The sequence below is a fragment of the Sycon ciliatum genome, chromosome 1 (assembly GCF_964019385.1).
Source record: "Sycon ciliatum chromosome 1, ocSycCili1.1, whole genome shotgun sequence".
NCBI classification, from domain to species: Eukaryota; Metazoa; Porifera; class Calcarea; order Leucosolenida; family Sycettidae; genus Sycon; species Sycon ciliatum.
The window spans coordinates 89657807-89941058 of NC_088643.1; the positions used below are offsets into that span (position 1 = coordinate 89657807).

The following is a 283252-nucleotide window of genomic DNA, read 5'->3' on the forward strand; positions in this document are numbered from 1 at the left end:
ACTTCCTGTCCGCCAAGGCATCATCCAGGAAGCAGCAGACCAGAATTGACGAGTTGTGGCGGCACAAGAAAAACACTTGTATGGCTCCAACTTGACACATCAATGTCTCTCACTCGTGTGTTGCCATCATTATAGCCGATTTATCGCTATATCCGATATATTAGTTACAATGATAATTTGATAAGATGATAATTTGACTGGCTTTTTCTGGTTTTGCTTTTGATATTGTCATGTTGTATCAATATAACCGGTGTATCACAGTTTTCCCCCTTGTAACTGGCTTATCACTATATCCGATGACTTTACTAAGTATAACCGATATCCACTGTACTGCAATAGAGCATCAAAAATACCATGTACAGTACTGCTCAATGGTATCTGATCGAGTCACTCTGCGGACACGCAATTTTCCCCGGCATTGGCTTTCATCCGTGTTGTCGAGATATTTTGAGTAAAATCCGTGTTTTCCATGGGAATGTACAAGAAAATAGTACTAGTACATGATGGTGCAAATGTACTACAACGCCGTACCCGCGTACCCGCCCATCAGTTTGTACGACAAAGTTGCATATCTGCATGAAACTGTACGCTAAAGTTGTAAAATAGGGAGGTTTCGCTCTACGGAATTACGTATGAAAATAACGTCGGAACTGCACGGAATTTTCATACGTAAAAAACAGAGCTGCTGGGTTTCGCTCTACGTGATTTATCCACGACTGCTAAACATGCTTTGCTGCTTTGGAGACGCGTTGGCTGCATGCGCCCACCGCATGCACCATGAACCGAAACCGCGTTTTCCATCTTATTTTGCACGTGGTGTACGGTGTGTGTACCTTGTGTTTCGCGCGGCTTGAACGTTGCCATGGATAAATGCGGAAAATGCGAAAAAATATTTCAAAAAGTCCTACGGAGGACCCAACGTAGGAAAGAGCTTTCCTACGGAATTCCGTAGAGAGATTAACGTATGAAACCTGCCCTCGCTCCCCGGCGCGTACGACATACGGATTTTCATACGTAATTACGTAGAGCGAAACCTCCCTAATGACAGATAGAGTCAGACCTCGTTTAACCGCACACATCCGTTTTCCACAAAAATATCCGGATAGGCGAGGGAACCGGATAATCGAACACACATACTGCATGTATGCACTACATATGCTGTAAATCGGTAACCAACGATTTTCTTCCGGATGGCGAGGGATCCGGTTAAAAGAGGACCGGATAAGCGAGGTCTGACTGTAACTTGTACACTGCTGCATATTAGAGGTTCCGCACTACGTAAAGTTGAGCAACTTTACGTTAGTGGGTGTGAAAAACCCGTGAATTCGCGAGTTTGCGCTCCACTTATGGAACGCTGTCTACGGAGAGTACGTAGATAGGGCTCTGATAACGTAGGTGCTCCGTAAGTGGATTAGGGTACAAAGTTATGACTCTCTCCCCAGGTCGATCCGGTCGTACACAGCCGCGTTCGGAGTTGCCAAGGGCAGCTACGTGATTTGAAAACTCCGTATGGCAGAACACAGATCGGCATGCAGTTTACGTAAGACTTTCCGTAGATCGACTACGTTTTTTACTAACGTAATAACGTTATGCGGAACCTCTCTGTTTAATACGCGCATAATTTTAGGATTTCGTCCACGTTATTCTGTGGGGACAACATAGCGCAGCCGGCTAGCTAGCCCTAGACCTGAGAAAAATGGGATGTGAAGTGGTGCAGGGCGCAAACTTGACTCACGCGATCGGATTTCATTGAGCATCACTGTCCATGTAAAATCATGCTCTACAATGTAGTCCGTTTGATGTGTGAAAGATGGCTATGTAGCTTCAGTTCTCCAGAATATCCATTTATTCCAACAGCGTCCAGTCTCGAGGGTGACTGCCGGATAACTGACACGCAACTGCACTGTGCATGGCGCTCAAGCCTATCCAATTCTTGTGGCTAGAGAAAGCAGTATCTTTTGGAAATTTATCACATCGTATTCGTTCACAATTTTCTAGACTTTCTCTTCACTGTTGATACAGAAATCAGAAATGATACATAAAAACTAGAGCACCGAAACCAAGGATTCTGAGCAAATACATGCAATCTCCAAACTTACCTAGGGACATGACCACAGTTTGGGTTTTTGAACCAAATCTCGCTGTCGAAGATCCATCACTTCCTTGATATGTCTCAGCCATCTTGGCGCTATCGTTTGTTCTAACACCCTCCGCCATTGGTAAAATATGATAAAGCCTTACGCTAAACTAGAAGTAGAACACAAGAGCTTGCAACGTTATCTGCTTCCGATAGAGCGATGTCTTTCGTTTTTATCCCCTCACAAAGTTAGTTCGTGATCGAAGTGACAACGATTGTAATGTAGGACCAGAGATACACAGGCTACAGTCCACACATACTCCCTGTACTGCACTGTGTAGGACCGTATTTTTCAAAACTCAGTGTGTTGTAATGGGATCTTGCGCAATGAAAATGACGTAGTTGTTGAGCCCACCTTTTGACTTCATTCATTCATGAATCATGACATGATGCTGTTTTGCAATAATAATAATTTTAAAGGGGAAGTATACCCTAAAATCAAATTTTCACCAGTTGTAGTCTTCTGGGTGCTGAGTCGAATGGTCTTGGTCCGAGGAAGCTGCGACGCTCCCTTCCTGCTTGAATCCCAATCGAACTCGCGCACTTCCACCGAAACTGGGTGACTGCGCCCTACTAGATGGGGATTTGTATGCAAAATGTCACTAAAAGCGCCATTTCGTTCTTATAAAAGCACGGATGACCGCGATTGGCCCATATGTTGTAGTCTTTTGGACGCTGAGTCGACTGGTTTTGGTCCGAAAAGGCTGCGATGCAGCGTTCCTCCTTTATTCCCAATCGAACATGGTTGAACAAGCGGTCACGTGCTCCTGCGTACACCAGTCACCTGGTCACCGTGCCTGCAGGGTACAACTAACTTACTAGCCTGTTTGACCTTTTTTGGGTGCAGTCCTGTGTGATCACTCGAGTTGAACTCGAGTTGAACCTTGGTGTGAAAGTTGTCGCCTGCTGGCGCGGTGACCAGGTGATTTGGGCACCCAGGAGCACGTGCATCCGTGCTTTTATAAGAACGAAATGGCGCTTTTAGTGACATTTTGCATACAAATCCCCATCTAGTAGGGCGCAGTCACCCAGTTTCGGTGGAAGTGCGCGAGTTCGATTGGGATTCAAGCAGGAAGGGAGCGTCTCAGCTTCCTCGGACCAAGACCATTAAACTCAGCACCCAGAAGACTACAACTGGTGAAAATTTGATTTTAGGGTATACTTCCCCTTTAATAATTGCTTGACATGCTTGAATGCTGAGTCATCACCACTTGCATTATTCTACATTCTGATCTGAGCTGGTGACGGTGGTGTTCTTATCACTGTATCCGCCAGTCCGCCTCCTCTTTCAAGTCTTTGGCTTTGGCTTTGGTCCCGGCTTGCCCATACTACAAGTACGGCCCTAGCCTAGGCCCTGATATAATAGTGATAGCCACACCACGCATAATCATTACCAGAACAAAGCCTCAAAGGCTGAAACGACCTCTCCAGTCAAGGCCAAAAAACTGATAGAAGATGACATTGAGCTGAGTTTTACCAAGACTGGCAAGAGTAAAAAAGCTCCTGGGATCTTCTAATACTCTAGGTTTTACTTGTACAAGTATGATTGGCATTGTGCACATGTGGATTCTAAAAACGAATACAGTGTACACAGTACAGAGCTCTGACATCAGCAGCATATGTCTGCACAATCATGTTTGGACCAGGGAGTAGTACAATAATATTATGTATTGTACTACTCCCTGGTTTGGACAGATACTGAGATAGGGAAAGTATCCGCATACAGCATCCTTGCAATGGTATAAAAAAAATATGAGTACCGGTAATGGGCGGTGTGTTTGATGTTGCCGGTAGTTTCTCCTTTTAAGTACAGTGTACTCGATGGCTCGCTCTGTATCTCCAGTAGACCTACTAAGTGTCTCCGCATAGAAACGAATATTGGTGCATGACGAAATGTTGGATGATCTTATGCTCATTTACCAGAGTCAGTTGAGCATACTGTAAGCCTACAAATATTCGGCATAATATTATTTAGGGGTGAAACGGTTACCCTTTAAGGTAACAAACGGGTATCTGGCTTAACGGGTGGGTTATCGGGTACCCTTTATCCGCCATACTTTTTCCAAAAACATTGCATTTGCCTGTGATCGTAAGCGCAACGTGTCTTTTACAGGCATTCTGAAAGGAGAGAGATTTTCGGGCAAAAGTTAATACAATAGCCTTCCGGATTTCGCGCCAGGAGGATATGCGAAGTCATGCAATTACACTACCGTGACCCGGACAAGCACAGTGTGCACAATCACTGTGCTACATGCAAATAGTCAAAATTGTCGTAGCTACAATGGATACCGTGATATGATGTAGCAGGATTGAACAAGCAAAAACACACTCAAAACTGTGCACCGAACTGTACGACTATACAAACAAGCTGCACCCTACCATCCTACACGACTATCGGGTACTCGTTTGCTAACGGATCAGCAGCTAAACAGACGGGTACCCGGGTAACCCGGATCACCCCTTTCACCCCTAATATTATTATTTATTTTCGACTATCTTCGGCTTGGGCATTTTTGGCCTGATATTTGTTGCGGCCAAAATTGGTTTTTCAAGGCTCAATATGACAGTATAGTTATAGAGGCAGCATGCTAGCAGCAGTACAGGCTGAACCGAAATGTGTGTTTAGCCCTGGGAGGCCGAGTTTACAGACGTCGAAAATGTGTTGACTTACAGTGGGGCTATTGTAGTCTAGTTGCCTTGACAACCAGAACAACGTTAGAGAGAAAACGTACACATTCGACAGGTTGCAGACACTGCGAACTGAGGTGACCCTCCCTCCGCACACACACACACACACACACACGAACACACGAACACACGAACACACGAACACACGAACACACACACACACACACACACACACACACACACACACACACACACAGAGGATTGAGCAAGACAAACTTGGAGCTGGGACAATGATTCTCAGTGAAAGGTATCTACAATGTAGTACTGTATACGCACACGGAATATTTATATACAACCATAAAATTAATACGACATAATGACAATGATACTGTACAGGCGTAGCGCAGTGACTTGTACAGCTATCATGTAATCACATTCAAGATGATTGTGCACACAGTCACTGCACAACCAAACTACATTATATAGAATTACAAGGGCAAAATGACAATTACAGTCAACAGAATGGCTAGTCAGGCCAATGCAGCTAGAACCCATGTTGTGGCTACTATCTCAATAGTCAAGTGCTAGACATAGGGAGAAATTTCGCATTTGGGATAAAAGCCGGGTCTAGCGCAGCACACTGCGGATGCAAATGAATTAGTTACACAACACAATGCATGCCATGTCATGGCACAGCAACGACGAAGAGTGACTGTAGAAATGGAGAACTGGTATCGGCGATAAAAATCAAGCTGACGATAACTACATTCTATGTACAAGGTAGGGGTATATAAAAACGGGCAGTGGCAGAAAGTCTGATCACCACGCTCATCATATCCAATGCACTGAAACTCACACATGATCCTCATCCACGAGTCATCAGTTGCAACTACTCCACACAATGCCTGCTAGGAACCATCTGTTGTTGAACAAATACAAGTTCACACAGAAAGAAATGAACATGAGGTAAAAAGCGAGAGGCAGCGCATCTATGAAGAAGCACCAACCACACCAGCAGCATGAGCAAGACAAAGCAATCAAATGAGCAAAACAGAGGGCGCTCAAAACAGAGATGGTCTCAACTGTTTGACATTTGCACTGTACTTTATCCATGGCAGAAGTTGCTTCGGCATGCTGTACGCTTTGCCAAGCTCGCAAAGTAACAGTGGTGTCACAATGGCCAAGCAATTTCCCTGTCTTCACAGAGCCAAGAGAATCCGTCTGCTAACGGTCACACGGAGACGGGATTTAGCATATGAGCACAGGTACAATCGTCCATTTGAAAGCAATACGTTGCCACCAAGCAGTAATACTTACTTGATGAAGCACCATTTGCTGGTGTGGTCACAGACGGTAAGCCATTAGTGATCACAGAGGCAGACTGCTGCTGAGGTTGTAGTGGCTGCATTGGCTCTCCTTCTGCAGTGATAGCTGCAGCCTGGCCAGCTACGGCACCAGGAGGCACAGGTCCAGCCATTTGGCGCCGGAAGGCATAGTACTGCCAGTGAAGCAAGAGCTGCTCCTCAACAAACTTGGCACACAGAGGACTTATAAGTTCCTTGCGGAAAGTTTCTTCTTGCAGCAGCTCCAGAATGTGAAGACAGGCTGGATACCTACATAACATGGCACAGCGTTACATACATGACGTACATTGTAATCCGTCACATCACAACAATGCAGCTGCGGCCAAGGGAAATCCAATGTCACTAAGGTAAGGACTAAGGAACATGGCGCTACCTGGTCATGAGGTCAGATATCATTTTCTGCAATTACATGTACATGTACAAGCGGCTTGTTGGCCAGATATCCCTTGTACGTACTTCCCTGATCTTCATGCATTGTGGCGGTTAGCCCAAACACATTGTGGTTCCGAACGGACTGTGGACTACATGGGAAGACCAGCGCAGACAATAACTTACTTGATGAATATTGCATACTCGGGCTGCTTCCAGTACAGTAAATACTTCAAGTAGTTGACAAACTCTTTCTTGTCCATGTATCCATGTTGTGCCAAGTCTGAGAAGAATAGCGGCAGCACAGCATCAATAAAGCGGTCAGGTTCTGTTACTTTGCACTAACTACAGCAATGCAGTACTATGGGGAGTCCTCCGGCTGAGAGAGAGAGAGAGAGAAAGAGAGAGAGAGAGAGAGAGAGAGAGAGAGAGAGAGAGCGAGGGAGAGCTCCATGCTCATAAGAGCAAAGAACGCCATAGATACACACGCAAAATCAGTTGCCGGATGATGAAATAGCCCAAGGGAATGAGACCGGTGCTTACAACAAATCAGAAGCTCGATGCTCTGTAACTCGTGCGTGCTGCAGTACATGAGGCATAGTCTTTCGTACATGTTCAAAGTCCTCAAGTCTTCCGATGATGGATAACAGAGGCTTGCTGGTATCTGCTAACCCACCTGGCTACGTGTACATGTTTGGTGATTAAAAATCAGTTTTGCTTGTACAATGATGGATGCCTACTAATGATAAAAGATGTAACGGACCACTATTTCTACGCACGGTTACTCGCTTGATTATCAATTCAACGAAGGAATGAATACCGTATTTCTGGAGTATAAGATGCACGGGAGTAAGCCGCATCCAGATTTTTGTCACGAAATACAGACATCAACCCACCATGCAGTATAAATACAGACATCAACCCACCATGCAGTATAAGCTGCATTGACGCCGCATTGACTTGTTTAGGGTGAATTACGAGTGCTTAAAGTACGGCTTTATATATCGTAAAGTCGCGGATAAAAGCCGGGCTTATAAGCATATAAGCCGCTTTCTGCATCAGGCTTTAATGCAAACCATGCTTATATGCACCACTGATATTTTTGCCAGGCTTGTATGCACATTGGCCGGGCTTCTACGCGCAGCACGCGTAGATCTACCACTAACTACCGGTATGGCGGCAGTTTTACTATGCACCGTACATAGCGCATGCACTCTTGACCTACCCGATCCGCGCTTGCATAGAAGCCAGGCTTCTACGCGCGACAGGCTTTTTTGCATTTGACCCGTTTGATTTTCAGGCTTCTATCCGCGATGTGCTTGTATGCAAACCCGACTTTTATCCGCGACTTTACGGTACTCCGAAAAATACAGCACACGCATTCTGCTATTCTCACTGTATAGGCCACTGTTGTGTGCATGAAACCAATGACATCATGTTTCAGGGCTATTGCTGGAGAACAGTGTCATGCTAATGCATGCAGACTGCGTATGCACATTGCATTGTGAGAGTTCTTTTGTTTGCATTGGAAGTCCGGAAGAGTGTATGCATCCAAATTTCAGAGCTAGAACTACAGTAGTAGAAGGAAGGATTTTATTGCACTAGAATGTCTACCGGTACAATGTTATTATGTGTTGGGCCAATGATACAAGGAAATGCGACCCCTGGATTTTTACGTACGAATGCTACGGAGCTGAAACGAAACAGAGCGAGTAGTGTGCATGCCTCATGCCATGCCGCTGGAATGCCAGCAAAGCGTAAAGATCACTTTCATGTCTTTCACTTTCTACGATATGTACTTGGAAGTTTCTAGTCTAGCGTACGACAGTGTACTGCGTACATGTGTCCCGTTTTATTGTAAACCTCTCCATTGTGAACGGTTTGACTACAAGATAGGGTATTCGAACAGTAAAAAAGAAGAAGAAGAAGAAGAAGAAGAAGAAGAAGAAGAAGAAAGATACGCATGCACGCACTGTCCATGCTTTGAGGCCGGTGTGGTTGCGTGCCGCGTTTGTATAGTACAAGCGCACCGCTCCTGGGGTCGGATTTCAATGCCGCCAGTGCCCGCCAGTGCCCGCCACTGTACATTATAGTGCAGGTATACACTGTAGTGTACATGTAGTCTGCAGCAATGGAAATGATATGGACTAAAACTACCGCTGGGATACAACTGCATTTCAATTGCAAAAAGATGCACCCAGTGTGAAAGCACTCAAATGCCACGGGGCCAATGTCTGATGATCGTGAGCATGACACTCCAAGGCTGTGATGGTTCACGTTTTTCGTATATATTGTGTATGTATTTCAACTGCTAAAAGGCTTACGGTTGAGATAGAATGGATTAGCGAGACACTGGAGAAATTCCAGCTCCACTTGAAATCGTCTTAATTCCTCATCATTCTGACCAACCACATTGCCAGCTAGTGTGCAAAACACAAAATAGTCAACGACGGGACTTGCTGAACACGACGTTTCACTCAAAAGAGAGAACGAAATGAACCATTTCCAATCGTACCATCTCCGCGAGATGTTGAAGCATCTGCAGATAGGTTCACTCCTTCCATGCAGCACTTTCACTTGACCACCTGGGCTACTCATTCATTACAGCAAGCTGTGAGGTAGATGGCATGCATGAATTGAACCCAACTGACTACGTCTTAGCACCATGCATGTACCAGCACAACGATACGAAACTACCAAGTCCAAAAGCAGGAAGAAAGAGAAAACCCAAACAACTAATAATTATTATTACTTCGTATTTTTTTGTTTTGACTTCAAAGATTTCAAAGATTCACGACGTAGATATGATGTCAATATGTAACGCACATGTAAATCATGATGTAATCAAAGCACTACACGTAAAAATTAATTCTTTGAAAATCGATTCCACCAAACACCATGGCCACAAGTCTGCACAAGTCAAGGGAGAAGGCAGAAGACGAGTCGTCGAAGTCGATTTTGCTTGGGAATAAGGCTAGTGTAGTAGTGATTGCCGTAGAGCCTATTATTTAGTTCCATGTAACTAACTACTTGTACACGTAGTATTTTGCTGATAAAAATTAATAATTCATGATGGCTGTACTGAGCTGAGCATTATCGTATCAACATAAACAGGCTCCAGCTTTGCAACACTGGTACTTAGTAAATGCTGTGGGAATGTGATGAGTGGAAAACGAAGATCTGATTGCGGCCAGGACCCCGACTTCGTCCCTCCTTCCAGGAAGAAATTCAATCGGTCTCGTAGTCGATCTGCTCCCGCCTCTCGATCAGCAAGGCCAAGTACATGCTCACCTGTAGCTGCTGTGTTGTTGCAGTCTGCATCTGTAAGTGACTGGTCTAGTAGCACCACGTCCAGGAGTATATGCACCAGTAGTACTGCTACTTCTAAAGTCAATATGCTAGCTGCCGCTGGGTCCGCCCATTCAGACACAGTCGCCCAGCAGTGCAAAGCATACACGCATTGTCCCGGATGTCAAATGCCGTTGGCAGAGCGCATGGATTCCTGGTGTGATCGTCACGTGAGGGACTGTTTGGATTTTCCTAGCCGTCCATCTCAAGGTTAGTCTTGTTCTGTTTGTTGCCTGCTAGTAGCAAAGTAATAAGGCCAGGTGTGGCAGACAGTAGTTGAGATGGGATGGCCTGGGGTCCGGGGTGTTCCCCTGGTGGGGTGTGAACGACCGGGTGAGACCCGGTTGCCAAGGGAGAATTTCGGAAATTTAATATTCCTACGTCAAAACCTGACTAAAACCGTGTAACCTATGAAATAGGATTCTGACCCCAGCTGCCATGTTTATATTGTAGTAGAGTATTTTCTTTTCTTGTACACTGTTGTCGTGTAGAATGCCCCGATGGTACGAACTGTTCCCATTGCCTGCCAGGTCACTTTCGTAACTACAGTCACAAGATCCTTGCTAGCCTGCGCAGTGGTGCAGCTGTACCTAAGCCTGCTCCTTCAACAATATTGGCAACATCCGTTCCCAGCTCTGTGCAGACCATGTGTTCAGTGCTGCCATCTACCGGTATGTCATCCTCATTAGCAACATCAGTAGTACACATTCCACCACGCTCTGCACCAGCAGTGACATCACTGTCTTTACCCATGCCTGCTGTATCACAAGATTCAGCTACAAGATCAAGTGCCAGCGTTGTGGACGTCATTGGCCCTTTGCCTGCGTCCCAGCCAAACAAATCAAAGAAATCTGGTCAACAGCGGCTTTCACATGGATCACAGCCATCTGTTCCATTGGTCCAGTCTAAACTGGTGAATTTTGAGTTCAAACTCCCACCGCCGCCGCCAGCAACTAGTGCATCTGTAGCGCCCCAGAGCAAGTTGAAATCACCCGTGTATGGCGGTCTGGGCACCACTGTACGTCGGCCCACTCCTAGCGCTGCTGGATCCTCTACTGGGGCAACCTCCACTGTATCATCCTCCACTACTTTTAATGCACGGCAGCAACCATCTTCAGGCAGGGCAATGGCAGCTACTGCTGCTGGTTCTAGCGGTGCAAGCAATGTGACTGGGCATGAAACTGATGGCGCTGTCATGTCTGCTGCTGGTGGAAAACGGAGGCGGAAGCAATGCCCATTTTACAAGTGGATTCCTGGTATGTGATCATTGTGTGTGTTTGTGTGTGTGTGTGTGTGTGTGTGTGTGTGTGTGTGTGTGTGTGTGTGTGTGTGTGTGCGCGCGTGCACGTGCGTGCGTGTGTGTGTGTGGTGTGTGTGTGCATGTGTGTGTGTGTGCGTGCATGCGTGTGTGTGTGCACGCATGTGTTTGTGTGTGTGTGCATGTGCATAGATGAGGTGCTGTACCTATGTCCTGCTGTATGTTAGCATTCTCTTCTGAATTAGGCTTACAGTTGGTGTAGTATATTTATGTGAGGCACATTTTGCATTGTACAATTGTGGCAAGTAAAATCCAGACCGATGTACACTTGTAGCGCCTAAGACCATGTAACTTTGCACCCATAGACAAGGTCAGAAAATCAGTTTGCGATGCTATAAGTGACATCGGTCTGGATTTCACTTGGCGCAACTACAGCTAGTAGTGACCGGGGAGTACTGAACGCTTTTACTTTTAGAGCATAGTATTCCCTGGAAGTCATTAGATGTATGTCCTTGACCAGTCCTTCTTCTCTGACAAACTAGTTAAGGTGGCTGGGGCGGTACCACTTTTTAGGGGTAATCTTGACTGCATTTTGACTGCATTTTTGAGTTTTACGAACTGTGCTTTTGTTGGACTTATGCCTCAGATACGTGCTTCACCGTTGATGCATTTTGCTATGGTAGTGTGGAGGGCTGCAAGGCGTATTTTCTCAGCCACTTCCATTCCGACCACTACCAAGGACTGAACAAAAGCTTCTCTCATCCGATCTACTGTTCGAAGGTACGCTAGAGCACATTTTGGTAATCTGACAGTTCATGTGCCAGCACTAGCGTATTTATACTATTGTCTGCAATTTGTGCCTTGTTTATCTGAACACTGGCAAGAGTCTGTAGCGATCAGGAGGTGCACATTCTGGGAAGGGGTCACGGACTCTTGGCACTAGTAGATAGTCAATTCAAAAGGTCACTGTTACACCTATGGCATTTCCCCCATTGCCTCGTTGTTGTCGACACTCGCTTACTTGCGCATGTTTCTAGGCTGACTCTTGATTCATTGTCGCTTGACTTCTGCACATGGTACAAAGGAGTCACAGTGAGTGCAAAACGTTGATCATGGCACATGCAGTACAGTGCTCCTGTACGAGTGCACAATCAGCAGCAACGAAAGATTCTCAGAAAATACGAACTTTAATATGACATTGTATAGGATATTGACCGAGATGAGGTCTATATGGGAAGTATATGCCGAGTAAAACGAGGCCTATATTTCCCATGTAGACCGAAGCCAAGGTCAATATCGGCTTTACTCACGAACATCAAGGATGCAGATCCGCAACGCTGGACGACGGTACGTTCCAATCGCCGTGCAAAATGGCAATGGCCCGGATCTTGCCCTCCTCACCATGATGCACAGCTTCAATGTTGCCTTACTGCCAGCAGCTATGAGCTAGGTAGCCGTGGGTCAGCAATAACGATGATGTCGTTGACCTTAATTAGCTCCGCTGCCTTGAATCACTTCATCTGGTGCGTCAGCGTGGGGAGATATTCTTGAACCCAGCGCTTCCAGAATAGACCTGCCATAGGTCAAGAACATAGATGTGTGTCTGTGTATATGTGTATGTGTCTGTCTGTCTGCCTGTTTGTGCCCGTGTGCAAGCTGTTGAATGGTGCAATCCCGGCACAAGTTGCTATGGCTTCTGCTGTAGCATCACTATCATCGCCTTCGGCGATGGGCGTCAAAAGGTCAAAGGTGTACCCGTGTGCACCTGCAAAAGTAACCATGTGGTGTGTTTTCTTTCCTTCTTTTCAGTCAACTGGTAACTTGTGCATAAGTCAACTGCGCGTGTCACCAAATCTCATCCAGCCGCTGGCAATGAATGAGACCAGGAACATTCATGGTGTTCTTGTCACTCCTGTTGATGCTAATCAGTAAGTTTCTGCTCAGCTAATTAGGACATTCAGCAACGCAAAAGTTTGCAAGTAAAGTTGAGTCTGGGAACGCCAACATTCGCATCGCTTAACATTCCTATTGTTTGTATCATTCTGCATAAATTGTAAGGCGAGCACAAGCTTGCTGAAGGGCTCTACTATAGAGCCTCGGTCTCCAAACGCCTCACTTTAAGTTTAACAGGATTTGGAACTGAGACCGTTTTTACCGGTTTCGCGTAGCCTCTTCCATATGCGCATAGCCGTATCATAATTATATACAAAATAAAATACTGATCAGACCACCTGACCTGGGATATGGAAACGCTTAGCTCGGCTCTGAAGGTGTTGAATTTCTGGGGCTCTGCTGTATGTCGGTATGCGCTTATCTGCATTGTCAGCTTCTTTGTTGGTGTACACTACTGTCCATTCTACAGCTGTCTCCTCCGCTTCTGCTAGAGATGATGGAGTCCTACAAATTAATGCTTCTATGAAAGAGCTTTGCGAATTTTCTTTCATACTGTATTATAAAAACGACTATGAATGCGGAGAAGGGCAAAACATGTTACGAGTTATGACTAACTGTCCACCAACATAGCCGTATCATAATTATACAGTCAGCGGGTGCGGCAAAATGGCAAAATGTCAGTTTTGTCCTATTTTGTGGCACTTGCTGACTGTATAGTTATAAGGTCTGGTTACGTTGGTGGACAGTTAGTCATAACGTTGGTGGACAGTTAGTCATAACTCCTAACATGTTTTGCCCTTCTCCTTTCTCCATAATTATATTGGCTTACCATCCAAGTTCGACTATGAATGCAATCACTCTTGTCATGTTTGGTCTTTTGGGGCCCTAATTATATTGTTTGCAACTCCCAGCTCCAATGTGTTGTCGCCAATGATTGCTGTGCTTGTGCTGCAGCTGTCCGGGATCAGTCATATTTATTTTCCAGCTACCCAATGGGAAGACTATGCTCCACACTGGTATGGATATGTGTGCCTGGTGTGTTCACTGCTTACAAGTAATGTAGCACAATAATATTGTAAAGCACTGCTAAAGCGTCCCTACACCCATTCTTTATCATGTTTTGGAGTTGGGGCAAATGAACGTGTCCTGTCTCTAGGGCTTGAGGGGCATACATTCTACCCACATTTTGCATTGTTCTAACCCCCCCCCCCCCCCCCCCCGATTGGCAAGGAGGTGCACACAAACAGTGAACTAGTGCAGGGCCATGTGTAACCCTAGTACAGTACATTCAGCTTTTTATATCGTATGACCTTAGTTGCCCTCAGTCCTTACAATGCTCCTAGTCCTGGTTGTAACTTGTGGATATTGGTGCTATGCTCTCACCAGACAGAGCACTCTCACAGTACTGTACGGGATGTGTACCCGGTAGTAGTATGGCCTACACTACAGCAATCAAGTGTTAGTCCTACTCTGTGCTTCTTACCCCGGTGTTATCCCACCAAGTTACCTGGTTACGTGGTTGCCTGGTGCTCAGCATGTCGTGATGTGCAGTATGCATGGTCCCTGGGTTTCTAGCTTTCAAGACAGAAAAAAATAGACCGTTTGTCTAAGAAGTGCACTACGTTCTGTTGCACTGGCACTCGCAGAACCATGTGCACTATACACTGGACAATTTGCATGTTTTACTCAATGATGTGGTTGACTATCACTTACACACCTGAGTGGGCATTGCCTAGAATCACGAGTACTGTTGATATCGTGCACCGGGAGTCTTTTATTTTATACGAAAGTCCACTATATTCCCGGATGGGCACAAGAAGTGGCTCACGGGAGTCTTACGGGTTTGCCTGCATCAACCCACAGTCTACCCAGTTCTTCCCCCCCCCCCCCCCCCCCCCCCATACGTGTACACTGTCTGCTTGTAGTACTGCTTGTCTCATGGACTGTATCTTCATATCTGTGTGCATGCATGCATGCGTGTTGACTTTCTCCAGGTGATTTCCGGTCATCCGACTCCGTTATTCACAATCCACATCTGCGTGGACTGAGATACGACACTATCTATCTTGATACAACGTAAGCCCTATTCTAACGTTAAACCGCTGTTGTAGTGCCGGTTGTGCTTGCATGCAGAGGCGTGCCGTTACTTCAGATGTGCATGTGAAGAAATGCGTTTGCCCTCTTCCCAACTGCAATATATGTCTGGGCACAATCGGTATGTCTTTATCCACTGTGAAGGCGAGGCTTACAGTCCAGTTACATGCGTTACTGAATGAGGGTACGGTAATGTGGTGTGCTGTCATTGCTGTCATTGCTGTCATTGCTGTCATTGCTGTCATTGCTGTCATTGCTGTCATCGGTATCAGTGTGAGTTGAATGTGCCTGCTGCTGGGAGCACTGTTTATTGTATGATTACTGAAACCTGTTCTGTCTGTGCAGTGGAACCCACATAGTACTAGTATGAGCTGCACCAAATTAGCACGGTCCTTTTCGTGCCACGAATGTTTGCCGTGGTGTTCGCCTATCACCATCAGCCCTCAGTGTCCCGATGTCATAGGCTTCAAAATATGCCAGAACATCTTCCCAGGCTTCTGGATCATGGAGGGGTTCCGAATTGTACTTCACATGACATGCCGTGCGTTATTATTGGACAACGGCATGAAAGACCCTGCTTTTGCTTGTGTTTTTCGTTGCTGTTGCTGCTGCATGTGTAGATACCTTGATCCCAAGTATGACTTCCCACCTCAGGATGCCTGTGTGGAATTTGCTGTGCGCAAAGCGAAGGAAGCGCTTGCGAACAACCCGAAAACACTCATTGTCAGTGGCACATACTCAATCGGCAAGGAGAGGGTGTTCCTCGGTATGGGCTGTGCTGAGCTATCCTCTTTGATCTGCTGTATTTCTAGCAAGTTGCAGAACTCTTTTTGTTGTGCAGCAAAAGCTGAATAACCCCGGTGTCTGTAACATGTTAACAGCATGCATGTTAGATGTAAATGTCTATTTGCACGCTGCTTTGGGTCATGTGCTCTACTGTACTGGTGTCCATGTACTGTACTGGTGTACATGTACTGTACTGGTGTACATGGATGATAGTATCTACTGTACTGGTGTACATGTACGATCATATTAGCTGTACTTTGTGATGGTGTATAGGGCTTGAAAGTGCTACGTCACAGCATAGCAACAATTTCAAAAATTCAAAAACTGGATCCACTTGGATCCAGTTTTTGTATGGATCCAAGCACATTTCAAGCGGTCTTACCCACAGCATGGTGATGTAGCCAGTGAAACTGACTGATTTGGCTACTGGGGGCGGGGTTACAACTGGTGGCGAAATAAAAGTCACACCTGCATGCGACATGATTGGGTTGCTATGCACCCACATACTTAGGCAATAGCAAAGTCACACCTTAGTGGATCCAAAAATAGAAATCTGATGTCAACTTACTACTCCCTGGCCGTTTTGACGTCATCACTTTCAAGCCCTATTGGACGTATGGTCTGTGTGTATGGTTAGTCCCTGGCATGTATGTTTGCTGCACACTACATGTTAGCAAGTTCAGTGTACGAGTTGGCATGATGGACATGAACAACTAAGAAAGAATATGGTACATTGGTAACCCTATCTTTTGTTACAAGGACAGCAAAACAGATGCTTTTCAAGGTATTTAGAACGATATCAATCCCGTTGCCTAGGAGCTGACCAATCAGCGACTCTTCCGCCGAAGACCTTATCAGGGCATGCCACTGGCTTCCCTACTCTGTGGGCGTAGGAACATGCAGTGAATTGTTCTTTTGGGATAGTGTCTTCCAAGCCATTATGCTGTGATGTGATGTGTGCATTTGCTCTATGTTATTTGTCACCGGTGTGAAGCTGTTGCAGAGGCTCTGCAAAGCAAGGTTGCCGTGTCAGCCAAGAAGAAAGCTATTCTAGATCAACTGGAGTGGCCAGAGCTCACCAGTCGTTTGACAACGAATTGGTCAGAGGCAAAGGTCCACGTTCTGCCCATGATGCAGATATCATTCAAGGTACAATCCACCGAAACTGTTATAGCTGTACTGTAAACCGCCCAATATTCACGTCACTAATAAATTGTCGCAGTTTCTAATCACCAGCAAGCTTATGGCAGCAAATGTTCGCAGAGCAATGTGGCCACACACATAAATCGACTGTTGAACTTTGATTTCACTCTGGTTAATATGCATGTTACGCTCTTCTCATGATGCTTCTATACTAGCTAGCATCATTGCTATTTCCCCCACAGTTGAACCTTGATATGAACTCCGCTGGTGCATAAAATCTGTACTGGACCGCATGCAGACAGGTGGGGAAAATCCGAATAGTGAGGCGGACATCGTACAGTTCTCATTGCCTTAACCTTCGGCCGACTGTCTTGCTTGTTTGTGACTTTCTGTTGCTACTGACATGGTTCTTGTTGTTCTTGTTGTGTTGTCATGTGGTGTATCCACAGGGTATGGCAGCACACTTAGAACAACACCGCGCCCAGTACAACTGCATCGTTGGCTTCCGACCCACTGGCTGGACACAGAGCAACAAGACATCAGTTCATGCCAGCGGCTCAGCAATGCCTGAAATCCTGCCTAGCTTTCGTGATGGGATGATTTTGTACGGTATGTCTCGAATATGCTGTATGTATGTACCATATTTTTTAGTGATTGTGCCATAATGACTTGACAATGCTTTGTCACACACTGGTGTGTATGCTGTTGTGTTTCTGGTAAATGCTCAAAGGGCCTTTCTTCACTTCACTGTTCTCATTCTACATGCTTTTTTGATCCATTGCTCTCATGTTCCATGGTTGCTTTATGCTTTCCTGTATAGGTATCCCGTACAGTGAACACAGTAGCTTCTCGGAGTTAAAGCGATTCATTCAGCATTTTCACCCGCGCAGCGTTCAACCGACTGTCAACGTGGGCTCGGCTGAATCACGCGATACCATGCAGCGGTTTTTCAATCAGTGGCTTGCTGCATAGCTTCTTTTTTCCTCTACTTTTGCGTTGATTTTCCCTTGTGCTATGTCTCCCCTCTTACAAGTATTTTTTGTTTTGTTTTAGTTCTGTGTTGCTGGTCAACTGTGTCCTGCTGTAGACTATTTTCTTTTTCTTACTCTAAATCAATTAGGCGTCCTGCACGTGTACGAATACTTCAAAGTACATACAGTACTGGATTAGGTTAGAGTGTTGTTCATAGGTTGACTAGTGCAGGGTTTACTATTTTTATATGTTCTAACAGTTTGATTTCTTTGCTAATTCTACTGTTCTAGTCGGCTAGTCCCGTGTACGTTGTAGATGTTCTGAGATTTCTGGATATTCTCAGCACATAATCATAATTATCACTCTGAAGTATTCGGTGAAGATTCCAACATTTTACTAACCAAGCAAGCCCCATTTGTTGTACACTCGGATTTCTGGGCGAAAATGGGCATTTTCGCCAGTCACTCTGAGCTCAAGCGACTGACAAGGCCTAGCAATAGATATTACGTCGAAACAGCTAGCGGTCCGGAGATCGAGTAACCTGCGTTTATACAAATATTTAATTTGGACAACCCGTCACACTGCACATCAGTATACCGTATCACAAGTGAAGGATGATGAGAAGTTTGTAACTTTGTGTGTGTGTGATGGTGTGTGTGTGTGTGTTTGTGTGTGTGCGCGCGCATATGTGCTCTTCATTGCTGTCGATTCTTCTGGCGCACAGGAAACATGAATATCGAATAATGACCAGTATTCTGCAGTTTGCAAAGTGGTTCGGATGCATCAAGTGCCCAGAGCTAACTGCTACTGCATTGCATGTACACACCCGTGCACAGGTCTGACACAATGTTACCACATTATAAAGCAGGGTGGATTCTTAGATACACCAACGTCTAAAGAAAAAAAACCTGCTGAACCGGCTATCAAGCGAGCAACAAAATAGAAAATAAATTAAAAAAGATGGTGGTATGCACGCACTAGTACATGATACGAGTACAGGGTGTAACACTTCCCAGGCCCTGGATACGTCTAGTTAGATCTCTGCCTTCCCTACACACTAAAGTCTACATGAGATTAGATGCATACCTGTACACTGCTATGGAGAAAAGTAAACTACATGTACAGTGATGAAATGCTCGGCACTGACACACTGGTTGTTGCAGTGCAGATTAAAGTGCCCGTGACTACCGCTTCAAGTCATTAGTTGTCGTGCAATCCTCGTAAGTAATCCACACTGCCACACAATCACCACAGCCGCAGGAAAGAGCCGAATGGAAAACGTTTTGACAGATCTACGGGAAAACCAGTCATTGCTGCCTGTTACTGCTGGCTGGCGGGCTCGATCCTGGATGTGAAAAGGGAAGACAGGAAATATGTTATGATGTGTATGTGCTGTAAGCAGGAGCTACTTCGAAGTAGCACTTCTGAACTCCTATCATTAGGGAGGTTTAGTACCACGTAACGGATACGGGAACGTGGGTGATACACGTAAAGTTCATGCAATGGACCCACGTTCACAATGTTGTGTTTAGTCACACGGAACAAACAAACGCATGAAGCGAAAGGTCCAAACCTGGTCAAAGACGAAGCTTAGAAGTTCGTCGAATATTTTGATTTCGTGCTTCAGAAACTTCTTCAGCTGAGCACCCTCACAGCTCGCACAATGCGCTCCATTCTGATTTTCACCCACGTTCTGGCGAAACGTGGGTGAGCCTCCATACACGGTACGTCGTGAATCACAAAACGTCTGTACGTGGGTCACTGAGTATCACGTGGTACACACACACATAAAGTACACACAGATTACGTGGGACTAAACCTCCATAATGTCTGCATACATATAGGTGAACTGAACACAACCACAACCCTTTCCCATCCCAAGCTCAATACACCAGTCAATATTTACATCATTCACTTTCCATCCAGATCTGTCATATAGTTGAGCATGTTGAAGCATGTTTTTTTTGTGTTGAGAAGTAACAACAAAGATCCACAGCATAGTAGGACGTTACCCACTCACATTCTAGCGTGTGGATGTACTTGGGAGACGTAGAGACTTTGACTGCGCGGCGAGTGCCCAGAATGCCGGCCAGACGTAGCTTGTCAGTGTCACAGTATAGTGAACGTACAGGCCTCTCCTCCATGGGGTCAGCATCCAGCGAGAGCATGTCGGTTAGTTGTGAGTAGAACGAGGCATAGCGCGGCAGTTGATAGAAGACGAGCTGATGGATGCCACGTAGAGTATGCCTGTATGCACAGACACACACACATACACACCATTCAGCAACACTATCATCCAGAGCCAGGCAACAAGGCCTTCTTGCCAATCACCCCTTGTCCAGACTGTCAGTAGTTAGTCAGGTGCATGTATCACACTTGCTAAGTCTGTCATCATACTGCGGTACAAAGTGCTGTGTTTACGTCCATGTTCGGAGTTTTTGGTCGGTTGTCATGATGATCCATGTACGAAGTGAAGCCGGGAGCACAGGAAACGGGAAACGGGGGTCGTACACAACTTTTTTGGATGAACGTGCGTATCTCCCACATTCTTTTTCCAAGTGCGTATCTCCCACAGTCTTTTTCCAAGTGCGTATCTCCCACAGTCTTTTTCCAAGTGCGTATCTCCCACAGTCTTTTTCCAAGTGCGTATCTCCCACAGTCTTTTTCCAAGTGCGTATCTCCCACAGTCTTTTTCCAAGTGCGTATCTCCCACAGTCTTTTTCCAAGTGCGTATCTCCCACAGTCTTTTTCCAAGTGCGTATCTCCCACAGTCTTTTTCCAAGCGACCTTGTAACAGCTACATGCGTTGGAATCTTCAAATTTCTCCAAAAATGTGACCGCGTGTACGGGTCAAGTACATCGACTGTGCCTGTTTGATGACACGACCACCCGTTTTGGATTTTCACCGTTGACGTAGATGTAAACGGGAGTCAGAGAACGTAATGTGATGATGGCCTAAGTGATCAAAGAAGGCTGACATATATCGTAATACATGTACACAAAATGTAGCGACAACAGTGCAGCAGGAACAGTAGCACACATTGGCTGCTTACCTCTTGTAGAAAAAGTAACGCTCTGTGATGAGTGCGATGGGAGCATTGCCATGGAAAAAGTAGCTACGGTTCCGGGATATGTCCGCATTGGTCGTGTACCTTGATGAGCAAACACACAGAACGAGAGAAGGGTAAACAATGAAGAGAAACCACACCGTAGTGGAAGGCAAAACACAGCAAGTGCCCTTCTAAAAGGGCCTACACCATAATTATGAGTAATGGGACTTAGGGCAGCACAACATAGAGAATACTAGTAGACTCCAGCACCTCAGTATGACAACTACATGAATACACCAGAGCAGTGGAAATTGTTGAAGGAAACTAGGCTACAGGAGTGATTGTCATGATGAGTATACATTGCTGAGCGGGTCACAACACAGGTACATGTACATATGTCAGCACTTACTCGCATAGGGGAATGTAGTCAATGTTCTCTCTCTTGAAGTGCTCACGCAGCCGCACAAAGTCAAAGTAAGAAGAGATGAAGATGGCAATATGACCCTTGGTATTCTTCACCAACGATGGAAGGATCTATGTGATGTAATTCATCAGTTACGCAGATACAGAGCACAGAAGAATACAACCGGTTGTGAAGTACAAATCAACAATTCATATATTTACTATTCAAATAATCTTGGAGCACTGTTAGATTGAATAACTTATTCCCAATTGCAATACAGAACAGTGCAGTCAGACCTCGCTTATCCGGTCCTCTTTTATCCGGATCCCTCGCCATCCGGAAGAAAATAGCTGGTTACAGATTTACAGCATACGTGATGCACCAGCATAACCGGTGTTCGGTTATCCGGTTCCCTCGCCTATTCGGATATTTTTGTTGAAAATGGATGTGTGCGGTTAAGCGAGGTCTGACTGTACTTTCCTACCGGCAAACAGAATTGTGCATCAGCAATAGCACACTCTCCACTGAAGCAATAGCATTCATAAAGTCAACAACCATGCCTAGTCTAAACCCAAGAGTACATAAGCCCAAGAGTGTGCAACTGCCGCATATGTACAGTGCTGTCCCGACAGAATTTCAAGTCGAGGTCATTTTTAGGATGCATGCTCCTGGCATGAGTGATTCACGACAGTTGTACCGGGCCTCAACGCAATCACACATGCTTCCTTACTATAGGTTGTACAGGATCAAACGGGGATTGAACACCACATGTCTAGGAAACATCTAATAATAATTATGTGCACATCATGCTACATGGCATCACTAAAAGTGACGTCAACTTGAAACTCTGTCGGGAGAGCGCTGGTAGTGGAGTTGCACACTCTGGGGGTTATGTACTCTTGGTAAAACAGATAACAAACTGTGTTACATGATGACATCACTAGTTACATCCTTACCATATCCACAAAGTATTTGAAACGATCGTCGGGTTCAGAACTGATTGATTCAGCTTTTACCCGCTCAAATTTCTACACAAATAGGAGAAGAAGAGGACAAGAGCAAGCACAGTGTCATGGAGAGCACACATCATGGTGGCCAAGGCATTGGGTAGGAAATCAAAACAAAACAAAATGCACATTTTTTGAATTTGAGCTCATCCACCCTACTGTCCATTTTAGTTTGTAGTGGACTCATTTGTCTCCAGGCTAAAGTGGTTTATACATATGCCACATCCCAAGTAGCAGGGTGACCATGATCCTTTGACAACGGCAACAACGTAGGCATGCCGAGTGAACGTGTTCAGACACCCGGCAAGCTGTACCAGCAAGCGCATTGTCATCAGCGTAAGCTATTCTCGTACACAGTTTTTATACATGTGTCCGCATCCTCCACTGCCTCCATGGACTTGGTGAGTCCTGTGATGGCATCCAATTCACCTACCAAGCATGAAGAACCCGCAAACAAATCATCGGTGCCTGTGCCAAGCACGGCTATACTGAATCGAACAGCAGTACTGTCTGAGCATCTGAAGACCCGGGAAGACTCACAGAAAGCTCGCCTCACGAAGGTCAAAGCCGGTAACACTTTCCGCTCCCTCTAGTCCAACAAACTGGCTGACAGATCCAGTCGCATCACTCAAGCTTGCGCCTTGCATCATTCCCAAGCCCAGTATTCGTAGGTCCATGGCTGCGCAAAGCCCGACGCGTACTTAAGTGACGCGACTGGATTTCAGTGATCAGTACTGTACATGTGCTCTGAGTGTGCACGTTCGCGTGTTTGGGTGTCCTTCTGCAGCCCATACAGACTTGACAGGTGTTCAGTTCACCTGGGACAGTGCTCAGTGACAGTTACACGTGGGAGAGTTCGACTTAGTAGACCGAACAAGCCAGATGATTTGACACTGAATGAATGCAACAGCGGAGACTTCAGCAAGGACTACAGCAGGACTACAAACACATTGTACTTCATTAGTAGAACAATACCTGTATGACATTAGCGGTGATTGACAGGTGTGAACCCTCTGCTATAGCCTTGGAGTACTTCAGTCTGCCAGCATAGTCTGTACTGAGAGTTAAGGATTAAATGATTTTGTTTCTTTGTTTCTGTAATAGAGTTTAGTCTGCAATATGAGCTCAATGCAATGTTATCTAACAAACTACTTGTAGTATGATGGCGATGCTAGACCACCGGAATGCTGAACAAGTGAGACAAGTTAGGAGCTATAAGACTCAGTGGGTGTGTACACCCACACCCGCACACCCACTATACTACTTCCAAACACACACACATAAGAGGAGGATACTGCGGCAGTGCATGCGAATCAGGCAATTCAACTCCGGAAAGAGGCTGTCGCCGAAAAAGAGGTTCTGACGATAGAGAGACGACCTTTGCACGCCAAAAAGCAACAACAAAATAGCGCGCGCGTACACACAGTCACACAGACATACACACAGACATACACACATACATACACACACACACACACATACACACATACACATACACACACACATACACACACACAAGTTACAGAACTTCACCCATCTGCCAAACAGAACAAAGCAAAGCAGTACTAGTAGCAAGCACTAAAAGTCAGGATGCTCTGGCTAGATGCAGTTGTATTCAACAAAAATATCAAACAAGTTGTCCTAATAACAAGAGCAAATAAAATCCCAAGAATGTGAAACTTTGCATACGGGGACTCCCGACTGTGAAAAATTACAGCACGTATTTCAAGTAGTACATTTGTGCTCGTACAACGTAGGCCAGCGTGCGCGCAGTCCGGATATCTGCCATGATCATGCTGATGACCCACATAAGCTCAGTGGCTTCTGTCAGGGAGTGCTATAATTTACTTTTCCGCTGCTTGCTAAAAACAGGCTGGGAGCGTAAAACGTGAGCACCACAACATGGTGGCAAAACTCACACACATTATGTCATGATTTGTGTGAGTTTTGCCGTCGATGGACCCCATAGTAAACCCACGCAGAGTTGCACAGCCTTGAGGGCTCATTTACTCTTGCAAACGCCATGCACACATTCATATCCTTACCAGTCATTTATCGCCCAGAATCGCCATCGATTCAAGTCAGTTGACTGATGTTTCTTAGGCATCAGGTTCAAGTGTTCAAACAGATGCTGCAATCAATACACAGAGGAGTGCAAACAGATGATGTGAAAAACTTACGAGTACAAAGCAAATCGACATGCAATCGCACTCGCATGGAGACAAAAAGGATCAGGCTCAAGAGATTGTCAGTGGCAACGGTATTCCTTCATCGTAGGCTTCAAGATGTAACATATACGGCATGGCTGTATACATGCTAGGCTGCAGATGATATTCGTTACATGAACATGCACACATTCAGTCCACTATCAACAGACACACAGGCATGGCTGCATTCAGAATGCTACTCTACAGCAATGATAGATAGTGGAGCAAGTATCTAGAGCGAACTATGTCCAAGAACTCCGTCCAGACAACATACAGAATACATTGTACCAACACACAATGCGACAGACTCCTATGGATACTCACACAGACATGTGCCCAGTTCTGCATGAGGAAGACATCAGCTTGGTCAACGATTACAACTTCAATTGAGGACAAGAAGTCATAGTCTCGTTTCCTATCACTGTAGGAGGGCAGGGCAGGAGAGAGAGAGAGCACATTGACAACATGACAAGAACACACATCATACTTCTGGTGGCAAGCACGAACAAATCCCATTGCGGCAGCCAAGAGCGAGAGAAATAAAGAGAGACATCCTGAACTTACCCTTGAGCACCGATGATGGGTCTAAGACCCAATGGAGACGCAATGATGATGTCCGAAGAGTAGAAGTCGGTGTACAAGCGGACAATTTTGCGCTGCACTGAAAGACCGATCTTGAAATTGTCATCAATGTTACCAGCAAACATCTCCTTGAATTCCTCTGTGAGCAAAAGGAAGAAGAACAGAATCAGCCCAGCGAGCACATGTGGTTGGGAGACAGTATGAAAAGGGTCAAGATCCATTCATTGTAATTTGTAAAAAAAAAAGAAGCCATGTCTACAGCCATCAGCTGGATAAAATACGAGCACTGACACATATTCTGACACACACTCTGACACACACTCTGACACACTCACACATGCATACATGCACACAATGTGCTGGGAAAGGTTGATCTATGGCCAAGACGGTGATGCACGTCTGAGTGCACACATACCTGATTTCTTGACAGGCCCGGTGTTTTCTTCCTCTTCCTCCGCGTCGTGACCAAACTCACTGTAGAACCGCTTTCGGTGACCCACTGCAACCTGTTCAATAGAGCAGTGAGAATACAGAACAATGAAGTTGAACCAGCCATGCATTGACTAGGAGCCAGGCGCAAACTCTTAATGGTGGTGGTGAGAAGGAGAGCTCTGTGCCAGAATAACTTTGCAGCCTAGAGAGCGTGTGTGGGCAGGCGCGTGTTTACCGCCATATTGCCAGGTGTGTGTTTACCACCATACTTATCAACCATAAGAATACAGAACATTTGGGCAAATTCGAAATCAGTACTTATAATACAAGTACTCTGGTACCGTATTTTCCCCGACTATAAGTCGCAGCCCATTCTCACGTCCGAACCAAATCGTCTCAATGCATTCACACAAATAAGAAGTCACTTTTGATTGTAAGTCGCACCCCCTTCTTTGCCCTTGAAGTTTAGTGTAAAAAGATGCGACTTACAATCGGGGAAATACGGTATCCCGCTGATGAATAACATCCATGTAATGGGCCATTCACACTACGCCCAAAACGTGGCGTTTTCGTCCGGATAGCCATGACAACATGGAACGTGGCGGGAAAATCGTACCCCTGATACGAAAACGTAGACGACGTATCCAGACCCCTGTACCGACGTTCGTTCTGTCGTTCCCAGCTGTTTGTGTCCAAAAGAAGCTGTGCGCACAGCTGTACGAAAAGAGTATACCTGCCTGTGTGAATGCATCTGCATGAAAACGACCGCCAGTACGTCGTATTCCAAAACGTGACGCGCATTGTAACGTACTATGAATAGCCTATTACACCACCAGAAAAGCTACAATCGTATGATGTTATTGGTAGACCACACACCTAAGCAGTGGCTTCTTCGCTATGCACACGCATACGCTTTCTTCCAACCGATTTGTTGAAGACTAATTCGAGTACAAAATGGTACTAATAATATACTTGGTCCGCCCAGTTAAAATTGGCGCTTATCTTCACACTTGTCTCAGGAAAGAAATACGAATATTTGAAGCAAGCCACGATCACAAAGCACTATATACATGATTATTTACATGTCAGTAAGCAACTCAGTCGAAAATTCAAGCAAGTTACACATCCTCCTCGCCACTATCGTCGCTGGAGGAAGAGCTCAAAACGTACGATCCGGACAGCTGCTGCACGGGTCGTTTCATAGCTTATTCCACTTCTCGTCTCGAATCACGCTCAAAGGCAGTGCGTGCCTGTCACCTTCCCATCAGAAGCTGAGTGAGACTGCCCGCATGTTGACTGTAAGTGTTATCCCCGTTCGTCGCAATAATGCGACTTTGTTTGAGACAAAAAGGCAACGCCATATCAGTGTCCTTTTTTTCAAATCGCCTCTTGCGCTTGTCGTACTTGCTGATCAGCACCCCTACCCACGCGAGCCGCTGGTGCTTGTACATGCAGCGCAGTGATAGCTTCCGCTTGATGTAGCACCTGTGCGTACTGCACCTACAACGCCGTGCACCAGGCTTTTCGGCTAGTTTCCTGAAAGTCCTTTGCACGAGTGTTTCTCTCAGGACTTGGTGTTTCCTTTGATTAGCTACTTTGCCCTGTCCTCTGTGAGCTGCAAAGTGTGTCCGCCGGATTGGTCTCACTTACTGGAGACATCGACATGAGCTGCAGTTCCTTCCTCAACGATTTGCTGGTGATAGCCCTTCACCAGGCGCTGTACTGTGCAAGCACTGAAATTCAAGCTCGCGAAGCGCTTTTTCAGCTTTTCTATACCTCCCCGGGGTAAACAATCCTTGCCATCAGACAGCTGGAAGTAGACAGAAACTGTATTCTCCATCGCTCTGAAATGCGAACATCCTGACCTATTTTACGGACTCGAGCGGAGGTTGCAGTGTTTTCTTGTGCTGACGGAAGTGTTCGTCGGCGGCAGCTCCGTCAAAAAGACTCAAACGAACCGATCGCAACTTCTGTGATGGTTTGTGCTGCCATGTCGTCGGATGCAATGGTCAATGGTCATGTTCGGATGGTGAATCGGTGGTTCCATGCCGTGTGGCACAGGCAGAACACCAAAAAACCAAGTGAGAAGATAAGCGCCAATTTTAACTGGGCGGACCAAGTACTATGTTGATGGGCAATAGTGGATTAGAAGGCCTCCGGACATTGATAGTGCAACCTGGCTGTGATCACGGACACAGGGGCATAGCTCACGGTGCATTTCCAAGGGGTTTCCGGCCAGCCAAGTCTACACATCGACGTCAGCACATAGCAGTAAACGCCACCTTGTCACAACAAATTAGCCAGATTAGCCGGCTGACAGGTATGTGGTGAAGCGGTGGGGGGATACACCCCTGGCAGATGGCCTGTTATCCGACTCAACTTTGTACACACAGCAGTAGTAAGGCGGAATTCAAGCTCCAGCACTAGTAGTGTAGGTGCACTAGCATCACTCACCTTCTCGGCTGGATCACGCAACAACTTCAGCATGGCATCAATGATCAGCATAGCTGAGTTGCGGAATGGGGTCAGTATGAGAACCTTGGGCCTTGTCAAGCCCTGGTCACGCATATTGTCCGGTACTTCATCAGGTTGTGTGGCCCTTAGCTTGGCGTTGTGCTTCATGATGCAATGGCGCGTTTTCAGGACGTGATTCAGAGCATGAAGAGTGTATAGATGGCGGACATCTTCCGCATTGGAAGACTGCCTGAGCCCGACAGCAACATCCTGAAGACAAAAATGCACACACACACACACACACACACACACACACACACACACACACACACACACACACACACACACACACGAACACATACACATGAACACATACACACGAACACATACAAGCAATAATATAAATTTATGCTTGTGCTTCGCTCGAATTCTGCAGATTGCCTTGAGATTGACCTCTGGTATACCCGCCAAGAGTTCAAACAACACATGAGAAGACATCACAAGAGAAAAAGGCTCCAAAACCTTGCAAGCCAACAAACAGGGAGCCCAGGGAGGAAAAGGGAAGCAGGGAACAGAAGGCCTGGGATCAGTGCAGACACATTGGCTATTCAACAGCGGGTGGCGCTGTGGAATGACAACCAATAAGCCAGGCTCAGATGAAGATCAAAGCAAGAAAACCGTTCTGCAAAACAGTAGATTTTCTGGAAAGAGAGACCTGCCAGCCCAGGGCCCTCGCTATACTTGCCCTTCACTGGGTAATCATATGAGTCACTCAAACTGATTGAAACATCTGTGCATTACATATCTAGAGCAAAATTCCCCACTTTCCAGTATGCTCTGCTCACCCGTACATAGTACTGCATACGTTATCAATTCCTCACCTGACATGCGAACAAACAACACTCGAGACAAGCATTTACAGATACGAAATGAAGAGTTGTGGAGCCTGACTACGCCAGACCCACTACACAACTTTGGCATAGCTTCGGGAATTGAACAAATCACTAATTTGACATTCCCATGCAAAACATGAAGTCTTACCCGGTAGGAGTTCATCTGACTGAACAATTGCCGCCACTCACTACCCAAATCTTCGCAGTTATCACCATAGATCTGGCACAGGCCACCGCGCAGTTCTTTTGAAATCTGCCACGCACACAGAGAACAAGGAGAGAACAGAGACAGTTGGAAAGGGGGGGGGGGGGGGGGGGGCAGATCACAACCAATGGAAAGTGTGCAACAAGTACAAAGTATGTCGCGTCAATCAGTTCGCTACAGAATGAATTCAAGGTCAAAGATCAACCAGCAGCTGATACGTACCTCATCGCCAGAGAAAGACACTTCAGCCACTGATTTGGAATCCTTTGTGTGTGCCAAGAACTCTTCAGAGCAGCCTGAGACACAATCGAAAGTTGCTTCCTCCATTTTCCCCAGTCCACACGACTACAGATGAGCAACAGCACAGGGCAGAAAGAGGTGGACGGCATAGGAACACGTTTGTACAGCTTTCTGTCGAGTTCTTGACTTAGAAAAGGTATTCATGTACATGCGTAATGAGCCTTCTTGGGCCGTGCAGATCACTCAAACACTAGTACTAACACAATAGAATCATAAGTAGAAACTGAAGAAAGCAAGATGAAAAATACTTTAAACTAGAAGACAAGCATGCACAAAAATTGGTCAGAGCGAACTAAGAAGCACAATCATGGATTCATACGTGCAAAAAATCAGCCGGGTCAGGGATGACAAAGAGTGGGGGCCAAGTTAAAGTACACTACCAACATACTGTAAAATCGGGAATTTTCGGCGGCGTAATATTTTCGGTATTTCCCAAAATCAACGGTTCGGTAGCGCGAAAATTTCAGTAAACCAGTTTTCCGGATCCAACAATGCATTTTGCACAATGTGTGGCATGGAATGGTTGTTTTAGGTTGCGTTTTATTTTAGTTAAAAATTACCTGCACCGAAGTTACCGAAAATAAATCTCCACCGAAAGTTTCCAGTTTTAGAGTACTAGTACCTTTCACAACAAAACACATTATACATAGCTATAGCCACAACATCAGCTCCACCCAACCTCTTGTGAGGAATGCAGCTACGCGATGGTTCACTCCCAAATGATCAATGTACTAAAGATGTATAATACTGCACGCGTACTAAACTCGCAGCGGACTTCACTGAGAAGCAAGAGAAGAATAGGACACTGTGCCGCTACAGCTGGCTAAGAAGCATGTCTCTCACCGTGTATCCTTTGCTTGATGGCTCTCTCTTTGACAACAGAGCTTGAGCAGCAGATTCTGGGAGAACATTGCTGAAGTGGAGCTTGAAGTAATTACGACATTCGCCTGAAAGAAAAGGTAACAAAAAAACCGTCTTCATTTGCATTTCCTGGTGAAGAATGACGGAATCCAAATCCAAAGGGACCAGCACTAACAAAACAAAGTGAGGCAACCATTCCACACCACAAAAAATGAACAGATCACGAGCACACCAAAGTACATTGTCATGAGAAAAAGCCATACAATCAACATACCAGCACACTTGTACAGACTACAGACAGTCTCACACCTCACCTGCATGTTGTGACTTCTTGCTGCCCTCGGTCTCATCGTCAGAACTGTCAGTAACAGCCTCTTCGTCATCGTCATCTTCACTTGGAATATTCTCATCATCATGTTCTTCAGTCTCGCTCTGCTCCCTATCCTCTTCTTCTGCTGCTTTTGGCGGCTCTTGCTTTTCACCAGACTTGCTCCTACCCAGACTAATCTTTTGGAGAGCATTGGCACGTTCACGCTTCCCGCCCAGCTCAACCTTGGTGCTGGGTGAGGCAAGAACACTGCATGCCACAGGCAAACTACTGGACAACGACCTTGATATTAGCAGGGAGCTCTTCTCAGCTGCGGCTGCGCTAACCTTCGTCTTCTTCATTGCACTGCCAAGATCACAGAGATTGGGGCCTTTTCGCTTGCGACTCAGCACCTGCATCATCTTGTCAAAGTAGGAGGGCTTCTCATCATCTGACGAAGCGTATCCATCCTAAAAAAAGACAAAGCAAAAATGAACAGATTCAGGCAGTGCAATCTTCCTCTCCTAACGCAGCACACATCAACACAAAAAGTCCCCACATCAATGAGCTGTACTTCTCTTCAAAAGTTGAAGCTGTACACAGACGTTTGTTCCTCGTACAAATGAAGGATGGAAATGGTTGCTAGAGAACTCCTCGTGGCCCAAGCTTTCCAAAAAAGCCCAATATTACCAATTTCACTCAAAGGTAACCAAATTATCATCAAAATGGTCGCTGGGACTGAGAATGTGTCCACTCGGTCGGACGGATACAGGCTAATACTTCCTGGGGCAGGTTCTGGCCAGGTTCGTTTGAAAGAAAATCAAATTCAGACCTTCGTGTAAGAAAAATCCAGGAGAGTGAACAATCACTCTCGCTATCCTCTCAAGGAGAGTGGTGGGAGAGCAGTCCCCACAACCCTCCCCCTCCTCCCCAAAAAAGTCGCTCGCCTTATCTATCCAAGGCGAGCACAACACGGTTTTTTCAGCATCTTGCCATAACCCAATCGGATTCAATACCCAATACATGTACAATGTAGCTCGAAAATCGCCGTACGCACTACAAATGAAAGCTGTTCGGACCACAACTTTAGTTTCCCTTCATCAGGGACAATGACACACGCAATGGGAAATTGAGACAATTCGCTAAGATCCGATCTTAGCATGGCATGGTATTTTTTGTCGTATTCATCGATGAATACGACAAAAAATACCATGCCATGCTAAGATCGGATCTTAGCGAATTGTCTCAATTTCCCATTGCGTGTGTCATTGTCCCTGATGAAGGGAAACTAGCGCTCCTTTCTTCTGTAGCTGACCGCTAAAGACCTGTGCCTGGCGTCACACAGGTCTATGCATGCCCGGACTGTCACGCAACAGAGGGAAACCCTTTGTCAAGATACTATGATTGCCACCCAATTGCGGAAGTGAACGTAAAATACCTTGCGAGTGCCGTAACTTCACTATTGGACCTCGGATCGACTTCCGATTCGTTGGAGCCGACAGCTGAGAACTTTCTAATGCGAATAGACCTTTCGATTACTCGATTCCGTTCAGGGAAAGCCGGGTTACGAAATATTTGAGTGTTTTCAGAACTTCATAGTGATGCGGATGCGCTCGACATTCTCAAGGCGCGCGACGAAAAGTGCGCCCTAAAAGAAAATAAGGAGAGCGAAGGCGCGCGAGAGCGATCGCTCTCCACTCCTTTTACCAGATGGTCTGAAATTTCAACGCACTTGTAATTGTAGGCTTCTACCATACCCTTATTCCCATAGCTATGCAAAAGACGTTACTTCAGTAACGTCAAGCGCTAGCCAGGGTCCACATAGCTTTAATTTAATAATAAGTTTTGTTCCAGAATTGGATCACAACGAAACATTTCGTTCCAGGAAAAATATCGAAAATTCCGGGCATCTTAGATTATTACACCAAAACAAACCATCATAGGTGGAGTGTCAGCTATTACAGCCACATACCTTCTCACTTTTTCGCTGCACCACTTTGACGTGCTGCAGATAACACAATACATACAGAATTATATGAGCTGCACATGCACACAAGCATGCACACGACTCCCAAGCAGATTACAGAGCACGGACCACTATCATGATGGTACAATGTCAATATCATGATGGTACATGACTGTATTACCAAAATACCAATGCATTAGGAACTCAGATGGTGAGCCGAGGAAAAACTTGTAACATTGTAATTGTAATCGTGCCCACATGTTTCCATGTTACAACCAATGCATTACCCTGACTTTGATACATACTTTCTTCCGTTTCTCTGCCTTCTTCGCCTTTGGTACAGCAGGAGTTTCATCGATAAAGCTAAATCAAATAACACAACACAACAGAAAACTTGTAAAGACTAAAAATTCATGGACTGCAAAAGACATTATAAAGCCAATCGCAGTACAACAATGACAGCATAACACAACGTGGAGGATACACTGTAATGTAACTGTTATACAACAGACAGTGCTCCTGATGGGTCCACAGAACAAGCTCTTTAGTCGCTGACTGGTGAGCAACTAGCACTCCGTCTGCCGTAAAGGAAGACGGAGCTCGACTTGACATAGCGGCCAGCCGGGTTTGGGGAGGGCGAGTTGAGCGTGCATTTTTCGATGTTCAGGTTTTCAACACTATTGCCGTCTCAAATGGTTCCCAATCCATCGCCGCTACCTATGCCAAGCACAAGACAGATGTGAAGAACGTGTTTGAGAGATAGAACACTCGTCATTTGTTCCGCTTGTCTACTCCATCACTGGTTGCCAGGGCAAAGCTGCGGGTTCTTTCTTCAAAAGGCTTGGCTGCATGTTGGCAGAGAAGAAGAAGGAAGCCTCCTGTGTCACCATGGCTTGGCTTCGATGCAGGCTTATCGTTCGTGCTTATTCGCTCAGTCTTTATTATCCTCTGTGGGGTCCGTGGCAAATCAACCACCTTCAGTGACTAAACACCGAGCTTAGTTGTTGCAGAAGGCCGGCTGTAACTGTCCTGTTGTGAATTCCGTGTCAGTTTTTTCTTAAGCACAGTTTAGCGCGAGCACCTCTTCCCCCCCCCCCCCCCTCCTTCCCTTTTTCTTCCTTTTGCCCTTTGTTGGTGTAAACTGTATAAGCGCATACCGGTTTTTCTGTTCCTTTTTTCTTATTTTCGCGCTGTCATATGTCTTGGTTTTCAGCGTGTTCTCTTATCAAGAGTACATCACCTTGAGTGTGCAGCTCAGGAAAATCGTCCCACAGCAAAGGTTTTCATTCAAGTCATAGTGACACACCTTTGATGCAGCTCGCACTGGTTCACATGGCCATTTTACCGTATCACCAAGGTAAGTTCTGTTGCGCATTGCTACTTGTCATACAAAAGGTGAAAATGCACGCGAATTTCCTGTTACAGGTCGTCCCCCGTTAATACGAGTCCGGTTAGTACATAAACCCCGTTAGTACATAAGAAATCTCAAGTCCCGGACGAAACGTGGTCACTTCCATACAAATTTTGTCGGTTAGTACATAATTCGTTAGTACATAAACCCCGTTAGTACATAACATTTCTCCGTACCCGCATGCCACCTACCTCAATAGTACATAATTAAATTTTGTTGGTCTTTTGGCCTTCCAGTGGAGGCACGTCGTGTTCTAGTTTCTACTTGTGGACACAATTAGCTCAGAAATCAGAGCGCCTATCACCAACCGACAAAGCTCTGTTTTTTTCCGAGTGACTGTACAGGCGCCGCTGGGCATGTAATGTATCATGTAAACTGTAGAATCGTCGCTGACTGTGACCGTTATAACATATTTTTTATGTTATATCGAGGGAATCAAGAATATCTCGCTCCCTAGTCATGGCAGCAAGAAACACTCCGAAAAGTTGAAAAAAGTGAAAAATTCTGGTACACAAGCAAGTTCTGTACACTTTCGTTTAGTACATAAACCCCGTTAATACATAACATTTGTCAAGTCCCAGAGATTATGTATTAACGAGGGACGACCTGTATCACCTTAGTTATATGGTGATTTAGCACAAAACCCACGAAATGATGGATTTTCAATGATTCATTATGACCTAAACAAAAAACTTCGACGTGGGATCAGTTTTGTGCAGCATCAATGCGGGGCTGCACACTCTGGTTTACGTACTCTTGCTCTTCCTATCTTGTTTCAAAAATCCTTGCTTTCACGTCCTGACTACTATAGACCTTATTCGATAAACGTCACAATCACGTGAACCGGGGTCCCGGGAACCAGGGAGTGGCAAGAGATCTGCGCTCAGTGCACAGTGGACTCTGTGTGCGAACATAGGAGTAGATAAATACCGGTATTTTACTACTCTTTTGTACAAACTGGGCCTTTCTTGCCACTCGTTTCTCGTACGCGTGCCCTAGCTTATGACAAATCCCTGGAGGCGAGTCCAAAAGTCACGTTATCGAATAAGGTCTATACAGCCAGAGATTAGAGACATACTGGTTTGCAGCAACAGGCCGGTACGAGCAGAAATCCAGAGTAAAAAAAAAGCCAACTCGACGAAGATGGGATTCGAACCCACGCGGGCAGAGCCCAATGGATTAGCAGTCCATCGCCTTAACCACTCGGCCACCTCGTCTGGACAATTGCCAGCTGTTCAACTACCATACTTCTTCACTGAACACGGCGCACGTACCGGGAAGAATATACACAGCCATACGTACCATGAAGCCAGAAAGGCACGTGCGCAAGGAGTTGATGCTGGTGAGCTTGGTGTTGATCATGCAGTGTATGTTGCTTCCCATAAGCCTGCAATTCACAAGAATTTCTTGTCCAGCCCCTCGTGTTTGCAAGTATATGGATTGTCGCTTTAGGGTATTGTACCATGGCAGTAATTTAGGCTACTTCCTGTATTAGAAGCCATGCCATCCGCATCCTCAATCCAGACATATGCAAGCAGAAAGAATTTGTAAAATCACTCACACTCTTCTCCTGACTCCATAACACCACCACCACCACCACCACCACACACGTGCACACTCACATTAGTCACACACACACACGCGCGCACACACACACACACACACACACACACACACACACACACACACACATGTTCCAGTCATGGCATACACCGCTCGTACGTGGCTGTATGCAAACATTGAAAGTACGTTTACCCAAGTCCATCGCAACGGTGCTATTGTATGTGCTTTTCTGGAGGAAAATCAGTGCCACAAGATGTGTACCGTATTCTCCGGAGTACAAGCCGCATCTGGATTTTTTCATGAAATACAGACATGTCCCATGTGTATCACAGTTAATTATTATTTGACCATCGTAGCATAAGACGAGCCGACTTTCGGGGGGGGGGGGGGGGGGGGTGAATTACTGGTACATGGTGTTTAGAAGCATGGTATGAATAGAAGCCGCTCCCAGCAAAGTACATGTGCGCGTACATGCGTGGCACTATGCACTGCACAGTGCAGACTGATGATGTTCACGTAGAAGCATGTTTTGAATAGAAGCGTAACTTGAATAGAAGCATGGCTCAAACCCCGGCTTATACGGCCGTAAGCGCCTGCTTTTATACGCGACATTACGGTACTCCAGAAAACTAGGTGCATACTTTTTTAACCCTTTACCTCCTGTGTGTACATCAGGGAGTCGTACTCAAACTAGGGAGGTGACACGGCACAGAAATCCATGTCACAGGGGTTGACTCGCACCCGTAACCCCTCGTTGTTATTTTTGGAATAGTTCAGTCCAGTCCAGTCCGAAAGGTCATACTCGGATCGACTCGCCTTCTGTACTTCACCCCCAAGCGTGCAACGCAAGACCCGCAAAGTATGATTTTCTGTGGGGAACGATTTTGCCATTGATCTGTCCCTCCAGAAACTTGCGGAGACATTTCGGAAATATCGCGGAAAAAGTTGCGAGGTAAAATGCCACAAATTGCGGGGAATATTGCGGATTTTGTCAAATATTGCGGGATTATTGTGGTAAAATTGCGGAAATTGCGGCCGATTTTGGTACTTGTACTGTAGTGGTGTACGATGTACGAGTTGTACAGCATAAATCATGCATGACAAAACAGAACGTGTGCTGTGCTGACTGTGTTCAACTGCCTGACAGGAGCTTGCAAGACAGCTTTCCTCCATCCTCGGACAACACTCGACGCGAGCCTTATTTTGTGACTTGTCAGCCGCTGATTTGCCCAGAAATTTCTCCATTCTGGTGTCGATCTCACAAGTAAACTATTGACGAGCTTGAAGAACTAAACAACATCGAAGAAAGACCCGAATATCGCGGTTGCTTTTCGAAATATCGCGGTGCTTTTCAAGTATCAAGGACAGTTTTCTACAATAACGCGGATGATTTTTCAAATATCGCGGATATCACGGACTTTTGTTCAAATCGCGGAAAACAACGCGGCCGCGGAATCGCAAGTTCCTGGAGGGACAGATTGATCAAGTTTTTATTGGAGTGCTCAGGTATACTATGATTGCTGAGACGTCCCGAGCACGCTTGTTCAGGTTCTCTATTTTTGACGAGCCGGTCCTACAGCCCCCTACATTGTATCTAACGACGTAGGAGCTGACAATGTAAGAGGATTTCCCTGGAAATAATGATGATGGTGGTGTGACTGCTGCAGGAAAAATGCTGGCTGTTTATGACAGTATGACTAGATGTACAATGTAGCTCTCTTGTATGGTACTTAACCCCTGCTATAAATGTGTTGTTTAGGGAGACGGGTGTATTGTGCAAGTCATAAAGAAGAAATGGGGCAGATACACGACTTACAATTTTCAAAAACCAGCTTGGTGTTATGTGTAATTTGTGTCAAAATTGTAGTATATAGACGTGACAATATCATTGGCTGTACTTCTCTAATATGGTACATAACCCCTGCTATAAATGTGATATTTTGGCAGACTGGACCATTGTGCAAGTCATAAAGAAGAAATGGAGCAGATACACGACTTACATTTTTCAAAACCTGGCTTCGTGTCATGTGTAATTTGTGTCAAAATTGTAGTATTTCAACATGACAATATCACTGGCTGTACTTCTCTTATATGGTACTTAACCCCTGCTATAAATGTGTTGTTTAGGAAGACTGGTGTATTGTGCAAGTCATAAAGAAGAAATGGGGCAGATACACGACTTACAATTTTCAAAAACCAGCTTCGTGTTATGTGCAATTTGGGTCAATTTTTAGTATTCGGATTAACCTAGGATACGACTCTGAACAGTTCCGAACAGTTACCGCAACACTACACGCCGTCTCATAACTGCTGCTGTTGCCATCACTGCTATCAAGTAGTTCGGACATGGCAGGAGCTAAAAAATTGCTGGTAGTCTTTCAAAGAATACAGGCGAGTGATGGGCTGTAAACGAAATGTGCTGCCTCAAAAATTTCAAAAACTAGACACCCATGCGGCATGCTTGGAGATGAAGTACAGAAGGCGAGCCGATCCGAGTATGACCTTTCGGACTGGACTGGACTGAACTATTCCAAAAATAACAACGAGCAAGATATCGCGCTCGACATTTCAGCCACAGCAAAAGTAGAATTTTTTCTGACTGACTGGCCTTGAGCTGGGGATTTCCCCTCTCCTGACATCACCTTGGCATGCTTTGAGCGCGTGGGCAGCATAAAAAGAAACTCAAGCAAACACATTTGAAATGTTTACGATGAAAGAGCAAGAAATGGCTAACGAGGAGAGAATTTTCTCGGATACCCAGCGATGGGGGGTATTGAAGCACCCTGGTGTTGGATATGTGATCTCAGTAGTGTCTAGTTTGAGCTCAATGTGCGCAGCTCGTGGAGAGCTTTCCAGAATGCCCAAGATTGTGAAAATTGGTTGATTAGAACCAAAGATATTCTCAGAATGAGGTGAGAAATATCGCATTTGGAACTGCCTGGGAATTTTGGTCATGTTAAAGGGTTAAATATAACTCAGCCTGCACTACAGCAGAAAGGTTTTGCAAGGTTTTTTCCTCCCACAGCAGTGTTCACTGCAGCAGCTGGTGTGTGCACATTGACTGCACTGTCTGTAGCAGCAGCTGGAACACAACTTTGAGCCATCTCAGGTGGTGCAAGTTGGCCCCCTCGCAGTCACGGTCTTCGGCAATTGTAACTTGTAAGTGAGGTGGCATGACACATGTTCGTGCAGCCATTTAGTATTCATCCAGTTCTGGGTTTTTTTTCTTGCACTTTGTTTTATCCCCCCCCCCCCCCCCCCCCTCATTCATTTTTATTGTCATTGATATTCCATAATAGCAAGAGTACTTTTGATAATAGCCAACTGGCATTTCCCTATCTGAAATCTGGCTCATTTTATGCTATGGAAGTCAGGATACAAGCCATCGTTCTCAATTCATTCAGCATTTCCTCACCTATCATTCACAGGGTGAACTTCTCCAAACTCATGGAGATGCTTCTTCTCATAGCCAGATAGTCGCGCTCCAAGCCTCTCTGCCTTCCGCTTGCCCATTTTCGTAAGCCAATGCGTATCTACTCACTGATATCACCAAATGTGACAGCTAGCCATGGGGCTCGAGACAACACGAAACACACACAAACTGTGACAAAGAGAGCACCATCGAGTAGACCCTACTTCAAAAATATGGCTCAGCATTGTGAGTGCACGTCAACAAAAAAAAACAAGAGCAAAACATGCTAACAGTCAATGAACGCATTTTTTATTTTCCTCCGTTTCAAAAAATTCTGTGCAGTTTTCGTCGCCATTTCGGTAGCGATGGTAACACGTGGGGCAAAGCTCGCGAGCGCGTGGCCGGCCCGTACCGTACCGCGTACCGTACGGCCAGGCCGTGGCATGCATCATTTTTTTTATATAAAAAAATTAAAAAAAGTGCATGCATGCAGTGATTATGTCAATTATTTATGATCTGCGCTGCAGTGCATGCAGCCTGACACACAGTACTCCCTGGTGTGAAGCAGCGTTACACTGCATGCAAGGACAATACGTCTACGAAGTCAAGTGACCTGGTGACTACTTCACTTGACTTGTTCAGTTGTTGTTGTTGGTTTGACATACAGTACTCAGTAGTGCCTACCAGCCTAGTGGTGTGGAAAATACGCAGAACGAGTACCGGTACAGCTACAATCAGTGTACAGTCATGTACCTGTAGCTCTTGCTGAGTCTTGCTCTTGGTGAAACTACAACTCCCTGAACTACAACTTGTACAAGACATGAAGAGAATAATCATAGCAACATTCAAGAGTAAACTAAGCTGGGAGCTTACCGGTATAACAGTTACATGCTGTCGAAATTGACAACATATTCCTTACTTGTAGTGTTCTTGTGTTTGGCAACAATTCAACCGGTTACTGTGGCGGTACATCGCCGACGGTGTTTGCACGTAACGACTTCAAGATTTGACTTTTGATATCGTGAGAATGCACATTTAAAAAAAATGTTCGTTAAAATACCCGGGCAATACTGGTGTTTCAGCTGTAGTTGAACATATTGAAAATGTCAAAATAGGAAGAAAAAAGGCTGGGGGCTAGACTTTTGCACTGAAAATGATGCAGATCGGGAGGAATGCAAAACGGCATTGCACAGCAGTAGCGTAGCAGTGAGTGATTGCGTACATGTAACTAACTTGCCACAATGCGGAGTAGTGAGATGTTACGCCGGAAATACTTCGGGTGGATTGTGATGGACTCAGCTTGATGGCACTGCCACGGTTAGGTCGTGGGCTACAAAACACTGAGCACCCGGGGGACTACATGATGTAATTTAAACACAAACATCTCTGACAAGAGTGGAGAGGGACAGGAAGAGGGGGGGGGGGGGAGGAGGAGCTCAGCACTTTGCAGGCACACTCCTCGCCTTTTCCTTTTCTACAAGATTGGTAACGATGCTTAGCTGCTCTTCTCGTACGAATCTACCTTCTGACTGGAAGAAGACTTTGACGACTTTCAAACCGACACGTGTAGCTGAAAGAGCAGAAAACACAGAGAGAATAGGGCAAACAGCGCAATTCAACTTTAGGCCAATTTAACAACAGCTCCCCGCAAGACTACTTCAACCATTTTTTTAAGGGTTCTGCTGCAACAGCTCAAAAAGTTTCAAGTTTCAACATGATCACACTAGTCACTCTCTTCTTTCTCTCACCAAGCTATGGCAATTCACCACTTCCTGTCTCAGCACAAGCATCAAGAATTTGAAGTTTTCCCAATCCTTTGTAAATAATACTAAATATTAACCTGATGTACAGTTGTGGCAAGTGAAATCCGACACTTGCCATCGGGGACAGCGCCACAAATGGACATCAATGATGTAATGCACTGCACCTAATTTGTACTATAGAGCCGTATGCATCCCAAACAGATCGAAAGGTCACAGCGTAGATACACACAGTTCACAAATATGGCACACAGAAGGGGTATGTAAACACAGCCCCATCCAATCCCCATTCATTTTTGCCAGCACCTTTTGAACCTTGACTGTGATGAGTACGAGTTTTGTCATCAGACAGATAAGTAAAGAATATCTCATGAGTACGAGGGTGATACCGGCGAATATCAATCCTGACTGCGAAGCAGAAGGGATTGATATGAGGGTACGGTATCACCCGAGCTACGAGGGTGATATTCTACTTATCACATATGACCCTACACCATGTACACACCATGTGTCTTCTTATCACATATGACCCTACACACCATGTGTCTTATCCCATATGACCCTACACACCATGTGCACCGTACTTAATGCTCTTCCTGCTACACAACTACATTGCCACAGTAGAGTTTAGTTTGAACTTAGCAAAGGGTAGGAAGGAAAAGTATAGAGGAGTGGAAATAGAAGAGTTGATTGAAATGGAGTATTGTAAATTGTAAATGGAACACTGCATTGCAGAAACGAGCCAACTTCAGCGCAGTTCCTTCACATCGTTCACATGTATGTGAACGGCACCACTGAAGTTGCCAGAGAATATGAATTTTGCGCTATTCTCCGACGTCACCGTGGATGAACTGGTAGTGACAGAAGCTGACGGGGGAGGTGCCTGAGGCTCTTCCAAGGCCTGCAGTTCCTCCGGAGTCGCACACTGCAGTGCTTCATCAATGGCGTCTACGTCCAACAGGTGAGCAGTTTTCATCTTGTCATGCTCGCTTGGCTGCAAGTACGAGTCTAGGCTTTGGGCATTCCGATGGCCGGAAGTACGCATGATTGTAGTGGCACTCACATTTTGCTTAGCCAAGGTCGTAATGGCGGTGGCGCGCACACTGTGGTTGGTGTAGATCTGGCTTAGTCGCGCTGTTTCGCTCATCTTCTTCATCATGCCATCGATTTTGTTTTTACCAAACACTTGGCCTGTGTACCATTCTGCATCCTCTGGCTGGTATTGTTTGCGTGGTATCTGAAAGAGTCGCTTGGACTTCACAGACAACTTTGAAGTGAGGAGTAGGACGGCTTCCACCTGCCAGTCGGACACTATCATCCCATCAGACACCGTGTCCTTTCCTTTAATGCCGCCTTGCTGGTTCTTCTGGGCGAATGCTGTGGCTAATGTGATGTATCTTTTGCCTTTGTCGTTGGTCTTCACATCCAGGTCGTCGGATGTTAGATACGCCTGAATCTCCGAACCACGCAGACAGAAGTGGTAAGTGATGACGAACCAGACAAGGTAGGTGAGGTGATCCGCATTTGTCTTCCAGTCACCGAGGTGCTTGTAGATCTTTTCTTTGTCGCTATCGGAGATGGGAGGCTTGTGCTGCGTTGGTGCTACCAGGCCGTCTTTCTTTAACTGCTTTAGGTAGCCATCAAGTACTTGGTTAGCCTCGATAAACTCACTATCAGTATAGAGATTGATGGTGCGCTTCAGCTCTTGCAGTTCACGGTGAATGGCACTCCGAAACTGCAGTAAGCTGTTCTTAGAATACGGCTGTTTGTTGACTTGACGGATTTCAACATAGGCATGCTTCAGGATAGATGCTAGATCAGTCGCTTGTATTGTTTTCAAGTCGCACGTTTTCTTGTTCTCCACACACCAAGTGTCAAAAACACGCATCCAGTTCTTAGTAGCTCGTTTGGTGTTTGCGGGAACACGACTTTCACGTATCCTATCCAGATCTGACTCAGACACTTGCACAAATCGCTTAACTCTTTCTTCACTGCTGTGCTGTTCTGACGAAACGCGCTTTTCAGTAGTGGTCTTTTCCACCACCTCACCAGTTGCTAACGTCGCAGTTGCTGTAGATGATAAAGAGAATCCTGACATGTTGGCTATTTCATCTGTAGATAAAAAGTTGAAGTAGTTGGAAGCGGCATCCAAAACTTCTGCATCTTCCAAGTCAATATCACTTGCACCCAAGTCAAAGCTAGCCATCTTACTGGTAAGAATACCGAAAGTGACCAGACCCAGAAGTATTGTCAAGTATTTGTGCTTTCTGTGTACGTGTGCACAAACCATGAGGGTCCTTGGCTCATTGTTCTAGGAACGGAATCAATGACTCCATTCTTGGTAAGTGTTTTCCTTGGTCATGTTGTATTTCCTGCAACTTAGGCGTACTATTCTCGGAATTCTTGTTTACTAACTTTTAGTATAAATTCCAATTCCTCTAAAGTGTACTATATTGCATTCCATATTTAGCATTTTGATTGCTCCTTCTAGCCCTATGTTTCAGGCTCTACTGAGCCTACCTGGTAGACCCCCCCCCCCCCCCCCCACCGCTTTCGCCAGCAAGGCCAAAGGGGCGGGGGGTAGGCGCGGCAGTAGGGCCTGTAGCGTAGGGCCTAGCAGGAACAATCAAGTGCTAAATATGGAGTGCATTTATAGTACGCTTTCGAGTATATGCGTACGGTGTACGCAGCAGGGGTGATATAGAGCAGCAGGGGTGATATGGGCTAGGCGGGGTGATATCGGCCTATATCACCCGCCTACGAAGGCCTCTGATTGGTTCAATCCATGGAAACCATCACCTGATATGTGATAAAGGTGTATGTAACACATGTACTGTACGTATGCAGGGCTGCAGGGGCTGCAGACTGCATGGTGCAGTCCCTTATGCCAAGTGTCGGATTTCACTTGCCACAACTGTAGTTCGATGTAGCTCGCACACCGTTGCTGTCCGCCGTTTCCGGATGTTGGGTCATGTTCTGAGGATGCCCTCAGATGCCCCACCACAGCAGGCAATGGACAACTACTTCCGTCGAGATGTCACCGGTGTGCGTGGACGCCCGAAATCGAACCTGGCCACGGCAGTCAAGGCAAGCACAGCTGCCAGAGACATGCCACTGAAGACCTTGACTGATCTGAGTGGGCTCAGAATACGCGCTTTGGACAAGCAATCATGGAGGGAACTCTCAGCCTGAGCTGATTTTGCTCGCGGCTGCAACGCACGGGGTAGTGAACCCAGGACAGAAGCGGACCAGGCATCATGACTTTGCACATCTATCGTTATGCTGCTTCATTACGCGACCTGTTTTATTATTAAGTTGGTTGCTCCAACGAGGAGCACACGCTTCGTTTTATTATTATTTATTATTAGTTCGAAGTACAACCTATCACTGTCAGCATGCACGAATGAATCATTCCCTGTAGAAGGTCCGCCACTATCCATGCATACATGTATACAATACACAAAAATCCGGTGGAACAAAAAGGTGTAATATTTCAAAGGATCAGTCGGGGAAGTGAACTGCCTGAAAAGAAGAAACAAATGCCAACCCCACCAGGACTCGAACCCAGGACCTTGCTTGTCACGAGCAATACTCTAACCATTTGTATTATATAGATTCTTCTGACCCCTTACCACTGGTTTGTTGTTTCGTGTAGTCATCCAGCAAAAGTGTCGTCAGATGCTTTGCAAACATTTTAAAGAGATCCTGCAGGAAGCAGCATAGCACACGAGTCACTAGTAAAGAGGTGTGGAAAGGGGAAATCTGAGAACTCTCACTTTTTACACCATACTGAGTCTGACTGTCTGCTACCGTATACTAGCAGTCTATAATACCAAGAGTACATAACCAAGAGTGTGCAACTTGACGATCCCTCAGCCCACGGCGGAATGGTTTTATGACATCAGTCTTTGGCGGCGGTTTGGCTCACTGATGCCATCACGCGTAGCCAGAGATCAAAGTACAAATAATTTGTACATTACAGCTACGATAGTCGAAGCAGAACAACGGACGATAGATCAATGTGTCTTGAACCTGACGAACTCTCACCGTATCTACAAAGCAAGCGCGGGAAAGCATACCCACTTCATCATACTTCTTCCAAAGAATGGCGCAATAAAAAAATTCCGCCGTGGGTGAACCCATCGCAGCTCAAGATAGGAGTTGTACACTCTTGGTTATGTACTCTTGATAATACCCTACAAAAGTGTTATTGCAATAAATAAAATGATACCTGCACTCATGTCACTAACAAAGTAGCAATGGCTTGGTTCCAGAACGTTCTCTTGTCACCGTTATGTTTTATCAATGGAATCTCGTAACTGAAAGAAAATGGATCACCAACAGTTTGCAGGATATATGCACTTGAGTTGAAGGTTACAATGTGCAAAACTAGCAATTACAAATACATGACAAATATTCACAAGCGTTTGTCAGGGAAGTGCGAAAAATGTTACTTACCAGTGCATTAAGATAATGATGTGTACCATCACGTATGGGGAAATGCAGTGGTAAGATGGATGAGTGTGAATTGCAGAAAAAAAGTGTGAGTGCAGTTACATTTTCTTTTTGTTTACATAGATCGGGGCTACGGAGACAAATGTACACGAGGATGGTACTCTACAGTCTAAGCCCTGCCCTGTGCTTACCTTGGATTCAAAGCAATTGTCTTTGAAGTACGGATTGAGCAGCTTCACCAGTTTACCGACGAGTTCACTCTTACGCTTTTCAGCTGCCGCTGCCGCAGCTATTGATTCAGAACTGGGTTTCACCTTCTTGGCCAGGCCGGCTGTCCGACTTTGACTGTGCCCAGCTGTGCGTTTAGTTGGTTTACCGGAACTAGAGGAAGGCTTGCTAGATGTGTTGCTAACAATGTCATCTTCAACCCGATCTTCGCACGATGGACGTTTCACTGGCTTGGCAAGCGGCGGTGGCGACGACGACACTTGATAAGAGTGGTTTACATAATCAACTGGTGTAGATACCGCGTACGGAGCATCGCTCTCCTCGACCGGTTCAACAAGATGGTCATTGTGAACGGACAGCGTTGGGGAAGGTGATCGAAATCCATTGCTCTTCGAATGGTTGCTTGGAGCGCATTCATTCCTCCTTAAACAACATGCACACAGCACAGCACAGGAGAAGAAAAGTCTGGCACAGTCCGGCAAAGGGAATGTCCAGTACTACAGAAGAGACCGACACACCATCAAATTCCAGTCAGAACAATTCCAGAATATTCGGAAAAAGAAGCCAATATGAAGGTAAGAGATGGGTATTAAAAAGAATGCCATTGACAAGTTCTACACCAGCAGGCTTTGCAGATTGGACGTACAAAAGCACACAATCTCTATTCCCAGGCTGAAGTGACACTCTGACACATTGAAAACTAGCACATGCACAAGGCATCACTTACTTCTCAAAGAAACATGTGAACGCTGGAGGCTCCGCAATATCAGCTGTTGATGTACAAGTGGCCACAGGAGAGAATGCTTGGTGTAGCGGGCTTGACACTGGACTGCTTGATAAGACCTGGCACACAACAGGAATGCTTCCAAGTTTGCCACCCAGAACAAACTTAGAGGAGTCGTCCCTGGAATGTTGTACTTTGAAGAAGTTGTTGTTTGGTTCAGTATCAGAGGCAACTTACTATTAGTGCTCTGAAGTGATAATATCACTTCAGAGCACAAACTGTACTTGAATAATAATATCAGTACTACTGTTCAAAGTTTCAAGTCTGTGAGACAGTCAAGTGCACACCGTACTAACTACTAACTCGAGAAGCCCTTTTGCGAAGACCGATCGAAAAGACCCGTCATGGGCGAAATCTCTACATACACAACAAACTTGAAAAGTGATCGGAATACTTGGATCTTGAAATAATAAAAGCCCTCATACATAGAAGCCTGTGTCAGCCCCCCCCCCCCCCCCCCCCCCCCCCGTCCCTACACACACACACACACACACACACACACACACACACACACACACACACACACACACACACACACACACACTCAATGTGGACATTAACAAATTAACATACCGGGCTTCTTATCAAGTGAGTACAGCAAGTGAAGTACAACACATGCCTTACCACTGTTGTTGGTGTTCCGGACTGTTCTTGCTGCGCTCCTCCACCAATTTGACCAATTCGTATAGAGTCTGGCAACATAGACGCTATCGGTGAACGTGCTAGGACATCAGTAACATCCTCTAGCTGCGTCTTTGCTCCAATACATGCAGCAGATGACAACTCATTGTCATCGAAGTTGTTTGTTCCGGTTGTTGACCATGGTAACGTTTGCTGTTGCAGTTTTGATTTGCGACTGCTGGCTTGAATGACATTATCTGCAACAAGATGCCGCGCTGGGACAAAGCCGCCAGTCATACCGGCAGATTTAGAGGAGGGTTGGGCACGCGTTTGACTGGCCCTATGGCCCACGGAGTGCTGCACCCGACTCGAGTTAGTAAGTGAGTCGCGCGACTTGGATAGTTGCAATGCAGTCTGGAAGCAGGGCTGGTGTCGAACTTCATCGTCGCTGGGTGGTTCACCACTGTATGTGTCCGCAGGAAAGGCAGCGCATTCTGAGTCGGTTAACTGGAATGCATGCAGCACAAAAGAAATGAGTGGCACAGAGGCGTACACATTAAAATTAGGGAAAATGTGTAATGTGATTTCTCATTCCACTCAGACATCTGACGGGACACCCTGATAGGCATCAGCTTGCCACAGGAGAATTCGATCTGCGCAAAAGCTCACAAAAAGCTGCAAAGGTGTATCTGAGTTGAACGGATTGTTTTCTGCATCTAGCAGAAAGGAAACAACACTCACCACGTCATCCTGAACATTGTCCTTGAGTAATCCCTCGTACAGTTCATCCCGGCTAGTAAGATCATTGATCGTCGACGCCTGAAGCATGAATACATACAATGAAAGCAAGACACATTGATTCTGACAACCTAGTTTCAGTGAATCCAAACTGCTATTATTCGGCATGCACCCTCACTTCGCAAAGCACAATGGCGCGCTACCTTCTGCTGGTTCTTCTCCGTGATGTGCACAGGTGCACCTTCTCTCTCCCCCCCCCCCCCTTGCATAGAGGTGACAGAACTCGCATCTTTTTGGTGCTACACTCTGCGTACATATACTGCTCCTGTGTGGCTTCCACTGTATTCATTGTTCCTATTACCTGATGATGACCAAGTGCTGAAAGCCTGAAACGTTGTGAAATAACAGAACTGGTTCAGATGTGTCCACCCGGATTCCTTATTCCAAACTGCTTGTTGGGGATAGAAGATCTACAGCATGGTCGTGTCTCCGTGTACTTGAGTACGAGTCTCGTGCATTTTCTTTGCTATGTAAAATCAGTAATCTAGCAGTTTACCTTTTTCACTGCTTTCTGACGATAAACTGAGGCGATGCGGCTGTCCATGAAGACAGAGTATTCCTCTGAAACAGCCACGTTGAAGATAGCCTCCTCAGTCAATCTATCATTCACACATCCACACACAGCACATGTACAAACACACGCACGCACACACGCACACATGCATGAATTAATTCGTGAATGCAGGAGATCATTCACACACTATACATACAAACAGTCAAACACTCACCCCACCTACGCATCACCCAAGCATGCAGGAATGCGCACACACACACACACGGAACAAATTCAAACCTTTGTGTTTCCGCATCCCCGGAAATGTAGTGGCAATGATTCCGCTATACAGTGTATTCCAGTTTCACCATGTAATCGTGGATATCACATCTTTCAAAGTTCTAAGAGAATGATTAACGTACCCCGATGGATGACCAACTGTTGCAGCATTTGTCACCAGAGCTGTCTCAATACGATTCAAGCAATGCTCCCGGACCTGATGTAGAAAAACAAGGAAATCGGGGGGGGGGGGGGGGGGGGAGGGAGAGATAAAGAGAGAGAGAGAGAGAGAGAGAGAGAGAGAGAGAGAGAGAGAGAGAGAGAGAGAGAGAGAGAGAGAGAGAGAGAGAGAGAGAGAGAGAGAGAGAGAGAGAGAAAGAGAAAGAGAGAGGAGAGAGAGAGAGGGAGAGAAGCAAGCAATGTCAGTCAACAACTGCATGCCAGCTTTAAAGCAAGTAAACCAGTACAGTGGATATCGGTTATAAAGTCATCGGACATAGTGATAAACCGGCTATATTGATACAAATTGAAAATATCAAAAGCAAAACCAGAAAAAGCCAGTCAAATTATCATTATAACCAATATATCGTATATAGCGATAAATCGGCTATAAGGATACAGAATGACCATTCAAAACACCTCTTTGCGCAGAAAAATTATCGTCTATAGTGATAGCAACACACAAGTGTGAGGCATTGATGTCTCGACTTGGAGCCACATGTGTGTTGTCATAGGGTATTCTGGTCTGGTGCTTCCTGGATGATGCCTTTGGGCCAAGAAGTTCTTCACTCTATACTGGAGAAGGTGCAGTAGCATCCATCACGTATCAGTACACTACATTAGCACGATCGAGTACCCACACGTGTATAATGTGTATGTGTGACGCGCGCAGTTGAAAATCGCCTGTAGTGATATACCGGATATAGTGATAAAATGTGAAAAATCAGAAGGGCACGTTATAACCAATATCTACTGTACACTGAATAGAATTACCCAGAACAGTCTCTTAGAGTTTTCAGACATGTAAAGAAGACAAACTGTTACGCATTGATTCCCTTACTTTTGATCAGATACACAGCTCTCAACTACTAGTATGCCCACCGTATTTTTCCGGTTAAATATCAACCTTTTGTGACAAAAAAACGAATAAAAGGGGTAGTCAACTTACTGTAAATATACAAAATTTCGGCACTTCACGATTTTTGACATTTCGGCGGCGATTTATTTTTTCGTGGGGTAGAGGACATGGTATAGTGCGACAGATGCTGTGAAAAACTTCATCGGCGTTTTAATTTAGGCGTTTGGGGTCGGTGCCGAATATAGCCGAAATTAAATAGCTGCCGAAAATTTGTATATTTACAGTAACCCGCTATAGATCACAATGGTATTGAGCCGGTAAGTCCAGGCCCCAGCACAGTACATTAGTTTTCAAAACTACTCAAGTCTTTTTCATTAACATGATGCATGCATGTCAAAGCACATTCGCCTATGCCGATATGTCACACCAAATTTCTTGCACAAGCAATCAGCAGGCAACAGTGATTTTGTGATACGTAGAATAACCAAAGAATTCATGGGAGAGTGAAGATGGAAATGGTGACAAGGGACAGTGCAATAGTATTGCCTGCCATCTCTGCTAAGGTCTTCACCTAGTGATCATGGTCCTATCATTGGCGGCTTCTGAAGTCGATGTCTGGACTGCTGAAAATCGATCGCGATCCGCGGATAAGGAATGATTTGCTCTACAATTACTTCAGCTACGGTCTGGGAGTTTTCAACGCGAAAGTCCCTACCGACGGCAGAAGGTTTTGTCCCATCCAACACAGAGGCACATACCGCTGGCATTGTTAGAACATATTATATTTCGTCCATGGCTGCTCTGAACGATGCTCTGCGGAAGCGAAATTGAGATATGAGAATGTTTGAAGCCTACGCCTGACATCCTTTGGGAAGCATTCCTTGCTCCTCGCTGATTTCGTGCGCAGGGTTATTAAGATGATAAGCCATGATTATGATTGTGTGTGTGTGTGTGTGTGTGTGTGTGTGTGTGTGTGTGTGTGTGTGTGTGTGTGTGTGTGTGTGTGTGTGTGTGTGTGTGTGTGTGTGTGTGTACACATACACAGTCATGTATGCAATAGTACATGTACATGAACACTAAAAACAAAAACAAAAATGCGGCCGGGTGGAAAATGATGGTCGGTCGGGTGACCCGAAACAACTGGGTGGCCTTACAAGGTTCGCTTATGGTCTCATTAAAGTTTTCACGATACATCTTTCAACTCGGATAATGAGCCAGTAATAAAATGTGAAATGGAAGAAGAAAAGTTACAACACAAGGAAATGAGATATGAAGCAACTATCCACGACTGTAACAAGACAAAAAGCAAGTTGGAAGGCTGTTGGTGTGCGCACTGGAGATGTGTTAGAGCTAGGTCTCAGGTCGTTGAATGTCTCAGAAGCCTGTCAGTTTTGTGCCCTGTTATCACACTTTCTGACTGCTTATTATCTTGTTACAGTCGTGGATAGTTGCTTCATAACTCGTTTCCTTGTGTTTTCTTCTATTCTATTTTACACAAATCTTTCATTACCATTAAGACAAACAATGCAAAACAATGTGCAACGGTTTGCTCAGCTGGAGGTTTCCCCACGATTCGCCACAACGAGGTGAGGGATATAGTGGCGGACCTCCGGATAGAGGTGTGCTCAGATGTGGTGGTTGAGCCTGTGCTTGCTCCCATCACAGGCAAAGTACATTTATCTCTAGCGGCCACAATAAACACAGCAAACAATGCCCTTGCTGATGTCCGCGTACGCGGATTCTGGACCAGGGCTCAGAATGCGTTCTTTGACGTCCGGGTCTTCCACCCGGATGCAGCTTCGTACAAGAACAAGCCCATAAATGATCTTCTCCAGCAACATGAACAGCGCAAGAAGAGCGAATACGCCGAGTGCATACACAACGTCGACCGTGGTACATTTACCCCTTTAGTCTTCGCCACGGCGGGTTGTTGTGCCCCGGAGTGTTCCTGACTCAGTTCAGTGCTAGCAGCCTCTCAGAGAAACCGCAAACATCCTCTTGCTACATCCTGCCAAGCAAGCCCATTAGCATGCAGGCGCCTGATGTCACAGGGCTAACTTGTGGCCGGCTGAGTGGCAAGGATGTTCTGTTCCTAACATAAACGGCAAGGCCATGGAGATCACCAGCAGCACAGCAGCTAGGGAGAACTTCTGGACGTCTCCACACGCACCGTTCTGCCTTATCTTCCACAACGCAAAGGCGCTGGATAGTAGGACATTGGCTGTGGAGGCCGGCGGCCAACCTGACAAGCTACAGAAGCACTGTCTAGGCGTTGTGGACAGTCTCCCATTGCTGAAACAGCATGTACCAGACCTGCCCAGCTACGCTGTATCTGCACTCTTCCAGCATTTCGTGAAGGAAGACTTCAATGCCCAGGATGCTGCGGCCGACGTGGATGCTTTACGCAGAGTCATGCTAGCTGCGGATGCTACTTCAGCCTGCACCATTCGGCGTCACCCCATGTCACCCTCCTCCGCTCTTGAGCGCTGTAATTACTTGTGTGATCGCATCGATCACCTTGGTAACTGCCACCAAGATTGCCAGCAGTGGGCTTGGGTATGACCACCTGATGCCTGCGCTGAGAGAGTTAGCTACTGCAGAAAGCCACTTCTAAGCATGAGTAGCAACAAGCACGACTACTTCAGTGGCTGTCTGCGCATGTCGATCTGCTAGCAAAGTTCTTACATTCATTGTGAATAGGTTGGGTAAATATTACCGTGCTCGGCATGGAATTCTTTGCATAAAATTCCTTTTTCATAAAAGAGCCTCTCGAAACAATGCAAACATTCACAACACAATATCAACAATCTCCTGTTACCTTGAAATGAAGACTAGGAATGCGTTTGGACGTGGGATTCACTAGTCTGCATTGCAGTCCTATTGCACAAAGTAACACCAAGAACAAGGTAAGGTTAAAACGACGCCCTGCATCAAATTCCTTCTGAATCATCCTTCCTGACCATAAGACAATGTGTGTGCATGTGTGTGTGTGTGTGTGTTTGTGTATCGTTAGGTCCGACCCAGTCGGCCGATTTTGTCGGAGTCGGCATCGGCCGAAGAAATCGGTCTAGTGTGGACCAGGCATAAGTAGCCTAGTGTTGGCAGTAAACATTCCATGAGTACATGCAGCAGCACATGACGAAGCATAGTCACACAGTCACATAGTCTACCTGGATTGTTGGTACCCAGAGATGCCGGTGCTATGTCTCCTACCTGCCAGCAAAGAAGCAGAAACACAAATTAACACAATGTCAAACGACATGCAATACCATTGCACGGAAATGAGCACTGAAATATACCATCATTAGTAGGGGTGAAACGGTTCGGGTAAGGAACCGGTTTTGGAACCGCCAGCTGAAAATAATCGGGTACCCGTTCCGTCAAATTTCGAACCGAAACTCAAAAAATCCCGTTCTCCTACAAATACATGTACACGTCAAGTCTACTCAAGATTTAAATCTCTTTACCTAACGATCACCGTCCTTCCAAAGGGTTCTCCTGGTTATCATCTTCTTCACACATGGACTCTCCGATGTCTAGTTCGTGCTCGTAAAAATGTTTTCTAAAAAATAATTTTCACGAACGCATTTAGTCGGTCTGGAGAAAAGAGTGCATGGAACTGATACCCGAACCGTAGGAAACTATGCTGGCATTAGGGTACCCGAACATGAAAAACATGGAACACCCCTAATCATTAGACAGAGATAGTCAAAGAAATGGTTGAACTTCAACTAGAATGTAGACTGAAGTGGGGGCACATGGACACAGGTTATGTGCAACTGTACACCGCTGTAACTAGATATTATACCGTCAGAAAAGTTCGGCAACTGGGCACCAAACTGACAGAGAATAAAAACATTCAACAACCTGACACCTAACTCAAACACCCGTATCCATGTGTCCCCTCTTCATACTAAACTTAATATTGGCTCAGTATCTGAGTTTGACTTCCCCTCTCTCTCTCTCTCTCTCTCTCTCTCTCTCTCTCTCTCTCTCTCTCTCTCTCTCTCTCTCTCTCTCTCTCTCTCTCTCTCTCTCTCTCTCTCTCTCTCTCTCTCTCTCTCTCTCTCTCTCTCTCTCCCATGTTAGTATTCCTTTATCTTTTACTTCCTTGCAGAGACGCTAGTTACCTGACAGGCATACATTTGCAAGTGAGAATCTAACATCGTCGCATGTACATGTACGTGGCAGTATTCATGCGCAGACGGACTTAATTCAGTTGAAAGCAACATGTCAAAGCAATGCCCATATCACTGTGTACTAACTACTAACTTCACTTACATGTCTTCTTTTCCGTAGCTCATCAGCCAACCCCTCAGTTAGAGATTTTCCATACGCTCTTTCACCATCACCGTCATAGCTTCCACCTTCGTCGTCCGAGCCAGACTCCCCTAATGCATCCGCACCATTGGCTCTGTGAGGAAGAAAAAGAAAACATCTGCTGATGAAGCAACCAAGAAAGGTTTTTCAGGACTGCAACTGCGATCTGACTTTCTATATGAAACTACTACATAGTTGGGTGCAGCAAATGGTTGCATCGCAAACCTACCTGAGCTACCTAGTCCAAGACTGTTACACATACACCCACCCCAATTGCTAGCATCTTCTTGAGACTACGCTGGGTAAGATGACCACGTAATGGAACAATGAACATTTACCCATACAGTACTTAGCACTGTGAAATGAACACACAGAGCATCCACAGCAAGCAGGTATCTTCTACACACCCAGTACATGTACAATGGTACAGAGATGGCCAGTGAAATTCACTCCTTGACTCGGGCCTAGTGTCGTGGGGTATTTTCAACTACATCAACCCGGGAAAAGCATACAAGGTCAACCCATCTGGAGTTTTGCCACTCGGTGCGTAGAATTTTAGTCTGGGGCAAATTTCAACAGCCAGCACGGTAAACTCTCTCTCCTTTTCAGGGCACATGACCACCAAGCTACCATGGAAGACAAGCTCTATTTACTGACAATTGGAGTGAATCTGCGGCATGCTTACTTGCGATGTCCCCATCTGCCACCGCCATACATCTCCGAGTCAGGAGCATGTCTTTCCACACCACCAGCCACAGTACTGTAGCGACTGTTCGCACTCTTGGACAGGTGTCCGGTTGACAGCATCTTACGCACTGCATTCGGCTCACGGCAACAGTCACACAGGTCCTTGCACTACAGGCGAAAAAGACAGCATGCAACACAAACTTGATCATGGCCCAGCTCCTACACCTCCATACACAATCAAGTACATGCTCAGAAAGTGCAGAATCTCAGTGATATTGCATAATTACAAGCACACTAGCACAGTAAAAATCATTTATAGGGTATTTTAATTGTAAACCATGGAGCACATGCAGTTATCAACTATATGTACCTACTAGTACATGATAGACAGGGGCTGACATTGAGATCTCTCTAACTTGCACTGCAGATGCTGGTAAAGTCGAGTACAAAGAAAAACAGATACCACAAATCCCAATTCCCACCGGAGCATACCTGAGGCAAAGGATCTCCAAAATGCTTGGCTATACTTTCATGACGGCAGCTACACAGAGCACAAGCACATTATCATGCAATGGTTGGCAAGACAGCAGCAGCAAATATAGGGTTCGAGTGTTTAGCATTATTCAATGTTGTGATGGCTGCAGATGGTTATGTAATTGACAGTGGAAGAAGTATTTAGAGGTGCAGTATACCGAAGAAGTACAAGGAGACCATGAACAGATGTCTGTGACTGAAAAGGAGTGTCGTGACAGGTTAGCACATCCAGTGCTTTTTAAAATTAAACAGTGCCACGAGGGAAGTTACCCCCCAGAAAATTGGCTGACCTGCTCGAAATTCCTACAGGACTGTATGGAAAACTCCACACGAAACTCATTTCGCCAATTTGTATTGGTTGTGCATTAAAATAGTGTAGCCAGAAACAAAATCCTATATAATAGGATTAGCTGGTGAGAGTTTAAGAGATAGATGCATGGTGCAGTCACAGGTTATACTCTAAACAGTTACACATTGCTCATGTGCATGTACCCACCCACTGACGCAGATAACACACACACATACACACACGCACACAGGGAAATACACATGTCCACGATCCACCAACCTTGTTCCAAGGCAGTATTTGACAAGCTCTTCAAAACTGGACTGCTGAGCTCTGACATGAGGACGTGCTGCTTCTTTCTAAACAGTGTAAAACATGTAAATATCACACACAAGAAGAGTACTACTACTGCACAATCAAATGTGACTCATCAAACCGCTTCGGAAATGGGGCCATGCTAAACAAGAGAATATGTAGGATAACTACCGGTAATACCGTTTCATGCATTTTTATTATTGCACTGACTGGAGTACACAGAGATTACAAAAATTATATACCAGTGTTCCTATTCAGCTGATTGCTTGTTGTCATATGCCTACTACAGATTTAAAGTTTCTGGTCAATGTTTAGTATAACCTCTGTATCCTTTGCGATGGCTTTGGCGCTGTCATACTGTCAGATTCAATAGTGGATCACCCCTCTTGTTCGTTGGAAATCCAAAGTGCTCAAATAGTTGGTGACCAGGTAAGTGCCATTTTCCTGTATGCCAGGTTAACCCACTGAGAACTAGGTCCACTGTACAACACATGTGTGCGTGAATGCCCATTACCCCACAGTGACATTGGTTACTGCTACAAATGGAACGTCCTCAGTGAGTCAGATTCAGACGTGCTGGTCATACACACAGTGAATTAATTTTCCACTTGTCAGTCAGCTCAGTTGGCATAGTCAGGGCTTTCTACCTACCGGTACATCCAGAAAGTCAGTACCAACAGCAAACTCACATGCCTACCTTTGCCTTTGGCCTTGATGCCTCCTTTTGCAAGAAGAATGCAACAGTCTCCTTGTCAGCCCTACAGTTCAACACATGCACACACACACACATACACACACACACACAAACTCCTCGATATCCAGCAAGACTTCCCAAGAAATGGATAATATGATAGCATTCATTGCCAGTGATATTAACCACATTTTAATCCAGCATTTGCAATCTGACCCTAGCAGAAAATTTCCAAAATAAACTGTCAAAAAGTGTGCACACTGAGCTCATGTATCCGTCATCCATGCATGCGTAATGTATACATGTACAGTACGGACTACAGTGCACGCGAGTCAACTGCAAGCTGCGTAGTCACACAGGCACTGTAGACTTGGCAGAAGATCAATGGTTCGCATGCTGCCAAGAAGCAAGTAGAGCTGTATTGTACGAGACTACAGCATTCAATCCCCTCTACGCAATGTGCCGTTACTAGTACAGTCAGACCTCGCTTATCCGGTCCTCTTTTATCCAGAAGAAAATCGTTGGTTACCGATTTACAGCATACGTCATGTATACATACAAGATGTGTGTTCGATTATCCGGTTCCCTCGCCTATCCGGATATTTTTGTGGAAAACGGATGTGTGCGGTTAAGCGAGGTCTGACTGTATTCATGTGTGGAACTTTCATTTGTCCAGCACCCTCTGCTGAATGAATGGCGCCAGATTAAAGGGGTCTGCCGGTATGTCCACAGGGATACAGATGACATAGAGTGGAGTAAAACAATCCAGCGCTATAACATCGTCAAACAAAGCTGCTATAATGTGTACATCCTGATGCCACAGCTATCTTATCAGCAACATACACATTTAAAGGTGATAACTTTCAGTACATACTTCAGTAAGAAACAATATGAGGAGAGAACGAAAAGGCCACATACTTGCTGTAGTAAAGACGACATTTGGCAGGCAGACCGTCGCGACCAGCACGACCCAACTCCTGGTAGTATGCCTCCATTGACTTGGGAATAGTCCAGTGTACAACAAATCTGAAGTTGTGCAAAGCAAGGCAAAGTGACAAACAAACACTGTCTCCCTACTGCCTTCTAATAGTCCTTATGCACATTGTACAGATGTACGAAGTTCTGTACTAGGGCCGTAGGTGTGTACCAGTGATCTAGCCAAAGTTGGCTCAGCTGGCAGAATGCCGGCTGGGAGGGCAACCTGGCTGAGACAGCTCCAAGGGTAATTTTGGCCGGCTGCAGTCACCCCCATGTAGACTGTAGTGCACTGCACTAGCACTTGAGTCGAGATGGTACAACCCATATCCGTAGGCATAGGTATGTACAGTACAGTACATAGCACTGGCTACTCAGGCTCAGTGCTAGCTCTTCACTCAAGCTCAAATGCACTTGAGTATGCACTTGAGTACGTCAGTAAATCAATGTAACAGGTTGGGTCATGGTTCGCTGCTTCTGGTGGTGTACACGGCTGTGGCTAGGCTGGGTCTTGTCAGATGACCAATGTACACTGCATGCAGACATGACCTTGGCAAACACATGATCCAATGCTCATGTAGCTGCTTGCTTCCTTTTTCATATTTTGTTAATTTACCTATAATCACATTGTCACAACTGCCTGATGAATGCCCATAATTGGACGAAGCGAAAGGAGATGCAAGCTGCAATGAAAGATTTGTAGTGGTGTGTGTGTGTGTGTCTGTGTGGATACGTGACTGATGGCGGGGGTCTGGGGGCGCAGCCCCCAGAACGATGCATTTTAACTAGAACGTTGGCCGGCTGGCATAAAATCCTGGCTAGACCTCAATACCCGGTTGGGTGTTCATTGTGTGCTAGCTATACATGCGTGTTTGACCCATTTAGCCTCATAATTCGCGACGAACAATCACTTTTCCAGCTTCTTCACTTTGGGATTGAACTAACGACTCGCTAGATCACTGTCGAAAAAGTGTTCTTATGAAATGCCTTCAGGGCCCATTTCGCTGTGGAAATAGCAATAAACACAATAGGGTCCTGCACATTCAACACCCAACCGGGTCTACGGGATTCTACGGGATTTCGTGCATCTGTACAACGTGCATAAGGCCTATACAGCAAGACAACACGGTTGACTATAGCGCTAAATGATGTGGTGTTCGCCTCGGGCTGCCTGTTACAGTCACCTGTCTGGGCCGTGCTTGGGGTGATCAGGTCAAGGCCGCAATCGAGAGTTGCATGGACCACGGATCACGTAGAACTTCCAAATCCGGGGTTGAAAATTGAAACGGACACCGTTTCGGGTACAAAGATCTTGTGTTGTCTCCCTACAAGTATATGCTACGACCCCCCCCGGCATCCACACATGTCAGAAGCCTAGTTTCCCTGCACTTACCTGACATTGGACTTGTCGATACCCATTCCAAAACTGATCGTTGCCACAATGACACGAGTCTTTCCATTCATCCAGTCCTCTTGTGTACTGGCGCGCAATGTATCCTTCAGACCTGAAATGATGCCAATTGGGAGATCACAATGCAGCTTTGAATACACGCAATATCAACGAATCTACAATTTTTGCTGAAGCATAGCAAATGAAATTTAGTACATCCCCCCAGTATAAAGTCATGCTCAACGGGCTGTTTCCCAGCGCACACCTGTTTATAACTGGTCAACAAGGCATGTATCCAAGAGGAATGCGGGGATAATTGTCTGCATCCTGAGCAAATAACACAGCGGTCTAAAGTGGAGGCATCACGCACAGAAACCGGTCACACTGAATCAAACACACACTTTACTATAGTAGCAGTAAGGCTTTCTACATGGGGCATATTTAGAACAGACCTGTTTCTTCTCAATACCCAGCCATAATCAAAACCCCAGTTCCATTCAAGTACACATTGCAATACAGAGAACACAGGCCAGCATTTCAATGTGGACCAACATACCAGCATGGTATGGCTTGGCTGAGATCTCCTTGGACGACAGGCGAGCTGCTACCTCTTGACAAGCATCTCGGGTACGACAATACACAATGCCAGAACCCTGTAAACATGCACAACACATACCCGACGCACTCCAAAGCTCAGTATTTTACACATACCTGGAGACTCAATAAGTCATAATCCATGTACACCGATTCTTTATGAACTAGTGGTGGCGACTTTTGGAGGTAATAATCAGAAAGTTGGTTGCTTTCAACATTGGAATATGGGTTAATCATAAATGGGAGTCTCATGGATAACAGTCACGTGACAGGAAAAGCGAGAGCTCAGCGGTTGGGAGCAATCAACGGTATTAATTACACCCTGCTGAATGCAATATTTGCAGATTACTTTCAAGATTGTAGCAACTAGAATGCTGGCACAAACCTTATCGTCCAGTGCAGAATTGACAAAGGTACACAACGAAGTATACGGATCGCCAAGAGCATCCTTATACCTGGATCCGTAAGAACGCAGAAGAGAGGAGGCAAGACCCCTTGAGACAATCCAAGAGCAAACAAAGGGTAGTATCCAAGAATGGTGCTGCGACTCAATATCAGTCACATAACTGCACAAGTACATGAGAGCATGCTTGCACATACAAGTACAGTACACTGTAGCTACCCAATGCTGTAGGCAGCTAGCTGTTGTGTCAGGACTCAGTCCTATAACTACACGTATGAATGAAAAATGGACAATGTTCACGTGCGTGCATGACAGGTGGCATGGTACATGTGACGACACACAAGATTACATCATGCCAGGCTTACTTCACATCCAGATAGAGATTTGATCGGAAGCACGGTGCTTTGAAGATGGCAACAGGCTGCCGCAGGCTAAGCTGCTTGAGGATGTCTTCCTGGACTGCAACTGTTGCTGTGGCAGTCAACGCTACCCAGGGAATGCCCGGGAAACGTTGCCGCAGCTTACCAAGCTTGACATAGTCTGGGCGGAAATCATGACCCCATTGGGAGACACAGTGAGCTTCATCCACAACAAAGTACGCTAGCAAGCTGCAGTGGGCAGACAGAGCGGATAGTAAATCAAGCCACAGGTCAATGACCCTGTGTGAGGACGGAGACGTACTCCATGCACTTTTCAAAGATGTCCGACGTAGGTGAGACAAGTACAATTACTTTCAAGTAGTCAACTACAAGTACAAGTATATGTATCAATCCATATTATCTATCTCAAGGACAGAACAGAGCCTCACATCTATTATGTACTTTGAAGTAAATCAATATACAAGAAACAATGCTGTTGCCTTGGTCACAACTGTTATCAGCAGACAACTATAGAGCCATTCTTCATGCATCATTGGTAACAACTGTTACTTGGACAAACTGTTTTTAAAGGGCTTACCGTTGGTCATAGATATCCTTGAGCACAGACTGAAAAGAATCAGTGGCAAGCAGTTCCGGTGTCACGTACAATAGCCGCGTCTTAGGCAGCTTCTCGCCAGTACTCTTAGCAAACCCTCTGGCAAGGTCTCCAAGTGTCTGCTCTTGGCCCTTCATCACTTTCTTCGAACCACAAAGGTCGCGCAAGACACGCTGCCTCTCATCATTGCTCTGCTTGGAGTTGAGAAGCTCAGCAGCAACGTTGCAGTCTTTCAAGTGTTGCACCTGACCGATATACACCAGATCAGAATGAGAGTCATGACATGTACATGCACCGCATTAGAAACAGATACCGTGTATGGTAGCTGTACATGTGTAGCAGTTACAAAAAGAGTCGCTTTGCTAGTAGTCGCACACTGCTACATGAAAGGCAATAGTTTCGCAACAGGAAATCATGTATGAGATCATGTATGAGATCAGCTGCTTCACAAGAGAGCACTTACATGTATATTTGAGCACAGCATACAAGGACATTATACTTGCTAGAAAGATACCAAACAAATTGAAGAATTCGGTATCTTTCTAGCAGTATGATGTCCATGTGAGTATGTCGAACATAGACACTACATGTACTATTGTAGGTATAAGTGATGGTCTTCAGGCACAATCTTCTTCAGCCTATTCAAGCTCAACTGATGATGGGCGATATGATTCCCACATGCACTGGTGCATTTACTAATGCTATCACCAGATCACGGTAGCACATGGGCAAACTCACCTGATCCTGCATCAATGCGATAAGCGGGGAGATCACCAGAGTTACACAGCCACCACCCTGTGTCAGACCACCGCGCCGAGCCGTGCCCAATCGCATACCGGCGTACACAGCTGGCAGCTGATAGCACAGACTTTTTCCAGCGCCGGTCGGCATGGAAACGAATACATCTCGGTCGCCTGAAGTGGAAGATATAACAGCACCCTTGCATAATGTCACAGCAGTCTACCTTGGCAATAAGAAACCCGACATTCATTGGATAACCCCAATTCCATGTGTTACCTACATGTACATGCATCCTGTAAGTGCATCCTGAATGTGAAGCTCGCTTTATTTACCACAGAAAGCATCCATTCTCAATCATGTTCTCAGCACAACTGTATTCCAGTCCAATGCAGAGACTGAGTAGAGGACATCATCTTGTTACTATCCAGCCTCAACTTCTAGGCTGCCGAAAGTTTCCTTCTCTTTTTTACTCTCGAGAAATTCACTTCAGGGTGGCCATCAGGGAGTAGAAAAATATTTACTACTCCCTGACCAAAGGCTGATGGCCATCACTTGGATACGTGACCAGCAAACACACAAACCAGTTACAATTGTGCTTTGTAGCACGGTGGTGGCAACTAAAATCCAATCCCTGGATTTTATGTACGAGTGCTGTGGAGCTACAACTATAGCTAGTAGCGAGTAGACTGTAGCGTACATGCGCTTGGAATGACAGCAAAGCGCGAAGATCCCTTTTTGCCTTTTTGGCATTCATTTTCTGGTTTTGTGCATAGCTGTATACCACTGCGTACATGTGTACCGTTGTACTGTGAACCTCCCCATTGTTTCTAGTGTAACCAGGTAACCGCAACGTGCGGTATGAGTACATAACAGTACAGAAGTTCAGATTTGGATGCGTGCATTGCCCATGCTTTGAGGCTGGTGGGGCGCGTGCTGCGCTGGTGCAGTCCGAGCGCACCGCTCCTGGGGTCGGGTTTTAGTTGCCGTCGCTGTACTATTCTATAGTCCAGCTCCTACGAGCATATGCATCCAACATGCCAAATGGTCCAGAGCCACCCCTTGATTTAGGTACCATTGCCTATTATGACGGATGACCCAAAGGTCATCCGTCATAATAAACAATAAAAATAAAAATGGCACATACCCATTTGTGAATATATACATAGTCAGTGGCACACACCATGTGGCCCGCACGGTATGGCGGCAACGCTGTCACGTTTAACCCGAGTTCATTGGAATAGTACGCTATTGTATGCGTTGCTACGGATGAGAAATCAGTGCCACGGAAACTTCAGGCACTGGGTAGATAGACATTTCATCCAACTAACTTTGTAAAAAAAAAAAAAAAGTATCCGTTCCCGAAGGGAACTCACGACGGCCGCTAACACCCGATAAACCCTAGCGGCACTACTACTACTAACTTTTTGATTTTGACAGCATGTTACAAGGCGAGGACGCATAGTGCTCCTGACTGCAACCCGGGACTCTGCCAACCGGGTTGTGGTTGTAGTCAGGAGCACTATGCGTCCTTGCCTTGTAACATGCTGTCAAAATCGAACATGTTAAACTACCAAGCAAGGCTTCTGTATATACTACTAACTTTGTACTACAGTAAAATGCCGATTATCCGAACGTCAACTATCCGAACAATCAATTGCCCGAAATGCCTGTTTGCATTGAATAGAAGGGATGAAAAGGAGTTTTTGCTATTTTTCCCCACCCAAAGCACCAAGAGGTGCAAACGATGTATTGAAACAGGTTGGAGTCAAAATGTATCAACACAGTGTTATGTTGAGGATCTGGAGTTTGTCTAGTTCTTGCGACACTTCGGAAGAGAATGAGAAATGATGGAAACACGAGGGAATTCGCATGTCTTGGGTGGATGTGTCACTGCTCCCGTATCCGAACATTCTCCTCATCTGAACCTCCTGGAGACAGCCTGTGCCCCGAGGGGTGCAGACAATCAGCACTTCATTGTAACTGATTTTCACCGCACTCAGTTATTACGTGGTTGTCTTCGCAGAATATCCACAAATGAGTGTGCTGTTCGTGGTAAGTGGGTTGGTCTATACAATGATTGTGAGATTTTAGAAGCACCACAGAGTCACATTCAAAGCCGAGAGAATTTTCGTGGCAGCCGACGAGAGGTCTAGGCTTTTCAAATCAGGCTTGTAGTGAAGCCAGGCTGGTGCATGACCCTCATTTGAGTTTTCATATGAGCATTATGCGTGCTATACGTACAGTGTTTTTCTCGCGCGACCAAACCAAAAGTAAAAATCAATAAATCAATCAAATTCAAAGCTGAATTAGGCCAGAACAGCTCCGGCATTCCAGCAATAACTCCAATCATTTCCCAATGAGCTCCTACACTCCACGCGCACTTCGATCATGAAGAAAATGCCCTTCGTCCAACATAAATGATGGAGTCACCCAGGTAAAGTTTAGGCTTAGTAAGGCTAGTAGGCTTAGTAAATGTGGTATGGAGACTAAAGCACAACAATTAATAACGTTCACCTCCAATAATTGCTTCCGTCGCTCTTTGTTGTAATGTGGACTTGAACGATGCATGGCCAAATACATCTTTGAGCACGTGAAAAACGTCAGCCATCAGTAGACTAAGTCAAAGAAGTCAGTTGCAGGACGAAGAAGCAAAACCACGATCCAACACCAATGGACGTGACATCAAGTAGATCCAAGATATGGCAGTACAGATCGTGTGGTACAGAACAATTTTTGAATCAATGAAAAGACGTGTCCAAGTGGATGATTGTACTTTGTAGCTCTCAACATGATGTATTGACAAGTCACGTGGATCGGCTGTCACGAGAGGTTGTCAACGCAACAAGTCAGAGCGCCTCCGTTGTCACCATGGCACCAAGAGTTCATAACTCCAAGAGTACATGAAAAACTCTTGATAACTCTTGATGACACTACTGTACTTGATGCACGCGATAAATCACGCGTCTACGTCTTGGGTGTCTTTCAAAAAAACAGATCAGGCATGCTAGACTGTGAGCCAGGCACCAAAAATCCTGTTAGAATTTTTTTTCGTTCCGACCTTGAGCGTACCGCAATTTTTTTCCCCAGTTCGTTTCATCTACTCGACTAGATACGAATTCAGCTTGTTGTCACTTCCAAATCAGGCACGAACATGCCCAAATAGAAGGGAGAAACTACTTTGGCCAAATCAATAGCCGCCATCGACAAGAACCAAGGTCACAAGAGCTGGAGCGGACTTCTGTTGCACCACTGACCTCGCAAAAATGTACGGTGGTGCAAACCCAGCCGCATCATGACGATGTTTTTTCGTGGTTTCTATAGTATTGTGTGCAGTGCTAGTGCAGCGCAGTGGCAGTACGAACATCATCATGTCAATCATATCAGTGTGCTAGCATGCTTGCTGCTGATCAGTCAAGCTAAACTAAAGGTTTTTGTAATCTGTTGGAGCAGAAATACATGTAGAACGTACAATGTACCTTATCTCCGGAGAGCTAATAACTGTTTCGATCTTTTATACTGAAGTGCTTCAGACTATGATTAATTGTATCTTTCCGCTTGTGTTCTGTACATACAATGGGTAATGGAACTAATGCTTCAAAATAATTATTATTATTATAGTTCAAATAAACTACAGATCTGTATCTACCGGTATACCCCTGCGGTCCTCTAACGTTACTGGTTACGGTCATTGCTCTACCCTTTGCACTTATAAGTTAGGAAGCAATACAGCAGTACTTACGAAGTAACGTTACATTGATCAGTTATATGAGTGCAAATATACAAATCCTGTATCCAGCAACTTCTTTAACATTATTCTGCCATACTGTACATGTATATATTATAGAGATGTAGAGGGTGAAATGAGCATTGCACCGGATTAAACCAGATTCTCCTGGCTGTTGTTGATGGTCTTTTCCAACCGTTGTCTGGAGAATTCGCTGCTGCTGGGCTTTGTATATTGAATGCCACCTGTTTGTTCTGTACATTATCATTCCTGAAATGCATTTCGTGGTTGTCGGCACCATTTCATGTGCACTTACCTACCAGTGCATCGTCACTTCGAGTAATATTTAAAATGTGCACGTACTTTATACAATGCACTTATGCGTAATTCTATAATTTTTGGCCACGTATAGTTATTTTAACCCAGCTGCAATGACGCTTGATATACATTTCTTCGTCCAGTGCCGTTGCCTGCTGAAAAAAGTAAGAAACACCTTCAAAATAGCATGTTGCTATGTCAGTTGCTATGTAGTTGCTATGGAAACGGGGTATGTTAAGATAATTGCTTATTTTGACTTCCCTGCAAGCTTCCCAAACTGACAACAATCAAAAATGATCTTCTATTAGGTCTCTCCACATGCTAAAAGAACAAAATCGCGGTACACCCAAAGTGGGAACGAAAATCATATCATGAATTCATGCACTTGGCTCACAGTCTATGCATGCAGCGCAGGGAAGGACGTCAAGTCGGTATGTCATGTTGATGTGGGATTGTGGGTGTAGTGTGTGGAATGTGGTGTAGTATGTATGCCCAAGCAGCAAGCTGCAAACTCAGCCTCAGGGCAGGCCAGCAAACCTGCCAAGCAAATAAAGCTCTCAACAACTCAAACCAAGCAAAGTGGAGTTTCATTTTGCAGAATCAAAGAGCCGCTGTGATCTGACTGACGAGCGCTGCAAGAAACGCTGTGGACAAGGAGTGACATTTCAAATGAAAAGAGATAGCACAAGTAGCTTTTGACCTATCAAGAGCCATGGCTGTGTAGCACTGTGTACGTTGGTGGCTGCGAGATGTCGGTGTATTTTAATTACTCATTGGCCACAGGAGTTGCTCATCCAGCTCACGTTGATTTGGCAGGCCATCCGCAGTATTCCATTCTAGCTGTCGCCTGTGAAGGAACATCTCACGCTGGCCAGCCTCTTGGAGTAGTCAATGTTTTCAAGGAGGATGTAAGTGCTTGTTACCGGTATACCTCCCATGGAGAACGTTCATTAATTTTGGCAAATATTATTCTTTTCTTTTCAATGGAATGTTGCTTTCAGCTCTACTTCCTTTTTTTAAAAAGTATGTAATACTCTGTAAAACCGGAAAGTAAAGATGCGCATACAGACGGGTGGCCAGGTACTAGGTAGCCATCGTTAAACTTTCTGCACGTTAAAATGCCAAAGTTACAAAAACGTTACACTTTTTGGTCGTTAAACTTTCCGGTTTTACAGTAACTTTAAAATAGGTTTGGATGTTTACACGTGGCCAACACATGTTTGGCCAGTGCTATTATGTACAGTGAAACTTCAGTACCATCAAGTACCCTCGATATAACATACTGTGGGTATAAATAATTGAAAAGGGTTAGGAGAACTTCAAATGCAAAGTGAACTGCCTGAAAAGCAACAAAAAGAAGAAGAAAAAAGGACGCTGTACTGCAGTTCTACGCACTGTGCATTACACAACGTACAGTTTGTATTGCATTCCGTATTCCTACGTTTCATTCAACTACTGTTAATCTCCTTCCGAATGTGAATGGTGTTAGTAGAATTGGGTGGATCTTTTGGACGGTAAATAAACCGATAAAATCTACTCAGTCTGCGGACAGAACTGTTTCGTCCTTTGTGGACTCATCAGCGCAGCACAGAGAAAATGAGGCCGAACCTGATAGCAATGAAAAATAAATTTTCCAAAGCCAGATTTAAACAAGGCCCAAACGTACCTTGCCAGAGTGCTCAAACTGACAAGTCAGTAAGCTCTGCATAGATCTATAAATAATCGGCGAGGAGACCAGCAACTGTAGTATTATGGAAATGGAAAGTCGGAACGCACTCATCGGCAGTTACAGGATAACAGTTTAGATGCGGTTCAAGCCCGTCTTGTGGTACTTGTCAGGAATTAATCATCATGGTGTGACGGGAACACTTGGAATTACGAGCATACAATCCTGAATGCATGGTGTAGTGTTGTTGAACAGTATCTACTATTTGTATACACATTTCTAATGTCCGGTATGTTTCTGCCTGCAGGGCAATGCAATTGAAGGTGCCAGCGTTCACCGCTCCTGTCCCCCGGTCTTGCTGGAATGGCATCCAGTGCAGCGCTTGCTGGCCGTGGCATGGAAGAGTGGTGAAATCACAGTCTACAACGATGAGATAGGAGATGTGATTGAGACATCGCTAGCCCACAAGTCCGGTGTTGTTGTGTTTATGCTGTGGAATGCGGCTGGCACTCGGCTCGTGTCTGGAGACGAGGTGAGCTGCCAAGGAAAGGCACATGGCTTGTGTGTGCGTGTGTGCGTGCGCGCGCGCGTGTGTGTGTGTGTGTGCGTGTGCGTGCATGCGTGTGTGACTGCAATACGTGCGTGTACACCGTGAGATATATTAGTTTTCCTGGCAGAGGTTGTAGGCATGTTTACTGGATCTGGGCACCAAGTACTCAGTTGCTGGGGCAGGTTGATGAAGCTTTGTGGGGTGTAGACCAGGAGTGTGCACAGGAATCGATTTGTCTTGCTCCATAAGTTATGTAGATGGGGCAGTTACCTGGTGCGATTCTTGATCTGTATCATTCCAATCCCCCCACACACACGCTTTTTCTCTGTGCTGTACTGACGGGTGGACGAAGAAACAGTTCTGTCTGTAGATTGAGCACCCTTATTTGTAATGATAATACTTGCCTGTCCACATTGGCATCGGGTTTACCAAACCCTAGCCTTCACTCTGGCTGCACTGTGACCACCTTCGACTATATTCTAGCAGCAGATGCAATGCCTAACGCTGGGGCGAGGGATAAGTCTCACAACCACTGGAGCAAGTGCTGAATCCCATTTGTTGAATCCATGTTACCTCATGCCAAATCCAGAGTTCGTACTTGACTGTGAGTCGCAGCACAGTTGGAAAATCCTTCCCCTACCGAGCAGGACTTTGAACCTGGTACGCTTCGGCCTTATAATTGTAGACCATCCCAATATGTCTGACTTTACCTGCGATCCCTTCCTTGATCGTGGTGTGTGTATGCGTGTGTATGTGTGTGTGTGTGTATGTGTGTGTGTGTGTGTGTGTGCCTGTGTGTGCCTGTGTGTGCCTGTGTGTGTGTGTGTGCCTGTGTGCATACATGTGCATGCATGTGCATGTGTTCCTTCTGATGCATGTGTCCTTGCAAAGAGCGGTGAATTGGCAGTATGGCACTTCCACTCGCGGTCCAAACATGCTGCAGCAAAGGTGCATAGTACTGCGCCGAAGATGCCCAATCATACCCAATCATTTGATGGTCTGGCAGCAGGTGTCATGTGTAATGTTGCAGAGACCTCGCAGTGAGTATGCTCTCCTGAGCACTTTTTATCAAGGCTCTCTGTTAACACCCTTACCAGCTGATGAAGCACCAAGGGCGAACATTTGGAGATTACTCTATTGCAATTCCAGTGAAAGACTGTGTTGGTGAAAGTGTTAAAGAAATGATTAATTGGCTGCAGTGCAGCATCCTAGTATTGAGGAAACTCTCCATTTCATTGGGACTTTGCCGAAAAGTTAAAATGCATTCCCAAGGAAAGACCGCTTGCAAGTATGGAAGAAAATCAGACAATGAACTGGCTGCTGATTTTCAGCTACACCCAAAGTATCGTTATACCTCGCTCCCCTCTCGCAGTCTATATATATAGGGTGGCATATGCAAGCCTTGCTTGATACTAAGTTGATAGTATAGTTTAACATAGGTTTTTTTTACGATGGCAGCATGTTACAAGGCGGAGGACGTACTGTGTTGAGAGAAGTGCTCCTGACTGCTCCCGTAAACCGGTTGGCAGAGTTCCGGTCTTGTGGCCATCTGAACCACGTGGGGTCAAGTTGCTTTGTCTGATAAACTTGCATCTCCTTCAAATCTACTTGCTTTCATCGGAATGGTTCGTTTTGCCCCCCCCCCCCCCCCCCCCCCCCTCTCTCTCAAACATGTGTTACTCTCTCATATTCTTGTTGATACAGAGTTGTTTTCTTTTCTTTTGTGCATGGCAGCGGTCTAGCATGTATCTGATGCATGCAGAGCAATCACTGGGCCTGATTTAAGTGTCACGCATTTGCATGATGCAGAATTTTCGGGAAATTCACCGGTGCCGATCTCAAAACCTATCTTCAATGTTGGGCCTGTACTCGGCGAAAGCCTAACCGAATAACTTGTATACATGTGTGTATGGTGGGAGAGCCGGCTCATACTGAAATGACCTACTAATGGCATAATACAATATGTACTACTAAAGTGCAAACACTGTGGTATTGGCTATGCTATGCTGTGAGAATACAGACAAGGTGAGTCTTACATACATGTAGGTTGTAATGTTGTATTATCTACCCAGCTGTTCTACAATGTGCAATGGGAAATGGCCACTTTTGTCTACCTCTTGATTAGTCTGCTCCTCATCACCAGCTGTGCTTTGCTGTCCACGTGTGTGTGTGTGTGTGTGTGTGTGTGTGTGTGTGTGTGTGTGTGTGTGTGTGTGTGTGTGTGTGTGTGTGTGTGTGTGTGTGTGTGTGTGTGTGTGTGCACACATGTTCAGGACCAAGCATGTACCTTTGTCCCTCAATCCAGACAAGAAGACATTGGCTCTGGAGCAGTTCCTGGGCCGGTCTCGGCACGCAACGTCACAAGCTCGAAGTGCACCTCTCTTCAATGAGATGCTGCTGAATCACCCTACTCCCCCACGCACACCATTGTCGTTCTATGTTGGAACTCCTACAGGTTCGTCAGGGTTGTTCATCTGCATGCATATCCAACATTCATTTCAGGTTTTGCAAGGAATGTGTTCAAGGCACGTTTTAACGTTTTGGCTCAAACCGCTGCATCCTAAATTCAACCCTGCTCAGGTAGGCGTGCACTTGAACTCGCCTTATCCGGATACCACCCATCGACCAGCATAAGTGCCATGTGCTGTAGATCGTGACTACACAAATGCATGTGTTCTGTGCTCCCAGAATCATCAAATGCCTGCACATATGCATGCACGTAATGTATATACAAATAATCTGCGAGGAGATAATAATTTTAATAGAGCTATGAATAAAATGAAGGCCGCAGACACCACACCACACAACTAAGTTACTTGTTCGACAGGTATGTGTATTTTATAACGATAATATTGAAATCCAGAATCGATTTGTATTTTCCCCACTGATGATTGGAACGAGAAAATCGATTCTGGATTTCAATACTGTATATCATGTAATTTTAGGTGTATTTAAATTTCGGTACCAGGGACCTGCCAGGTTTCAGGTGTAATGTAGAATTAGGTGACCAGCCTACCCTTCACATACAGTGCATACCCTTGTCCCTTTTAGGTGTAATCTAAATTTAGGTGCCTGAATTCTCTAATAATAATAATAATAATACCACAGCACGCGTACAAAGGCCAAAGAACAATGCATGAGAATACACTGAAATTAAGCCAAGTCCGCTTCTGTCTCCAGTCAACAAAAAACTCATCCATAAACAATGTCTGATCTCCATTTCGACTTGTCTGCAGCAAATGCTCGTGCTCCTTCTAGGTCGCTGGCATTCTTCAAATGAATTCTCTACCGAAATTAAAATTACACCGAAAATAACGTGTTATACAGTATTGTTATAAAATACACATACAAAGCTGAGTCCGCTAAATACACATACATTATACATGTACTTGAAAACACCGCCATATACATATACATATACATGTCGAACAAGTAACTTAGTTGCGTGATGTATGCGGCCTTCATTTTATTCATAGCTCATGTAATATATCAGTGTCTTTATACAAATTATTCTGGGTTTTATAGGGACAGTTGAAAACAACAGATGGGGTCTAGTCGGTGGGGGTATGGTGGAAGGTTTGCCGGATAAGGGCAATTTTGAGTTAACAAGTAGCTTCCAGTGAACCGTCTCCTCAATGGGGGCAAACATGAGTGTAGATGTGCGTTGTACAAGTTTATACCCACCGGTACAGGGCACTATGACATGACTGTCAGGCTGTTAACAAGCACGCATAGCAGGAGTTGATCACACGTAACGGGACAGGCACACATGGTGGGAATTGGTCACACAGTTGATCCCCTAAACCTGTCAACGTACAGTGGATCTGGTTCAGGCTGGCACTTGGTGTGCTGTTCTTCTTTCAGCCATCATCGTGTAAACATCACCACTGACCGGTAGCCAATGTGCATCTTGTTTGTTTATTTGTCTTGTGACTGCAGGTGGTGTTTTCTACCTGAACGCATCCAATGATGTTGTACGTGTAACTGAGCTGGACAGTGGTGTGCATGTGCTGAAAATGTGCCAGGGCCAGGGTCAATCCACCCTGGTTGTTTTGACTGAACGGCAAGAGCTTGTCTCGTTCCCGATAAAGCCTGATGGATCTGTTGGTGACCCAGCCTCGGTATGTGCCTGCTATTTCTTACCTACTGGTTTTGTAACAGTCAACTTTTGTTGGGGCTTCATTGACAAGCCCCGAGCTTTGTGCTGATTATACCTAGGCTGTGAAGGTATACTTGAAGCGGCACTCACAGTCACAGTTAGGCTGTTTCTTTAAAACTCTCCTAGCCCTTCTCTGCAGATGAGTGATGGGAACATGGCTGTGTATCACTTTTGTGTCGGTATCAGAGTCAGAATCAGGGTCCTGAACACAAGTGAAACAGTCATTTGTAGAGTACTAGTACACGCCTGTTGTGGTATGGCAAGGGGGTGGGTGAGTTTAGCCTTCTTTTCCAACTTGGATGTGCCTGTATGTTGGTAATTGCAGCATTGTGTTAACTTAACAGGCTTTGTTTGTGGTGCGTGTACTAGCTTGATGTGACTGCTGCGGGGTTTTTTGTTTTTATTTGTTTTTGTTTTGGTTCCTTGCCTGCAGGTTCGCTTGTCTTCTGTCAATTTCCCCAGAGATATTATCTGGACTGTCCCAGGGTTGCTTGCATACACTGTTTGGGAGAGATCCGTCAACATGTGGAACTTTAACACGCAGGAGACTGTTATGATCGTGCCGCAGAACGACTCTAGTTACATCAAATGCATTGCCTTCAACGGCCTACATGGTAGGATGCGATGCATTTCACTATATATGATACATGCTACTGTCCTGGCAGTTGGCATTTTGCACTCACAACAAGCACAGCACAATCCACAATAGGGCTTGAAAGTGCTACGTCACAGCATAGCAACAATTTCAAAAATTCAAAAACTGGATCCACTTGGATCCAGTTTTTATATGGATCCAAGCACATTTCAAGCCGACTTACCCACAGCATGGTGATGTAGCCAGTGAAACTGACTGATTTGGCTACTGGGGCGGGGTTACAACTGGTGGCGAAATAAAAGTCACACCTGCATGCGACATGAGTGGGTTGCTATGCACCCACATACTTAGGCAATAGCAAAGTCACACCTTGGTGGATCCAAAAATAGAAATCTGATGTCAACTTACTACTCCCTGGCCGTTTTGACGTCATCACTTTCAAGCCCTATAGAGATCTAACCGTGCACATGTACTTACAGACTTCCCATGGCTCTTTCTAGACCCATAGTCATAGTCCACACGGTGCATGACAGGTCCACACTAGTGCTGTTCACAACCCTGTAAACACATGCAATATGTGGTTGGGCGACGCGAGGATAAATAAGAACAACCCCAAGCTGGCATGGTGTACCTCTGTTACTCACCACCATGCGATACGATGGAGAACTACCTGAAAATACCACTTGATATATTGATTTTAGTTCGGCTCAATTGCTGGGTGGTTTGTAAACGGAGTCATGACAGTAGGCATGTGTACACCACGTACGTAGCATTTTGACTGTACACTGTATTATCGTGTTCTGTGTGTGTGCGGGTGTGTGTGGGTGTGTATATATGTGTGTGTGTGTGTGTGTGTGTGTGTATGTGTGTGTGTGTGTGTGTGTGTATGTGTATGTGTGTGTGTACATGCGTATGTTTGTGTATATTTGACATGACTACTCGGTTGACTAGCCAACACTCCCGGTGTCCTGGTGGCTGGAACTGACAATGGCTTTGCCTTGCAGTGGTGGTACACTGAAGCAAAGCGAAAAAGTGGCAAGGCAACGGTGGCGGATGACGAGGAGGAAGTGGATCCAGCTACACAATGGGAAGCGCTTGATCCAATTTCTATTGAAGGCAACCCTACTCAGATTCAGGTATTATCAGGGCACACGATTGAAATCAGGTTTTGCTGTCCTTGCTTGCTGTGCGCTGGTCTTCTCTCCTTGTAACGAAAATAAACCTTGTTAGCAAATGGAAATCTGTAACGAAATGTGGCCTATACAATTGTTCACAGGTCTGGTTACAACATGATTCATTAGCACATAAAAACCAAGAGTACATAAACCTTTTTTTTGGTCAGCAGAAGCTTTGATCAGGTGCTGGTCGGATTCACTAGGCTGCCTGCCTAATGCATGGCCACGGGTGCCAATCATGGACTTGAGCATAGAGAGAGTTGTAGCAGCTCCATCGCATACCAAATCACTGTACTCAAAGCTGTGCATGTGCAGTAGACGAATGGAATCGTGGAGGCAAACCACGATGACCCGCCTTGCTGTCCAGCGTCTTCCTTGCAGTATAATACGGCCCCAGAACATCAAAAGAACTGGACAAATCCCGCCACAGAAATAATTGCAAAACATAGCTTCATCTGAGAGAAGAGAGTTTCAGCCGCACTGCCCGACACTCTCATTGGGACAATGTAGTACCCCTCATGACGTTGGAGGAAGTCTTCACACAGGGCCGTGCCGAATCTTACCAACTGGAGCAAGTCCCAATTCTGCCAGGAGAGGAATTTCTTCTGGTTGGGACTGGTGGGAACGAATTCAGGGTCAGCGGCAATCAGCGCATTCAACCAATTCTCGAAGAACATGTACCTAGACTTTAAAGCGACCATTGGCGCGGAATCTGGTGTCGATATATTGAGATGGCCGAGCGAGCCGCATTCAAACAGCTGGTTACAAGCCTTCAAGAAATTGATGGTTGCTCGCACAGTTCGACCATCAGGAGGATTGATGAGGCAGTACGCTTCGAGCTCTGTGATGACCTTCTCCTGCTGCATAATCTTGGCTGGTAGAACATTGAGCTTTGTCCAAGAATCTCGTGACACAAAGTTCTTGCGAAGACCTGGCACATCATGGGGAACTCTGTTCCATCGGCGCTCGCACTCACGACCATACAAATCAACGATTGTACTCCATCCAAATGGGACACCAGTCTCAGAAATGAAGGCCTTTCCTCCTCCTGGAAACGATGCGAACAGTGCATTATTAAACATACGCAAAGTGACTCTAAAGACATGTACAAACAAACCTTCTTCGACAGTGATGAAGACAGTTGTGGATATTGGCCGAGAAGCATTACCACATCTTTCGGTCACACTCTGAGGACGCGGAGGGATTGACTCTGTTGCACTGCAGTCGCAATTTTCCGTGCACCCTGTCATACAGGTTACATTGAAGGACACCGGTGATGTATCTATGTAATTCAGTTCGTTCAAAATTGTTTGATCATTTAGCTGCTTGATGCACTCACTGAAAGTGCAAGGCAAGGAGAAACAGAATAGAACGTACCACTGGTATCATGACTTGTAGGAGAGACTTTTTCAATAGAACACAGCAAAATACACGGACACAGATACCAGCAATTTTAGGGTAACAAAAGGACATAAACGAAAACGAGGAATTCAGTACCAGAAGTCAAGCAGCAACTAATTACTTCTGACATGCTTGTTGGTGTGGCAACGTATGGTAAGAGGGGTATCACGGGAAAGTAGGCTTTGATCAGGTGCTGGTTGGGTTCACTTGGCTGCCTGCCAAATGCGCCGCAGGTTCCAATCATGGACTTGAGCATAGAGAGATTTGTAGCAGCTTCATCGCATATCAAGCCACTGGACTCCAAGCCGTGCATGTGCAGTAGACGGATGGCATCGTGGAGGCAAACCATGATGACCTTGCTGTCCAATGTCTTCGCTGCAATATAATACGGCCCCAGAACATCAAAAGAACTGGACCAATCCCGCCACAGAATGGCAAGACAGAGGTTGTGCGAGCCGTGTTACTGGAATCGTTTCTTCGTTGGACCGGCCTGCCACTCTAGTCTGCAGGGTTGTTAGGTTACGGTCTAGTTGACTGCATTCCTTCATAATTGAGGGTTCCAGGGCAAAACTTCATTTGTGAAGAATGAGAGAGTGACTCCAGTATTGGGAGTAGATCTTTTGGGTCTCCAGTGTGAACTTCTTTGGCTACTTGCTTATACAGGCATTCCACTACATAGGTGTTGCTGCCATCAAGGGCGATACGCAGTCTTACGACTGGTATCGGGATGCCAGCTGCTGAAGTACAGAAACAGCGCTCGGAGAACACCAGTGCCGATGGTATCCCCTCACAGGTGAACCTCACACAAGAGAGCTGCCAGGATGGAAACCTCGCAACTAGTTTCTCGACTGAAATATACGATAGGGTGACAAGAGAAGTCTTGGGATCTTTGCAGGGCACTCTTCGAATGGAGCACCATGTCCAGCAGCTTTCGTCCCACAAAATAGGTTCCGCCTGGACACTTCACATGGCGTTGTCGACGGCATTGATGGCTGCATTGCTCCGGCGCCACTTCAATTCTTCGACATCGTTGAAGAGGAAACTATTTACTACTGTAAACCCGGAAGCCTTTGCGATTCGGAATCCTTCGCGCTTTTCGCGATAGTGTGAAGTCGCAAAAGTCCATGTAAGCCGGCGCGAAACGTAGAACTGTCGTAAAGAAACTGAGGAAACTGATTCCAATCGCAAATATCTCCAGGTGCAAATCTGTATGTGCTTGCAAATCGCGAACTAAAACCGACGCAAAACAGTTCAGGATTTGCAGTATTGACTAAGGGGCTATCCGGCATTATCGATAATTTTCACGAAACGAAAAAGTTTAGTTAGGACCCTCCCCCACCCACCCACCCCCCTGAACGAAATATAGATTGACTTGATAGCAAGAATGCGGGGATGTCTCTCATATCAATATTTTTCAAAACGAAACTCCCCTTGACCCACCCACCCATATACGAAACTTTTTCTCTTCGTGTAAAAGATCGATAATTATGGACGGCCGCTAAGTCATTTACTAACGATTAACGAAGAGTGCAACTGAACCTCAGCAGAGGAAAAGGGAAGAAAGAGATACTGTGGATACTGTAATTTTAGGTGTATTTAAATTTCGGTACCAGGGACCTGCCAGGTTTCAGGTGTTATGTTGAATTAGGTGACCAGCATTCCCTTCACATACTGTGCATACTCTAGTGTCGCTTAGGTGTACAGTCAACTTTGCGTATAACGACACTCGGTGGGGCATCAGAAAAGTGTCCTTATTCGCGAAGTGTCCTTATACCCGAAGTCTCATTATATGTATTACAGTTAGATGGGACTTTGCTCTGGGCATGGAAATTCTGTCGTTATTCGCGAATTGTCGTTATATCCGCAGTCGTTATTAGCGAAGTTGACTGTAATCTAAATTTAGGTGACTGGTTTCTGTACCGAAATTGCCGAAATTGCCGAAAGTTACACCGAAAATACCATGTTATACAGTAACAGAGCTTCCCAGTCAGAGGCGTTAAACGATCCAAAATGAAGAAGAAGAAGAAGAAGAAGAGCGCTTTTGCACACTAAAACTAAACTAAAACTCGTTAGGATGACCTTCGGGTCAAGTCCCTGGTGACCCACGCCTTCATTTTGAAGTGCCATTGTCCATACAGGAACACAAGATCAAACCCCAGGCTATCAAGCAGAAAGAGACACAACATTTTACATGTATATTGTGTTTGTAGAAATATTATGATCTTTTGCATCCAAGGAACAGCCATGTTGGAGATTTCCAATTACCAGTATCTAATAACGAATTGAAGTGTCGGCAATTTATATTATAGTGAGGGTACTCCGAAGCAGTGCGGATCAGTGCTTCTTGAATCTTTAGTTGCAAGTTCTGTACAAGATAAGTCTCGCTATAAGATAACAGATCTAATGGCCCGGAGATTATCTACTAACGATGGGGGACCTATCCTAACGTATCTTATGTACATGATGATGTTATGGTGGAGGGTAGGCAGCTGTTGTTTACACAACATGTGTACCAGTCTTGATACTGGGGCCAACTACTGTAAATATACAAAATGTGGGCGCTGCAAAATTTCGGCACTTCACGATTTTTGACATTTCGGCGGCGATTTATTTTCGGCGTGGGGTAGAGGGCATGGTATAGTGCGACAGATGCTGTGAAAAATTTCATCGGCGTTTTAATTTAGGCGTTTTGGGTCGGTGCCGAATATAGCCGAAATTAAATAGCTGCCGAAAAATTGTATATTTACGGTAGTCTCTGGTGCTAATGACAGTAATAGCTACTGCCATGGCACAGACTCGTGGTGTTCTTTGCAAGCAAGTCTTTTCTTAACGCACTCAAGTATATGAACAGGCGGCGAGGTGACAACAGTTTTAAGATGGCAATAAACAGAATCAGCTGAAGCGACATGTTACGAAGGTTTTATTGAGATGTAAAGTGGTGATGGACAAAGAAGTAACTGTGATGGAAATGTAATGTGCACATTACATTTCCATCACAGTTACTTCTTTGTCCAACACCACTTTACATCTCAATAAAACCTCCGTAACATGTCGCTTCAGCTGATTCTGTTTACTGCCACTCAAGTATACTTCAGAATTTAACCACTGAGCCTTGCCAAGAGAGTTGTGTCGGATGTAATTTGAGGCAAAGTGGATGGTGTGACCCAACAGATGTATGCGCCCGCACAAAGACCTATACAAGAATGACATGCATGTTTGTGTATGTGTGTATGGTATGTGCTGTGTGTATGGTATGTGCTAGTGTGTTGGTCCTAGTGGTGTGTTGGCCTACGTATACGACACCAGGGTGGTTCTACTGCGGCCAGGCGTCATGAGTGCTTGTTTCAACAATCGGGTAAGCACTACTGAAGTATAATTATACAGTTGCTTTCTCTTGCTGTATTGATAGGGCTGGGGTATTGCATGCGACAACATGATTGCGTTCGACTTGGCAGTGTAATACAGTATGGACGTAGTTGTCCCTGTCCTCTGCCAGGGATCAAGTCTAAAATACATGACTGTACTATTCCTATTCTCCAGGCAGCGGGTACGTTAAATCAATGTTATACTGTGCTGCTAGTAAGTACTCAGATGATGAGCTTAAATCAATGTTAAACTGTGCTGCTAGTAAGTACTCAGATGATGAGCCAAGTCTGACTGTTCAAAACCTGGTGTAGTTGGTGGACTCTAACGCACAACTTGTGCCCCACCGTTTTCCTTGTTTCAATTAGTTAATGTGCTGCTAGTGTTAGCTATTCCATGCTAAGTGTGCAAGGCAGAATGGAGGGTTTGCTTGCGGCATAGGCCTGGCCATGCAGAAGAGAGTTTCTTGCCTTGTCTTTGATAGTGTATGGCTCTTGTTTGTGCGTCCATCAACGTGTTGGTTTGTGAATGTGGGAATGTGGGTGGGTGTGCGTGTGTGCGTGTGTGTGTGTGTGTGTGTGTGTGTGTGTGCGTGCGTGCGCGTATGTGTCTGCATATTACCGGGTGCTAGGTGTGTGCAGTTCAAGTTGGCCCAAGCCGTGTAATCGTCGAGAATGTGCAGGCAAAGGAAGTCCGTGAGCTTCGCACCGACTTGCATGTGAATGGCCTACATGCTTCGGATGTAAGTCTGAACTGTTGTCATGGAGCAGAGAAACCGTGCTGTATATGTAAATTTGTCTGGACGACAACTCTACTGTACTTCCATTTTTGTCAATTACAGAGGTGACTGCTGTTGCATGGGTTTTGTTAAGAACTGCCACTCTGGGATATATGATTATATCGTGTCTATCAGCTGTTCATTTGCCGTGTCTAATTTACAGCCTATCGCCAAATGATCTTCCCTGTCCGATGCAGCTCAACATCTCATTGTTCCTGTTGCACCAGAGACCTTGTTTGGGTTGTAGCCTGGCGCCTGTGTGTTCTCTGATCTTGCATATTTGTTTTCTGTTTTCAGGAGAATGTTCTCATCTGGAACTACGGTGAAGTTGCTGTGTATGGTGCCACTTTGGATGGATCGTACCGAGTAGCTGGTAGGTCTCCGAACTATTATTTTCATGCTCACAAACTCTGTGAAATCAAGTACGGACTATGCGAAGTGACGCACATTTACCGAGACGGGCCAAGAAAGCACATGGGCATGCCACGAGTGGTTCCTGTGAACATGATATACCGACAAGCCTTTTCCTTGCCACAAAGATGTAGTGTGACCTAAGAAACACTTGTATGTGGAATTAGGGATGAAAATTGCAACACCCCACCCCCAGGAATCTGCTTGGTGAGAATGGGAGCTTTTTTTTGCCCGGTGTGAATGGATTGTCCCGAGTAGAAGTAGTGGCTGATGAGCACCTGAATGAATGAAGTGTACTGGCTGTGTGTGTGCGTGTGTGTGTGTGTGTGTGTGTGTGTTTGTGTGTGTGTAGGCTCTTTCCAAAGTCAGGGAACCATGTTTGCGCTCTTCAAGCAAAGCGTCATTATTGCCCGACGCCAAGACATCCTCATCACCTCCTTCACAGTAAGTTATTCTGGACAGGCAGAAAATGTCGTCGGTCAATAATTTCGTCCAACTCCAAAGAAAGGGAGTTCGTCCGGTTGTAAATTTCGTCCATGGATCACAAGTCATTAAGAGTGTATTGAATAGCTGGACAAATTGACATTAGCCTGGCATTTGATTTAGTCCAAAAGCTCAATGGACGAAAAAGATGAAATTAAATTCCAGACGAATATTTCTGCTTATACAGTACTCTTTACTAGCAGAATAATTATACTGATCTTGTCGTAGGCATTTTCCCGACGCCCTGACTGATCTTGTCGTAGGCACTTTCCCGACGCCCTGACTGATCTTGTCGTAGGCACTTTCCCGACGCCCTGACTGATCTTGTCGTAGGCACTTTCCCGACGCCCTGACTGATCTTGTCGTAGGCACTTTCCCGACGCCCTGACTGATCTTGTCGTAGGCACTTTCCCGACGCCCTGACTGATCTTGTCGTAGGCACTTTCCCGACGCCCTGACTGATCTTGTCGTAGGCACTTTCCCGACGCCCTGACTGATCTTGTCGTAGGCACTTTCCCGACGCCCTGACTGATCTTGTCGTAGGCACTTTCCTGACGCCCTGACTGATCTTGTCGTAGGCACTTTCCCGACGCCCTGACTGATCTTGTCGTAGGCACTTTCCCGACGCCCTGACTGATCTTGTCGTAGGCACTTTCCCGACGCCCTGACTGATCTTGTCGTAGGCACTTTCCCGACGCCCTGACTGATCTTGTCGTAGGCACTTTCCCGACGCCCTGACTGATCTTGTCGTAGGCACTTTCCCGACGCCCTGACTGATCTTGTCGTAGGCACTTGCCCGACGCCCTGACTAGGCACTCACTTCGTAGAATGTACAGTTGGGCCAGGGCCCACAGAGACCCTGATCCCTTCATAGCGAGCTGTGCTCAGTATCAGCATCAGTCTGCGCACATTCCCTGTACACGTCAAGTGCACTCACTGGTGCATTGTACATGGGACCCGCATGGCAGGATGTCCGATTTCCTCGACCGCAGCTGGCTAGCTCACAGTGTATACTGTAATCACTGATGCATACAGTGCAGACGACTTTCTAGAACTGCACACAATTGAATCTTTGCTTAATGACCACCCGAGTGTGCATAGAAAGTTTTAAAACCCCAGCTTTTATACACCACAACTTACGGGTCTGTTCACTGTAAGAAAAACATTTATGTCAACTTTCCAAACCAGGGTGCAACGCAGACACTTGAGATCACTCGTCACTCAGCTATTGCACCGACCGTGTACTTGATTATGCTCAGGGTACGGAGAAGCAGAGCTTGCGCTTGCAGGAAAGCGATGGAGATTGTGAGTTGATGTCCATCAACGAACCGTATCTTGTTGTGGGAACGGGAAACGCTATGATCCGAGTGTACGACTTGTCACGAAGGTAGGGACATGGATGCAAGCTATGCAATGGATTGCAGATTCTGTGTTTTATGTGGATGAGATTTCTTTCGTGTACGAGTTTACCTATTGTACGTATATACCTTTACTGCATGTCACGTGAGGGTTGTCTGTACTACAGCCAATCAGCGTTCTCCATGAGCGTGCAGGTATTTTCGTGTATTGCCCGCTTAGGTGGGCAATAATCCAGGCAATAACTTTCAGTGTATTGCCCGCTGAATCCGATCACACTGCGCATGCCCATTTGCCAGTTGAGTCCTTCACTTCTCCAGAGCAGGTTCTCCTCTTGGTGTGATCGATGGTAGATGGACAAAATCGCCAATAAGACATCGATCGCCAAAAAAGCAACAGGCTCGAAAAAATGGAGGACTTCTTGAGCGGGCTGTCTGCATCCAGGCAGAATAGCTTATACAAGTACGTGAGTGAAGCCACTGTCCGCCGCAGAGATAGACTGGGGAGCCAGGAGCCCAATCCGATGATGTGGATGGCTCGTCTCTGGATCTGGTCTAGCTTGGCCAAGTGTGAGGGTGGCGCACCAAGCCAGACCAGGGGACAGTACTGCAGCATAGGGCAGATAAACCCATTGTAGGCTCGGAGCCGGCCAGGGGACTCTAGGATAGCAGAGGCCTTCCGCAGGAAGCCTAGGCGTTGCTGTGCTCTGGAGCGGATCGTACGGATACATACTTGCCAACCCTACCGGAATTTCTGGGAAAATCCAGGAAAACTCGCTTTCGTTCCGGTACACCGGAAAAGTTATAACATCTACCGGATTTTCGAAAATGTCAGTCAACACCTTGTTTTGTTGATTTTCAGTGTTTTGGACGCTCGCTCGCAGTGCTGTGCCCAAAACGAAGGTCAAGCGAGCGAGAATTTTTGAGTTAGCGCATGAAAAAGTACTTTTTTGTCGTACATGCTGTGCTATTTGCGAATGTTTTTGTGGTCGTGGTGACGTCACTATGATGTCATAATTATACAATATTTTGCACAACTATGATGTAAAAATTGCAGATCAAGGAAAAATGGGCAAAATCAAGGAAAAACGTCATCAGTGTCAAGGAAACTGTTTGCCAGGGGTTGGCAAGTATGCGGATATGCTGCGCATATGTCAGCTGGGAATCAAAGGTGACACCCAGGAGCTTCAGGTGGCCTGCTTCACTGACTGGCGTAGCGTCGAAAGTGGTTCCCGGGAGTTACCAAGGCTGGCGATGATGCGTGATTGTCATGGCTTGGGTCTTGGAGGGCTCAAACTTTCCACTCCGCACCCCAGTGAGACTGTGCATCCACACCCTGTTGCATGATTGCTGAGCTGTCAGGTATGGGCACTCTTGACGTGATGTAGTTGAACACCGTAGTGTCGTCGGCATATGCTGCGAGGTCCATTCCAGAAGGGAGATGGTCCTCGGTGTCATTTGTGTACAATATGAACAGCGTTGGCCCCAGGATGCTGCCCTGGGGGACGCCAGCTCTCACCGAGTAGGGTTGAGATAGCTCCCCACCAACAGCTGCTGTGATTTTCCGGTTGATCAGGTAGTCGCGGAGCCAGCCAAGCAGGTGACCAGTTATGCCATAGAACTCTGCCTTGTGGAGCACTCCGGTGTGCGAGACACGGTCAAACGCACCAGCCACATCTAGTCTACTGCGATCACCCTTACTGCACCACCGCTTGCGGCCACCCTGCCCCACTGCGAATTCAATAGGGTGAGGATATCCCGGGTGTCAAGTCTGCTGTGGAACCGATTGGCTCTGGGAGAGGAATTTCCTGAGGGCACGATTGACGATAGCCTCCATCACTTTGTACAAGATGGGGAGGAGTGAGATGGGTCTGTAGTTGCTCGAATCAGATTTCGATTTCTTCTTGTGGACGTGTGCAACCATGGCAGTCTTCCATAGGGTAGGCTGGCGTCCTGCCCGAAAGGACTTGGAGAACAGTTTCGACACAGGGACTGAAAGTTCCTTGCTGCACTCCTGCAAGGCTTGGCCAGGCAGGCCGTCTGGTCCTGTGGCTTTTGCAGGGGAGACCTTCCTGAGCTCGCACTCGACCACACAAGGTCGGAAGTGCCTGGCCTGCGCGGGTACGGGTACGGTTTCTAGACGATTTCATGCACGTACGCTGGCTCTGCTTTGCAGCTCGGGGGAACACTTGCCTTGGCAATGGCGGCTTCGTTGAGGGAGACAATTTCCTCAGTCGGGCCTGACACCTGTGGGACAGCTCATCAATTCTGTTGTTGAGGCGAGCCTCGCAATCGGCCGACTCGGATGCTAGGTTTGCCAGGGTCTTGATAACTTCAAGCACCGACGATTCAATGCCCAGAAGCGAGCCCAAAAGTTTCGTCTCTGCCTCTGAGTGCCCCTTGAGGGCGGCCAGTTGTGGGTCAGCCCTGCTACTCGATACTTACTACTAGTCCTCTTGGCCACGCCGAAGGGCTGCCAGAAAACCTTGGAAACTAAAAACTGCGGAGCTCAAAAATGTGCTTCCACTTCTTAGGCTGCGTTTTCGTGTGTGTGTGTGTGCGTGCGTGTGCGTGCGTGCGCATGCATGTGTCACTGTATTTGTATGTCTGTATCATTCAGATTGTACTTTGACTTAATTGTCCATGTGTCTTCCTATTTTGTCAATCTGTTATGCTGACATAGAGAGGCGAGATGTATTCGCAGCGCTAATGTTGGCCGTCAGATCTCTCACACTACAACTAATTTCTACAGCCTGCAGTGTAATTCTGACTGCACTTTTGTCAGTTTCCAGTTTAAACGACCGGTAAGCTTTCACTTCTCTATGCATTATTCTTTTTTTAGACATTGAATTGTGTTTCCATGAGGAAACATACTGTACCTTATTGTGTATTGAAAAATGTTTTTTGCGTTCTTATTGCTTTGAGGGGGTTGTTGGATTATTGAATATTTATTGCTTGTGTGTGGTGACTGCACATGTATACTCGTATAGCGCCTACAGTGCAGTGTGTACTGTGCATCTGCTGCGTAGGAATCCGATGTGCCTGATCCGCGACTCTTTATCTGGGATTTTGAGACCGACGACATCCACGTGATGGACTTTGAGTCGATGGCAACTGGACTGCATGACTGCCCCGAGCTTAGTCCACCTCTCACCACTGCCAGCGATGAGATCCAGCAGCTGGCCAAGGATCGCTGTCCAATTTCTCATTTCTGGGATAAGAAAGATACCAGACTGTTAGTGTGTGAGTGTGCGCGTGTTTGCGGTACGCCTTCCTTGACCGCCGCCGGTGAACTTAGCCCACGACGTGCTAGTGCGCCCGAGAGCAAGGTGAGCTAGTGAAGTATCAGTCTCATGTTTATCAGAATCTGCTTGTCAGGGAAGCACTCGTATTGTGCAAATGTGCCAAGGGAGACAGATGGACATAGAAATGATACCTGTACATTACCAAGCTCTATTGCTGTACTTCATCCACAGCCAGAAGTCTCGAATGATCTGTTTGTATACCTCTTTACTGCCTTTCTCTTCCGTCTCCTGTCTCTGCATGCTCTCTTTCTCTCTCTATCTATCTATCTATCTATCTATTATGCGCATCTAAAACTTGTGGAGGTCACGGCCCTCATTTCCTGGATTTGATAGTCTGTAACTCTCTGTGTGTATCTGTAACTGACTCTTTTGTTTCTGGTACTTACCTGTGTGCAGGTGGATGTGGCAGCTATCAGCTTGTTCTTTACCAGCGAGCATGGTGTACTCTTCCAAGATTGCTTCCAAATTGACAAGAACTGCACAGGTATTGCACTCTGAATTTCTTCTTTACAGTATGCTTGACTGCTTCTTGTCGGGGTGCTGGACTGCTGGTGGAGGACTGTGTTAGGACTGTCTTGGAGTCTTCCCTATAAAGGGGTCGTCACTGAAACAAACATCTTTTATTTTCGTACTCCCCCCGGCCACTCCGAGAAGAAAGCAGCTTGCTATGCTGGACGACGCAGAATGCATGCATGTTTATATACAGTGTCGGTCGAGTTGCGATTTTGGCTCAACCCCCCCCCCCCCTCTCTTTAATGAATGATGTTCGTTTCAGGGATGACAAAAAAACTTTGCGGCAACCCCGATCTTCTTGTATGCGTGCGGGCGCGTGTGCGTGTGTGTGTGTGTGTGTAACACCAGGCGAGTGTAACCTACATGTGTGCTTGCGTGCGCATGTATGTGTATGGGTGGGCGTGCACAACTCAATGTGTCTACTGTAAACCGTGAAATTATTGCCATGGTCTAATTTCTGCGAAATTCGCGACCGCGTAGAAATCGCGAAATTTAGACAGCGCGAAAAGGAGATCCATGGAAGGTGTAGCATGAATGCCACAGTAGCAAATTCTGCAATCGCAAAATTAAAACCTCGCAAACCTATCCGGATTCTGAAAACGCGAACTAAAAACGCCGCGAAGATTTCACGCTTTACAGTATGTGATCTTTCTTTCATGCTCAGGTCTCCTTGGTGTCTCAGCGCCATTCATCTATTTCTCTAAAAAGGTGGGTACAGACTGTGGGATCGATGTCTGTGCATTGAGTTCTTCCTGCTGTTAGTCACCTGTTCCTGTAGTGTAGTGCGTAGTGTAGTACATGTACCTGGTTGACACGGGGACGTTAGTCGATTTGTGTTGAACACCAAGACAAGTTGTGATGGTAAACTGTCCTCTGAAGTTCCTGTGCAGATTTCCAGCCGTCTGACTTCGATGTATCATGACCCGAGGCAGGTGACACTCAGTAGATTGCAGTTGGTTTGCGTGTCTTCCTCGTTATTGCTCTTCGAACGTATAGTAGAGGGCAAGTGGCATGCATAAACATCTGAGGATACAAATTTGCCCCTTATAACGGATTTCAGCAATCTAATGGCTTCATGAGATTGTAAGTGCCGGCAAGTGTCACTGTGCACCTAGCTGATTGCTGATCTCTCTCTCTTGTTATACTTGACGTTCTGTTTCCCCGGTACGTGCAGTATTCAGACCCTGCTGGACTCGATGTTCGCCAGGGCGTGGAGTCCGCAGTGGCCACGATTCCAATGCGTGACTTTAGTGACGTGGACAAGGCAGTTCTGGGCGATGCAAGCACATGCTCTGCTCTCCTGGACTTCAGCTTTCACTTGACGCTGGGCAACTTGGACGAGGCGTTCAGTAGGATCAGCAAGATCAAAAGGTTTGTTTTCGTCTGGGAGTGGAGCCATATAAATATGTGATGATGTCTTGTGTTGCAACGTTGCAGTTTGAGTGGAAGAATTGCAATTAACTTGCTCAGTCCCTTTCCATGAGTTGGTTCAGCCTGTTCCTCTCTTGACTGTGCGGGTGGTACAGTGCACACTTGATACGCGGGGAGAAAATGAAAAATAATACAGTAGAATTCCTCTAATCCGGACTCCCCAGATCCGAGCACTCCCGTCTAGTTACGGGCAATTCCTAATTACTGCCAGTATAAGTGTGGGTGTTTTGAAAGTCCACTCTATAATGGTGAGGGCCTGTAAAGAGTCCCAGTCTTCTCCGAGTTTCCTGTGTTTTGAAATTTGCCGTTCAAACTGATGACAGTGGCATATTCGTTATCCTGAAGTAAAATACAATATCAGCAACAACAACAATATCAAGTTAAATGTGTATACATTTTCTTGTGTCACTGCTTCTACAGCAATAGCATTTGGCAGAACCTGGCCAAGATGTGTGTGAAAGCACAGCGACTGGATGTAGCCTCCGCTTGCATCAGTAACATGGGAGATGTGACTGCGCTGCGTGCCATGAGAGATGCTAAGACAGGCGGCGATGAATCAGAGGCTCAGCTGGCAGTTATAGCTATCCACTTGGGAATGCTAGTAAGTTATTGTCTCTTCCCGATCCTTCGTATCATCGCACCAGTTCTTCTTTGCTACTGTCTCTCCTACAAGTATCTGCACAACATACTTTAAGTGCTGGTGTTTCATAATAGTTATTGTCGCAAAGGCATGTAGCCCATATAACATATGTTGCTATTGTTGACAATTTGTTGCTGCTGCCGCTGCCGCCCCTGCTGCTCTTGTTTGTTGTTGCTGCTGCTGCTGCTGCTGCTGCTGCTGCTGCTGTTGTTGTTGTTGTTGTTGTTGTAGGATGATGCTGTTGAGCTGCTCACCGGTTGTGGACGCTTTGATCTTCTCAATGACCTGCACCGTGCAAGGGATGACTGGGATTCGGTGAGACTCCGTTTGCTCGGTTTGCCTTTCTTTGCTTTTGCTTTCTTTGCTTTTTCCCTTTCAGTGTTGAATTTCTGACAGAGGTTTTTCCAGCACTCACAATCAGACAACTGGGGAGGACGGAAAGACATTGGTATTGGGGAAATATCGAAGGAGATGACAGACATGTTGAAGTAACAGTTGAACACTGAGAAAAAGACTAAGTGAGAGAGAGACAGACAGACAGAGACAGAGACACACAGAGAAACTAAGCATGCGCATGGTGGGATTAGTAATGATCGCAGTAACCGCAGGGACCTAACTACCCCGCTGGCTCGTTTGACGTAATCAAGTGTCAGTTCCGTGTGCTTGGTCATCTTTACTGAAAACACTATTGTGTATACATACTGACATACTGTGCAAACTTACATGTTTTGCTTTGCTTCTGTCTGGTTGTGTCTGCATTGATTTTATCCAGGCCGTGCGAGTGGCGCAGGACCATGATCCTATCCGTCTGCGCAACACCCACTATGCTCATGCCAAGCGCCTGGAGTTGGAAGGCAATACCAAAGGAGCTGCACAATTGTAAGAGGCCTGCCTTTGTGTTCTTGGCATGGGAGCAATTTTAATAGTACTTTGGGAGAGAAATAATATAGGAGAGAAACATCTAGGATATATTTTTCCTGTGCGATGCCAGTGGTGGACTTGATTGGCTGTATTCTAAATTATTGCGTCGCTTTCTGTACATTGTATGTGTGCGTCTGCAGCTTTGAGAAAGCGGGAACCCACATCAAGGATGTACCAAGAATGCTTGCGTCAAATCCGGCGGAGCTTCAGACATACGTCGCTAAGAGCCACAATAGGTACATCACCACATGTATGCCTTTCACCTGTGATTCGCCTGTGATTCGGCCTGTGATTCGGCCTGTGATTCGGCCTGTGATTCGCCCTGTGATTCGCCTGTGATTCACCCTGTGATTCGCCCTGTGATTCGCCTGTGATTTGCCTGTGATTCGGCCTGTGATTCGGCCTGTGATTCGGCCTGTGATTCCCCTGTGATTCGGCCTGTGATTCGCCCTGTGATTCGGCTATGAATGTTGCTATTTTTTTTGGTTTTTCACCTCAATTCTGATGATGGCTCCTGGCCGAAAATTTGATTGAGATACTGTAAAAGTACTCGGATGGTGAGCCAAGGAAAACCTGGTTTATTTGGTGGACTCTAACGCATAACTTGTGCCCCGCCATTCTCCTTGTTTCAATTTGATACTGTGAAACATGTTATTTTCGGTTTGAAAGCGTAGACAGAGGCATCTTGGCTGTGTGTATGTGTGTGTGGTGTGTGTGTATGTGTGTATGTGTGTGTGCTCGCTTTCATGGCTGTGCAGTGAGTTGTCCAGCTACTGGGGCTCCTATCTAGAGAGTATGGATGAGCTAGACATGGCTCTAGAGTACTACTCTGAATGTGCTGATCACCTCAATCAAGTGCGAATCCTCTGCTTCAGTGACAGATACCAAGAGGTAAACCTACCCCATTATGCAACAACAATTAAAGCAATAGTCTTAATCAAGAGTACATGGTTATGTACTCTTGTCGTAATCTATATTGACTTTCAATCACAGATAACTTGTACTTGTACACGGAAGCCTTTTTTTTTAAGTCTCCGATCAGGGCAGCTCCTAAGAACAGGAATCAGACAGTGTGTGTGTACGTGTGTGTATCCATCTTTTGTGTAATTACCATGCCACTCTTGCTACGCTTCTGAATGCATGAGCTGTCGTGTTTTCTGTATCTCTATCTTGTGTTGTTTGCCTGATCAGGCTGCAACTGTGGCTCGTCGCAGTGGTAACAAGGCTGCTTGCTTCCACTTTGCAAAGCAATGTGAACAGGCTGTAAGGCTGCTGACCAACTTGTTTTCATCTAGAATAATTATTTTGCACGAGGGCGAATGTCCGATGTGTTTGCTGTCGTTCAGACTAGGATTACTGCATGTCTGTGTTTCTATGTCGAGTGGCGATCACAACTTGCCTTGGACTGAAAGCAGCTAAGTGCAAGTGTTGCAAAAATGGAAGTTAATGCTACGTGCAATGTGTATACAGTCAACTTCACATATAACAACACTCGGTGGGGTATCAGAAAAGTGTCCTTATGCCCGAAGTCTCATTATGTATTACAGTTAGAAGGGACTTTGCTCTGGGCATGGACATACTGTCATTATTCGCGAATTGTCGTTACAGTATATCCGCAGTCATTATTAGCGGAGTTGACTGTACTCTCGTAATCTATGGGGAAAGTTTCATCGGTGAAACGTGTTTGCCCTAGATGGTCATTTTTTGCCTTCCTGCATACTTCGATATGTGTGGAATGAAAAGATGGCATATTTGAATGTCAGCACAAAAATCAGCTCCTTCTGCTTGACCCACTGTGTTCTGTCTCTCATTTTCTCCGCTGTTTTCTGTATTAGGAAATGACATCTCAGGCCGTCGAGTTCTATTCTTTGGCCTTGGCATACACGAATGCAATCCGTGTAGCAAAGGTATGTGTTAATACCCCCCCCCCCCCTCTCTCTCTCTCACTCTCCCTCTCTCTCTCTCTCTCTCTCTCTCTCTCTCTCTCTCTCTCCCTATCTATCTATCTCTCACTCTCTCTCTCTCTCACTCTCTCTCTCTCTCTCTCTCTCTCTCACTCACTCTTGCATGTGCACTCCACACTTGGCTATGGTATCAATTAATTCACACAGTCATTGTGACCTGTTGAACATCGTATTGTGAAGTGGGGCATGTTAATTTCTTTTCCATTACCCATGATCTGATTTCTGGGCATTATCGCCTAGCAATGAAGTTTTGCTACCTGCTAAAATGTTCGCTTCAGGAATGTCACATGGATCATGAACTGATGGGTTTAGCTCTGCGCAGTACGAAAGAAGACAAGGTGGAAGTTGCTGAGTAAGTTACCGTCGCCTGTCTTTCCTTGCATTCAAATTCTGCTACTCTAAACGCACTTCTTTTCAGTGGTGTTCAGTGGTGTGTTGCTGATACTTGAAGTACATGTACTATTGTATTCAGTACCTGCTGCCGGTATGTCTCAAGTTCTCATGGAATTGGGTGGAATCTAATTTTAGGTTGTAGGTATACCACCATTGAGTACTGGAAATTGCAACCTACCGAATAAACTCTGTGATTACTGTCCATGAAGATGTGCCTCCGCTTGGAGAACAGGACATGTGCGAGGCAACTCAGCAACTTGCGCAGCAAACCTAGGCCGTTTGACCGTGATCAGCTTCCAATCTAAAGTAGATACCATAGGAGTACTTGCATAGCAAGTGTGTGTGTGTGTGTGTGTGTGTGTGTGTGTGTGTGTGCGTGCGTGCGTGCGTCTGTGTGTGCGCGTGCGTCTGTGTGTGCGTGCACGTGCGCGTGTGTGTGTGTGTGTGTATGAGGAGAACACCCACAATTGGAACAAAAACGACTCTCTTTTTCCCCTTGTACACTGTGTGTCTGCTTGATCTGGATGAGCTTGTGTGAGGTATGCTCCCTAATTTGGTTTCTCAAGATTCGTACTTCAAAGTAGGTTGTCAATGTTAAGATCTTGGTCTTTTTCACACGGTTCAGACTGGATGACTCCTTTTAGGGAGGTAAACACTCAGCTTTGCAATTGAGAAAGCTGCTCTTGCTCCACTTGCTGTCAACTGTAGGTACTTTGACATGAATGGAGTGCACAGTAATGCTGTGATTCTGTACCAGAAGGTAAGTCATGAATACAATGTCATGTACACACATTATGTGCACACATTATGTACACACATTATGTGCACTGTACATACTATGCACACTATGGGTACTGTAAAACATGTAATTTTCGGTGTAACTTTAATTTCGGTGATTTCGATAGAGAAACCAGGCACCTAAATTTAAGTTACACCTAAAAGGCACTAGAGTATGCACTGTATGTGAAGGGAACGCTGGTCACCTAATTCTAAATTACACCTGAAACCTGGCAGGTTCCTGCCACCGAAATTTTAATGCACCTAAAATAACATGTTTTACAGTATGTGTTCCATGTGAGTTCTACTAGTTTCTTCTCACGATAATGTACATCAATGTCAACTCTGGCGAAACTAAGTTCCTGTGCTGTTGTGAGTGGAATCCTGATATTTCAATTTGCATCCTGAATAGGTTACGATAGCGTCTCCACCTATCCAGATAGTCTCTAAGCTTCTGAAGTGAGCACCTACAGACGATAGCCATGGTCCCCAGTATGTCATGCTCTGCCCGTGTGCATGCAATGACTAATGCCATACCAAAGCCAAACCTGAATCATCCTACAGTAACCTTGTGACAACCTGTTGTATAACACTATTCCTCTCCCTCTCCCCTTTCCTCTTATTTTTTTCACGGTATTGATGCATCTAGCTCAATATGAGTAGAGGCCAAGACCTGAGGGTCGGCCGAGTACACTAGGTCTCACCAACCTTTTGCTCCTCAATTCTAACCAGATTGGAGGCAATGTGCACTCGTAGAAAAAAAGAAGAAAAAAGAACAACTGGCGAATAATGACACAATCTTCTGACCCAGTGACCCTTTGACTACATATTTTGAACCTAGCAAATAGCGACATCTGTATGGCATGTACTCTGCGTGTGTGTATGTTAGTGCCCAGGGCAGTATTTTCATGCTGAACAATTCGTCCAAACGCTGCCTGTTTGATCGACGAGCTCCAACACACTGTGTCTGACCTTGTTGTCTTTCCGTTAGGGTGGTGCTGTGGCCAAGGCTATCGAGCTGGCGTTCAACTCTAAGGAGTATGATGCACTGGACAGCATAGCGGCTGACCTGGATGACGACACAGACCCAGAGCTGCTGATGCGCTGTGCTGACTTCTTCCTGTCCAACGGGCAACACGAGCGTGCCGTGCCGATCTTGGTGTCAGCCAAGAAAGTAAGTCACGTTGGTATTACTCTGCTGACACTGTGTAATGTGTAGTGTGCATGGACATGTGTGTGTAGTGTGCAGGTGCTGAGTAGTTATGAGGCCAGTATCATTACGCTTATTATGTAAATGTACCTAATTCCGACCATTTTGGCACTGGCCTGAAACGCCGAAACACTGACAAAAAACTTCCCAACAGCTGGTGATGTACATGTACTAGTATTAGTACCCGTTATGAAGACTAGCATTTTTTATAATTATAGTGAGAGGAAGCCTCTTGTACGGGCAAAACTCAAAAACAATGTTGCACAATCATGTACGCATGAATGTCAAAACTAAAAATATGTTTTATAAAAGAGCGAACAGTGACGGTTGTACTGTAAAAAGAAAAAATTGCCTGAAAAAATAGGACTAGTATTGTGCTTGTGTGGTCATGTCACATCTGTCTGATATGTCATATCCTTTCCTTTTGTTGTGAATTCATTTGTTGTACGCTGTGCACAAAGTGGGCAATGTAAATCTGTACTGAAAGATTCTAGATGTTCTGCTTGTTGAGAGCACCAGGTAACTAAGGACTGAATATGCAGGGATTGCCTGTACAGATATAGGCAGGTGGAAACAGTGCAACATAGCTACTGTACGCAATTACACTCCCTCGCCTCGGCTTGGTGGAGCACTTTTTCTGGTTAGCGTCAAACTGTCTGCCCTGGTGCAAAGCTTGCTGTGTTTATCACAGTTAGAACACTCTGACTTTGATGTGTTGAGCCAGTTCAAAAATGATTTGTCATTCATTAGACTTCACTGCGATCGGTTCGGCCGGTCACTTGTGAGTTCCGCTGACGAGATCTAACAAGGTCGAAACAGCTAGCTGTCCGGAGATTGAATGTGTACTGTGTATGTGGATGTCCTCTTCTTCTGTTTGCCTTTGTGCAGTATGTTGATGCAATAGAACTGTGTTCCAGGCACCGGATTGAGCTAACCAAGGAGATGGCGGAGAGAATGACACCGCCAAAGACGGGTGCGTTTTGTGCGCAGAATTTCGTGCGGTCAAAACTGGCCAGTCCAGCAGTCTTGCTGCATGAACTAATGCTGGCCCTTCAACTTTGTAGCTCAACTGGATCTAATGCGAACAGGTGCATGACAACATGTTACATGTCAATATTCTTACAAGGTAGCACCAAACATCTGCCTATAGGGCCATCATTAGAGCAAGCTGCAAGCCTTGCACTGTTTTGGTGAAGTGTGTGACAAACATCAGATCTTACAGTCTACTGCTCAGCAGATAATGTTGATGGACGGAGACTTATTGTTAGGAAACACAAATTAATTCCACCGAAAGGATCACACCCCATTACCCTCTGTGTCTTGACTTTTGTGTCCAGATAATGAAGTTGAGAAGGAGAAGCGTAGAGTCTTGTTGGAGAGGATGGCCATGTGTGCTGAAGAGCAAGGCTCATTCCAGCTAGCATGCAAGAAGTTCACACAAGGTGAAATGCCTATCAAGGTCAGTATTAGAAATGTCCCCACTGTCCTCACTGTCCTTATTGTGTGAAAAGCCTCTTGCACGGGCAAAGCAAATGTGCTTACATGTCCTTATTGTTGTCATCACTATCACCTTTGTTGTTAGTGTATCGTACATGTCGGTTTGGTGCACACTCAAGTATTACTCTCACTAGTTACTGTCTTCCGGCGGAGGTCAGCAGGACTGGCGTTGTCTGTGGATACTGTATACGGACATCTGCTCTTGTTGTGAGCTACATGTACTGAAGTAGTATCTCAAGTATAGTGTGCCCTAGGCTTCAAAGCACCTGTACTATTGCTAGCTGCAGATCTTTGAAAGCATCTGCATGCCTGCCAACCTTGGCAAACCTGAATTAGGGACAATGAGATACCTAGCTATGAAAATGTGTACAAATATAGCTGTGAGGCATGTGACAAATGCACTTTTGGGTGCCTATTACCACCCTCGATATCAGGATGGTCCTGGCCGAATTGGGATGGTTATCAGGTATGCATCTGCAGACCTATTTTAGTGGATAGTACCTTACCACACAGCACCCTTATACTGTTCAGCTAATGAAGTACAGTACAATACAATACAGTACAGTAGCATGCTGTGTTCCTTGTGTAATCTTCACTTTGCTCACTAGGCAATGAAAGCCCTCCTGAAGCACGGCAAGGTTGAGACAATCCTACTGTATGCCAATGCCAGCCGGAACAAGGAATTGTTCTTGATGGCGGCCAACTGGTTGCAGCTGCAGGGCTGGCATAACGATCCGTCCGTTGTCACTCACATTGTGTCAATGTATACCAAGGCCAGGGCTCCAGAGCCACTGGCTAGTTTCTATGAAGCCTGTGCTTCGGTAAGGGACGTTCTATTGCACGCTGTTTGTATGTGCACTTTCAGTCTCGCACCTGCATATCAACTATGTGTGCACCCTTGCTGGAAACTGCAACCCTGTCGTATTTGCTTATTGGATTATAGTGCTTCTGTTAAAACGTCTCACATCTGCACACTGTGTGTTTTTAGTTTAATGTGTGCTCTGTGCACTATACTCGTATAGACCAGGGAGTCGTAAAATACCAGGGAGTCGTAAATTTTACAACTCCCTGGTATAGACCATATAAATATGTACATTGCAGGAAAAAATGTCTAACTATTCGGACCTTCTAATTTTTCGAACATGCTACAGTGCGCCAAAGCACTATGCTTATGGCAAAAATGCTCCTGTTATCACGCAAAGTTGCATTGTGCAGTGTAGACATGCGGTTTGCATGGCTTGTGGTGGGAGGGTGGTGACGACACAAGCAGAGTAAGGGGCCGTTTACATGAGAAAAATAAGCCCGGGCTTATTCAACCCTAGGCTTACGATAATCCCCCCTTGATCAGTCACCCAGTCATTTTAGAGAGCGCGTTTACATGGTCAGGCGGGCTTATTCAGCTCGCCCCGAGCTGAACTAGCCCTACCCTTGACCCCCGAGCTTATCCAACCCCCAGGGCTTATTTTGTCATGTAAACGGTCAAGAAGGGCTTATAAGCGAGTTTTTCCGTATTTTTCGATTTTGCCTCGTGAACCTGAGAGAATGTGGCCGTGGACAGTGCGTCTCTTTTATTTATTTCTTGGTATGTTTTCTTCTGGTTTTTGTCCAGTGGAAGGTCCTAGCCCATCCTTCACCTTCTCGAAAAATAAGTGACAATTGGAAAGGCAGTAGAAACCTGAGCCGGCATTTCTTGATCCAAATTTCATCAAACACGAACATTTACCACTGCGTTCATGTGCGATTTGAAAAATATAATGCGCGCAGAACTCGCAGTCACTCACCTGAACTCAGCCCCGTACAACCGTCATGTAAACGGTTGAAAAATAAGCCCGAGGCGAATAAGCCCGGGCTTATTTTCCTCATGTAAACGGCCCCTAAGGTCATTCGCTGTACACATGTACACACGTGTACTTGAACCGTGTGGTGTTGTGGATGTGAACACGTGCTGTAGTGTGAACTGGATGAGTACCGGGACTACGAGAAAGCAATGGGTGCCCTGGAGCAGGCCGTGCGCTATCTTCAGAAAGCCAAGCGCAAGTCTGATGACGTCGTCACCCTGGAGTCACGTGTTGATTTCCTGGAGACCAGAATTTCCCTGATGCGCAAGTTTCTGGAGACAAAGGCGTAAGTTTCTTTTCCTCTGCCTCTTTAATAAACTGGTATTGTTTTATTTTGCCTATCCATCTCTTTCGTCTGCATGCTACATGGTATGGTTGTTGCACCAGGGCAAACAAGGGAAAACAAGGATGCTGGGCGGTTGTATTCGTTGAAATACATTAGCTCACTTAGCTGTACTTCGAAGTACATACAGGCATGATACAGCACAATGTAACATTGTACTGTATGTACTGTTGTATGGGTTGGACACATGCGTGCGTCCTGACTTCCAATCGCTCGCCGTGTTCCCCCTTTGAAAATATCCCCTCGTCTGCACGCACTCCCCCGGGGTTCTAGCCAGGTCAAAATAGTAGGGGGCGAGCATGGAAAACAGTTACCCGTAATCCATCTTTTCCTATTTCCAAAATTGTCTTGCCATGCCAAATGCACCGTACGGGGGCGAAACCACGACTTCACCCCAGACGAGTGTGCCTTTATATAGTAGGCGATTCACACGACAGGCAAATCCACGTTTGTCAGTTGCCTGCAGGAAGTGCAGTTCACACAGCCGCGGGTGGTGGCCAGAGCTCCCGAGAGTACTCGGCGTTACTGTGGTGATACCGTAGTGAATTGGAATGAGTACCCAAAGGCAAAGGCCAAACAACCAGGGTTCAAGACTACCGTACGATAGTACGACCTCACAGGCTCATAACTGTAAAAGTGCCCGCCGATAAGTGCAGCCGCGGGCAAAAAGGCCATGGATACTTTTGATTCTCACGGACAAATTTTGGTCGCCCGCATGAATATCTCCATGGTGACTTTACTGTAAACGTGGATTTGCCTGTCGTGTGATTCGCCTATAAACCCTCTAGTAGTGACTACCGACTGCGTTGAATGGCATGAAAAAAAGTTAAAAAACACAAAATTCGACCAAATCAGTAGGGTGTGGCTAGAACCCTGCTCCCCGTTTGCTGTTGACACTGTAGTATCTGCTGTACTCATGGGAGTGTGAAGACTGAAGAGAGAAGGTAGGAGAAATAAGAAACAAAGGGCATGATGTGAAGAGAGAATGAAGTGCACTGCTCTACATCGTCTACATGGCAAACGACTCATTTTCGCCTTTGGGATCCATAGTCACGGCAACAGGCCTGCATGGGCTGTATTCAGGCAAAGAAGTTGAGAACGACCCAGTGTCCTTTTGAATGCAGCAGGCGTACCACTGCATGTGTGCTCAAATAGCAAGCTGTGATCGTCTAGTGGTTAGGACCCTACGTTGTGGCCGTAGTAACCCAGGTTCGAATCCTGGTCACAGCACACTTTTTTTTTCTTTTTTTCTCAAGACGTGAAACGTGTTCAATTCCCAGAGAAAAGGACCAAGGCAAAACTGTTGGTGAGGGAGGTTTCGCTTTTGCTAAGTGTACGTCTGTATCATGCCAAATCGTAGCTGAATATCAAGAATATTATAACAGTACAATATTTTGCATTTTGATGCTAGAGAGAAGTGGTCTAAATGTATACTACTGTGGTGGACATGGAAATCCAGTCGATTGACCGGGCCGGCGCCCTCAGCGCGTACAGAATGTTGAGTGCACAATCATGTAACGTTTGTTGATCCGATGCGACCAGCAGCGCGTAATACATGCATGTGTGTACCATGGTGTACTGCTTACCTAGTACTAGTACTAGTACCTGTGGCTGCATGGCCAGCGCCTTCAGGCCGCTAGACGTGCGACCGGATTTCCATGTCCACGACAGTATAAGCCTCTTTTACGGGCAAGATAAACACAATGAATGGAGATGCAAACCCAGTACAGTAGAACAAAGGATTTTGAACCCCAAAACTTTTGAAAAACAATACTAATGTGTGCTGGAAACTAGCCCGACACCGTCCGTGTGTACCTGGTATACACTGTGGTATGTGACCAGTACAATGACACTACCTAACATGGATTGAAATTAGAAAACAAGACCTAGGACAAGGTCTAAATGTATCCTGCCATCGCAATTGTGTGTTTGTCTCCTTTTGTGAATTTCCTGTCTCAACCTTTTTTCTGACCTCATCACACGGAGCACACGACTGATAGCACAATAATCCCGGTGTTTTACACCCAAACCATTCCCTTGTACTTGAACAAATGTGGACGTTGATTCCATATCAACTCCATTGCTTATCAGGTACAAAAAGACGAAAGCTGTGAAGTCCCGCTAACTAGTGTAAAACAGAAGAAACTGAAAGTGGACGTCAATATTTAAAAGCGTACAGTCAACCTTGCGAATAGTGACACACTGGCCCAGGACGCCAGCCACTACAGTGGAGTGATGCATAAAACCTGTGAGGCAGTAGCAGCTTGGATATCAATTGTGGGATGCGTGCTGCACAAACTGTATGGTATGTGTATCAGGGAGGTCAACCTTTTCGACTATCCCTTGCCAATGATAATGTTGGGTTTTTTCCTGTCCTGTATTGCTAGGCTGATGAAAACGGATCCGGAGGCCAGCCTGGTGCAGTGCAGAGCACTCATTGGTCAAGCAGATGTGGAGACTGCTGTTGCCTTCGGGGACATCTACTCCCTCATGGTTGAATATTATGCACAGAGAGGAGATGCTCGAGAGGTGAGGAACTACTTCATTCTATCTGTTTGGTAATGCTTAGCATGCTTGAACTTTGACTGTATGTCACATAGCATGTGTAGCATTCCACTCATCCACTCATCCACTGTCCACCAACTCTATGCTGTTACTGTTGTGTATCACATCACCAAATAATTTGGAAGTTAAATTATCCTTCACTGCCATGTCCTCTGTAACTTCAACTCCAATTCCATGCAATACAGCATCGAGAGTACATACCCCCCCCCCCCCCCCCCCGAGAGTGCGCAACTCTATTAAATTTTATCAGTGTGGTCCCTGTGGTGACACTTAGCCCTAGGCATTGGGCGCGTTCAATTACCGACAGTTCTGTCCATTTTTAGATTTCCTTACGATGCATGCACTGTTCGATTACACAGATTTTCTTTGTCAGAGTCCACGGACTCCACTTCCGTCCATTCTAAAGTGAAAGAGCGGCATTTCTAATTTTCCTGCCAGATACATTTGGTGTACACTTTCTTGACATCACGCATGTCTACCGCATGTATATTGCTGTTTTTGAACGAGGAGTTGTACCGTAAAGCCCCCAAGAGCCCCACCTTGATTTTACAACCAGGGAAAGGACAATCGTATGGCAGAATGCAGCAAAGTTGAGAACCTCTGTGTACTTAGGTCCTACTCAGTATGTTTGTGTGTACTTAGGTCCTACTCAGTATGTTTGTGTGTAGAGCTCGCATCCGCCGCTTCAAGGTAAACTGAGTACGGAGTGACTGCACAACGTGCAATGTGTTTGCAAGGTCCATCTTGTATGACCTACAGACAGGAGCCCACCTCCGAAACACGACCACGAAAGGGTGGCGGTGGGTGGGGGGGGGGGGTGGGGGGGTGGGGGGTGGGGTGGGGTGGGGGGGGGTGGCGGTGGGGGGGGGGGGGTGGCGGTGGGTGGGGGGGGGGTGGCGGTGGGTGGGGGTGGCGGTGGGTGGGGGGGGGGGGTGGCGGTGGGGGGGGGGGGGGTGGCGGTGGGTGGGGGGGGGGCTCTCGCGGTACTTTACGGTATACATGTATGTAAATTCTTTCCACGGTTTCACACTCCAGCCAGTCAGCCAGTTGTTCATTCACATTGCCGTAATCCACTCATTCTGCTGGTCATTCGAGAATTTTCAAACCTGGGTCCAGAACTTGTAATAATTATAACTCGTCCATTGAATACGATCGCAAGACTATTGAATTCAGCACATTTCTTTGAGCGCTACACGAGGTTGAAACTGAAAATGGTGTTCTGTCGAAAGTAGAGTGCCCTGGACCATAGCAAGGCAGGCTGCCACCATCTCCAAATATGGCAACAAGCAAATACATCATGTCATGTACACTGTATGACGAAAATGTACAGAGCGTAAATGGCCTTTTTGGAAATGTCTCTTTCTTCCTATTTTATCGTGCAGGCATATGAGTTGATGCAAGAACTCAGTCCACTGCTGTCTGGCCAGGACATGGCCTATTACATTCCCCTCAGTATCATTGAGAATGTGCATCGTTCCCTTGGCATACCGCTTGGCCGTGGCCTGGGTGGTGATCGCGGTGCTGCACAGCGTGGTGGCGCAGCCGCCGATGCACCCAGCGATGACGATGATGATGACATTGCCGATGAGTTGGGCGTGTGAAGCAGTTAACTGCACTCTGCTGTGCGCGGCTGTGTGTTGCAACTGATCCTGTGCAGTCTGGACCTGTGCACCCCGCAAGCTTCTTGCCTCTCACTTCTGTGACCAATGGGTTTGAGAATACAAGGAGATGACACCATCGATGTTTCGTCATTTGGTCGTTATTATTAAGCCTAGTAGCTTTTCCAGTCACTGTGAATGCTGCTCTCTATTGTTCTGCTTGTATTGGTGTGGTCCTGTAGTAGTTATCATTATATTTGGACTATGAGTGAAAGTGCAATGTTTTGTTCTTACCGGTAAGCCATGAAGGCCTACAGTTAGGTAAAAGGTAGAGAACTGCATGGGACCTGGTACAACATTTTGAGTGCACAATGGTATTACCGGTATTACAGGTCTGCACTGTCATTCATGACCTTGCTTTTTAATACTAGTACTTAGTAGCCCTTTTTTTCTAACCAGTAGTGATTTATCTCAAAACTACCAGAATATTTTATTATTATTCTTGTTCTCATGTTGACAAGACGCAATAATGGTGTCAAGCTGTGCATATGCAGATGTACTGTTATCAGCACTACAATGTATTTTTAATACAGCTACAAAAGGAGGACTAATTGCGCTGTAAGCATTTCCTATAATATTGTGTCGACATTTATGTGTAAAATGTTATACAATGATCGTAAGGCACACAACGAAAGGGAAAGAGCATTGCTACGTAGATTCACTGATGAATGTAACAAGAAAACAGTTCTGAACAAATCCTCTCTTTCCCATTCGTTGTGTGCCTTGCGATCATCGTATAACATTTTACACATACATGTCGACATAATAATTATTATAGGAAATGCTTACAGTGCGATTACCTACTTGTACTTCAAGTAGCTATAATAATAATTATTATTAAAACTGCTGTCTCCGAAATGCTTGTTTACAATGTATTTGTCTTTTTGTTTAAAGTTTTTATTGCAGTGACAAGATTTTGTTGTAATGTTGAACTTGAAGTGCTAAGATGGATACTGCTAAAGCTCGTGTCATCCCGTAGTCTACTACTACATATGCCACCAACTTGTAGATCTACCACCCTCGGTCATCCAAATCCGTGTCCACGTAACCCTCCCTCACAACCTGATCGAATCCTCACACACCGAGGTTGATGAAATGCAGTCCTGTAGCTATTAAAACAAGCTTCAGACACCAGGTTTAAAATTCACCAACATTACTTGATGTGAAGTATGCAGAAAACCGAAACTGGCAAACTACAACATGACAATCCAATAGTCAAAACAACAACGACAAATAAAACCGATTGAGGGTCGACCAGCAAGATTAGATAATTCAATGTGCTAAAACCAAAAGCATAAAATGAACAGATAAATATAATACAAAATGTACAGTGCTAAAGATGAAGGACAGAGGAAGTCAGGGGTGACAGGAAAAGCTTCACCATGGCCGATAAGATGGGGGATATTCCAACAACAAACAAGCCAAGACACTCGTCCTGGGGACGCCATACAGAATCAAATATCATCGTTACACCGTACAATCAACTGCTGACAATTTCACATCACACAAGAACGATTAGCACAAAAGACGAAGAAGACAGGCACAGAAACCACACGAAAACTACAGCCAAAATAAGAGAAGGAGAGATCCTAGATAGGATGAAAACAGCTCGCAACAAGCAACTCTGCACTAGCAGCTCGCAACAATGAACACCCCACACGATGCTTCACATGATACAGCAATGTTTAAAAAAGCAGCAACAACACAAATGTTGGTAACTAGAGAGCAGCTAATACAATTGCTGTGAATAAGCCTGAAAAGCAGACATGTGAGATTGAAAAAATGGCTTGTAAAATATATACTTGAATATAAGAAAGCAGACAGCACGAATACACAGCAATCAGCAAGTTTTAAACAGAATGTACAATAATTACTTCAAACAGGTACGAAAAATATGACGAGAGTATGGCACCAATAGCACTATCCCGTCCTTTCCATTCATACATACACTTTGGCAACGGAGTCTGCCCCACAACTACCTAAATATCCTAATGAAGGGTGGAATGCCACGCCGAGAACAGATTCATCACATTTCTTGCGGTGCGATGTCATCTCCTGCACACATGTGCGACCTTCTAGATTCCACAGACGTAAAGAGCAGTCGTGACCTGAACAGCGAACATAGGAGAATACACATCATTTATACAGTAATAATAGAATTGACAGCACTATGTACAGCACAATCCATCTAAAACCCTAGACATACTCCAATACACTGTAGAAAGAATAAGGCAACAATGGAAACAACAAGAGGTTCTACTCTAAGAAATCACATAGCGAACAGGTGTCCGGGTTAGAATCTACGGCTTCGCATGTTTTTGGGCCCAGATTTCTACACGAAAGCTATTGGCAGAGATGAGGTCCTCTACACCATGGCACACGCAAAGAAAATGTGCACAGATCTGCTGCGTATCCCGATCTCCCATTCGGATTACGGGAGAAAACTTGCCAACATTTGGGACAGTAAATTCCCATTACACATTCCATCTGATTCACTGCATGAACAGAGAGCAGAACTTCTTTTTGATACGCGGAGCCCTAGAACTTGAGTACTCAAATCTTCGTGTTGCGATCCCGTCACGTAGAGCAGAATCTCCCTGATAACTACAATGACATGTTGCAGCCATTAAGAATGAAGTGAAGCACAAAAAAATAGGAAACTTACTACCAGTTAAAAGGTAGAGTCCGGCACGGTCGATAGCTAAGCTGGTCACAGATTCTAGATGTGCCACCATGCTGTGTGTCACTTGCCCTGTGAAAAGCAGCATGAAAAAAGACAAAACAAGTCAGCAATGAAGATTCTAAGCAAAACACTACACTGTATCACCAGTTCTACAACGATACACTAGTTATTACTTATTCGTATTCCAGGCTATATATATATAGAGGGTACCCACGTGGCGGCGTCAGGTCATGGATGTACTACACTATGCACACATTCACAATCGATCATAGGCGCGGAAGACCGCGCTGTGGATAGTATGAGGCGGGTGGTGCAGCCACAGGCATGTCTTGCAGCAGTGTGCAACAATTGATTGGTAAAGTACGGTTATCAATACATGTATCACTTTCTGTGACACGGCATGCGGCATGTGATGAGCTATGGCCACAACACACGATTCAAAATCTGTTTTAATAGTTTCTGCAACATCTGGATACAGTGCATAGCACGTGCATCCAGTGTAGACAACTGTTGTATTCCATGGATGTGTTGTGCGTCGCACGTAGAGAAAGTTGAAATTTGGTCAACGTCTGGGACAGTAACCTTGCGACTCCATGCGATAGGCATTTCCCTGTCGCAAGTGCCGTATGTCGAACGTAGCATCGTTGTGAAACTGATGAGGCCTGAAAACTACAATGACATGTTCCAGCCATTCAGTTCGTAGTGAGCTAGTAGTGCATAATGCACACATCATGCATGCAGTACTAACCAGAGCGATTATCGAAGAACTGAATCCGCCGATCCTCTGTGCCAGCTATCGTCATATCAAGCGTAGGATGGCAAGCAATGCAGTTTATCCGAGTATTACTACTGGTCGATGATGAATCTATGCGACAAAGCAGAGGCACAACATATCAAAAAGACAATGAAAAGACCCACTCCCTTCACAAGACCAAAATCATCAGCACATAAAAAGCAAGTTCTTGGAGGCAACACAGGTAATGCAACTAAAGTTAACAGCTTTTCAATTAACATAGGAAGTAGCAGTGGATCACAACGGTGCTTGAAAATATTCTGATGACACATACCTGACTGGAAGAGGCAGACAGACTTCCCCGTCTCATAATCATATATGACAGGTTGTGACGATGTGTAGCCCACTACAATCTGGCCGGGTTCATTGGCTACAAAATCCACACAGGTGGGTGTACCAACGTTGCCTAGGAAACACAACAAATCATAGCCAATATTTCTTAAAGGACTAACAGTAACACACACATAACACACTGTTGCAATGACACTCATGTACCGGATTTCCTTGAATAGCCGCCGCAGCTTGTATTGAAAACTAGCAAAACGGGCCCGGCCCTGAAACATAGTTGTATGTCACAATGTACGTGCTGTGTGCGTATTCACGTACGATGCGCACTGTGGAACCTTTGTTGTCCAGCTACACCATAGGCTAGTGCATCTTTATTTCTTTTCCTGGTGCATTAAAAAGAATATCATGGCGAAGGAGCTTGAGGGTCAATGAGGGTCGACAAGCAAGTTAGTGGGCGTCGGAAGGTATTTTTAGGGTGGTACGGTCAGTCATCTGAAGTACAGTTTACTCGTGGGGGAAGGGATAGCGGAGCCGAAAATTTTGGAAATTTTAGAGTCGAGATCAGTGTATTTTATTGATTCACGGTGTACCTAGGGCAAAAAGTGGTACGGTCAATACCGTAGTGACCGTACCGTGCCCGACGCCCCTGTAGTTGCTTGTTCAGCAGCAGCAGTCCGTCATGGCGACGGGGATGAAGTGGAGGAGCTTCAAGAAGACGTCGATGCTGAAATTTTGGATGCAATATTAAAAAAGGACGCCGCAAGTTTTGTTCTCTGCTGATTGATTTCTTTTTCTGCGTTCGTTCCTTTCACAGTGCCAGTGCCCACGTTCTCCTAGACAAGTTCTCCGATCTGAGTTCTTGGTTTTGTACATTTGACAATCCTTAGTGCGTCTTACGTTTCATCCGTTTACTTTGTTTGCGTACTATTGTCTTTTTTTGGTGGTCGATAAAATAACTCGTCTTGCTCTTCGTTATGTTGTGAGCGGTCATCATCATGGCGTGTTCGATTTGTCCCCTTCTTTAGATCGCATTTGAGTCCTTTGTCCAAAGCGAGAGCAGCACTAGCTGCATGTGAAGGAACATGACATCGTAGCCGAAGTTCATCTCGTGCTGTGAAATTGCGTATGAATTGTGAACTGCTCTGCACTTGTGTACAAATAGCCCTCAGTTCAAAGAAACTGGCGGCGCTTATTCAAGGCCGGCGGGTGTTCAAGGAAATACGGTACCTCCAGTGAAACACCAGAACGATCAGTGTGTTTCCATTCAGACGTCTTTCAAGATGAAAATGACCGTAGCTTTACACAATTGTACACATGTCTTGTTTTCAAGACCGGGACTATAGAGATGGACAGAGGGAAATAGAGCACATCAGGCTTACTTGTAGGAGGTGTCAGTGTTCTCATCAGGTTTCCTGACATCCAATTCCAGATTCTGCAAGTACCATCACTCGATGCACTGGCAAGCAATGTGTGGCTATTGTGTACGGCCAGGTCCCACACAGCATCTGTGTGACCTGCTAACGATATCCGATCTTCTGAACTGGTATCTAAATAGCAACCAACACATACCATGGAAGAGTTCTTATACACATATGAACAAAGTACAGGCATTCATCATGACAAACCCAATATAGAAAGCTGAGATACAAGAGTTATTATGCGCTTGTCCGCGATGACATCACCAAGCAAGCTTGGCTAGTCTTCGCAAAAGCCAAATGAACAAAAGAAATGAGGAACGAGTGAGGCCAATGAGGTGAACACACGCGTGCAACTGCAGAATAGGCAAAAGGAATATACATGTAATAAGGTAGTCCACTGTCCTAAACACACACACGACATGTCAACTATTTACTTCAACAAATAAAACTGGAAACGGATGAATACAGGAATCATGACAGCTGACGGTACATAGTGGCAAAGCGACATAACACGAGTATACTGTACATGATAGTATAATTCTACTGATAAACTACAGCCGAGAACCACGTAGTCGAAAACTAAACAACATAGGTAAACCATTTGCACATGCACAGACAATTTGAAAAAAGGTTCGAACGTTCACGGCTGTTTTTTCGCGAAATTTGGACATTTAACAAGATGGCAGCCAAAAGTCTCGATTGGGCTGGATCGGCAAGGAAATTTGAATTTTCAAATTCTCAGCAGCCGATTTCGCTGTGGTTTTCGCTCAATTTAGAAAGCTACCAGGCCAGGTTTACCCGGAAAACAGGTATTCCGTGTTCCTCTTGAAACTAGCTTTCCGCTGGTACCTCACATGGCCAACTTCCTCGCAGGAACAGTTTGTTCCGCGTTGCACAAGTCAAGCCTTCTTTCTCGCTCGTTCCTTGATTCATCGTTGACATGCCTGCCTCAAGAAGCCCTTTCAGAAGTTTTCCCAGTCTAGCTTTCAGTTTTCCCAGGTAGAGGACTATCTTCTGGCTATCTTCATCAAGTTTTATCACGTCCCGTGCACAAACTTCAGGTCCCGTGCGTGCGATGCTGAGCTACCTTTTCATGCGATTCAGGGGACAGATGGCATGGCGCTGGAGTCGCTGTTGAGTCCAGGAGGCCGAGGCCTGGTGGAAACTGCCCAGTAGACATGTGGGGTATTGTTGAAAAAGGCAGCAAGCACACAGATAGCCCCGAAATTGTGATGTAGATGTGCGTTTGTTCGAGTGCATATCGGCAAATTTGAAAGTTGCACCCATGATCCCGACGAGGAGAAGCTGAAAATCAGTGCGTGCGTCAATATCCAGACTACCAGGGATAGCTTGGAGAGGTTCGAAAAGGTCAGGATGCTGGTTGACCATGGCAGGAGTTCCTTTTACCTTCCTTCTCTCTCAAATTGTCTGGATATTGAGTATCTCGCTCGAGCGCTTTCAAATAATAAATCCTGGTTTGACTTGCGAAATCGTGGAACCACACGGAGAGTGACATGAGTTTCATCCCAAAACGCAAACTCCCATCGTATTCATGAGGTTTGCACCGCGTTACGTAAATCGCACTGAACGACTCCATATGATATTGTTAGATGTCCGTGCGCGAACAGCCGTGCGTTCAGGAAAAAGACATTACTTGCATGACACATTGGCAGGATGAACAAGGCAAACTTCAACATTCTGCAGCCGTTGCGTGGCGCATAGAAGAGTGCTGCATGTATAAAGCATAACATGCTCACACCCAGAGAAAACTACTGCTCTCACCAAAAGGATCGTAAAGATCGCCGGATAACGAATGCAGGGACCACCGGTAGATTTGCCCATCACCTCCACCACTCACGCAGTACTGGCCGTCGTTTGTACACTGAACACAAAGGGCCGCACCACTATAGATGAGAACACACACACACACACACACACACACAAACAGCGGTCAGCAGGTACTAGTAATGTCTATCAAAGCCCATAAATTTAAGACAGCACTGTACCACGTTATCACTAGGCTGGAACGCTCAAACCTATTGACAAAAGCAACTAAACAGAAACCCTTCACTGGACCGGCCTAGCTCGCCAATGAACGCTATACTGCAGGAAATCTTTAGGAAGAAACAGATCAACTCACCGATGACCCCGAAAGGTGTAAACAGGCTCAACCTCTGGTAGAGCGCTTTTCTTGGGCTGAGTTGCCTTATCCAAATTCCAAAGCTTCAAGGTTCGATCTTCTGAAGCCGTTACAATGCAAGGTTTTGTTGGATGAAACGCCATAGATCGGACACAGTCAAAGTGACTCCTAAGTGAATGCTTTAGGTTCCACATCTTCCGACGCGCGACTAAATTCGTACCCTGCGTCACACATACACACAAATACATACACACACACACACACACACACACACACACACACACACACACACACACACACACACACACACACACACAGGGGCACATCACACAAGTGTGTTGTTAGAGTATGAAAAGCAGAGAAGCGCACAGGTGCAGAGCTACAGAACACTGGCAAGCAAGGCTAATGCTAAACTATGACCTTAATCATCAATCACATTCGCGGAATCTGAACTATTGAATCTACGCTACCACATGGCAGAGTAAAAAAAAAGAACAAAAGACAAAATGCGCAATTGCTAGGTTTTTTTAGTTCATCCAAGTTTCCAGCCATGATTTCAAGCCCGTTGCTGACTGAACAACAGTAAAGGATGTGAAAGCATTGCTATTCTCAGAAAGAGGTTGTGTCAAGTAGCCAGCAACGAAGGACCATTGCTGTCCGATTAACAACTGAAGAAATAAAGCTACAAAGGGCAATCCTGTCGTAGTATTCAGGCACTGTGTTACACTAAGTTGTACAGTGCTGGCAACTGAAATCCGACCCCCTTGGCGGTGCGGCGCCAAGGGGGTCGGATTTCAGTTGCCAGCACTGTAGTACGTTTCATTCTACAATGAGTACATGTACTGGAAGCGTATACATGCGGTGTCCGCTTGACATCATGGTTGACTGGGCGCCGGGCCACTGCCTTCCAGTGCCCATTTGGCTCATGTGAACGAAGCCGGGGGCAAATGAACACTAACCTCTACTGCAGGCTCTGACTCGCCAGGGACTGATAATCCAGCCAGCTCACCCAGGCCCAGCATCTCCAAGTTTTCTCCTGTACTTGAATGCGCTACAACACAGTACATCCAGTACACAGTACACACACACATACACACACCACTATAAGAGCCAAAGCGACAGCTATACAGACAAAATACACCTGTTTGGAAACAGCAGCAGCACCTATAGAATTTAGTAAACGCACAGAATTGTGGACACATATGCATGCACACTCGAGCTTACGTGCAGCTGGTGCTGGTGTCGTTTCTTGCCCAGCAAGCAGCGAACCTAGCGAGCCTGGACCTGCACCAGTGGGACTAGGCTCGTCTTCGGCCGGCATGTTATGCATCATTGTCTTCAGAGCCTTGCGACCAGGCCGGTGCCATTTCTTAGGCAAGTCCAAGGAAGCATCTTCTGCATGCCGTGATGGTGACCCAGTGGATGGTAGAGCTGGTGTTGGCACACCATGACTACGAACACCAGTGGCAGGGACCTCAATTCCATTAGTTGCATCACTAGCGCTTTCCTCGCCGCCCATGTCATTCAGAAACTCAAACTCTGCCATGACATCCTCAGTACTAGTCTCCTCCAGTTCAGCTTCAACAGTAACATCACCAAGAATGGGATCATTGTCCTCCTCCTCATCATCATCTTCGTCATCACCATTGTCCAAAAACTTGAACGAGTCTTCAACAATATCACTCTCCACTTGTCCACTCCCAGCAGTTGAACCATTGATCTCTGGCGTAGCCTCGTTCTGATCATGCATAGGAAACTCTGGACCATTCGGTTCAGGTTGGCGGAACGGACTGTATGAAGTCAGAGGGGAACACGGTCTGTAAGGAAGCACAGAATGCAGAACAAAACTAAGAAACACATGATCCCTCTTTTTACATTACCACACCTTGTCATCTTGCACGCTTGGCCCATTAACCCTTTCCGTGCTGGCCCCCTTTACTCCAGAAAACTGCCTTTCCAGCGCACTGACTCTCCTGGTGTCGTTTTCGCGTGCAGGTCCGAACGAAGTTTTCTCTCAATTCAGTTTACCCTGATGGATTTTCATCATCCTGGGCTTGTTGGAAAGATCAGGACAAGCGAATCCATCCTGGTATCTCTCAACTCAATATGCACAGCGGTGCAACTTCTACGTCCTCTTGAGGCTACCTCACGATGCCTTGGAAAGGCACAGGAACTCCATCTCACATTCTTTTTTAGTTTCTTCCTCCAGGTCAGCCGATTTTCACGATTCAAACTGCGCTGCAAAGCTGAGATGGAGCTGCAAAGCTGACATGCTTCCGCTGGTGTCCATTACGTATTTGCTGTTCCAAAGGGAAATCCCCTGGCACGCAACAGAAAACTGCGAACGCGTGAACAAAAAAATTCACGATCACTCAGCGCCGTGAATTTCGTGTTTACTCCGTCGCCGCTCCGTCAATCTTTCTCCTATCGCAAAGAACTTTATATCGCTGGAAAGCTGAGCTCAATACCTTTCCAACGGTGTATCGATTGTCGCGATAGACTTATTTTTGACAGAGTTACGAAAGTGTGTACACTGATCTATGCACTGCGATGTACTGCGCAAATCGCATGACGTCATTAGTCGTTTGGCGTACAGTGCGCATGACGTCTATAGACGTCATTAGCACGGAAAGGGTTAACACACCGCCAAAGGAAGGACACTTTCGCTAACAGTAGTGACAAATTACTCCACCTTCCTAACAGCTTCTTCACTCATTCAAACTCTCACAGCAGGTTAGGTTGACGTTGAATGAGTGAAATGCAGCACACAAATGATGCAATGTCGGTCGGCATGACAGAGGCTCGATATGAAAACGACCTAATCGACAAATTCTCCCTTCCCGAGCCTACATGCAGATCCGTACACTACAGCTTATGTACTCTTGTAAGAGCCCCTTTTCTGCATCAGTAAGAACTGAACCATGAAGTCTCTGGTAAGTGGTGGTTGTAGCTGCAAAATTTGCCAAAAAACACACACAAGGTACAAACAAATCTATTTATTTGCCACGCCCATACATGTGATGAAAATAGGGCAACAGCCCAAACGAGAAACTACGCGAGAATTACCGTGTGTGCTCAACTCCTGGTGGAGGTGAAGATGTAGACGTTCGGCTAACATGAGACGAGAAGGGTGAACCTGGTGTTGCTTGAGGATCCACACCTGTTGGATACAGAAATTGCCTGGCACGACGAATCTCCAGCATATTGTCAGTACATCCGACTTCATGTAGATACCTGGAGCGCACATGTAAAAAAAACTAGGTTATATTATACATGTATACAGTCATGTACCACCGCTATTTGCAGGCAACAATGGCAGGCCCTTATGTGTATGTGCATCCCGCACGATGCAAATGAGTAAACCATACTGAGAATGAACAGCATGCATCATATGGCGTGCCCAGCTCCTTACTGCAAGAGTAGTTGTCGACCTGGTCGCAGTTCCACATTTGCTCCAGCATGGTTTACAGATGGCCCAGGTGGACCTATTAGACAAAAAAAACATGAAGTGTATACTTTCACAGCCAATACAAATCACTACGTAGACCTACCATTGATGAATCACTCCACCCAGAGCGAACACCAACGGTACACACTATGTTCAACATGTAAACTGTTGTGGCACTTACAGGAAAAATCAACGTGATTGTCATACAATCATGTACAGTGTACATTGTGAATGAGTCAAAAATTCAAAAAAATATTTCACAGCGCATACCTTCTTCGGAATCGGTTGGCTTCTCTGGATGTGCATATGGCGGATCTTTTCCATACTTCAGTTTGTGATAGCGTTGTCTGAACAATTTGCGACACAGCACAGAGGGGTCGTCATCTCAACTGAAATTTCGAATTGAAATGAAAATATATTCAAGAATTTTCTTATTACCTTTCTTGATGCAGAGCATACTCCAGCATTTTGATGCGTCTCATCAGGTCATGCTTCAAGTTTTCCTGCCCTTTTCTCTCGCCTTGCAGGAACGCCACTCGAGCCTACAAAGGAAGCAGATACATAGGGCTGCTCTCATACATCTGTGAATTGCTAACAGCTCAATGAGGACAAAAATTCAGACCTGCAACTCCGCTCGCTCCACTTCCCAGCGAGCTCTCTCGCGCTCAAACATTGACCACTCATGTTGGATAAACTGAACAACACCTGGCATAGAATACTGCTGCGATCCACCTCGAGAATCCCCCTCTTGGGGACCTTGAGAGAGCTGCACTTCTTCCTGGCCCTCCATGTTCATGTTGTTGCCATTCGTATGACACTCCTTTGAAGTTTGCACATGCGCGCACTTTGCGAGAATGGCGCGAAGAATTGAAGTTTTTTGTGTCGTGCTCTGTTTTTTTCCTCCTGGTGGATTCTTTCGATGGAAGTGCAGTCTGTAGTTTCCCTGCAAATGAACGCGTATCCCTGTCCGAGTCTAGTCACGGTGCAAGGTCAATGGAGTCCATTTCACGAACTTCAGTAACTAACTTGCCAGATCTACTGTAAAATCTAATTCAAATCAGCCACAGTGACCGACTGCCGTCTTTTTTTATACCGTAAATCTCGCACACTAGCTTTGCATTTTGCATCATTCTGAAGTGTTGAAAAATGAAAGGCTAGCCGGCAGCAGGTATGCGGCGCAATGACATTATGTCAGGTGAAGCATGAGTAGATCTACTGGAACTGTGAAAGTAACTTACTACAATAATAGCTAATGATCTTGAACTGATCGACATATCGATCTCTCTCTCCTCCTATGGCCGAGTCGGAGATCCAACATTGGCAACAACTTTGAACAAGCAAAAACATCTCGGAAATTTTACATGATTTTCGTGAAACACGTCATGATGTCATTCCGTTTTTGTACTGGCCAACACGGCGCCGCGGGCGCGGCGTTGTTGGATGCGAACACTTCGTGTGCATTTTTCTGTTTTCTGAGAACTACAATAATTATTTTTTCTCTGCATGCATGAACATGTTTGCTTCTGTATAATTATGCATGAACATGTAATCGTAATTAATCATTAAATTTTGAATAATTATAAAATTAATTCGTTCATCTTTGGAATGGCTTGCTTGGATGTAAATTGTTACAGGTTTGAGATTGCATATTGGTACATCATCATTGTGTAATCACATTGGTAGCAAGTGCGAAGTGGGCGAGTACCAGTCACAGTGCTGCGACAGACTCAGCTGCGGATGAGTTTGTATCTATATTTTGAAATAGAGAGGATCAGATCCTCCTTCTGCTGAATGATATTTGACAGAGCTAATTGCATTGCACGTCACTGTCAGGTAGCTCGGGCCTGCAGCGATTTCGCTGCAAACTGCTGCCGGTATGACAATAAAATTTGTGTTGCTTGTGAATAAGCAAGGGCAAACTCGCCTTAGCCAGTACTATGAGTTCACTCCTATTGAGGAGCGGGTCAGTACCGAAGCTGAGATCATTCGAAAGTGTTTAAGTCGCAATGAAACACAGGTAAGCATAGTGCTGCTTTTTTCCACTGCACTGTTCATGTTTGAGCATTTAAATATACTTTTGAAGACTAAAATAATTTGAATTTGAATCCAAAACATCAGGAGTACTTAAACCAAGAATCTGCAGCTCCACATCTTTCCGGTCATACGGCGAAGATTTTTCCGTAGGTCTCCTCATGAATCGTAGAAAACCTGTCATACCGTAGGTACAGTGCTAAATGACCAAACAAAAACCTTCGCCGTGGGACAATTCACTTGGAGCTGCACACCCTGGTTCATGTACTCTTGATAACGTGTACCAGGGTTGGTCTGACATGTTCCCCGCTTTGCATTATCAGACAATAGACATGTTACATTTGCCACCATACTAACGCCATACCCATACTTCGAGAAGTACTATCGTCATAAACTTTTTATTCCCGTAACTACTGTAAGACATGTATATATAACGAGGAAGCAAGTCTAACGTTTTAACGGATGACATTTCTTCGTTATAATAAGATCCGTTGAGGCCGTACTGCTTCATATATGCTGTGTGTGGATATGGCAGAATACTGCAAGATCGTTAACATATCTTCTCGTTGACCTATGAATTTTGGACAATCGTTAAATTTGCGGCTCGTTATAATAACATGTCTTACAGTATGCAGAAGACGTTGCTTCAGTAACGTCTGGCGCTAGCCAGGGTCCACACAGCTTTAATTTGGTATTTGTTTGTTTGTTTGTTTGTGTGTTTGTGTCACGCCTGGAGCTATCCCGTATCTGTGACTACAAAGGCTCTACAGGATTGTACATAACAGCTGGCCACAATATTTGCTGGCTCCCGTATCTGTCCGGTACCGTCCCGTACAAACAGCTGGCCACAATATTCGTCGCATTCTGTCAAATCTCCCTGATGTAGAGGGAGATTTGGAAAGAAATAGGGAGACGAGGAGGAAATGAATTTAGGATGGACGTTAGTTGCCGAATAGATGATAGAATGCCTCAGCAAAAACATACTTTGGAAGAGAGATCCCGTCGTCTCCAAAATAAGCATGAACGAGCGATGCAGCGCTGGTCACAGGAAACATCGGAAGAGAGATCCCGTCGACTCCAGAACGCCCGTGATCGGCAGAGTCCGCGCCAGTCCCAGGAAACGTCAGGACAGACATCCCGTCGAGTCCAGAACGCCCGTGATCGGCAGAGTCAGCGCCGGTCCCAGGAAACGTCAGGACAGACATCCCGTCGACTCCAGAACGCCCGTGATCGGCAGAGTAAGCGCCGGTCCCAGGAAACGTCAGGACAGACATCCCGTCGACGCGCAGAAAAACTAAATCTGCAGCCTCTTTTGCCGTCGGACAGGATACGTATTTTGGAGACTGTAAAGTTACGTAATGTGCTCCACAGGCAACCATGCATTCGGCCGTCCTCATTGGCTCAACAGGTCAATGTATTACTACAAAAAGGCCAGAAAATCCGATTACTGTATTAAAATCAACTAATTTTCGCTGGCAATTTAATTTCGCTGTTTTCGCCGCTTGGTACCAACCGGCCAAAGTAAATCGCAGGCCAAAGTTTGTCATAGAGGCAAATGATGCATGATTGAGCAATGGATGCATGTGAGAGCAAAAATACCGATCGATTTCTTATTGAAAACTCCAATCGGCCAAAGTTTAATACGGAGGATTAGCAAGACGAAATTCGCGTTCGCGTTCGCTCTCCAAGGAAAGTCGAACTCAGTGACGGAATTCGCGTTATGAGAAGGATTAGCAAAGAGAATTCGCACATGCATGACATTGACACGGCGTACATTGTGTACAGACAGTACAGCGTGGTAAATTTATGACTGCCCTGACACGAATCCGCGATTCGTGTTCCGACTACTTTTCCGAACGAAAAATGCGAAAGTTCGCAATCCAGTTCGCGAATTGAAAATGTTTGTGAACGCGAACGCGAATTTCGTCTTGCTAATCCTCCGTAATGATGGCGAAAAGTTTCGTTTCGAGATCCGCCAAAGTTTCTCATCGGCCAAAATTTGTTGATTTACAGTATAAGGAGATAAAAAGAAAAGAAGGAGCAAACCAAAAGTGGATGAAATTAGAGAAACAACAATCCGCAATAAATTCTGCAAATACTTTTGCCTAACTCGTATTCAAACTGATTGAAACGTTTTTGCAATACAATGATGTGGCCAATCAGCGGAAAAAACATTTCCATCAGTTCTAATAACATGTACGATGAGCTAGGCAAGAAAGCATAAAAGCATAGCGTAGGGCCCTGAGCTTCCAAGCTCTCTTGTATTTAATATGCAACGAAAATTATCATCCATAGAAATCCATTTGAATTCCTTATCCCAAAGCAGGATGGACGGTTAGACAGTCAGATATCATGTTAGTATTTAGAAATTTTCTTCTTGCAATTGGAACACAGTATTGTTCTTGCCAAACACAATCTGGCTGCTTTTTTTTACTTTGACAGTGCTCATTTATGGACTATAAGTCCTTTCGGGTAATATACCGGCGGTATGCTTCATTGTACTTCATTCTTGGTGTGGACAGTACTGAGGTAAGTGATCGGATAGTGCACCTCTTTTCTCAGTCCCTGTAACTGTTACTTGTATACTGTACTGGCGCCCGCCAAAGAACGATGCGCTGAAAAACAGAATAGACTAGAATTTTTACCAGATGCAGTATACCAGTATGTACACTTTGGTTTGACTATAATACTAGTGTAAAGGCAATTCTACATGGAAAATAAGAACAGCCTAGGCTACATAACAGCTCTGAGCCCCCTGTTCCTCGGCATGAGACAATGCTGTACATGTACTTGCATGGTCCTTTTCTTTCTTTCTTTCTTTTTTCTATTTTTGACTGACAGCAACTATCCACGACTGAAACAAGATAATAAACATTCAGAAAGTGCGATAATAGGGCACAAAACTGACAGGCTACTCGGGTCGCTGAATGTCTCAGTAGCCTGTCAGTTGTGTGCCCTATTATCGCACTTTCTGAATGTTTATTATCTTGTTTCAGTCGTGGATAGTTGCTGCATAACTCATTCTCATGTGTTTCTTCTCATTTTTACAATTTTAATAGAACCGTGTTTCAGCATGCTAGTGTATTCCAGGTCGACAGCCACGCCAACCTCTCGGGGGGGGGGGGGGGGGTGGAGAGAAGAAAGAGGGGGTCCTGGGGACTAAAATCGCATTCCTCGTCCATTGTCGTCAGAACTGCTGCTGGGACATGGTTGACCGAAGGTATGTCTTTAGGCGGCGCAGTATGGAGAAGGATCTCTCACTTGTAGCATTGGTGTCGAAGGCAACCAGGATAAGCCACAGCACGACAACCACCTTGCCCAGGAAGTGCTTACTTGGAAGAGAATTCACATCTTGGATGATGTTGACCAAAGACTGTTCATTGGGAGTGACGTGCGATGCAAGGATGCTTTGGGATTCAAGCAAAGGCATGTTCAATTCATCGACCCAAAGCTGTGAAACCTGCCGCTTCTCCTCGGTGCAATCAGAACCAGTGGCTCCCTTCAGCAAAAGCTGCTCCAAGTGCATGTACCGCTGCAAGCCTGGCGGATCAAATCGATCTTTAATCGCACTCACAATGCTGTCAACAGCCTGGTAGAATACTGGTTGATAGTTCTGCTTAACAGTGACTGGGTAGTGAGGAGCTGCTGCGCCTGCTTCCAGCCTTGCAGGTGCTTTCCGTCGCCGTGAGAGCTGAGGAGCAGCCACATCAACATAGGACTGTTTTGCACATACAGGTGCATGATCATACGAAAAATTGTATTGCTTTTTTAGATGAATTTGGCGGACCACCTTGGGCGAAAAGTGGTACAGTACTTGGAAGTACGACCATGGTCGTACCGTGTGTGACACCCCTGAATTACCTATAATTATTTGTTAGTGATCAAGTTGTGGGTTGTAGCGACTATCTTCAGGCGTTCAATTTCATTGAGCTAGGGTTACTTTACTCTCTTTTGTGAGAAAAAAAATAATGAATCACGTCAGAAAAATGAGGCTACGGATGATGCCAGACCACTTGGAAATCACAGTTCTCCCTAGCAGGTATCATGATTAGGGTTGTGAGTGGCTTGGCCTGCCCATTTTCCCTGCATTTTGGTGGCTGAAAAGTAATCGGCATGATTGTTTCAACTCTAGTTTTGGAAAGGTTCCTCCTCTTGTAAAAAGCACTTATTTAGGCAACATAATTGAAGGACATAAAACATCATGCAAGTAAGGTTCAGTTATCCGATTTTTCCTTGGTTCAAACTGGGGGGGGGGGGGGGGGGAGGTCCCAAAGTGCTCGGATAACCAACATATGACTGTGGATTCTTCGCTCCGTTTCCAGAGCAAAGTGCACCAGCATTTAACTGGGGCGGCTTAGCTGTCATCTACAGCAACACACTACCAATACCCCATGATGTGATAATTGCTGTACATTGTAGATCCTATGCAGATGAGTCTATTGTGGCAATTCGCATGACGTGTGAATTACCATAGTATATGTGGACTGTTGTGAGACCAACATTGCATTGATGCGGGCCATGCCAAGCAGCTGCGCCTGACACTTAAATACTCCTGTAACGCTCTTTGTCTTTATCTGCCTGCCCGCGTGCATGCATGTATTTGGTATTGTCACTCTGTAGAATGAACTTGCAATTTTGGAGTTCATCCATAACATTGTTGAGACATTTGATCGCTACTTCAACAACGTGGTAAGTCTCCTTCACTGCAAGATGGTGCAGCACCGTCCCTGTTGTCTTCCTATCACTGTTGACTGGTTTACATGATGATGTGTTGTGTAGTCATGTGCACTATGTTGGACCCTAGTAGTCAGCGCGTATCTTTGCGTTGGGCCACACACATGACATGTACGAGTCCTCCTGCGTGTACCATTCTTCCTGACATTCAACAGCTTTTCAAGCCCTAGAAAATCAGGGCAAGAATTTTCGAAAGATTAGCATGAATTGTGTTAGGATGCGTTCTGTATACCATCATATGTAGAGATGATGTGGTGGTCTTCCTCCACAGCTGAATTGTAAGCAGAGCATTGACCTATTAAATTGTGTAATCATCCAGTTGAGAGTCTGCCGGCGGATGTCTGAAATCGTATGATTAATTGAGTAGCAACTAAAATAGGGTGATTTCAGTTGTTACACCCACCTTACCTCTCTGCTTCTCTCTCCATGTCTTCTCTTTTGTCCTGCAGTGTGAGCTGGATGTATCCTTTTTTTCTCTTCACATACGGTGTTTTGCGGCTCAATGTATTGCACTTAGATCAGTGTGGTTGGTGTGCGGCGGGGAGTCGTACCGTTTAGGGAGACAACCCGAGAACGTAGTACCCACAACAATGTGTTTCAACCCTAGATTTGCAAGTTGACGTGATCCGTGCTCTATGCAACTTGGCACTGCGATTGCGGACTTGACGATGGCCTGCTGATCCAAAGCACGGCCCGGGGCAGCGATGTCATATACTAGGGTGTATAAATCGGTCATGGCCTGGGGCAACTGGACTGGGCAGCCTAGCCTGGGACCTAAACCCGCATTGTTTCATGTTCCGGTCACCTGTGTTGTCTCCCTAGCTGCTACGACTCCCTGGTGTAGGGGCAGAGCTTTCATCATCGGCATTAGTGGTCACTGACTTGCCTGTACATACTGGTAGTTGAAGGTACAGTTGCGCTCACTAAAATCCGACCCAACGTGCAAAGCTGGCACCCTCACCATCCACGGCCCTTGACGCCCTCGAAATGGAATGAATGCGGCTGGGCGTACACTTGTACACATACAATGTAATCGGAACTGGTCCAGGGCGTCAGCTTTGGACTTTGGGTCGGATTTCAGTGAGCGCAACTGTAATTCGTGTAAAGTATCCACATACCCACATATATCTGCTATAGTAATACTAATAGTTTGACATTCTTGTATGATTGTCGAATGCGTTGGAATGCTTTACAACGTAACGTGTTTAACAAAGGCTGAATTTCTTGACTGACACGTGTCAGATTATGTTCAATTTGGAGAAAGCTCACTTGATCTTGGATGAAATGATTATGAATGGACAGATCCTTGAAACAAACAAGACACGGGCGCTGGCGCCACTGACTGTTATGGATCATGCAGCAGCTGCTGGCAAGTGAATAATACCCTTACCGTCTCCTGATGTCGTCATCACACCAGTACGAGTGCTCACGCGGCAGCCGTTCTAGAATTCCAAACTTTGTCATAATCTTCACGAAAATTATCGTCAAAATGTAGTTACTAGTAGTCGGTAAGTTCATCATCAGACTGATCATTTCGATTTCATCTGGGTACTTTTTCACTATCAGTTTGTGCACAGTTATTTTAACACTTCCCCTCATCACATCAGATACTTTCGCTTTGACATCTTGTATGTTGCGTTGTGTTCCAGTACTTTTCGGTCACCACTTTCCGTATTTTATATTTCATTGATTTTCTTGACTACAGATATGGACCAGTGTATTAATTTTAATGATGGCTGGTGTGCTTATTGTGTTTATGTTTTGAAGTACCCTTTTCAGCTCCCTCAGACTGAAGTAACATGACGATTGTACATGAACATAAAACACACATCTAACGTTCCCCCTAGGCGCCTTGTTTTCCATTTTCATTGTTTAGTTTTGTCCTTTTACCTGATGTTTTGTCAGATTTAGCATGTCATGTAGTGCATATATGGTATAGTATGACCAAGCTTGGTACTCTTTTTAGTTCCTGAACCTATGCAAAAGATGATGGTCTCTATCGCTTTATTTCGTACAGTAGAGTCGCGCGCTGAAGAACGTGGAGCCCAAGAACGTCCAGCCTGAAATACTAAGAACGCTACAGCCTAAAGTTAAGGACAGCGGTATTGGTTTTCTGGGAGCCTGTGGGATACATATGATTCAGTACGGATTGTTTCTAAGAACGTGTTATAAGAACGCAGCCAGATTGCTGAAAAAATAAGAACGTCCCAGGCTAGTCCCTTGGAAACAACGTTCTTGGGCACGCGACTACTGTATGTACGTGTGCATGTGTGTGTCCAGGGGCAGGGTTTGCATGCCTCTAGTACCAAGCATAGTGAGGGCCCAGAGCTGGCAGCTCTCTCACTCAGCGACTATACCGTATACGGTAGTGACCGTCCACCCACTGCATAAGTATGCTGAAATATGATCAAGGAAACATGAATCATTTGCCACAGCATGACCACAATGACTCTGAGACACAGGTTCCATCACTTGTGTCTGTAAGGTTGCAAGCATTTAGGAAACTGTAAAACACGATATTTTCGGTGGTGTAACTTTAATTTTGGTGATTTCGGTAGTGAAAACAAGCACCTAAATTTAGATTACACCTAGAAGGCACTAGAGTATGCACTGACACTGTACGTGAAGGGAGTGCTGGTCACCTGTAATTCTACATTACACCTGAAACCTGGCGGGTTCCTGATACCGAAATTTTAATGCACCTAAAATTACATGTTTCACAGTACCAGCATGGCCCATGCTAACCCACACAAGAAAACGAGCCTTTGTAGATTGGCCTCGCAAATCCAGAGGTCTCGGAGCAGCACACAGCCTCACAGGTGTACACAGAGACAAGTGATCAGCAGGCGATGAAGACAGGCGATGAAGACAAATCCTCTCTATGAACTATGCTTGTCCACCAACACAGCTGCATGAACAGTGATACATTTGACAGAGAAGAACACATGAACAGAAACAGCAGAAGTAAAAACCCACCTAAGCAATCGGATCTTGGCAAAATCCACGTTGATCTAGGAGAGATGAAGGCAGAAGCGCACACTACAGATGAGAATGATGTCCAAAAAATATTGACAGACTACGTAGAAGAATACAGCGCACTATGTATAATATACATATAATTATATGAGGACCGAGGGCAACAAATCAGATTAGGACCTATTTTTTGTATATTTCATGATTCAGACACGCAGGGCGATTCACATGCGCAGCAATTGAGAATCAGCAACGAAAAAGCACTATGTACAATGGCAGATTCACACAGACACAGACAAATACACATAGTCACATACACGCCATAATGCAGCACTTCACTCAAGTAGGCATTAGTAGCAGGTTGGGAGTGCGATACTGCAACAGCAGAAAGACGTCAATGGTCACGCTTGTCACGAGATCGGTCCCGATCTTCACGATCTCTGCTGCGATGTTTGCTGCTGTCCGCATCTGCATCTCGGTCACGGCGATCATAGTCCCGGTCGCGATCTCGCCTATCATACTCCCTATCTCTGTCACGGCGATCATAATCTCGCTCTCGTCCTCGGTCACGGTCATGGTACCGATCACGATCCCTGTCACGATCTCTGTCTCGGTCCCTATCTCTATCTCTGTCACGGTCCCTGTCCCTCTCACGGTCTCTGTCTCGATTCCGGTCACGCTCATAGTCTCTATCACGGGATCGTTCATAGTCGCGGTCTCTATCTCTCTCTGAGTGACGAGAGTAGTCTTTTCCTCGACTGTCGTAATCCCGGTCTCTCCGGGATTCGGTGCGGTGTGGCGATGATTGTCGAGAGCCACGAGTGCTTCCAGCCTTCTCACTTTCATTGTCTTCAGGTGCTGCCGCCTCTTCAGCATCGTCGTCTTGCTCAAAATTACCACCATCACCTGGCTCCGGAGCAGGAGGAAGCGATCGAACCTCAGCATCGATCTCCTTCGAGATCTTGATGGGTATGCGTGGCAGGAGAGTGTCATACCAATCTAGGTTGACCAGCATCTTGCGACAAAGGGCACCCATAGTTGTGATCCTGCCACCACCAGCCTTCGGGTCAATTTCCTGCAACAGAACACAGACACAACAAACAACAGCAGCAGCAGCAGCAAAAGGCCAATGGTCGGTTAGCCAGATGGGTAACTAAGGATCATGAGGAAAGTGCTGCACTTGCCTAACAGGCAGTGCACTGCAACAGTGTAGGCTAGCTCCCATTAGTAGTTGTGCTCCAAAGCAAAACAATGGTGTCTAAACTTGCATCTAGGAGGAAATTGAAATGGGTACAGTGCAAGAAAATGTTCCAAGGAGAGCTTGGAATATGCTGGCAAGTGAGACCAACTAATGAGAACTACCCTACAGTTGTCAGTAGTGCGCACCGATGATACGCTGGCAAGCTACCCACTAAACATGATTTACGAACAAGGCATCACTAACTACACACAGTGCCAGACAGTGAATCCGACCCTCGCACTGGCTGCATGCAGTGGCGTACTTGCACATCAAACAAAAGGTCTGCCAGCGCATACAAATTGTAACAGAGAAACAATGGCCCCCCGAATTGCGGAGTCATGGCATGACACCAGGCAAAACGCAAGGGCCGGATTCCACTAGCCAGCATTGCATTTCCTAATCCTACTCATGCTGTCTCAGAACCACTCGCAAACAAACACTCTCTTCGCACATACATGTACATACTCATGGGCATGTACAAACGCATGCATATGCACATGCGCACACATTCACCAAGCATGCACTGGCAACAGTGAAACAATGCAGTGCAAGGGGGTTGCAATTAACCACCTCATCAAAGAGAAGATCAGCATGGACGATTCAAGTCGACCTTGGTTGTGTATCTTATCACTGCGAAGACAAAACAAGGCAGCAGCGACCCAGTCATTCAGTAAAAGCCAGTAGCAGTAAGAGCAACGCAGCAGGAGAAGAATTAGCCTTGATTTACCAACAACGACTGGGAACCCACCCATTAGTCTACAAGGTGAAAACAGTGGGGCCCACACAAGTGCTTCCCATTATCGAAACCAATCGGTTTACTCCTGCACAAAAAAATGCTGCCCACGGGTGAAACATACAGTCGACTCCACTTGTAACAAACTTGCATATTGCGAACCATTGTCTATGTCCCTGTTTGAACAAACACAAAATGGACCCTTCATTCTCGTTACTAATTGCACAATGGTGTTCGTTTTATCAGGAGTCGACTGAACGTATATTGTATAGAGCCCCTATCATGCTACTCCCCCCCCCCCCCAAATGTATCACTCCATTCCGCTTTCCAAACAAGGGTTCTTGTCCAATCGTCATCAGGGGAAATGCAATGCAAGAAACCAGAGGAGGTGCTAACGAGAGGAGAAGTTCGCCAACATCGGCACCCAAGATCACAAGCCACTACAGCCAGTGATGGGTCCTTTTTCTTGTCTCTCCATCCGAGTACATTCACAACCATTGTTCTTATTTTGTACATTCACTCGACACATCAATTTGTATAATACAGGTGGAATCCTGATAATTCGAATATGGCTTAATTCGAACATACCGCTTAATTAGAAGTGTGTCCAGGATCGATTTCTATCAATACGATTCCCACATAAAAAATTCTGATTATTCGAACCTCGAACTGGATATGTGCGGTTAATTAGAAGTCCCACAGATTCCACTTACATAGAAAATGTGTAGGATTTGTGCTGATAATTCGAAGTGAGCAAAGTGTAATTCGAAGTTCACTGTACATTGAACTGGTCAGTTCAGTTTGCATGAGCAGGCTGTGCCGGTCAGTTCAGCATCCGTGAAATCTGTGTCTAAGGTCCATAGCGCAACTCTGTGTGACCAGGAGAGCATTTTGACATACATATTGTGTTTTGGGTTCATGTTTGGATAATTAGAATGTCCGGATAATTAAAAGTTTTTTCCTGGCATTTTGAGGTTCGAATTATCAGGATTCTACCTGTAGCTTGATATTCTTTGCCTACCACTCAGTGATGTACACGTACTGAAATGATCATCACAAGAAAACGATATTACTAGAGACAACCAATCGTTCCTTGATGATTATTGTACTAGTAGATGCATGATAACACAGAAGGACTGCACACTTTACTCATTTCCTTTTATCTGTGCGCTTATTATATGCACACTGTACTATAACGAGCAGTGAGGACCAGCTGATGTTTCATCCTAACGGAATATATTATATATTCCTAATGAAGTGTCCCGAATCATAGACAAAGATTTCTTCTAAAAAGTTCTAATACTGTATACCGTAGTACGAGACTTTACAGTACATGTACTTACAAGCACCACAGAAATACCTGACAGCCACCATCGTCTTAACATTGCGCAGTGCACTCATAAAGTCAAAAATAATACAAACTCCGACCGAACATAGGAGCCTTCATCACCTAATTTCCCTTTTTTTACAAACCAATGGCAGATCACAAAAAGGCTAGGTTTGGTAACCAAACAATGGTCACCCCGGTTTAGACTGCAGAGAGCACACACAGATGAGAGTGAGATGGCTAAGCCCGCAAGCCATCCAGAAAAGCAATCTCTCGGATCCGGTGAGTAATTGGGAAATGTGCAACACTGGTCACTTGGTGAAGACAGACAAGGGTACTTACCTACTCTGAGCCAAGTAGAACATCCCGAGGAGAAAGGAAGAGAAAGGGAGAGATAAAGAGAGAGAGGGGGGGGGGGGGGGTGAGGTCGGAAGGTAACAGCTGGACTAGAACACATGTTAAAAGACCCACCGAGGCGGGCAAGAAGGAGCTACTCCCACATACACTTACCTCAGTGTCATTCACATAGGGCTCAAACCACTCCCACAACTCGTTAGGCGGCTGTGTGAACCTGAAAAATACACAAAACAGCAGAAAGCACAAGGCGGGTTAAACTTGCCTGTTGACCTCCAGCGACAACAATCACACATGGGGCCAGTTTTTGTCAGCTTTTTCACATCGTTATCCCGGAAACACCTTGGACTTCCAAGAAGGAAATACAAAACATCAAATATAATAATAAGATCGGCCACAGGTCACAAGATGCTTCAGTAGCAGGGTAGACTGTGAGTGGAATTAATGTCAGATGCAGTGCGAAACCGAGATTAAGAGTGCCTTACCGGAGATATAGAAATCCCAGTGCACGGATGTAAGGCGAGTCGGCGTGTGTTAAAAGACCATTGATTTGCTTCCGTGTCAGCTTCAGAGTATACAGCTTGAAGAGCAGACAGAATGCTGAAGACACCACGCCACCAGCACCAACTCCTCGCACCTGTATCCAACACACCATATCACAAAACCCTGTATTAGAATCAAGGATCATCAGAACAAGCCGCACGGCCATATTGACATACCAGCAGGGCGGCCATATTGACATACTAGCAGGGTTCTAGCCAAAGTCGGGTAGGGGAGGGGGCACCGCTTACTCTAGTGCCCCCACCACCCTACTCAATTCTTGATTTTCGTGTTTTTCACCATGAAAATGTGGCCCCAAATCGATCGCTCTGGGCGCACGCTGCGCCTGTACGTTGCGTTTTGATTGGAAACTGGAAAATCGGTTAATGTTTGTTTTCCGTGCCCCCTACTATTTTCCTGGCTAGAATCCTGATACCAGTATTCAGTGAGGCAAGCTGAAGCCATGGAGCAGCCCATAATTGCTCTAATAAGACATTCGACAGACTATAGCGGTATCACAAACAGCACAGCTGCTACAAAGAGAATACAATGGCAGCAATAGCCATGTGACAGTACCGTGGCAAAAGGAGGTTGCAGTGAACGGTTTGCGTCTTCACTCGAGCCAAAGCAAACGTACCCCGCCACACATGCCCACTTGGGAAGCTGTTTTGCGACTGCCTCTCTCCCACGGCTCCAAGTGTGACACCTGCATTCACCCAGCAACAAAAGCATGTACACGTGAACACACGCATATACAACAAATAAAGGATATTGGACTAATATCAGGTCATAAACACTCTCATGTATAAAATATCACTCCTCCTACTCCAATATTCACATGTATCCACCCTGAGGAAAACCCAGACCCGAAAATTTGGTGGAATGTAAATTGAATCTAAGCTATAAAGAGATGGACGAGGAAGGATCGGATGGGAAAGAGCGAGGTCAGGCGGATGAATGTGTTGTTTGAAAGAAGTCAGCTGTGTATTATTATTCATTATTTATTTCTGCACCTCGTAGCATGTCAAGACAGCTAATTAAATTGAGGAGAGGGTGAGACCAACCACGGAAGAAGAGAAAAAAGAAAATGAAAATACATACACAAAAGGGGGAGGGATTAGCAAGTTACAAAGCAATGGGATGCCCAGCGAGCTATGCAGTGGAAGTGGTGACTGTGTATCTACGCTTGTTATCTCGTCCTGACTGTCTTGATGTGTATGATCACTCTCATTTTTCTGTACTGTGTCGTGCCCGTTATGTCCAGCAGTTGAAAGTCCTTGAGGCAGTTTGTATACATATTCATAAGCCTGTTTCGTGTAAGCAGAAAGAGCACGTTGTTGCACTTAGGTTATATTCGTAGGTTGACACTTCGTTCAGTTCCTTCTCACCTGGTTATGTAATCTAGTTACCTTTCTGCGTTTTTATTGCACTTGTATCATGATTTATGTGGCATTTCTAGCAACTGTCTAACGTTATTACTTAACCCTTTAGAGTGCCACTGGTCAAATCACGCTACGAAATTCGCAACAATGTGAATACTAATTGTTCAATTTCCCACCATAACATGAGTTGTACTTCACCGATTTGGATGATCTTGGGCTATCTGGAAAGCTCTTGGAGAGAGGAGCACAACAATCCCAAACTCATCAAGAGGATCCATCACTGTCCGCCGTTAGAACTCCAGGAACGCCACAACAACTCCAGGTCAAGTCGCGAAACACGCTCATCCTGCCATTTTACTTTCTTTCAGTCAAAATTCCTCAATTTTTTCGAGTACTAGTACATGCTAAACATCCGTGGCCATCTTCTTTGGGAGTGATGTCACACTCAGCCGTGGCAGGGACAGGGAAAACCCCGTCCTGCACAAACATTGTGAAATTTTGTTCAGCGCAAAAGCGTGAAAGTTCGATCGCACGCGGTCCGTGCACACTTTACCGCAGGGAGCTGGGAGTTGTGCGAGCCGACAGCTGAGACTCTCCGCTACCTGCTAGGTGGTTCGATTTTGAAATTCTGAGTTACGATCAATAGAGTACATGTGTGAGTGCCCAAGTTTCTATGGTTCGATTTGCACGCCATGATGATTGGAACAAGAAAATCGATTCTGGCAAAATACATATTTACAGCTTGAACAAGTGTTATGCAGCACGGTGATGACTGCAGCCTTTATACTCTTTATAGCTTTGATTTAATATCTCCTCGCAGATTATTAAACGGAAACAAGGGAAACGGTGGGTCACAAGTTTTGCCACGGTTTTCCTTGTTTCCAATTTAATATTTTCCTTGGCTCACCATCTGAGTATCTCCTCGCAGATTATTTGAATATATATATTGACCTTTGATAAATAGTAAATACCCACACTCAATAGTGACCACACCATCAACAGTATCAAATTCAAATAAATTTGCGTTGCCTCAATAAATACTAAAATCTAATTATTTATTGGCTTTTGAAGGGAAAGTGTAGGTCAACATAATTATGTATAATAAATGTAGTAGCCTCAGGATTTATTGCAATTACATACCAGTTATAAAAAAACTCAGGGGACCTCGGTTTTTATGTTTCGGTTCTGGAGTTGAATGTCTGACCTACACTTTTGCCACTAAACTCCTTTTATTTATTATTTTTATGGCGCGAGTTCATGCTGTTTTCGGCGGTGGGACTTTCCTATAAAACCGCTCTTTCTTGGCCTGCATGGCATCATTGTTTCATTTGTACCTGATGATGACAATATTAGAGAGCTTCCGCAAAACGTAATTACGTTAGTAAAAAACGTAGTTGATCTACAGAATGTCTTCCGTACACTGCATTTGGAGCTGTGTTCCTCCATACGGATTTTTCGAATCACTTAGCTGCCCTTGGCAACTCCGAACGTGACAGTGTACAAGCTAGGGAGAGAGCGATACATTTCTACCCCAATCCACTTACGGAGCACCTCCATTAGTAGAGCCCCACTTACGTACTCTACGTAGACAACTTTCCGTAACTGGAGTGCAAACTCGCGAATTCACGTTTTTTTTCGCCCACTTACGTGAAGTAGTTAGTGCGGAACCTCTCTCTTGCTGAAGCGTTGTACGTTAAGAATTGGTTCGGTCCTGTGCAGTGCTTTGGGAATTGGCGTGTCCACCCAACTAGTAACTACATGACTGATTGTTTTAGTACTTTCTTCAGATGAAGCTGTAAGATGCCTCGGCATTACTTCTCACTATAATTTCAGAATACAGGCTAATACATATACAGAACATTACCTTTTAAACATGGGTAAGCAGCAGCATGCATTATTAAAGAGCGCAAAAAATCAGCACATTACCTTGTAGTAAATTTCGTCCACCACCTCATGATAAGTTTTCAGCGCAAACAAGTCATGTTTGAAGTACTGCGAGCCTTGAATATTGGTCAACACCATTGAGTTCAAATTCATCGTAGATGCATTGCCGGCCACCTGCATTATGTTACCCTTCTTTGTAGCCATGGCAAATTCTCAACACAGCGTAGAATTCAATTTCAACAACCAAGCTGATGAACACATTCACTCAATTTTTATTTCCAACAAATCGCTTCCGAACTCTACTCGATCATCCTGATCATAGACGTAAAAGTAGAAAAGCCGACCAGTTTATAACGGTCAGCGGGTGACACAACACCATGGAGCAAACTAAAACAAATGGTCTAGACTACAAACGCTGCTTGGCCTGATGAGCTGAAGTAAGTGCTAGTAACAGAACGACGTGACACTCCACGACCACTAGATATGGATCGAGGATAATGCGTAATGGTGTTTTGAGAAAACCTCACTGTAAAAACTTGGGAAGAAAATTAAAAAATCCATGGGAACGTTCGAACCACGCATAATGATCTATCGATATGTGACGTGCTAACAGGGTGAATCGAGCGCGATACACTGCACTGCTAGCATGCTGTATCGCACCAGGGAGCCCTACACATACCGGTATGTGTAGGGCTCCCTGGCATGGTATCGCACCACATACTCGTAGGTCTACCCGCGAACTGCACGATCACCGCGTAGATCTACGCGGTACGAGTCTGATCTGCGAGCGAGCGCGCGCTGAGCGTCGATGGGACGATGGATCGATATAGCGATCGCGTTTGTCTGACTAGCTGCACGCGCACGCGGCTCGATCGACGATCGATCGTCCGCGTCCTCGACGTTGATCAGCGATCGTCGATTGTAGCGATCGCCGATCGTCGACGATCGATCGTCGATCGAGGAGACGTCGCGTCGCGACGTCACGTCGGATTCGACGATGACGTTTTATGCATTTGTGACGTAATCCTGTTGTGATATTTTGACTTCTCATTTTTTCGGTGATTGATTCAAATGAAGACGGCTGGGCCTGGGACCTTCTGTCTGAGGAACAACGCAGCTGCACAGAGCAAGAGCCAGGGTTGATTTCACGACTCCCTGTACTGGTTGATGTACTGAGATGACAACAATTATTATTAGAAAGACGTTTCCTTCACCCGGAGATCAAGATCCACATGACAGGCTAAACACACGACGAGGTGCCAGTAGCCCCGCACCTTCCTAGAACATGATTGCCAAGTGCAGGTAGAATATGGACCCAGGTTGGACTGCACTTGACGCAAGAAGAGAGTGAAGGAGTCCCAAATGAGATGGCGGCGCTGGTCGTGTCTATACCTGAAGTAAAGCGGTCCCAAGCGGGCCACACACTTTATCTAGTGACTGTAGCAGTAAGTAGTGTGTACTGTATATGTACTGAACTCTGTAGTGTAGATACACCGTACACGCCTGTGCAAGCCCGTGTATGGTAACACCTGTGTGTGTGCGCGCATGTTTGTGTGTATGTGTGTGGTGTGTGTGCATGCATGTTTTTACTTGTACACGTGTGTGTGTGTGTGTGTGTATGTGTGTGTGTGTGTGGTGTGTGTGTGTGTGTGTGTAATGCACCAGTCATACCTGTATAATTATTAAAATCATGTTGCGACCTACCCAATTTTTCTTAAAGGGGAAGTATACCCTAAAATCAAATTTTCACCAGTTGTAGTCTTCGGGGTGCTGAGTCGAATGGTCTTGGTCCGAGGAAGCTGAGACGCTCCCTTCCTACTTGAATCCCAATCGAACTCGCGCACTTCCACCGAAACTGGGTGACTGCGCCCTACTAGATGGGGATTTGTATGCAAAATGTCACTAAAAGCGCCATTTCGTTCTTATAAAAGCACGGATGACCGCGATTGGCCCATATGTTGTAGTCTTTTGGACGCTGAGTCGACTGGTTTTGGTCCGAAAAGGCTGCAATGCAGCGTTCCTCCTTTATTCCCAATCGAACATGGTTGAACAAGCGGTCACGTGCTCCTGCGTACACCAGTCACCTGGTCACCGTGCCTGCAGGGTACAACTTACTAGCCTGTTTGACCTTTTTTGGGTGCAGTCCTGTCACTCGAGTTGAACTCGAGTTGAACCTTGGTGTGAAAGTTGTCGCCTGCTGGCGCGGTGACCAGGTGATTTGGGCACCCAGGAGCACGTGACCACTTGTTCAACCACGTTCGATTGGGAATAAAGGAGGAACGCTGCATCGCAGCCTTTTCGGACCAAAACCAGTCGACTCAGCGTCCAAAAGACTACAACATATGGGCCAATCGCGGTCATCCGTGCTTTTATAAGAACGAAATGGCGCTTTTAGTGACATTTTGCATACAAATCCCCATCTAGTAGGGCGCAGTCACCCAGTTTCGGTGGAAGTGCGCGAGTTCGATTGGGATTCAAGTAGGAAGGGAGCGTCGCAGCTTCCTCGGACCAAGACCATTCGACTCAGCACCCAGAAGACTACAACTGGTGAAAATTTGATTTTAGGGTATACTTCCCCTTTAAAGGGGAATGTACGTGGATGTGATCAAAGCCACATTAAAATTCAGGAGACACGGTCTGTGGCCGATCATGCATAACCTCCGCAAATGCTGATCTGTTCTGAGCAGTGGACAGTGGACATGCAAAAAGTGATAAAGTTCAGCACCACACACACAGACACACCCACGTGCACACATCTACACACACACCATGTACCATGTATACGCCCGTCGCAAGAGAAGCACACAAATCTACAAATGCACTGGATATGCACCCACAGATTTTCTCTTTATACTTATAGCAACGATAGCGAATCTGATTCCGAATGAAACAGATCAAGACACACCACACACACACACACACACACACACACACACACACACACACACACACACACACACACACACACACACACACACACACACACACACACACACACACACACACACACACACACACACACACACACACACACATACACACACACACACACACACACACACACACACAAATGTACATACACGCACACACAAGCACCGTGTAAGGATCTGGATAATTTTAAAGTATTGGCACACTCCAACGCAGCCGTGTGCTCATTTGAAAAAAGACACTAACTCAAATTCCAACAATCTGGGTCACTTTTGAACATCAGAATCATCCCATGGATCATGTCTGAAGTTTTGGTGAAATTGAGCACCAGCAGAGCGAAGATACTGATGACTGTAAATGACTTGTCAGGGTGAGTTCTCTAAGTACAGTAAAACCTGACCACCCCACAGTGCAAGCAAAAGCTGTCATTAAAGCCAGGAGGTGATCTTTAGACCCAGGTCCCACAGTGTCTGTGTAGAACTGTCGGTGCATGGGAAAACGGTCGTTAAGAGCAGGTGGTCGCTAAACCCAGAGGTCGCTTACACCAGGTTTTACTGTACAAGTAGGTTAAAAGAATAAACCAGATCAAGGTATGGGTCTTCTTCACTCAGCACAGACGAGTCGAGCGAGCTGTACTCCTGATACCAAGAGGCAGGCTCACACCCCGGTATGGTAACTTCCCCATGTCTAACCCCCAAGACAAAGTGAATACAGTAGTAGTCATACTGGCTGAAGTTAAAATTAAAATAATAAACCATTGGCTGCAGGTCAGGTAGTACCTATTACTTAGCTTTAGGTTGTCTACTTATTTTGATGGTACAATGGCAGTAGCCAAGTGTGGCATGAATCCGCTCAAGATCACGGATCCAACCAAGAGGACAGTTGTCAAGAGGTACCGAGCTCTAATTATGGTCTTGTTTTTTGTTTTTGTTTTCTCGTAGAGCTCTGCTTCACATGGTGCGAATGCTGCCTCAGCTGAACAGGTAAAGTGGGATGTGTGAGCTGCTTTTTTTTTGTCATTTCTTTAGCCATGAAAAACCCTACACACACCGTCCTCAAACCGTACAAACTTCGTTGCACTCTGCCATACGATTTTCCTTTCCCTGGCTGTAGAATCAGTGGGGGGGGGGGGGGGGGGGGGGGGGCTCTCGCAAGACGCGCTACTTTACTGTTATGTATTTGAGTGTGTTACTGTTGTCTACTTTCCCTACAGACCCGTGTTTATCGACGCTACAGCTCTATTCTTCGCTTACACCGTCACCTGCAATCACTGATAGAACAAGCCAGTGGTGATGATGATCAATTGCCGGATTTGCCAAAAGCTAAATACTTTGGTGAGTGGGTGCTTTTTTTAGCAACAGTCCAGTGTTTTGAATACCAGTAGTATCACAGCGTGCCTAAAATTTAATGAGGGTACAGCTCTTCAGAGCCGGAACATTGGTGTGCGTGTGCTTGGTGTGAACGTTGGTGTGCATGTGCTGGATCTCAACAGTGTTTACATTGCCCTTCTTCTACTAGTTTTAAATCTAAAGATGTGACTCTTCCCCTGCCTGGTGCACTTTGTAGGGCGTTTCAACAAAGATGTTGTGGAGAAGCGGCGTCTAGCCAGTCAGCTCTTCTTGGCATTCGTTGTCCAGCGGCCGTTGCTCTACCAGACGAATGCTGCCAAGGATTTTTTCAATGATGATGTAAGTGTGCAGTCACAAGGTTTGTTTTGTGATACGTGCTCAGGTGCTGCCACCAGACATTGTACATGTGTGCACCTGTTTGGATCATACAGATCTCATCCGCGACGGTTGGGAGAGTACTGTACGACTAAGGGTGCGTTCGTTTATCCTCTGCAAGAATCTCCAACATTTGGAAGAGCGTTCACTTATCCTCTGACAAAAGCAGCAGACTCTGCCAAGCTTTGCCAAGCTCTGCTGGCTCTTCTAGCCCTTGAGGTGGAAGAAAGTTGAAGATTCCCGCTTTTTGTCACTTGCGCCTGCACAAAAGGGACTTTGAGTCTTTTTTTGGCAAAAAAACTTTTGAATAAACACGTCCTCAAAAGCATTTCCTGTTTGCCGTGACACACTGGGAAAAATTTCCTGTTTGCCGTAGCGCACTGGGAAAGACTCCTGTTTGCCGTGACGCACTGGGAAAATCCTGGATCTCTTCTGACCCGTTCGAAACATATTCTCATGTCTTCTCTTCCTAGCAGACTTTTCTAGAAGAGACAGAAGAATAAACGAACACACCCTAAAATTTGTGAATAGCACTCATTTGACAATGGAGCTGTGCATTTATTGGCGATACTACGGTATGCAAGTGGAGCCTTCCATCCATCCTTGTCACACATCCCTCACGAATTGCAAATGTCAGCCTTACGGTTACCAGTAACCACAGATATGCATGTATAAAGCATACATCTCTCTATGTAATACTGTACTCTGCTTTCTTGTACAGTTCTGGCCAGAGAAATCCGCCCCCATGAGTACAGTAGTGCCGCGCTCAAGTGAGCAGAGTGGTGTGTGTGTGTGTGTGTGTGTGTGCGCGCGCGCGCGTGCGTGTGTGTGTGATGCAAGGACCGCCTAGCCCTTGGCTCTATCATATCATGAGGTCGGATTTCTTTGGCCATGACTGTCTGGTGTAGCACATTTGCTTCCTTGACAAAGCAACTGACAAAAAATTTCCTTCCAATCGCCTGATGAAAAGGATGTATTCAAAATCCATCTTGTTAGCCGGAACAAAGATTATAAACAGTAATGTTGAGGTTCAGTTTGGATGTAGACTTTCAGCTGCTGAGGGATGTGCTTTTCTGGGTTTGTTCTCTGCCCCCCCCCCCCCCCCCGTGTGTTTAGATTAATGATTTGCCATCGTCCGGGGCTACGCCTGTCTCCTCTATGGACGACCCTGGAGTATCTGATTCCTTCCAACCGACTCTGGTCTCACCAGCTCCTGCCCAGTCAAACAGGATATCTCTGTCCAGAGCAGGAAGCTGCAACTCCGTTGACAGTCTACCAGACCCTCCTGATATCAATGATAATGAGTTTCTGCGGCAGCTCACGCCTGAATTTTGCTTTGATGAGGTCGCAGCGGACCGGTTGGAAGATTCTACATCTTGCGATCAAATTGATGGTGGTGAAGATCCTTTGTCTCCAAAACGATTGTCACAGGCTGTTTGTTCTGATGCATTGTCAGCTGGCAGTGACTCTATTTGGTTAAGCAGAGCGGTCAGTCCTACACCAGACTCTGCTGATATCGAAGTAGGTGAGCGATCGACAAGCAATCCATTCTTTGAAAGTAGAAGCACTTCTGGAGGAGATGCATGCACCGCTGACCTGCAAGCCACCATGTTAGATGTGAGTGTCCTATGTGATGAGACTGTGCATGCTGCTGAAGCCGAGGAGGAGGGCGGAGAGGCAGCCGATTCCTGCGAAGAAAGTGACAATGAAGATAGCGCCGACATCAAGTCACGGTCATCGACTTTGGTGCAACATGACTGCAACCATACAGTGACCAACAACAGTCTTTCAGCTATCACTGCGGAAAATGACCGTCAACACGATCAAGATGGATCTTCTCAACCTGCGAGCAGTGCAGGGCGACCAACCGACTTGAATCTGGATTTAAAAAACAGAACTCAGCCAACCGCTGATTTGTCGCATGCAGGGAAAAGTAGTGATGAGCAATCATCAGATGTTGACTATATAGTGACTGCCTCAAGACTGGTGTCCAGGGCAATTGCAGCTGAAAGCCAATCCCAGTACGACGAGGCATATGACCTCTACGTCAATGGTGTTGGTGTTTTACTATCTGGGGTGCAAAGTAAGTGAATATCTTCTTTTCATTTCAATGGTAGCTCTCACCAACGTTCTGTTGTAACTGTTACTTGTAAGCTGTAACATTACACCATGTGTCGTCGATTCTTTCACTCGTGTGCTTTGCAGACGTAGTGTTTGTCAAGGAAAATGTCCCTTGGCCTACTAGGTGACACGCCATATTTTGTTGTTGTTTTCAACTATTGTGCATCTCTAACTCGGATGGTGAGCCAATTAAATTATGGTGAAAAAAGGAGGACGAAATGTTACGAGTTATGACTAACTGTCCACCAACGTAACCAGATCTTATACAGTCAGCGAGTGCGACAAAATGGCACAACACAAGGAGTACTGAGTTCCAAGTTGGAAGGTTGTTGGTTTGCGCCTTGGAGAAGTGTTGGAGCTAGGTGTCAGGTCGCCGAATGTCTCAGTACTCCTTGTCAGTTTTGTGCCATTTTGTCGCACTCGCTGACTGTATAAGATCTGGTTACGTTGGTGGACAGTTAGTCGTAACTCGTAACATTTTGTCCTCCTTTTTTCACCATTATTGTGCATCTATTCGTTTCTCTCCCTGTGTTTATTATAGCGGATTCGAATTCCTTTCGACGCGATGCTGTGCGAATGAAAACTGCCCAGTATTTGCAGCGAGCAGAAGTGTTACAGCGTGCTCAGGGCGGCAGTGCTGGTAACCAGGAGGGTAATCATCTGCGGGAAGAGGTCAGCCAGCTGCCGTATCTCACAACGTCCGGCTTATCAGGGAAGCAATCCAGTGCCGTGCGTGTCTTGTCGGCTTTGGAAAGTCCTCCTGCTTCCCTCTCCTATCTTACCAACATTCACCAGCATTCGGCAACGTTGAAAAACATTGAAAGACCTGTTCATGTTGGTCCTCGACTTCAAGATTACCGAGTTCTCCGGCCAGTCGGCAAGGTTGGTACCACTAACAGTTATAATATACTGTAAAAGCAGAACTTTTCGGTGGTGTAATATTTTCGGTATTCTCCAAAATTGGCGGTTCGGTGGAGGGAAATTTTCAGTAAAACCCGTTTTCCAGGTAAGTGTACTAGTACTATCGTAAAATCCTGCCAGAGCGCCCCTACCTCCTCGACGCTTTGAGTAGGTTCAGGTGGGGAGGGGCGGATGGGCGAGTCCTACTTGCCGCATTCAGCACTACATGAAAAAGTACTCGCCCTGCAAAAACTGTTCGTGCACATCGTACACCGACCAAAGGTCAAGAGCCAGGAGTCGTGCAGACCCGTCAAAACTCAGGGTTTGTGCGATCCCTTGGTCAAGAGGGTGGGCACTGTTGCGCACATTTCCAACGGGATCGAGCATGCGTCTGCAGTACAGTACGGCATCACAGAGTCATACGAGGATACAATCAATCACTTCCCTGACAAGAAATCAAGGAGGGGCGGATGGGAGAGACGGGGCGCTCTGGCGAGATTTTACGGTACATGTACATGTATACAGTACCGGTTGTACCGAAATTTTCGGTAAAAATTGTCGGCACCGAAGTTACCGGAAATAAAACACTACCGAAAATTTCTGTATATCTTTAAATCGTATTACGTGCATTGCTAAGTTCTAGAACTTGCCTGTGTTGTTGTACATGTATACTTTCAAAGGCGGTTAGCTGCCATAGATGCGGGTCGGGGTATTGCACACAGTGCCTATTGATTCATGTAGAATGTCACAGTCACGTGGTACTGGCCTAAACAATTCCAATGGGTTAACATCAGATTCTATTTCCTGTGAGCTTGTGATGAACACTATCATGCTACTGGCACTACTTTTGTATCCAGTAATGATCTGCTCCTAGTGAGTCTGTTGTTACCTGTTGCAAGTTTCGTGTGCTTTTAAAATGTAATGGATCATGTGAAAACGTCTTCTGGTACATGGGCTACTGTTTTGCTAGCTATTTGTCTCTTTCTGAGGCTTGATGGTATTGCTGTCCTGACTGTCACTTTTATTTTTCTCCCTCTGCAGTGTATGTTAGTGGAGAACAAATTCACTGGTGATGTTTATTTGATCAAGGTAATTCCCATCCTACCACGTACCCATACTGTTGTGGAAGCAAGAAACTTATTTTACCTTGTTCACTTCTTGTCCGCATTCTACAGTGATTGCATTCTACTAGTGTATCTTGAATCGGTAACCAGTTTTTTTTTTGTTGCCTTCTTGATGGTGTGGAATAGAGCCTTGTCAAGAGTCAGTGCATCTCCAGCAGCAGCAGTAGCAGTAGTAGCAGCAACTCGGCCAGGAGAAGCCAGTGTCGGATGAAGGTATGAAGTGATTGAAGTCATGAACAGTTGTGCTTCTACAGTGCGTTTCAAAAGTATAGACCTCTAGACTTTTTTGAATAATTCAAATTTGGTTTGAGCTTTTTAGGAAATTTCTTCGGACTTGCTCGGAAAGCTCCCGCAATTTTTCTCATACAAGTTTCTAAGCGATTAGATAACAAACGCCCGACACCGGAAATTTTATGCGCAAAGTGATCACAGATTTTATGTGGTATAGATGCGGGCCTAACGGTTTTTTTAAACCAGAGGTCTGGACTTTTGAAACGCACTATAGTACCGTGCCACCCATCCAACACGCCCAAGTCCCACATCCACAGCAGTTCCCACCACTACTTCTTGTTGCTGTGTGATGGCATTGGCTTGCAATAGCTGACATGTGAAGCCAGCTGTTCTTGCTCTGGTGTGTCTACATGTACATGGGTTGCATACAAGAATGCGGTTATCACTGCATACAAGAATGCGGTTATCACTGCATACAAGCATGCGGATAGTATTAAAGTTAGGTTGTTGTTTTCACTATTTCGTGTGTCCAACTGCAGTATCTATGTCCATACATGGTAAAGCCAATTGGTCACTTTGAGACGGCCAGCAGTGTGTTTCTACTGCTGGAGTACATACAGCGTGGATGTCTCTGGGATCATCTTGGTCGCTTTCACAGTGCAGCAGCCACTCCTGGCAGTGCCAACCCCGGCGCCGTGGACACAGCCGATACTACCCCGTTGCTTGGTGTCGCTGAGAAGCAAGTGAGGCGCTGGTCTGCTCAGCTGGTCGTCGCCCTGTCCAGCTTGCATGCGTCTGGCTTTGTGTGGAGGTCAGCTACGAACAGCAGCACTGCTATTTGTTAGATTGTTGAAGTCCAGAGGTGTTGATATCTTTCAAGAATGCTTACTTTTGCATGCATCATTTTACCAAGATTGACTGTTTGATTAAAGCAGACACTGCACTATAGTATCAGAAAGTTGGTGGCTCGCAACGTTAGAGCAGAGAGTTGTGCGTTTCTTGCAGGTCTACCGAGTGGAAAGTTCGATGGACTCCTCGTGTGCTCTGGATGGCAGTCACGAGTCAGTCAAGTGCCAAGTCAAGTCAGCGGAGAAACCGCGAGCTCGAATGTTGCGACCCTCACCAACTAACGGATCAAAGCTGCTTGTTTTATTTCACTTCCGAATCATGGCTGCCTAGAATACTGAAGTTGTGTTGTGTATTTGAGTTGTTCTAAAGGAATGAGAGGACGGAAATTCGTAATGCACACGGTATTTGCCCTACTGTTGTTCTTTGTTGGTACTTGTTCCGCAGAGATCTGCACTCAAAGAACGTGCTGCTGTCTGAAGAAGGTATGCTGCATAGTTGAGTGTTGTGCAGGCTAGTGGTTGTCCTGTAGTGCATGACTGGTTCTGGTTGGGGAATGACCAGCGGAGTCGGACTTTTTTCTTCTTAAAAAAAAACTAAAGCCCCTGTCATGAACAGCACTGCTTTACCATGCCAATCCTTTCTTTCTTTCTTTTTGTTTGTTTTAACTGCTGTCAGTTCAGCATTGGCAATCCACATGGCTTGATGCTCTGCTCTGTTCATTTACGCATTCCCTGCACTGTCTGGCTGTAGTCTGACACATCATAATGTGTCTGAGTGTATGCATGTGTATGTATGTGCGTGTGTGTGTGTGTGTGTATGTGTGTGTGTGTCCGCACATGTCATATTGTGACTGTGTCGCCAGGCACTATTCTGCTGACGTACTGCGGTGATTGGGAGCATATTGAGAGGCCGACAAGCTCTTGGGCCATCAAGAACATGTTTGTTGCACCAGGTATGGTATACAACGTAACCTCTTGTTTGTTTTTTACAGTTACTGTGCCGGTGTGTTTGTAACAAGCCCCTTGAAGTAGGTGAAACAAATGTTGTGCTCTTTCTGTCATGTCCGTGCATCCTGCTCCCATCTTCTTTTTGTTCATGCATTGTATATTGCTATCAAGCCTATCGTGGAAATGTTCTTCAACTGGCATGTGTCACTTTGATGCTATTACACTACAAGGTGTAGATCCTCTCTTATCCGGCTACCTGGGGACTGAAGGATTGACAAAATCCACAACTCGGAACACTGCACGCGTTACACCTTTCATTCCGTCGCATCGAAGCTCACTGCAGAAGAGTACGCACGTACATGTAGAAAGGTCCGGACAATGGAGCGCCTAGTGGTCTTGTACAGTGAAGATTGGGTATAGCGACACTCCTTTGGGAGATTGTAAAAGTCACTATATTTAACGTGTCACTGAACCTGATCTTCAGAATGGACTTACAAGAAGACTTGGCCAACGGAGATTAGTCGTAAAAATTGACCAATTGTTCTACAAGTATCTTTCCTAAATTTGTTGATGCCATCTTCATTAGTCATGAAGTTGTGTTCTAAGTTCATCTTCATTAGGTTCGTCAATCTCTACCACTACTATCTCGTTTCCACTATCCATTACACTGGAGTGCGGTTTGGTGTATGATAAAATCAAATGCTTTTCAGAAGTGTTTCTAAAATTGTCCTACTCTCCCGATATTGCCAGCAGCAGCACTACGAGTACCAGTAGCATTGCTGTCATTCTCACTGTTGTGCAGAGTTGTCTTGGACAGAGGCTCCCAGCCCTGGAGCAGACTGGTGGAGTTTAGGTGCTCTGATTTATGAATTGCTGACCGGACGTGTAAGTACTACTACTAGTGTGCAGATGCCAGTTATGCTGCTCCTGCTGCTGCTGCTGCTTATAAAGTTATAGAACCTTGAAGTGCTGTGCTGGCCTGTGACATGGACCACACGCACAAGTACTGCATTGTGAAGTTTAAGTGCACGCACTGGGCGTATGCTCTGATTCAGCTTACACAGCTTCAGGGCATCAACACAGGCATGGCCAAAGTTTGCTCTGGGTGCTAAAAGTGCCCTAGCGGTCAAACTTTGCTGGCCATCACTATGCAGTGTGCATGTACATGGCTGTATTTAGTATACTGGTAGGTACGGTGAGACGTCGGTATAACATAGGGGTGAATGATTTCTGTTTTGCTTATTGGCTATCAACGAAGTTTTCCTTTGTTCAACAGCGGCTGAGTTCAGAGATTTGCTGCCGTAGATTCTCAAGACCAACGTTTGCCTACATGTACTTGGCCGTACAGCAGGGAATTATTTTGCACAGATGGTTCTATTGGCGCCATCACTTGAGTTCACATTGCTTGTTGGTTACCTTTGTAGTTAACTTTGTTTGCCCACTCCATCCTGTCTGTGTGCATGCCTTTTCGGCCTTCGCAGAGCTTTCTGTCAATGCATCCTGGTGGCGTCACTCAGCATGAACGACTGCGATTACCAGCTGGTCTGTCGGAGCGTAGCCAGTCCTTGCTGATGGGGGTGAGTAGTTTGTGTGAGTGGGTGTGCATGCTGGCTGATCTTCTGGAGAAATATTGACTCCTTGCATTACTGCACTGTATGAAACTATGTCGATCCCTCAATTTCATTGTTTCCTTGCTGTTGCAGTTTTCTGCCGCGTACCTCATACATCATCTGTATATGGTGCCATGCTTCCAGTATCGAGGGAGAACACCATCTCGTGGCTCATTCACGTACGCTGTACAGCACCTCACTCTACCTCGCTATCTGCATGCAATCCCTAGCTATCTACTACTCTTGACACAGCACTAGTATGTACATGACTGTACTGAAAACCTGTGGGTGGGTGGTCTGGATTGCATGTGCAAATGGCCGATACCGGGCACCCAGACATTGTGCAGGTCTAATAGACCAGCACCATTTCCTATTCCACTATCTGCTGTTCTCTGCCATGTGTTAGTTCTTGCAGGTGAACCCCAGGGAGAGGTTAGGCGCTGGTCCGACTGGTGTAGAAGAGATCAAGTCCCACCCATTCTTTGCCAAGATCCGAGGCTGGCACAGCTAAGTACCCGTACAGCCAGGAATAGCAGTGTGTTGAAGATGCACGCACACACACACACACACACGCACACACACACACACCATGCGCACACACACACACACACACACACACACACACACACACACACACACACACTACTACTACTACTACTACTACTATAGCATGACTGCCCATTGGGCAATGTCACCCCCGGAGGGGGCCAGAGTTTGGAGGGCACCGTCTTTGGCAGGACTTCTGGTGCCTCGTGAAGTCTTGCTGTCGTCGGAAACGCTTTGGGCAATGCATGCGGATCAGCGGCAGTGATTCCCTATCGGCTGCAGCAAGACGTTTTCCACGGTTGCAGCACACACACACACACACACACACACACACACACACACACACACACACACACACACACACACACACACACACACACGACATAACTAACTTATATGCACCGTGTAGCCATACAGGGATGCATCTAGGTAACTAACCTTTTGAAGATTAGTTACGGTCAAGTTCCAGTGCATGTTACTTATACTGTGCTGTGCTTGCCCCCTTGATTTGGTCGGTAGCAGTGGTCAGCGATTAATTTATGAAAACAACGAAGCATTCTCGCCGTCCGTCTTTATTTCTATTTTCTCCATTTCACTGAACTAGACCCAGTAGCACCATGCATGCACAAGCAATTACATGTACTGGATAAGGGTATGCGGGGCCTGCTGGACAGTCCTCAGCTCCCTGACTTCAACCCTCCACATTGACCATCAGCATAAAACTACCTGTTTTGTTAAATAATTCAAACTGCTTTTCTCGACGACCGCTAAATTTAAAACTGGCATACTAATGTAAACAGCACAAAATTTACCCACATGTTTGAAATACTCTTACATGTATGTGATCATGTCATTTATAGGACAATACTGATGTTCATAGTCTCTGAGTTATTCTTTCCTTTCTCTATTTTTTCTCTATTTTATGTATGTTTTACTCTGTTTCAACCATATCCAAAAGTAACAAGCACAAATCAAGTGCACAGATCATGTCTTTAGGCTGTGTTTACATGAGGCGTTTCAACCCGGGTTGAGTTCGACCCGGGTCAGATTTCAACCCGCCATGTGCACAAAGTGAATGGCGCGTTTACATGACGCATTGCGCTTGACCCGGGTTGAAATTTCGCCCCGGGTTGATTTCAACCCTCCCCCCAAGGGGAGGGTTGAAACCAACCCGGGTCAAGAAAATCGTACAAACGTACTTCTGTGCGTATCTCGCGCCAGGTTTGAACAGCACTGCACATGCAAATTTCGCGCGAACGGATTCACGTGACCATAGAGGACTGTAGAAGTGGACTTTTGGCGGCATATCAGTATTTGACCCGGGTCAACTGTCTTCATGTAAACGCTCACCTCTTTTGTCTATCGTACAGACTTTCAACCCGGGCTGAACTCGACCCGGGTTGAAATTTCTCATGTAAACACAGCCTTAGTCTACACTGCAGGGCATGCTGTAGTCTTCAGGAACTCATAGTATTGAGGAACTGATAGTATTGAGGGCAATCGTATCAATAAATAGATAGCATCATCCTCATGTCTAGACTCCTTAAGTTGAGGGTGGTGGTGTTTCTACAAATCTGGGCAAAGTCAATCGGACTCATTGACTCTTGTGTGAGCCATGATATGAGAATAGCTGTTCCGCTGAGGTGAAATTTTGACTGTGATCACTTTGTAACTGTAGCTTCAGTAAGCTGTGGCCATCCCCCCCCCCCCCCCCCCCCCCCCCCCCAGGCCTATGTGACTGCCCTGCAGCCCTGGAGATAATGCATGTGAATCCACGTGGGGATCATGATGTAGGTATACGGACAGTGCGGCCGCTATATACTAGTAGCTACAGTGGCAAATGTACAACAGGCCGGTGTTCATCAGGCACAGCTGTAGCAGACTATTGCTGCACAGCTACTTGTACTTGTCACATTCACATCGCTCCCCAAAATCATCTAGAAGTGGTTCTACTTCCGAATCCATATTCTACCTATTCCCTGTTCGATGTTATGTTACCCCTGGTGATCGCTCAGCATGAGCTGCAACTGGCAATTCTGACTTCTGTCCTTCTCCTATTGCATCTCTAAGTATCTTATTTTATCCACTGAAGCACATGATCTTGGTAGCATTACTGATAATCGCATGTATTAAACTGTAATCTAATTCTAGCTATTCGTGTTACTCTGACCTAATTGTGTTGCAACTCACAAAATTGAGAAGTGGCCAGGCCGGCTGGACACAGAAATGAAATGATGAATTGTCTGAAATGAAATCGAATAACGCTGTGAACAAACAGCAGTATAAATAGATTATTAGCTAGTATAATAGCTACACATGTGCATGCACTTGCCGTGTGGCTGGAAATACTAAGAAATAGCTTGAATAAGGTATGTTGACCCTGCCTGTACATACACTAGCATGGGCATCGTATTTTTAGACAAGTGAAAAGGGTACAGTATACTAGTGTTAGGTAAACAGTATTCCTTGTCACGATTTAAAAATTGTTATTAGTACATGTATTGTATACTGGGAAGATCCTTGGGCTTAGCGCAGCGAGTGTAGTACTGGCAGAGTGCCTGTGCTGAGTGCTGGTGCACCGCACAGACTACCATAGTGTATAAAACAGTTCTTGTTGCTGTGTTGGCCAGTGTTTAGGCCATGCTTTCCTTCGAGCCAGGCTTCTACTTCTAGTCAAGCCATAACGTAGTGCACAAAGGTATTGCGCTTATGTGAGTCTTTCTCTTCTACAAGACTCTACAGTATGCAGTGCATTGGGTTCAAACACACGCACACAGGGACACGAGGAAGGTAATTTCAACTGACGTCTTTGATAAACACTTCTCATGGATCGCCTGGTTCCGTACATGCACCTGGTGGGCTGCCACAGAAATTGCGAATCTCTCCCGTACGGAAAAAGTGATCCTGCAAAGAATTAAAGAAAGAGAAGAAAAAGATACTACAGTAGAGGAGTATGTTGTGCTGATTGACGCGGTAACAACCATACTATACATAACAGTACATTGTACATTGTACATGGGCCAGTCACAAAACCACTTTCTCTCATTCAGCTACAACAGTAATCTCTGAGCAAGTATTCTACCTGTTGGCACTACAGATGCTGTGATCATTCAAAGGTTCATTTTTAGGTTTTTGTTGCTTTTGTTTAACGCTGACCACTTCTAACTGTTACTTACCATCTGATCTTGGAACGGTTGGAACCGGCGCGGCTTCTCGTGAGAATCCGTTTTTGATGACGGTGGCACATTATTCTGTTAAAATTGATGCAGGAAAACGAAATGTATATGTGTCAAAATAATGACTTGTCCTGCTCTTGATCTTCTCTACCGTGTGAGCAAGCTCTACCTTCAGAAGCTGGGCAGGAACGCACCCCACTTGTTTGTTTCGACATAGTGTTAGGTATTCGGCTAGTGCCAGCTCCAACACTCAGTGTTGCAATGGCCTGGGTGAGTGGTGGAAGCCATGCATGATGACTCTGGCGTACAAGACAACTTGTACAGTCTCATCAGTCATAGGTACCGTAGTGTCTTGTATTACAGCCTATCTCATATAGAAGCCTATTTTGAATACAAGCCTGAGTTTTGATACACTGTCGACACATACGCCTGGTTTTAGTGTTGACACTCATAGAAATACCAGGTTTGAATAGAAGCCTGATGTGAATAGAAGCCTAGCCCTTACATCGGCTTCTACAGGAATACGCCCGGCTATAATATGCGACATTACAGATATACTACCCATACTGCGTATAGCCATCGAACTGACTGACAGCCAATGCACTTCACACCTCTAGATCTAGTCTAGTGTCTGCAGACAGCAACTGTCTCACCCTACTACTAGGACTCATCAGTACAGCTCAGAACCATCTCCTCACAATGATGCACGTGTCCATGGGACAAAGAATTTTGTAAGAACATGTGAAGGTGTGAACGGTGCCGGAGTGATTGGCATGCTGCTAGGGCATCGAGCTAGCACAAGGCCGATGGCGAATGAGATGCTCTATTCTAAAATGCTCATGGTGTTGCAACTGGGATTTCGGCCTTTGGCCTCTGGTCAGTGGTGGATCTAATCTATCTTCCCCGCCGTTTAGGAGCCGCATCTGACGCCTGATCATGGGGTGGTGGCGTCCCACAGAAGCGAAAAGGTGCTTCTTGACCCGTCCGGTACGCAAACCCATGAGACTTACATATGGCTCGGGTAATGCATGCGGGTTCAGTCCTTGCAGCAGGGAGGAATTCTGTAGTACAGCGTTATTGGCCACAACGTCAAAGCCGAAAAACTTCTCCGTCACGTTCTGCTGTTGGTTTGGCCGTGAGAATTGCTGATGGACGTTGCTCTCAAATATGGAACAGTGTGCAGAGCGGGCTAAGCTTTGAACAGCCTGCAGCATTGCATGAACACAATGAAAGAGAAAAGCAGACGTCAAGGCATGCGGATTGGAAAAGAAACAATACTGAGGTTTTGATGGAAACACAACCAATCCACAGCCAACGGACACCAATTCATTTTGAGAGACGTTTTTTCTCCAGAATTCATCAGTGACTACTTCTGGTAGATGATAGAGATGAAAGAAGCAGCTCAAGGTATGGTAATACAATGGTTATAGAAATAATTGGGAGACTAATGCCGCCCCGAGCAGCAAAGTTGCTAGTTTCATCACACTACATAACGCCGTTTCCTAAAGGTTTTTCTTCCTCCCACCTAAGCTCCATCTCCGATACATCACACGTAATGGATGAGAATGGCCTGAGAAGAGCAACTTTGGGACAAGAATATGCCTCTTTGTTCTAGAATTAGCAGCTTTTTTGCTCTAAATGACTATAGTGCCAACCATTTGGATGACAACTTATCGCCGAGTGGTATTCTCACTGTTTTGGTATCATATTCCCTCTAGATAGAGACAGCTTACGAGAATGTTCACTTGAGCATCTCCAAGGCCGTATTGCATCAGGATCTGTAGAGAAAGCACGATCAGCAACACAAGTCATGACTCATTACTGAGTGGTGCATGCACGTAAGATAATGATTTTTATTGGGATAGCTGCAGTAGCTATGAGGCATGTACGGAAATTCAAACACATGCACGCATGCATGCATGGATGATTTGGTCATAGATATTTGCCATCATCATCAGCCGCCACGAACCTGATGTTTGAACGACCCTGGAAGAGGGTTGTCTGTGATGTAAGACATGAAGCCACCAGGTGACAACCTGAATACGGACACGAGAGAGAAAGATGTTTTTAAAGCCTCGAAAACAAGGGAGAATTGCCATTAGTACAGTATACTACGTGCCACTGACAGTGGCACGTAGTATAGTCTGAATGCGAAGCTAGTATTAGATTTTTGAATCAGCTGTCTTGATTTGTTGCACCCTTCCATTGTGGATGGAAGGAAGACGACTATTTGGAGATTCAATTCAAGGACTGGAACATGTGACACACAGCTGATATTGACATTAATGTGTATTGTGGCATCATGATTATGATACTTATCAGGGTATGATGATGACGCAAAGTGATAACTCCCCTGTCATACCTGGACCACATCATATTCAAGAAGGACAATGCACTGATGTAGTCCATGGAGCGAGGGTACAGCGCTCGCAGACCAGCCGAAAACCTACACAGGCATGGGCAAGATAAGAAGAGGAGAAATTATCATTTGCCGCAGTGGTGCTTTCACACTACAGTATTTATTCCCATTGAGAGCCTGGCCCTGCATGTGTAGGGAATGCTGGCCAATATAGTGGCGAAGAGCAATGTTTGATTGTCGGTGTACCCCTAGATATCCATATTGCTATGGTCTGCAGCCATTGCCGCACTCCTACTAGTCATGGCACTTCCAAGCATGCAACAACACAGCTAGCTTTCCAGCGCTGTGACCATGGTGACTGGGCCTAAAATCGAACCGATGATTCACAGCTTGTGCCAGTGTAAGGTGTGTACTCAAAAGAGGGGCGGTAATAATAATTATAGAATTGGAATGGTGTTCCTACTCGTACATGTGTATAAATTCATACTGATGCCCCACGGGACTCACTGTGCAAAGTCATGACTTCTTGGCAGAAGCAAGCCAAATGGACCACCGCCGACACCAATCGTACCTGGAAACAGACAAGGCCAGTCATTCACTTTCTTTATGCACAGCAGAATGTAGCTATGCATACAAAATGCAAAGACATGTGACCAGGCAGGACCAAAATTGGGTTACATTTTTATAAGTTAAGGCTATCGGCGAGAACAAGCACAGTAGTTGGAGCACTAAGGGGAGTGGACAAAGAACAAGCGTGATAGAGCGAGACGTATCAACATGCAAATGACCACTATTCCTTGATTTTCTCATGCTTAGTCTGGGTCAGAATTCAATAGCTGCCATTGTCATATTGTCATGTCAAATCAGGGAAAATACCATGCACATGTTATATGCTGTACCTCTGGTGACATCGGTTGTTGCTGCCATGTACACCGAGCCTATAATGCCACCAAGGGAGTTGCCATAATAGTATGCCTCGTCCGTTTCGTAGCAGGCTTTCCCACTGCCACCAAACTGCACATGCGAATCACGGCTAAATGAGCCCTTCAGATGGAGACACACACATGCACACACACACACACACACACACACACACACACACACACACACACACACACACACACACACACACACACACACACACACACACACACACACACACACACACACACACACCGGCACACACACACCATACAGGATTGTGTTAGTACCGGTATATGATGTACTCAGCATACTGGACCAGTACATGTAGTATTCACCACATATAGCCAGTTTCCACACCTCTCCAGATGCTGGTGTGCTCGGTTTAGTGAGGTCTTCATGCCCTTCCCACTTGTCATCACGAAGTAATGAAAGGGTATAATATAATAAAGTTCTTGACCAAACAACAATATCACTTTCTACGTAGAGCTTCTCACCTTCATCAATTTCATCAATAGCAATGCATTGGTCACACCCTGGGTCAGACGATCCGGAAGAATGTTCATTTTCGATACATTTGAGGCCAGGGTAAGCACTAAAGGCACGACATCATCGCGACTCATTCCCCACCATGTACACGCTGCCATTACGTAGCCATAGCGATTCGCAACCTGCTGTAAGTAGCCTTGCTGAACTTCATCCTGTCATTGCACAAAGAGAAAGACAAGGGTGAATGTAGCACCATACATACCCATGCAGCCACGCAATGTATGAACAGGTGCTCAACGTTTCACTTGTGTGTGCGTGGGGGGGGGGGGGGGGTGCATGTGTGTGTGTGTGTATGTGTGCTTATGTGCGTGCGTGCAGGCCAAGTCCACCTGTGGGCTTGGTCGGACTCGTGAAGTTGTGAGCACTTGGCATCAACGTGCATCCCCATGGTGTCATTTTGACGAGCTGGAGTGCGTATATCATAGTTCCAGAGTGGTACTGCCAGAGAAAATGAATGCAAAGTGTTGAAAATACATGGGCTGTGCATCTTTTAACTGTTAGATTTATGTGTGGCCGCTCCCTTATCCGAACATTCTCCTCATCCGACTGAACCCCCTAGAGACGGGCCTGCGTCCCGAGAGGTGCAGATAATCAGCACTCTACTTACTCTACATGATTGTAGTACATGTACAAGTTATCCTACTTCACACCTTGGCCTATGAGCCATACGTGTACATACATGTGAGCCAAACAGTCCATGTCCATACTGCAGGATACGACCAGGTGACGGTGGAGTGAACGTAGCATTAGCCACCACGCTGTGGGGAATTAGAACCTGAGTAGAAATACACAGAGTCAACACAGTATGAGCAGGAAATCAGAAATAATAACACCTTTCAAAGGAGACGGAAAGAGAGCCTAGGAGGAGAAGAGAAAGACGTACCTCAAACTCTGCTTCTGCCACTCCCTGAAATACAGGCAGGCCCTTCTCATCTATCACCAAATGTGAGCCAGGGCCAGGTTTGTTTGTGTAATATGGCACTTTGAATGTTCCTTCAATGTGCCTGAAACACACACACACACACACACACACACACACACACACACACACACACACACACACACACACACACACACACACACACACACACAATACATACATACACACATGGCACATGACACACATACACTTAATGCCTATAAATCATCAAAGGGGACGGCATGCAAGACACAAACACTACGCTGCCAGTGCGGTGGGTGCCTATGCAAGGTGTTCCAAGTACAAAATACAATTTACGGTGTCACGAACTGAGGCTGGTGCAGCTAGCAATAGAAACTGCATGCAGAAAGGCTGGTGCAGCTAGCAATAGAAACTGCATGCAGAAATACCGAATGCTGTTGTATCAGCTCGGGTAGCCGGGAAACTCACCTGAAAATATTGGCTGAGTAATTGTCAGTAACCTTGCTAATGGTGTAGTCGGGACAGATGTTCACAATTCGTTCGAAGGCATCATCACGTGTGAATACCAGTCTAGGAAGAAAAAAGTCATACTAATACTATTGCAACAGGTCAGCTATGAGAAGCTTGAAAAAAAGTCAAAAGCCCCCTTCTGACTATCTTCATCCCTCACTTGGCCAGTTACTCTACTATAGTGGTCCTTCGACTGATCCCACATCTGCCAAGCACTAACACACGTGCATGAGTGTGCAATGCAGCGTAATTCAGGCATACAGTGCGCAATGTCTTCCAAATCAAGAGTGCACTCGCTGATGGCTATGCATTCGCCTAGCAATACATGTGTTACCTTTCCGTGATGCATTTGCGACTAGCAGTGCGGAAATCCCACGCAAGCTGAAGACTGTCACGGGCCACACCTGAAGCACAGATAGACATGGCAATTGAAAATACCATGACTCGACTCCAGTGCATTACGAGTGCAGTAGCCTACAACTCACAAGTTTGAACTCAGTGAATTGATGTTCAATGGCCAGCTTTGTGCCTGATCATATCTTGAACAATTGAAAGAAGCTACGTATCCGAGAATATGTTAGTGGTGCCTTCTATTCAGTTCTTTGTCAAGTCTCTTGGGTCAGGATGCAGCCGTGCAGCGGGAAGAATTCAGTTAACGAAAACATCGACTGAAGTTAACTTGCAATGCATATGCTGTAAGTGTATAAAAGCTTGACAATCTATAGTATAGGCAAGCAGGGCGATGCTAACATTCTGAGCATCTTCCAAGGTTTTGTTTACTGACCAGCTTTCACCAAGATGCGGAAGATGTCATCAAAGTGCGCCTGACGATCATCATCGGTGGATGGATTGCTTGCTAGTACATCACCATACTTGCCATTCCTGTGAGTAAGAACACAATCATGGCACATTCATGCCAAGCACCAGCCAGATAGCCTACCTTCCCAGACAGGATAATATACAGTCGTTGGCAGAAGCTATGACGATCATAATGATTATTATAGTAATGACCAGGAAGAGAGTGGAACAGAGTTAGCCAGAGACAGTGGAATACTATGAGCTAATCAACAAATTATAGATATGTGACATACCGTAGCAGATACACAACAGACTATGCAATTTGGGTACAATTCTGTTGAAGTGTGTTACCATGACAACAGAGGGCAGGCCAATATTCCCAAATCACTAGTGACTAGTGCCTTCTGGCACTTGGCTACCCTGAACAGCCATGTGAGTGAGTAGAACTGGACTAACCTCAGAGCAAGGAATGTTTGTGATGATTCCACAGGCTTGTGATGCGTTGTGGATAGGTTACGCATTGCTACAATATACCGCGTGTTGTCATTGAGTCGATACGCAGGCCAGAGCATCAATGCGTGTTCCACCGTCAGCTGCACACAGAATAGCAGAGACACTGGTCAAATGCAGATTCAATGGTTCACGCAGCTCAGCACATCATCATCTGGGAAGAATAAGAAGTCATGTTGTTTCTTTCCATATATCCAGGGGCACTGCTGTTGCGTTCACAATGTCAATCGGATGAAGACCCTCACACACACACACACTCTCTCTTGAACACTAAGCGGCAACAACCACTGTACTGCAGTTTTAAGTACATGTACAAGTACACTGGATGAAGACAGACGGAGCTTGAAGTGATGAACGTATGGAACAGAGTGAGGCATGTAAAGAGGCAACGGTTATTGCGGGTGCACAAAAGCCATGTGTGCGTATGTGGAGCCGGGTGCATGTGAAAGAGGAAACGGGGTCATAACTTATTACATAACAGTCATATGGACTGTGTAAAACATATACAGGCACGCGTTGGTGACTGTACAGCCACTATCACCACCCATCATACTCGTAAGTGCCAGGTGCAACTCAGTCCTGTGGCATCAATCCACCAAACCTTGAAGTCGCTTATCAACGCCAGATATACAAAAGTCACTGAGAAGAGGGGCCGGGAGAATACAGTCACTCCAAAAGACATTGCAAGTCTGAACCAGCTTCGTAGATTGCAACCTTTCAACCCTTCACCATGATCAAGTACAAACAATGACGCTATCAAGCTGCCACAGTCACAAGTAGCAGCATATATGCAGAGTGTTATACAGAGACAGAGTGTCTTCTGCCAATAACCTGTAAGTCTCATGTCAAAGGGTGTCAGGCCGCACCAGTCAAAGTGCAATATACGAAGAACGAAGAGTGCATGGCAGCTACCACTGGACAGCAGATCACTCATGATACAATACGACGACAAGATTATTTTTAATTAAAGGCATCAGCAAAGGTGTGAGTGATCAGAGAATGCAAGTGAAAAAAAGAGGTGTCACCTTAACCTGGCTCAGTCTTCCATCATTGTTCGTACCAGGGAGAGTGCTACTCGCTGGTTCGTACCTAATAATGGCAAAGAAGCTGGTTTGGACTTGCACTGTCTTTTTGAATTGGTATATCCACCTGACCCCGGTGCTCTACTTCAATGAACCTGCAAGAACGTGTGCCCTCAAAACTTCTCCTGACTTATTTCAAAGACACTTTATGGTAGGTTTTGTCCTAACCTTGTCTCCATTGTCAAGTTCAGCAAAGTGAGGTACTCTTTCACCTGGAATGCACACCAAAGCAGCCATTGTTCAGTCGCTAAAACAATATCCTTGAACCTGGCATCTCCGAGGCCAGTTTCGTCATGCACAATTGCAGGCATATAGCTGGGATGGAGTATGATGGGATTTCCGGACTCATGCTCCAATATGGATTCACCATATAAGCCCGGCAATGCTTACCAGCTGCCACAGTCCTGAAAATCTCAAGTCTATGTGGATACTGTTTAAACAATCGATGCTGTTTAGGCTGGTATGTATTCTTTGCCACCTCAGCGAACGGCAGCCTAAATGCCCCAATCTTTACAGGTAACCAAGGGAAATTATCATTATGGCCCTTTACTGTCAGATTATCCCTCTTATTGCCACATGCACGGTCAGACATAGCACACTCTTCCTAAACGGCAAAAACCATTCCGAGCTTTGCCCCACCATGATCTGCATCATAATGACTTGATCTTGGGGGTGTGGGGGTGATGAGACATACATGTACATTATGCTGGGTCTTACCAGTGTCTGCATTGAGCAGAATGGTGGGGGAGTGACTTAGCAGTGACTGTGCAATGTCCCAGTGTGGTGGAAGGTTGCTCTCTGACAAGTCCTTGAAGTACGCCAGGATTGACGGAAATGGAGAGAAGCCATCTGTGAAAGAGCCAATTCAACATGCACTTCGTTGAAGTAAAACTACAGTACATGTGACCAGTGTTTAAAGCGGCACTAGTCGTGGAGTACCACCAGTCATGTACCATGTACGGTATGCACCCGTCACACGAGAAGGATGCACATCTGCAAGTGCACTGGGTGTACATTCGGCAGATTTTTACTCATAGCGGCAACCATAGCATCCAAAATCTGAGCCGAAAACAGATCTGTAGATTTGTGCCAGGTCTAATAGGGTAGCTGCCCAAAGGGCCGGTACCGTTTTTTGGGAATATTGGCCGAGGTGCTTTAATAGTAGTTTACAAGACCTAACACCAGAGACTCTTTTCTAAAAGTCTCCGGCTGTCAAGTTGTGAAGTTTGAGCAAAGAAGTGAGGATTGTGTTGGTTTCAAACTTTCCGCTTCCCCTCAGCTATACCGGTAATACATATGTAGTACCTAAAATTTCACCTTGAAAGAAATCCACAGAACAGCCCTGAAATGATGTGGCGCTTATTTCAGACAGGTGGTAATAAAAGACCGGCCCCAGTTCCAGAAAATACGGTAGCTGCCCAATTGGTACCTTCGTCACAAGCAATATAGCGACAGGGAAGCATGTAGTTGAGCAGAGTTCCAATGCACATGGCTACCAAGTTCCCAGCCACCCACCCGGTGTTGTGACAATTACTGGTCAGGTTAGGTTAGGTTTGGGGTTTCAGAAAGTGTTTTCGTGCATGAATGAGCTATCCACAAAGGTCTTTCAGAGCCGCATCATACAGTCCATTCACACTGAATTGTGGCCCGGAGTTTCAAATCCACCTTAGGATAGGCCAAGTCAGGCTAAAACTGAAGTCTCATTCCTGTAACTAGATCAATAGAGAAAAGGGTTTGGAACGGACCTGACTCTTTCATGTTGACCTGAAGGCTAAACTGTTCCAAATCACTACACACCGAACTGGGCTGGGAGACCTACCCTTGTTCTCAAAGGTTCACTGTGAGTTTGGAGGAATAGACCTCAGAAGCCATGGAACAGTATTCCACCTTGGATTACAAAAGCCTGCCAGCTCAAAGGTCGACCCACTATTTTGTGATCAAAGCAGAAAGCTCAATTTTTGTTCTGACCATGAACATGATGAATGGATTGCATGCAAAGCACCATGTACCAGTCAATGATGGAGCCAATTGGCTCCATCATAAATGGTGTTTCCCTTGCGTGCTCCGTGCATCCAGATTATCAGTCTTACCGAATGAGTTGAGCACGCTAGGTAGTGCGTGCGAACCTAGGGTGTCGCGTGGAAAGTCCTCTTTACTGAAGCTCACTCTATACCCTGTGTCGGTGGAGTTGTCAGCACGAAGGTAGAAGGAGTTTGGGAAGGGCAGGAGACACTGCTCCGGAACTAGTTCGTCACATGCCTCACCAAGGGACCACAAACCGATAGCGGCTGAAACCGTAGCTAACAGTACTATCCTGAGGCTGTCCGGAGCCATTGCTTGGAATAGCTCAGGCTAAACTGCAACGAACTACTCAGGGACTGCAGTGAGCCACCGCCAAAGAGTGTAGTGTACTTGCACATGAGCTGTTCACGCCACTGATTCCACAAAATAATTCTTTCATTGCCCTGAGTTTCCCGTGACAGCACTGTCAGTGTCACGTCAGTTTGACTGATTTCAGTGACTTGGTATTGAATAAGAAAGGGTTTGCTCCCCACACCGGAGCTCGCGCTATTCCGCCGACGTTACTTGACACTTGACTGACTCACGACTGCCACCCAGAGCACACGAGAAGTCCATCGAACCTTCGACTCGGCAAACCTGCAAGAAAGCACCACTCCCTGCTCAATACACAGTGTTTCGGGGAATTCACCCCTCATCAGTTGAGCTTGAGTAGGCTGAGGAAGATTGTGCCTGAAGAGCACCACTTATCTCTCTAGGCACAAACATCACCAGGGATACAAACTTACAGAGACGCTCCGTTTCCAGCGCGACAAACACCTTGTGAACACCAGATAGCAGCGTGACTCCGTGAGTCAGTAGAGAGGTTTCGCTTCACGTTGTTCTGCACTACACCGTGAAATTTCACGTCGGTGTGGCAAATTTTGGCGTCGAAACTCCCGTTCATGACGTGAGCTGAGGTCAACTCACGTTCGACGTGACGCGAGTTTTTGCAAATTTAGCCTTGCTATCAGGTTGGGATTATTGACTCGATTTGTCGATTTTGCCTAAACTAGCTATAAATAATATTTGTGCGACTTTGGCCTCACCAAAAATCACTTTTTTCACTTTTTGAAGTTTTCGCCCCCAGTTTTCGCTCCTGTCGTCAGCGAAACGACGTGCTTCACAAGCAACGTGAAACGAAAGCTCTTTCTGAGCTCGCGTCGACGCAAAAAATTGACGTTCACGTAAGAGCACCAATCACGCGGGTCGAAACCTCTCTAGTGTCGCTCCTGGACGGTGAGACAGACGTCGAGGACCCTCGGTCATTCGCAACGCTGTCACCTCCAAACCAACTAGTCGCAAGCCCGCGCTGGGCACAACATGTTAACAGTACGAAGTAGTGGTTGCGACTTCGGCGATGATTTGTAAGAAAGGGTTTGCTCCCCACACCGGAGCTCGCGCCGACGTTACTTGACACTTGACTGACTCCAGTCTAGTCCAGGAGCGACACTGACTCACGCTGCTATCTGGTGTTCACAAGATGTTTGTCGCGCTGGAAACGGCGGAGCGTCTCTGTAAGTTTGTATCCCTGGTGATGTTTGTGCCTAGAGAGCACAGTAGTGCCTACTAGTGGTGCTCTTCAGGCACAATCTTCCTCAGCCTACTCAAGCTCAACTGATGAGGGGTGAATTCCCCGAAACACTGTGTATTGAGCAGGGAGTGGTGCTTTCTTGCAGGTTTGCCGAGTCGAAGGTTCGATGGACTTCTCGTGTGCTCTGGATGGCAGTCGTGAGTCAGTCAAGTGTCAAGTAACGACTAGTTACGTCGGCGGAATAGCGCGAGCTCCGGTGTGGGGAGCAAACCCTTTCTTACAAATCATCGCCGAAGTCGCAACCACTACTTCGTATTGGTATTGAATGTCGGAATGAGTGAGTGCTCGAGCGAGGACTGCAAGTGCAAGGTACTAACTACTATTACTACTATACTAGGTGGGCAACGCTGTTATGTCCCGCATGGTTGAAGATACGTGACGTGCCGAGGACGGTCAAGACGGCCATTTGGCTCGTCTTCCGGACTGACTGTAGTAGCTAACCAACTTTTGCCAAGTTTTGGACTTCTTGAAGATTCCACTGTGGACCATGTACATGTGCCAGTAGTAGGCCCAGTACACACGAGAACACCCCCATTTCCATGATTTCATGGGCCCACTGCATGTAGACTGGCGAACTGAACTAACTAATTACTTCTGAAGTGTAGACTGTAGTATACCATGGTATACAGGTCTGTCCAGGCCCAGCCACTGAGCCAGGCATGGCATGCAGGCAAGAAGGTCAGGGAGTGGGTCTGTGGTTTTCCGTTAGTTCAACTGGCAGCCACTCCGTTGCTGCTGGTAGATCCACCATGATCTACCGCGAGTACCGGAGCTCGCCTTTCACTTCAGCAAAGACAGCATGTTCAGCCTCACTCCCCCCCCCCTCAGGCTTCAAAGACATCAAGAGCTACAAACCAGAGACATCATCCCCCATTATTTATTACCGGTATGCATGTAAGGTGTGCAAGGCATAGGCATAGTGGTGGCCTGCGGAAGCGAAGGCTAGTTTGTGTGCTTCTGAACATTCAAGCGATGCCAACGCGAATCCCGCGAATTATTATTATTTTTTTTTTTTATTAATTTTAATATGCATTATACAGCGAGCGCGCGAGTCGTTTTGTCGATCACGCTGACGCGTAAAGAAATTCACGAGTGCACTTTTTTTTACCAAAAATACCGTAGATCATCAGCTAGCTACATGTAGCTAGCTAGCGAGCGCTGCACTGATCATGTTGTTTTCAAACTTTTTTTCTGAGCTGAAGAGGAATTATTACCCAATTATCATTTTTGTTAGTTTTTGGTGCTGGGCTATCTCTCTTTGAATTTGAACAGCTGTCGTGTTGAGATTTGCAATTTTATACATCCCATGCTCGTGTCTCTGTTTCAATATTGATGTGGCTTCTTATTGGGCATTTCTCCGACCAACCTACGAACTAAGTTCAGCACAATAATAGTGAATTGCAGTCTGGCGCCGAGGCCTGAGGTACTTCTTGTATACTAATAGAATGGAGGCTTTGAATGTCCTGCAGAAAGATCTGGAGAAAGCCGAGTCCAGCTTGAAATCTGTAGATTCGAAAATAAAGGAAACAACTGGATTCGACCCCAATGAAAGACGGTAAAGTGAATTTAGCATGACACAGCATACTGATACTAGACTGTGAAAGTGGGCATGTGTTTATAAACATAGCTTCACGGCTGTAGGGACGTGAAGAGAAACAGTGAGCTAACGTCCTCCATTTTATTTTGTAATGAACTACCACCGTATGCATACACCAGTACATCTACAGTACAAAGTCCAAACAATCCTCAGCAGCTCACTCTCCATTTGCACTTCTCAAGTAGACCGTCTCCCACTGCATGGTCATGACTGTGGGTCAGGAACTATATGTAACGGGTGGGAGCATTTACTTTATTTAACCCCACTTGGAGTTGACTCAACTTTGATGATTCGCATAGATGCGTTCGAATCAAAAGCCTGCAAAAACAATTACTTCCGTCAATTGCAGCAGTGTACTGAGAACCCGGAATGAAGGAAACCTTAGTTGCTGATATGACAGTGATAGGAACATCACAACACAAGTACACACTGGAAATACTGAGAAGGTGTTTTCAGACACTTTTTCTATTCCAGGCTCAGAATAGCGCTCCGATTTGTCTTGGAGTTGGTGTGTGCGCGCGTGCATGTATGCGTCTGTGTGCCGTGGGCCGGTGTATATCATGTGATTGATCAATAAATCATGTGAGTGGCCAAGAAGCATAGGTCACGTATCAGCACCAGCTCGTGTCTAGTGCGTGTGTTTGTCCAGCGAGGGAACTGCCAGCTCACTGTACACTCACTATGCTTGGTCTTTACCTGGGTCAACATTAGGCCTAGTCAACATGTGTGTTATTCAAACACAGATACTTTGCAGCTCAGTTTACTGCTGGCATTGACTAATTGCAATGTGTTGCCGTTGCTTGTTTTGCATTTAGGACACGTGTGGTGAGTCGCGTCGGAGTCAATGCAATTCCGATAAGGTGAGTGCCAAAGGCAGCAGCCGACTTGCAACATGTACTTGTACTTAGCATGCTGGATACCGTCTTTTCTGCAGTCCAAGCTTGTTTTTAGCAAAATAATGTCACGTTTAATTTGTATATTTTGCACCATCATGAATGCTTGGAGTAAGTATGAGCGACAGGATTTCTGGCCTATTTTTTTAGATGTGAAAGTGCCACTTTGACCCTGGGAGGATTCAGTGTACCTTCAGGAAAAGGGTTGGCATGCCTAACCGCACACGTATATGATGTAGACAAATGTATATTAGGAAGTTATAATGCTGGGATTACCTCTAGTAGGATTTTGTTGATGCATTTTTTTGACAATCATGGCTTTCCCACTTCGCTTTCGAAATTTGTCTTTCCTGTCTGGTCTGTGCAGGCGAACCATCAGTGGGGAGCGGCGACTCTCTCAGAGCGATGATGCCCCCGGTGCCAAGCGTTTTAGAGGGTTAGTCATCGACCTGCTCTGCACTTTCAGTGTGTCAGCTTGCTGTCAACTACTTGTAGCTGAAAGAATTGATGACGATTTTTCTGACCATGCTTTTATTTAGACCCGATTCTTCGGACACGCGACCAGTCAGACGAACCGTTCAGATGTCTAGCTCTGTGTCTAGCAGTAGAGAGTGTGATGAGCGTGCCCCTCCGATCCAATCTTCTGTGGTACGCTCGGTACCCGAACGACCTCCTCGCAGTACAAGACAAACTGATCCGCACAGTATGGCACGGTAAGTTAAACAGCTCATCCTCGCAATTCAATGAATTCATACATGCACCTATTAGACGCTGCACTTAGATAGTACCTTGTGGTGTCACATTGACTCATAGCTACCATTATCACATTATAGCCTTATTCTTTTCTTTTACAGTTCCTCTGATATCCATACATCTGACATGTGTTCCTCTGATATGTTCAGGAATCCTGCTTGCTAGGTATCCTTTGAAGAGTCCTCGAAGTATAACAACCAATACAATTCGCACTGTTTTATAAACTTCCTTGTTTGCACTTTAGCACAGCTGAGAAATAGCGATGGAAACTGGTACATGGATGTCTACAGCCGGATTTACTGAATGAACTGTGCTTGTGCCTTCGTTTTTGCTGTTGGCACTGGCAGCGGTAGTGTTATTGTTGGTGTTATTGGTGTTTTCTTTTTTTTTGGTGTGTGTGTGTGCAGAAATCGTCGCATGTTCGGAATGCTAATGGGTACACTACAGAAGTTTAAATCGGACGATAGTAATGCTACAACTCAGGTAGGAACACTCAGCAGGTGCATGTGGGCCTTCAGCATAGGATATCGACTTCACACATTTTTAATGCATCGATGAAGGTGGATGATGTCAAATGAATGCTCAGCACGATGTTCAGTTCAGTTTTAGCTTGCAGTTGTACTGGTGAGGCGTCGTCGGGCGAAGCAGTTAGTGGTAGCTTCCTCCAGCATCCTGCAGCATTGAGTAGCTCGCTATTGAAGCTGAGCAGTGGCTAGTGGATTGTAGCCTTCGCATCCATCACGGTGCTAATGTAGTTTGAAAGAACCTTCCGGTCACGTTTGTTATCTTTTCTTCTGATTGAAGTGATGATTGTCGAAATCTATGGACGCCTGTTCAATGAATCAGCGATCAGCTCGAGGGTATTCTGGATTTCGCAGTGCATAATTATAGTGTTGGAAAAAAGTTTGTTGAAGCGATTAGGATATTCTTCCTTCTGTCTGTACTTGTCATTCAGTCTCAGAAGCAGAAAGAAATTGATGCGCGCTTGGAAGAGACACGGAAGAAGGATCGCGAGGAAACAGTAAGGCAACGCGAAGAGCTCTACCGTGCGCGGCGTGAACAGTCACAGGCTGTTAACCAGATCAAAAGTCAAATTGAACTGGTTGAGCTGGTACGTATTCGGTGATCCTTGTTGTATAGTCTGGGCTTGGTGCTTGTTTGTGAGCAAATCGATTCGTTGCCTTCTGAGCATAACCATGTAGACGTGCAGTTATTATTAAATGGTGGTGGCGACTTTGGTGATATTTATGAGGAAGTTGGTTGCTCCTACCACTGGAGCTCACGCTTTCCCCTCCAACTAGGGAGTGGTGCAGGGTCTGCTTTCTTGCAGGTTTGCCGAGTCGAAGGATCGATGGACTTCTCGTGTACTCTGGATGGCAGTTGTGAGTCAGTCAAGTCGGCGGGGAAAGCGCAAGCCCCAGTGCTGGGAGCAACCAACATTCTTGTGTACTGTCCTGTTCTATGAATTTCGGCCTCATAGGGTAGAGTGGGCACTGCCTGCTGCTAACTAATGCTGCTGTAAATCAGCTGATTTTGGGGAGCATACAATCCTGGTAAATCTTGAGAACCTCCTATTCATAAGCGGCAAGCTTTCGTAAAATGGACCCAGGATAGTTACCGGAGGTTTGCATACTGTATACCACCTTTATTCCGGTATAATTTAAATTTCGGTAACTTTCGGTAGGGGTCCTGGATCACCTAATTTAACATTACACCTAAAAAATTTCCGAAATACTAAAAATATGCTTGAATCGTTTGCAGGCAACCTGCCTACACTCAAGAGAGCACTGCATTTCACACAAATCCATTGATATCGTTACAACGTTTCGGTCTTTATGACCATCATCAGGAATGAAGTGGACATGGAAAGAACAGCAGTATAAAAGAAGGAGGCAAGCAAGCAAAGCGCGGTACATAGTGACAGCGCGCGTAGAGAAGTGCAAAGCACGTCATGGCGGGTGTGCATTACTACATGTACATGACAACACAAGCACAAACGGCGAGGAAAGTAGATACTGCGCTACAGCAGTGATACAAGCCCAGTTCCAGTCTCACACCACCAGTGAGGTGTGTAGAGCCCCGCGCCACTCGCAGTAAATAACAGCTGTATTCAATGCCGGCAAAGCGCACTGGTCAGTACAACAACATCCCATGCATGATGCTAAAGCCAAGTAGTAAAGGTAGCTGAGCAAGAAAGATGATTGCAGACCATGGTAGAATATGGAAGAGCATACTCCATAAAAGGTGGTAACCAAGGTACGTGAAGGCATGCATTGCCCACACACATGTGCCGAGTGTATCACCCAGAACGCATGCTAGAAGCCAATAAGGCCGCACAGGTGGTGTTATAGCAGGAAAATATGTATAAAAAATCATGAAAATCACTGCCACATCCCAAATCATGAAAATCACTGAATGTCGAGAATGTCATGTACCGTATTTCCTCGATTAATGGACCATGCTCGAATAATAGACCATGCTCAAATAGTAGACCCTCCTAGAGGCCTCACGGAAAAATAGTAGACCATGCCCGAATAAGAGACCCGGTCTCTTATTTGAGTTCATCGCTTTGCGCATGCTCACTAAGAAAGCACGTGGTGGATCAAAAAAGGTTGCGATTTTAGGTTGCGCAGCTACAATGTTTGTAGTGGCTAGTGCTTTCTTTCATTATTTGAGCACGGTCCACTATAATCTATGTTTTCATCGGCACATCGCTGGAAATGGTGGATTTTTAATACGTCATAATATAGAAGTTCTATATTATGACGTGTTAAAAATCCACCATTTCCAGCGATGTGCCGATGAAAATATAGTGGACCGTGCTCAAATAATTGACCATGCCCAAATAAGAGACCGGGGGTCCAGCCCTCTTCAAAAAACAAAAGACCGGGTCTATTAATCGAGGAAATACGGTACATGTATGTACTAGCAAGAGTCCATAGTGCACTCTGGGTACTAATGTCGTGGACATTGAAATCCGGTCCCACGTCTAGCGGCCCCACGGCGCTGGCCATGCAGCCATGGGTAAGCGGTTCACACATGCAGCGCGCTGGTCCCATCGGATCAACATGACTGTGCACTGCATTCAACGTTCTGTGCACCCTGAGGGCGCCGGCCCCGGTCATTCGACTGGATTTCCATGTCCACGACAGTAGTATGTGGAGCCGGAGAGTATACAAGTAGTGCAAGTGCCACATACTTTTTTTCTTTCTTTCTTTTTTGGTGCCATGTACCGAATTTATCCTTACACCGAAAGGTCAGGGGTTGGCTTTTACCGAAATTTTACAGCACCGAAAATAAGGTGATATGCAGTATTACTATTTAAATACTACTTGTACGATACAGCATTCCTGTAACCAGCAAACTCAGGGGAAGTTGCAGGCCCTCACACAATTTAGGAAAGTTCAATGTTTACGAAAGTTTGTATTCCGTCATGATGGATATTATTCGTTATGATTCTGATTGATTCAGTTCACCATACATTGATACAGTCCTGCACTCATTCGTTTTATCACTGGGTGCGTTATTGTGAGTGCACATGTACAAGTGCAGGGGTAATGTCGGTGGCCTGTCAAGATTTGGGTAGAGAACGCTGAACTCTGTGTGTTTGCTTTGTGCCTTGGTTCATCAGCAAAAGCAATGGGTGGCGCACAAAGATGAACTGAGGGACAGCGGCTCTATCCTGACCAAAGCTCGCCCGTCTATTTTCTACTCACCTGCCGTGCACACGAGAAAAACCGAAAAATTGGTAGAGGAGACTCAACGAAGATTAGACGGTCAGTAGATTGTGCTTGCCCCTGTTGATTTGGCCATAAACTACACGTGTATCCGTGCATGTATATCATCCACATACTAGTATAGTGCCACGCAAGGTGCACAGTGCCTGTCAACCATGTTGTGTCGCTCCTCCTGGTCTTTAGTTATTTCGATTTATGTGTGCACTACGGTATTGTCCCTTGCCTAGTAGATTGCAGCAGGTGCTTGTAAACATAGATGTCATCCTCCCGGCTGACCATTTCCTGTTGTCCATCAAGGCATCAACCTGCAATGTGCATGACCATCTGCCCACATAGAGTGTCAGCGAAGAAGTGCGCAGTCAGTCTGTGTTGCTTGCTAGTGATCGAAGTGATATGCTTACTGACAAATTGCTGCTCTAATTGTGTACTGGCTGTAACTTATCCGTGCTCCACCATTAGCCACCAGGTAGCCTGGGACATGTCGGCATGTAGTCTCCAGTCAGTGAATATTGCTACTGTAGTGAATGTGCTTTGAAGTTCCGTGAAGTGTGGCGTAACCTCTGTGTGGGTGCTCATGTGTGTGTGTTGCGTTGCTTCTATGTTCCATTTGTGTGTTAACAGAGGAAGCAACCAGTCGTCATGAGGCACTTCTTTCCAGTGCGAAAGGCAAGGCCGAGGAGGAGACAAATGACAGAGAGCAGCAAAGAGCGACTAAACGAGGCTCTGCCATCACTGTGCCTGACGATGAGGATGGGCTTACCTTTGATGCTGCAGCAGATGGTATCACGGGTCTTCCCGGGGTAGAGGAGGAAGACGCGAGTGCCGATGTGAAAGTAGAGGATGATGAGCAAGATTCGGACGGCTCTGCAGCCAAAGCAGATGGGGCGGTGAAGGAGGAGTCGCCGGATGACCGGGCATCTTGAGACAATTCTATGTCTCTGTAGATAGAGTTGCCGCCGTGGCTGTGATGCTGGCAGCAGTACCGGCAGCTGCGTTGATGCTGGTGACTACATTCAAAGGGTTTTGCGCATAGTGCCGGCAACCTGGCTACCAACGATGAGTCTACCATGCTCGTCTTCTGGGAGATCAACTCCTATTCTGTACCAGTGGTGAGAAACTGTGTGACGTTTATAGTCTCAATTCTGCAATACTACAAATGTAGTGTTATACAGGTTCCTGGGGACTTACCTTGTACTTACGTTTGTGGTGCCATGGAGAAGGCCTTTGAAAAGGTGTCCTGCGAGTAGGCAGTTGGAGGGGGACACAACTGTTTTAACTTCTTTCTTGTGATGTTTCTGTCGTTTGTTGAGTTAGATCCATGAGATCTGGTTGTGTGATGTTACTGATGTACATATCACATATGTATACTGGTCTTATTCATGTGCAATAATTAGTCCTGTGGAAGACATTTGTTGTATACGAGTACAACTCTCATAGTGTATGTGTGTAGACATGTGTATGTTAAACTATGTTTGTCTGGCTGGCTGTCTCTGCGAAAGCGATTTTTATCTGGACAATGATTTAATACCAGGAAAAGTCCAGCCAAAGTTCTTGTTATTTTAGGGAAAATGCAACAGAATGTAGCCGAATCACAATGCAGGAGCAACACTCGACTTTGGATACTAATTCAGGGTTATGGTATAGGGCTTGAAAGTGATGGCGTCAAAACGGCCAGGGAGTAGTAAGTTGACTTCAGATTTCTAATTTTGGATCCACTAAGGTGTGACTTTGCTATTGCCTAAGTATGTGGGTGCATAGCAACCCACTCATGTCGCATGCAGGTGTGACTTTTATTTCGCCACCAGTTGTAACCCCGCCCCCAGTAGCCAAATCAGTCAGTTTCACTGGCTACATCACCATGCTGTGGATAAGACCGCTTGAAATGTGCTTGCATCCATACAAAAACTGGATCCAAGTGGATCCAGTTTTTGAATTTTTGAAATTGTTGCTATGCTGTGACGTAGCACTTTCAAGCCCTATTAGATGACCAACAACATAATTCAGGGTTCTAGCCATGGGGGGGGGGGGGGGGGGTGCAGCCCCCCCTACTTATTTGTCGATTTTTGTGTCTTTTCATGCCATTCAACGAAATTGCAGTCTCTAGTCACTATTAGAGGGTTCACAACGGCACATTTATGTGGGGTGAAGTCGGGGTTCGCCCCAGAACGTTGCATTTGGCATGGCAAGACACTTTTAGAAAACGGAGCAATGGGTTACCATGGTTACGGGGTTACTGTCTCTCCCCCCCCCCCCGCACACACACACACACACACACACACTACTATGTTTACCTGGCTACTAGAACCCTGCTAATAGTAATATGACTTGTAGACTACTGCATCCTTTTTTCTCTTGTCAAATCTTGGTACAACGCGTACATCAGAGCTGGAGTGCTGCCGCCCAATAGCGGACTGAAAACTACTAGTAGTAGGATCATAACCCCGGGGTTATGTACTCTTGGTAGGATGAAAAGAGCACAGACGAAACCAATACAGACAAAACCAGAGGCAAATGGTATCAAATGCGAATGCCCGCCCCAGCAACCGCCAAGGTGAGTCCAACTGCACCGGCCGAAGATTCCGGTATCCGCGCAAACACATCACGCTGGACTGGAGAAGGGCAAAACTCGCACCCAAGACATACACAGCTGTATGCTTCTCCAGTCTTCGCGGCTTGAAGAGAAGCTATCCGCTTGTAGTTGTAGAGCGACTCCGCGTGTTTGCCCAAACCACCAGTGCCAGTGGTAGAGAATATGGCCCGAACAAACGACGAATGCTCTATGTCGCGGACACGTACTAGTAATCGTTGCTCGTAGCAGCGCCGCTTCTCCTCGTGCTTGGTGTAGCAGGAAGCAAGTAATTAAAAAGGCGATCCTGTTTTAAGGGGCTGTCCCTAAATATCGAACTTTTTTCACCAAACGAATTATTTTAGTTTAGACCCAACCCCGGGCCCTAGGCCCTCCGGCCCTCCCTCCCCCTCAGAACGTAAAAAATGTTGACATACATGCATATACAACGGCCATGTATACGAATCAATGTTTTCTGAAACGAAATTGGTCCACCCCGGCCCCCTCCCACCCCATAAACGAAATTATTTCGTTTTGTGAAAAAAGTTCGATATTTATGGACAGCCTAGCCCCTTTACTTTAATAATACAGTGGTCCCTCTATAATCCGGCACCATTTGTGCCACGAAAATCTGCTGGATTAGGGAGGGTGCTGGATTAACAAATCTGATCTACTGCTGCAATGTGCATGAAGAGGACATTTGGCTACTGAAAATTGTGCCGGTTTATCGAGGGTGCTGGATTATAAAGTGCCGGATTAGAGAGACGACTGTACTGCATGCATGCTGCACTGAGCGCTGCGCATGCTGGTAGCAAGCAGGGAGTTGTACACTATCAAGAGTACATAACCCCCCATGTACTCTTGACACTAGGGAGGTTTACAGTCCATTCAGAAAAAAATGGGTCCTGGCTCTGGCGAGCTCCCGTATTTGGCGATTTTTCGTGATTTCATCGTACACAGTGCAGTGCTGCGAACTTTGAAATTTGAAAAAGGGTCCAAAAGGGTGCCTGAACTGGGGTTCGAACCGCAGAATGCACTGTTGCAGGCGGGGTCAAACGGCCTGGATTTTGATGGTTTTTTCCAATTCAGTGCTTTTGGGGCAAAACCTGGCCGAAATCCTATTCTTGCTATGGCTTGCTTTTTGGACAAAAAAACTTCAGAAACATAATTGGAAGAGGATTCCATATGGGATTGCAGAAAAAAATTCTAAAAAAACTCAACGTTTGACCCATTTATGGCCAAAAGCTAGAAGTTCATTTTTTTCTGAATGGACTTTAGTCCCACGTAATCCGTGGGTACTTTACGTGGGTGCACCACGTGATACTCAGTGACCCACGTACAGACGTTTTCTGATTCACGACATACCGTGTATGGAGGCTCACCCACGTTCCGCCAGAACGTGGGTGAAAATCAGAATGGAGCGCATTGTGCGAGCTGTGAGGGTGCTCAGCTGAATAAGTTTCCGAAGCACGAAATCAAAATATTGGATGAGCTTCTTAGGCCGGGGTAGCTTCGTCTTTGACCAGGTTTTGGCCTTTCGCTTCATGCTTTTGTTTGTTCCGTGTGACTAAACACAACATTGCAACGTGGGTGCCCTTCATCCACTTTACGTGGATCACCCACGTACGCGTTTCCGTTACGTGGGAACTAAACCTCCCTACTATGGATATTACCCAAGTACGAGGGTGTTACCTCCCGAATATCATCCCGACTGCGTAGCAGGAGGGATGATATGAGGGTACGGTAACACCCGAGTACGCGGGTCAATATCCTACTTATCCCAGGTACATCTACGCATTTTGGGGATCGACGCAACTGCGTTCTGAATACAATTACCAAGGTACAGCTATACCAAAAACAAGATGCTGCCTTTCTTTTCAATCCAATCAAGGTTTGAGAGCGATGGAGCTCAGGAGACAAGTTGCATTTTTGTAGTTGGACTAGAGAATTGACGAAGATTGCACTGTTATGATACATAGTCAGTTGGTTCAAAGTAAGGGCCATACTTCAAGTCACGGTGAGATACAACGTCATTGTGGATGCTGGTGCTGACTTCCTTGTCATTGGATCGGCGTGGAACTTTCAACGGTTTGGGATCCTTGCTGAACACTGTCCGTGCAGGCAGTAACCACATTGTACATATCGTCGGACATAGGCACCAGTGAGTAAAGACTTTAAGTGCATTTCGTTGTATCAAGACTCTTGGTTGTATCACTATCAGCCACTAGTCTATGCAATCAGAAGAATGTTAATCTTGTTATATTATAGGCATACTGGATTTGTAGCAGCATCTACGTTTTAGATTGTTCTTGTGGTAATCGAGCTGGATACGATGTCATGATAGTCACTGCGGGTCGCATCTTGCATCCATATCTTATCTACATCATACATGGATTGCTGAGCTCTTCTTCTTTCACACTGTTGAATATTCTGTACAAGATTTTTCCTCTCACTTTCACGTCTTGTACTTTTCGAGTTGTTGCGGTATATCTCCTTGCAATTACCGTAAAGTACCGTTGATCCGCCCCCTCTCTAATTCCCGCCCCCTGTCGATTTTCTCCTTGTGAAGCGACTTCGGCGTATACAACGAAATACGATGTTGAACCGACGCATACACTGCTGTACACAATACATGCCAATCCAGGATCAAAATGTGCACAATCCAGCACATTGAGACTGATCCTCTACGTTGTTGTACATCGTACTGCACTTGACAGCCTTGATCTAATTCCCGCCCCCTGCCGAAAACCCAGCTGGGAAGCGACATGGCGTGGGGGCGGATCAACGGTACTTTACGGTACATGTAGTAATTTTCACTCGGATGGTGACACTTTGTGTAGTTTTCGAGTTTACAAAGAGTGAATAAGAACTGATGCACTTCGAAGTCTCCTTTGTGTCGTAGTGTTGAGTTGAATAGTGATTGGAGTTCATTGTTTGTTTGTGTGGAATCTGGTTTTGGACGTAGTCGCGGAGGTAAGTTCTCTCCGTTCACTTTTACTGTACCGACGGTGCACTCTGCATTGGCATGCTCTCACCCTCTCACGGTTCTGTGTAGTGCATTTTGTCGCTGGGTTCTGATCGAAAGGACTCCAGTGGCAAGATGCATTGCATCGAATCGAGAGGGGGTGAGGGCATGCCAATGCAGGGTGCACCGTAGTAGGTACGGTGAAAGTGAACCCAGTTAATAATGAATATCATCCCGCGCGGGATTGTATTGGCTATTATTTCCCTGTCAGCAAGGCTCCTGATTGGCTGAAACAGGCCTATAGTACCGTACCATGGGATAAGGGGGGTTATGTACTCTTGCCCCCATGCATACATAATACAAAAACTTTTTTTATTATTGTACAATTTTATTGAAACAAAGAAAAATGATGGCACCTACAGTCAGTTTCAAAAAGATTAGCAATCCTGGCGATCGCCCGGGGAGTTTGCCGTCTTACCGTATGCGCGCTCGAGAGCTGGCTGGAAAAACTCACTGTGAACTCGAAGAAATAATCCGCGCGAAAGCATGAAAAATGACAACTCACTCACGTCGGTACATGTACATCTGGTTTACAACATAATGTCGAAAGTGTGGTAAATGTTGACGAGCGGGATGGGTCCTAATTCGTTTCGTGCCCAATTTCTTTGAGCTGCGATGCAATTTACTCTCACGATGTGACGAAAACGACATCGACACAGACTCATTCCCAAGGCCATGACTTGGCAAAGCTATCCGTGTGACTTCGACGACATTTTGAGAAAAGCAGACGCCTGTGAAAGCTGATAGAAGACGGCGTTGACTCCTAAATTCAAATAAATTGGCGATCTTGAAATACTAAAATAATTCTCAAAGAGAAATCGATCGATCGATGTGCCGTTGTATTGAACAACACGTAGCTACAGCGCAATGACTTCCGTGTTCACTCACACCGTTTCAGTGTTGTGGGTGTGTTCACATGGCGTGAACCAGTCAAGTGTTCGGCAGGAAACGCGAGCTCCAACAACAACAAGTCGTTCGGCGCAGCAACCTTCTTTGGCTTGTACTTTTTGTACCAGCGTGATCTGGTGATCACCAAAACAATGAAAAAAAGTTTGACTTGAAGATAGTTCGCATGCGCAAAAAAAAAAAAAAAAAAAAAAAAAACTTGAAGATAGTTTGGGATTTGAACTCACAACTTTATGGTCAGCAGACAGCATTCATAACCACAAGGCCAAAAAGGAAAGGATAAATCGTGGGTTTTGATAAAAAAAATCGATACTCACATCCAGGGCAAATTGTAAACCATGGGAAAAGGCCGGAAACCTGGCCGAAATTATAACTCCTCAACGGCTGGTCCAATTGTTCCGAAACCTTCACAGAACAATTTGCCGTGTCCTAACAAGCCATTCTATGTTATTTGTTGTCCAAATTTCCCTTATCTTCATACTTTTTAAGACCAAAACCTGATTGCTAATCTTTGAAATGGACTATAGCTATACCCACTCGTCCTACGCGCAATCCCTGCACTTTACGTAAAGCCCGAACCTCAGCTTATACCAGATCTCCGTTTTTCGCTGCCTATTCTCTCTGGCTGGCCCTGCCTCTATCAGTAAAATCGTCTTGTACGCTAAAGGATTTCAAGGCCAACATGAAGCTCGTGTTCTAATAACTGCTAATTCTTCATCCAGATTTGTTTCTCTTTGCCTCCGGTATAAATGTGTAATATTTATTAATTTTTGCTTTGTTTATGTTAACTGCCATGGCTGGCTACCGGTATACCGCCCCCCCCCCCCCCCCCTCCCTCCATATTGGCCTATATTTTCTGGCCACGGGAAGGTGAAATAAATAAATATGTACAGGGCCTGGCCCACGCCTGGTATAAAGTAAAAGTAAAAGAGAAAAAAAAAGTAGTACAGTGAATACCATGAATACAGCCTTACAGCCGAAATACAGGGAGTTATGAACTCTTGCTGGTAGATATACGTAGACATAATTATGGAACATGAGTTGGCTGCATGAGAACATGAGTTGGCTGCGTGGTATCTAAAATATTATATTATCACGTGCGCACACGCCCTAGGCCAGGGCCAAGGCCCTACCGCCGAGTAGATCTACGACTCTACGAGTACGAGCGTACTGCCCTTACTGGCTTAGCCTACATAATCGTCATGTAGGCCTTCCCAGCGCATGCATGCAGCGCGCTACCACTGTTTCTAGCGGCGCGGATCGATCGTGTACCACGTACCTGTACCAGTGGCAGTGCAGTACAGACGTGCAGGGTACGAATACCACTGGTCCCCGGCCCCGTCGACCATGCATGGTCGACACGCGCGATCTAGCTACACATATGCGCAGTCTATAGATCTACAGTACTCAGTAGATCTACGTAGGTCTACGTGACGTCTCGCGTCTACGTCTTTTTTTACGTCTCAGCTTTTCATGCACGCGCCCAGGACATGGCTTCGCTACCGCGTATACCGCGAAAAGCAGGCAAGACAAAGCACGCGATTCGATCACGCTCGTTCCTGGGAAAGAGAAGAGCCTCCGCTCAGTCCGCTGCCGATTTGACTACTTCTGAGTTCTGTAGTCCAGTGTGGATGAGATCGTCGGTTTTGTGATAGAGCACATGGAGTGATTTGGTAGTATTGGTTTCTTAGCTGCTTTCAGACTCCCATAATCAGGTTGCATGTGATTTTTTAGTTGTTGAGGAATATCTCGTGGAATCAACTCAGGAAACGTTCATTGTCTTGAGAACTCAACGAGCCAATATGAATTGGCAACCATTCCTATTTGGAGGCCTGGCGTCTGTTACTGCGGAATTCGGTACGTCGAGTAGATGTTTGTATTGAAGATATGTGAATCTGGCCATTCGTGTTGCGTTAGTAGATTGATGGCCACCCCATTTTAGAATTTGTAAAAACCCATTTTTGGTACTTTCATCGTATCACGTGAACTTTCAATAATGATTGTATGCAATGTCATGTATTTGCAAGAGTGCATGTAGGACACTACCAAACCTTGACGTGATTTCTAATAGTTGGGAATGGACCTCTGTAACTGTACAGAGGTTATCGTCGTGGTGTTGGTTTCCAAGGTAGAGCGGCGCACAACATATCCTAGTTAATTTTGGGTGGTACCATGTGTGACATGAACATGCTGGTGTATGGTGTGTTTAAGGCCTTATGCACGTTGTACATATGTACGAAGTTCTGTACTAAGGCCGTATGTGTGTACAGTCATACCCGATTGGTTGTTCATTGTGTGCTGTACATGCCCATTGACCAATTTAGTCTCATATTTCATGGCAAACAATCGCTTTTCCAGCTTCCTCACTTTGGGATTGAACTAATGACAGGCTAGATCTTTGTAGGAAAAAAGTTTTCGTCTGAAATGCCTTCAGGGCCCATTTCGTAGTGGAAATAGAAGTAAACACAATGGGGTCCTGCACATTCCAAGTAAGGCCACACCAAGTTTTTTCATTGTTTCTCGTCACCGCGCGCGTACCTTTCTTGAGGATTGGACCAAAAAAAAAAATCTCGCGTCCCGGTAAACACGCATAAAAAGGCGTTGTAAAAGTACGCGCGGCGTCAAATCTGGAGTGCAGTGCTAGTGCACGAACCGAAGGACGACTTTTGCACCGTGTATGTACGCATACCGGTAGTTCAAGTACCACACCACCACACGACCTGGTCGTCTTCTTTGCTACACACAGTTCCGGTACAAGTCAAGACAGTGCATGACAGTGCACCGTTTTGGACTGACAGTGTTCCGGGCATCGGTAAACTTGCGGCATTGCGGACTACAAGCACTGCGTGGTGTATAGTCTGATTTTAGGTCATAAATTGGGCCTTCGTAGTGTAAATAGCAGTTTTTGTTTTTCAAACCCTATTTTGTTTTTTTTCCGCCCGCCCGCGTTCCTTTTGAGATTTTCAGGTGACGAGAAACAATGAAATAACTTGGTGTGGCCTAAACACAATGGGGTCCTGCACATTCAACACCCAACCGGGTCTACGAGATTCTACGGGATTTCATGCATCTGTGCGACATGCATGCCATAAGGCCTATTGATGGCAGTACAGTACAGTACATGTAGTTTAGCAGATTAGGAGTAAAAGTACACGTGGTTACTACGCATCAGGGAGTTGTACCATCGTATTGTAGATAGACTGAGTGGAACGTGAAGCGATATGGGTTTCGGTTCGCTCATTGTATTCGCCCTTGTGGCTTCCATGTGCCATGGTTAGTTCACGCTTAGGGTCTGATTGCGAAAAAATGTTCTGAATAAACCTGCATCTTTTCTGGTACTCACAGGTACGATAGTCTCATGTCGTCTCCCTAGATGCAACGGCGGATTGCTTTGCCTGTGATTTTCATGCATGATGTCGTGATGAGCCCAATACTAGTAGATGATTGAGTTGTTTTATTTCTACCAGAATGTAGCTGACACTTGCTGGTTTATTATCTCAACTTCAAGGCCAAAGAGCGAGTATGAATTACTTTCAAGTGTGACTTCAGGGTTCTAGCTTGGAAAAAAATGTCAAATACTCTTGCTCTCCTTCGGCTGAAAGTAGAATTATGGAGTTGCTATTCGAATGAACACATTGAGGCGATATAGCAGACCTAACAATAGAGCTTCCACTTCAGCACAGAGCGCTCATCTAACACGAAAGTCAGCATCGGCTAGGCTACACAAATCATAAATGTTTTGTACTGACCTTGCAGAATCGGTATGATGTGGGCCACATTGCCGAGTTTTCCGCTATCTGACTGTTCCAGAGTAAGACTATTGCCTTATTGTACCAAACCTGTGAAGAGACGCGTTTATGTGTTATTGTTTTTGGAATTTATCATTATTCAAGGAGACGTCCGCCCTGTATTTATTTGCGGATTGAGAAAAGGGAGTTATGCATAATCTTCCCGTCGTTTGGTTCGCAGGGCAAGTCCACTTCAGCCGTACACATTATGATACCAGCCCTGCATAGAAAGGTCACATACTGTGTACTGTGTACAGTCATACCAAGAGTAGATAAACAAGTGTGCGCAACTCCGGATCTCTTCTGCACAATCTGCAGATACCCCCACCCGCGGCGAAATTTTTGTTGACGTCACCTTTTTTCAGAAAAACGCGCATTTTGCCACAGAGCAGGTTGAGAGCACGTGCTGGGCACTGACCTTGTAATGTAAAGCCCGGCCAAGTGCATGAGGCAAAACTTTCCAAAAGACTCGCAGCGCTTGCGTCGTCGAAAAGATTACGTCAACAAAAAATTCTGCCGCGGGCCAACCCATCCCGGAGTTGCACACTCGTGTTTATCTACTCTTGGTCATACAAGTGTACTAGAGCTGGCTTTACCTGCCAAATATGGCACAAGGTGCCCCGCAAAAAAGGCTGCAGCCATGTTTTATGCATAGGTGCCCTTGTTGTGGCTGGTTTCTTTTCACTACACTACGCTGCAATACAATATTCAAAAAGTTCTACGGTCGCTGACCGGTAGGTACTCTAGACCACAGTAGCAATGTTATTCTCCTGAGATTTGGACGAGTCCGGGTCCAGAGCCCTTCATCGCCGCATGTTTGGCTGCTGGGTTGCTCGCATGCACCAATGTCACCAAGTATGGATGTGTGAGTACTTGGTAACAGCATTGTGTGGTAGAGCCAGGTGTTGCCAAAAGGTGTAGGGCATGGGAAGGTGGATGCAGCTCGAAAATGCCGGACGAAATCTCTATTGGCTAAATTACCCGCTGGGTTTCGGATCTACATAATTTACAACTGCAGTTGAACACTGTTTCATTCACAGTGCCAGGTTTCACCAGTGTATCTTATACCGCCATTACTCATGTAAGTACTTGCTTCTGCCGCTTTGTTGATAGTTGCTGCTCTTTTTCTTTCCTTTCGGCAGGTACGTTTCCGATAGACTTGACAAAGACGCGGTTGCAGATCCAGGGCCAGGTGGGAGATGCTGCGCAAGCGCGCTATCGAGGCATGCTGCATGCATTTCAAGTAATCTTGCGTGAGGAAAGTGCCCGTGCACTCTACAATGGGTAAGCTTATTATTATTGTTATTATTTGCATGTTCGCGTTAGAGTCGATCAATGATCCACACTTTCACTTATGCTGAAGAGAGGAAGAGGCACTCCATCAAATGGTGTCAAACAGAGGTGTCGAACAAAAATATAAACAAAGAGAAGCGTATCTGCTTGGTAAGGTAGTACTGTAAAAGCCATTATTCTAACGAGGCGCATATATAACGATTTCCCAAAATTGACTAGTTTACGTGTAGCAAAGGTAACGATTCTCACTCATTCTCAACGCTCAATAGGACAGTATATGTATCGATTTCTGTATAACGATTTCTATTTTAACGACATATTTCTCCTCGTTAACTCGTTAGAGTTAGCACTTCGTTATATATATGGCTTTTACAGTACATTCAATTGCTAGTGCATGTATTGTATGGGGAGACTTTGTCTCTAGTTTGTTTTGTTGTGCAGCCAATCTGTTGTACAGTGCTGCTCTATGAAATCCAATGGCGCGAGTCAAGTTTTTCGTCTTGCACCAGTGCACAGGTCTGGGGCTACACAGCACCCGGCGTGACATACACTCGCATGATCGGGGTTCCTGGACCAGCACTGTACTTTTGACGAATGTGTATGGGTAGCTGTTAGGGCTGGAGCAGTCGCCATTGTTCTCAGCCAATAAACATATTCTTATTCTGATGCTGTCAATAATTGGGCATGCTTCCAAGTCTACAAGATAGTGGTAGGGTGTGTGTGCGTAGTGTCTGTTGCCACACTTGACTATACTGCATGTCTATAGTGATTCTAGTCTGCGTATGAATTTCTACCTGTGCTGATCCTAATGAGGGTATATGCTGTTGGTTGCTGGCAATCCTGGTCACGTGCATGGCAGCTAATGATTAATAATTATTATAGAATTCTGTCGAAATATCCAGTGTGGCATAAGCATGCTGATCCGGTATTGTCGTGGGGGGCCGCTGTGTTAGCCCTAAATCTCCCCGCTACACCCTTCTTATCCATAAAGATGTAGTTACTGTGTGTCATGTTTGCACTGTTCACTAACGTAAATGTTTTGATTACTTTAAAAGTCACCTTGGTAATGCTACTGTGTTCTTGTCTGTGCTGATTGTCAGTGTAGTGCTTGCATCTCACTGCCTTCTGTGTTCTGTACATGTACTTGAGTGCAGAATTGCACCAGCACTGCTGCGCCAGGCATCGTACGGTACAATCAAGATTGGCATCTACCATAGCTTAAAATCCAGAATATCACCAGGTATGTAAGTGTGCGTACACAGCTGCTTGCATGTGCGTATGTGTATGTGACCCAGCAAGTGTAGGGTGTCATTTAGATACAACTGGCTCCCTTGGTGCTACATGTTCCATGTGTATCAACGCGTACCAAGAGTACATAACCCCCCAGAGTGTGCAACGCCGATCCAGCTCTGTGTAGGGTCTTGGTCGAGCGGAATCGGATCTTCTGATGTCATGCGTACACTTCACACCAGCGCAAGGCCGGTCTCGAGGCAGGGCACCATTGTTTTTTGATCCAAGAGTACCCGCGACTCCCCGGGTTCCCCTCAGATGTGTACGGTATTATGACGCAAAGATCCGATTCCGCTCGACCAAGACCCTATGCAGAGCTGGATCAGGCGTTGCACACTCTGGGGGGTTATGTACTCTTGCGCGTACATATATGCAGTGGTCAGAGGGGTAATGGGCACTCTATTACTTAGTGCATATCTTCAAATCATGTAAGCAACCATGTTTGCTTCCTTACTGCCCCGGTGCTTTATGTTACCTCTTTGCCATACAATGTATTTGATCGATTGTTCAATAATATGTGGTGGGTCGTCGCCGCGTTTGCTTTTCACCTTTTTGTTTCCTTCTTTGTCCCCCCCCCCCTCTATACCAGGTAACTACGACAGTGTAGTGCAGCTTGTTGTGTTGTCTATTGATCATCTTGCAACATGAACATCTCTGAATATCAGCAAAGAAAGACTTGATTGTACCTTTCAGGCGTTGCTGTATTTCTCATCTATACAATCATGTGTGATGTAATGTACATGTGTGTGTGTTGGTTGCTTTGCTTTCTTTGTGTGTGCAGGTGGCGAAAGTCTCTTTGGTAATGTTCTTGCCGGTATGGTTGCAGGAACATGTGCTTCATGTATAGCCAACCCAACTGATGTCCTCAAGGTAATGCATACGATTGGAGTTTGGAGTTGGGGGGGGGGGGGGGGGGGGGGGGGCTTCAAAACTGACATTTCCCGAGCAGCAGATAATTTTGCTCTTGTCAACCTTTTATTGGGAACGATGCGACACAGAGCATGTAGAGTGAAATGTTGTTATACATTGCTCGTTCTGCTTGCTTGTGGTGTGTGTGTGTGTGCGCACGCGCTTGTTTGTGTTTGTGTGAGCTGTTGAATGGTGTAATCCCAGCACAAATTGCTATGTCTAACATAGCTGTTTGCTATCATCGCTTCCGCGATGGGCACCTAGGTCTAAGGGTGTCTGTACATTAAAATGTGTTGTAGGTGAGGATGCAGGCACAGCGTGGTGGCTGTGTAAACTCTAAGTCACTGATGGCGTCATTTGGAGAGATCTACCATCAAGAAGGCCTTCGCGGTCTTTGGAGAGTAAGCATGCTCTCATGTCATTTTGCAGTGTGTCTGTGTGTTTGTGTGACTGTAATAGCTTGGATATACTGTGTCACCAATATCTGTTGTTAAAGGGGTTGTCCAAAAATTTTCCTTTTCAACCATATTAGATGTGTGATCATTTTCTTCTCTCTTCAGCATGTTTTATTGCAACTCAGAATTTCACTTTTGCGCGATAATCAGGCAAAAGTTACGTACATGTGCATGCAGCAACACGAGAAAAGCGAAGCCGTCATGCTTCAACTTTTACTACTCCCTGCAAGCATGTAAAACACAAGTCATTATTTCAATAGGTTTTAGTACTTTTAGATCCCAGAATCACGCAGCAATCCAATCAATTCACTATGTCATTGTTTCACAACCTGTCGTTTTCGAAAGCAAAACGCAAAAAACCCTCTTTTAGCCACTATCTGGATTTTATTCACTTTACATGCCTTGTGCTGGTAAAGAGGACTTTGTAATGCCATGCATATTGTCATACTGTAAAAACTGCATGGACATCAACTGTGTGGGGAGACATTTATTTATCATCTTTCTCGTCGTATGCACTTGAGAATGCTTTGCTGTGTGCTTGTGTGCAATTTTATTTTACTGTGTCGTCATACTCTGTGTGATTGTATGCACATGTATAAGTATGTGTGTGTCTGTGACTGTATGTTACAGGGTGTTGGCCCCACTGCACAGCGGGCCGCTGTCGTAGCCGGTGTTGAGTTAGCAATGTATGACTGGGTGAAAGTACAGGCCATCAGAAGACAGTACATGGCAGATGATATTCCCCTGCACTTTACGTAAGTAGCACACCTGCCATCTTGGTTTCACAATGTGTAGTGGGTGCGGTGTCCACCATGGTTCCTTTTTTATGGACAGACCATATTTTATAAGGCCCACGCACTGATGCTTGTACAAGTGATACTTTGAACGTTTTACATATAGTACAATGTAGCACTGTTGGTACTCATGCTGATGCTTGCATTAACCTGAACAAGAGGTTCGTATGGATTTCTAGCATACTGTCTACCCATGATTTGCGTGCTAGCTCTCCGAAACGTTTGGAAGTATTTCCGAAGGCGCTGCCACTATTTTATCCTACAGTGTGTATTGTGTGTCGATATCGTTTTGTCAATATTGTCCCTGGTACAGGTCAAGCTTCATTGCCGGCTTTGCTGGTGCAATAGCATCCAATCCTATCGATGTGGTAAAGACACGCATGATGAATCAGAAGGTGGTGCCCGGTAATGATCAGCTGTACAAGAGTTCACTCGACTGTGCTGTTCGGGTAAGTTGTGTGCCCCCCCCCTCTCTCTCTCTCTCTCTCCCTCCCTCACGTTCTTTTGGACGGACTTCGAGTGGAGGACCACTTGTCGCTTTTGTCTGAACTACTAACTCCAGTTAAAATGCAAACAATGACTGCTGCTCTGTGTACTCATGTGGGCTTTGCTGGTACCTATATCTTCCATTTGTGCTGCCCATGTTTTTGTTCCAGACTGCGCGGAATGAAGGAGTCATGGCATTGTACAAAGGATTTGTTCCGTTGTACCTGCGCCTTGGTCCATGGAATATCATTGTATCCTCCTCATACTCAGTGACATGTAGCTGCTGCTACTGTACTTTGGCAGCAGCAGCAGCAGACACTATTCGTACTGATATGTTTCAAAGTAACTGCCACATGCAGGATCTGCACAGTGTGCATACTGCATTGGTTGTACAGTAGTGGCAATTGAAACCTCACCTCATGGATTGGTTTATTCATGAAGCTAGATCTCTATTGCTGCCACTGGTGTACGCGTACATCAGGTGTAGCGGGTGTAGCGGGAGGGCAGGGTTCTGTTTCTGGATATTTGAGCTTGTGATTATGCAGGATTGGACGACTATGATGCTTTTTGAACAAAAAGAAACATTCAACACATGTTTCAGTAGTCATCGCTTTGAGTTTGCGACTGGCCAAATAGGAATGCATGGAGACCAATGTGACTTACCACTACGGCACTAGGTGGTTAGGAGGAAGTGGTATTGAATATGTCCAGAGTGGAGAGTATGCTGTAGCCTGTAGGAGGTTGACACCGGGAGGCTGAACCAGTTGAATGTAATCATGGACAGCACGGTATGGCTAGTTTTGTAACTGTTGAATTTTCCTTGACCATAATGTATCCAACCAGTTCTTCATCACGTACGAGCAGCTCAAGAAAGCCCATGCTTCTCTCGGCGAGTGATTTACAGCTACTCGCCATGAATCTCTTGTACATATGGAACAAAGGTGTTCAGAACTTCTGACTGAGTATCTCAGTCTCACATGCTTCGCACGCACACGCAGACCGCTAGTTTTATTTATGATTCCAATTTCCGGACCTTCTCGTTGATGAGTAAGCTCTCCTCTAATAGTGCCATTGCAGAGTGAAGCGGTTTCTCTGCTCATTCTGCTATTCATAGAACAGGTATAGGTGCCTATAACAGGTCTACACACGGGTTTCTTATTGAACTCTCTCTGTTTCGGCCACAATCATACCCCCCCCCCCCCCCCCCTCATGTTGAACAAACTGCTGTATTTGAAGTTAAATACTCGCGCGGCTGGGTGTGCCCTGCAGCGCGCACTGTCTGAGAACAATCACCGGCAGTCACATCCGCTGCAGCAACAATCACCGCTCACGTATGTGTGCGCACCGCTCTCATTACTACGCCTTTGTATCGCCTGGTTTGTGATCTCACCTTGTGCTGGCACAGTGCTTTTTTTTGTCATGCTTAGTCGTTTCTGGTCTTCGGTTGCTCTATGCCCGGAGAAGAAAATGTGATGTATTCTCTCTGCGTAGTCTCTCCTCTGTTGCTTGAAGGTACTCGTCCTAGCTGTGTATTCTGTTCTCTGTCGGGATAGTGTACACGCTGGTGCTGACAATAGTTGGTATTGCCACACCGGCACCTCATTTCTGTTTGGGGGTCATCAGGTATAGTTATGCTTGCCTACTGTTTCCACCAGGTACCAACTGTGTCTTCAATGTCTCTGGTAGTTAAGTTGCGGCAGGATTGTGCCACACAGTGACACACCTCTTCTCCAGTGTAGTCACTGTTATGTTATTTGTAGTCTTGTATGCCACTAGTTGGCTTTAGTTTTGGAACTGAGTCCAATGTCCAGTCTTGACTGTGTACATGTATGCTGGTATAAACGGTACTTTGCCTTCAGCTTGGTCTTCCTGTGTGTGTGTGTGCGTGTGTGTGTATGTGGTGGCGGTCAATTCTTCAGTCTCGCAAGCTATTGCATGGTGCAATCCCAGCACAAGTTGCTGTGGCTCCTGCTGTAGCATCTCTATCGCTGCCTCCGGCGATGGGCGTAAAAAAAAGGGTTAAAAGGTGTGCGTTTGGCGTGTGTATACTGATGTGTGTGTCCATGTTGTGAAGTAAGTTGCTACCACACTGCATTTGTTGCTTTGCTGTATGTGTTCTTCCGGCTCATCGCATGAGCTATGTGTAGGTAGTACTCGCTGAGATCAGACCTCTTCTGTGTTTAAAGTTTATGCAGAGCAATGAGATAGTCCCTGATGACGTTGGCGAAATCGGACCGTGCAAAGCAGCATGCATAGACTGCCCATAGAGCTGAAGCGGTGAATACTGGAGAAGAGATTTTCGTTTTCAAAATGCTTTTGTTCTATTTATAGGAAGAATGAGTCCTCAATTCTCTACTTAGTATCAGGGAAACAAAAATATCCACCTTAAAATCAGTGTATATATTAAGTATAAGCTGATGAAATCAAGATAAAAGAAATTTACCTAAAATTTACCTAGCAGCAAATACCCGTTAATCTTGTAAATGTATACTTGAAAGTACATTATAAAAATAATACTTCAAATTGTATGAAAAGTTCACAAACGCAGCAAGCCAGAAGCTTGTAGGTACTCAAGTTTTTGATATAATTGTGCTCAGCGCTAGCAACACACACACCATTATGTATGCACATTGTGTAGTTGGACTATTGATAGCTTGAGAGCTTTCTACTGCAGTTCCACTGATGCTGGTGTTGAAATCTCCGCGGCTATCACTCACTCAGTGTGGTGGCGGTGGTGGTGGGGACTGTATGTGCGACCGGTTGTACTTGAAAAAGTTGACCTCAGGAACGTGAGTCAGCTGCAAGCATACACACGGCATTCGATAGCACGTGCATTTACACACCTGATTAAATTGGCCACTGGATTGACCATACGGTAAGGGGTACATGCGCCCTCTCTAAAACCTGTAATGCTAGCTTAGTGGAGTGCCCAATTCAACACACTGTGTCATGGTGTGTGTGTGTGTGTGTGTGTGAATTGTTGGCTTACATGGTCCCATTTCCGGTGCTGTTCGGTCTGCTTGCCGGCACGCTTGCTTCTAACCCAGTCACTGGCTTGGTGTGTGAGCGAGTTCTCCAACCGGCGGTGCTGAACATCAGAAACATCAGTCTTTCAGTGATACTGCTTTGCAGTGCATTGGCCGCGGCTCCATGCACAGCTCAGTATGACATGCCACAATGGAGTCATTGCATACAACCTTGTAGTGTAGACACGTACTAGTAAGTGACTAGCTAGTAGCTACTACTAAATGTACATGTCTCTCTGTGTAAACTGTGAACACACTCCTCCAATGTACACGTACGTCTCTAAGTACACAGGATGATGCATGAGGTTTGCACATGCAGTTCAATCCTTATCCACACTGCAGTGACACCAACCTCGCAACTCACCTCACGATCAGCTTTCTCTAGGCGCTTCTGCAGCTCAGTCCTATCTGCCATGCAAGTTGATACGTACATCTGCAACAGCATGCATGGGATCCACGCACGCGCACACACACACACACACGCACGCATGCGCACACACACACACACACACATACACGTGCACAGACACCGACATGCATACGCACACACACACACACACACACACACACACACACACACACACACACACACACACACCGGCACGCACACACAAACACACACCTCAGACATGCCCATCGCAGAAGCTATGATAGCGAACAGCTATGTTAGACATGGCAAATTGTGCTGGGATTGCACCATTCAACAGCTTGCAAGGCTGATGAATTGATCGCCACTACAGTCCATTTCAAAAGTATAGACGCGTACCTAGGCAAAAGCCGTTATGCCAGCATCTATATCACATAAAATCTGTGATCACTTTGCGCATAATTTTTTTCCAAATTGGGCGTCTGTTATCCAATCGTTTAGAAACTATATGAGAGTAATTGTGGAGCGGACCTGCGCAATATTCCGAAAACTATTCTCAAAAAGTTCCAGCCAAATTTGAAATAAAAACACTGCGCGTCTATAGTTTTGAAATGGACTGTAATTTTAGCCTGGTATTCACCACACAGCTGATTGAAGTGGCTTTTTCCGGCCAGTGAATGTTTATTTTCATTTTTTCATCTTTTTTTCCTTTTTTTTACACACACACGCCACACCACATACTCCAGCATACACTGGCTGTTGGTAACCACCCAGGCCAGGAGGATGAAAGAAGAGCTAAGAGAATGAGAAAGAGAAGAAAGACGTGTGCGACGTCGAGAATTGAACCCGCACCCTGTCTCGATTGGAAGTCGACTGCACATACCACTGCACCATATGGGACACACAAACACAAACACACACACACACACACACACAAGCAGGCAGGCATCGTATACGGTCAACAGTGCATGTAGCTGTTGTTGCAGCTACCACCAAAACGTTGCACAGTTGGTGGTTAGTACTGAAGGGGCCCTTGACGCCCTGTTCGTTGTACAAGACAGTGCTGGTGCACACGTGTGTCGCACAAACTGTTCCATTTTCAGGCTAGCTACGAAGTGAGGGGAAGAATTTTTGAAACGTTTTAGCACACGATTTAAGTCATGCAACAACATGCATTTGGAACTAGTGCACGGCGTACAATGCTCGTGTAGCCAGTACATGCGCACTTGAACACAGTTGTATTGCATACATGTTGCACCTACCCTCATATGCTTTGCATCAGCATTTGCTAGCTTGGTCTGTTGCAGCATAGTAGTATTCTCCCCTTGCAATCGCTTCACATCTGCCTTCAGTTTGGCCACTTCCAGGAGAAGACTCTGCATTATAAGTCAGCAATTATGCATGGTTAGCTACAAGCATCACAGACAGACACTCAATATGGCTTGCATCAGGTTTTGGTACATAGTCCCCCCCCCCCCCCCCCCCACATGCACTTGTACTTACTCACTGCCATACATTGGTTATGTGGGTTTCCCCGCCGGGAGAGGGGAGAGAGGAGAGAGATTCAAGAAGGACACACACAATCCTCCATACACATACCCCTCGTCACTCGTGGTACACATCATCTGAGTCAAACGCCGTATGGCTGTCGGGGTGGCAAGAAGCTGCTTCCTATTGGATAAGGACCCCAGCAGCATTCTGTATGTATGCCAACATGCATACCCTGAAGTGTGTTCAACAGGTGGAAGGGAATTTCTTGCAAGAGAATTTCTACAAGCAGATTGATGTTTGAATTGAACTCACCTCATTTCTGCGTACAACATCCTCAACGCGAATGTGACTTGTTCCACTGGTTTGCGTTTGCTTGCCCAGGGCATCACTCAATGTCTGAATGTAAGCTTGCTGTGCACTGGCTAATGCCACACCCTGGTCTTCTGTCAAGCCAGATGTTCTTTGGTGACCGGATTTCTGCAACTCGTCCTCGAGGGCGCGCTGCAGATAATGTCATGTGCATGGAATTAGTATACTGTGAGACATGTTATTATAACGAGTCGCAAATTTAACGATTGTCCAAAATTCATAGGTCAACGAGACGATAATTATGTTAACGATCTTGCAGTATTCCGGCATATCCACACACAACATATATGAAGCAGTATGGCCTCAACGAATCTTATTATAACGAAGACATGTCATCCGTTAAAACGTTAGATTTACGTCCTCGTTATAATTATATACATGTCTTACAGTACACTTATACAGTCATGTAGATCTTGCCGACAAACACTGATACTCTGAAAAGTCAAGCAAATTTGAATTAATGTCTCTCTCACAATCGGTGATGTTCGAGACTACACGGTATCAATATGCAAGGTGGACGAGCTTAGTATTGCTGCAAGCTAGTTCCATCACCCCTAAGATGTGTATGTCAAGGCGAAACTGTATTGCCCACTGTGCCTCATGTTTGTGTGTGTATGGTGCAATCATGTATGGGGCAACTTAGTGCTCGAGTCCAGCATACGGCTACATTGCAGGCTGTCGTCACTGGAGCTGCTCAGTGGTGATGCTCTGCTTGTGGCGACTACTGTTCAGTGGCCCTGTGATTGCTCAGTGGTACTGTGACTGTTCAGTGGTACTGTGACTACTCAGTGGTGATGTGACTGTTCAGTGGTGATGTGACTGCTCAGTGGTACTGTGACTACTCAGTGGTGATGTGACTGTTCAGTGGTGATGTGACTGTTCAGTGGTGATGTGACTGTTCAGTGGTGATGTGACTGTTCAGTGGTGATGTGACTGCTCAGTGGTGATGTGACTGCTCAGTGGTGATGTGACTGTTCAGTGGTGATGTGACTGTTCAGTGGTGATGTGACTGTTCAGTGGTGATGTGACTGTTCAGTGGTGATGTGACTGCTCAGTGGTGATGTGACTGTTCAGTGGTGATGTGAATGCTTAGTGGTGATGTGACTGCTCAGTGGTCATGTGACTGCTGGACACTCACCTGCAGGCCATGCTGCTTGCGACGCTCGGCAGCGAGCAGCTCCTGAAATCGACGTGCACTCTCCTGCGTTTTCGCCAGCTCCATTGCCATATCGGTCAAGCGCCTGTTAGCTGCAGACAATAACAGCGCATAGTCAGTATTAGTCGTCACACATCTCCGGGGGTGCTGTAGGTAATAGCCTGAGATTCTAGCTCCCAGAGAAAACTACTGCTACATAGAACAATGTTTGTAGCATATTATCTGGAACACGGTACATATCGGTAAGCCAAGTTCTCCATGGGGAATCAAGCCAAGCGCACCCAGGCAGCTTTCAACCAAGATGCCTCGTTTTGGCTTTTTAAAACAATTTTAGCGTAAAATCTCCGCAAGGCGCTGCTGCTTATCATGATTCCGGGGAAGACTAGTACAATCATGTACATGTATACAACTGTGCTGCTGGTCAATCGGTCAAGACAATGTCGAAGCATGTGGTCACACTTGGTGGCATCCATTATGCATTGGTAAACACTAGTGCCTACCTTCAGTCGTTCGTTTCTCAAATTGTTTGGTTGCCTTCAGCACCTCCTGCCTTGACCGGGTGGCTTCACTCTTCAGCTTTTGATTGGTCTGGTCCAGAATGCTCAGCTGCTCCTCTTTCTGTCGCTGTGCAAGCTCCATGCGTAAACGATCATTCTCCGCGTTCACATTGCGAACCATCAATGCACGCAGCTGTTGCCTCAGCTGTTCGGCTTCAGCGACAAGAGCTGCTTCGGATACTGATTGCAAGGCCATGGTGTTGGCAGGCGCTGCGCTGGATTCTCGCTCCATGTCAGACCCATGTGCTGTGAGTGCCACAAGAGATCGTTGCGCCACAAGATCCGATGTCTGACCTGCCAAGCGCTCCGACAGCGCTGCTAGCTTCTCCTGCTGCTGCTCAACATGACGTTTGGATTCCTCCAGCCTGCCTTTCCATTTACGGTGGGTCTCCTCCACCTGCCGTTGCTCCACCTCCAGCTTCCTTCTCTCCATATTCAACTCGCGACGCTCAGCTTGCAGCTCTTGATGGAGCAGGTCATAGCGCTGTTTCGAGTGCTGTGTATCCAAGAATTGGCTCTTCAGCATATTCTTCACTTCAGCCAAGTCTCGTCGCACGGCAGCGTTGGGTCCATGGGCTGCGTTCAGTCTTGCACGCAAGCCTTTCAACATGGACGCTGCTGTCCCAGCACCAGTACCATGAGTACTGCTCTCAGCAGTGTCCTTCGTATCTCCGGAAGCATGACCCTCCAGAGTTTCCAGCACCTCGAGCAGGCCAGCATTGCGCGTAGCTGCCTTCGACAAATCCGTTTCCAAGGTCTCCAGCGCGGACAGCGTTTCTTCAGGACTTCGCTTTTTCGCCATAGCGACGTTTCTCCGAGAAGTACCTGCTGTGAAGACCGTTCAGTAACTCTTCCCCCTACAGTCCTAGCGCCACTGTGATCTGCATGCATGCGATGATAAACTGACGTGTGGAGAAATGTCCCGTAGATGGGCTACAGCTAGCATGCATGTCGGGCTGGCCAGATCTCTTCAGAAGCCTCGGGTCTCCGGGGAAAACTTCAAAATAACCCTGCACAACAATAGTCAATACTGATACTCAGTAGTCCATTTTGGAGAAGAACACCTTATGAAGTTATGGCTCATCTTGCTGCGCTGCCCATATGATACAGTACGTCTGTCCGTTATCGCGGCACATACATTCTTCCGTACAATCGATCATGTACGATCATTGCGTAGTTATGGTCACGTTTGCACTTGTCACAATCTTGCATGATTGCCAAGGGTGATCATGGACGTGATGACTGTGTCTGTTGCCAAGGCACAGACTCCGAGCCCCTGACTAGCACATAATAATGTATTGTGCACAAAGTCGACACTCAACGCTTGGCAAAACCGAACGAGCTGACTTGTTGAAGAACCGGCGGCGATTTTCCATTCATCCGGCCGGGCGAAGGCCGGGAGGGGGCACAGCTACTGAGCTCATGAGGCCATGAGGTAGTTGCCGCTGAGCTGAGTCGAAAAAGCTGTTACTGTATCAGGTTATGTCTGGTGCACCGGTGAGGTACGGATCGCTGAATGACTGGTAGATCTACTAGTCGAAGCGTGCAGAACTGCTAGTGGCGTAGTAGTGCAGTGGTGGGCAAAGCCACAGTGTTTCTGCTGATCACGTTTCAGCCGGAGGCGGACTATGGCTATGCAGCCTATGGCAAGATGATGCTCGTCTGGTCCTAGCCGGGATCCTGCATCAGGCTCAAGCTCTTTCGCCTCCGATGACCTGGTGACGGATGTGAGACGGCCTCCAAAACTCTTGGAGTCATGCCTTGGCGGTCTTTCACTTGGCAGAGGAATCGGTGAGCCTGGCCCTGGGCATGTCGGAGGATGAACATTATTTTCATTTCATCCTCCGACACGGAGACCCCAGGTTCACTGTATATACATGTACTATCATTCGAAATAGCCTGCAATCTTCGCGGCATCTTCGAAATAGCTTGCAATCTCCAAAAATTAAAAAATATATTGGAGGTTACAGGCTATTTTGAAGATGCCCCAAGTCCGCGTCTCACAACGAGGGCTCGTACTGCGATCGGGATCATCCAAGTACCGAGTTCCTCTCCGAAGAACGGCAACTTCGAGGTACGTAATCGTTACGAGGGACCGGCTTAGGTGCTGAAGTTCTGCTTTTACAGTTTCCTATCAATGGTTGAATCCAGATGTGTCAACTGTTTGTTTGATGCCCGGATCATGCCCTAGTATAGCATGGGAGCTAGTAAGCAGCAAAGACTCTTGGAAGTGCAGCACGACATCCCCATACGAAGTGTTGCTTCAAGCTATGGAATAGTGCAGGTGGTGTGGCTTGCGAGTCGTTTTCAGCAGGACTGAACAAAGCTGTCCAGTCACTACCAAACGTATTACTATTAGTGAAGGAACTGGGGTGCAGTTTTGATGCCTACTTGTATGCCGAAAAGGTTGGTGTTCAAGGTGTCTACGCTATTAGCTACCGGTTGAGCAAGGGTGCAGTGGATTTGGGTCTTCTGCAAACATGCCAGGGCCCTGCGTCTACAGGCACTTCCGTCTTGACAATGCTCAGCAATAGCCCAGTACTGGAACCGTAGTGGCTGCCTTCATGTCGCCGGTGCTGGAGCATGATGGCCTGGCAGCAGCATGGTGCATGACCAGGAGTGCCGGTGTGGTGCAAGCCGGAGACACGTTTCACCGTTGCATTGGTGCAGCGACTTTATCGGCGCGTACGAATCGATTGCCGTGTGCCATTGTTCTGGAGGTTTCTCATTGCTCTATCATGCGGCAAAGAAGACGCTCACTAACGTTATCATGGATGAGTTATGGTATGCGGAGTGTGCCAACCCCGTCTTAGAGACCACGGTAGCGAATTCAACAAAGCCACCATAATATTATTATTTCATCATGCTGCACCGGCATTCGACTGGTGTTGACACGGAATTGACTGCTTGGGAGACAGTGGAGAGAACCAAACATGCATACTGGATGTGCCACCATCATTGCCGCAGTGAACTAGCCAAAACTGAGGACTCATCCATGATGACTAAAGAAGAATTAGAGATGACTTGGTTCAACAATCAGTTGTGTGATATGCTGACAGTCGTTGCTGACATTCTGCTTACTCCTCTCCATGGCCGAGGCAAGGGCAGGCATGAGCATCGAGTGCTCCACTCCATGCACATCAGCCGAGAGCTAGCAGCCCACAGCTGGCATTTCCCCCAAGACTCTTTTGCTCATGTGGACATACATATAGAGAAGCATCATGCCGCTGCAAATCGGGGCACGGTGCTGTTGGAGGCACTATACCCGGCGAGTGAAAACCCAGCTGGCGCGGCTATCCAATATGGTGTCTATATCCCTCTGCGGCTATGTTGCTGCTATTCTTGGTCCTCTGTGGCGATTTCTGCCACTGATGCACGTCAGCTAATCCCGGGAGTGTAGGGGTCTGCGTGGTGTAAGTACTTGTACGAGTATTTTTTATTTTATTTTAATACCCCACCCCTCCCCTCTCCTCCCATGGGAGGTGCTGTGGCGTTGGTGGGAGACTTTGTTCTCATCTTGCCATGCACTGTGTGACTGTTCCATGAGAGGGAGCCCCTGAAGGGCTCGACATATTAGTAGCTAGATTGCTTGCATTGGTGTGATTTTTACTTTGAAGTGCAATGATGCATTGTGTTGTAACTTGATCACACAATTTCAAGCTAAGGAATCACATCGCTGAGTTTTGTAGCGAGAGGGTAAGAAAAACTTTGTAGTTCTGTTCATTTGTATCCCCTTTCTTACCAGCCTCTCTAACAACTCACTCTGGCCTTCTATACCCTTCCCCCTGCCATTTCTCTTATTTTACATGTGTATGCGTTTTGCTTGCTTGCTATGCTGAAATGTTGAGGGCGGTTGTGAAGAAATTAATTTCTGCTGCATGCATCTCAGATGATCTTGAACAGGAAAAAAAGTTCACGCGTCTACCTCGCATCTTTGCTGCACACAGCCACTTCCACACGTCTTTTGAATAATGCTTATTATAAGCATCATGAATCAAAGGATATCCCGTCACTGCGTAGGTTTTGAGCCGAATCACCAAAATTTAATTATGGTGAAGGTGTCAGATTATGAGAAAATCACATGCATCTCACACCGGCCTTTTATACTCTTGCTCGTACAGCAAGCCGCAGTACACAGCAGAAATTACCTTGCAAGCCATGGTGAATATGGCTAAATGACTGTGCAAACTGGCCGGTGTACTTTCCTACACCGTGCTCAATTCAGGCGTGTGCATGCACAGTACCTACCCCCAGTCACCTTTCAAAGGGTTTGGCTCAGAGAGTCGTGTACTGCATGGCATTGCAGTTCACTACTCCCTGCTTCTGACAAAGTTGCAACCACTCCGTACGGACCCTAGTCCCGGGCAGAGGGTATTCTTGAAACAACACAGTGAAGAGTTACTCAATTTCGATTCACTATCACTCTAAGAAAAGGACCAGCCTAAAGAGCAAAGAAACTAGTACAGTCATGTAGAAGAGACTAGAATATAAAGGAACAATAATCGTGACTAGGACGAGACTGAGACAAGATGGCAGAGTTTAAACCACTCATAATAGTAAATGCACGTGCTTCGAGGTAACTTATATGAAGAAAAAACAGGTAAAAGAACAAGAAGCAAGCTGTTTTGAGCATGCTGCAACTTGCTGCTGGCAAAAGCCAAGTTAGTACGAATAGTATGAAGTCCATTAATTTTCGAAGCAATATAGTATAGTTAGTGTCAGAGAGATTAGAGAGAGAGAGGGGGGGGGGGGGGGGGGGGGGGGTTGTTAAAAGCCATTAGATTACCAAAGTAAAACAAGAATATCAAAATAGTGTATTGACAAAACATGTGGTTGAAGTCCAGCCACCACAGTTGCACAAGCATATACCAAACTAACACCAAACTTAGGTTCACAGGTGAGAAATTATACGAGATCTAGAAGTAAGCTTTGATTGTTTGCATGTTGGGAGGAAAGTTTGGGGCTACAGAATTCACTGCAGTACCTAGTGTAGTATCTAGTGTAAGCATTGCAGCACTCAAAGGCAGAAGATACAGCACTCACTGGTCACAGAACTGCTTTTGTCCACAGCACTCCCAGTCGAATGTCCACACGCCGTGAAACTCGTGTTCCGTGACGTACACTTTTCGACTGCCGGGCATGAAGTGCACATTGCTCGGGTTGCGGAACGGGCACTTCACCCGTTTCACCAGCTCTCCAGCAGGACTGAAGACATCTAGGTGATAGCTGCCCCAGTTGGCCACAAGCAGACGCCCCTCCTCATCAAAGTCCATTCCGTCTGGACCACCTTCGTGATCGCCTGGTAGTTTGCCCCATAGTCGCTTATTGGCAATCTTGCCGGGCTCTTGGATATCATACGCCCAAAGGGATTTCGTAGGTGTTTCAGCAACGATCAGCGTTTTATCATCCTTCGTAACAGCAATGCCGTTAGAAAAGCGGAATCCAGTTTCCAAGAGGATCATCTCACCTGCCTTTGTATAGCAATAGATGCTGCCGAAACCATCCTGGCCACCATGCAGCATGGACAAGGCATAAACAACAGTAAACAACACATGTGAGATTCAGCATGGCCCATAACACAAACATGTGCAACATTAGTGAAGAATATGGCTGCTCCAAATGTCGGAGCTCGCACTTTAGTGGACTGGTAACAATGCTGTGTAGCGGTGAGAGGGATAAAAACTCGAAAGGTGGGGGAAGGCGAGGGGGGGGGGGGGGGGGGAAGGCGAGGGGCACATTTCCAGGCACGTTCACGGGTTTGTACAGTAAACTCTATTGCACCTGTGAACATGTCTGCTGTACTACACCTGTGAGTAACTTAGTGTATACCTAGCACACAATCCATGCATGGTGCAGGACAGTAGCATGCTCAGCTGGCACACAATCCATGCATGGTGCAGGACAGTAGCATGCTCAGATGAGGGCAAACATCTCTCTCAGACCATAACTATCCAAACTTCCCCAGTTTTGCCATACACGGGTATAACATCATTCACACACACATGGATCATCCATTATCTGCTACCTCCACTGATGAGCTTTGTTGGAGGGAAACAACTGCAGGAAGGTCTGCAAAATCAATATCTCAATGGAATTGTCCACGCTATGCTGTCCCTCCAGAAAATTGCGATTCCGTGGCTTTTTTTGGCATTTTCCGCGGAATCGAGTACTTTCACTGCAGAATCTGTCGTTTTGCAATTTGGCGGGTTGGGGTCTTTTCTTCGCAGGATATGACACTGCAGGTGAAGAGTACGTGAACTCTTGTCGTGTACTATTCGATCTCGTGCGCTGATCTACTTCCTAGCACTTCGCAAGCACAATATGCAATGGATGATGAATCTTGTTTGGCTTCCAGTAGGCAGTTTTCTTTCTCTAACTCTGGTATATGTCCATGTCGTTGGGCGCTGTCTCATTCAATAAAGTGTTATTGAAATGGATATCTTTTGTCATGACCAAAGGCTCCAAGCTCACAAAGGCGGCGCAGTTTGTCACTGCGAAGGATCGGTGAGCATTTGTTCGAGCGAGCTGCACGATTATGGAGGGAAATTGTTCTGTCGTCTATGTAGTCACGGCCATGTGAGAAAGTTGACACTCGCGTCTCACTTGAAGTCTGAGAAGCACCTCAACAAGAGGAAGAGGCAGTCGTTGGAAGGTGCACCTGCGGCAAAGCACCAGCGAGCTCTTGTAACAGCAACGGAGTCTGCCACGATCGCACGCGAGGAGAGGGAGAGCATTTGCAATGACTGGGTGGCAGTTCTGGCAGCAAACACCATACCTCTGTCCAAGACTTGTGCGAGAGATCAAGCTCATGAAGCTCCAGAAGTCGGCAGCAAAGACCCAGTTCACACATGCAAGGCGTGGGCTGCTGATGCTGTTGGATGAAGAATCGTGACCTTTGTCTGACAAGGCAACCGTGTTGAAAGAAGTTTCCATGCTGCAAGGAGCATTGGACAAACTGGCAGACGTCACCAGGACCCTCGTAAATTATGTTCGGGAGACTCCGGACAGTCTGGCCGAGTTACGAAAGCTCTCAGAAGACGCTGAGAGCACAGAAGAAAAATACACTATGGCAATGGATAGGAGTACGGACTTCACGTAAAACGCTATCTCACTTGGAGTTTGATATTCATGAAATGCTCACTGTAGCGGATTGTCCATGCTTCAACTCAGCTGAGGACATGAGCACGGAAGAGAAGGATGATCTCCTTGAAAAGTTCAAGTCCGCTTTCCGGAATGCAGGACAGAAACTGCGGAAGTGCATGACAACTGTCGGCCAGCCAGGTATCAACTTCCTGAAGCACTCAGGATATTTGATCCCCAGTGCGTCGCTCAGATGAGTCATGCTACCAAGGACTATCTCACTATTCCTGGTTTCCTTGACGTGCCTGCTGCGGAAATGAGATTTGTTGCAAAAGAAGGATCCACGAGCGGGATTCGAACCCAGCACCCCTGTCTTTCCGGGACAGTGCCCTACCGATTAGGCTACCGGGGATCACACACACTCATGGGTCCTTCTTGCTACATTGCTCCCCCGCCCCAACAGGCTGTGTCCTCACGCCGTACCTACTCGCGGGGGGTACGATGGGTCGTGGGTTCGAGCCATTGCCAGGCGCCAATGTTGCAAAAGAAGGATCCACGAGCGGGATTCGAACCCAGCACCCCTGTCTTTCCGGGACAGTGCCCTACCGATTAGGCTACCGGGGATCACACACACTCATGGGTCCTTCTTGCTACAGATTGTACTGCTCAGAGCTCGCTCCAGCTGCTGTCGTTGCTGCCGACACTGACGAGAATGAGGCCGCTGCCACCAACTATGATGTGTTCTGGGCCTCAGTTGCTTTTAATCTACCAGGACTCCAACGCTTAGCCTGCAGATATTGTCATGCTGTCACTAATTCAACGGGGATGCAGAACGGACTTTCTCCCTTTACAGCCTCGTGTTTTCCGAAACGCCACAGATCCTTGTCTCAGAAGTCACTGAAAGCATTTGTCATGCTCTACCACAACATCAGCGTAGACACCCATGCTTTCGATTGAGACATGGACTTCCAGGTGTATTACAGCCATATTCTTGCTGCTCTTCAGTATGACTACATGTATTCTATCACTTGAATGATGCATTGTACAACTTGATTGTCTTGTCTTGGACTTTCAGCTCATAAGTATTACTACAGTCATGATGTCATTAGCACTATGTTGTGGTGCTAGTTGCTTATATTAAGATTCTGCTTTTGTAGCTCCTCCGTGCTGCATATTTACCGCATACAAGTCAAAGTTGCCACATAATGGCCGCATAATCGTACGATTCTAGCTGCAAATGTTGCCGCATAAATCTCAAATTTTCTTCCGTGTTTTTCTGGAGGGACAGGCTATGGTGGTGGTGGTGAATAAGTGGAATGGGTTGGCCGAGAGTGCTTGTGGAATACTGTAGTGTGACTGATAACTAAAGTATGGCCAGGCGTGTCGCTAATTTCTCTTCTTCATTCTCTTCCATCATCAGTCAAAACTTCAAAGAATGTAGTCGATACATATCTCACCTCCATGGAGCGTGTGTACTTGGCAGGAGCAATGTCACCTGCTGGTGCCGTGATCCACAAAGTGCCAGTTGAATCAAACGCCAAATCGTTGCAGCCTTGCATGGTCCTTCCTGTCGAGTCCTTCAGAGCCATCTGGGCAAACTGATCCTTCTCTTCGCTATTGACTTTCAATAAGCCGAGTCTCATATCAGCAATCCATATGTTTCCATCCTTATCAGTTTGGCACCCGGCTGGAATGCCTCCATGTTCTTTGGTCGAAGGCTGACACCATGTATCGATAGCATTGGTGCTTAGGTCTACGCGTACTACTTCGCCAGCTGCCTCACCACCGACTTCCACTTCAGGTGCAACCATAAAGAACTTGGCTCCGCCAGCAGTGAAAACAGGACCCTCCGCACCAGCTAATCCACTGGCTACCTTCGTAAATACAGGAGAGTAAATTGAGTCCATTTTTGCTCTATTTACTCGATCTTCGTTCACACTGTTCTTGGAAGTTACCACAAGCCGCGATACTTGGAAGAAGAAGTCTTGGCAAGTGGATTATCCCAAAGTCGTGAACTAACTTCTTTGCTTTGGAGTGGAGATGAAGTTACGAATACCACTACCGACATGTACTTTTAATTTTCCAACCTTCACACAATCAAAAAATTCAAAAGTACAACACAGAAAGCCAAAAAAACAATGTGCTGCATGCATGCTGCAGCTGATCCAGACCGTCGCGTCGCGTCCACGAGTTGATGAGCGTTGATGATGATGACGAACAACACCTCGGCCGGGCGCGCCATTACGTCATAAATTTTGAAAGCAGCTTGGGACTTGGACTTTATCCACAAATCTTTCTGATCAGTTTCCGATCCGAAGTCCAGGTTTTGTGGGACGCTTTGTATTGGTAGCTTGCGTCTTGTGATGCCCGAGCCGAGGCAGATGTCATGTAGTTCTATTACTTCGCAGGATTTCTAGTGTCAAGAATTTGGCACCAGTGCAATGAGGTGTGGTCAGCGCAAGCCAAGACGTGTCATGAATAGGGACTTGAGAATGACTGGAATATTGCCAATATTATTTATCTGACAGACTTCACAATTAGCTGATGTGCGTCCATGTATTAGTCGAGCAAGGAACACACTCCAGTGATTTGTTTATAATTTTTGAGTCGCGGCGATGTCCTTTGCGAGAACCCTGTTCTGGAAGGCTGCCGATTAAATCGCCATGGCGTTCAGTTTCTTGGCGCTTGCAAGGGAGTTGGATTCCTACCGGCTGTACTTGCAATCTCTACATTCAATTCGAATTGGTAGATATTACGATGTGGCAGTGGCAATCCTGTACATAGCATTTTGTTCAGTATACATCGTCAATACAGCCTATCTGGAGAACAGTCCCTCAGCTATGGATACGCTGGAGTTGGTACTGGCAGTGTTCTTCCTGTGTTGCTGGCTTCTGGAATTGTTTGCAGCCAGTTCCAGACTACGTTACCTTATTACTGTAAGGGCACACTCTATAAAGATCATGGTCTGTTTATAAGGGGACCCCCCCCCCCCCCCCCCCGGAAAACTTCAGGATCCACAGAGCGTGCTGAATGGAATGGTTTTGTACAGGGAGTCGTATAGATCTAGTGTCTATACAACTCCCTGGTTTTGTTGCAAGGAGGCTGTTCCAAGGAGGCTGTTGCAAGGAGGCTGTTGCAAGGAGGCTGCGATTCATTGTTGGGCAGATACCAGTACATGTATCCCCAATCGAACTACTTGCGTGCATACTGTGCCGCATCCCGGTGACGTCACTGAGCCCAGCCAGAGAACCAAACGTACTTCAAAGTACAGTTATGAGTACAAAGTGGCAGAATTCGGAACATTTTCGATTGGTAACAGTTGCATCGCAGCATTCGACGCAGTGTCCACAAGACTTGCCTGATGATCGTAGTAATACTTGAAACTCAGGGTTGTGACAAAGCTTCCAATCTCTCTTGTGTAAGATGTAATACATGTATCAATGAAAAATTCAGAAAGCAAAGTCACAACTTAACTCTAAGTTTCACGTATTACTCCAATCATCAGGCAATGATCGATGACATGATTGTAATAATAGGTGAAACTCAGAGTTGTGACACAGCTTCCAATCTCTCTTGTGTACAAGGCTCTGCCCTACATGGGTATTGAGCACTCTTCGGACAGTGAAGCACACCACTGGATTACGTGTATTATATCTTAGGTAATTTAGTTTCAGAAGGCATTGGCTTTGTGCATACATTGTGTGCATGCACACATTATTAGCTCACCAAGCAGTGCAGTCAATCGTGCATAATCCTTTGTGCACATTTGAAATTTCGATCCTTGACGAGAAAGCACAAAAAACTGGTTTGTGAAATCTGTTCCAAGAAAGATGCCCTCCCTTTGACCACAACTGGAGCTGTGTACATATCGAACCTCCCTGTGTTTGTTTGTGTGTCACTTTGGGGTGTTTACTCTGTGTGGATGTGTGTGTGTGCGTGTGGATGTGTGTGTGTGTTTGTGTGTGTATGTATGTGTGTATGTTTGTGTGTTAATGCATGTGTGTTATGTGTGCACGCACGTGTGATGATTCTTGGGTCAGGCACGGTCGTTTTTTACCATCCTTGCTACTGTACCAGTCTTAGCGACAATCAGTGATCAGGTCAGTTTGGTATTTTTAATATGAAGTAAGAAGTGATCATGCGGGGCAATTGTTCTTGTTCTCTCTCTCTCTCTCTCTCTCTCTCTCTCTCTCTCTCTCTCTCTCTCTCTCTCTCTCTCTCTCTCTCTCTCTCTCTCTCTCTCTCTCTCTCTCTCTCTCTCTCTCTCTCTCTCTCTCTCTCTCTCTCGCCAGCATGTGTGAGTTCACCTGTGGTTAGAAGAAATGGGATGTGGGTCTCAGTACTATCAGCTTGTAGGATCATGATAGTCTTTGGAGAGTGTCATGCGTTTGTCTTGATCATTGCCCTGTGTTCTGGTGATTGTGCAGAATTCCTATGTTGGTGGAGGCACTGTCTTCCCCTACATATATCCAAGCCGATTCATTGCCTGCTATGTAATGGTGGCATCATGCCTAGTGCGTGGCGATGAGTCCTTGTTACACATCACCCAACTGAAACTCTCTATCACCCGCCTCCTGCTGGCCATAGTGTTTTTAATTCTGACTACCGCAGCGTTCATTCAAATCATCGTCATCAAATCCAATCAGGTAAGAACAGTCTCTCCCTTTGTTGCACTTTCCTTCTTGCTATTGTAATCATAGAGTCTCACGGAGAAGTGCTGATGTTTTTGTTTTGTTTTTGTAGAGCCCAGAGTAACTTTAGAGCAGGGAGTAGTACTAGTAGAGAACTATTTTACTACTCCCTGGTTTAGAGGTTTGTATATGCAGCGGCAATCACCATGGTTACAAGTACTGGTCGCGGAAAAAAATCCCAGAATTTGCGGTGTAATTTGCGGGTAAATATGGCATAATTTGTGGTGAATTTGCGGTAAATATGCGGTGAATATTATTGATATGCGGCAAGTTTGCAGTCAAGCGCAGAGCAGGGTGCTTTCAGCGCCACCACAGTGACCGGGGAGCCCGTCATGTGCCATGTGTATGCTAGGGAGCACGCGCCCTACACGTAGACTCTCTACTTGACCAGTTTGTGACGTCAACGGCTCACAACGGTCAACTGAACAGTACCCCCCCCCCCCCACTTCTCGCACATATTCGGGAATATAGTGGACTTTCGTATAAAAAACAAAATAAAAAAAAACAAAAAACAACACTGTGTGTACGTTTAAAATAGTGCTGACTACAACCATAACCCGGTTGGCAGAGTCCCGGTCTTGCGACCATTTGAACCGTATTGGGAAAACCTGTAACATGCTGTCAAAATCGAAAGACATGTTAAACTACCAAGCGAGGCTTCTTTATATACTGTGTCACGGCTGTTAGCTGCACTTAGATCGCGGCAACTTAGTTTTCTGCACGTGAACCATGAAAAACCAATGCATGCTCATGCATGTTCATGCATAACCAGTCAGCTGGCCTGCTCGCCCACGCATTTGACAGGTAACAATTCCATCAAATTTGAGATATCGCTTCGTTCTAAGTCACCAAACCACGCTGGTAATCGATGGCTATTCAATGTTAACATCTTCAGGAAGACTTCAGCCGTTTCCCGAGAGTTTGGGCATCGTTGCCGTTATTTTTCACGGTGTTCTTCTTCCTCCTGTCTGGAGCTGCAATTGCATCCTGGAATTATTCGAAAGGTATTTCGTGCGGGCTGTGGGGGGTTCCAACAGGCATAAACTGACATCGCTATAGGATAACTGGTAACTTTCACCCTTCAAGGAGGTAGAGCAATGAGAATTTTTTTGTGGCGGTCGTGGCTGTATTTGTGCACTTCCAAGGCTTTCATTCTGCCTGATACTACTCTCTACTGTATGGGAATCGTTGTTTAGGCACATGTAGCTGTCTTATTTGGTAGATCTGCTGTTTCAATCACTTGGGACACTTTGTATAGCCTATTTGTCTTTCGTTCGTGCCATCTATCAGTTTTGTGGGGTGCCTTGACCTGTATTTGTGAAGTTCTCGAGTAAAGACCCTAATTCTTGACTGGAGTCACGTCTTGAATTGAATTTGCTGGGCGAGCCCTCGTTCACGCAGTTGTCCTTATCGTAATAGTCAATATCTGCTTGCTGGACGGACTAGCGGCTAGAACAGGGATGACCAAATGGTCCAAGTGTGTACTAGTACACGATTCTTGTTTCCATCATCGTGAAATGAGCGTTGTGGAATTGCAGTCGTCTGCCTTTGGCACTGAGGACATGAGGAGAGTTGATTGTTACTTCTGCTCAGCAATGAAGCGATCATCAGCTCTCTTTGTTCTAATTATTGAGAGGACATACCGGAATCGCAATCAAGTAAAGATTAGGCAAGCCTCGCGAACCTCCAAAGAGAGTAGAAGATATTTTCTCCAAATGCAAAGACGATCTTTGTGAGTTTGTGACTTGCATTTGCGTGCATACATGAGCTAGTTACGGACCACGGCACGTGCGCGGTTACCATGCCATCTCGAACCGACGCCATCTTTCTAAGTTGCCGCTTCTTGACAGCCGTGGTACATGGTGTGTACGTGTAGTGCAACAAAAAAGTTCAAAAAACGCGGGGAAAATCGCGGAAAATCGCGGTCTTTAAAAAAATCGCAAAAAACGCGGCCGCGGAATCGCAATTTTCCCCGGGGACAGAATACTGTAAATAGACAAATTTTCGCGCACTATACCATGCCCTCTACCCCACGCCGAAAATAAATCGCCGCCGAAATGTCAAAAATCGTGAAGTGCCGAAATATTGCAGCGCCGAAATTTTGTACATTTACAGTATGTAGTTTTATTGCCGGCCATGGGGAAATGCCGAATTGGGCGTGGGTGCCATACGATCACTGTTCTGCAACTTGCTGGCTGTGACTGTAATGCTACACTGTATGGACAAGTCTGCTTCTTTCAATAGTAGTGCCTGTTCATGTACTTCAAGTATGCCCATCACATGAGCATATCAAAACGCGCGCGCGCACACACACCTCAGACCTGCCCATCTCGGAAGCGATGATAGCGAACAGCTATGTTAGACATAGCAACTTGTGCTGGGATTACACCATTCAACAGCTTACAAGGCTGATGAATTGACCGTCACTAATTTCAGCCTGGTATCCAGTACATGTACTATCCACCACACAGCTGATTGAAGTGGCTTATTCTGGCTTATTCTGCACGCGTGCGCACACACACATACACACACGCGCGCGCACGCACGTACGTACAGTCAATACACACTACAGTGCAGAACAAGCACTATTGGTGTGTCATCCAAAAGTAACCGCATTGCGTTGTGATTTTTGTGTATTGTATCTGGGAAGTTCTTACAACTCAAGATCTCTCAGTACGCGAAATATGACAGACAAACAAGCATAGCAGCGACACCACTACATTTTTACAATACTTTTCTGAGTTTTTTCTGACGATCTAGTGGCCAATAAGGTGAAAGATTCCTAATTAGCTCACACACCATCCTGCCATCTACTAATACTTCGAGTGTCGAAAAAAAAAACTCAAGTCCAACCAGACAATATGCGTCTTTCGACTCAAAAACTGGATGAGAATAGTTGAAGTGCAGGAAGTATGGATATTGTTGAGTAATAGCAGTCTGTAGCACATTGTACACTGGCTACTGTATCATCACCATCAGTTAACATGTTCCCGTCAGTGAGGATCACTCGTTACATGCTGGGTTTGAGTCACTGGCTGCTGATGTGTTGTTGCTGGGTGATGAAGATAGCGGTGTGTCAGTCCTCTTTGGCTGCTGTTGGTACTTGACATCATACAGAGCCTGCTGTATACGTACCTTTGCCAGGTCGACGGCCTGCGGGCTGAGTAGTCTCATTTGACTTGCAACATTGGCTGTGAACAAGTCAATATCGTCGCCGTGAAAGCGACTCTGCGTCAGGTCTATGGTATTCGAAGCAGACCTCTGAACGCCACTATTCAGCGAAGGACTGGACTGGCCAGCATACGATAATTGAACTCTTTTTGCTTGCTGGCCAGCTTGTGATGGCAGGACTCTCTTCTGCGCTCGGCCAGTCGGTGTGTGGCTGTTGTTCTTGCTGATGCTGCTGCCAGTCTGAGTCATGACCGGTTCAGATGACATCATTATGCTGGAGTTGGCGCTTGGCTGGCCAGTAGCTGCTGAAGCCATCCCTGGTGACGCCACGCCAGGGTTGAGTGCGACAAGAGTTTGTACGAGATTTTCCGAACTGCGAAACAACGTACACAGATACGGCAGAAAGCGAGCATCTCACTGAGCTTTGCTCTTTGATATGCCATAGGAAACTGGTAGGAGCTCCTCGGGAATGATACACCTCTCCATGTCGCAACACCATGTGTGACATAATAATATTATATGCATCTCAGTGTTGCCTGATGATTGCGAGGGCATGAAACTTGAAGTAGCAGCAAACAAGCCTTGATTTTCCTTGTTGCTCTGTATGCATCTCAGGTATAGCACACACGTATTACTGGTACATGTACTTGTTTCTACATCTAGTACCGTATTTCAAGTATTAGTACACATGTGATGGTCTTTGAAATTCCTCTTTTCAAAAAAGCGTTTGACAGAAAAATCATTTCACGTCCTATACCTAAGTCATTCAAAGAAGGGCCCGGACCAGATCGTACTGTGCTCCACAGCTGGAACAGAAGAGTGCCCCGTTTGATAGACTACCCAGACATCCTGGGGGTGACAGAGAGGCAACATGATTCTACCACAACTTCAGCCCCATATGAGACTGACTCTGACAGCATGAAAAGCTCGTATGGTCACAACGCTCTCCTAGACTATCAGTTCTACTTACTCGATGGTACTCTCAAAGTCCTGCCTGTAACTGTGCACATCACAAAGCAAAAGCAAAAGTACACAGAATTAGATCACACTGTTGCAGCAACCTTGCTGCAGGTGATAGTGCGTACACGTTTGTGTCAGCAAGCACATCAACTGCATCACAAACTCACAACATCCAATAACATGCTTCACCTTGCACCGTCAGTGGGAAGCTGATTACATGTGCATTGCAGCCACTGTCCACCACCAACGTGTGCTGCAGTTCAGTGCTCACGTAGAGCATGGCCAGCCAGGAGATAAGTTGTAAACCAGCAGCTCAGAGCCCTCGCTATGCTTAGTTTTTACCCCGGTCACCATACGTGTTATTCAAACTGATAGACCCGTCTTTGCAATCCGGAGAGCGTGTACATCCTCTTGTCTTGCAAGACATTTCTACCAGTCCGAGTGACATGTATGATGCTGTCTTGCAAGACATTTCTACCAGTCCGAATGACATGTATGATGCTGTCTTGCAAGACTACATTTCTACCAGTTTTCCGAATGACATGTATGATGCTGTCTTGCAAGACTACATTTCTACCAGTTTTCCGAATGACATGTATGATGCTGTCTTGCAAGACTACATTTCTACCAGTTTTCCGAATGACATGTATGATGCTGTCTTGCAAGACTACATTTCTACCAGTTTTCCGAATGACATGTATGATGCTGTCTTGCAAGACTACATTTCTACCAGTTTTCCGAATGACATGTATGATGCTGTCTTGCAAGACTACATTTCTACCAGTTTTCCGAATGACATGTATGATGCTGTCTTGCAAGACTACATTTCTACCAGTTTTCCGAATGACATGTATGATGCTGTCTTGCAAGACTACATTTCTACCAGTTTTCCGAATGACATGTATGATGCTGTCTTGCAAGACTACATTTCTACCAGTTTTCCGAATGACATGTATGATGCTGTCTTGCAAGACTACATTTCTACCAGTTTTCCGAATGACATGTATGATGCTGTCTTGCAAGACTACATTTCTACCAGTTTTCCGAATGACATGTATGATGCTGTCTTGCAAGACTACATTTCTACCAGTTTTCCGAATGACATGTATGATGCTGTCTTGCAAGACTACATTTCTACCAGTTTTCCGAATGACATGTATGATGCTGTCTTGCAAGACTACATTTCTACCAGTTTTCCGAATGACATGTATGATGCTGTCTTGCAAGACTACATTTCTACCAGTTTTCCGAATGACATGTATGATGCTGTCTTGCAAGACTACATTTCTACCAGTTTTCCGAATGACATGTATGATGCTGTCTTGCAAGACTACATTTCTACCAGTTTTCCGAATGACATGTATGATGCTGTCTTGCAAGACTACATTTCTACCAGTTTTCCGAATGACATGTATGATGCTGTCTTGCAAGACTACATTTCTACCAGTTTTCCGAATGACATGTATGATGCTGTCTTGCAAGACTACATTTCTACCAGTTTTCCGAATGACATGTATGATGCTGTCTTGCAAGACTACATTTCTACCAGTTTTCCGAATGACATGTATGATGCCTAACTGCTGTGGACATGAACTCGGGTGGAATGACCGGGGCTGAGGGGCCGGATCCCTTACTTGCTTAGCGCCTACACGCAGTGTAACACTGTAACAATGGACCAGCAGTTATTATGGCCGCTTGACTTCTCAATGGATTTCAATGTCCGCAACAGTAGGTAACAAGCAAGTATAGTTAGGGCCCTGACCTGGCAGCTCTCTCCTGGTACAAACACAAGCTGGTGCTGACATGTGACCTACGCTTCTTGACACCTCAAGCGATCAGCCATGTGACATGCACGGGGGGGGGGGGGGGGGGGAGACACAGTCGCACGGGGGAGACACAGTCGCACGCGCGCACACGCGCGCACACACACACACAGTCGCACACACATACACACACGTACGCACACGTGCCCCCCCCCCCCCCCCACAGGTACGAAATAGAGTAATGAGGACCCGGTGCGTTTTGCATAGCTCCGGGAATAAAACTATGGCAATCACATCTGCTGGTGTATCCAAGCACCTGTGCGTGACACCACCTCAGCAACAGCCATGCAGTTTGAACAAGCTGAACGACATGACTTACATCTTCCTCACGGTGCCTTTGAGAAAGTCCAGCTTCCTGTAGAACCTCCACTTCGGTTCTAGGCCAGATTTGCTGTGTTCTTTCAACGCCTTCACATAGCGGTCTCGCAAGTTCTTGAATCGCTTCCTGCATTCATCCACTGCACACGTGCACATATACACACACGTGTACCCCCCCCCCCCCCATACACACGCGTGCGAATACACCCATACAAACACAATGTAGTTAAACACTGAATACACGACTCTTTCCATTCTATCTGCTGCATGCAATCAATGCCAATCACCCCCTCTTTTTTGTGTTGTTCGTAACAATAACAACTGTACTTGTAAGTGTCAGGAGAGTTTTATGTACATACTACATAATTATTATAGTCATTAGCCTGTTTTGAGACAGAATTCGTTAGAATTTCACCTCGCTAACCCACAAAAATCCGGAGATCGTTAACTTTAATTTAAATATCTGGTCTACAGTAATATCTTCACTAGTTTGAGGGAAAGAGACAAACGGGAAAAGTAATAAGTATTATTATTGTGACCATTGTGTTTTGCGACTTTTGAAACAATTCCATGTAACGTCCTACTACTCTTCTTCTGGACTAGAGCTCTATTAGGAATAATAATTATTATTGTTTTCTTATGTACCTGATAAACCCGTTCGTTCACCAATCTCCTGCCAGCCTGCTTCCTTGGCCGAGCGCCTATTGACGTAAGGAACTTTTCTGTCTTCATCTGTAGTCTCCCATAGGAAAGGCCGATTTCTAACTTCAGTAGCTAGCACCTCTAATTGCTCGTTCACGCTGTTTGGGGACAAGGCATTGTTGTCAGACCCCTGTGAGTCCTCAGCTGCCAGTGTTTCTGCCGCCTCTGGATGGAGCGAGTTTTCATCGAGTCCGACGCCCGCAACTGGGAATAAACTGGCTGAGAGGCCTGGATTTGCTGTTGCTGTTGTCGCCGCGTGCGAGGAAGGCAAGAGCTGGGCCAGACTGCTGTTTGGTGGACTGAAAAAGCTCTGGGCGAGACCTACTGTTGCAGCGTTGCGGCTTTGTTGGCTTTCTTCCACTATGCCCGCCACGGCAACATTTGGTCTGGAGGCTGTTGCTGCTGCTGCAGTACGTCCACTGCTTCGCAGATTGGCGGCACCCGACATCCTTGAACCATGCGCACCTCCGGTGGCAGCTCCAGTCGGAGCTTGTAGAAAAGCTGGAGATCGACCTTGCATGGTCCGTTGTAGCATTTGTAAGGCCGACGCGTTTTCTGCTGTCGCGACTCGCGAGCGAAGGAAGGCGAAGTCTTCTAGTTCTGCGCCTTCTTCGTGCGAACTACGACGGACTCCGTGCGTGTTATCTCCGTGATACTGAAACATACTGTTCTATTCAGCTAGCTAGCAACTCGCCGTGTAGATCAGCGCGCTAGCGCCTAGCGGCTCACTACATATAATAGTAGGCTAGTGACGATCACTACTATTGAATCGTGCGCTGCGCTGACCTACGTAAACGTTTATTTTGACTTCTCCTTTCGATTTTGCTAGCTCTAGCGACTGGCGTACTCGCACGCGCATAGATCCACTCGCGATCGCAGCTACTCCAACGATCCGACCAGCTACAGTCATGTAGATCTACACAGACAGTACGGAGAAGTAGACTAGACACTAAAAAACACGTAGCACTACATGGAGCAGTAAGACTGACAGACAGCACATAAAGCCTCGTTCAGAGTGACACTGACTGGGTACAGTCAAAAATCAATGCACAGAGCAGTTTGCGGCGATTTTCATTTTATACCGGTATTCGCGAATGTTTGATGGTAGCGAAAATAGCGAAATTTAATCTCTAGCGAAAATTTCTCACTTTACAGTGCAATCATGTACCAGCAACACTGACACCTACAGTACAGTAAAACCTGATTTAATTAAGCGACCACCCCGCCAGGTGGTCTTTAGAACCAGGTCCCAGTGTCTGTGTAGAACTGTCGGTGCATGGAAAAACTGCAGGTGGTCCGGCGCTAAACACAGAGGTCGCTAAGCATAGAGGTCGCTAAACACAGAGGTCGCTAAACACAGAGGTCGCTAAGCATAGAGGTCGCTAAACACAGAGGTCGCTAAGCACAGAGGTCGCTAAACACAGAGGTCGCTTACACCAGGTTTTACTGTAGTGGTGTGGCCAGGGGAATCCAAATAATGACAGAACTTACTGAGAATAAAAAAAAAACACTACACCTCAAGACCCGTGACCTGTGACGTGTCAAAACAGAAAAGCCTGGACCGAATCAGTATCCCTCACGACAACTAGCTCTAGTAGTGGTATACTGATTCTGTCTTTTCTGTTTTGACATGTGGTAGGTCTAAGTTGCATCGTGCTGTATTAGAAGCCTTCAAGTTGTACATTCGTAACGGTCGGATTCTGAATGATGTGTTCAGAAGGAGAACGTGTTGGCTTTGTAGTTGTTTGGCACCATTGTATACTGGTTGTGAATGTGTCACGAAGAATTCTTGAGGTGTAGTGTCACTGCTGACTTTCTTTCTTTCTTTCTTTTCTGTCACTCTAACTATATTGCTATTGCTGTTAGTCTCACCTGGATATTCTTTCAGTCTAGTTCTTTTATCACACCTCATTGAGTGTTGTAGTTACCACACCTCGTTGAGTGTTGTAGTTACTCAACTTATTACCTTTATAGTAGTGCTGAGTCGGGTAGCATTTTCTTCAGGTATCGGGTTCGGGTAATTTTCCACGGGTAGCACGGGCAGGGGGGGGGGGGGGGTGCTTTGGGTGCCAAAGCACCCCGGGCCCCTTCAAAAATTTCGATCTTGGTTCACAGCTAGTTCGAGAGAGAGACCGTAGTATATGCGGACCGCTGATCACATGTGCAACTCTGCACATCGCATACTGTAGCCATCCCTGTTCAGACCGGGGAGTAATACCTGCAAGTACAGTAAGTATCGTTTATAAAGTGACCGGATATAATGATATACCGGTTATAGTGATAGAACACGTCAAAATCAAAATCAAATCTGAAAAAATACAGCTAAAATATCACTATATACACTATTATCGGCTATACCGATATATCGCTTATTGTGATGGCCTTCAGGAAGCAAACCATATCAAATGTACAGGAAAATATCGCATATAATGATCAAGAGTGATCTTTCTGCATGCTCTTGTCCGTTTCTGGCTGTGTTGCCTCTCACGATGATGTTGCCAACTCACGTACACAGCCACTCATGTCTATTTCTGGCTCTACGCAACTCGTTGGACACCGAGTAGATCTACGATCTACGTGAGCACGGATCCAGCTCAGGCTTTTTTTGGAGAACACGCTGAAGAAGCAGCCATGCCACATGATGTATCGAAGTTCTAGTACATGTACAATCTGTACTCGTACTGCACTGCCATGCACTGCTCTGTGTCATGCACCGGTACACAGTCCGCGGAGCATGCATGCACTTTCAGCATGCTTTTTCCAGCGTGTACGCATCATTTCATGTGCAGTCATGTGCCATGTGTCGGTCAAACATGCAAATCGGCTATAGTGATGCACCGGATATAGTGATACATTTTCGAAAATCAAAGGGGCACGTTATATCCGATATTTACTGTACAATGTATCTGAAACCAATCCACATGTAGTTGACTATTCTGTCTCATGATTGGCCATTTTGCAATGAAATTTCTAGTCAAGGGAACTCCACTTCGTACCTGCCGTTGTGTAGTATCATGTCAGGCCTAAGCAGGCTCAGCATATAATTTGTATCGCACTCCACATGTTTTGTTAGAAGCAAAGAATCATACAAACGTGCCATGGGTAGAAGCAAGGAAGTAGCAGCACGGTCTATGGAAAATACACATCAGACATAGCAGTTTGTTCTCGCTATGTTTTGTATAATGTAGTCCTGGGTGTTAATTGGTCGCGGTGGAGGTTGTGGAAGGCAAAGAAGTTTCTTTCATGTATTGCAAGTGTGGATACAGCAGTAGAAGAGTGAAAGTAACGTTGAAGTGCAGTTTGCGTTCTTGTGGGAAATAGTGTAGGTTTGATCCGGCAGTGGTGCGGCAGAAGGGGTCCAGGGTGTCCCCCGTGACAATTTTGAAATTAGGGTGCAAAATCCTGCATTCTGGGCACTTTTGGCCGTGGTCGGGCAAAAAAGACCAGCTGCTATGCCCGTGCTATTTTCACCAGTAGTAGGAGCTGGTTTCTGCCAAATTCATTGTTTCAGGTACATGTGCCTGTAGTTGTACCATGGATCACTTTGCTGTATACTGATAGAGAAATCGCTTTTAAACTCTTTCAATACGACTTCAATTTGTTTTGTGTGCATTTCTTTACGGGGTTTCTTCTGCTAGGTGCAAACATTGAATTTCTTTGAGAGTTTCTTCTACACGGTGATCGTGTTGTTCACAGTGGGCTACGTTGATGACGTGTTGCCGTCATCCGTCTTTGCTCGCACTGTCATCCTGGTGGCTATTATGTTTGGAGCTGTCTACATTCCTGCCAAGGTATGCAATACGCCAATAGTGTGTTGGAATACACTCAGTATTGTGCTGCCATGTACAGTAAAACCTGGTTTAAGCGACCACCCCACGGTGCAAGCAACAGCGGTCGTTAAAGCCAGGTGGTCTTTAGCACCAGGTCCCACAGTGTCTGTGTAGAACTGTTGGTGCATGGAAAAACGGTCGTTGAAAGCAGGTGGTCGCTAAACACAGAGGTCGCTTACACCAGGTTTTTACTTTTACTGTATTGGCATACTTGCTACATGTATATGCTCCATCAGTCCATGTGTATCTGTATAGGCTACTGGAACACAATACACGCCTAGGTACATGCTTGCATGCACATGGGTACGTACGTGAGTTTGTGCATGCACATCATCTATACTTGAACTAGGGGTTGAAATGGATTTCACCTCCATGAACCAAGCTAAAAATGAGTATTTTCTCTATTTTTGACTGGGATGGAGAGCCAAGGATTAAAATTGAAAGAAGGACCAAAAGTTTACATGTTATCCGTAGTTTGTTCAACACTAACAGTAACTGTTATAATAGAGACCTAGTTGGAAGGAACATATTAGCACACGAAGAGACGAAGCCAGTTGTAAACCTGATGAGGCCTTTCGTACGATTACTTCTCAAATCAGTACATGGTGATAATGTGATGAAGCACAACGATGCTCATTTGCTGCGCGCCAGCGCGTGAATCTTGAAGCGCTCTGGAATATTCTTACATACTGCATTCAGGCAAGCAGAGGACATGATAATATGTCTTGCTATTGCACTATCGTTTTTCTCAGCTGATGGGTTGTGTGAATCACGCTGGTATCCGGCATTATCGATAATTTTCACGAAACGAAAAAGTTTAGTTACGACCCTCCCCCACCCACCCCACTCACCCCCCTGAACGAAATATAGATTGACTTGACAGCAAGAATGCCTTGATGTCTCACATATCAATACTTTTCAAAACGAAACTCCCCTTGACCCACCCACCCATAAACGAAACTTTTTCTATTCGTGTAAACAGGTCGATAATTATGGGTGGCCCCTAAATGAGTGATCTCTTGGCCAAATTTTGAGCTCTGGGCACCTTCCAAATAGTAAAAAGAAAGCCCAAAAACATGGGTGGAGATTGATAAAAAAAAACGATCAGCAAAATGGCAAGTGGAATGCAGTTAAATACAGTTGGCTCTGGTGGAGTGGTTGAGAATAATTTGGTAATATGTATGGGATACCGACTGTTCACGGAAAACAAGTTCACCGAACGACGTGTAGTCGAAAGACGATTTACAGAATGCATTCCATAGACCAATTCACAGAAAACCTGTTTCACCAACACCAGGTTCAAAGTGAGGCATCACATTGAAAATTGACAGATCGTACACCACACCGAACGATCCTGTCACCGACACTGGCAATATTTTCCACACGTACATAGAAAACTACATGATTATTGTACTTTGGGATACATTCTATCACTATGATGTGCAAAGTTTGGCTGTCTTTTTTCTCTCACTGTGGTGTCTCAAGTACGCTCCGATATGTCTGCGCCAGCTGAGGGATTCCAAAGGAGGGCGGTAGGCGAGATGTCATGTGGCACAGAGATTAATACGTTGGTGGTTTTTCGTTATCGTCAGAAGGAAATGTGGCTGCCAGGACATGTTATTAGCTAAGATGACTCCAAGGTGGCGGTGCTCGTTGAGTGTTGGTATGCTTCGGTTAGTAAGGGAGAAGGTGCAGGGAGGAGGGTCCGTTGAAGAGGAGAATACAACACCTGCTGATTCCTCAGCATTGTTATCTCCCCCCATGGAGAGAGCCCAAGATTCACACGCATGCAGGTCTTCTTGAACTTTAGATTGCAATGTGCTACCCAATGCTGTATCGTCGGCAAATATATACAGGTCAGATTGCACGAACGAGGGCAAGGTGTTGATGTACGTGAGGAATACGGCTGGACCCAATTGGCCAAGTGAGAGCCTTGTAGGACACTAGCAGAAAGAAGATGGGGGTTACTCAGTGAGTCACCGACTCAAACCTGGACATGCCTATCCGTCAAGTAGTCTTAAAACCAACGGATGTTCGAGGTGTTGGCAAATGAGGTGAGTTTAGTGATACGGTCGCAGCGGGAAACTCTATCAAACGCTTTCGCGAAAGCCACGAATACTATGTTGTACGTACGACGCTGGTCCAATGCAGAGTACTAGTATATGTTATGTGTTAGTACAAAAAGCTGGTCAATTGCAGACCGTTTTGGAACCAATCCGAATTGTGACTGGCTGAGGATGCTCTTGTCCATCAGGAAACAAACGAGTTGTTGGTTAACCAGCTTGTCAAAAAGTTTCCCAATACTGGGCAGGATAGAAATCGGACGATAACCTTCAACGGAGTATGACGGTTTGTTCGGTTTGGGGATTGGTGTGACAACAGCAGCTTCCATTGATCAGGGAAGGAATTTGTGCGAATGCAAATGTTGAATAGGTATGCCACAAAGAATTTCAGATTACCAAGGCGGTCTCACACAGAAGAGTGTTGGAAATGGGTCCACCCGAGGACTTATGGACTTTTAGCTATTGTATTTCCTCAAGGACTTGGCCTGGCATAATCTTGTCCAATTGGAACAATTACAATTTTGAACTGCAGTTCTCTTCGTCTGGACGGTGGCGATGGTTTCGTAATCTATTCCTTCATCAGCACGCTCCCTCTTGACCTTTGACTATTCTGTGAAGAAGCTCTGTGGCAGTTCCTTCAGACCACCACTCTCCGAGACATTGTACATGTATGCTTTGACTGACACTGTTACTTTCCTATACTCGGTAGGTTGCACAGTTAACTTCACGGACTTGCTCGTGATCACTTTATTCCCAGCCAAACACAGATAATAAGGGGGACTCCTGTGCCAGGACCTCCCGAAACAACAGGATTTCGTCTCTCTCCGAGAAGCGAGTTCTGGAGACCTCCCACGTTGGCGTTGTTACCTCTCCGGTGCTGGAGGCAGAAGAAGATGAGCTGGCTGGCGAGCGGTGCTGAGCAACAGCAGGCTGTTCCGCCGGGGAACCTGGCAAAAAAACGAGGTCACTCATGATGACAGACAGCTAGTCCAGCTTGACGCGACAACAAGCAAAGTGAAAGAGGAAGAGGCCTTTCCTCCACACACGCGTGGCTTTGAACTTCCGCGACAGTACAAAAATTATCCCAGGATCCCGTCAAAAACCTGTCAAAACTCACGCAAAAATGCTGATAAACCAGATATCGTCAAGCCTCACGCTATTTTCGACCAAATAAGGTTTCAACGCAGAACGTTATCGTCATTTCCCTGGTCCGGGGTAGATAGCGTCGAAAATAGCGTTAGCGTTTTTTTTGCTAAGGGTACCTAATTAGGCCTCCGCGGAATGTGCCGGCATAATTTCGGGAATTATCGGTGTGATTTTTCAAACGGGAATTATTGGCAATTTTTGTGGAATAATCGGTAAAATTTCAGCAATTTTTTCCATTTATAACACCCTGATTTGTACCAAAAAGCTTGTGATCCTGAAGTTTATCACCCGGTATTTCAAAAAAGAAAGAAAAAGAAACTTCCAGCCGAGTTTCACGGGAACCGTGATTTTTGCCCGTAAAAGTGGCAAAAAAACCCGTACGTGGTACGGTATCTGCAAAAAAGGGAAGAAAAAAAGCATTATTGTGAGAATTATTGGTGGAATTACGGGAATAATCGGTCGAAATTTTGAGCAATGCTCAAAGGAATTATCGGTAAAAATACGAGCATATTCCGCGGAGGCCTATGCCTAATACCTCGCACAGTTGAGGGATTGCACAAAATTGGCAGATCCCTCCGTGTTCACCATCTCTCCCTTCTTGGCGAATACAGATAGACTCTCGTGCACACATAGCTCGCCGAGGTAGCTGGAGATTCTGTAGAAGGTGCCGCCATCTTCCTCGAACTTGTGCAGGATATAAGCGGCATCGGCCTCTTCGAGTTCACCGTAATCAGAGAGCTTGTTATTGTTTGCAACAATTGGACAGTGCATGGGTGTGTTATACCATTTGTGTGTGTGTGTGTGTGTGTATGTGTGTGTATGTGTGTGTGTGTGTGCACGTGCATGGGTGCGTTATACCATGCACGTCTGTGTGTCTGTACCTATATTATGCCGCTCTAGGTAGCCGATATCTATCAACTTGTACAAGAGCAGTCGGCATTCAGTGGTCACTTCTCTGGTTTTAGCAAGGAAGAGCTGCGCGATGGCTACAGTCATGTTGTGGTGTGTGGAGTGTGGCGCTCGGCACATCTATGCAACTTTGTGCGTCGCCTGCTAGCGCTGGGAGGCGGAAAGGAAATGTCCCGGGCCAAAGTAGGTGCTTTTCTTTATCCGAAACGTTTGTGAATGTCAAGGTGGCTGCGTACTGCAGCGACATCTTCTGATGATTGCTGGGTGCTTTGACTGCGTTCAGTAGTTCTGGATAACACTGATTGGAAGTAGGTGCTTTGTATTCCCTGTCTATTCCATGCATTCAAGTTTGTATTTGTGGATGGGCTTGTTTCTGTATCCATTCCTCCCTCTCTGCTCTTTGCACAGGTTGTTGTTTTGGGCAAAGCCGAGCCGGATGAAGTGCTGCTGAATCTGCTACACGATCCTCTCTATTTGCAACGGGTTGTGTATGTCAAGGTGAGCAGAACAGTCTGTCTGTCAGACTCTCATGAAAACCTTGAACTTTTTCCCTTTCCCTTTGTTTTGTAGACTTCTTAGGGTTTCATTGTGGCTCTGAGACCTCTCTAGCCTATCGTAATGTGACTTTCTGGATCCCTTCCTCTGGATAGCCAAATTCTTTTTGTTATCTACAATGATGATTTCCCAGGTCATTGTGTGTGTGTCAAAATAAAGGAGGAAAAGACCAAAAAGTAGAGATTCGCTGGCCAGAAAAAAACCTTCAATAGCTTTGTGGTGTAGACCAGGCTGAATAGTGGAGGTCAATTCTTCAGCCTTGCAAGCTGTTGAATGGTGCAATCCCAGCACAAATTGCTATGGCTCCTGCTGTAGCATCGCTATCATCGCCTCCGGCGATGGGTGTCAAAATATCAAGGTGCGTATGTGACATTGTGTGTGTGTGTGTGTGTGTATGTGTGCGTGTTTGCGTGTGTACGTGTGTGTGTGTGTGTGTGGTGTGTGTACGTGTGTGTACGTGTGTGTACATGTATATGTGGACTGCGTGCATGTGTGGATGTTTTTTTCACCAGGGATCAGTTCTTCACGTGCCAGACTGTCGCCGCGCTTGTCTGAACAAGGCACGTGCTGTCTTCATACTCTCCGACAATCACAAGGCGGCGCCAAACAAAATGGATGCCGAAGTGATCATGAGAGCTGTGGTAAGCTCTTGCTAGAGCCTTGTTTGCCCTCCACTAAACTTGAGTCCCTCGAGTGCAGCGCCGTGGGCTGCCCACACGCAAAGGATCTCAGTCTGTACTAGTACTAGTAGTTCATGTAGCATGCATGAAAATACTTTGGATACATTGCAAGCATGTTGGCATTCTGGCTCAGGCTGGCTGGCAGTTAGTGTGATTAATTGACAGCCCTGTCAGGTGTGTTAGCCAAGCCCCTGGTGTCACAGCTGTTGCCCCAGCTGATGCTCAGGCTGTTTGAACTTGTTTCATGTTAACGTATGCTATACTATGTTTGTGATCTCTGCAGGCTATCCACCACTATGATCCAATGTCTCGCATTCTTGTCAAGCTACAGATGCCACAAAACCTCTTTCACCTTACCTGGGGCGGTAGGTTGGATCTTTATCAGCGAGTTTCCTGAATTTCATTTTTGTTCAAAAACGTCACACCATTGGCTGGCCCAGAAATGCAAAACACGCTATGTACCATAATCCTCTTTCTCTTGCTAGCTGTGCTGCTGCGTGCATCCAACTGTTTTGCAATTTCTTTCTTCCTTGTTGCAATTACTCGGCGAGATTTGAAATTTCTAAAGTTCCGCAGTCGCAGGAGATCCTGAGCCGTCACCATGAGCTCCGTGCCATCACTTTCCGATCTCCGCCAACTCAAAGTCGACGGAGTTGAAACTCGACTGCGAGAACTGGGGCTTTCTTGCTCAGGCAATTTTAGAGCCCAGGTGAGCCGTCTGCATGAGCATTTGTCGGCCCAGGCAAGAAACAAAGCTAAGTCTACGAGCCAGGTCGCAAAAAAGACCACGCGTCGGCGGGCTAGTCCTGCAGTCCCGGCCACTCAAAGCCCCGCGGCCGCGACCCAGCCTGACTCGTCGCCCGCGTTCACGTCGCAGCAATCTGCCGAGATCTCTCGGGTCGTGCAAGATGCAGTGGCGTCCTGCATGACGTCATTGACAACTTCGATGGGTCTACCGGTGGTACCTCCACATGCACAGCCAACTGTAGCAGCAGCAACAGCAGCACAGCGGGCTGGTCCAGTCTCTGGTGATGTTGTGGTGCCTGACTCTGAGCCTGAATATGTCCAGCCTTCACTGGCTTCAGCACTAAGACCAGACCAGGAGAGTCTCTTCCTGGACGGCGATTTGCTCGCCCCAGAGCGTCCACCATCCATCCCATTACCTGCCCTCAGCGACCATCTCACGGACAAGATTATCAAACGTGAGTACGTTGATTTTGGTAGGGTACTGGGAGAGCTGGCTTTTGATACGAGCATGGGTCCGGACAGTGGGTTCACCCTGCAGGGGACGGGGGACCACATCACCCTTGTGCCATCTGCCATGTCGTCGTCATCCCGTCTAAAGAAAGTTGTAGACTTGACATCGTGGTTGGAGGCGTTCTCAGCCTTCGCCCAAGTAGCCCTCCACCACGACCCCGGCAGAGGTCCGGAATTATTCAAGTACCAAAGCACAATCGTGAAAGCGGCCGCACGCTATACATTCGGTGCGTGGTCTGGCTTCGACATGTCGTTCCGTGCAAGAGCTGCACGCAGCAAATCTAGCCTTGCCACGTCAGATCCGGAACTCTGGTCGGAGTGGTTTACAAACTCCATCCTGCCTCCCTGCCGTCACTGCAACCGGCAAGGTCATTTAACAGTTCGCTGCCCCCGCGCCCGTAGCCTAGCTTCACTGTCTGACGGGCCAGCAGCCAAACGCCCCTTTCCGGCACAGCGGTCAGGGGCTACCGCTCACCCAAACGCCCCAGCTGTCTGCCGCGACTACAACCAAGGCCGCTGCCAACGCGCAGCCTGTCGCTACGGCCACCAGTGCAGCACATGCTTTGGCAGCCACCCCGCCAAGTCATGCCCAGGAAAGCCAGCCGCCGCCAGCCGCGACCAATAGCTCGCAGTTGCCCAGCTTGGAGACTCGGTCACTCCAGTCACTCACCGGTAACTCTACACTCACCCAGGCCAATAGCACTCACACACTCTGCCCAGCTGCTCACATCTCTCCTACACGCACCCTCGCTCACGAGCCAATCCATTTGCACACGCCTGTAACCCCCATTAACGTTTCTTACCTGCAGGACGCTTTGTGTCAGCATCCTGATCCGGCTTTTGCCTCATTCGTAATACATTCTTTGTCTTACGGGTTCGATATTGGGTTTGCTGGTCCCCGTACCTTCCGAGTCTCTCGTAATCTCAAATCAGCGATTGAGCACCCTGACATTGTCGATGCTGCCATCGGTCGTGAAATTGCCGCAGGTCGCATGGCCGGTCCCTACCAAGAGCCCCCCTTCACACTTACACAGGTCTCCGGTTTGGGTGTGGTTCCCAAGAAGTCACGGTCGGTGCAAAAATGGCGCTTGATTATGCATCTGTCAGCACCACAGGGCCACTCAGTGAACGATGGTATCCCTGTCGACAAATTCTCTGTACAGTACTGTTCGGTCGACGACGGCGTAAATCTCGCACGGTCCCTAGGCCGTGGCTGCCATCTGTGGAAGGTCGACCTCCAAGACGCATTTCGCATTTGTCCAGTACGGAAAGAGGACTGGGAACTATTATGCCTGTTCTGGCGCGGGCAATATTACGTGGACAAATGCCTACCCTTCGGCCTTCGCTCATCACCGTCGCTGTTTAACAAAGTCGCAGACGCCCTCCAGTGGGTCATGTCGCACAACTTCGACGTAGCCCCAGTCATCCACTACTTAGACGACTACCTTGGTGGAGCGACGGACTCTATCGGCGCACAGCACCAGCTTGACCGTGCCCTGGTAGCCTGCCACGACTTAGGCTTCCCGGTCAATCCAAAAAAGGTGGAAGGCCCTAGTACAACCCTGACATTCCTCGGTGCCATGCTGGACACAGAGCGCTTCGAAATCCGCCTCCCATCCGACAAGTTAGAAGACCTTCTCATTGCCCTCAAGGCTTGGCAACATACCCGCCCTACCGCCCGCAAGTCTGAATTGTTGTCCCTGATAGGTCACCTCAGCTTTGCCTGCAAGGCGGTCCCTGCGGGCCGCATGTTTCTGCGCCGCCTCATTGATCTCAGCACGACGGTCCCGCATCCAAACGATTACATCAGAATCACAGAAGACGCCAAAGCAGACATCCAGTGGTGGCTTGACTTCCTCCCTGCCTGGAATGGCGTCGCCTTCTTCCTAGAACCCACGTGGTCAGCCGCCGCCGATATGGACCTCTACACGGACGCATCTAGAGCCATCGGCTATGGTGCTTTCTTCGCCGGCCGGTGGCTCCAACACCGGTGGCAGAGGCACCAATCCCAGAGATCCATCGCGTGGATGGAGCTCTTTGCCATCGTGGCCGCAGCATCCACATGGGCACCGCAGCTGCATCTGAAGCGCATCCGCTTCCACTGCGACAACCGTAGCGTATGCGACATCTGGCTCCGCTCACGCACAAAGTGCCCCGACTTAATGGCGCTGGTACGCACTTTGTTTGCCATTGCTGCCCGACACAACTTTCACGTCATAGTCTCCCACATCCCCGGCACTGACAATGCGATTGCTGACTCTCTGTCTCGGTTTCAGATGGCCCGATTTCGCCGACTGGCACCCACAGCAGAAGACACGCCATCTCCGGTGCCCGAGAGCACCTACTCCCTCTGATGTTGGAGGGTCAGGCCTACCAGTGGCTAGGCCTGTCAGCGTCCACACGTGCCACATACGCGACAGCCTGGAAACGACTGCACCAATTCTGCCAACTAGTCGGCACCAAGGTGATTACAGACACCATCATGCTGGCGTTTGTAGCCTACCTGGCGCGTCAACATGCCGCGTCAACCGTCCGCCTGTATGTGTCGGCGATCCGGGCAATTGCCAAAGAAAACGGCAAAGATCTCTCGTCGCGAAGAGTGGACCTCGCAGTTCAAGGAGTGGCACGTGCACAGGCCAACCGAACTAAAAACGCCAGTAAGCCAATCCTCCTGCCCCACATGGCAGCTATGCGCAGGGCCCTGATACGGTCTAACCTCAACGCGACCGACCGAGCCATGGTATGGGCAGCTATTTGCCTGGGCTTCTTTGCGTGTCTCCGGGCAAGTGAGTACACTTCCACAACCGCCACGACCATGTCAGACGGTGGCCTCCGAACAGAAGACCTCTCCATCACGCCGCAGGCAATACAGGTCACAATCAAGAAGTCCAAGACCGACCAACTCGGCAAGGGTCACTCCGTCCGGCTCACAACCACCAACTCAACGGTTTGCCCGGTCAAAGCCATGCATACCTATCTATCAAGACGCCCCAACCTGCCCAATAGACCACTGTTCGTTGACAGCTGTGGCAAGTTCCTAACTGCACCAAGACTCACCCGTCTAATCCGTCAGCTCCTGAGCAGCGCAGGGTACCCACCTATCCAGTATTCACTGCACGGCCTCAGAGCCGGAGCCGCAACCACAGGAGCAATGAGCGGCTTCACCGAATCCGAGATCATGAAACTCGGCAGATGGCGAAGTGCCTGCTACAAGAACTATGTACGCTGTGGAAAGTAACTGTTCGCCGTCCGCAGGCGCGCAAGCGCGCACAGCCACACCCACATACACGCACCCGCAGACACATACACACGCACGCACACACACCCACGCATGCACACACACATGCATGCACGCGTACACGCACCCACAGTCTGACACCGCACAAGCATGCATGCAGGTACACACGCTGCGCACACGCTGGTACGCCCATTCGCGGACGTATGCACTCACGTTCTAGCACTGACTGTGCACGCACGCCTCTGATACTTATGATAAGTTATCTGCACCACTCTGTTGCTGTGCTATAGCTCCCACCTAGCGGTGTGGGACACCCCATGCTATGGCGGTGTGGGACACCCCAGACCATGGCGGTGTGGGACACCCCATGCCATGGCGGTGTGGGACACCCCATGCCATGGCGGTGTGGGACACCCCATGCCATGGCGGTGTGGGACACCCCATGCCATGGCGGTGTGGGACACCCCATGTGTGCACGCACGCTCCGACTACATGCGATTCAAACCCTTCTCGGTGTCACTAAGGGAAAACAAACATGCGAAGGGCACGCATTTGAACTACGTACATGTAGCTGAAGCGCTTGAATACCACACTAAGGTCATTCGGCTGACCAACGCGGAATTTGGGGGCATTCGGCGGCTTGGTCTGATTCCTAGCTTGTTGGTAACCGGCTTGAGGTTTCCAAGGTTGCTATGACAACGTGCAGTCATGCGCAGGGCCACCCAACATGCGTTGGGGGCCCAGGAAAGACAGAAACGCGTTGCTAGGCAACAGCAAAAGCGCTCAGCGAGTATCACGCTACTCATGCAGCACGCACGCTGGCTTAGGGTATCACGCTACCCTTGCGCTGCGGGGTACCACATTGCCCCTCGCTGGAATCAGACCCGCGCCCCGGATACCTTGCGCTGGCCTCCTGACGGCCAAACTCAACCAACTTGCGCGCTGTGACTGGGGTTGTGCATGCCTTAACAACATAATGTGGCCCAGGTCGGCAGACTTTCAATTAGCCAAGCGAGCTACTCAGGCCAGGGCGCATGATCACTATTCGCAGCACTTATCGTCCATGCAGCAGTCGGGTTAAAATCGGTTGTGGCGACAAACGCGATTAGGCCGGCTGCAGGGACGCCGTAATGTCGCACTCGCCCCAGCACCATTCAAACAGTTCCCTTTGGCAGTTCACGGCACGAACTTCAACAAAGCCCCGTGAATGCGTACTAGGGGAAGGCTAGACAGCATGTCTCTAGACATCAATAGGCATCGTATGAAAAGCCAGTCAATAGCACTAAAGAGCGAAAGCCTTTGTCACGGTTCGGTTTCACTCGCGCACCGGGCCCGAGCTGCCAGCGCAAACAAATGCCGGGCGCGAGCTGGCAGCACGAACAAACACCGTACTCACACGAGACCGCTGGGCCAACGGATGGCCACAGCCATCAAAAACAGGAACAAACCCATCCACGGCTCTTTCTCTTGCTAGCTGTGCTGCTGCGTGCATCCAACTGTTTTGCAATTTCTCCCTCCCACCCACGCCTCTTGATCTGTCCTAGCTCACTATTCTGGACAAATATTAATTCAATTGCAATGAAGCGATTCAATTGCAATGAAGCGCCGGGGGCCGGCGGGGGCATTCGGCGGCTTGGTCTGATTCCTAGCTTGTTGGTAACCGGCTTGAGGTTTCCAAGGTTGCTATGACAACGTGCAGTCATGCGCAGGGCCACCCAACATGCGTTGGGGGCCCAGGAAAGACAGAAACGCGTTGCTAGGCAACAGCAAAAGCGCTCAGCGAGTATCACGCTACTCATGCAGCACGCACGCTGGCTTAGGGTATCACGCTACCCTTGCGCTGCGGGGTACCACATTGCCCCTCGCTGGAATCAGACCCGCGCCCCGAATACCTTGCGCTGGCCTCCTGACGGCCAAACTCAACCAACTTGCGCGCTGTGACTGGGGTTGTGCATGCCTTAACAACATAATGTGGCCCAGGTCGGCAGACTTTCAATTAGCCAAGCGAGCTACTCAGGCCAGGGCGCATGATCACTATTCGCAGCACTTATCGTCCATGCAGCAGTCGGGTTAATCAAGAGTACATAACCCCCCAAGAGTGTGCAACTCCCACATACCCTGCTGTCCCGACAGAATTTCAAGTTGATAAATATGGTGGTAAAGACACACCTGGCAATATGGCGGTAAACACACGCCTGCCCACACATGCTCTCTAGGCTGCAAAGTTCTGGCACAGAGCTCTCCTTCTCACCACTTCTCTCCAGAATTTAAAGTTGACAAATTTTATGATGCAATGCTCCTTGCACCAGTGATTTACAACATGTGTACGGGTGTCAAGCATCACACGTTTTTCTTTCACACGTTTTTCTTTGCAATAATTTGTACAGCATCAGATGGGCTTTGGTCCACCACAGGTAACGGATTCGTCTGATAATCCGTGTACGGTGCTTTTTTTTGCATCATATAAATGACGTCAACTTGAAATTCTGTCGGGACAGCACCCATAGTCGAGTTGCACACTCGGGGGGGGGTATGTACTCTCGACCATAATAGAATGATGAAACAAGCTATGTACCATATAGACTGATGAAACAAGCTATGTAGAGTGGACGGTTCGATACCGGAACACCTTGAGAGCCAAATTTGTATAGACCCAAACCGATCATCAGCGTTGATTTTTCACTCGAAAAATGTTTGTGGAAGGAAACTGGCATGTTGAAGTCTGCTCTGGGGCCAGAGTCAATCGAACTGAGCCACTCCTTTGTGTTGACCCATTGCCTCCAAGTTGCCCAATTTTTCGCTTCAAAAAAGTTCAAATCAGAGGTGGCTCCAAACCGGACACGTTTTAGAGTGCACGTCAAATTCACTCTGGGTCTGAAATTAGGTAATTGCTATCGCTCCACGACAGCCAGTACAGAGTAACAATAAGCCTTGTGTGTGCTTCCATTAGCTTTGATTGGTATGCAGTGCTTTATTGGCGAGATGCGAGCCGATGTTTACCTGCGACAAGAAGTTGATTTTTCGAAAGTCGTAAAACTCAAGTCGCAGTGCGAAGCAACACGTCAAAAACTCACCTGCTTGGTATGGCGCTTCTGGTCATCGCAGAGCCATGAAATTTTGGCTCGGAGTATAACACATCGTAGTCTCACTGTGGCATATGTTTTCTAATCAAAATACCAAGAGAGAAAGTGAATATTGAGTCCGTTCCGGTTTGCAACCTGTGTCCTATTTGAAACCGTCGCCTCTACCTCATAGAATGATGAAACAAGCTATGTACCATAATAGAATGATGAAACAAGCTATGCACCATATAGACTGATGAAACAAGCTATGTACCATAATACACACGGAAAGTTGGGTGTGGTCCTCGAAAGAGTGCTCAATGCACCGGGGTGCAGAGCTTCATACAAAAGGAATAGAATACGAAGCTTGGGTTGGCTGTGACTCCGAGTTTCACGCCTATGGCGATCATCAGACATCATCATGCTGTCTGATGATCGCCATAGGCGTGAAACCCGGAGTCACAGCCAACCCAAGCTTCGTATTCTATTCCTTTTGTATGTACCATAATAGACTGATGAAACAAGCTATGTACCTCATAGACAGATGACTGCAGTACCGGAGACCCGTGGACATGTGCAGCTTCATCATTAGGCATGCACATACCGGTAATAGTTATTGTGCGTTCCGTCACTACCGTATTAACCCCATTGGAACAGCATTGCAGCAATGGTGTGCTACGATGAGGATTTGCTCCAGCACCTGCTTAAAAAATAAATTAAAAAAATTTCACGGTTCGCGTGAGACTCGGCTGGAAGCCGAGTTTTCCGCATCCGCCGTGGGAACGCCACCACCCTCTAGGATCAAAGCACCTGCTTGTTACAGTACAATGTACGTGCTTGTTATGTGATGTTGTATGCATGCGCAGGTGTTGAGCAAGTGGTTTGCGTGGATGAACTGAAGATGGGGCTACTCGCTCAGAGCTGCCTTTGCCCAGGCTTTTCCACTCTGCTGTACACGATAGGATGTCCGTACATTGGCAGCACGGGTGAGTTGGGCTATTTGATGTTTTTTTTAATAATGTTGTCGTTTGCTGCATGGCGGTAAGAGCACACTGGTACGTACACCGACGTAGTGCACATATTTCTTGTGTTTGTGTTGGCTGTGATTGTTGGAGTATGGTCGCATGCATGTCTTTGATTTGAGTGTCTGATGCTTACTTGCTGGGCTGCAGGATACCATGCGGATCAACGTGAAAAGGAGTTTGTATATGGGGCTGATCAGGTAGGCTTTGCATAGAGAGAGAGAGAGAGAGAGAGAGAGAGAGAGAGAGAGAGAGAGAGAGAGAGAGAGAGAGAGAGAGAGAGAGAGAGAGAGAGAGAGAGAGAGAGAGAGAGAGAGAGAGAGAGAGAGAGAGAGAGAGAGAGAGAGAGAGAGAGAGAGAGAGAGCGGGAGAGAGAGGGAGAGAGAGAGAGAGAGAGAGAGAGAGAGAGAGAGAGAGAGAGAGAGAGAGAGAGAGAGGGAGGAGAGAGAGAGAGAGAGAGAGAGAGAGAGAGAGAGAGAGAGAGAGAGAGCGTGTGTGTGTGTGTGTGTGTTTTAAAAGATCTCCGTCAGATTTCCCACAATGACTTCATGGATCCCTTTTGACGGCCCTGGTACTAAATTTTTGGATGGTCCGAATCTGGTTTCTACAACTAGCCTTGCCGATTGGATTCATATCAATTTGGAAACTGAAGTTTGATGTGATTGCTGAAGTAGACCACAATAATTATTATTGACAGTATGTACAGGCACCAGTAGTACACTTAGCTATACTGCACTCTGCTGCTGACTGCCTCACCGTCATAGTGATGTGATAGTCAGTCACCCGAGGGCACAGTATTGTATAGTGGAGCCAGGGTAGCGAGCCAAACTTACCATACATAGTAACCCAGCCTGTTGACAACTTCTTCCGTTCGTCTACTGCAGTTGCACTCGGTGAAATCTGATCCCACTTGCAAAACTGGCGCCCTGTGCCAGTTCCGACTACATCATTGCATTTGTACATGTGTACATCCAGCCGCATTCGTACTTCTGCCAGGGCGTCATGGGCTGTGCATATTGAGGTGCCAAATATGCACTCTGGGTCGGATTTCACCGAGCGCAACTGTACAATAAAACTGTATGAATGAATATGGCCTCTTCTGTTCTTTGCAGGAATTGTATGTTGAGAATCCGCCTGACCACTTCATTGGTAGATCTTTCACTAGCCTATCATCTGAAATATTTCGAAGCTACTCGGCGATCTTGCTAGCTGTAGCTACTCCCAATGTTGACTCCGCTCAGGTCAGTTCGTGTTGTACTAGAGCTTTAGCTTCAAGGAATTCCAACACATTCATGCACTCTTATTTTTAGGTGGGTTTTAAAGCAGGATTCACAGAAGCATTTTTGCCATGCATTGCGCAATGCGATGGCCGTGAAACCGGGATATCCTGAAATCGTAACGCCATTGGTCGCTAAAACAGGCTGGGAACATGCAACGGAAACACTACACCACGTGATGTGAGTTTTCACCGTTGACGGACCCGATAGAACGGGTATCCAGAGTTTAACACTTCTGGGAGCCAATGTGCTCTTGCTTGTATCTAGGTACGAGAATGCCAGGGTTGCGTACACCCCGCATTGAGCTTTGACGCACGTCAGCACGGCACAGTCGCATCACACCACTCATCACATGATCACTCATCAGATCATGCATCACATCACAAACAATGCTCTGTGAATCCTGCTGACGAGTCATTCGTGGATGTCTCATTGCTACATTCGTAATTAGTTTTTCACCAGGAACGGTGTTATTCTCTTAACTCTTGCAGTTATACGTGTGTCACTGTGGCATTGCAAGGTGTGCGGATGTGGCTTTCTGCTACATCAGTACACTCAACCATCGTTGTGCTGTGCTGTGCTTGCTGGTGACTGCTGTGCCTTCTAGGGTAGACTTGATCTAATGATCAATCCAAGGAATTACAAATTTACCGGTGATGAACAGCTTATCCTCCTGGCAAGATCAAGTGATGTAGCCACCGCCATCAGCCGTTCAACACCTCGTGCATCTGCCCAGGTAAAGACCTAGTAAAAAAACATGTTGTTGATGGTGTTGTCAGTGGGTATTGTGTCAGTCAAGTCCACAGGTCTTGATCACTTCACAGCTAACTGCATGGCCAGCTGGCACTGTTTGTATTTGTGTCTGCTTATTTTCTTCGCAAGATTAAGTGAATGCTATACTGAATCGCTCAGTGTGGCACACATGCTATCAACTTCTCTGCTGAGTATTGGAAAGAGCATGCTGAACTTTAAGAAGGAAACCAGTTATACGTCCCGTGTTGCCGCTCTTGCATTCTCTCTCTCTCTCTCTCTCTCTCTCTCTCTTTCCTCACTTGCTATGTGTGTGTTGATAGAGGCGAGGCACTCCACTAGCAGCAACAGTAGCCAATACCAGCGATGATGAGAGAACCCCGCTAATCATTCCACAACCTACCAATGTAAGCACAGTCGTATGGCAAACAGAGTGCTGTGTTCTTCTACTACACATCACAGTCATGCCTTCACCTGATATCCCATTTTGTATACAATGTACATGTCATGTACATGTAGGCAACGTTTGAAGTTGTGCCTGTACGTGTTTTTGGTATTGAACTGGCCTTAGTGAGTGAGTGAGTGAGTGGGTGAGTGAGTGAGTGAGTGAGTGAGTGAGTATCTACCGTACATGCTGCACTGTAGCTTGCGTTACAGTATGTGTTGTACCTTTGTACAAAATGCAGGTGTAGTGGTTTGAACTGCTGTTTCAAAAAAAAGTCGAAAATGTCAGAATCTTCATGAAGTTTGAAGGATTAAAAAGGGAAATCTCATCTGGAAGACTTCCAGAATGGCGATGAACATAATAATATCACGTGCATCCCTAGGAGTTATTACAATGACCTCCTAGGGATGCACAATTGCACATGTATGTGTACACTTTGTGAGCATTATGACACAAGCTTCAGTCTTAGTGTTACCGTCATTGCTCGCCGGTGGACTGCAAATGATAGCATAGAGCTGGTAGGTGACTGCTTTATGTATAGTATACTGTACAACCTGTCCTCTGTTCAGCCTTTAGAGCACTGCTTGCCTTTAGAGCACTGCTTGCCTTTAGAGCACTGCTTGCGTTGACGCCTTTATGGCACTCTTCCTATCTTCTTAGGGTATCTGATTTTGTCTCTGTTTATTTCTTTTTTCTTTTCTGCAAACTGAAGGGAATACAAGGGTCAACAGTAGTTGATGGTCGATCACATCGCCTCCGTGCTCCTAATAATCACCAGTCGACTGGACGAAATCCTCAGCTCAGTCGTCAAGCGTCAATACCATTGACAACCACTGGTGCACAGCAAGTTGCTACTGCTGTGTGCGACCCAATCATGAATGGACAGTCGCGCTCTTTCATCAAGCATCTAGTGGTAGGTGTTTACTCTATGCTCCTCTCAGTTACATTATACATGTATAGGATACTGGCTGTGTGAAATTGGCCATGCAGGTGAAATTGAATCAAGTTCAGAAGAATCCATGTTTGTGTGGAGAGTAGCAGCACTGGTGAAAGGTGTAAGGTGGTGGGAGAGAGGGAGAGAAGTGGAGAGCTATGCCTCTGTGTGTGTGTGTGTGTGTGTGTGTGTGTGTGTGTTTGTGTGTGTGTGTGCGTGCGTGCGTGTGTGTGTGGATGAAAATCTGTGGGTGCACAACCAGTGCATTTTCAGATTTGCGTGCTTCTCTTGCGACAGGCGTATACATGGTACATGGTGTGTGTGTGTGTGTGTTTGTGTGTGTGTGTGTGTGTGTGTGTTTGTGTGTGTGTGTGTGTGTGTGTGTGTGTGTGTGTGTGTGTGTGTGTGTGTGTGTGTGTGTGTGTGTGTGTGTGTGTCTGTGTGTGTGTGTGTGTTCTGCTATTAAACGGGTATGCTCTGGCTAACACATTCATATACGTACACTGTTTGCCTGTATGTAGGGCACAGGTTCAACACCAGCTCATGTGTCGCATGGGCGTAGAACATCAGAGGAACATACCAGCTCAGATGAGGCCGATGGAGGAATACACATGTCCTGGGAATATGTGTGCAGTGGAAAGCCTAGACATGTACGTATAACTGAAACAAGGCCGTTATGGTCACCCCCGTGTTGTCATTTTGGTCTAGTCGGTGGCCTGTTTTTCTCAGCCCATGTTGTGTTCCTGGTGTTCTGAATTTTTCTTCTCTGTATTACTGTATGCCTTAGTAGCATGTACACTACTGATCATGCAGCTCATCATGATCGTTCAGCCTGGCCTTCTTCCCTGTTTGTCATATGACAGATTGACCTTGCAGAACGGCCGTGGTCGTTGAAAGATCACGTCATACTTTGTGACAACAGTGATGGCTTCCCGCGCAATATTGGCTTCTTCCTTGCACCGCTGCGGGCTCAGCACCTGGCAAATCACATGCCAGTAGGTAAGCAAGACAAGTAGTGAGGAGCATCGTTGTTACTTGTCAGGGTGTAATGGATTAGACTAATCACATATCCACACCTGACAGATGCCTTGAAAATGCCTCTTTGTGACCAGGCAAGTGCAAGTCGAAATATCTCTTTTGGCTGGGGTATTTGAATGCTCTTTCATGTAATATAGGCCCCAGCATTTGAAAAGCACTTTTTGTGATTGGTGGGAGCAGCAATTACTTGGAATGCCCAAAAGGTGCCCCCAGACCGACGTGAAAACAAGCAGAGTAGGAACGTTGTAATGAGAAGTGCTCATGCGGTGTTCATCTTGGGAGAACCACAGAGAAATGTTCATGAGTCTTCGAGGAGGACAGGTTCTGTTGTGAGAAAAGCAAATTACGACTTTGCACGTATTTATTCGTGAATTTTTGTCTATTGGCTTCATTGTGCGAGATTGACTGCATTGCTTCTTCCTTCTTACCTGCTTCTTGCTTGTCACAGCTTCTTACCTCGAAGTAGTGAACTTTATTATTGTAAACCTGTGGAGTGTGGATGGCATTTTCGGTTTCACGTTTTTCCCTTCTGTTGTATGTTTACATCGGTGAACATGCCTTAAAGGCGGTACAACTATTTCTGGGTTTGTGAACAATATTGCTTGGTTGATTCCTTTTGTCCTGACAGTGGTGTTGAACCCATCTCTACCATCATCTGACCAATGGAAGATGCTTTCTTCATTCCGTGAGGTAGGGACCCTGTAATTAAGTATCCGTATTAGGATTGCTGTTGGTTGTCTAGTGTTGGCGGTATAAATGGTACTTCAAGTAATTGCTGTCTTCCAAGTGCAATGTACTCGTACAAGTATCTGACACCTGTACTGTGTATGCATGTGGTTGAACAACTGTAGATACACGTTAGTAGTACAATGTTCTTTCTTGTCGTCATGATTCTCGTGCAGGTATACTTCATTCAGGGTAGCCCACTGGAGGCTGGAGATTTAAAACGGGCTGCAATCGCTACTGCTAGCTATGCTGTGATGGTCTCAGACAACACGATCGACTCACTCGAGTAAGTATGAACTCGAATACGTGTTGCCTAAGTCTGTCTGTCTGTCTGCCTGCCTGCCTGCCTGCCTGCCTGCCTGCCTGCCTGCCTGCCTGCCTGCCTGCCTGCCTGCCTGCCTGCCTGCCTGCCTGCCTGCCTGCCTGCCTGCCTGCCTGCCTGCCTGTCTGTCTTTCTGTCTGCCTGTCTGTATTTGTCTGTGTGTGCTTGGTGTAAGTTATGTTTGTGTATGTGCTGGGTATCTTGGGACCACATGTGGTCTTTAATAGAGCACTCTGTTGTTCTTGCAGGTTTTTAGAACATATATGTACATGCACTATCTTCTTGTCCACTTGTCACTAGGTTGTGCTTAGGAGTGTTGTGACGCTGCCCTGTGTTCTGTGTAGAGACCCGGAGAATACAGTAGATGCTATCTCTCTACTTGCTGCACACAACTTTCATTCACTGGCCAGACCCAATTGCTTCACAATTAATGAGGTATGTAGACAAAGTTATGAATTACATTCGGTCTTGGGCATAATGGCATCGATAATAGAGAGGTTCCGCATAACGTAATTACGTTAGTAAAAAACGTAGTCGATCTACGGAAAGTCTTACGTAAACTGCATGCGCATCTGCGTTCCGCCATACGGAGTTTTCAAATCACGTAGCTGCCCTTGGCAACTCCGAACGCGGCAGTGTACGACCAGATCGACCTGGGGAGAGAGTCATAAATTTGTACCCCAATCCACTTACGGACCAGCTACGTTATCAGAGCCCTATCTACGTACTCTACGTAGACAACTTTCCGTAAGTGAAGTGCAAACTCGCGAATTCACGGGTTTTTCCCGCCCACTAACGTAAAGTTGCTCAACTCTACGTAGTGCGGAACCTCTCTAGTAGTGACATTCCGTAACGATGGAAAAAAATGTTGCCCGCAACAGTGCTTCAAGTACAGCCCGCGACATATTGCAGATACAGTCATTGTAAAGACCTATTTTCCATTGCCTGCTGTGGCGTTACATGCACTGGACTTTGGGCACTTTGAAATATTCTTTAGTAAGTACAGTAATGTTGGGCACCGAAAAACGGAGCAAATCATCCGGGGGGGGGGGGGGGGGGGGGGGTGGCTTGCTCAAGCATTTGAAACGATGAGTTCCATCTCGTTGGCAGTCTTGGACAACCTTCAACGTTTACTTGGATCCCAGCACACACTGATTCTCATGCAGCTGATTCATTTTCAATGGGGAATGCTTGAAGTACTAAACCTTCTAGTAGTAGAATCTTTACTCACATGTTGCATTCCACGAGTAATCTCTGACTGTGATGCTCTTCCACATTACTGCGCTGCTTGGCGGGTGGTTCAAGCTGGCTTTCCTTGCCGAGATAATCCACAGCTCCAGTGCTGGGATTAATTTAACTTGAAGCACCTCTCGAGCTCGTTCCACCTGAGATATAGCTCCGTCTCTCCAGACATGGATGGCCCATTCACGTGCATAATCGGCCAGGATAGGAACCCTGCCTGGAACGGCACTCTCGGATGACGGATCATTTCTGCTTTTCTTTTGTCTTGCTCGGTTGTATTTTTGTGTGGCATGATTTGTGCTCAGGTGATTCAAAACAGTAATATGGACTTATTGATTCCTGAGCGTTCAGTATACCATCGTACTGATTGCCCGGAGTATGGTGAGGAATGCACTGTAGCGTTGCATGTTTGTAATACCGTGGAGCTATGAGAACTATGGGATTGTATGCTTGAATCTTTATGTACTTGTGGTAGTACGAGATAGTGCTAGCGACTTCGGCGATGTTTACGTTGGACAAGAGTTTGCTCCCCACACCAGAGCTCGCGCGTTGTGGTAGTAGCCGGTCATGTGTCCTGTATTGATGATTGGTTTTTGCGCTTTTGAGCAACTGCTGTATGCTCTGTTCACGCACATGAAACTAAAGGACTTTGGCCCTTTGTTTGGGTTGTTTGGCCCTTTGTTTGGGTTGTTTGGCCCTTTGTTTGGGTTGTTTGGCCCTTTGTTTGGGTTGTTTGGCCCTTTGTTTGGGTTGTTTCACTTGTTTTCTATCTTGTGCATGTGTCAATTTCTGTCTTTGCTTATCCGCGTGCCTGTTTGTTGTTGCTGTGCACTGCAGCAAAGGAAGAGCTGTCCCTGCCATTCATGAGTGGGCATGCCTTCTCCAGCTCCATGCTTGATAACCTGCTGTGCTCGGCCCACACCAACCCACTGCTGCTGTCCTTCATACGCACTCTGCTCTTCTCCGGGTGTCTGGATACGGATGATGACACGGGCGAAGAGAGCACAGTGGCAGCTGACGGCAGGCAAGTGCCACAGTCTACCAGTGCCGTCAGTGCTAGCAGTGACAACACTGTAAATATCAGTGGGGCTAATGCTCAGCAAGACGGCCGGCCATCATCTCAAGCGCAGAGACTGCATCCAAACATGGCTCTCAAAACGATGTCGCAGCACGCGCAAGAAGAAAGTGGCAGTGAGCCGGAAGATGTTGTGTGCAGTGTCCTGCCTGATCGTGTTGTTGACCCCCATGAGCTGTTTGAAGAGTCACCAATTTACCAGCATCATCAGCTGCATAGTCTGCCTAAAGTGCACCTCAACTTGAAGGACGCCAATGGTATAATGCAAATACCTATCCCGACTGATCTAGTTGGTAAGTGCTGAAGAACTCTGTACTACATGTACTGGTGCTGTTGGCCTATCGACATCGCCAACAATCGATCTGCTTTAAATCAACGAATTTTGTAAACTGCAGACTTTTGATCTTGCTCGTGATTGGAAAGAGCTGATGCTTTCACAGCAGTAAAAGCAATCGACTGTTTCTGTTCTGAAAATTAACTGAACTTGCAGAACATGTGCTACATTGTACAAGGCCAGTGGACTAACTGTAGACTCCACTGGTGAGCCCACAATGCATAAGCCGAACATCAGGCATTGCAGAGAGCAATCTCAAGACAAGACAGAACTGAGACTCAGACCAACTCCCAAAGGCCAGCTTCGTGTCAAAGCAAGAGCTTTTAAGGTATGAGCGGCCCGCCGGGCGCGGGGTGCAAACAGCACGCAGAAGCTAGCCTACTTGAAGTGCACTGTGTTGCTCATGTGCGTGATGCAGTATAACATTCAATAGCTGTCGTCTTGTGTCCGTGATCTGCAGGCTCGGCGTATGGCAATCTCTTTCAGCGTTGTTTGTGTGATCAAGCGTCAATACTGATTGGCTTGTGGAGATTATCACCAGATGGGTAAGGATTCAGACTAAGCATACAGATCCAGATGGCCATAACATCAATGTTACATGTATGTTTAGTTCTTGACTTGTGGCGCTGCGCTATTGTACCTTTCAACAGCGTGCACGTCGTGTGAACCTGCTGTGGAGTTCCATACAGGCTTCTAGTGTACTCTCAAACTGGATTTGAAAGTACAAACTCCCCCAAACTTTGAAAGCATGCATAATTGCATACTGTAAGACATGTATATATAACGAGGAATCAAATCTAACGTTTTATCGGATGACATTTCTTCGTTATGATAAGATCCGTTGAGGCCGTACTGCTTCATATATGCTGTGTGTGGATATGGCAGAATACTGCAAGATCGTTAACCTATCTTCTCGTTAACCTATGAATTTTGGACAATCGTTAAATTTGCGACTCATTAGAGAGGTTCCGCACTACGTAAAGTTGAGCAACTTTACGTTAGTGGGCGGGAAAAACCCGTGAATTCGCGAGTTTGCACTCCACTTACGGAAAGTTGTCTACGGAGAGTACGTAGATAGGGCTCTGATAACGTAGCTGGTCCGTTAATGGATTGGGTACAAATTTATGACTCTCTCCCCAGGTCGATCTGGTCGTACACTGCCGCGTTCGGAGTTGCCAAGGGCAGCTACGTGATTTGAAAACTCCGTATGGCGGAACCCAGATCCGCATGCAGTTTACGTAAGACTTTCCGTAGATCGACTACGTTTTTTACTAACGTAATTACGTTATGCGGAACCTCTCTATTATAACAACATGTCTTACAGTATGCACTCTTCGTAATACAGGCATGTAAATCCCAAAATGCAATGATGTAAAGTACAGTGGTGCACCACCTCGATACCACCACCAAAGTCTTCCATAATCCTAAAACAAATACTAGTACATGTATGTTCACATGTGAGATTAATCAACGACCTGTTTCAGCTCGGGTGTGTACCGTACATACCGTATAGGCGCGAAAAGAAGCTCCGGGGCTCTATTTTTCCAGAAGACACATTGAGGGGGGGGGGGCTGTATTCGAGAGGGAGCTTTATATTTTTTTAATAGAAACATCAATTGTTTCACCCCATTCATGCTGATCTGTACATGCAGTGACTGCACTCGATCGTTGTACTGTAAGCACCAGTACCTGCAGTTTGTGTGCAATAAGTGCACCATATTGCACGTGCATACCGTACACGATTCATATACTGCACTGCATTGTATGGAAATTGCGTGCTCGATTCATATACTGCACTGCATTGTATGGAAATTGCGTGCTCGATTATAGCCCCGGGCTTTTATATGAGACAGGACTTTATTATTTCGATTCCCTCGGACAGACGGGCTCTATTTGAGGGGGGGTTCTATCCAAAGGGGGGCTTGTATTCGAGCGCGTACGGTATCTACGCTGTGGAATCTGTCCTAAGGGACCACTGAGAATTGAAAGGACACCTTCTAGCAGTGCCCTGGAGATACGAACCTGCACATGTGAGCCTACAAACTGCGGACATGTTTGAAATCGGGACACTACCTTGGGGGGACAGTACCTTGGGTATTTGCATTTCTCAGGTTCCACTGCATGTACAATGTACCATGATGTACAGTGTACACATGCTCCCATTGCAACACAGTTGTGACCCGTGTTTCTTCTCTCTGTCATGCGTATGTGTTGTTTAGGCTGCACTATGTTGCAACTAACCCAAGACCAGAAACAGTTCTCCGTGAAACCGACTTTGCATTTGTGCTCAGGGCGTCGGGGAGCTAGTATAGCCTTGGGGATTTCCTTAGTGTCTTGCCTATTTTCTTTTAAAATTGAACTGTGCACTTCACACAAGCATACTTTAGTAGGCATGTATGACGTTTGCCACTTAGGGCTGTCAATAGGGCGTATTGCTGGTGTACATGTCTGTCCTGCCAGGTTGAACGGGGTGTTGTGCTCTCTGAGCTCTAGTTTAGGTTTGTGTTTGCCATTGCTGCTGCTGGCCAGCCAATGTGCCCGTTGATCTTTGTTTTCAATTTACGAAGATGCTGTCAAATTATTTACTTCAAATAGACCGGCCCTGTGTGGACCACTATTGTTGACTACGTTCAATGTCACATGATCACACATATCTTTTTATTACTTTGGAACGAATTTTAAAAGCTACGCATATTACTGGGGTGTGAGGCTCCACTAGTACCCCTTCATTTCTAATTTATTTAGAAAGCTGCTGGAAGTTTCATCTCCTGGGTTGATCGTTACAAAATACAGTTTTGCTGGTATGCACACTAGTTTCAGCAGAGCCGCAGTTGAGTCAAGGTCATCGCTTGGTGCTCCGTGTTTTCATGAACTGACGGTGCAATCATCAGAGAACATTGATATATGTATATATGTACAGTATTTTCACAGATGAAATAGAGGTAGCTACTTCAGCAACACACGCTTTATTTTTCGAAGATTCCCTTTGTTTTTTTCTATCATGCTTCGTGTTCTGAACAATCGATGGCGAAAGCACAGCATACGATTGTATTATTTTGTAACTCATGCACCCCCGGTTGAGAAGGTGATTTGGTTCATTCACCATTCACCAGTATGTTGTTTGGTGTACACAGCGAGCATGGTCAGGTGAGCATCGGCCCGGGTAAGCAAACCAACCTTTTGTGTGTGTGTGCAGGGCGTCACTACGGTACGGTCACTACGGTATTGACCGTACCACTTTTTGCCCCAAGTACCCCATGAATCAATAAAAGAGCCAGGGACTATAGAAACCGCCCTACGACGTTTGATATCAAAATCAAGTTATGACGTTTCAAAGTCACGCGACTCAAAGTAGTTACGCGAAGCGCAGAACTCGTCACTTTTGTTTTGACAAGACTCAAGAGCTTCTCCGTCTCTCGTCTTGTTAGGTGGTCGGGGAAGGATTCCGAGCTCGAGCGATTGTCGAGTAACTCATGAGGCTCCACTTACTGTGATTGATTATGGCTACAACATCTAGTAGACGACGCAACTCGATTCTGTGTGGAGTCGACTAGTCCCTGATGCGAAGGCGCTTGAATCGGACGACGAGAATTTTTACGGATTCAGCGCTGGCACCCGCGAGTCGTCCGCGAGCGATTCCGACACCGATGCTGACAGCGACGGCGATGATATGCCACCTAAGAAGAAGACGTATGGAGTCACAGCAAGCTCGAGTGCTGCTAGTGTTGTGTCGAAAACGCCAAGCCCCGACAGCTCGGAAATTTCAAACGCGGAGAGTGACACCGACTACTCGGAATCGGATGACGAACCAGATACCCCCGCACCTGAGCCACCGACGACGGAGCAGGTGAAGCGTGGTCTCCTTGGACATACGCGATGGGATTGAGAGAGGCTGTGGATGCAAGTCGAAGAATCATTGGAAAGTCATCCCAGAGCAGCAGCTCGAGGACTACATATTTGAAGTCTCTAAACTGCGAGAATCGAAAAAGCGCTTCAACAGTTCAAGCAGTTTGTTCTGGGCGCACTGACTGGAAGCATGCGAAAGTCGATGACTGGCGGTGGTGATCGACCTTTCTATTTCCGCTATCATGTACGTGGTTACGAGTTGTGCAAAGACGTGTTCATGGCAGTTCATGCTGTTGGAAGTCATGTAATGAAGCGCCTTCAAAAAAGGCAAACAAATGAGTCGTTCAACTGGCACAAAATGGCTTGACTGGGAGAACACCAGAGCACTTGGCCATTTCAGCAGACATAGAGCAGGATGTAGTGCAGTTTATTCCCGTAGCTATGCAGAAGACGTTACTTCAGTAACGTCTGGCGCTAGCCAGGGTCCACACAGCTTTAATTTGGTGTTTGTTTGTGTGTTTGTTTGTTTGTGTCACGCCTGGCGCTATCCCGTATCTGTCCCGTACTGTACCGTACCAGCAAAGACAGCTGGCCACAATATTTTTGTTTGTTTGTGCCATCGACATGCCTGGCGCTATCCCGTACCTGTCCCGTACCATCAAGAGTACGGTACCATCAAGAGAATGAGTATATATGCGAAGTGTATGGGGGGAATGCATTCAGTGCAGTACCATTAAATTTTGTGTGGATTTGTGTGCGAGGCCGAGATCCCACTAGCAGGCTGGCTGGGCCGCCTGTCGACCAGCCCGGGAATCGCATGTAGGCCGATAGCATAATAATTATAACGTCATGTAGATGTATAGCAGGGAGTCATATTATGTAAACGACTCCCTGCTGTATGGGGAGATTTTCTGGAAAGAAATACGAAGTAGGGAGACGAGTACTTGTAAATGCGATCAGAATGGATGTTAGTTGCCGTCAGTATAATAATAAGAAGAAGAAGAAGAAGAACGCCCGTGATCGGCAGAGTCAGCGCCGGTCCCAGAAAACGTCAGGACAGACATCCCGTCGACTTGAGAATAACATTGAGCAAGCTTGTCAAGGACGGCAACATTCCACAGTACTCGTTGGTGACTTTAACGTGGATTTCAGCATGCCTGGTAATGCTGCCCACCCTCTTCAGCATATTCTGACGAGATTTGATCTGAAGAATTACGTATCCTCTGCAACACGAGTGACAGCACATTCCCAGACCATTCTCGACCTTTTCCTCTCAACAACAGCTATAAGTGGAACATGTGAAATAATTTACCTCGATATAAGTGATCACTATGCCATACTCGCTCATCTACCGATTCCGTCTAAACCTGCTCGCAAGGGAACATCAACTGTCACGGGTCGTCGTCTCCATCAGATTGACTGGGGCTGCTTTCAAACTGATTTACATGGCATACTGTCTGTCGGCTTTGATGATCAAGATGTTGACTCCATGACAACTTCCTTTAACAATGCTATTCTCTCCACCCTTGACCAACATGCACCCATCACCACCCGCCGCCGTGCAGACCGGCGTCCATGTCCCTGGCTGACTCGCGAGCTGGTTGAGTGTGTCCGGAACCGAAACAGACTGCACCGCCGTCTAATGCAAGATAGAGCAAACGAGGCACTCCAGCAGGAGCACCGAGCTGCACGTGCCAAGGCCAGAAAGCTAGATAGACAGTTGAAGAATGCTTACTTTATGGATCAATGCTATACGTCTGATCAGAGGAAACTTTGGTCCGTGATGAACACTGTCACCGGACGAAAGAAGACCCGCCGAGTACCCCAGGTATCAGCTGACCAGCTGGGCGACTTCTTTGCAGATGTTGTTCATGACCCCAGTCGACCTACGCACCTACAGATGCCAGTTGGCCCTACGAAATCTGATGCCCTTACAGCCTTCCAACCTGTGTCGTTGTATGATGTCGCTAAGCGTTTGCAATGTGTGGATCCACATAAAGCTACAGGAAGTGATGGAATCCCAGGTATTGTGTTGAAACGTTGCTCGGACACCCTCTCCCCATACCTGATGAAGATCGTCAACTTATCTCTTGCGTCTGGTATAGTGCCATCAACTTTCAAACATTCTCTTATCAGCCCATTGTATAAAAATGGCGACCCACTGTCAGCTCGTAACTATCGGCCCGTCTCGCTACTGCCTATTGTTTCTCGCATACTGGAACACTTTGTCAAGAAACAGCTGACAACTTTCCTAGATGATCACTCCTTGTTACCTTCAAGTCAATTTGCATACCGAAGAAATCACTCAACAGAAGATGCTCTTATCCTTGCCTCCAACCGCTGGAAATTGGCCAAATCGGAACGAAAACACACCGGGGTAGTAATGGTAGATCTATCGAAGGCATTTGATAGAGTCCAGCATGCCAGGCTTGTGCAAGTGCTGTTTGACCTTGGCATTTGTGACACACCACTGGAATGGTTCCTCAGTTATCTCTCGGAGCGGCAGCAGTGTGTACGGGTGGAACACTCAGTTTCGCAATATGTTGGATGCTCCCGAGGAGTGCCTCAAGGCAGCGTTCTGGGCCCTCTTCTTTTTGTACTGTACACCAGTGATATGTCGTCAGTTCTACCAGGTAGTGTATGCCACCAGGAATTCGCTGATGATGTGGCTCTGGACTACTCCGACTATCAGCCTGATTTAGTGTGCTCTGTTCTCTCTAACGCTGTAACACGACTCGCTGAGTACTTGGACAACATTGGTCTGTTATTAAATGCCAGTAAAACCCAAGTTATGTTTGTGAGACCCCGTGGGTGTCTGGATGGACCATCTGAAGTGAAGTGTGGTACCACAGTGCTTGATGTTACTCCAGTCACGAAGTATCTCGGTGTCATGCTTGATGACCAACTGTCCTGGAAGCCCCAAGTGGACTTTATTGCCAGCAAGACTGCTACTACAATCGGGCAGCTCTGGCGCCATGGACGGTGCCTTTCACTCAATGCCCGCCGGGCCTGGTACATGAGTATGATCCAGTCTGTTCTCTGCTATGCCTCAAACTGTTTCTTTCCTGCTCTATCCAAACTGCTGCTACATCGACTGCTACGCATTGCTAAGTCTGGCATACGAGCCATCTTCCAACTCCCCAGAAGGACCCCCACTGCTCCCCTATTTGCCAGACTATCAATGCCTCAGCTCCACCAGCTGTACGTGCAACGTCTGCTTCTCTTCGTCTTCCGCTGCCTTCATGGCAGAGCCAGCTCACTGTTCCAATCCTACTACTCCCTCATTGCCACGGATGTGGACAGAAGTTGTGTCACGCGTGGTGAGGTCAGCCAGCTGCTCAGAGTGCCGTTCCTACCTGGTCCCTCAGGCCGTAGCTCTATCGCCTTTGTTGGCAGTACCACATGGAACTCTCTCCCTGCTGATATTCGCGCTTGCGACGTACGCCACACGTTTCAAGCATTGCTGTCTGGCTATGACCTCATCTCCCTAGTCAACTAGCTCTCCGATGTTGTGCCTACTATGTCTTCTTCACAGATTCTGCCTGAACAGATGCTCATCAATTATGTTCTTGTCCTCTATCTTAGTCCAAATCCTGCCTTGCCCATGCATGACTCTCATGAAATGCCCGTACTAAAATAGTCTATAGAACAAGAATATTGTATATCATACTTCTCTCATCAACTATGATAATACCCATTTCATACCCCCCCCCCCCCCCTTCATAAATTAATACCTACTGTTTTCTTTCCTTTCATTTCATCTTCTTTTCCGTTCCTTTCTTCTTCATACACATTTTAAACATTTTCATCATATTGTGAGAGCCGTGGGCCAACAGCCCCGGTGAGAAGGCAGTCTTGCCTGTTCATATGGTGAAGTAAAATAAAGAAACAACAACAACAACTCCAGAACGCCCTTGATCGGCAGAGTCTGCGCCGGTCCCATAGCTATGCAGAAGACGTTACTTGTACTTCAGTATCTCATTGAAACGTTTTTGCAATACAATGATGTAGCTAATCAAAGGAAAAAAGCATTTCCATCAGTTCTAACAACATGCGCGATGAGCTAGGCAACAAAGCATAGCGCAGGGCCCTGAGCTTCCAAGCTCTCTCGTTTAGTCATAATTATGCTAACATGTACGGTCTACCTCAACCTGCAGCGGAGCGAGGTCGTGCTGAGGACCCTCCAGTATACTTACCAGCATCCGAGCACAAGAAGTCTGCATACATCTACACCAAGACCGTCACACAGTATTCGCCTGTTCATTACAGGTCATTTTGCCACATTTGGAGGAGACAGGCAGCACACATCAAAGTGATGAAGCCAAGGACAGACGTATGCGCACTGTGTGACAATCTGCGGTACAAAATTCGTGTCGCCGGTACAGAGGAAGAGACGAAATGTAGTGTCCAGGCCCTGTGTTCGCACACATCGCTACCACAAGAGGAGCGGCAGTACTACCGAGATTTAGTGGACGGCGCGCAGGCATCACTGGATGAAGCTGAGGGCATAGTTCACTATACATTTGAACTGCCTAACTACTACGTAGTAGCAAGAATGAAGATATACAAAGAACATTACATACTGTGTACATAAATTTGCTCTATATTGCTCAATTGATATGCCATTATTAAATAGGTGGTTAGGCACATTTTACCATCGCAGATCAACTTGAAATTTTGTTTGAGCACATTACCATACCATACCAACATTTTGAGAGAAAAAAAAAATTTTCGCCAAAAAGTGCCATAGGGTGGTTTCTGTAGTCCCTGGCTCAATTATTTTAAATACACTGATTTGGGCTCTAAATTTCCAAAATGTTCGGCTCAGCCATCCCTCCCGCACGAGTAAATTGTACTTCAGATGGCTGACCGTACCACAATAAAATACCTTCCGACACCCCTGGTGTGTGTGTCTGTGTGTGTCTGTGTGTGTGTCTGTGTGTTGGGGTAGGGGGTGGTAGTCAAGTATGTACAAGACTTAGTACAGCGGATGCCAAAGAAACCCGCCCTCCTGCATAAGCAGTGTCGGACACTTCGGAGCATTTCGTTATCGTGTGGCACGGCTATACAATCAGCATGTGCATATTGATATGCAGTTCAATGCAAGAACTCGTAGCGATACTTTACTATGCAATGTACATGTGCGTTGTAAATGCAGCACTAGCCTCAGTGCGTTGTAAATGCAGCACTAGCCTCAGTCCCAGGACCTTGCAATCACACTTGAAAATCTCCACCTTCCCCAGATATATTCTGCAGTGCGTTTGTATTGTGATTTTTGCGGTCGGTTCGATGGAGACATAAGCGCTAAGCAGCAGGATCAGTAACTTAGCAACGCCTGTGTTTCGCCCGGGATGCTCAAGCTACATATGCTCCTAGCAACTACGTAGCGGCTCAGCTTCTGTCTGTCTACAGACTTACAGTACAGAGTCAGAGAAGATCGAGGCACTCTATCTCCGTGGAGAGCGGCATCAAAGCAAAGGAGCTTGCAAGCGGACTGTGACAGTCTGAGTGTTATTTATTTAGCAACTGATTTGCTGAAATAATAATAATTAGGACTACAGACGTACAGTACTTCATACTAACAAGAGTACATAACCCTGTACTCTTGATACTAATCACAGAGCCCATGAATCCTGGCCTGTGAGTCTCCGAGGGTTCGAGTAGCAGATTCCATTGAGGACGAGGACCGGTCGACCAGCGGTTGGGTTGTGGACACCGCCTACTGCTTACAGGCTCGCTCAACGGCCTATCGATCTGCAATCTGGGAGGGACTTCGCTCTCCGATGATTGGCTAAATCTGTGTGCATTGAATCGTAGACCAGCAGGCCAGAGCGGCACACAACTTCACAAGGAGCTACACGTACACAGGACAAAACTGCATTGCACTTGATCAGTACCCGAGTGTGACTTACAGTTGTCGCAATGGCAGGTCGAACAGTCGCTACCAACCAGCGTCCTAAGCAGTTGGATGAGAAGAGTGACCTCAGCTCCAAAGAGTCACAGGAAATCTTCAACACCGTCCAGCAGAACCTAACTCATCTACATATTCTAGGTGCGTATACCAAGGTCTATTCCTGGCTGCAGCTAGTACCCCAGCTACCCATACTAGTGTATGCCTATTTGGTATGCCTATTGGGTATGCCGCCGCCCGGTTTTCTTGATTATTCTTGCGGTTCACTGCCACTGGGGGGGGGGGGCATGATTATTTTGAGGATGATGTGGGCTGAAAATGCATGTGAAAAGCGGATACGAGCCGCGGGTGGTCGTTTTAACGGATACTGTGTTTTGGTCATGTGACTTGCTGCCCGTCATGCAGATGTTGGTGGAAAGGCACTAGATGGTCTGCTGCAGCAGAAGAAAGGAGAGCAAGAAGAAGCGGTCAGGCAAGCTGTTGCTGCTGCCAATGCTGCAGCTGACCAAAGACAGATGGTGGCTCTAGGCTCTGCACAGGTAGAGACCGATCGTCAACTTGAGGAGCTAAGGAAAGAACTTGATGTTGCCACGAAGAAGGCTGTGATGGAAATGAAGACAATCACCACACAGGAAATGGAGGACAGGATGGCCGAGGCGCTGGATAATGCGGCAGAGGCAGCGGAGCGTGCGCAGGCGAATGCATTGGAAAGAGCTGCGGAAGCGGCTGCCATCGTATGTGACAATGCCATCGAGAAAGCCAGAGCTGAAGAGAGAGAGGTAGCACGAATCAATGCCGAGCACCTTGCAGAGAAAACGAGGATACATCTGGAAAGCACAATCTACAACAAGGATGAAGAAAGAAAGTCCGCTCTGGCTGACTTGACAACAGAGATGCTAGTGGCACAAGAGAAGGCTTGTGAGGAAACACGAGTAGTTGAAGGAATGAAATGGCAGCAAAAGATGGACGCTGAAAAAGAGAAACATGATGGTGAGTTGGCTGAGCTACAACACCGGCTTGACAAACAAGTAGAAACCAATCAAGACCTGGAGAAGAAACTTCGAGAGACAGAAGACCAATTCAATCAGCTTAGTACCAGGCATGCTGAGTTTATGGCCGAATACAAGAGATTTGTTGACTCTGTACCCAAGCTATCCAGCGGCTTCCTGCTATAACTAGTAGCCTGCCCGGATTGTGCACCCGTGCCGACTGAAAACTCTCCCCCGTGCGTCTTCTTCGCACTGATTGGCAAAACAGCATCAAGTATAACAAAGCCGGCTAGTTACCCGGCAGTATAGCAATGATGTTATCCCACAGGCTGTTGCTGGCACTGTAAGGGTATTGCAAGGAGAGCGGTGACCCTGGCATCTTTCTGATACATCTCACTGTTTTCAGTGGCACACCACTGAGCAGTAAAGCTCACAGGTGCACTCACGAAAATAGCTCATGCTGGGTAGCTGCCTTCAGTGTAGACAACCATCACTATACAGCAGCAATAAAATTTATTGTTGCTGTATTCTTATTATTTAATAATAAGAACCAAGTTGATCCTGTTTGCACCTTTCCCTCAAACAAACAAGTTGATCCTGTTTGCCATTCGCTATAATTTACAAGAGACGCATTCAAGACTTGAAGCTTTTTGAAGCTAGCGCATTATTGACTTCGGAAAAAGACTTTGAAGTTGATATTGAACTTGAAGTTGCCTGATGATCGTAGTAATATGTGAAACTCAGAGTTGTAACAAAGCTTCCAAATTCTCTCTTGTATTGAACTTGAAGTTATTATTATTATGATTACTAGTGCTGCGATGATGCTGTGAATAGATGACCTGCTGATTACATGACGTATTATAAGTATCAATTATTGTAAAAATAAAATGCAGGGAGCTTGTTCTATTTCCCCTTCATACTGTGTGCGGTATACCCAGCAGCCAAATATGAAATATGTCTTTTGCATGCATTCGCTGGCCGTGACTCTTTCCGTGCTCTCACACGGCATCAGAGAGCTCTTTTAGCAAATTGACTCAGGTTGTCTCCCACCACCAATACAGCTATGTGAGGGGAAAGTGCAGAAAGAATGAATTTCTGAGTCCCATAAATATTGGCATCACCAAGAGTACGTAACACATTACAAAGAGTGCATAACCCACTGCTGATGTGCATGCAACTCTCATCTCCAAGCTAAGGGTAAGGGTGCATGAGGGTACACATGCATGCATAATACATGAGAGTTTTCAAGTGGTTCGAGTTTCAAACCACCTTGAACACAGATTGACTGCAGCGTTGATGCACTGCACTTTATCCGGGTTGATTACAAGTTTACAACCCACCCCAATTGCCCCCGGCCGGGGAGGGTTGAAATAATTGAGATATCGTACTACATGTACCGTACTCATGTGTGCATTTCGTGCCAGGTTTGCACAGCACTGCCCACTGTGCACAGGCAAACTTCCCACCAGCCACATAGCACTCTAGAAAATGGACCTTTCTCAGCATATCAGCTATCAACCTGTGTGCCAACCCTCTTCACGTTAACAATGACCTATTTCACCGTACAGACATTCAACGCAGGTCGAAATGTCTCATGTAAACACAGCTTTCGTATACACTACAAGTAAGGTCACATAGTCCGAGTCCAAGTCAGTGACACACAACCGTGTAGCACTACAAAAAAAAAAGTTAAAGGTCACTACATGTATTTAGAACACAAGATATCAACGTGACTGTGCATGTTCTAACGGCCCTGAAAAGGTTCAGTGCACCTGCTGCTGCTGCTGCAATTCCCAATGCTAGTTGCAAGCACTCAGCAAAATAAACCAAGAAAATAAAACATTGGGAACAAATAGCAAAATGGCAAAACAAGCACAGTACGGAATGGCGTTAAGCTCCCTATGCCATGAAGATGATGATAAAGATGAATATTTTAGATGATCGCTCAATACAAAAAAAAAGCTATGCACTACATGGCAGAAACAAAGCACTTGTCATGAGAATTTGGAAATTGTTTGTATGATATACTGACAGTAACCCTCTTAGCGGAGAAGGAAGACAAGAAAGTATGTGACATATACACTAATATTCATATGCCTAGGCTAAAGGTGGAAATTTCGGGGGAAACACTGACATGGTCAATTTAAAAAATAGATACATAATTATCAATCTTGGAGCGGTTCTGCTGTGCAATGCACTCTGAAATCCAGACGATGTTGCGGCACTCCTGCTCCTTCAGTTTGACATAAGCGTAGAAAACGCCGAAATGGAACTGATTCATGAAAGCGTTCACGTTCAGCTTGACCTGTGGCATGACACACATGGAGAGAGCAAGGCAACAAATCAGAAGAGCCGTGGCAAAAAGGAGTCACCGAAGAACAATGCAACAGTGTGTGGCAAACTAATAACCGTAGTAGCTTGCTTACCTCATACTCAAAGAACTTGTCTTCAAGTGTCTTCTCGCCAGGTCCGGAGCCAGCACCTTCAAACATGGCGGCATACTCCTGCAGAATAGGACAGTAAACAAGGTTAACACTCATGCAAGGAAAGCAAATGACAATATTATGGTACTAGTGATGAGCTGAACACATCTCTGTATGAGAGAAAGGAAGCAAGGCAATCCCTGGCTGAATCATTTCTGTCTCTGTCTCTCTCTCACACACACACACACACACACACACACACACACACACACACACACACACCACACACACACACACACACCCACCATGTACCATGTACCATGTATACGCCCGTCGCAAGAGAAGCACGCAAATCTGCAAATGCATTGGATGTGCACCCACAGATTTTCTCTTATAGCAAAGATAGCGAACAAGATCTGAATGAGACAGATCAAGACTTGCGCCAGATAACTGTCTAATCCACACAACTGGCAAAGCCATGTGAATCGACCACCAATGCACACCTGGTCTACACCACACGGAGTACATCGGCATAAAACGGCCAAGACAGTTACCTATGCACACCCTACACTTGCTGGGGTAACCAGTATAGACAGCACACACACACACACACGCACACACACTAACACCACCACCACTCACAAACAGGACAGAAAGGCAGAACATACCCCGTAGCACTCGGCCACTTGTCGCACTTGCTCGTAGTCATCAGCCTTGGCCAGTCGGGACAGACCGTCCGGGTAGAGTCGGCCACATCTTGGGAACAGCTTGGCACGGTCATCCTTGCCAAGTTCAGTTCCGAAAGAGTTGATTGTGATGTTGAATGCACGGCGATCGGCCTCAAACTGCACAACGACGACAAAAGTATACAAAACTTGGAGAGAGAGCTTCGGGGGCCCACACACTAACAAGCACTCGCAATAACTTGATTCTATAGCCTGGCGATAAACTGAGAGATAAACTCACCTGGAGAATGGGGCACATCATCTCAGCTGTGGAGCCACCAATAGACTCACAGAACTCATAGAATGCTTCCAGATATGACTGTAGAGTGGTAAAAGGGAAAAATGGGAAAAAGGACAATCAGCCACAAGCCATAATCAAGACTGATGAAAGACATGCGGATTAATTCAAACTAATACATGGAGAACAAACACGTTTCTAAAGTCGGTAAGCTATAAACTAGACATACATGTCCGCATGCACAGCACACAGAAATGAAAACACTGCACCAAAATGTTCCAACATGTCAGGTACATAGCACAGGTACATAGCACAGGTACATAGCACAGGTACACAGCACAGGTACACAGCACAGGTACACAGCACAGGTACACAGCACAGGTACACAGCACAGGTACACAGCACAGGCACATAGCACAGGTACATAGCACAGGTACACAGCACAGGTACACAGCACAGGTACATAGCACAGGTACACAGCACAGGTACACAGCACAGGTACATAGCACAGGTACATAGCACAGGCACATAGCAGAGGTACATAGCACAGACACCTCACCTTGTAGAGAGTGTTTCTGATGATCTCAATGTGAAGCTCATCAAGATCTTGCTCCGATACACATTCTTGGAAGAACATAGCTGTACAGTACAATATGCACAAAAATCAAAAATAATGGATACCTTTTGCAAAAGTAGATGTTACAAATTATAGTCGGCCTGCATCGTTCATATGTGTGGTGGTGGTGGTGGTGAGCCAAAATTGCAAGTCAACCGACGCTATAAATGTTCATGCATGTGATTTGTGTCGTCCAGCATAGCAAGCTGCGTTCATTTCCGGGGGAGGGGGGGGGGGGGAGAGAGAGAGAGAGAGTACAACAAACCTTTCGGGATGAACTCCTACTAGCACCTGTTAGGTCATTCTACAGTAAATGAAGCGAAGTACCTAGAAAGAGCTCCTGTTGGATGATCAGGTTCCTCAACAACAAAAGGCGTTTACTGCACCACAGTTATAGCAAAATAAATCACTGAATGTCTGAAGCAATACTGATCACAGAAGCAACATTGGAAAGAACCGAATGTTCAAGTACATATGGCAAACATGGATAGAATAGGTATGCTAGACTAGGTAGGACGGGTGTGCACACCAGAAAAAGATAGCGTACCCAGTAGAGTTTTCAATCAAAGACCTACCGAGTGGTGTGTCCACCAGCACTGCATTGTACAGGTCCTTTGCAGTCTGTGCAATGCCCAATGAACCGAGTTCCTCAAATTGGCCAAGTGGATGACACTTGGGTAGGAGTTCGGAGATCGACCGATTGTGCAGTGTACCAGTGATCAGCAAGATGATGTTGTCGATCATGTAACCATACCTGTGTATTCAGTACACACACACGTATCAACAATCACCGTCACTGTAGTCAGATACCTGACACTACTTCTGACACTGATGATCACTACTGTCGGTACAGACATGAACACGTGCACCAGCATTCACTACTCATACTTCGAAGTACAGTGCTTGAAGTACTTCTGAAGTACAGTCGTCCCTCTCTAATCCGGCACTTTATAATCCAGCACCCTCGATAAACCAGCACAATTTTCAGTAGCCAAAATGTCCTCTTCATGCACATTGCAGCAGTAAATCTGATTTGTTAATCCAGCACCCTCCCTAATCCAGCAGATTTTCGTGGCACAAATGGTGCCGGATTATAGAGGGACCACTGTATATGCAACACAGTGTCATCAATCAATTCACCAACAACAGTGCATGCACACACCATCCAGGACGCACACTCATGATCTACATGAAAGTACAAAGCATAAAAAACCGCTGCGGGGAGGATGACAAACCTTTCATCTCTATTCTAAACGGCAGTATTTGGTAACAGGATTGACTAGCCACCTAATCAATACTAAACAACTGCCCGAGAGTGTGGAGAAAACCAACAGCATATGGTACACAAACGCTGCTGACATGTTTAGACAAGCACCATACACAAGAGGGGTCAGTGAATGCAAAGTCGAGATGAATTACTAGTACCACAGATAAGATCCAGACCATTGCCCACTTTTCTTTGAAAATTAAACTTCATTTGTATACGCTATTGCTTGAATATCGCAGTAGTACTAAACCGTCACTCTATGTACGTTATTGTCCAATAAGATTCTCTCTATGTTCATATTTAGGGCTCAAACGGTTAGTCCGATCAACCAGTTGCAGACCGGTTACGAAGAATTAACGGTTAACCGATAAAGATAACGGTTACGCAGTACCTTTTCAGTCAATTTTTCAAGTATCAGGTCGTTGCAAAGTATGCACTTTCGCAGGCTGTCGCACGCGTACGCAATTTCTGGGCTGTCAACTCGGTCATATCTGGTCTCTTGGTGTGAGAGCATGTATGAATGAGCATGCAAGAGAATGTACATGTGTGCGCTGTACTAAATAGGGTACATTTTTTGAATGAGTATAGTCAAATATCCGCAGGATTGCCGTGGCTGATAGGTTATAACCGTTAAACCGACCGTTAGGTTATAACCGTTAAACCGACCGTTAGCTTAGCAGTTAACCGTTAGGGGTAAAACCGTGACCGTTTGAGCCCTATTCATATTTCCTACACACGTCTCTCTATTTCTTCATTGATCAAAAAACTTAACAGTTCTCTTCATTGTGATTGGTTAGTTCTCCGGCTCGGTGTGCCCTTTCAACTACACATGTCTCGCATAAAACTACTGCTACTCTCTCAATGCGAACGTCCTTGCTTGATGTGTTCCTCAACACGTCAGGTGATGCAGCTGCAAATCCAGCTAAGTTTACTCTTCTTACACTCTCTGATTGTGAGAACCATTCTTCTCACTGATATCTACTGTAGTGTTGCGTATAAAAGCATGACCTGTATAGAAGCATGACTTGGATAGAAGCCGATTTTTCCAAGCGCACCGTGACACAGAAGCACGATTTGAATAGAAGCATACGTGCAAGTACAATCATGTACTTGCACACTGCATGCATGACAATGTGCACTGTACAGTGTAAACTGAAGGTGTTGACGTAGAACTAGACGCACGGTTTGAACCCCGGCTTATACGGCCGTAAGCACCTGTTTTTATACGCGACATTACGGTATCTTCTGACCGAGAACAGTCTACTTGGATCAACTATATTAGCTGATAGCCGAATTGGGTTATCAGTTATCACGGCATGAAGAATGTAAATGTTGTTGCCATGGGATCGGTATTTCATATGTCTGGCGTGACACAAGTACTACTCCATAATTATGAAATTATGACATGGACACTGCCTGCTGAAGGCCATATGATTCACAAAGCACCCATACACCCACATCACTTAAAAATTCTAAGGATCTACCTAACTTACGTGATGAAATCAAAGAATTGGGAGAGTGGTGGGAGAGAGTGATTGCGAAAGTATGTAAACTCGGTGACGAGCTTCTCACGAAGCTTGTCATCAACAACAGCAACCGTCAGTGGTCCCGCCTCGTTCTGCAAGAAATTTCCATAGTCTGTACTTTGCAGATGCAGCTTCAAATCTATAGAACATGAATAAACGACCATTCTACATTCAGCGACTTTCGGGCTCGAACATGATGATAATTTCTTGAAATTGGTGACTTACCCTCGAGAGTTTCACATTGCGTCAAGTTCATGTAATCAGCCTGCGACAATACACCTCCACGGAACCCACGGACAAGGCCCTCCAGATAGCCATGATCGGCGTTGAACAGAGTATCAGAGCTAGCCATAATGGCGACTTCAGAACTTCACAAAAACAGAGAACATCGACCTCCTTGAAGCCGTCAACCACTGCACTGGTTCGTTGTTCAAGCAAACCTCGGTACGGTCGATCACAGTCAAGTGCACAATCTCCGTCACTACGGGAGTTGACAACCAAACGCGAAATCAACCATTCAAGCGTGAATTTTGCGTATTTTCGTCCATTTCGTGGCCATCATTTTCGTGTGTACGCATGCGTTTCTTACGTCACTTTGGACTTTATGACGAACATATGAGCGTAAAACTACCAAAACGACGTCACCTGATCATGTGATCGCGAACGACGAACGACTGCTACGTGAAGAAAAGTAGATATTTTAGTACTAGAAAAGGGAATGTCCCAATCACTAAAAAAAAGTGAAACTCGTGAAATAGCTAGCTACAAATTTGTAGCTGCAAGTGTAGCAATGCTATTCTACAAATCTAATCACACATACCGGTATCACCGTTTCACGGTTTCATTATTCCACTTACAGTTACACTGGGTGATGGAGCTGAGGTAGGCAATGTAATGATAAGAGAAGTCAGTGATAATCGGCGCATTGGTTGTGGGAAGCCCCCACGCCACTGGTTACTAGTATTTCGGGCGAACAGCTAGTAATTAGTATAGGTGTCAGCTACTTTTACACAAGATGAATCGTGTCAGATCACATTTGTTGAGAAGTTGGAGATGGAATCCAATATCCGCCGCAAGTGTATCGCTAAGACGTTTAAGGACAGCAACGAACTTCAGCTATAGAAGCCACGGTGCCAGCTCCCCACTATGGCAGACAACGGTAAAGCATAACCGGGGATGCCTAACTGGTGGCATGTAGTGAGACAGGGATACCATCACTGATCAGCAACTGGATGGTATCCCTGCCTGGTGTTTTCTTGCCGTTGCTGTTGTTAGAAGATTGAATGATGATCTTTACGAACATTGTCTACATGAACTCTTTAGGAGAGTTGCGTTGAATCTGCAATCGTTCTATAAATAAGTGCTTGCTCAAAGCGCGGATCAACAAAAAACCCCGAATGAATGGAGTATCGTGTGCCGTACGCTAGCCTTTGGCGGATACTAGTAATGCTCCAAAAATTGGCAGATTCCGCTCGAAAAGCAGTGAAATTGGCAGAACCATACAAACCTTACGACAGGCACTTCCTTGAATTCTGCTCCATTTCTTTATCTACAGGGGCGTAGGAGGGGTTTTGGAAGTGGTACGACCAAAGGTCGGTGCGGCCGAAGGCCGTGTTGGAGGGGGTCCGGGGGATGTCCCCGCGGGAAAATTTTGTAAAAAAGACACAAAATCCTGCGTTCTGGGAACTTCTGGCACACTTCAGGCGCAGTGTGCAGTCGAGTCGAGTACAGTACTCAGTACGACTGCAGATGCATAACAGATCTACGAGTACGAGTCTAGAAAATGGTCAAAGTCTGATGCGCATACAATACATTATGATTGTATGCATCGATGGATCCTGATTTTTTTATTACGGTTTTGCACGTTCCAGACGGACCACACTTTTCGAAAAGACTTAAGTGGTACGGCCATGGTCGTACCAGTCGTAGCGGGTGCTACGCCCCTGATCTACATACCAAATATGCATGAACCATACCAGAAAAGGTACCAAACTCTGCCAATTTTTCTGCTGGCTTTATCCATCAAGGGTTACCGTATGCTTCTAGCCACATAGCTGGTCATCAGTGTCGCATTGACTCGAAACAGGCTGTGTGTTGAATCTGTTGATCCAACAGCCAGCAATACACAGTTGTGGCAGAGGACTTGTCCCCAGTCGGCAACACCGGACTGATTGTTCTGCTAATCACCTCTGTTCTTGTCCAGACATCATCACGCTCAGCATCACAGCCAGTGGTGCCTGCATCAAGCATATTGGCTGTTGAGAGGTGTCGTAAAAAGCATGGTAGAGGACATAGCTACCATCACAAAACAAAGTCACCTATTCCTTTGGCGGCATTCTTCGGATTTATTTTTGGAAGTAATTCCGGCGACACAGCAGATAACAATGGCCGCAGCAGTGATGAACACAGCAACATGTCAGCACTAGAGACGGCTCTGCATGAGGCGGATCGCCTTGATGCCGAGTTTGAGGTAAAGACGTTGTCTGGCACTGTGTTTGATTCACACCTGTGGTAGCATGAGCTGGTCATTTACACTCCAATAGGCTGCACCCTCTTTGACAATGCGTCAATACCTCAACTCGGCCCAAGGAAGGGTGTGCATCATTATGGCTCTTGCAAATGTCCAGCAAGCCTGGAGTACTAAGTCATCACAGCTTTGGTGGTGGCATTGGGAAACAAGTACCCATCTGACGGTATCTGTATGTATGGACATTCAAACATGCTGGAAATATGATGAGAAGCAGGCAGAAAAATTCCTTTGATCTGGATGCGCAAATCAGTGATGAATGTACCCGGTGTATTATGTTGCTTTAGACTCTAGAGAGTGATAATACAATGTTCATCATTTCTAGGATTTGACCCCTGGCCGGTGAGAAGGCATCCTTGCCTGTAAATCTGATGAAGTAAAATAAAACAACAACAACAAACAACAACAATGTAATCTATTCTATGGTGCCACTGTGTGGTCCTGTTTGTATTGGTCTTTTGCACTGCAGTACAGACTGGAATACGATCTATTAGTGTCTCATGTAGACGAGCAGAATGCAGAAGTCTTGTGGAGGCTTGCGCGTGCCATTGTGCGCGGATTTGAGTTGTCTCTGTTGGGAATTACCCATCAGCAGTACGGCGCACTGATGAAAAAGGCCAAGTCTCACGCTTTGCGAGCTACAGAGCTTGCCCCTGATAGCAAGGACTGTCTGCTGGTGAGTTGCTGTGAAGATTTCGACTCTGTTTCTATCACAGTGACTACATGTTGTTACAAGTACAAGTACAATAAATGGCCACCCAGCGAAGCTTCCTTCAACATCACCTTGTGTAATATCATAGCACTGAGTATACGAAACGGGGCTTTATTATTTCGATTCCCTTTGACAGACGGGCTCTATTCGAGCGTGTATGGTATTGCAGAGGTTTTAATGTGCCCTGAGTTGCATGCTTGAAGAAGAATTGTTAGCATTCTGAAAAATATGGCACACTACACTTGTTTAACATGGAAATGTACTATACAAGTACTACCTCAGGGGCGTCGGAAGGTATTTTAGTGTGGTACAGTCAGCTATCTGAAGTACAATTTACTCGTGGGCTCTCCATCCGAGTTTAATTCTTTGTATCCCTCGTCTTTTGTGCAGTGGGCTGGTATTGCTAGCATTCTGACCTTCAGTAACATTCATCAAAAGGAGAAAGCCATTGAGTACGCCAGAGTTCAACAGCAGCTGACTGTGAGTAGAGTGTTTGTTGCTGCACTGCATGTATAGTCTACTAGTACTTCAGAAGACTCTGATATTCAATCATGATAGCAATGCTGCATGAGAGTGCATTATGTAAGTCATATACTGCCACTCATTCAAGTAAGATTGTCATCACCTCATGTGAGCGTTGCACAAACGCGGCAAGAACACCTCCTTGCTGAAGGTGAAATGCTAGGACAAGGACAATCATGGATCACTCATCTAAAGCATGTGTTTGTCTAAGGCATGAGCTGAAAAACGTGTCCTGATTGAAACGACATGTGTGTGGTGTTACTGTTGCAGAGAGCTGTGGAGTTGGATCCAACAGATCCACTGGCATGGCACTGGCTTGGTCGATGGTACGTACAGTTATTCGATGACATGATGACATGATGATGACATGATGCCTCTATACCAATGGCCCTTATGGGGTACAGTTACCATTCTCAACGAGCAAGGTGACAATAGAGGGAGTTCAACACCCCCCCCCCCCCCCCCATTAATTATTTCCAAGCTCACACGAGTCACAGACTTAGATTAGTGTAAATCATAGGTTCATGATGTAGCAGCTTTGCATCTTGCTTCTAGGATGCGAAGTCACCACAACTGCATATCAATGACGTCACAGCCCTTGGCAACGGAACCAGCAACTGCTAGTGTTTGTTGCCAATCAATTGTGTCTCGTCTCAAAAAATGTTACATGCATGTCTTTGGAAAGCAGAAAAACCTTAATCAGGACTGGCGGAAACAGTTTTTGATTGATCCGGCCATACCATAAGCATTTATACTTTATGTTTGATATATAGTGGGTACGCATGACCTCCTCAGCAATAGGCACGCATTGGTAGCCAAACAGTTGATCTGACCATGGCCTGCCCAACCGGACTTGTTCCGGCGGGCCCTTGCAATGCAAAGAAGATCACACAACGCTGCAACCAAACCTAAAATAAGTAACTGCTGTCCTTTGTCTACACAGATCACGGAGCTGGCTTGAGCCTACGGAAAATGGACGCAGTGATTGTTGTAGTCCATGCATGTGGCATCCCAGACAGTGCCGATGATGGCCATTGTGTCTTGTTTGGGTTATGTGTGACTTTCATCTTTCACTGAACAGGCATCTCTTAGCAGCAGATGAGCCAGCATTTCATTCCTTCTATGAATTAATCATGCTTGACCACCCACCGCCCAGTACATACTATGATGTGAGTAAAGGAGTGGTTGTTGTTCAGCATGAAGAAACACATCCACTGCACCAATCGGGCTACAGCCACACGCGCACACTCTCTTTAACGTGTTGGATAAAATGTCACACAGTATTTGTACAAAATGTTCAGGGTGCAAGCTGCATGGTGAATTTCTGGCCTGATTTGAGAAATAGAACTGCAGCTTTGACCCTGGAAACAAGGTGCATATGATACCCTCTGTAAAAGATGTGCATTATCGGGGAGCAGTCCAGTTCAGTTACGTAACGTACATTCACATTGCTTGACGTTGGGCAACCCCGTAGTCCAAGTACGTGCATAACCTTGCTACAAAATTTCATCATGTGGTCAAGTGCCAAGTTCCTTCTTCTGCTTCCACATTCTGTTCATCAAAATAAGTACCTGTAGATCTACCCTGCTCACTCTAACAGAAGCAAGCTGAGTAGTAATGTTATTTGTGCGGCTGCAATGTTGAGCTTCCGATGTAAAACAAAAAAATAAATAAAAATTTGGCTTCAAGTCTGCAAAAGCATAACCAAATATCCTTCATAGCTTTGATGCCAAATTCTAGAAGAGACTATGAGCAGTGCAGAGGGTCAAATGTAGGGTTGGTGACTTGGAGGATGTACATTGCAACTTCTAATGGATTGTGTGGGATCTTGTCACTGCAGGCACTAATCTGTCTCCATCAAGCAGAACTTCGTAAGTCCTGATCTCATAGTAATATCATGCTCTCCTCAGTCCTGAACTCGAATGAAGCCTTGATTACCAATGCATACATAGTGTCATGCTTATACTAGTAACTATAATCATAACACTTGTATCACAGTTATTACGCTGGTACTGGACAATATAGGCATGTGAATGTGCACTGCGGGTATTTTGCTGGATGCTGATCATATAGATCTAGTAGTTTAGTCTACAACCGTTGAAAAATCATCTGTCACTTGTATCGGTGTTCTGCACTGCTGTTGTTCCTACAGTGTCACCTGGATTTCGAGTGGACAACCTGATGCAAATGGCTCGCATCTACGTACGCTTATTGGACTACGACAAGGCATACACTCTAATGTGGCAGGTCATCTCAGCTAAGGCGTTCACGGAGTTAGATAGGACAGTAAGTACTAAATAGTACGAATACACGGTGCTGGCCAGTGAAATCCAACTACTGGTGCACTTCTCTGTGTCTTGGTCAAGCAGCCATTGGTGCTATGTGGCTTTGCAACCCAGCTCAGAGCACGAGCCCACCAGGCAGCTCGCGGCGCAGTTCTCTAGCAAGTGGACAGATTTCACTGGCCAGTACTGGATACAGTCAACTTCGCGAGGCACAATTTCCTGCCCGGAACAAAGTCCCACCTATTAAACTGCATACATTTCGTTTCAGGTATTACGACTGACTGAGTAAGGACAGTTACTTGCGAGTAACGCCATGATCTTCGACTAGTCGACCTTGCAGATAGCTGGCTGCTTCAGTTCATTTCCTTTGGATATTAATTTATATTATTCCCTGACTGACGTACAGCCAAAATCACCCAGAGCCATGACACCGTCTAGTGATTGGGTATGGCCAAACACAGGCGGGAGCAACTACAGTGCGTATCGGTTATACCGTGGTCGTGTAAAAGAATATACTGCCTTCAAGACTGAACTCTCCTATTTTCATAATCATAACATGGGTTTCATTGTGTATATTTATTGTTACAAGCAGTGTTATCGTGTAATGGAATATATCGGTCCTAAGAATGGACTTTGTGTAGCAAAACATGCCAGATTAGTACAAAGTGTATCGCCTGTAGTAATAACATCTGCCAAATACAGTTCTGAACCTACTTGCATCAAAATTCTGCAAGTGCATCTGTTGTGGTCATGTAACTCATGTTGCTCAGCCACATGGATTGGTGAACCTGGCTATGGCCCAGTATGGGACTGGAAGTATGAGCAACCGCATCCACAGCAGCACTACGTTGCATGTATGATGATCTTCCTGGCTATGCGCATATGCGCGCATGCATATGATACGTCACACTATATTTATCGTGTGTAAGAAATATCGGAAATAAGAATAGAAAGTCGTTTTTCAAACACCCACGCTATAACCGATACCTACTGTACTCGTATATTACTACTTCGAAAAATTAATGATCACATATACAGAGAAGGGCAAACAACCTTTCTCTGTATGTGCATAAGGCTCTGCACGCAGGAGTATTGAGCACTCTCTTGAACTACCAACACTCGCCTCAAGTATTACTGAAGTACATGTACTTTGAAGTAGTAGGCATTTCAAGTAGGTGTCAAATATGTATGCGCTCCTCGTCTCCATTTCTCCTTTCACAACTTTCTGAAGACGTACGGTATTTCTCTTGTTGTCTTGCATTGCAGAGTCGAGACTATGCCAAGCGGTATCTACGCGCTTATTTTGATGAAGATGTCCATGATGAGTATGACATGCCTGTGGAGTTCTATGCAAAGATAGCCACTGGCGGTGCACACTACAGTGACCACCACCTGGAGGAAACGCTGCGTAAGAAAGAAGCTAAGATACGCCAGCAGCAAAAAGAAACAAAGAAACAGGCCGCAGGGTGACTCGTGCAGTACGGGATGTTCAACTTCTCTGCTGATTCTCATTGGCTGCCAACGATGGCAGTCCACCCGCAGAAGAGGATTGTCAACTCCAGCACACAAGCACGCGTGCCCGTGTTCTTCAATGGAACCTATGCAAGACATCACACACTAGCCTAGGTGTGTGCTGAGCGGCGGAGTGACACACACATACAAGACATCATACTCCGGAATGATAAAACTCCGACCAGCACCTGCTGAAGTTGTGGTGTTTGGGCAACATATTGCTTTCTACTCATTCTGCATGCAGAAGTGGAGTGTTGGAGGTTGGACTGGATTTTTCTTTCATATGTGTGTGTGCACACAAGTGTGTGTATGGATGCAATATTGGCCACAGGAATTACCATTAATTTCATTTGATCTCCTGAAATCAATTATTTTCTTCCTCCTACAGTTTCTTTTCCAACCTCATCACAAGGTACAAGGTACAATTCGTCCTTTACTACAAAAGAATACCAGTGGACCCTTTCTTCAGCTATGCTACAGCTCTGAGCACTGCTGCCACCTACTTTGTGTCTTTGGATACTAAGTGTTTCCCCAGTCATCACATTCCTGATCACTATGAGTTCCTTGTAAGATCAACGGCCTCTAGCTTGCTGCCTGCTCCGTGAATAAAACCTCTTGGTAGCCGCACCATGCTGCATGCTGCATCACTTCAGGTCACTAAGCAAACACCAGAAGATTGGTATGCTGTGATCTGATATGCAGTGGTCTTGCAAGCTAAGGATCTTTACTTCCAAAAGGCATTGACTTCTTTCACACAACACAGTAGCACAACCGATTGTTATTGCCAAAAGATTATCGGACAATTTGTCCAGCAACACTCTGCCAGAGAATATTTGCATCCCAGACGAATGAGAATATCTTCTGAAGTGATTTGTTCGCACCACTCTCAAGTGTTTTGAAGTAAAAAATGACTAGCTTGAAGCACAGCAGGAATGGACGCACTATCCAGCAGAAAAGCGAGACAAGGATAGCCAGCAGCATAGTTAATCAGCAGCATAGGAGGAGCACTGATACTCACAGATATGTACACGGTTGTTTACAGCTTGCTGCTATGCTACAGCAAGTGATCAATTTATCCATTTGCATCACAGCAAATAGCAGATGTCGGCAATAGCAACGTCCACCGGCTGATAGTCATTTGTGAACAAGATAATCCGAGTGTGGCCCCTCAGTATTGCTCTTGCAAGCCACAGTTTGCCAGTTGAGGCACCCCATCATTCGAGCGGGATTTATGATGCAAATGGTACCAAGCTGGAAACACACAGATACAGTCAGAGAGTTTAACTTCTTAGTCCATATCAAAGTTGCAAGGAATCGCCAACAAATGAAGTGCTGTATTTTCTCCAATAGAAGCCCAGGGGCACGTTTGATTGGTCGGATCCGGAACAGGATCGTTTAGAACAGGGGCGTTTGATTGGTCTGCACTGGCTTTGGAGTATTCGGATAATCAATGCTCTACGGGAAGTGCATTACCTCTATTTTTACTAGTGGTGAAACGAATATCAAAACCCAGTAGCCGAATATTCTTTGGCTTAACGAACGAACAAACGAATATTCTTTCGTTAAGACGGATGACATCACATGCCCTCCTCTCAGTCATATTTTTGGACATTGTCTCTATTATTAGGCATGACAAACGAAGGCACATATTTCTCCATCATTTCTAGTAGTAGTCAATTTTCACAAAATCCCAGCTGAAGTGCATTTCACAGGCTCAAAAATCTTGAGACGTGATTTTTCGTTCAAGCGCCATAACTCCACTCCTGGACCTCGGATTGCGTTCGGGTTGCTTCTAGATGACAGCTGAGAGTTTTCTAATGCCGATAGACCTTTTGATGAAGCGATTCGGTCAAGTGTTCGCGAAGTTACGAAAGTTTGAAGTCGCCTGGTAAACTCTGCATACCGGGTTAACGAATATTCGCCATGAGAAATATTCGTTCGAATGTGCCAAACCGAACGAATATTCGAATATTCGGTAATTCGTTTCACCACTAATTTTGACATACCGTATATTCTCTATTACTCAAATCTGTGGACAGCAGCTGTTTCGCTCTGTAAGAGCTCCTCAGCACAGCTCAGAGGACCGAAGCGCAGCTCTTCGCAATGAAATACGTTTCCGTGAAGCAAAGCATTTTTATAAAGAGCTGCAAACCCCGCCAAGAGTGCTCGAAATGCTCCAAGAGCAGTGAGCGTTGCACAAGGCGAGCGGCAAGGGTTCGCGCTAAGGTAAGAGTGCTCAACCTAACGACATTGCTGACGCTAGGGAGCATAATACTCAAATCTGTGGACAGCAACTGTTTCGCTCTGTTAGAGCTCCTCAGCACAGCTCAAAGGACCGAAGCGCAGCTCTTCGCAATGAAATACGTTTCCGTGAATCTCTATTATAAGCGCAGGTCTCCATTACTAGCACAGTCTCTAATACTAGCGCACTTGCATAATAAAGCACAGCCTCCATTATTCGCACGGTCTCAGTAGAATTCAGTGTTTCATGCATGATATCTAGCATGTATTTCTTCAGTGCTCTGTATGGAGTTATTGGTTGAAAAAAATATAAGCACGGTCTCCTATATAAGCGCGGGGTAGAGGTGTGTTGAAAAAATATAAGCACAGCACTTATAGGAGAGAATGTACGGTAGTTATACCGTAGCTGGTAGCCAAAGAAATCCGACCCGTGAGCCGAAAACAGGACCAAGGTTCATGCAGCCACCAAAATAAGTTTTTGGACTGTGCATAATGCAATTGAAAGGGAAACTGGGCACTACTTTTGACTTGCTGGCCGGGTTTCTTTGGCCATGACTGGTTTCATATAATGGTCGCGCAGTGCCAGGCCTCCAAAACTAAAGACCGATTTTTTTAGCCCCAAAGGGAGGTCGTCAGCTACAGGTTTTACTGTAGCTTGATAGTGGAGCATTGAAAATATAAACGCACGGTCTGTAATAGTAGCGCAGGTAAAGCTGTCCTTGAAATAATAAAACCCCGGACTCTTATTAGAGAAAATACGGGTAGAAGCTCCCCCAGCACAGGTAGAGTAACCAAGACTATAAAGAAATCTACACCAACCTTAGCAGAGTAGGGTCTGGAATGCTGGGGTCTCCACTGCCTCGCTTCAATCCTAACACATGACCAACAAAGAAATCGGACAACATAGCCATTCAGTACAAAAAAGAAATTGTGCTATTGCACTCCACATCCTTGTCTGCTATCACTCGACAGCGCAGACAGTATTCCACAACCTCACCTCACACCCAGTGTTACTTTCCACATTAACCAGCATCCCCTTTGCTATTCCATTTCATAGGTCACTTAGTGCCTATGAAATACTTTCACCAACTTCACCAATGATTAAATTTTCTTCAACATCCAAAAAATACACGGCATACCATGACCATTTTCATGATTTTGGCGCACACCGTGTTCTCCGAGGTCGTCACTAAGCATCCGCACTCAAGGTATAAAAGGAGATGACCACACAGAGTTCATCCTACCTTTTAATACTCAATGTCTGACTGAAGTAAGATGGAGACTTATCACCCTCAATGGCTGCGTGGGCTACTGTACAAGCCGAAATATTCGTCTGCAATTTAATTTTGTCTTTTTCGGCCAAGGAGTTTTCAGACTAAATTAAATGCCGGACAAAATGTCGATTCGTACAGGTTTTTAATATGTTTTATGGTACATGGACTAAATTTTCAACGGGGACGACCTCCCTTTCTTCGGAGTTGGATGAAATTATTCACCGACTAATGTTCTGCTTTTAATACAGTACAACTGACCGGCCGCTCCGGCCGCTCTTGAGCAGCACCCCGGTACCAGATGCAAAGAAGAAGGCGTATTATCTATCTCGCGTGTACGGCGACAATAGCTATGATATACCAGTGATCTACTCTTCTGCTGAATCTAGCGGAGCCATTGATGAAGTAATGGAAGTTCATCAAGCGCTACGGTAGGACATCACGCCATCAGCAGCAGCCGAGTACCTTTGCCGATTCTCTTGCGGGGGCTCCTGGATGGTTATTGTCTGCGGTTAAACAAACACTGAACTTCATGACTATGATGATCTGTCTGAAGCCGACAATGCATGCACGTGTTACACACGCTCCAAGAAGACAACCAGCCGTACTTCAGAATGTTGAGCTACCCAGACGAGCTGTGTGCTCGGGAAATACTGACCATCGTTTCTGAGCAGGGACATCTTCTAATAATAATAAAGTCATTCATGAAGCTTGTGAATACAGTGAACGAGTCGATGCGTCTTCGCCTGTCCTACTGCAAAACTATACCGGTAAGTAGTCAATCTGATGATGTTGTTAACCAAGTATAGCAAGTACAGTTGTCGTGACCCGAGGTCGACGACGCGCAGCAATCGTAACCGGCCTGGCAGACGAGGGATCGGCACCAGCTGACAAGCGCTCAGCAAACTGATGAGTCGCGCCAGCACCACACTCACAGTACGGTTACTCACTACATCATTTCTACTCACTACATCATATAACTACGTAGCCTTACGCACTTACAACATTATACTACTGCTATGAAACTGCAATAATCTGGCGCCTTGTTCTCCAACTGTAATAGTCTACTAGTATCTTCTACCGTTCTTGCATTTTGTTATCCCGCCATTATGCGGCGTTCAATTATTATGAAACTAGCTTTTTCCGTTACTTGTCCCCTTGTCCCGCAGTCTAATGTGACTAGTGAGTACAGTATGTGTGCTCTGATTGGCTGTTGTTATGAATAGAAGTCCCTGTCTTTGTTACGTTCGTCCTCTCGCCCCGGCACTGCTTCTCTGTATCTCCTCTTTCTTATTCTACCTTTGACCTATCTACAAGGTATGTCCTTGGAAATGGAACTCTTGGTGGGCTGTTGAGTGATGGCGTGCATATATTGTGCACTTTGGATTCTGGGTCTTGCACACACTTCGTGGCGGTCCTATTTGGTGTTGTTCGCAACACAGGCTTTTGACTGACCCTTTGGGTCGGGTCATGCCATTTGGTGCTGTGACCAGGATCCGTCAATCAATGTGAACTAATCCTCGGTTCTTTTCTGGTGTGGCGTTTTTGTCTTATCCAGAATGGCACAGGAAATGATCGAGGAGATCAACTCCCTCGCCCAGGAAGCAGGCCAGGGGCGAGAAACGCCAACCATGCAGTGTCTTGAAAGGGCGATAGCACTGTTTGACGGGGTCGGTCGACCTGACCAAGGACAACATTATTAAGAAATTGAAGGAGGATTTGGACTTTTTGTCCCTCATATCCTTTTCGGATATTGGGCCGGCATGCAGGCCATCGTACCGAAGAAGTCGAGGAACCACCGAGAAAGAAAACTCGTAAAAACTCACATAAGCCGAAGAAGGACAAGACTTCAAAATCCAAGGACACGGAGGTGCAGGCAGACTTGCCGACTACCCCAGACAAATCATCATGAGGCGGAATCTTTTATTGAAACACACATTTTGTCAATCCAATAAAAGTGGTTTTATCTGAACCTGTTTGCGCTCTGATCTCGTGTATGGTGAGGAATGGAGGCTGGGACCAAAACTGTGGGGAAGTCTCATTTTCTTGAGATTGTTTGGTCAGAACCTGGTGGCATGTATAAGCCTTTGATACATGAAGTGAGGAACCTGGGCATATATCTAGAACCGACGAGTAGTATACTCGCAAGAGGGCCCGCTGGTTCGAGATATACATATTCGGCAGTGACATTGACATACAGGGTTGGGACTCTGGAGTCACACTTGTTCAGCGGTAAGAACGGGTATAGGTGTGTATTAACACACTTTTCACGGTGTCATCACCGGTGGTATATCAGGAGCTGCAGTTTGAACTATTTCTTCATGGTCATGCAGTCATTAGAATGAAAGTGGTCGTTGTTCACTTTCTTTCGGGTCGAGTCATGACACAGTGAAAGGATAAGGATACTCCACTGTACTGTACACTACAGGCAACCTTGAGAATAACCACCCTCGATCGTACATGAGAAATGTGTCATCATTCGCGAATCGCGAGTTGTCGTTATTTGTCAGGTTGAAAGTATGCAGTAAAGATGGTCACTGAAGATAGTGTCATTATTCGCGGGTTGTTGTTATACCCGAGATCGTTATTCACGAGGTTGACTGTATATTGCTCCTATCATGTCAGAGTCACAACATGATCTAGTTGCACCTTCTGTAAGGACGCTTTGCAATCGTACATTGGGAAATTTATGAACAGGGGAACTAACCATAGCATATAGAGATGCACTCTTTTCACATTGGCCAGTTTCTAACCGTGCATTGTGGTGTCAATGCAACAACATAAATATAATTATGGCACATTTCCTCACTTTTTTTCTTGATTGCTTTTCTTGTAAAGCCAACATTTATCTTGAACATGTTCACATGATTGTGTTTTTTCACTGATTTGGATCATGCAGGAGATTTCTGGCTACTAAAGTGAAAATAGTACATATGAATTACATGTATTTCAACTCACCGAAGTAGACGACGGCTGGAATGAAGCCGTACTGAAACACCAAGCGCGCCACTTTGGCCACTTTCCTAACTCTCTCGATAGTGTCCTTGTGCACCATGTTGGCGATACAAATTTCACACTATACTCTCAGTGAATCCCAATTCAACAAAATAAAAGGCAAAAACGCTGAACGAACATCACATGAACATTTTCGTCTCAAGTCAAAAAGTTGCTGCGCAAAAATCACGCAACATTCTCGCCATTCATCGTTTCCATGCCACCAGCGGCCCACGTCACGTGCAGTGAAAAAAGACACGTGAGCAGATGAGAATCTTCGCTTTCGTTTCGAAGCTTTTGAATGTGTTTCGCTTTTTTTTGCTTTTTGCTCAACACTTGTTTTTGCTTTGCTCTCCTTGTGTTTCTTTCAAACTCTTGAGATATTCCAACCTTGATTTCAGGGGAGGACTCTGTTCGTATCTACCAGATCTTTTAGACAATTTATACATGGCGTAAGGCATCATGATCAGCAACACTCTATTGCTTGCTGTCTTCTTTGCTCTTGCTGGCATCTTCTTGTCGAATTCGAATAATTCAGATGAAAAGAGAGTATTGAAAGGATGGAAACGACAGCTAAATGGTCCTGCTATTCAGTATGACAAAGTAGCTGTTGGGTAAGATTGAGATTTTGTTGTTGTAGTATGCTAGTGGTGTTGTGAATCAAATCTTGTCAGCTTTAGTAATGGGACAATCACGAAAACTGATTGGACACTGATTGAACATTCTAGATTGTCCTATCATTTATAAGTGGACTACGTGGAGTCAATTCCAGAAGTTATTCAACATGTGTAAACTGGAAACTTTCTTTAGTTTAGGGTTACTCGATTGGCCAAACTTATGAACACCCACCGGAAGCTTTTTTCCCTCAATTTTCCCCGATCAGGCAAGGTGGTGGCCGGGCACGAGCGAAACTTACTAAGTTACTTCAACACGTATAGCTGGTGGTAACGCGGATATGAAAACTTTACTTGTTGTTAGTAGGTGCCAAAACTCCTGCTACATCACTTGGGTTGCTGCCTCGTTCAATATGAAATCCGAAAGAAAACGCGTCTTGGGCTGCGTAGCACTGGTTAGCTAACCCCAAATGACTTGTCGAGATTTCCGCGACGGCTGTTCACGCTCTCACATTATTATACGACTTCAGTTTCAGGTGCATCCTGGAGGCAGATCATAGCACTTCACTAGGCCTTGTGTTGACTGCACCTGGCATCATGATCATAAAGGGTGACAGCATTGAAATTCTGCTGGATTAGGGAGGATACTGGATTAACAAATCTGATTTACTGCTGCAATGTGCACGAAGAGGACAGTTTGGTTACTGAAAAATTGTGCTGGTTTATAGAGGGTGCCAATTATAAGTTGTCCTCTCATGTATATGAGGTCCCTGTCATATTTTTTAGCTTGAGTAGTGAGTTGCAACCCCTTCTCCGGCCTTGAATTTCATTGCCAAAATGGTTCGAAATTCTGGATATACACCTGTAGATCTACTAGAAGACAGGAACCTGACCGACCAGCTGTTTGCATGTTGGGCTTGTCACCCGAGACAAAGGCGTTACTCAGTGCAGCTCTATCTCCAATGTCGTAGTTGCTGACTCATAGTGATCAATTTGGAGTGCATTTGATGGGGCACTCTGGTACCACAGCCTCTTCGTTCCAAGACCAACAGACAGAACCTTTGCACCATCCAGTGATCTTGTGCGTGTATTTTTTTAGCATCCACGACCTCCCTGATATGTCAACCCATACCCATATGAAATTTATAGGAAGGAATTGTTTGTGTGTGCTCTGTGATTCTCAGGCTGAATGCCAACCTGGATTTGATCGTGTACGGCACGCAGCTGCTAAAGAAATTGAACGTGGCACCGGGACCAGGTAAAGACCACGCAGTACTTGACAGCCTTGCTGAGCTTCAGGATGCATTTGCTCTGTCGCATTCATCATGCTCGGCCGCAGAGCGTATCATGACATCGCCGACGCTGTACAAGCAAATCGTTGATTCTGCTGCCAGCCTTGAGGAGAAGAAAGTGAGTAGTACTTCTCAATTTCTTGTACAGTGCATGTACTATGCTGTGCCCATTGTCTCATAATGTGACAATGGATTGGTGGCGGCCATGAGCGAGAGTTCAGCCCTAATCAGCAATCACTCTTCCTCTTCAACTAGGGTATGAAATTGTGTCCACGCAGCCACATGGTGTTTCTACCCCGAGTGTAAATGACGCAGTACATTGCATTTGGTACTTTGCGTTGCAGGTAGCTTGGCAGCTGCATGCTTGTCATGGTTTTGCGTTACCATCCACGTAGATAGTGTGCACTTGTAGTATACAGAGTAAAGTAATGCCAACCCTGCTGTACGCACTGTTGTGACATGCTCCTCTTGGAATTCCTGAGTCTGTGTATATATTTTTTTGTGAGCAGGATATAAATTACTGTATTGCTCTGGCTTCTCTGAGGATGCTAGAAGAGTTTGTATGTACATGTAATTTGTCTTATTATTATTTTTTGCGTTCTGCAGTATTTTGTGGGTGGTAATGCTGCATTGATGTCACAAGCTATGGTGGAGAGTAGTCCAGGCAGTCAGGTAAGTGCGAGGTTGGACCATGTTGTCATATAATTTATATCATTATTTGAAGGTATTATGATACAATTGTGGCTAGTATTGCTTGCCCTACGTCCAATTATGTCAGCAACAAGCTTATGAGTTGGGGTTTTTCACTTATTACTAGGGGTGAAACGAGTATCTATTTTGACCAATCGATCACTCGTTCATAATATTCGATCGAGTATCCGATTATTTCGAGTATTTTATCAAAATTCAAAAGCTCTAGATTTGTGAGTTCGCGACCAATGGGGAAGAAATTATCTGTGAACATAGAACAAAAGTCGCCAACGTCTTGTAGAGAGTGTATTAATAGTAACGATTTTCATCAGTACTTTCATAACTAACGTTACTTGCCGTGGCGATCCCATCGTCCAAGTCATAAAATACTGACTCAAAGGTGTCAAAACGTTTGAGGCCTTGTCCCCAAACGTCTGATTGCTACAAAAGCTAGAGGGGTGAGTTGGTTGGAATACGAACTTTCTTACAAACAAGAACACCAAAACTGATTTGAATACAGCAAAAAACGAAGGTACAAATCAAAGTATGAAGCGCAGGAGTAGCATCATGAGTACGAAGAAATTCATGAGGCAGCAGTGCATTGACATGACATGCACAGCCATACTAATACATCATTTTATATTCGTGGGATGATTGAATCCGCGACACTCCGACAAGAAAGAAAGTAGTACACCTCATGAGATAATGAAGACTGGGTGGATTACACTGAGATGTAGTGATGGTGTTTACAAAAGTATCTAGATTCTAAAAAGTACTGCTACAGTCGAAATGCACTAGTATGACAAGCGAAGAACTACTTCAAAGTACATGGAACCTCATTACACAGAAGAGAAATGCACGTACGTAAAATGTATTAGGAGAATTGTAGGGGATTTATACTCCCGCCGGAGTAATTGTAAATAGAGGGAGAGTCATACATACGCGAACCGTAAAAGCAGTCTCATCATGATGTAAGGCACACATAGCTTGATGTTACCCACTTGGCGATCTTCTCACGTGCTGCGTCGGCCGACGCTCGAGGAGGACGCTTTGAAGTCACAACAGGTAGCGGAGGGGCATCATCCACTGGAGCCGGATCAGTAACATCAGAAGACACAGGCTGCTGACCTGGAGTGGAAGCATCAACTGGAATAACGTGCCTACACTCCAGGGAATATAGACGGGACAATGGGCGCTTGACGGTGTTGCCGGTTGACATGATGACTTGAGCTGTTCGAATCTGTCCATCCGTGAAGATATGTAGCTGCATGTCGCCATCATGGTACCGGTGGTACCTTGGAATAGCCATGTCGGATAACCCATCCATCTGTTGCACTAGACCAAGCCACTCTTCTTGAACATCGGGAGGTAGCGCATCATCCCACGTGACCGACAGACCCCACAGCCGTTGCAAGAATATCCGAGCTGGAAGGAGGACGGGCGTCACGAGACCCAAGGGGTCGTACACTGCTGAGACGGCGTGAAGGACTGCGCGTTTAGTGATGCTGCACTCCGTCTTGGTGAGTTTGGTACAGCCGGGTATAGAAATGGTGTCATTTTCCGTGTCCCACTTGAGACCAAGTACTTTCACGTAGCGAGACGTTACACGGTCTTGCTCCGGTATAGCAGAACGAACAGCATCACTGTTGGTGGTGAACTCACGCACGTTCATTGAGGCTGACTTGAAGATGTCCTTGGCGGCAGTGTAGGCAGCGATAGCGGCGCTCTCCAGATCCATGCCGAGGATGATATTGTCGACATAAATGTTGTCGGAAATAGCTGTGGCGAGCGGCGTGCCTTGCGTGCTGAGATGAGCGTACGGTGGCTTCGAGCAGGAACGGGCTCAAAATCACTCCAAACGGCATACGTCGAAACCGATAAACGCTCAGGTTGTCCTTGGTAGGAGCCGGGTTTGAAGGATCCTGAAACCAAAGGAACCGCGTGACATCTCGATCAGACTGCGTGATGCTTAGCTGCAGAAAGGCCTTCTCAATGTCAGCCAATAGGACAATAGGGTGGCAGCGGAAATGAAGCAGCATGCCACATAGGCTGGGTAGATTGATTGGTCCGCGATGCATACACTCGTTGAGGCTCTTGGACCGTTTCGAGGATTTTGCAGAGGCATCATAGACGATACGCAACTTCGTTGTGGCCTTCGACGGTGTGATGACGGGCTGATGAGGCAAATAGTGTGTGGCATTTGCCGTACGGAGAGAGGATTTCGGAACAAGCTCAATGATACCAGCTGTGACTTGAGACTGGATGATCTTGTTGTACTGTGCCAAAAGGTCATTGTCGAAAGCCAGTCGCTTGGCCAGAGACGTTAACCGACCTAAGGCGAGACCAAAGTTGTCAGATACTTCAGGAGGCTCTGCTTTCCACGGCCACGCGATCTCATATCGCTGGCCCTCATACCTGACATGAGTGTCAAAGTGACGTTGAGCGAGCTCGTCAGAGGTGACATGAGGAGAATCCGTGATACCTATGGTGTCAAGAGACCACATCCGAGAAAGATCAGGATACGGCATCATGGACGATGGAGCAACATAGTTACCCAAAGACGACGGATGCTGGCGAGCAGAGGTAAGTGTGGAGCACAGAAGTACACTACTGGCAGACTCGGAGTGGTCCGTCTCCACGGTCAACTTCCCAGCAACGAAGTATCCAAGACAGGACGGTATAACATGAAGGCCAGATGGTAGAGAAACGGAAGGCCCGTTGATTAGTTCCCAGAAATGGGCAGCTCCAATCAGCAGGTCAATCTTACACGTTGACGATTCAGAAGAGATGGGCTCCGCGAGAGCATCACCGGCAACCGCCAATATAGTGGCGTAATCTTCATCTGAGAGCCGACAGTGTCGAATTGGATCGGTAATCTTCTGCATGGTGTTAGCTTCCATGGTCAGACGAGAGCCATCATGGAGTTCAAGATCGAACTCGACCGTTGTTGTGTTGAGCTGTACAGGCTGCGATGAGGCGAATGTGGAGACAACTAGGCACTCTTGCCGACCTGCGGGCAAGCCTAGTCGTGTGGCTGCGTCTACACTGAGGAATGTAGACTGAGAACCGCTGTCCAGAAGGACCGTAACTTGTTGAGATTCACCTGAACCAGAGTGGATAGATGTCCTGGCAGTCATCAAGCGAGTCTGGCTTGCTGGGACTGTTGGACCAGGGAGCTGCTGAGTAGCAGCTACATTAGAGGACACCCGCAGAGATGATGAGGAGCCACTAGAAGTAGTAGCAGATTGCTGTTGTTGAGGATTCCCAGTACGGCTCTGCTGGGAATCACCATACCGTGCCGTCTGACGTCCAGCAGAGCAGATTGCTGTGTTATGGTGATTCGACCGGAGGCAATGCCGACATTGTCGTTGCCGGGTGCAGACCGAACTGGTATGACCTGAGCCCAAGCAACGAAAACAGAGACGCAACTCCAACAAGCGATTCTTACGGGCCTCTGGAGTAGCGAACTTCTGACACGAGTCGTGTCTGTGTGTAGCACCACAGAAGACACATGGCCTGCGAGACTGTTGTCCAGAAGCTGTGGGTACTCGATGCTGTTGTGCTGTCGCCACAGGAAGAGCGCTCCCAGATACAGGACCAGGCGCTGGCGCGGCCGGGACGCTGCCGTCACTGCGAGAGGTAGAAGATGTGGCAGACCGCTGGTAGGCCCTGTCATGTAAGCTGACATACCTCTTCAAAGCCCGGCGGAGCTCTGATACACTCCATGCTTGAGCCGCCTCCGATAGGGGTCGCCATTCTTCCAACTTGGTTGTGACACTAATAGGAAAGTTCGACAGTATTTGTTGAGCGACCAGCCGCTGAGTGGCCAGAACCTCTCCTTGAGCTTCCAGCTGGAGGCGCACATTCTCAATCATCTCACACTTCGCCTTGATGTCGCTATGACTGGATGTGGACGCCGGCATATGTTGCAACTTGTGATACAACTTGGTGATGATGACGTCAGCTCTGCCGAACTCATCCTGAAGCGTTTTCAGGGCCACGGGATAGTTCTGGTCAGTAACAGCTATTCCAGCAATTAGACGGCAAGCAGACCCTTTTAATGATGACTTGAGATATGTGAATTTGGTGACGTTCGGGAGCTGCTGCGAGTCAACAGATGCGACATACATATCCCAAAAGACGGGCCAGTCCAGAATGTCGCCACTGAAGCTAGGCAAAGACAATTTCGGGAGGTTCACCTGGGTATACGTAGTTGACCCTGGCTGCATGGGTGACTGAGCCATCGTGGTCGGCTGAACGGTTTGAACCGCAGCTTGCCTGGCAGCTTCAGCGACCATGGTGGTCATGGTTGCAATACTAGACGGAGCTGCAGCATCAACAGCACGTGGCAACGGACTAGCGACTGGCGAGAATGAACTAAGGCTGAGTGAAGCCATGCTTAGCTCATCAGAGGAATCATCATCACTGCTGTCATCCAACATAACAGTATGTGCTGACATAGGAGTGTGGGATGGCAAAGGAGTAATTTCTACTTTGCTGGCACTAGAACTAGACTTCTGCTGGACAGAGCTTTGCTGTGGTGGTTTCAGAGCTGACAGAATACTATGGGTAGACACTGGAGCTGCTGGCACACTGTGTAGAGCAAAGGGCAGTTCACTGCAGGCAGCTGTACTGGTAGTCCCAGGCTGGAGCTGCGGTGTGTAGAAGTTAGGAACTGGTGGCATGGTGTGACAGTCGGTGCGTGACGGTGACAAGCTCCCGCTACATGTATCCAAATGATGAGATGCAGGGGTGCGTGTGTGTGCACTGCTACGAAGTGATTGTGACACTGGTGCTGATGCTAATGTACCGGTACATGTGTGACTGTCAGTAATGGTTGCCGCAGAAACTGAATGCAATGAAGAAGAATGGGCAGGCAAACGAGAGAGACGTGAAACGGTAGCCTCAACCGGGTCAGGAAAGTTCGCCATGGCCTCAGGAGCCGTACGCATGATGGAGCTCCTCACCTTTCTCAAGATACCACATAAGTCGTCAAATTCTGACTCCCAGCTGTCAAGCTCGTCCAGTTCGTCTTCAGCAGAGTCCATTTCTTCGTATGCTGTCCGAAGGGCCGCTACAACTTCCTCAAGTTGTAGTGATAGCGACTGGGCCTCCCCCCAATCGGCTGCCAAATACTGAGTATTGGAACTTGACTCAGCGCTAAACTCGCGCGCAAGGCGAGTGTGTACGCGGACAAAACGTCTGCGCAAGTTCGCTCTACGGCGAAGCAACTGCTCAACATCGGAGCTTGCTTGGGTGGCCATCCCGAAACAAGCTGATGTCGAACGAAAGTTGTGATCGTGACTATCCTGGTCACAGCACCATGTCAAAACGTTTGAGGCCTTGTCCCCAAACGTCTGATTGCTACAAAAGCTAGAGGGGTGAGTTGGTTGGAGTACGAACTTTCTTACAAACAAGAACACCAAAACTGATTTGAATACAGCAAAAAACGAAGGTACAAATCAAAGTATGAAGCGCAGGAGTAGCATCATGAGTACGAAGAAATTCATGAGGCAGCAGTGCATTGACATGACATGCACAACCATACTAATACATCATTTTATATTCGTGGGATGATTGAATCCGCGACAAAAGGCATGCATAACACATGCATACCATGTACCAGTGGACAAGCGGTGCAACGAAAGTGTTTGAAAAATAGAATGCCAATACCAAAAAAAAAAAAAAAAAAAACGATCGAGTGCAAAATTTCGAATACTCGCTCGTTTGAAATTTTCGAACGAATACTCGAATATTCGAACTACTGTAATTTCACAAATTTTCGGTGTACTTTTATTTTCGGTACTTTCGGTGCATCTGTTTCATACCTAAAATTTCAACACACCGAACAAACATTAACGCACATAATCCAATAGGGAGCTGCTTCTCTGTACTGAAAATTTCTGTTCACCTAACCTAGCTTTTTGCTGTCATACCGAAAATATTGAGCACCGAAAATTTCTGAAATTAGAGTAATCGTTTCACCCCTACTTATTACCATGGCTTTATATGTGGTATATTAATCACGTACAGTGCTGCTCAATGAAATCCGACTGAGTGAGTCAAGTACACGCTGTGCAGCCTGAGATCTGTGAACACTGGGCTGTGAACTGGTGCAGGGCGAAAACTAGCCACACACACACACACACGCACGCACACACACACGCACGCACGCACACACACACACACACACACACACAATCGAATTTCATTGAACATCCCTGTACATTGTTCACCGTTTGTACTTCAAAGTGAACAACAGGCTACATGCACAATGATGAAGTCTGTACAAACTAGGAGGACGAAATGGGCGTTTGCACTGTTTTTAGATCCATGAAGCACCCATTTCATACATGAATTGTGTACGGACTTCATCATATTGACATGCACACAGCAGCCTATTATTACTAGTATACTATAGCCTTGGTGAACCAAGTTTCTTGGCACACAAAGTATTGCATGTTCAATGCTGGTGTAAACTGCATGCAACTTATGACTTTGTTGGATGTCTGCTCCCTTCCCATAAGGTGATGCTGGTCGGTGCTGTTGGTGAGACACTGAGGAGCCTCCTCAACTCGACAGTATCTGTACCCGAGTCATGCCTGCAGAAAGATGATGAAGTGCACCTGATTTTGGAATACAGCCGTGGAGAAAAGTGGGGTGACAACGTGGCCAGCTGTGCCAATCGCTTCATCTTCTCACACGATGTGGCTAATGGAGAACTGCAGCCTGCCGACAACTTTGCATCCGCATTGTCATCATTTAGCCCACAGCTTGTTGTCGTTGCCGGCCTGCATCTGATGGACAACACAGAGGAATCGTTCTGGCTGCCCAGAGTCAAGAAAGTGCTCTCGGCCATCTCAACTTTGCCGGCTAGTACACCTGTTCATTTGGAATTGGCAAGCATTGGCAACCTTGACTTCCTTGCTCGGCTTGGATCGGCTTGCTTCTCATCCGTCCAGTCAATTGGACTCAATGAGCAAGAGCTAATGGCTATCAGCAAAGCCAACAAGGGACCATTCCACAATGAGGAGCTGGTCTCTGGCCCACCCGAGGCAGCTGTTGTTGCAGACGTACTATACTGGATATTGAAGCACTACTCTGGCAAGCTATCAAGAGTTCATTTTCACTCTCTGACATTCCATGTTGTTGCAGAGGTCAGTGCAATTTTTACACACGTATGCACATGAAGCAATAAAATAGATTCCCTCCATCATCAGAGATACTGTACCATAACAGTTAGGGGATGTTTTGAAGGACAGTTCAATGTCTCTTATCCGGCGGTCAGTTATCCGGCACGTCGGTTATCCAACAGCGCACTGACAGCTCATAGACTGTATATTTACACTAAATTACAGTCCTACTTCAAGTAAATGTGGACAGTGAGCACCATGAATGTTGCCCTCATGCGACGTTACTGTACATACAAATCAGTCTGTATAGATGACTGTCTCTGGATAGTACCAGTAACAGAACATCAACAGTGCAGGTAAACCCATGCTCTACCGTCCTTTTGATGTGTGAGCAAAAGATGACTTGCAGCTTCAGTTATCCAGAATATTCATTTATCCAACAATATCCAGTTCCTAGGGTGCCGGATAGCTGACACGCAACTGTATTCTTCAATTGCCCTGAATCATGAGACAACCAGCCGAATCAGAGTAGTGAAACTACCGAGTACTGTCCACTATACTATCACATGCACAGTATTCCTATTCATTTCTAACATGGGTCTTGTGACTCTTATCAGTGTGTTGCGCTATCAGTAGGATCCTGCCCATTCTCTTTATCCGAATACTTGTGTCTGCTGCAGTAGCCTCATCAGTCTTTGCTCCTTCTATTTGCAATTTTCCTTGTAGGTCGCCGGCCGCTGGAACAATTCCTTCTCGGCGGTTGGTGCTGCAGCCAGAGTTGCTGGCCGCCGAGCATGCCAAGTTGAAGAGATTGATCCGGAGAAAGTCCAACTGAAGTTCCCGAAGGCCTTCGTTCGCTCCATTCTCGACCCCAAGCTACGCCGCGAGCCTATTGTCGTTGATCCGAACTCTCCTGTGAGCACCTGGCAAAGAGATGGAATCAACTTCTATCTCAGTCCTGTGCTTGTGTGTCGCAGACCACTGAAGACTGTTGGTCTTGGAGACGCTATTTCAGCAACTGGTTTGCTATATTCTCACTACATTCCCAAGTAACAGATTTGTCCAAGTAAGTTTAGGTTGCTGGCAGTCCAGTGTGCTGTTTTTGTTTCTTTTGTCTTTATAGAGGTCTATTTCTTGTCAACTTTCTCGGCTAGAGCAAATTTCTACACCTAGTGCTTTGCATTGGATGGTTTTTACTATTGCGTTCCACGTTCTGCACTGTATCCCGGCGGGCGTGGAGCGTACTTCTAAATACTCGGAGTATCATTTAAAACATTCAAAAGTCCCCTCGGATTAAACCGATGTGTCCTATTCAATAAGGTTGCGCTTGCACATGCTTACATTCAATGACTGCGAGCCAACGGGATGGGGGGTTCTGTATCGAAGGCACCTTGCTAGTTGTACCACCACCATGTGCAAGCTGTAGCCATCCACTTTTGATAGGCAAGGAGCACTGGTTTTCTGTCTAGGATTGTAGTAGAGCACACAGCATGGCACCGGCACTGGTGAGATGTGAGCACTCAGTAGCACTGCCTTTATGCCTCCTATTTTTTCAGTATTGACTCTACTACGAGCTTGTCGTGGTGATCAGAAAATCACTCGTGTAAAAATACAATGTCTGTAAAGCCAATAGCCAGCATTGACATCAGCAGCTAAAAAGTAAAGCCAATAAACAGCATTGACGTTGGCAACTATGTACATGCACATGCATATCAGTCTACTTGAAGTACAGTGTGCTATCAGATACAAAAATAATAATAACATGCCCCTCGCCACTGAAAATTAAAAAAATACAACACGACTAAAAACAAGCTCAAAACTCTTTCAGCACACTAGCGAAAACCAGTTGTAAATAGGGTAACCGTGGGTTAGGTGGACAGCAGGTTGAAAACTGCTCTTTATGAATTGGTATTGGTATTAAAACTATTTATGTCTCGTCAGTTATTGTTTATGTCTTCTCAATGTTTCTATTCTGCTTTTTGTTCTGTACCTCCGTGATTAGTGGAGCGCGAAAATAGCTTTTTCCGGCTCTAAAAAAAGCATCGAATATATTCTCAAGCATCAGTCACAGTGGGGTTGGAAGGATCATGTCCTGCCTTGCGAACTTTGAGAGAGAAATCCACTGTGGAATATCCCTGTGTGGGTCGGCTGGTCGACACAACATCAACGTGGGGACTGAAATAGTCTGCAACATTGTCCAGCGTGACACCGCCACTGCCTTCAACGAGAAGATGAGGGAATTCCCCCTTCAGCTGTTGAGCAGCCGTGGCCAGTACGCTGGGTGAAAAGTTGTCCAGCATCACAATATCAGCACCAGCCGTGGCCGCTTCTTGTGCATCGCGCAATGACCTGCACTCCACCTCGATCTTCACAGCAAAGCCGCACACCGACCTTGCCTTAGATACGGCACTGCTGATATCACCGGCTGACCAGATGTGGTTGTCTTTCAACATAACCATGGAGCTCAGGTCATGGCGATGTGTTCCCATACCTACAAAGCCATTGTGTCACACAAGACAGAGTGGCATAGGCATAGGTGAACTAACTTGATGAATAATTATTGCTGCAGTGATCATACATAGGATGCAACTCTCACCTACCCGCCAGCATATGTCACGGTGTGTTTGTGTGTGGGTGTATTCGTGTGCGTGCGTGTGCGGGATCGTGTCTGTGTGCTATGGTGTCTGTGTGGGTGTGTACGAGCTTGTGTCCGCATGTGTGTGTGTGGGGGGGGGGGGGGGGGGATGGCGTGTGGGTGCATATGTGCCATGTGCTTACTCCATCTTCTGTACTCCATGAGCCATTTGCCTAATAGCTAACGCTACTAATGTAGTGTACTCACCCCCAACCAACAAGGCATATTTCTCCACCAGACGGAATCCTGGCGTGGTCTTGCGCGTTCCCACCACTTCTCCCTTCCACCCATGCTGGCTACGGATGGATGCGAACTTCCTAGCCATGGACGCTACTCCGCTAGCTCTTGTCATGCAATTCAAAGCCACTCTCTCTCCGAGGAGAATCCGTCGAGCGGGGCCTGTTACTTCAGCGACTTCGCATACTGGCACAAGATCTTCTCCTTCATTCTTGAGCCAATTGACTTTACAATCAAGCTCGGAGAAGATCGCGTCAACAAACGGCTTTCCACACAGGACCCCACTGCTCTTGACAAGCAACACAGCCTTCTCGTGCCTGTTGCCAACTATAGCACCGCCATAGTCAAAAGCAGGTGTGTCCTCGGCCAGCCAGCCTCTCACTAACGTCTTCAGGGATTCAGGAGTGAGTAAATTCTGAAACAATTCGCTGCTGGCCATTTCGAACTTCTATTTCAGATCGAACTTGAAAGACGATGCAGAGGACTCATTGCCAAAAGAAAATAATAAGAATAAGCAGCAAGCTGACCTGGTGCCTATGTTACGATTGTTGCAAGCTGGCCTAGGTCTTATAATTATTAGCTGCGGTGCAGGCTATGGCTGGTCTCGCAAGGATGTTCGTAAGCAGTGCAGCGAAGTAAAGAAGAACTTCAACCAGTTCAAGTAATTATTTCAAGAAGAAAATGCCTCTCTCTCACCGTCTCAGCATTTTCGAATTTCTCAGTGACATCATCGCCACGTGCACCACTTGGCACTTGACCACGGTGCCTGCACGTGAACATACTAGTATCCGTCGCGATCGTCGACGTTATCGATATAATCTCTATGCTAGCGCTATACTAGCATACTACGGCTAGCGCTAGCGCTCGGCGATTCTGATCTGCTAGATATTATCGATTATCATCGATGCATCTAGCTAGCTACACATAATGATCAGATTCTTCTGATCTAGCTGAGTCGAAATAATGGGCATTTAGTCTAGACTGTACTACTACTACTAGTACTAGAGCAGTAATTTTGAAAATTAATAAGCTCCCATGAGAGCATGTTATACTCTTGCTTACGGTCTTGGTAATACCAAGAGTCCATAACCCAATGAACTCTTGGTAATACTAATACAGTGTAGTTGTTTTTACCTCTCGTCTTGATTCACCATTCCACAAACGTAACGTCGTTACTGTATTATTAGAAGACTGTATTATTACTCTTTCATTCTCATGCCAAACAGCTAACTCATACTAAACAAGAATGACCAAAAACTAGTGACCTGCACCACCGAAGCAGGAACCTAAAAACTCCTACACACCAAGGAAAACAAGCCCCATCTACGCCTACGGATCACGGACTACAATCCCGATCCTAGCGTAGCGGCAAATGATACATACTAGTACAAGTAGATGACAAAAGCGGTGCCGGTGTTAGGTGACAGCTGCATACGAATGCATGAAAGGGGTCAGACAGTTCATGTATCATGTGTACCGGCAGTTGTAACTGGAGCCGACTGAAAGTCAATACATCAATAGCAGTGTCATACGTGAAGCCCAGACTACAGAAAGTGTAGCAGTGGATACAAAGTAAGTTGCATACGACGGGTGTTGCTTGTCGCCAACGTCGCCTACGGGGGCAACATCCTCTCCCCAGTGACGATTTATCCGTCACTAACACAACGGACATCTAGCACGCAGAGCTTGGCTACCGGCCGGCGGAACACACCAGTCTGCATCTTGACATCTGCTACCCGCACCAGGCCGTCTCTGCCGGGATAGGTCGCCGTCACTATCCCCTTCGGCCATGTGTTCCTCACTGCGTTGTCGTCGGCGATGACCACCACATCACCTACTTCCACCTTCTTCTCTGTTCTTCCGTGCCATTTGGTTCGCCGGGCTAGCGTTGGCAAGTATTCCTTAATCCAGCGACGCCAGAAATGGTCTGCTAGCACTTGCACGATGCGCCACTGCCGGCGCAGATGTAGGTCATCACCACTGAATACTCCGGGCACTGGTGCTGCTGATGGCGTCCCTAGGAGGAAGTGGTTCGGCGTCAGGCTGTTGTCGTCAGTTGGGTCAGAGGACACATGTGTGAGCGGCCGGCTGTTGAGTATCGTCTCAACCTCTGTAAGAAGCGTGATGAGTGTATCCTCACGCGGAGCACGTTCCTTGAGCACGGCTCTCAGGGCGGTTTTCACGGACCTCACTAGTCGCTCCCACGCTCCCCCCATGTGCGGGGCTGCCGGAGGATTGAACTCCCACTTGATTCCTCTCGGTGTGAGCTCAGCTGTGAGGCGTGTCTGGTCCAGCTGGTCCAATGATTCCTTGAGTTCTCTTGCTGCACCTCGTAGGTTGGTGCCGTTGTCCGAGTAGATCACTCCAGGGCACCCTCTGCGACTGATCAACCGGCGAATTGCCATGATGGTACAGTCTGTTGTCAAGTCGTGTGACAGCTCCAGGTGTACAGCTCGGGTCGTAAGGCAGGTGAATATCACGCCGTACCGCTTCTCGTGACGTCGTCCGATAGTGACTGTCAGTGGCCCGAAATAGTCCATGCCGCAATGTGTGAACGGGCGGATGAACGTGGCAACGCGTGCGTCGGGAATCTGTCCCATCTGAGGTGGTGTTGGCTGCGCGCGTTCATTTTTACACTGCTGGCATACAGTCCAGGTACGGCGGACGGCTGTGCGTAGTTTCAAGACCCAATACGTCTGGCGGACGTCGTTTGCCACACTGTCCTGACCATGGTGTCCATGCCAGACATGGTACTGCTGAAGGAGCATCTGTGTGAATGGGTGCGACGGGTCCAGGATGACAGGCTCGGGCGTCAGTGGACTTCCGGGTGGTGCACTTCGAATTCGGCCATGCATTCTCACCACACCGTCGCTATCTAGCACAGGTGAGAGGTCTCGAAGTTTGCTGCTGCTGCTCACATTGCTGTGCTTCTGCAGGTCGCCAATTTCCTCCCGGAAGCTGTCTTGCTGTGCTTTCTTCCACCACAGCTTCTGGGCCTGCTGGTACTCCGATGGCAGCAACTCAGAGCAAGTGACTGTGGGCTTGCTTGACGCTTTCGCACGCAGGTTGTTGACGTATCTGACGATCCATGCTGTCGTTCTCATCAGCCGAATCCAGGATGAGAAGCGGCTGATATCTGGCAGGGCTAACTGCGCTTCTTTGGTGACTACCGCAGTAAACTCTGCCTTCATCTCGGCTTGGTCGTCGCTGGTGGTAGTGTCTCGCCCAGGATTCTCTACTGGCCACTCAGACTCTGGCTTGGTCAGAAACTCAGGACCATTCGTCCAGATGTGCTGCGCTGCTGATATCTCGGATGGGGCTCTCGTTGCTGCATCTGCTGGGTTGCTGTGTGTCGGGACCCACCGCCATTGCGATACGTCAGTGAGCTCCTCAATCTCTCCGATACGATGTGCTACGAATGGCTTGAATCGACGGGCGTCTGCTCGGATCCATCGTAGGACAGTCATAGAGTCACTCCAGAGCACGATGCGGTCGATAGGTAGATCATGCTCTTTCCGGACGGTGTCGGCCATTCTGCTGGCCATCAGTGCAGCTTGCAGCTCCAGCCGCGGTATGGATACGGGTTTCAGTGGTGCAACTCGGGACTTGCCAAACACGAATGCGACTCTGGTGCTGTCGTCAGGTAGCGATAGCCTGAAGTAGGCAGCTGCGGCGAATGCCGACTCACTGGCGTCTCCGAACACGTGAAGCTCCAGGTCCTTTCTGTCCGCAATAGCCGTGCAGTAGCAACGCGGAATTGACCTGCTTCCGAGGTTGTGCACTCCCGTCCACCAGTCCGTCCATCTTTGGACGAGAGGTCCTGGTAGTGGCTCGTCCCATCCGACGCCTGTGCGCCAAATGTCTTGTAGCAGAATGCGAGCCGACGTGGTGTAGTAGGTGAAGAAACCAAGGGGGTCGAACACAGACATCAGCTTGCGTAGGACTTCACGTTTTGTCACTTCTGTTGTGCTGCTTTGCTCCAGTCTACGGCTCAGACTAAAGCCGAACGCGTCTTCTCGTGGCAACCACTTCAGACCGAGTGTCTTCTCCACTACAGTCTCGTTGTCGCTGCTAATAGTGACTACCGATGGTGAGCATATATCTGGGGGTACGGCAGCAAGAGCATCAGGTGAGTTGCTGACCCAGCCTCTGATGGAGAAGCCTCCGGCTTCCTGGATTTGACTCACTTCCTTGATCCGTTGGGCTGCTTCTTCTGCCGTCGGCGTCGAGTCGAAGTAGTCGTCCATGTAGTGCTTGTCATGGATTGCAGTAACTGCATCTGGCGCGCTGTGCCGGAATTCGTCTGCATTTCTTCGCATTACATACTGGGCTGATGCTGGCGAACATACAGCGCCGAATGTCATGGCTCTCATCTGGTAGACATCAGGTTCACGGTCTCTGTCACTGCCTCGCCAAAGGAACCGCTGTGCAGGCTGATCGTCAGGTCGGATGTGCACTTGGTGAAACATCTGTCGGATATCCCCTCCGAACCCCACGCGGTGTTGTCTGAACTTGAACAGCACACTGGTAAGAGGGTTGAGATAGTCAGGGCCTGGCAGCAGGGCATCGTTGAGGCTGACCCCGTGGCTTGGCGCAGCTGCATCAAATACTAGGCGCAGCTTGCCTGGCTTGTTGGGGTTTGTCACTCCAAAATGTGGCAGGTACCACGCTCTCTGAGAAGGCATCTGGAGCTGGGAGTGTGTGAGCTTGGTGGCGTATCCGTCGTCAATATACTGTGCAATCTTGGCGCAGTACGCTTCAGAGAATGCGGGGTTCCTGTCCATCTTGCGTTCAATGGACAGGAGGCGGCGCGTTGCTGACGTTTTACTCTCCGGTAGGCTTACGTCAGCGTCTCGCCACAGCAAGCCGGTCTCCCATCGTTCCCCGATACGTCTCGTGGTGACTTCCAGGATCCTTTCCGCCTTCGCTTCCTGCTGCGAGCGTATTTTCTCGCTGCGGACTTGTACACCGAACGATTCTGTGGTGAAGTAGTGCTTCACCTGTTGGTGGAGACTGATATCCGTGTCCTCGGCACTGCCTTCTTCCGCTGTGTCAAGTCGGGCATGCAGTACCTGATCAGCGCCACCGAGTTGGCCGTGTATCGACCACCCCAGCTTGCACCGGCTCAGTGTGGGTGCGTTGGGTGGGCCCTCGATCGTCTCCCTGGGCAAGATAACATGGCAGTTGTCCTGGCCAATCAGCAAGCGCGGCTTCTTTGTCGCACTGAGAGGGATGTCTGCGCTGCTCACGTGTTGCCAACGCTGTCGCTGATGGTTGATGTCGACATGCTGGGCTGGTAGGTGCAGCTCACGCACAGTCCGGGCCGACAGCTGGAGGTCTCCGTCCTGACCGCTCACGGTGATTGTGACCTCCCTGGAGTCAGGATCTTGCTGGCACATATCGTTCGTCCATGCTAGCGTCAATGGCCTACATGGCCCTTCTGCGCCCACCTGCTTTGCGATGTCTGAATCCAGCAGGGTGACCGTTGATGCTTCATCCAGTAGTGCTGCCGTGTTCACCACACCTTTCGGTCCGCGGATTGCTACCGGCACTGTCCTCAGGACGACTCTGCTTTGCTGCTGGCCGCTAGCTAGGTTCGTGCGTTCGACATCGTCCTTCCTCTTTGGTGGATGCAGCATCGGATGGTGAAGCCGGTCACAGCCATCCTTCTTACAGGGTGTACTGTCAGGGCACTCTCTAGTGCGGTGGCCCTGGCCAAGGCAGGTGAAGCATCGTCGTTCTGTCTTGACCCATCTCCAGCGCTCGTTGCTCGTCTTGCGTGCGAATTCTCGGCACTCAGCCACCTTGTGGCCTGCCCGTCCGCAGAAGTCGCACTTTCTCTCGCTGGCCACGAAGGCAGTCTGCCGCTGGCCGCTCTGTCGAGCAGTCGGTGGCGGCTTCATATTGCTGCCTGTTGACACACACTTTGCTGCCGTCGTGTCGAGTCTCCGAACACAACAGAGCGCATCTGCTCTCTTTGCGAGCCAATCTGCCAGTGTTTTCATTGTCACTGGATCTTTGCACTCTGCTACGTGCTCTCCCCATTGACGGGTCAAGCTGCTCGGTAGTTTCTGCACGATCTCCTGGCGGAGCTGCGGGTTAGCTAAGTGGCCTGTGCTCTTGAGGAGCTCCATGGTCGACACCAAGTTGCTAACCGAGTTCGCCAAGTCAATAAGCTGCTCAAAGTCGTCGTCTCGCAACTTAGGCATGGTCTTGACCTGGGCAATCATGGACTGGACCACATGGTCCGGCTGGCCGAACCGCATCTGGAGAGTGTGCATCACTCGATCAATGTTGTCCGGTACGACGAGCATTGACTTCACACTGTCCAAAGCCTTTCCCTTCAAGGCTCTCTGCAGACGGGTCATGTTCTCCTGGTTGGAGAAACCACACTCTGCAGTGGAGGCCGTAAACGTCCGGTTGAACATCGGCCATGCTGTCGGATCACCGTTGAAGGCCGACAGGTCTTTTGTGGCTGATTGTCTAGCCATCATTCTCCGCAGGTCCTTGTCCGAGGTGTTCTGGTGGGCTGGAGTGGTCGCCCTTGGTGGCGTCAGCTTATCCGACAATACCTGGGCCAGCTGTGACACTGCTGATGCAACAGCTGTCTGTATGCTGTCACCTGATGTGGCCTGCGTCTGCAGGCTAGCAGGACCATCAGTGCTTGCTGGTCGTTTCGGGCGTCCATCGTCACGGCACCCTGCTCCCGCGCTCTTGGACGAAGGTAGATCGCATGTGGGGGTGTCAGCACCGGCCGCACTACGTGGCTCACTTTGCGCTTTGGTCTGCAGCTCGCACCTTTCCCGGTTGGAAGGTGCCATGTCCACCTGCATGACTGCTAGTTGAGCTCTGGTCTCCTCCAGCTCGTACTCTAGATTCTGCACTTGGTCCTCCAGGTCGCATGACGTGCTGGTGAGCTGGCTGATGCGATGGTCTCTGGCTACCAAGTCACTTTGGAGACGGTCGTTACTTGCTTCGGCCTTGGCAAGATCTCCCTCCAGGGACTTGATCACCTGCACCTGGTCAGCATGCCTCGCGTCTTCCTGGAAGATCCGCTGCTTCAGGGTTGCAATCGTCTGTTGCTGTAGCTGGAGTTCGTCTTTCAGTCGTCTTTTTTCTTCAAGCTCCACAGTGAGCTTGTCGTCATAGGCTCGCTCAATGGAGCCAGTGTTCTGTCGGCATAACTTCAGCTGCCCCTCCAACTCCTGGATCCTTATCTCCGCAGCACACAGAGGCTGCACAAGGCTGGTGGCTGGAATTACTGCTGGAGTAGCCGCGTCATGTGGGTCACTGTCCGTGTACCCCTGGGCTGGCATGACACTTTGAGTCACTTCGACCTCCTCGTGCTGTGGGTGCTGTTCTGCGTCTTGAGCAGATACTGGTTCTTCACCGTCCCTCACGAAGTAGTGTGACTCCTGCATGTCCATTGCCCTCTCGCTGTGGCCGTAGTCGAGCACGGGTGCTGCTGTGCCCCCGTTGTCGACCTCCTCGTCGGCCTGAATCGCCGCCAGGTCCGCGGCGAGCTGGAGATTGGAGAGTCTCTTCTCGCTTTCCAGCCTACGGCTTCTCGCCTCCTCTTCAAGTGCAGCCACACGCTGCGCTGCCACCAGCTCCGCTTTCCGCTTCCTGGCTTCAGCAGCACCGCTCGAAGAGCGTCGAGAAACACTCGAGAATCGGCTCAGTGTCGAGGAGGAGATACTTTCGGTTTCCTCCGCGACGCTGCCTGCGACAACGTTACTGATATTGTCGCTCCTGCTGCAACAAGTCGGCTTCACTTTCCGGCCTTTGGTCTCACGTTGAGAGCGCCTGACCTGTTCACTGTGCCGCTTGTCGACGTCCATTATCTTTCCGTCCGGCTGGTTCGAATCCGGCTCTCGAAGGACCAATGTTTTTACCTCTCGTCTTGATTCACCATTCCACAAACGTAACGTCGTTACTGTATTATTAGAAGACTGTATTATTACTCTTTCATTCTCATGCCAAACAGCTAACTCATACTAAACAAGAATGACCAAAAACTAGTGACCTGCACCACCGAAGCAGGAACCTAAAAACTCCTACACACCAAGGAAAACAAGCCCCATCTACGCCTACGGATCACGGACTACAATCCCGATCCTAGCGTAGCGGCAAATGATACATACTAGTACAAGTAGATGACAAAAGCGGTGCCGGTGTTAGGTGACAGCTGCATACGAATGCATGAAAGGGGTCAGACAGTTCATGTATCATGTGTACCGGCAGTTGTAACTGGAGCCGACTGAAAGTCAATACATCAATAGCAGTGTCATACGTGAAGCCCAGACTACAGAAAGTGTAGCAGTGGATACAAAGTAAGTTGCATACGACGGGTGTTGCTTGTCGCCAACGTCGCCTACGGGGGCAACAGTAGTTGTCATTCACAAGGTAGACTACTGTAAGGTTTCCTCAGAATCTGTCGTGATCTGCATCCCGATGTACCACTTGTAGTGTAATGACTGCTGTCATGACTCGGCCTGGTCTAGTCGTGCATAGCTGACTCTAGTTACTCTTGTCCCCTACTGACATTGTGTTTCACCATTACTAGTACACTTTGCCTCTACTCTAGACTAGTCGGTGCATGAATAGCCGTTCCTAGGTTTACAGTCATGTTCCATCGTGCAGTCCGTAGTGCACGCGACATTCTCGGCTTGACTTCCGCTGCTCTTGCGCATGCCAGTCATTATTCCTTTGTGATGGTAGAGAAAGGTTGTACATTGTCTTGGCTCGCATCCAGTAACTCTTTGGGAATGAGGGTACGGATTTGAGAAGTAAGTTGGAATCACTAACTGTAGTTACTTGTGTGACTGGATTGGTTGGGATTAGTAAAGTGAAACTCTCTCGAGACGTTTAGGTTGTGCGTCAATCGAGACAGAATCCTGCTGTCCGCCTTCACTTCAGTGTACTCACTAGCTGCTATCAAGACTGCAATGACTACAAAGTACAGTAGTAGTGCAATGTACATGTAGTAGAAAATTCAGGGCTCACAGTAGGCATGCAGGATCGACAAAAGCGTCGTGCGAGGGCGG

General features: G+C 46.4%; 22 protein-coding genes, 1 long non-coding RNA gene and 2 other non-coding genes across 26 annotated transcripts; 11 read left to right on the forward strand and 14 right to left on the reverse strand.

Annotated features, from left to right (window-relative positions):
• Window positions 1-5041: 5041 nt before the first annotated feature.
• LOC135806321 (mediator of RNA polymerase II transcription subunit 31-like) lies at window positions 5042-9251 on the reverse strand. Its single transcript, XM_065320491.1, has 5 exons — window positions 9014-9251; window positions 8823-8918; window positions 6685-6781; window positions 6083-6378; window positions 5042-5684 (listed from the first exon to the last, which is right to left on the reverse strand). The coding sequence occupies exons 1-5, from the start codon at window positions 9060-9062 to the stop codon at window positions 5674-5676; spliced, it is 549 nt and encodes a 182-aa protein (XP_065176563.1). The 5' UTR covers window positions 9063-9251; the 3' UTR covers window positions 5042-5673.
• A 119-nt stretch (window positions 9252-9370) lies between these two features.
• On the forward strand, window positions 9371-18400 carry LOC135806320 (DNA cross-link repair 1A protein-like). Its single transcript, XM_065320490.1, has 10 exons — window positions 9371-10056; window positions 10338-11102; window positions 11751-11884; window positions 12914-13032; window positions 13952-14013; window positions 14992-15073; window positions 15712-15857; window positions 16872-17026; window positions 17470-17629; window positions 17841-18400. Exons 1-10 carry the CDS (start codon window positions 9660-9662, stop codon window positions 17990-17992), a joined length of 2172 nt encoding a protein of 723 aa, XP_065176562.1. The 5' UTR covers window positions 9371-9659; the 3' UTR covers window positions 17993-18400.
• Window positions 18401-18600: 200 nt separating this feature from the next.
• Window positions 18601-39322, reverse strand: LOC135806319 (U3 small nucleolar RNA-associated protein 25 homolog). Its single transcript, XM_065320489.1, has 19 exons — window positions 39049-39322; window positions 32965-33022; window positions 32666-32698; window positions 30701-31163; window positions 30369-30472; window positions 29448-29570; window positions 29169-29273; window positions 28128-28397; window positions 25657-25747; window positions 25224-25380; window positions 24984-25080; window positions 24498-24583; window positions 23748-23830; window positions 23428-23504; window positions 22402-22473; window positions 21452-21576; window positions 21046-21144; window positions 20013-20239; window positions 18601-19337 (listed from the first exon to the last, which is right to left on the reverse strand). Coding segments are annotated over exons 1-19 (2370 nt in total). The 5' UTR covers window positions 39147-39322; the 3' UTR covers window positions 18601-19335.
• Window positions 35206-35287, reverse strand: Trnas-gcu (transfer RNA serine (anticodon GCU)). The gene has a single exon. It is a non-coding gene; the product is annotated as a tRNA-Ser (tRNA).
• A 580-nt stretch (window positions 39323-39902) lies between the features above and the next one.
• LOC135806322 (ATP-dependent DNA helicase Q5-like) lies at window positions 39903-64197 on the reverse strand. The gene is made up of 23 exons (XM_065320492.1): window positions 63967-64197; window positions 61450-61625; window positions 60694-60956; window positions 60102-60344; window positions 59719-59788; window positions 59296-59392; window positions 58743-58854; window positions 57293-57400; window positions 56381-56441; window positions 55651-55727; window positions 55041-55089; window positions 54547-54716; window positions 53823-53955; window positions 52712-52754; window positions 52360-52418; window positions 48607-48680; window positions 48188-48290; window positions 47635-47712; window positions 46897-47400; window positions 46216-46331; window positions 45452-45911; window positions 44438-44510; window positions 39903-40615 (listed from the first exon to the last, which is right to left on the reverse strand). Exons 1-23 carry the CDS (start codon window positions 64058-64060, stop codon window positions 40482-40484), a joined length of 3297 nt encoding a protein of 1098 aa, XP_065176564.1. The 5' UTR covers window positions 64061-64197; the 3' UTR covers window positions 39903-40481.
• A 1725-nt stretch (window positions 64198-65922) lies between these two features.
• Window positions 65923-101446, forward strand: LOC135806323 (intraflagellar transport protein 140 homolog). Its single transcript, XM_065320493.1, has 33 exons — window positions 65923-66402; window positions 67468-67692; window positions 68602-68750; window positions 69984-70165; window positions 71650-71831; window positions 72303-72483; window positions 73416-73600; window positions 78303-78395; window positions 79035-79145; window positions 79479-79554; window positions 79945-80036; window positions 81335-81462; window positions 84114-84234; window positions 84460-84759; window positions 85132-85219; window positions 85913-85956; window positions 86423-86619; window positions 87100-87280; window positions 87551-87634; window positions 88092-88198; window positions 88381-88476; window positions 88999-89131; window positions 89432-89503; window positions 90076-90147; window positions 90483-90556; window positions 91306-91357; window positions 92366-92548; window positions 93473-93557; window positions 93922-94043; window positions 94690-94902; window positions 96033-96205; window positions 98650-98791; window positions 100210-101446. Exons 1-33 carry the CDS (start codon window positions 66244-66246, stop codon window positions 100426-100428), a joined length of 4521 nt encoding a protein of 1506 aa, XP_065176565.1. The 5' UTR covers window positions 65923-66243; the 3' UTR covers window positions 100429-101446.
• Trnah-gug (transfer RNA histidin (anticodon GUG)) lies at window positions 97421-97492 on the forward strand. Its single transcript has one exon. It is a non-coding gene; the product is annotated as a tRNA-His (tRNA).
• Window positions 101447-101576: 130 nt separating the features above from the next.
• On the reverse strand, window positions 101577-112260 carry LOC135806324 (striatin-like). Its single transcript, XM_065320494.1, has 14 exons — window positions 111878-112260; window positions 111694-111797; window positions 111526-111602; window positions 111220-111292; window positions 110874-111041; window positions 109032-109624; window positions 108767-108858; window positions 107808-108028; window positions 107450-107571; window positions 105629-105796; window positions 104236-104367; window positions 103917-104033; window positions 103151-103237; window positions 101577-102593 (listed from the first exon to the last, which is right to left on the reverse strand). Exons 1-14 carry the CDS (start codon window positions 112049-112051, stop codon window positions 102424-102426), a joined length of 2298 nt encoding a protein of 765 aa, XP_065176566.1. The 5' UTR covers window positions 112052-112260; the 3' UTR covers window positions 101577-102423.
• A 574-nt stretch (window positions 112261-112834) lies between these two features.
• LOC135806326 (uncharacterized) lies at window positions 112835-120034 on the forward strand. The gene is made up of 5 exons (XM_065320497.1): window positions 112835-113272; window positions 115729-115815; window positions 117907-117975; window positions 118470-118481; window positions 119263-120034. Exons 1-5 carry the CDS (start codon window positions 113132-113134, stop codon window positions 119395-119397), a joined length of 444 nt encoding a protein of 147 aa, XP_065176569.1. The 5' UTR covers window positions 112835-113131; the 3' UTR covers window positions 119398-120034.
• An 808-nt stretch (window positions 120035-120842) lies between these two features.
• On the reverse strand, window positions 120843-128968 carry LOC135806325 (pre-mRNA-splicing factor 38B-like). 2 transcript variants are annotated; one of them, XM_065320495.1, is made up of 5 exons: window positions 128496-128968; window positions 125825-125893; window positions 125133-125284; window positions 124804-124864; window positions 120843-122068 (listed from the first exon to the last, which is right to left on the reverse strand). In XM_065320495.1, the coding sequence occupies exons 1-5, from the start codon at window positions 128655-128657 to the stop codon at window positions 121388-121390; spliced, it is 1125 nt and encodes a 374-aa protein (XP_065176567.1). In that variant the 5' UTR covers window positions 128658-128968; the 3' UTR covers window positions 120843-121387. The 2 variants fall into 2 exon arrangements, with proteins under 2 accessions (XP_065176567.1, XP_065176568.1); XM_065320496.1 differs by having other exon boundaries at window positions 125764-125893; window positions 128496-128658.
• A 588-nt stretch (window positions 128969-129556) lies between these two features.
• LOC135806327 (ribosomal protein S6 kinase delta-1-like) lies at window positions 129557-142420 on the forward strand. The gene is made up of 14 exons (XM_065320498.1): window positions 129557-129898; window positions 132323-132364; window positions 132595-132715; window positions 132948-133069; window positions 134222-135188; window positions 135768-136108; window positions 137168-137215; window positions 137377-137463; window positions 138021-138292; window positions 138775-138812; window positions 139193-139282; window positions 140080-140162; window positions 140759-140854; window positions 141294-142420. Exons 1-14 carry the CDS (start codon window positions 129821-129823, stop codon window positions 141396-141398), a joined length of 2490 nt encoding a protein of 829 aa, XP_065176570.1. The 5' UTR covers window positions 129557-129820; the 3' UTR covers window positions 141399-142420.
• Window positions 142421-143538: 1118 nt separating this feature from the next.
• On the reverse strand, window positions 143539-154894 carry LOC135806328 (uncharacterized). The gene is made up of 18 exons (XM_065320499.1): window positions 154330-154894; window positions 152957-153088; window positions 152408-152451; window positions 151104-151240; window positions 150634-150731; window positions 150184-150253; window positions 149808-149909; window positions 149322-149442; window positions 149118-149213; window positions 148387-148590; window positions 147868-148012; window positions 147476-147539; window positions 146972-147055; window positions 146579-146645; window positions 146343-146387; window positions 145620-145814; window positions 144610-144684; window positions 143539-144337 (listed from the first exon to the last, which is right to left on the reverse strand). The coding sequence occupies exons 1-18, from the start codon at window positions 154571-154573 to the stop codon at window positions 144257-144259; spliced, it is 2004 nt and encodes a 667-aa protein (XP_065176571.1). The 5' UTR covers window positions 154574-154894; the 3' UTR covers window positions 143539-144256.
• Window positions 154895-157074: 2180 nt separating this feature from the next.
• Window positions 157075-164418, forward strand: LOC135806329 (pinin-like). The gene is made up of 8 exons (XM_065320500.1): window positions 157075-157446; window positions 158304-158348; window positions 158749-158817; window positions 158921-159094; window positions 159542-159617; window positions 160090-160245; window positions 162766-162910; window positions 163493-164418. Exons 1-8 carry the CDS (start codon window positions 157337-157339, stop codon window positions 163792-163794), a joined length of 1077 nt encoding a protein of 358 aa, XP_065176572.1. The 5' UTR covers window positions 157075-157336; the 3' UTR covers window positions 163795-164418.
• A 6476-nt stretch (window positions 164419-170894) lies between these two features.
• LOC135806330 (kidney mitochondrial carrier protein 1-like) lies at window positions 170895-180241 on the forward strand. Its single transcript, XM_065320501.1, has 9 exons — window positions 170895-171225; window positions 174299-174440; window positions 175604-175689; window positions 176521-176609; window positions 176948-177049; window positions 177734-177858; window positions 178211-178346; window positions 178554-178634; window positions 179227-180241. The coding sequence occupies exons 1-9, from the start codon at window positions 171171-171173 to the stop codon at window positions 179278-179280; spliced, it is 870 nt and encodes a 289-aa protein (XP_065176573.1). The 5' UTR covers window positions 170895-171170; the 3' UTR covers window positions 179281-180241.
• Window positions 180242-180665: 424 nt separating this feature from the next.
• Window positions 180666-186405, reverse strand: LOC135806331 (serologically defined colon cancer antigen 8-like). Its single transcript, XM_065320502.1, has 7 exons — window positions 185293-186405; window positions 184775-184884; window positions 183580-183768; window positions 183039-183152; window positions 181774-181842; window positions 181373-181471; window positions 180666-181181 (listed from the first exon to the last, which is right to left on the reverse strand). Exons 1-7 carry the CDS (start codon window positions 186149-186151, stop codon window positions 181101-181103), a joined length of 1521 nt encoding a protein of 506 aa, XP_065176574.1. The 5' UTR covers window positions 186152-186405; the 3' UTR covers window positions 180666-181100.
• A 3335-nt stretch (window positions 186406-189740) lies between these two features.
• LOC135806332 (diisopropyl-fluorophosphatase-like) lies at window positions 189741-194569 on the reverse strand. The gene is made up of 2 exons (XM_065320503.1): window positions 193887-194569; window positions 189741-190853 (listed from the first exon to the last, which is right to left on the reverse strand). Exons 1-2 carry the CDS (start codon window positions 194334-194336, stop codon window positions 190389-190391), a joined length of 915 nt encoding a protein of 304 aa, XP_065176575.1. The 5' UTR covers window positions 194337-194569; the 3' UTR covers window positions 189741-190388.
• Window positions 194570-194752: 183 nt separating this feature from the next.
• Window positions 194753-233101, forward strand: LOC135806333 (potassium channel subfamily T member 1-like). Its single transcript, XM_065320504.1, has 23 exons — window positions 194753-195365; window positions 196470-196529; window positions 196857-197075; window positions 207733-207885; window positions 212034-212225; window positions 212451-212540; window positions 213110-213238; window positions 213561-213642; window positions 221701-221820; window positions 222007-222056; window positions 222969-223097; window positions 223741-223869; window positions 224207-224290; window positions 225041-225241; window positions 225784-225912; window positions 226126-226261; window positions 226929-226990; window positions 227203-227312; window positions 227693-227783; window positions 228896-228971; window positions 229428-229958; window positions 230460-230544; window positions 232219-233101. The coding sequence occupies exons 1-23, from the start codon at window positions 195093-195095 to the stop codon at window positions 232304-232306; spliced, it is 3219 nt and encodes a 1072-aa protein (XP_065176576.1). The 5' UTR covers window positions 194753-195092; the 3' UTR covers window positions 232307-233101.
• Window positions 199717-205115, reverse strand: LOC135806334 (uncharacterized). The gene is made up of 4 exons (XM_065320505.1): window positions 204038-205115; window positions 203394-203532; window positions 201262-201291; window positions 199717-200664 (listed from the first exon to the last, which is right to left on the reverse strand). The coding sequence occupies exons 1-4, from the start codon at window positions 204756-204758 to the stop codon at window positions 200124-200126; spliced, it is 1431 nt and encodes a 476-aa protein (XP_065176577.1). The 5' UTR covers window positions 204759-205115; the 3' UTR covers window positions 199717-200123.
• A 6236-nt stretch (window positions 233102-239337) lies between the features above and the next one.
• On the forward strand, window positions 239338-241651 carry LOC135806335 (uncharacterized protein C6orf163-like). The gene is made up of 2 exons (XM_065320506.1): window positions 239338-239897; window positions 240162-241651. The coding sequence occupies exons 1-2, from the start codon at window positions 239768-239770 to the stop codon at window positions 240929-240931; spliced, it is 900 nt and encodes a 299-aa protein (XP_065176578.1). The 5' UTR covers window positions 239338-239767; the 3' UTR covers window positions 240932-241651.
• Window positions 241652-242335: 684 nt separating this feature from the next.
• LOC135806346 (V-type proton ATPase subunit d 1-like) lies at window positions 242336-247981 on the reverse strand. Its single transcript, XM_065320515.1, has 8 exons — window positions 247766-247981; window positions 247508-247679; window positions 245323-245501; window positions 244691-244770; window positions 244135-244212; window positions 243837-244013; window positions 243172-243249; window positions 242336-243050 (listed from the first exon to the last, which is right to left on the reverse strand). The coding sequence occupies exons 1-8, from the start codon at window positions 247890-247892 to the stop codon at window positions 242889-242891; spliced, it is 1053 nt and encodes a 350-aa protein (XP_065176587.1). The 5' UTR covers window positions 247893-247981; the 3' UTR covers window positions 242336-242888.
• Window positions 247982-248323: 342 nt separating this feature from the next.
• LOC135806336 (regulator of microtubule dynamics protein 1-like) lies at window positions 248324-255698 on the forward strand. Its single transcript, XM_065320507.1, has 9 exons — window positions 248324-248699; window positions 249744-250010; window positions 250537-250743; window positions 251170-251259; window positions 251572-251627; window positions 252383-252470; window positions 253142-253172; window positions 253454-253587; window positions 254853-255698. Exons 1-9 carry the CDS (start codon window positions 248556-248558, stop codon window positions 255054-255056), a joined length of 1221 nt encoding a protein of 406 aa, XP_065176579.1. The 5' UTR covers window positions 248324-248555; the 3' UTR covers window positions 255057-255698.
• Window positions 255699-255861: 163 nt separating this feature from the next.
• LOC135806337 (uncharacterized) lies at window positions 255862-261751 on the reverse strand. Its single transcript, XR_010551222.1, has 3 exons — window positions 261569-261751; window positions 258159-258210; window positions 255862-256349 (listed from the first exon to the last, which is right to left on the reverse strand). It is a non-coding gene; the product is annotated as an uncharacterized LOC135806337 (long non-coding RNA).
• Window positions 261752-261919: 168 nt separating this feature from the next.
• Window positions 261920-272631, forward strand: LOC135806338 (ADP-dependent glucokinase-like). The gene is made up of 5 exons (XM_065320508.1): window positions 261920-262218; window positions 263403-263628; window positions 264117-264182; window positions 270728-271357; window positions 272060-272631. The coding sequence occupies exons 1-5, from the start codon at window positions 262067-262069 to the stop codon at window positions 272384-272386; spliced, it is 1401 nt and encodes a 466-aa protein (XP_065176580.1). The 5' UTR covers window positions 261920-262066; the 3' UTR covers window positions 272387-272631.
• Window positions 272632-272839: 208 nt separating this feature from the next.
• LOC135806339 (nicotinate-nucleotide pyrophosphorylase [carboxylating]-like) lies at window positions 272840-274851 on the reverse strand. Its single transcript, XM_065320509.1, has 2 exons — window positions 274176-274851; window positions 272840-273824 (listed from the first exon to the last, which is right to left on the reverse strand). The coding sequence occupies exons 1-2, from the start codon at window positions 274642-274644 to the stop codon at window positions 273388-273390; spliced, it is 906 nt and encodes a 301-aa protein (XP_065176581.1). The 5' UTR covers window positions 274645-274851; the 3' UTR covers window positions 272840-273387.
• Window positions 274852-275851: 1000 nt separating this feature from the next.
• Window positions 275852-282046, reverse strand: LOC135808619 (uncharacterized). The gene has a single exon (XM_065321837.1). It carries the CDS (start codon window positions 282044-282046, stop codon window positions 275852-275854), a length of 6195 nt encoding a protein of 2064 aa, XP_065177909.1.
• Window positions 282047-283252: the final 1206 nt, after the last annotated feature.

Excerpts from the sequence above, each read along its gene's own strand:
- LOC135806325 (XM_065320495.1), bottom strand. The coding sequence starts at position 128,657 with ATGGCTACAAAGAAGGGTAACATAATGCAGGTGGCCGGCAATGCATCT. Across the intron at positions 124,865-125,132 it reads CTGGGATTTCTATATCTCCG|GTTCACACAGCCGCCTAACG; the intron begins GTAAGGCACTCT and ends TGTATTTTTCAG. Across the intron at positions 122,069-124,803 it reads CCTATGTGAATGACACTGAG|GAAATTGACCCGAAGGCTGG; the intron begins GTAAGTGTATGT and ends GTTCTGTTGCAG.
- LOC135806328 (XM_065320499.1), bottom strand. The coding sequence starts at position 154,573 with ATGGCTCCGGACAGCCTCAGGATAGTACTGTTAGCTACGGTTTCAGCC. Across the intron at positions 148,591-149,117 it reads ATGGACTGTTTGGCTCACAT|GATGAAGTTCAGCAAGGCTA; the intron begins GTATGTACACGT and ends GTGCAATGACAG. Across the intron at positions 147,540-147,867 it reads AACAACCGATGTCACCAGAG|GTACGATTGGTGTCGGCGGT; the intron begins GTACAGCATATA and ends GTCTGTTTCCAG.
- LOC135806334 (XM_065320505.1), bottom strand. The coding sequence starts at position 204,758 with ATGTTTCAGTATCACGGAGATAACACGCACGGAGTCCGTCGTAGTTCG. Across the intron at positions 203,533-204,037 it reads TGAACGAACGGGTTTATCAG|TGGATGAATGCAGGAAGCGA; the intron begins GTACATAAGAAA and ends GCACGTGTGCAG. Across the intron at positions 201,292-203,393 it reads AAAGGCACCGTGAGGAAGAT|TTACAGGCAGGACTTTGAGA; the intron begins GTAAGTCATGTC and ends TGATGTGCACAG.
- LOC135806327 (XM_065320498.1), top strand. The coding sequence starts at position 129,821 with ATGGCGGCGCTGGTCGTGTCTATACCTGAAGTAAAGCGGTCCCAAGCG. Across the intron at positions 132,365-132,594 it reads ATGCTGCCTCAGCTGAACAG|ACCCGTGTTTATCGACGCTA; the intron begins GTAAAGTGGGAT and ends CTTTCCCTACAG. Across the intron at positions 133,070-134,221 it reads AGGATTTTTTCAATGATGAT|ATTAATGATTTGCCATCGTC; the intron begins GTAAGTGTGCAG and ends CCGTGTGTTTAG.
- LOC135806322 (XM_065320492.1), bottom strand. The coding sequence starts at position 64,060 with ATGGCTGACGTTTTTCACGTGCTCAAAGATGTATTTGGCCATGCATCG. Across the intron at positions 48,681-52,359 it reads TTCCTAGTCTTCATTTCAAG|GTCCGGGAGCATTGCTTGAA; the intron begins GTAACAGGAGAT and ends TTTCTACATCAG. Across the intron at positions 44,511-45,451 it reads ACAATTGCTTTGAATCCAAG|GATCTCTTTAAAATGTTTGC; the intron begins GTAAGCACAGGG and ends TGCTTCCTGCAG.
- LOC135806335 (XM_065320506.1), top strand. The coding sequence starts at position 239,768 with ATGGCAGGTCGAACAGTCGCTACCAACCAGCGTCCTAAGCAGTTGGAT. Across the intron at positions 239,898-240,161 it reads AACTCATCTACATATTCTAG|ATGTTGGTGGAAAGGCACTA; the intron begins GTGCGTATACCA and ends CCCGTCATGCAG.
- LOC135806336 (XM_065320507.1), top strand. The coding sequence starts at position 248,556 with ATGAATCGTGTCAGATCACATTTGTTGAGAAGTTGGAGATGGAATCCA. Across the intron at positions 250,744-251,169 it reads ATAGCAAGGACTGTCTGCTG|TGGGCTGGTATTGCTAGCAT; the intron begins GTGAGTTGCTGT and ends TCTTTTGTGCAG. Across the intron at positions 253,588-254,852 it reads TCACGGAGTTAGATAGGACA|AGTCGAGACTATGCCAAGCG; the intron begins GTAAGTACTAAA and ends CTTGCATTGCAG.
- LOC135806332 (XM_065320503.1), bottom strand. The coding sequence starts at position 194,336 with ATGGACTCAATTTACTCTCCTGTATTTACGAAGGTAGCCAGTGGATTA. Across the intron at positions 190,854-193,886 it reads AGTACACACGCTCCATGGAG|GATGGTTTCGGCAGCATCTA; the intron begins GTGAGATATGTA and ends CATGGTGGCCAG.
- LOC135806326 (XM_065320497.1), top strand. The coding sequence starts at position 113,132 with ATGACAATAAAATTTGTGTTGCTTGTGAATAAGCAAGGGCAAACTCGC. Across the intron at positions 113,273-115,728 it reads TAAGTCGCAATGAAACACAG|TGCTCATTTATGGACTATAA; the intron begins GTAAGCATAGTG and ends TTACTTTGACAG. Across the intron at positions 115,816-117,906 it reads TTGGTGTGGACAGTACTGAG|AATGAACTTGCAATTTTGGA; the intron begins GTAAGTGATCGG and ends GTCACTCTGTAG.
- LOC135806346 (XM_065320515.1), bottom strand. The coding sequence starts at position 247,892 with ATGGCTAGCTCTGATACTCTGTTCAACGCCGATCATGGCTATCTGGAG. Across the intron at positions 247,680-247,765 it reads GCAATGTGAAACTCTCGAGG|ATTTGAAGCTGCATCTGCAA; the intron begins GTAAGTCACCAA and ends CATGTTCTATAG. Across the intron at positions 244,014-244,134 it reads TGATGTGCCCCATTCTCCAG|TTTGAGGCCGATCGCCGTGC; the intron begins GTGAGTTTATCT and ends GTCGTTGTGCAG.
- LOC135806319 (XM_065320489.1), bottom strand. The coding sequence starts at position 39,146 with ATGGGCAAGCGGAAGGCAGAGAGGCTTGGAGCGCGACTATCTGGCTAT. Across the intron at positions 30,473-30,700 it reads CAAGAAGTCACAACATGCAG|GCGAATGTCGTAATTACTTC; the intron begins GTGAGGTGTGAG and ends CTTTTCTTTCAG. Across the intron at positions 22,474-23,427 it reads TCACCGCTAATGTCATACAG|AAATTTGAGCGGGTAAAAGC; the intron begins GTATTGTTCTAC and ends CTATTTGTGTAG.
- LOC135806333 (XM_065320504.1), top strand. The coding sequence starts at position 195,093 with ATGGCGTTCAGTTTCTTGGCGCTTGCAAGGGAGTTGGATTCCTACCGG. Across the intron at positions 221,821-222,006 it reads TCCGTACATTGGCAGCACGG|GATACCATGCGGATCAACGT; the intron begins GTGAGTTGGGCT and ends GCTGGGCTGCAG. Across the intron at positions 226,991-227,202 it reads TGCTTTCTTCATTCCGTGAG|GTATACTTCATTCAGGGTAG; the intron begins GTAGGGACCCTG and ends ATTCTCGTGCAG.
- LOC135806330 (XM_065320501.1), top strand. The coding sequence starts at position 171,171 with ATGAATTGGCAACCATTCCTATTTGGAGGCCTGGCGTCTGTTACTGCG. Across the intron at positions 176,610-176,947 it reads ACCCAACTGATGTCCTCAAG|GTGAGGATGCAGGCACAGCG; the intron begins GTAATGCATACG and ends AATGTGTTGTAG. Across the intron at positions 178,347-178,553 it reads CACTCGACTGTGCTGTTCGG|ACTGCGCGGAATGAAGGAGT; the intron begins GTAAGTTGTGTG and ends TTTTTGTTCCAG.
- LOC135806320 (XM_065320490.1), top strand. The coding sequence starts at position 9,660 with ATGAGTGGAAAACGAAGATCTGATTGCGGCCAGGACCCCGACTTCGTC. Across the intron at positions 11,103-11,750 it reads ATTTTACAAGTGGATTCCTG|ATACGTGCTTCACCGTTGAT; the intron begins GTATGTGATCAT and ends CTTATGCCTCAG. Across the intron at positions 13,033-13,951 it reads ACTCCTGTTGATGCTAATCA|CTGTCCGGGATCAGTCATAT; the intron begins GTAAGTTTCTGC and ends CTTGTGCTGCAG.
- LOC135808619 (XM_065321837.1), bottom strand. The coding sequence starts at position 282,046 with ATGGACGTCGACAAGCGGCACAGTGAACAGGTCAGGCGCTCTCAACGT.
- LOC135806339 (XM_065320509.1), bottom strand. The coding sequence starts at position 274,644 with ATGGCCAGCAGCGAATTGTTTCAGAATTTACTCACTCCTGAATCCCTG. Across the intron at positions 273,825-274,175 it reads ATATGCCTTGTTGGTTGGGG|GTATGGGAACACATCGCCAT; the intron begins GTGAGTACACTA and ends ATGGCTTTGTAG.
- LOC135806338 (XM_065320508.1), top strand. The coding sequence starts at position 262,067 with ATGATCAGCAACACTCTATTGCTTGCTGTCTTCTTTGCTCTTGCTGGC. Across the intron at positions 263,629-264,116 it reads CCAGCCTTGAGGAGAAGAAA|TATTTTGTGGGTGGTAATGC; the intron begins GTGAGTAGTACT and ends TGCGTTCTGCAG. Across the intron at positions 271,358-272,059 it reads CATTCCATGTTGTTGCAGAG|GTCGCCGGCCGCTGGAACAA; the intron begins GTCAGTGCAATT and ends TTTTCCTTGTAG.
- LOC135806321 (XM_065320491.1), bottom strand. The coding sequence starts at position 9,062 with ATGGAAGGAGTGAACCTATCTGCAGATGCTTCAACATCTCGCGGAGAT. Across the intron at positions 8,919-9,013 it reads TTCAACATCTCGCGGAGATG|CTGGCAATGTGGTTGGTCAG; the intron begins GTACGATTGGAA and ends TTTGCACACTAG. Across the intron at positions 6,782-8,822 it reads TAATCCATTCTATCTCAACC|ACTTGGCACAACATGGATAC; the intron begins GTAAGCCTTTTA and ends TATTCTTCTCAG.
- LOC135806331 (XM_065320502.1), bottom strand. The coding sequence starts at position 186,151 with ATGGCGAAAAAGCGAAGTCCTGAAGAAACGCTGTCCGCGCTGGAGACC. Across the intron at positions 183,769-184,774 it reads GCAAGCAGCATGGCCTGCAG|CGCGCCCTCGAGGACGAGTT; the intron begins GTGAGTGTCCAG and ends CATTATCTGCAG. Across the intron at positions 183,153-183,579 it reads ATGTTGTACGCAGAAATGAG|AGTCTTCTCCTGGAAGTGGC; the intron begins GTGAGTTCAATT and ends CTTATAATGCAG.
- LOC135806324 (XM_065320494.1), bottom strand. The coding sequence starts at position 112,051 with ATGAACATGGAGGGCCAGGAAGAAGTGCAGCTCTCTCAAGGTCCCCAA. Across the intron at positions 103,238-103,916 it reads GTTCTTCGATAATCGCTCTG|GGCAAGTGACACACAGCATG; the intron begins GTTAGTACTGCA and ends TGCTTTTCACAG. Across the intron at positions 102,594-103,150 it reads ACTCTACCTTTTAACTGGTA|GTCACGACTGCTCTTTACGT; the intron begins GTAAGTTTCCTA and ends TTCGCTGTTCAG.
- LOC135806323 (XM_065320493.1), top strand. The coding sequence starts at position 66,244 with ATGTCGGTGTATTTTAATTACTCATTGGCCACAGGAGTTGCTCATCCA. Across the intron at positions 79,555-79,944 it reads TGGATCGTACCGAGTAGCTG|GCTCTTTCCAAAGTCAGGGA; the intron begins GTAGGTCTCCGA and ends GTGTGTGTGTAG. Across the intron at positions 90,148-90,482 it reads ATGCAATCCGTGTAGCAAAG|GAATGTCACATGGATCATGA; the intron begins GTATGTGTTAAT and ends TGTTCGCTTCAG.
- LOC135806329 (XM_065320500.1), top strand. The coding sequence starts at position 157,337 with ATGGAGGCTTTGAATGTCCTGCAGAAAGATCTGGAGAAAGCCGAGTCC. Across the intron at positions 158,818-158,920 it reads GGTGCCAAGCGTTTTAGAGG|ACCCGATTCTTCGGACACGC; the intron begins GTTAGTCATCGA and ends GCTTTTATTTAG. Across the intron at positions 159,618-160,089 it reads ATAGTAATGCTACAACTCAG|TCTCAGAAGCAGAAAGAAAT; the intron begins GTAGGAACACTC and ends CTTGTCATTCAG.